The sequence below is a fragment of the Haliotis cracherodii genome, unplaced genomic scaffold (assembly GCF_022045235.1).
Source record: "Haliotis cracherodii isolate W230 unplaced genomic scaffold, xgHalCrac1.p SCAF_13, whole genome shotgun sequence".
NCBI classification, from domain to species: Eukaryota; Metazoa; Mollusca; class Gastropoda; order Lepetellida; family Haliotidae; genus Haliotis; species Haliotis cracherodii.
In genome coordinates this window covers 25,710,614-25,993,273 of record NW_027266268.1, presented here as the reverse complement: position 1 = coordinate 25,993,273, position 282,660 = coordinate 25,710,614, and the positions used below count along the sequence as shown (strand labels likewise).

The 282,660-nt window shown below is 40.7% G+C and overlaps 5 protein-coding genes across 10 annotated transcripts; 3 read left to right on the top strand and 2 right to left on the bottom strand.

Moving 5' to 3' along the window:
• The first annotated feature begins 29,250 nt into the window (after nt 1-29,250).
• LOC139458549 (cdc42-interacting protein 4 homolog) lies at nt 29,251-58,512 on the top strand. Its single transcript, XM_071239978.1, has 13 exons — nt 29,251-29,312; nt 32,569-32,619; nt 40,556-40,703; nt 41,370-41,432; nt 42,221-42,325; nt 42,545-42,673; nt 45,256-45,402; nt 45,928-46,143; nt 54,718-54,830; nt 55,983-56,115; nt 56,900-57,048; nt 57,766-57,851; nt 58,349-58,512. The coding sequence occupies exons 1-13, from the start codon at nt 29,251-29,253 to the stop codon at nt 58,510-58,512; spliced, it is 1,566 nt and encodes a 521-aa protein (XP_071096079.1).
• Nucleotides 58,513-90,924: 32,412 nt separating this feature from the next.
• LOC139458548 (cdc42-interacting protein 4 homolog) lies at nt 90,925-120,038 on the top strand. The gene is made up of 14 exons (XM_071239977.1): nt 90,925-90,986; nt 94,243-94,293; nt 102,230-102,377; nt 103,044-103,106; nt 103,895-103,999; nt 104,219-104,347; nt 105,090-105,126; nt 106,904-107,076; nt 107,604-107,819; nt 116,367-116,479; nt 117,431-117,563; nt 118,403-118,551; nt 119,292-119,377; nt 119,875-120,038. Exons 1-14 carry the CDS (start codon nt 90,925-90,927, stop codon nt 120,036-120,038), a joined length of 1,629 nt encoding a protein of 542 aa, XP_071096078.1.
• A 20,061-nt stretch (nt 120,039-140,099) lies between these two features.
• Nucleotides 140,100-169,865, bottom strand: LOC139459803 (rab9 effector protein with kelch motifs-like). Its single transcript, XM_071241483.1, has 3 exons — nt 168,963-169,865; nt 142,522-142,740; nt 140,100-140,453 (listed from the first exon to the last, which is right to left on the bottom strand). The coding sequence occupies exons 1-3, from the start codon at nt 169,777-169,779 to the stop codon at nt 140,239-140,241; spliced, it is 1,251 nt and encodes a 416-aa protein (XP_071097584.1). The 5' UTR covers nt 169,780-169,865; the 3' UTR covers nt 140,100-140,238.
• Nucleotides 169,866-169,867: 2 nt separating this feature from the next.
• On the bottom strand, nt 169,868-193,023 carry LOC139459804 (thioredoxin domain-containing protein 2-like). Of its 6 annotated transcripts, none has more exons than XM_071241485.1 (2): nt 192,868-193,023; nt 169,868-171,410 (listed from the first exon to the last, which is right to left on the bottom strand). In XM_071241485.1, exon 2 carries the CDS (start codon nt 171,361-171,363, stop codon nt 170,119-170,121), a length of 1,245 nt encoding a protein of 414 aa, XP_071097586.1. In that variant the 5' UTR covers nt 171,364-171,410; nt 192,868-193,023; the 3' UTR covers nt 169,868-170,118. The 6 variants fall into 6 exon arrangements, with proteins under 6 accessions (XP_071097586.1, XP_071097590.1, XP_071097585.1 ...); XM_071241489.1 differs by lacking the exon at nt 192,868-193,023 and adding an exon at nt 185,326-185,346; XM_071241484.1 differs by lacking the exon at nt 192,868-193,023 and adding an exon at nt 182,710-183,050.
• A 91-nt stretch (nt 193,024-193,114) lies between these two features.
• On the top strand, nt 193,115-259,519 carry LOC139459805 (proto-oncogene vav-like). The gene is made up of 33 exons (XM_071241491.1): nt 193,115-193,147; nt 193,262-193,492; nt 201,705-201,821; nt 204,093-204,148; nt 206,712-206,798; nt 208,984-209,098; nt 210,125-210,214; nt 210,370-210,438; nt 211,582-211,779; nt 213,836-213,931; nt 214,273-214,344; nt 215,671-215,744; nt 217,349-217,367; nt 220,043-220,078; nt 223,374-223,465; nt 228,003-228,020; nt 231,538-231,583; nt 234,403-234,423; nt 239,291-239,380; nt 239,791-239,900; nt 240,046-240,135; nt 241,697-241,728; nt 242,183-242,236; nt 242,670-242,705; nt 243,858-243,985; nt 244,720-244,782; nt 248,386-248,522; nt 250,826-250,948; nt 251,568-251,658; nt 251,947-252,046; nt 252,875-252,901; nt 255,327-255,484; nt 256,427-259,519. Exons 1-33 carry the CDS (start codon nt 193,142-193,144, stop codon nt 256,469-256,471), a joined length of 2,727 nt encoding a protein of 908 aa, XP_071097592.1. The 5' UTR covers nt 193,115-193,141; the 3' UTR covers nt 256,472-259,519.
• Nucleotides 259,520-282,660: the final 23,141 nt, after the last annotated feature.

Sequence of the window (282,660 nt, the reverse complement as noted above, 5' to 3'; positions counted from 1 at the left end):
TTAATACCAGTGTTACTGGATAGAGTTGAGAAGTTAGTAATGAACATTGTTCAGGATTATTACCTGTAGGCAACAATTGGGTACAAAATGTGAGATTTGTGATTGTGTGTTTCCTGGTTCTGAGGAAGATGGTTGTTAGCTTGGGGAAATGTGGGTGAGCTTCATGCTGATATACGCCTTGTGGTAAATAGGTCCTGTTTCACAAAACCATGTGTGCTGGAGTGGTGGGATAGCCTGGTGGCTGAGGCATTTGGTCTGATTAATATAGGAAACCCTTTCTTTACTTCCCCTGCCAACATATTGCTGGGACATGACTCAAGCCAACATGCTACCATACATGCTCACTCACTTGTTAGAATGTCCATTGGAGCTTCAGTACTGGAACCTAGCATGGAATGTTTGATAACTAACGCAAGTCCATGTTGAAGTTAAAGGGTAGACTTTACTGACAATTGCTTTGTGAGGCAAGGTGAAGGTCACGTGGAGGTCACGGAAAGAAGCCTTTTCATTACTTCTTTGGGTCTGATTTTTGTCTATTCAACACACAGGCGTTTGTCAAAGCAACATTGTCATCCTATTTTTGCCATGTTGCTATTATTTTTTTCAGGGAAAGAAGGTCTATGTAAATAGGGGCATTACTCTTTTCCTATGATACTGTACTCAAGGCTTGTTTTTTGCTGCATGTTTTTCCACTATGTGGTATTATCTGGATTAACGGGGTTTATCAGTACTTGTAAGTAGGCCACAGTCAGGATGCTCCTTTTGTCCACTGCAAAGGGTATCAATGTCAAGGTTAGGAGACATCAAGGTCAAGGTTAGGGGCATCAAGGTTAAGACAATAACTTTTTCAGTCTTTTAACACTTAATGGAAACAATAAGAAATTTATCTTAAATGCAGATCTTCATCGATCAAATTTCATCTTAATTATTCATCTATGCATTACAACAAGTTAGAAATGTCATTGTAATGCCAGTGTAGGCATTCACAGTATGATAGCGCCAGACACTGCAATATGTGTACATATCTGCCTGTTTTGGGTATGATGCTTTATTAGGCCGTGGATGCTGTAAGAATTGTATTGACTGTTACTGGTACACTTTACACTCACTGTAACACTTCTAGTCTTCAAACTTGTTTGTCAGTATTCCTTCAAGGGTTACTAATGCCACAAGATTGCTTTTCCACAAAAGATACCTACATTATTTCCTGTACATGTGTTTGTAATACATATTTTCTTCAAAATATTGTGCTGTGCAATGTTTTCTAAATCCTGAATGTTCTCAGATTTATTTCCGAGATAAATGTTTTCTGTAGAAGCTCCAGCTCCAGCTCCAGCTCCAGCTCCAGCTCGGACTCAAGCAGTCAGTGCTGCTTCATTCCCATACCTCAGTTCAACAGGGGTATGGTTGACATTGTAGCTTACCAACACACTAGTGTCTACCCTTTCACTTAAACATTATTTATTTGCTGGACCACCCTGAACAGATGGAGATTCTGTGGGTATTTACAGCATGTGTTCATCTGCTCTCTCTCCGAAGGCTGTATCATGACGATGTCCTGTGTGGGTACACATTGATGTCATGTATTCACACTAAGTGTCACGTGCTGCTGTTAGTGTTAAGCTTCCATCATCCAATTTGACCAGTGCCAAAGAAATTCCTCTGTGTTTATTGTTGTAGCACTACTAATGTTGTAGAGAACTCTTGATTCTACCTTGTAATTTACACCAGTTTATTTCGCTGAGATCGATTAAGATTTTTAAAGTAACCTACAGATTTCTGTAATATGTTTTCCTTGATTTCATGTCATAAGATACCACTATTGATCAGCCATTGTTAAAGATGGTGGTCAAGTTTGTCATTACAGGCTTGATAAAATCACATCCTTAGTTTAATTTCTGTCCACTGGTTCTAATTGAAAGTCTTTTTGATACAATTTGTAGAAAATGATTGAATCTATATACTAACTTTGACAGGTGGCAGTATTCAGTGTATAAGTGTGACAGAAACTTGTAATTTGTAAAGAATCCTTGCCCTTCAGTGTACAGGCTGTGCTGGATGGCTCTACTTGGCTTTGCATAATGCTGTTCTTGTTATACCGTGGTGATTCTATATAGACCTGATCAAAAGCTAGCACTAATGGAACCTTACTGTATAAAGGGTAAATAATTGTAACATTGTTTCTTAGACTTCTGTACATAATAAATACTGCCCAGCCTCATCATATTGCCCGTGTTGCTTGTTTCTTTGTTTCATTCTGGTCATCCTATGTTCCTTACTAACTGGAACCTAGTGGTAGTGTCCGATCAGAGAGCGGAAGGTTCGGGGTCCGATTCCCGGCCTTGTCATGCCAAATGACGTTAAAAGATGGTACTTGATGTTACCCTGTCTGGCGCTCTGCATTAAGGGGCGAAAACAAGGACTGATCTGCTCGGAGTGAGTATACTGTGTCTGAGTGGGGTATTCATGTTAAACTGAGGCTTGGTATCTCAGTGGGCTAGCACTATAAATCAGCATCAGTCTGGACTAGTACAAGCGCGCGCACAAACGCACGCCATTCACACACACACACACACACAGTGTGCATGCACGTTGCTATGTAAGTGCAATAATCTTGGACGCGATGTTAAACTCCATTTCACCTCACCTCACCTCACCTCACCTCACCTCACCTCACCTCACCTCACCTACGAACTGGAACATCAGGATCTGAGTCTCCAACCACTCTTACAAACACGGGGGCGGTCAGGTAGCCAAGTGGTTAAAGCGTTCGCTTATCACACCGAAGACCCGGGTTCGATTCCCAACATGGGTACACTGTGTGAAGCCCATTTCTGGTGTCAACAGAATCTCCACCCACTCCTACAAAAACAGGGGCTGTGACCTAGACTGACAACACAATCTCCACCCACTCCTACAAACATGGTGTGCTGGGACCTAGACTGACAACAGAATCTCCATCCACTCTTGCAAACATTGGGTTCTGAGAGCTAGAATGATGAAGAATCTCCACCCACTCTTACAAACGTTAGGTGCTGGGACATTGACTGACAATGGCACCTCTACCCACTCTTACAAACATGGGGTTCTGGAAGCTAGACTGATCCAGAATATCCACACGCTCTTGCAAACCGTTAGGTGATGGGACATTGACTGACAATGGCATCTCTACCCACTCTTGCAAATATGGAGTGGTTGGTTGGTTGTTTTACGCTGCATTCGGCAATATTCCAGCTATATGACGGCGGTTGGAGTGCTGGGACCTTGACTGACAACAGAATCTCCACCCGCTCTTGCAAAGTGTAACCGAGAATGCCCACTGGGGCGATTATAAAGCAGTCGAAGTGAAACAATCGTTTGACAATTCACATCTACAGTGAGTCGAAAGTCATAGCCCTGATAGAGTCAACAAGAAGTAAATTCCCTACAGATGGTACCTGCGATGCCACATAGAAACTTGGAACTGTTTTAAAGGGAGATGGCTGGCGCGTTGGACGCTTCTCGGAATTCAGCGTCTTCTAGAAAACTAACAAAGCAATAAGTGTTGGTTAAGTAATAGGTTTGAAGGTGCCCTAAAGTGTGCCACCGTGCTCTTCCGCTTGCCCAGGACCAGGGTGTTTGGACAGCCCATGTGATAATTTCAATGATGATAAACAAATTCCAGCGAAGGATTGAAAAGCACACGTATCGTTTCCAAGAAAACGGCTAAGATTGAAAGCTTGGGTTGTATGAGGATATATAAAACCAATATAGACTAGAGAAAGCCAGTCTGTCTTTGATTTCGGATATATACAAACCCATCCAAGATTGCTTAGAGAAGCAAGCGTTTGAAAGAATCCACATGGAGATTTGATGACTACAAAGTGTTTCAGTACGCCTGTACATTTGTTGAAGCATTGAAAATGGACCCTTTTTCAAAGATACCATGGGAAGCGTCTGACTTGGAAAATGACATTGCCGATTATGCGTGTGTTCGTGGTGCAGTCGGCAGCGCTGACAGTTTTTGAAAAGTGAGATTGTGAGTTGGAATCCTTGGTTGAAACAATATTTGTAATTATCTTTTAGAGATGTATACAAGCCTAGCTGAATGAATGTTTTAAGGGGCGTTAAAATTTTGAAAGACTCCATTAGAGCACGTGGAAAAGAGAAGCAATGTAAATTATTTGTTTGCTGTACCTCATACTTGGGATCAGGCTTGAAGCCCGAGTTTCAAGATGGCTACGGTGAACGGCTGTTTTGAAATATTCCTCTGCCGCTTCAGTCAGTTGTATCCTATTGAACGCCACATTCAGCCCCTCTCACCACAAGAACAGTCTACAGGGTACCGAAACGGCTATTTGTTTAGTTTGCCAGCCCCTTCAGTCAGTCAGTCCATGTTTGTTTGTTTCACGCCGCACTCAGCAATTACTACCAGCTATATGATGGCGGTCTGTAAATAATCCGTGATTTTTGATATCTTTAAATCCTACTTTGATATCATCAATTGAATATAAGATATCCGCCTTACGATCAGAAGTTAACTTAGTTGTGCTTTCTTCAGCCTGGAACATGCCTTTGCCTAGGTAAGTGAAATAATATCAGTGGGTGGAAAAGAGAACAATTCACTACTCCATCAGAATGTTTGTTTGCTTGATTGTTGTTTAACGCCGCACTCGGCAATATTGCAGCTGTGTGACGGCGATCTTTAAATAATCGTAGGAAGCCCTAAAGAACAATATTGCTGACTGGCTTGGCTAATTATTGCGTTAATTAGTGGACGCTTTACCACTGGCCCGAGAGCGCTATCACATGTAACGAGTGGTGGTTTAACAGGTGTTTGGCACCCCATTAACACACATGCGTAATTACGTGAATAATGAATTGCGGTCCGCACTCCCATTCATCTTTACTTGAAAGCACACCTGCCATTGTTTATGTCAACATGACCGACCAATAAGATTAAGCGGATTAACACTTGAAAAGGTAAGAATTTATGGCTAACCCTTGCCCTAAGCAAGCTAACCCTAAGGACCGAAAAGGGGTGTTGGAACGTAAAGACGTGTAAGTTTCCCTAAGGACCGAAAAGGGGTGTTGGATCGTGAAGACGTGTAAGTTTCCCTAAGACCGAAAAGGGGTGTTGGATCGTAAAGACGTGTAAGTTTCCCTAAGACCGAAAAGGGGTGTTGGATCGTGAAGACGTGTAAGTTTCCCTAAGACCCCATATTTTATTAAGGATTTTCACTATGAGCTGCAGGCAAAATGAGCTGTAGGCACAATGAGATGTAGGCAGTATGAGCTGCAGGCAGAATGACCTGTAGCCAGAATGAACCGTAGGCAGAATGAGCTGTAGGCAGGATGACTTATAGGCACAATGAGCTGTTGCCAGTATGAGCTGCAAGAAGAATGACCTGTAGACAGATTGGATGAAGACACAATAAGCTCAAGCCATAATGAGCTGCAGGCAGAATGACCTGTAGACACAATATATGTAGGCACAATGAGCTGTACTCAGAATGAGTGTAGACACAATGAGCTGTTCTCAGAATGAGAGTAGACACAATGAGCTGTACTCAGAAAGAGTGTAGACACAATGAGCTGCACTCAGAATGGGGGTAGACACAATGAGCTGTACTCAGAAAGAGCGTAGACACAATGAGCTGCACTCAGAATGGGTGTAGACACAATGAGCTCTATTCACAATGAGATGCAGGCAGAATGAGCTGTAGGCAGAATGGGTGTAAACACAATGAGCTGTATTTACAATGAGCTGTCGGCAGAATGGATGTAGACACAATGACCTGCAAGCAGAATGAGTGTATACACAATGAGCTGCAGGAAGAATGAGCGTAGACACAATAAGCTGTACTTAGAATGAGTGTAAACACAATGAGCTGCAGGCAGAATGAGCTGTAGACAGAATGGGCGAAGACACAATGAGCTGTAGTCAGAATGAGTGTAGACACAATGAGCTGAAGGCAGAATGAGCTGTAGGCAGAATGGGTGTAAACAATCAGCTCTATTCACAATGAGCTGCAAGCAGAATGGGTGTAGACACAATGAGCTGTACTCAGAATGAGGGTAGACACAATGAGCTGTACTCAGAATGAGCGCAGACAAAATGAGTTGTACTCAGAATGAGTGTAGACACAATGAGCTATACTCAGAATGAGGGTAGACACAATGAGCTGTACTCAGAATGGGGGATACACAATGACCTGTACTCAGTATGAGGGTAGACACAATGAGCTGTACTCAGAATGGGGGTAGCAACAATGAGCTGTACTGAGAATAGGGGTAGACACAATGAGCTGTACTCAGAATGGGGGTAGACACAATGAGCTGTACTCAGAATGGGGGAGACACAATGAGCTGTACTCAGAATGGGGGTAGACATAATGAGCTGTACTCAAATTGAGTGTAGACACAATGAGCTGTACTCACAATGAGGGTAGACACAATGAGCTGTACTCAGAATGAGGGTAGACACAATGAGCTGTACTCAGAATGAGAGTAGACACAATGAGCTGTACTCAGAATGAGAGTAGACACAATGAGCTGTACTCAGAATGAGGGTAGACACAAGGAGCTGTACTCAGAATGAGGGTAGACACAATGAGCTGTACTCAGAATGGGGGAGACACAATGAGCTGTACTCAGAATGGGGGTAGACATAATGAGCTGTACTCAAATTGAGTGTAGACACAATGAGCTGTACTCAGAATGAGGGTAGACACAAGGAGCTGTACAAAGGATGGGGGTAGCCACAATGAGCTGTACTCAGATTGAGTGTAGACACAATGAGCTGTACTCAGAATGATTGTAGACACAATGAGCTGTACTCAGAATGAGGGTAGACACAATGAGCTGTACTCAGAATGAGGGTAGACACAATGAGCTGTACTCAGAATGAGGGTAGACACAATCAGCTGTACTCAGTATGAGGGTAGACAAAATGAGTTTACTCAGAATGAGTGTAAACACAATGAGCTGTACTCAGAATGGGGTAGACACAATGAGATGTACTCAGAATGAGGGTAAACACAATGAGCTGTACTCAGAATGAGGATAGACACAATGAGCTGTTTTCAGAATGAGGGTAGACACAATGAGCTGTACTCAGAATGGGGGTAGACACAATGAGCTGTTCTCAGAATGGGGGAGACACAATGAGCTGTACTCAGAATGGGGGTAGACACAATGAGCTGTACTCAGAATGAGAGTAGACACAATGAGCTGTACTCATAATGAGGGTAGACACAATGAGCTGTACTCAGAATGAGGGTAGACACAATGAGCTGTACTCAGAATGAGGGTAGACACAATGAGCTGTACTCAGAATGGGGGAGACACAATGAGCTGTACTCAGAATGGGGGTAGACATAATGAGCTGTACTCAAATTGAGTGTAGACACAATGAGCTGTACTCAGAATGAGGGTAGACAAAAGGAGCTGTACAAAGGATGGGGGTAGCCACAATGAGCTGTACTCAGATTGAGTGTAGACACAATGAGCTGTACTCAGAATGATTGTAGACACAATGAGCTGTACTCAGAATGGGGGTAGACACAATGAGCTGTACTCAGAATGGGGGTAGACACAATGAGCTGTACTCAGAATGAGGGTAGACACAATGAGCTGTACTCAGAATGAGGGTAGACACAATCAGCTGTACTCAGTATGAGGGTAGACAAAATGAGTTTACTCAGAATGAGTGTAAACACAATGAGCTGTACTCAGAATGGGGTAGACACAATGAGATGTACTCAGAATGAGGGTAAACACAATGAGCTGTACTCAGAATGAGGATAGACACAATGAGCTGTTTTCAGAATGAGGGTAGACACAATGAGCTGTACTCAGAATGGGGGTAGACACAATGAGCTGTTCTCAGAATGGGGGAGACACAATGAGCTGTACTCAGAATGGGGGTAGACACTATGAGCTGTACTCAAATTGAGTGTAGACACAATGAGCTGTACTCAGAATGAGGGTAGACACAAGGAGCTGTACAAAGGATGGGGGTAGCCACAATGAGCTGTACTCAGATTGAGTGTAGACACAATGAGCTGTACTCAGAATGATTGTAGACACAATGAGCTGTACTCAGAATGAGGGTAGACACAATGAGCTGTACTCAGAATGAGGGTAGACACAATGAGCTGTACTCAGAATGAGGGTAGACACAATCAGCTGTACTCAGTATGAGGGTGGACAAAATGAGCTGTTTTCAGAATGAGGGTAGACACAATGAGCTGTACTCAGAATGGGGGTAGACACAATGAGCTGTACTCAGAATGGGGGTACACACTATGAGCTGTACTCAAATTGAGTGTAGACACAATGAGCTGTACTCAGAATGATTCTAGACACAATGAGCTGTACTCAGAATGGGGGTAGACACAATGAGCTGTACTCAGAATGGGGGTAGACACAATGAGCTGTACTCAGAATGGGGGTAGACACTATGAGCTGTACTCAAATTGAGTGTAGACACAATGAGCTGTACTCAGAATGAGGGTAGACACAAGGAGCTGTACAAAGGATGGGGGTAGCCACAATGAGCTGTACTCAGATTGAGTGTAGACACAATGAGCTGTACTCAGAATGATTGTAGACACAATGAGCTGTACTCAGAATGAGGGTAGACACAAGGAGCTGTACTCAGAATGAGGGTAGACACAATGAGCTGTACTCAGAATGGGGGAGACACAATGAGCTGTACTCAGAATGGGGGTAGACATAATGAGCTGTACTCAAATTGAGTGTAGACACAATGAGCTGTACTCAGAATGAGGGTAGACACAAGGAGCTGTACAAAGGATGGGGGTAGCCACAATGAGCTGTACTCAGATTGAGTGTAGACACAATGAGCTGTACTCAGAATGATTGTAGACACAATGAGCTGTACTCAGAATGAGGGTAGACACAATGAGCTGTACTCAGAATGAGGGTAGACACAATGAGCTGTACTCAGAATGAGGGTAGACACAATCAGCTGTACTCAGTATGAGGGTAGACAAAATGAGTTTACTCAGAATGAGTGTAAACACAATGAGCTGTACTCAGAATGGGGTAGACACAATGAGATGTACTCAGAATGAGGGTAAACACAATGAGCTGTACTCAGAATGAGGATAGACACAATGAGCTGTTTTCAGAATGAGGGTAGACACAATGAGCTGTACTCAGAATGGGGGTAGACACAATGAGCTGTTCTCAGAATGGGGGAGACACAATGAGCTGTACTCAGAATGGGGGTAGACACAATGAGCTGTACTCAGAATGAGAGTAGACACAATGAGCTGTACTCATAATGAGGGTAGACACAATGAGCTGTACTCAGAATGAGGGTAGACACAATGAGCTGTACTCAGAATGAGGGTAGACACAATGAGCTGTACTCAGAATGGGGGAGACACAATGAGCTGTACTCAGAATGGGGGTAGACATAATGAGCTGTACTCAAATTGAGTGTAGACACAATGAGCTGTACTCAGAATGAGGGTAGAGAAAAGGAGCTGTACAAAGGATGGGGGTAGCCACAATGAGCTGTACTCAGATTGAGTGTAGACACAATGAGCTGTACTCAGAATGATTGTAGACACAATGAGCTGTACTCAGAATGGGGGTAGACACAATGAGCTGTACTCAGAATGGGGGTAGACACAATGAGCTGTACTCAGAATGAGGGTAGACACAATGAGCTGTACTCAGAATGAGGGTAGACACAATCAGCTGTACTCAGTATGAGGGTAGACAAAATGAGTTTACTCAGAATGAGTGTAAACACAATGAGCTGTACTCAGAATGGGGTAGACACAATGAGATGTACTCAGAATGAGGGTAAACACAATGAGCTGTACTCAGAATGAGGATAGACACAATGAGCTGTTTTCAGAATGAGGGTAGACACAATGAGCTGTACTCAGAATGGGGGTAGACACAATGAGCTGTTCTCAGAATGGGGGAGACACAATGAGCTGTACTCAGAATGGGGGTAGACACTATGAGCTGTACTCAAATTGAGTGTAGACACAATGAGCTGTACTCAGAATGAGGGTAGACACAAGGAGCTGTACAAAGGATGGGGGTAGCCACAATGAGCTGTACTCAGATTGAGTGTAGACACAATGAGCTGTACTCAGAATGATTGTAGACACAATGAGCTGTACTCAGAATGAGGGTAGACACAATGAGCTGTACTCAGAATGAGGGTAGACACAATGAGCTGTACTCAGAATGAGGGTAGACACAATCAGCTGTACTCAGTATGAGGGTGGACAAAATGAGCTGTTTTCAGAATGAGGGTAGACACAATGAGCTGTACTCAGAATGGGGGTAGACACAATGAGCTGTACTCAGAATGGGGGTACACACTATGAGCTGTACTCAAATTGAGTGTAGACACAATGAGCTGTACTCAGAATGATTCTAGACACAATGAGCTGTACTCAGAATGGGGGTAGACACAATGAGTTGTACTCAGAATGGGGGTAGACACAATGAGCTGTACTCAAATTGAGTGTAGACACAATGAGCTGTACTCAGAATGATTGTAGACACAATGAGCTGTACTCAGAATGATTGTAGACACAATGAGCTGTACTCAGAATGATTGTAGACACAATGAGCTGTACTCAGAATGAGGGTAGACACAATGAGCTGTACTCAGAATGAGGGTAGACACAATGAGCTGTACTCAGAATGAGAGTAGACACAATGAGCTGTACTCAGAATGAGGGTAGACACAATGAGCTGTACTCAGAATGATTGTAGACACAATGAGCTGTACTCAGAATGATTGTAGACACAATGAGCTGTACTCAGAATGAGGGTAGACACAATGAGCTGTACTCATAATGAGGGTAGACACAATGAGCTGTACTCAGAATGAGGGTAAACACAATGAGCTGTACTCAGAATGAGAGTAGACACAATGAGCTGTACTCAGAATGAGGGTAGACACAATGAGCTGTACTCAGAATGAGTGTAGACACAATGAGCTGTACTAAGAATAAGGGTAGACACAATGAGCTGTACTCAGAATGGGGGAGACACAATGAGCTGTACTCAGAATGCGGGTACCCACTATGAGCTGTACTCAAATTGAGTGTAGACACAATGAGCTGTACTCAGAATAATTGTAGACACAAGAAGCTGTACTCAGAATGAGGATAGCAACAATGAGCTGTAGTCAGAATGAGTGTAGCCACAATGAGCTGTACTCAGAATGGGGGAGACACAATGAGCTGTACTCAGAATGGGGGTAGACACAATGAGCTGTACTCAGAATGAGGGTAGACACAATGAGCTGTACTCAGATTGAGTGTAGACACAATGATCTGTACTCAGAATGAGGGTACACACAATGAGCTGCAGGCAGAATGAGCTGTAGGCAGAATGGGTGAAGACACAATGAGCTGTAATCAGAATGTGTGTAGACACAATGTGCTGCACTCAGAATGTGTGTAGACACAATGAGCTGTAGGCAGAATGAGCTGTAGGCAGAATGGGTGTAGACACAATGAGCTGTATGCAGAATGGGTGTAGACACAATGAGCTGTATGCAGTATGGGTGTAGACAGAATGAGCTCTATTCACAATGAGCTGCAGGCAGAATAAGCTGCAGGCAGAATGAGCGTAGACACAATAAGCTGTACTTAGAATGACTGTAGACACAATGAGCTGCAGGCAGAATGAGCTGTAGGAAGAATGGGTGAGGACACAATGAGCTGTAATCAGAATGTGTGTAGACACAATGTGTTGCACTCAGAATGTGTGTAGACACAATGAGCTGTAGGCAGAATGAGCTGTAGGCAGAATGGGTGTAAACAATGAGCTCTATTCACAATGAGTTGCAGGCAGAATGGGTGTAGACACAATCAGCTTCAGGCAAAATGAGTGTAGACACAATGAGCTGTAATCAGAATGAGTGTAGACACAATGAGCTGCAGGCAGAATGAGTATAGACACAATGCGCTGTGGGCAGAATGAGCTGTAGGCAGAATGGGTGTAAACAAAATGAGCTCTAATCACATTGAGATGCAGGCAAAATGGATGTAGACACAATGATCTGCAGGCAGAATGAGTGTAGACACAATGAGCTGCAGGCAGAATGAGCTGTAGGCAGAATGAGTGAAGAAACAATGAGCTCTATTCACAATGAGCTGCAGGCAGAATGGGTGTAGACACAATCAGCTTCAGGCAAAATGAGTGTAGACACAATGAGCTGTAATCAGAATGTGTGTAGACACAATGTGCTGCACTCAGAATGTGTGTAGACACAATGAGCTGTAGGCAGAATGAGCTGCAGGCAGAATGGGTGTAAACAATGAGCTCTATTCACAATGAGCTGCAGGCAGAATGGGTTTAGACACAATGAGTTGTAGGCAGAATGGGTGTAGACAAAATGAGCTGTAGGTAGAATGGGTGAAGACACAATGAGCTGTAATCAGAATGTGTGTAGACACAATGAGGTGTAGGTAGAATGAGCTGTAGGCAGAATGAGTGTAAACAATGAGCTCTATTCACAATGAGCTGCAAGCAGAATGGGTGTAGACACAATGAGCTGTACTCAGAATGAGGGTAGACACAATGAGCTGTACTCAAAATGGGGGTAGACACAATGAGCTGTACTCAGAATGAGTGCAGACAAAATGAGCTGTACTCAGAATGAGTGTAGACACAATGAGCTGTACTCAGAATGAGGGTAAACACAATGAGTTGTACTCAGAATGCGGGGAGACACAATGAGCTGTACTCAGAATGAGGGTAGACACAATGAGCTGTACTCAGAATGGGGGTAGCAACAATGAGCTGTACTCAGAATGGGGGTAGACACAATGAGCTGTACTCAGAATGGGGGAGACACAATGAGCTGTACTCAGAATGAGTGTAGACGCAATGAGCTGTACTCAGAATGGGGGTAGACACACTGAGCTGTACTCAGATTGAGTGTAGACACACTGAACTGTACTCAGAATGAGTGTAGACACAATGAGCTAAACTCATTCTGCCTGCAGAAGGTGTCTACCTTCATTCTGACTGCAGCTTATTGTGTCTACACTCATTGTGAGTACAGCTCATTGTGTCTACACTCATTCTGCCTCCAGCTCATTGTGTCTACACTCATTCTGAGTACAGCTCATTGTGTCTACACTCATTCTGCCTCCAGCTCATTGTGTCTACACTCATTCTGAGTACAGCTCATTGTGTCTACACTCATTCTGAGTACAGCTCCTTGTGTCTACACTCATTCTGAGTACAGCTCATTGTGTCTACACTCATTCTGAGTACAGCTCATTGTGTCTACACTCATTCTGAGTACAGCTCCTTGTGTCTACACCCATTCTGAGTACAGCTCATTGTTGCTACCCTCATTCTGAGTACAGCTCATTGTGTCTACCCCTATTCTCAGTACAGTTCATTGTGTGTCCCCATTCTGAGTACAGCTCATTGTGTCTATCCTCATTCTGAGGACAGCTCATTGTGTCTACCCTCATTCTGAGTACAGCTCATTGTGTCTCCACTCATTCTGAGTACAGCTCATTGTGTCTACCTTCATTCTGAGTACAGTTCATTGTGTCTATCGAAATTCTGAGAACAGCTCATTGTGTCTACCCTCATTCTCAGAACAGCTCATTTTGTCTGCACTCATTCTGAGTACAGCTCATTGTGTCTACCCCCATTCTCAGAACAGCTCATTTTGTCTGCACTCATTCTGAGTACAGCTCATTATGTCTACCCTCATTCTGAGTACAGCTCATTCTGTTTACACTCATTCTGAGTACAGCTCATTGTGTCTACACTCAATCTGAGTACAGCTCATTGTGGCTACCCCCATCCTTAGTACAGCTCCTTGTGTCTACAATTATTCTGAGTACAGCTCATTGTGTCTACACTCATTCTGAGTACAACTCATTGTGTCTACCCCCATTCTGAGTACAGCTCCTTGTGTCTACCCCTATTCTGAGTACAGCTCATTGTGTCTACCCTCATTCTGAGTACAGCTATTGTGTCTACCCCTATTCTGAGTACAGCTCATTGTGTCTCCCCTATTCTGAGTACAGCTCATTGTGTCTCTCCCATTCTGAGTACAGCTCAATTTGTCTGCACTCATTCTGAGTACAGCTCATTGTGTCTACCCTCATTCTGAGAACAGCTCATTTTATCTGCACTCATTCTGAGTACAGCTCATTGTGTCTACCCCCATTCTGAGTACAGCTGATTGTGTCTACCCTCATTCTGAGTACAGCTCATTGTGTCTCCACTCATTCTGAGTACAGCTCATTTTGTCTGCACACATTCTGAGTACAGCTCATTGTGTCTACCCTCATTCTGAGTACAGCTCATTGTGTCTACCCTCATTCTGAGTACAGCTCCTTGTGTATACAATTATTCTGAGTACAGCTCATTGTGTCTACACCCATTCTGAGTACAGCTCATTTTGTCTACCCCCATTCTGAGTACAGCTCATTGTTGCTGCCCCCTTTCTGAGTACAGCTCATTGTGTCTACCCCCATTCTGAGCACAGCTCATTGTGTCTATCATCATTCTGAGTACAGCTCATTGTGTCTACCCCTATTCTGAGTACAGCTCATTGTGTCTCCCCCATTCTAAGTACAGCTCATTGTGTCTACCCTTATTCTGAGTACAGCTCATTGTGTCTACCCCCATTCTTAGTACAGCTCCTTGTGTCTACTCCCATCCTTAGTACAGCTCATTGCGTCTACACTCATTCTGAGTACAGCTCAATGTGTCTACACTCATTCTGAGCACAGCTCATTGTGTCTACCCCCATTCTGAGTACAGCTCATTGTGTCTACCCAATTCTGAGTACAGCTCATTGTGTCTACCCCCATTTTGAGTACAGCTCATTGTGTCTACACTCATTCTGAGTACAGCTCATTGTGTCTACCCAATTCTGAGTACAGCTCATTGTGTCTACCCCCATTCTGAGTACAGCTCATTGTGTCTACACTCATTCTGAGTACAGCTCATTGTGTCTACCCCCATTCTGAGTACTGCTCATTGTGTCTGCCCTCATTCTGAGTACAGCTCATTGTGTCTACACTCATTCTGAGTACAGCTCATTTTGTCTGCACTCATTATGAGTACAGCTCATTGTGTCTATCCCCATTCTGAGTGCACCTTATTGTGCCTACAATCATACTGATTGCAGCTCATTATGTCTATCCTCATTCTGAGTACAGCTCATTGTGTCTACCCCCATTCTGAGTACAGCTCATTGTGTCTATCCCCATTCTCAGTACAGCCCATTCTGAGTACAACCATTCTGAGTACAGCTCATTGTGTCTACCCCCATTCTGAGTACAACTCATTGTATCTACCCCCATTCTGAGTACAGCTCATTGTGTCAATACCCATTCTTTCTACAGCTCATTGTGTCTACACCCTATCTGAGTACAGCTCATTGTATCTACCCCCATTCTGAGTACAGCTCATTGTGTCTACCCCCATTCTGAGTACAGCTCATTGTATCTACCCCCATTCTGAGTACAGCTCATTGTGTCAATACCCATTCTTTCTACAGCTCATTGTGTCTACACCCTTTCTGCTTGCGGCTTATTGTGTATACAATTGTGTATACATGTGATTCTGCCTACAGCTCATTCTGACTGCAGCTCATTTTGTCTACAGCTCAATGTGTCTACACCCGTTCTACCTATAGCTCATTGTGACTACAGGTCATTCTGCCTACAGCTCATTCTGACTGCAGCTCATTTTGTCTACAGCTCAATGTGTCTACACCCGTTCTACCTATAGCTCATTGTGACTACAGGTCATTCTGCATGCAGCTCATTCTGACTGCAGCTCATTTTGTCTACAGCTCAATGTGTCTACACCCGTTCTACCTATAGCTCATTGTGACTACAGGTCATTCTGCATGCAGCTCATTCTGCCTACAGCTCATTGTTCAGGTCAGGTCATTCTGTGCAGAGCTCCTTGTGTCTATATCCTTCTGCCTACAGTTCATTCTGTCTACAGCTCATTCTGTATACAGCTCATTGTGTCACCACCCATTCTGCCTGCAGCTCATTGTGCCTACAAGTAACTCTACATGCAGCTCCTGGTGTCTACAGCTCATTCTGCCTTCAGCTCATTCTACCTGCAGCTCATTGTGTCTATACCCAATCTTTCTACGGGTCATTCTGCCAGCAGCTCATTCTGTCAACAGCTCATTGTGCCTACATGTCATTCGCCTACATACCATTCTGCCTGCAGCTCACACAGCTCATTGTGCCACTTCAGGTGCGCCTGAAGTCCACTTCCGTTGTACCTGATATCCACCTCCGGTGTGTCTAGTGTACCTCATGTCCTGTTGCCTGTCTGGTAACTCCAAACCACACGACCTCACACGTCTATATGTAACACTAGATGACTGCAACAACAAAGTGTTTCAATGTTACATTCTCAGATCATCCGTCTTTAATCAGTAACACACTGTTTCGAAGTCATGAAAAGGCTTGCCATCGGTTGACAGCCGACAGACCATGGCTTCGCCACAGACACCTAAGCACATTAATTCATTTACATTCCACACGGGCTTTCATGGGCTTAGCGTAAATCGCAAACACAGCGTTTATCATGAACCCACTGCACTAATTCTTAATTCCTATTTCAAAAAGTGCGCTCCGTCTTTAATCAGTAACACACTGTTTCAACGTCATGAAAATCCTTGCTATCGGTTGTCACCTCAGCACATTACATCATTCACATTCCGCATGGGCATTCATGGGCTGAGCGTAATGTGCATACACAGCGTGTGTCAGGACATACGTGCCCTAATTATTAATTCCTATTTCAAAAAGTGCGCTGCGATATGGTAAGATCAATATAAATATATCATATAACATTCCAGAAATATTATTCATATCCAACAAATAGTTTGGTTCTTTCTGCTTTCAAATTAATCAATAGCACATGTCTTTGTGGTTTAGACATCTCTTGCCTGTTTACAAAACTTGAAATTTCATGCAACGTGCAACGTACGTATGGTACGTTCAATGCAGGCGCCAGGAAGAAAACCTGCACTGGGGGCGGGTAACGGGGGATGTTGCGAGCTCGTAACCTGCAAATAAATTACCCCATGGCCGGACAAACGATCCAGTACACACACAAGCTAGAATGTGGCCACCAGTAATCTTATGGTAATCTCGCGGTATATCCGAACACTTATTAATAGAAAGGGTGTTTTCCAGACAATTCACCCCCGTCCGTAAATCCACTTTGGGCTACTTTGGGCTCATTTGGAAAAGTGCTCATGCCTCCAGCTTCGGTCTGCAGTGGCTCGGCACCGCTCACTTTGGCCCAGGCACGCCTTGAGTCGGGGCAAACCCCCATTCTAGTAAGAACTCTGTTTTGAAGGAACTTCTTACCTATTGCATGAACCCCCATCTCAACTCTCACCCCTCAACCCTCGCCAATCCAAATGCTCCCTTTTCCCCGGCCGACTGATCGCTTTGCTCCCTTTCTCTTCTTCGGCCTCCATTACCCGGGCCTCGCTTTCGCCCCCGCTTCCGCCCCGTTTTAACGCGCTTCTTTCCCCGCTTTCCACTACAATTTTTAAACCAGATTAACTCGTCTTGTGTCTTTTCTTCCATCTTTTCTTTCATTTCGTTACCTTTTGGGCCAAAAAAATATCACTACAACCACTTTTTCATTTTTCTTTAGTCTGCTTCGTGTCATTTCACTTCTTGCACGTGCGTGGCGTGTTTGTTTCTTGCTTTCCATTTCTCACCATGTATTTTACACACAGTCTTCAGGTTTAATACATCTCCTAAAATTAATGCATTATTCTACTTTATTTTTCAAATAAACATCGTACATGTATAGTAGTTCCATTTTTTCGACTTCTTTCCACTTTTCACACAAATCAACCAAATGACCCAACCGACTGCACCGGCTACACCCGGAGCATCTTGGCATTGCACCGACCGCCAAAAAACGCAGTTTAGACAGCCGGCACCAAGCCGCACGGAAGTAAGCGGCTGAGCTAAGAGAGCATCTGGGCTTTGCACCGACCGCCAAAAAACGCAGTTTAGACAGCCGGCACCAAGCCACCCGGAAGGAAGCGGCAAAGCACCAATCACAAGCGACAACACGTCATTTCCTCCATCGGCAAGCTCGCCATGGCGGACCACGTTTCCTTGTATTCTGGATGGCTGGCATCACCCCGCCCGACCTCGCGAGCTCGCGAGCTCGGTCTTGTCGCGTCTGCATCGGTGGAGGGGACGATCTGAAGGTAAGTTCATTCATATATTTCACTCCACGTCTCTTTCGTTCCCAAACAGATCGGCAATTCCAAATGTTCCAAACCCTGTCCACCCTTGGCCATTTCATTTCAACGTCTTCTTTCATCACACCAAATGTCACCTGTTTTGGCCGCTCTCTGCTGCACGTTGCAAGTGTTGTCGTGGCCAAGGAGCAGGCAGCGTGCTTCCTGTATTCTTGTACGTGTGATAAATTGCCTACCTTCAAAACCGACAAAAGAACGGCACTTTAGTCACTGAATTTTTTCTCTTTATTCCATTGCTCCTGTACAGGCCTGCCGAACCGAACCGATGTCACACGACCCCGGCCCTCTCCCCCCGGCTCTCCCTCCCAATCCTGTCATGCTGCATAAAATGCAAAGGAAAAAGTTAATTGTATCATCCATTATTCTTGCTCCTTAAACACATGCTATTTTTTTCGTCTAAAAACCTAACCAAAAAGTCAATAACATTCTTCACATTAGTCTCTTTTTGTTACCACTTCATCGTAACCATGGTAACAGTTCTGTAATTATTCCAGTACCGGAAAAGTCACATTTGTTGAAACCTTAATCACTTGTGTTCATTGTGTTGGGCATTGTTGCAGATCATCACCAACATGGCTCGGTGGCTGCCGACACAGTCTCCTGATACAACTTACCACAGCCCCTGACAGTTTCATCTTTATTGAACATTGTGAAAGGTGGGTCATTTTATTCCTTGGTCTCATTGTTCTCAACAATATTTGTCATGTGCTGTACCGTATTTAAGGTCATTTGGGTTGGGTACCCCTTTCCGATCAAGCGACCCTTTACGATCATTAGGGTTGGGTACCCCTTTCCGATCAACCGCCCCTTTACGATCATTTGGGTTGGGTACCCCTTTCCGATCAAACACCCCTTTGCGATCCTTAGGGTTGGGTACCCCTCTCCGATCAAGCACCCCTTTACGATCATTAGGGTTGGGTACCCCTTTCCGATCAACCGCCCCTTTACGATCCTTTGGGTTGGGTGCCCCTTTCCGATCAAGCACCCCTTTACGATCATTAGGGTTAGTTATGTGGAAGGGCATGGGTTAGCTATCTCTTGTACTTGATCCAAAGTAATTTAGGGAAAATCTGTACCATTTTTATCAAGGGTTGGTACCTCTTTCCGATCAAGCACTCCTTTCCGATCATTAGGGTTGGGTACCCCTTTCCGATCAACCACCCCTTTACCATCATTAGGGTTGGATACCCCTTTCTGATCGAGCACCCCTTAAACATCATTAGGGTTGGGTGCCCCTTTCCGATCAAGCACCCCTTTACCATCATTAGGGTTGGGTGCCCCTTTCCGATCAAACTCCCCTTTACGATCATTAGGGTTGGGTACCCCTCTCCGATCAAGCACCCCCTTTACGATCCTTAGGGTTAGTTATGTGGAAGGGCATGGGTTAGCTATCTCTTGTACTTGATCCAAAGTAATTTTTGGAAAATCTATACCATATTTATCAAGGGTTGGGTACCCCTTTCCGATCAAGCACCCGTTTACCATCATTAGGGTTGGGTACCCCTTTCCGATCAAACACCCCTCTACCATCATTTGGGTTAGGTACCCCTTTCCGATCAAACACCCCTTTACCATCATTAGGGTTGGGTACCCCTTTCCGATCAAACACACCTTTACCATCATTAGGGTTGGGTACCCCTTTCCGATCAAACACCCCTTTACGATCCTTAGGGTTGGGTACCCCTCTCCGATCAAGCACCCCTTTACGATCCTTAGGGTTAGTTATGTTGAAGGGCATGGGTTAGCTATCTCTTGTACTTGATCCAAAGTAATTTAGGGAAAATTCGTACCATTTTTATCAAGGGTTGGTACCCCTTTCTGATCAAGCAGCCCTTTACGATCATAAGGGTTGGGTATCCCTTTCCGATCAAGCAGCCCCTTTACGATCATTAGGGTTGGGTACCCCTTTCCGATCAAACACCCCTTTACGATCATTAGGGTTGGGTACCCCTTTCCGATCAAACACCCCTTTACGATCATTAGGGTTGGGTACCCCTTTCTGATCAAACTCCCCTTTACGATCATTAGGGTTGGGTACCCCTCTCCGATCAAGCACCCCTTTACGATCCTTAGGGTTAGTTATGTGGAAGGGCATGGGTTAGCTATCTCTTGTACTTCATTCAAAGTAATTTATGGAAAATCCATACCATTTCTATCAATGGTTGGGTACCCCTTTCCGATCAAGCACCCCTTTAGCATCATTATGGTTGGATACCCCTTTCTGATCGAGCACCCCTTTAACATCATTAGGGTTGGGTGCCCCTTTCCGATCAAGCACCCCTTTACCATCATTAGGGTTAGGTGCCCCTTTCCGATCAAACACCCCTTTACGATCATTAGGGTTAGGTACCCCTCTCCGATCAAGCACCCCTTTACGATCATTAGGGTTAGTTATGTTGAAGGGCATGGGTTAGCTATCTCTAGTACTTGATCCAAAGTAATTTAGGGAAAATCTATACCATTTGTATCAAGGGTTGGGTACCCCTTTCTGATCAACGGCCCCTTTACGATCATTAGGGTTGGGTACCCCTTTCCGATCAAACACCCCTTTACGATCATTAGGGTTGGGTACCCCTCTCCGATCAAGCACCCCCTTTACGATCATTAGGGTTGGGTACCCCTTTAGGATCAAACACCCCTTTACGATCCTTAGGGTTAGTTATGTGGAAGGGCATGGGTTAGCTATCTCTTGTACTTGATCCAAAGTAATTTAGGGAAAATCTATACCATATTTATCAAGGGTTGGGTACCCCTTTCCAATCAAGCACCCCTTTACCATCATTAGGGTTGGGTGCCCCTTTCTGATAGAGCACCCCTTTAACATCATTAGGGTTGGGTGCCCCTTTCCGATCAAGCACCCCTTTACCATCATTAGGGTTGGGTGCCCCTTTCCGATCAAACTCCCCTTTACGATCATTAGGGTTGGGTACCCCTCTCCGATCAAGCACCCCCTTTACGATCCTTAGGGTTAGTTATGTGGAAGGGCATGGGTTAGCTATCTCTTGTACTTGATCCAAAGTAATTTAGGGAAAATCTATACAATATTTATCAAGGGTTGGGTACCCCTTTCCAATCAAGCACCCCTTTACCATCATTAGGGTTGGGTGCCCCTTTCTGATAGAGCACCCCTTTAACATCATTAGGGTTGGGTGCCCCTTTCCGATCAAGCACCCCTTTACCATCATTAGGGTTGGGTGCCCCTTTCCGATCAAACTCCCCTTTACGATCATTAGGGTTGGGTACCCCTCTCCGATCAAGCACCCCTTTACGATCCTTAGGGTTAGTTATGTGGAAGAGCATGGGTTAGCTATCTCTTGTACTTGATCCAAAGTAATTTAGGGAAAATCTATACCATTTTTATCAAGGGTTGGGTACCCCTTTCCAGTCAAGCACCCCTTTACCATCATTAGGGTTGGGTACCCCTTTCTGATCAAGCATCCCTTTACGATCCTTAGGGTTGGGTACCCCTTTCCGATCAAACACCCCTTTACCATCATTAGGGTTGGGTACCCCTTTCCGATCAAACACACCTTTACCATCATTAGGGTTGGGTACCCCTTTCCGATCAAACACCCCTTTACGATCATTAGGGTTAGTTATGTGGAAGGGCATGGGTTAGCTATCTCTTGTACTTGATTCAAAGTAATTTAGGGAAAATCTATACCATTTTTATCAAGTTTCAAGCACCGCTTGATCTCTGACAACATGTGTAACTTGTGGATGGTTTCAATAAGCACCCCACTTTGTCAATTCGCCAAGCACCCAGGGTGCTTACTACGGCTTCATTTTCAAGAGAAATCTACATTTGCCATGGTTTTGTAGACTTGCTTGGGAGCTTTCCGATATTTCTTCTTCAGTGTCTGTATGAGAGACGATTGCTGTTGTTCCTCACACAGTATAACACCATCATCCTAAGTGTTTCAGCACTACATGTCCATATACCATATACCATGTCCATATACCATGTCCATATACCATGTCCCAGACTTGATTATTTACTGCTGTGGTGATGCTGGAATATTGCTGCAACTTTCATTCACTCACACACATGCTTATAAGACTGGGAGAGTAGAAGGTCCAGGGTTCAATCCCCTGGTGGCCGTGTCATTCCAAAAGATTGTCAAGGATGGTACTTGTTGTTAGGGTGAGGGTTGAGCGACATTTTAAAGTTTAAGCCACATTTACATCCTTGTTTGATTAAATTATCTTCTGAAAACATTTGAACAGGAACAAAAAAATAATGGGATTTTTACAAGAGAGGTGCATAATTTCAGAAACAGGAAACTTGAATTGTGTTTTGAAATAGTGGAGGACCGGCTGTTGTGGCAGTTGGGCTGTGTTAGTGTGGCATTTACTCTGAAGACCAGTCAGCCCAGGATCTTTTGTTTTAGAATTATTGAATATACCGTAGTACACTTTCTTAACATTCCAATCAGATTGTTATCTTTGACACTGTTCAAAACGGGGTTCTGGGGTCCAAAAGGGATGATCCTATGTTATTTGATTCAAAGGGCCAGCAGATTTTATTATTTTGACAATTGGGTTTTAATGAGGGCCCTTCCTCTTTAAGGCTTAATTTCAAACACCGTTCAATCTTCTGGTTTCTTTTGTATATTTTGTTTCGATTCATTTATTAATCATTTACATCAGATTTAAAAAAAAAAAAAATGTTTGTTTTTTTACAAAACACAGTTGAAGTGTTCTGTTTGCTTGTTTGGTAGTAAGTAATTAGAGCTGTCTGTGTCCTTGAAAGACTATAGCTGTGAGATAAAGGACTATAGCTGTGAGATTATGCAGACCATGGAGTGAACCCACATTCACTCAACCATGCATTCAGATACTGCTTTATTGAACAGGCGATACAATCACACATGTTGACAAACCATTGAAAAAGTTAAGGTCATATCAATATTAACTATCATTGTAAATCAACAGGCTGCATTCAACTGCCAAGTGCTATTTAGCTGTACTGTGTGTCCCACAATTGGTTTCTATACCCCTTACTTCCTGGTTCGCCATGCTGACAGGTAGCCAGGTGCACACATAGATTACTTATGTTGGTATCAGGGGGGTGTTGTAGGACATGGATAGGGCACATTTTATGGTGCACTTTAGAGTCTTGACAAGTGTTGGGAGCTCTGGAAAGTAGCTGTGCTCAATGTTGAGCTTCATAATACTTATGGGCCAATTTGTTGTTAGATTTTGTTTAATGCTCCACTCATCAATATTCCAGCTATATGATGGAAGTCTGTAAATAATTGAGTCCCATGATTGACATCATGAGCATTGATCCATGTAATTGGGATGCGATGACATGCATTCAACAAAGTCCAGCTGATCCATTTAGTTACCTTTTAGGACAAGCATAAGTGGCTGGTGACCTATATTCTTACCTGGAATCCCTGTAACCCTTTACCTGTGAAAAAGAAGGATATGTTTTGGGAGAACAGTGACCATCCACTTCTGAACAGCATGGGTCCAAGGTGTATTGTTTTCACAGATATTTGTGATTCAGGTTCATTGACCTCGGAATCAATACCGTTTTTGTCTATTTTTGAAAAGTATGTAACACTTGTGTTGGAGAGTGTGGATACTAGGTCCATGTATTCACAGGTCAGTTGACCACTGGTTATTCAAATCAAACTGCAGCACTGAGGGACCAATATTTCTCAGAAATTGAATCATTTGGGTTTTTTCATGGGTTGTTGGAAAATATATTACTAATAAAATCTTAGAACACACTTCATTGTGATACCATGAACATAGTGACAAATTTAGCTTCTTAATTCGTTGTTGAGTGCTGAGCATGAATAATTGATTTCTCAAGTCAGTGACATGAATATTTGACACTCTGTAGCAGTTGCACTCTGGCTGCTGGAAAGGGTTGTGAGTGAGAGGCCTATTACTAGTATTAGTGAGCATCAATCATTGATGTTCTTGCTGGAGTCTGACAGATGGCCGTGTACTATTTCCTTCATTAAAGAGAGTCCGTCCAGACTGGCAGAGGTCTTGCTACATGTGTTGTTTATTATCAACATGGTGTATGCTGACAGTCAATAAACTCATTCGGCTACACTGAAGTTGAAAAGGATGTAGATGGAGAAAATATTTGATGTAAATTCACTTTGGTATCTTTGACTAAAAAGGATATAAGGTACTGTTTTTTCAAAGTCTAAAGAAAAAAGATTTGAAAGAGAAAGATTGTTTTGTGTTCCACTCCCAGCACAAGACTTCTCATGACACTGTTCGAAATAGGCGACCCTTCCCAGACTGATAAAACCAACCTCCTAAAACAATTTGTGAACCCTCCAAAAGAATGCATGAATGGTCAAGTCTTGTTGCCAGGACTGTATTTCACTTGTTTAAGCTGAGACCCCCATGAGGCCCAAATTTGATAAGACAAGACCCATGAAGATCTTCAGCAACCAATACTTGCTGTAAAAGGCAACTATGCTTGTCGTAAGAGGCAACTAACAGGATCGGGTGGTCAGGCTTGCTGACTTGGTTGATGCATGTCATCGATCCCAATTGCGTGAATCGATGCTCATGATGTCAATCACTGGATAGTCTGGTCCAGACTCAATTATTTACAGACCGCCATCATATAGCTGGAATATTGCTGAGTGATAAGATAAATTCATGCATCTATGGTGTGTGTATATATATACCATGTTCTCATCTCTGTACCATACAAATGCACTATTTTGGTACCAGGTCCCAAGTGGGTGTTTTTCTACAAAGAATTCTATTCTATGATCAATACAGTATCAACACTTAGTATACGCTGCCATGATATACTGTAATGATAATGTACATTATGTATATCTACCTCTCATGTTGATAGTTATATTTATGTCCATATGTAGATAGTTAGTACCCTGCCCTACGAGGGTGTTCTGTACGATAAACATTCTTGATTCTTCTTCTTGATATATACAAGCTTGCTTAGTATTAGTTGGTTCAGTTGCTCTGTAAGTCGCCATGTAACATGTTTAATGCCTGTGATTAGAGACTTGGAATGAGTTGTATCTGGCTTTTCAAAGAAAGTAATGTTGTTCCTTGTGGAAGAGAGAATGGAGGTTGGTGCTTCGATCGCTGGCCATGTCATACCAAACGATGTTATAAATGGTACTTGTGCCTAGCTCTCGGCATTGAATGGGATAAAACAAAGATTACTGTGTCTGAATGCGGTATCTCAGTGGGCTAGCGCTGTAAAACTGGCATAAGTCTGAACTAGTACAAGGAGACACGCATGCATGCACAAACACACTGGCGCGCACGCACGCACACACACACTGACAAACACACACACACACACACACACACACACACACACACACACACACACAATATGTTGCATAAGTGCAATAATCTTTTGTGTGAAATTAAACATCATTTCACCTCACCTCACCTCACCTCACCTCACCTCACCTCAACCTTATGAAAGGTGAGATGGCTCACTTGCAGCAACAGATGGGGTGGAGATGATTGCCGTTAGGAACGATGTTGTGAAACACAAGCTGTGTTTGCTTCCCCATGTGGGGGGATAAAGGAGGTACCTCTACACAGCTAAATGCATGTAGGGGAGGGGTGTGTGTACACAGGCTGTCTGGCGCAGTCTGGGATATGGATTAGCACTACTGCCTGACGAGCCCAAATGCTGATTAGTAGGTTTGACTTTCCATTGAATCAGTGTAATGCTCTTGTGGCGTGCTTGACAAAAAGTGTTAAGATTACCTTGATGGTGTGTGGACTGAAGGTCAGGGAAACAGTGAAGGTTGCTGCTTGGGTCATGATCATTTTTTAATCTGATGACTTCTAAATCTTTTGTTTTTGAATTATGACAAGGCCTAGTCTGTCTGACAGTCCGGAACCATTGTATTGTCCCTTCCACTCAGTCCTTCTGTGATGTTATACCCTAAATGAAGCAAGTCTAGATTTTCCACAGGTTCAAGAACTACTGTGGGTTTCCTTTTCAATTTAAATGTAGTTTCTATCAAACTGATATATTTTCACAGGGTTAAAAATTGGCACTAGTCCTGTAGTTCTTGCCAAACTGCCAAATAGTTAAGGTATCATAAGGACTAGTAGAAATATGCCATTTTTATGTGTTTTGCTATTTGTTATCATTATAAGGACTAGTGGACTAAAAATGTTAGTGTCTACCACTGTTTTCAGAGACTAAGCTTTAGTCTAACAAGGACCTCGAAGACCTCACAAACTGTTGTGAGAGGCACTTACGATAGATTATCATCAGTATTCTAAAAGTCAGGGTGCCCTTTTCCATGTTGTCAAAACCCAAATGTTCAAGATTCCTGAATAAGGGATCCCCAGATAAATGCACTATAACAGAAACCTTCAAGCACCCCAGAGACCACCTTAATTTTCTGTCGTAAAAACATCTGAGCATCTAGATCAGGTGTAACATTTGATTTCAGAAGGATTATTAGGGACAGTGTGGCAGTTCATTGTGATTATAACATTGATAATTTATATCACAACAGACAGAGTAACATCTTCCTTGTATTGCAGGGTTAGACCTTATGACAAATTGTAAGGACTAGCAGCTATGCCCCCAAAACTAATTACATTAAACTAAGGACGTTGGATTTTTACCCAAGCATTAGGTGGCTTTTTCTTACAAAGATGTGTTAAGTATATACGATTCTGCATGCGTCTCAATCAAGCTACTCTGGAATTATTTTTCCTAAAGCAAGTCCAGTTGTAATTCAGTTCATGTAAGTTTGGCACCAGCTTTGAACGTGGTTTATCTGGATGCCTGCCATTGTCACGAAAAAAACAACAACAGTTAATTCAATCAGGAATTTGTAATCAAAGCAGCAAAGACATCTTTGTTGTTATTGCTTGAGAATATTCCAAATCTTGCACAGCTAGGTATGAAAAATTGATCTCTTATTAAATGTGACTGTTTTAATGTTCAGATTTATTTGAACATTCCAAGTTTTGTAAAGCCAGGTATGAAAAAGTTATCTCTTATTAATGCGACTGTTTTAATGTTCAGGTTTATATTGTCTATTTCTGTTTTGGGTAATCCATTGTGAAATGTGGATTATTTTTATCAGTTCCTAATCTTCACACAGAATAAATGATGATGCTCCAGCTTCTATCCAGACAGATGTGTGCAGCTCAAATGAAAGAATTGACACAGTCCAAGCATCCATCTTCAAATAGCCAAAGACGTACTGTCTGTAGCACCAAGACATAAAGACACATATCCCTTGTCCATTAGTTGCATCTCTTAACACATGCTAAAATGAAGCCCTCCTGTCGAAAATGACAGATCATCAGTTTACAAATATACAAATTAAACACGAAAGGAGATTTGCAAATGTGAGCGAAGACGAATACAAGCTACGGTAATCTTGCTACAGAGGAAGGGAATCCTTTAAGCTTGAAGTCCCTGAAGAAGAGCCCTCTTATCAACACACGTCTCTGCAGAAAGCCTGGTGCGCACAGGTGTTTTTGTTAGGACGCCATGAACTCTCTCATCCAAACAATACTAGTCTGTTGTCACTGGCTTGCTGGTCTGCCAGTAGACTTAACTTTTCCTCAGATCTTTTCTTGAAATTGTGTGTGAAAATGCTTCATATCATACAGACATGTCACAAATATCAGATTTTTTTGCTGAACTGACAATTTTGGAAAGAGAGTTTACATTCATTATCATGGCTATTTAGTCTAATATATTTGTGTTTTTAGAATAATTTCCCCGAATATAAAACCTCTATTACATCATCGCCATAAGTGCTCTTATTGAAGTTTTTCAACAGAAGCCCTCATCATTGTTAACTATCCATAAATTGTTGTGCAATTAATAGTATCTTGCTGCCCATGACTCCTGTGCAACCATCTGCTGACTAGATGCAGATAATTAAGTAGTTTTTTAAAATTAAAAGACATAATAATGTGTTTATGTTGATAGGTCACACTTTTAGAGTAACATTTGATTGGCGGGGTGCAGGTTTTACTGAGCTGATAAGGAATAATCATGCCCTTTAGTACTGCATGGATAAGTGCATGGGAAAAGACATGGAAGCAATCTGTGCAATAACTTTTGAGCTAGTGGCCCGAACTAGCATAAAGCACCATATTCAGATTTAGTGTTACTTTATGAACTATTACTAGTTGAGCTTACTAGACCTAATAGGTTAATGTCGCACATTGTCGATCATATTTCTCGTTGTGACCGCCTCCATTGTCTAGTGGTATTAAGGGGATAAAACAAGGTGCTGGTTGTAAGCTATTGCTCCCTTGGGGATTCCGGGTTAGAATAGAACCTGTGCTGGCTGAAAGCTATTACCCCCTTGGGGATTCTGGGTTGGAATAGAACCTGTGCTGGTTGTAAGCTGTTGCTCCCTTGGGGATTCCGGGTTAGAATAGAACCTGTGCTGGCTGAAAGCTATTACCCCCTTGGGGATTCCGGGTTAGACTAGGATCTGTTCTAGTCGTATTTGGTAATTATTTACAGGCCACCATCAAATAGCTGGTATATTTCCGGGTGGGCATTCAACACAGAAACATGATCATGGTGGCATATGAATACACATTGTCAAAGTATACTTGTTCCCCACTGATGAAGTGTAGTTGTGTTTAAATAAATACACACTGTCATAGTCAGAGTCCCACTGCTATGGCATTGCCGTAGAAAATAAATACAATTGCTTTTTTATAAACAGACGAACAGCATCTCTTCATCCTCCCAATCGCAGTGTGCTGACGATGGACCACTTCTACACATTGGTCCAATATTTGAACAGCGGTTGGCCATCATGAGGTTTACCTTTCCCCACTCTGGTGCCATATGTCAACTTTTCCATTTGACATAACTTTGAAAAAGCCATTGCCGCCCTTCCTGTCGTACTTTTCTAATTTTTATTCTAAACAAGACTGAGATTTGAGTGAAAATGTTGTGTGTGTGTAATCTTGGACCGATGTCGGCTCAACCCAGCTTTGGGGGACCGGAGCAGCTGGTTTGGATGTACATCGCTGCAGGGTAGCCGAGCTTCTAAACCCGCTCAAGAACCATCTACCATATGCAAGATTTGTAATTAAAATCAGTTGTGTATCTTTGCTGTTTGGACCCACCCAATACAGCCAAAACACCTTTGTTCAACATGGAGAATGTGTCCTGGAGTTACGATGTTTTACACAACAAACATGACTGTCCTTGGACAAAGATATTTGGGTTGAAGCATCAAGTGTGACCACAGGCTCCTTGCATGACTGACCTGGTGATGGGTTGGTTAGCTTGTGCCTGGGGTCATAAGTCATGATTCACATCATTGCCTAGCCTTGCTCCATGGCTGTGCTGAATGACAAGTCCATGGGTGTATAGTTATTATATCCTTATAGGCAAGTCTTGATGAGCGGATAGTACATCAATGAGCAAGTCTCTTCTAGGGACAACTTGTTCTTATTATTTATATAATCTAGAAATTATGATTTCTGAAAGTTATTTCCTCCAAGACTTGCGCAAGTCTAATTACTGCTGTCACGGCACAAATATAGCCTTCTCATCAACTCTGGGCATATTTTCTCAAGTTGTTTTCATGCTTATTATTCACACATTTTGTCTGAAGAGTTCTGGCTGAAAATATGTTTGATAGATAGAAGAAGAAGAAAGAAGAACATTTTCTGAACTAAGTGCCCACTCAGAACAATGCAAACATTACAGTAATAATTTGGCACATATAATAACATGATATACAATTTGAAACAGGTTTAAACTCACCTCACCTCACCTCACCCTATGTTCAATACATGGTAACTTCAGGTCTTTCTCCCAGAATTACCAACCCACCATGGTAGGCTGACATATTGTCAAGTGAGATCGGACAACACACTGTCCGTTATTGTATGACTCTATTGTAATACTTGACCAATACTTCACAGCCTTGTGAATCAACACTACCTGATGGACAGATCAGAAGCATGTTAGCACTGTGGATTATTTTTATATTCCCAGAGGGATACAGCTTTTGTTTTAGCATAATCAACATTGTTAAAGGAGGCCAAGACAAATATGGGTGACCAAGTCAAACACCTTGCCATACATCTAGTATGGCCACTGGGGGTCCGAGTGAAAGTGGTCGTAATGGCGGAGCATCCTGACTATGTGTGGCCTTCAGCCAATACAATATGGCTGGTTGCACCATGCTGAAGCCGATGGGCTCTGGAAATTTGGTACACCTCGCAGGAACACACTCCATTGTCTGGCCACTATTGGAATGTAGTCCACACCTGCAATTGTATTCAGCCAGATGATATTCATTCTCTGTTGTCCTTGCTTCTTAGCCAGGCATCTCCAGAATGGAGTGGAAGTATTTGGTGGCCATTGGCTGAACAATCGAAAAGGAAAAGAAATTGTAGATTAATAGAATTAATTTGTAATTTTGTACCGATTTAGAAATGCCTGAGGAGTTTGCATGTTCAGAAGAGGGGAATTTGAGAGTAACTTGATGCCATCATATTGATTTTGTTGCAAAGTCATTCTTTGAAATAATTAATTGAAAATTTTGGTCCTTGTACCTTATTTCTGAAGGCTATTTCATATTGATGCATTTCGATAGTCGTCTGATTTGTGTGATTCCAACAGTCATCAATGCTGTTGGAGCCAGAAGAAATACAATTAGAATGTTCCAGAGGTACATATTTTTTGTTGATAAGAATACAGAGTTACCCCGGATTACAATGGGTTTCATTGGATTACCTCAGGAAAGATTCGCTACAAGAGGTGGGATAGCCAACCCTAACTCACAACTAACCCTAATGGTCATCAATGGTATTAACCAGAACACGATAAAGGGGTTAGCTAGCATCGTGGTTTCAGTGAAACCCTTGAAGATCCGGGGTAGAACAGATCTTCAGCAACCAATGCTTGTCGTAAAAGGTGACTATGCTTGTCATAAGAGGTGACTAACAGGATTGGGTGGTCAGGCTTGCTGACTTTGTTGATGCATGTCATGGATCCCAATTGCGGGAAGCAATGCTCACTCACTCACTCCAGCTTGTTAAAATACAGGCCATTTATTGATAAGGGCAGTCTTTTGATTTTGGAAACCCTTCCGATGCAGGTGACAATTACTACACTCTGTGATCTCTGTGTGGACTGACACAGTACTCAATCAGGTACTACTCCTGGGTATTTGATAGGCTGTGGGAGAGCCCTGCAGGGGTAGGTGTGTTTGATGTAGGTGCAAGCCGTCATGGCGAGGTGACAGCATGTACTCCCACTGATTGATTAATGGTGTCCTCGTCACTGCACACCATCTTGAAGCCTGGTCAATTCAACTATTAGCTGACCAACTCACTCATTTTCCGATCTCATTCTTGAACAATAATGACTTTGTATAGCCATTTATAGCACTAATCATTGTTTAAGTATATTTTTACTATTGAACCATGCCATTTCAGGAGTGGCCAAGTGCATATTCCTTTCTGACTACTGGACTAGATTCATAGTGAAATTTTATTTTGTAATTGATATAATTTGTAACTTGTGAGCCCTGGGTTACAATGGGTCACGTTGAAGGCGATAACGTCATCGGGTGGTCAAGCTGGAATATAGCTGGAATATTGATGAGTACGTTGTTAACAACACTTCACTTTGTGAAAGGGAGCCCTGCTTTTGTTCAATGTTTAACCGAGTTGAGCACTGTCTCATCCTGTGTGTCTGACTCCTAGTTAAGCACACATCACATATTGACTCATTTCAGAAATTACACTCATTATTCCTTGTACATACCCTTATGATGCTTTCACAACTAATTCAACAACAAATGTATTCAAAATCAGATTGGAACAAACAATTATCGATCTCTATAGTCTAAGACTGAGCACACAATTTCACTATCCCCCAAAATATTCATGATCCCCCAACTTTTTTGGTTCAGTATATATACATGTATCCTGTATTGAGGCATGAGTGAGTGAGTTTGATTTTACGCAGCTTTTAGCAATATTCCAGCAATATCACAGCGGGGGACACAAGAAATGAGCTTCACACATTGTACCCATGTCGGGAATCGAACCCGGGTCTTTGGCATGACGAGCAGACACTTTAACCACTAGGCTCCCCGACCACCCCTTATTGAAGCATGACATAATCATACTTGAATATAGTCGCAAACTGACGTAGTGAAACCCAAATGTCTGCAGCCTTGATGTTCCTCATTATTGCTGTGAGTGTTATGACTTCAACTGAGACCACATTGATATAATCATGTAATTGTTGTCATTGTTTGTTTCAGAAAACTAGTGAAGAGTTATCAACCACGGAAGAAAGAAGAAGATGATTATGTGTAAGTATGACACGTGTGGAATTGTACTTTGTTCATGCCAGGAGCCATGCTCTGATGGTGGGCTCACATACAATCATTGTACCCCTGTGTGACATGTATTACCTATCATAATCTGTGTAACAATCATCGTCTGTCAACTGTCCGTTTTCCATTTCCAGAGCAGAACTCTTAAACTGTTGAATATTTCTCCGTTTCAATGGTGCCCTGAATGTGGATCTGACTAATTGTTTTTTTAATTATTTTTTTGAATTACTATTTTTTTATGACAAGTTAGACTTATACTGAACACGAGGGTAATAGTTTGTCATGAAGAAAGATTTTTCAGTTGTTTGAAATTATTTTAAAACCCAACCAGGACAGTCAGGCAGGTGACCCGTCAGTGTTTCCTGCCCATCTTCAAAGTTACCTGCCCACACTCAGACATAATAAATAATGAAAAATCACCCCAAGCAAAATTAGAGACAAATAGCATCTCGATTCAGTTGAAATAATGCAACCAATTACTTGAGAATCTACAAGGAGTCATAATAAAACTGAATACGAAAGTAGTCATATATTTATGTGCCAGAAAGTCAGGTAGGTGGAGGAAAATTTCATGCAGCTCAGCAAAAAGGTTACCAGCCACGTGCAGGCAGTTATTTCGGACACTGGTTGTTAGGAAAATAGAGTGGAAAACTCAGCTGCCATGTCAAGACGACCATGAAGAGTAAATACTACACTGAAACATACAATGAAACTCGTTGTCATATCTAAAGGTTTCTGTCACCTTTATTCCTTTGAAGAATTCATTATGACTTTCGAGTTGAATGTCAATTCACAAGGGACAAAATCTAATGAAATCAGTATATGTCTTTTAGAGGTCTGGTGGGATGAAGTAAAGCCAATATTCTTGGAAGATTTATGGCCTAAAAGACTGCAGTTTTATCGATGGTTCCGTCTGTTCCAGTGTATTGATCGCAAGTTCAACAATTAGCCGAGTCATTCTCATGGCAGGAACAACACGATTTTAGACCTGATTGGGTTGCTTTATTAAAGAGTGGACATTTTATAGATGGTGCCAATAACCTGACAGATTTGAATATTCGTGCAGAAAAGTGTTGGTTTGTGGTTTGAGATATGGCTCTTGCATATGAGCGTTTCATATCGATAGAATGTAATCGTGACATGATACCCAATCGTATCAACACTATTTTCTGCTAGATATTGACACAATAATACTTTACGATCTGTTACCTTGACTTTATGTGAAAACCATGTTAGATCACGTCATAGAGATGGGGAAGAGAGAGACCACTTGAGATGCCAGGCGATGTTGCATCTTCTGCCTGAAGCTGACACATTGGGATATAAGTGAAATGCTTTTTTAAGGGGGTGGCAAGCTGTTCAAACTTCGTTGAAACTAAACCTTTTGGATAATAGTTACTAACCAATTATATACCCCTTATAAGCTTAAAAAAAAAAAATGTAATATAGACAGTAAAATGTGGACTTCAATGTAAATTTTCGTTCTTAGTAGGGTTGTGGTTCGAGCAGGATGCATGATATGCCGACTTTGGTATGCTTTTGAAGTTTAAATAGACAATCAAAAGCTATGGCATATTGATAGAGCATCAGTCTGGAAAGTGAAAGGTCAGTGCTTCGATTCCCAGGCCATGTCATAACAAAAGACATTAGAAGCGGGTACTTTGTTATCAAGCCTGACACTTGGCTTTTCACTGCACCTTTTTGAAACTAACACGTTTCTTTAAGGCATATTCATTAGACTTGCCAGTTCAGCTGCCTGACTTGAGTTTATCTGAATTTATACACTGATCCCACACTACACAACTCACCATGGCATAATCACACCTCACTCTACACAACCCCAATACAGACCCCCCCACACTTGGGGATAGACAGGACCTCTTGTCGGTGGTCAGGTGATCAGGTCAGGTGGTCAGCCTTGCTGACTTGATTGATGCATGTCATTGATCCCAATTGCATGGATCGATGCTCATGATATCAATCACTGGATTGTCTGGTCCAGACTCGATTATTTACAGACCGCTGTCATATACAGACTGTTGTCATACAACATTCCATGTCGGACCTACCTAACTCAACTCTGTTACCCCACATCACACCATCACACCACCACACCACCACACAACCACACCATCACACCACCACACCACCACACCATCACACCACCACATCACCACAACACCACAACACCACACCATCACACCACCACACCACCACACCATCACACCACCACACAACCACACCATCACACCACCACACCATCACACCACCACACCATCACACCACCACACCACCACCGCACCACACCACCACCACCACATCACCACAACACCACACCACCACACCACCACATCACCACACCATCACACCATCACACCACCACACCATCACACCATCACACCACCACACCACCACACCATCACACCACACCACCACCGCACCACACCACCACCACCACATCACCACAACACCACACCACCACACCACCACATCACCACACCATCACACCATCACACCACCACACCATCACACCATCACACCACCACACCATCACACCATCACACCACCACACCATCACACCATCACACCACCACAACACCACACCATCACACCACCACATCACCACAACACCACACCATCACACCACCACCACACCACCACCACCATCACACCACCACACCATCACACCATCACACCACCACACCACCACACCATCACACCACACCACCACCGCACCACACCACCACCACATCACCGTCACCATGCTGTACGTGACAACCGACAGTGGCACCACTGAATCAGTATTTGTTATACTTGATGATAACACTGCTGACAACAATTTGCCAGCAGATGGGTTGCCACTTAGTCAGTATTGATGTTTACTTTATGGATTATTCAAATGCATTAATCAACTTTAACATTGGCCATTAACACCTGGTGTTGATATGGAAGTCTTGTTGACTGATGCAGATACAGGAATTGTTCTGATGTACTGCTCGGTGTATTGGGTACAGCGGGTGTCAGATGTATGGCAGTATGTGAGTCCGGTAATACTTAAACAGTCAGAATACTATTATGTAAAAAAATGTGAATCTGCTATGACCATATCGATAAATTTTACAACTTCTGGTCAACATGTCATATGCTTTTCATGTAATTGTTGGAATGACCTACATCCAATAAAAATGTAAAGGGAAAAAAAAAAGGATAGAAAGAGGCCTGTCCCCAAGGTCACATGGTCATCTAGCCCATGTTAAAAGTACAATAAAATAAAGAAAGGGGCGTGTCATCTAGCCCATCTAGCCCAGTTGTCTAAGGCGCTGCAATTCGTTGCACGGAGTTGCATCCCTTGGGCATGCCAGAAAGCTATGATTGTGGGTTCGAATTCTGGTTTGCCCCAGTTATGTTTCTTGGTTTGTCAGCACCGAAGTGGTAAATGTCTAAGACCTGCATCACTTCGAGCTTTCCTCCCACATTAAGCTGACATGCTGTGATAAAACTGGAATGCTGTTAAAAGCGGTGTTACGCCCAATTCACTCACTCACTCGCTCACTCAAAGTACAATGATCTCTAGAAAGGAGCGTGTCCCCAAGATCACATGGTTATGTGGCTGAGAATTTGACCTCATGGAGTGACCACAATTGGCTTACCTGTTACAATGTTGGTGTGTACTTTAAAAGTTGAAGATGGAAGAAAATAAGAAACAGTACTTGGTCATGAACATTCTTATCAAGTAACCCCTGTCGACCTACTTGTCTATCGGTCCCTAGCAACATGCAGTCAACAGTCATAAGGCCATTTCACTTTATTTTCTTGTTCACTGAACTGTTGTGATATACATCCTGGTGTGTTAGCAGCACTAGGTGTCAGATGTCAGTATTGCATGGCCCACTGCTGATCTCTGTAGGATAACCACAATCTCTCCATCACACAGGTGATCACAGAGCAAGCTTATTCTGTTCATTACCATATAGAATGCAGTCACAGGAATGGCAGCTCAGATAAGGAGGCACCCATGCAAAAGTCATGTAAAGGGGTCGTGGCACTTAGATGACCAGTGGTCAGCTGTAATTGTGACCATAATGGTGAGAAGGGGGTGTGGCACTTGGATCACCAGTGGTCAGCTGTAATTGTGACCATAATGGTGAAAAGGGGGTGTGGCACTTGGATCACCAGTGGTCTCTTGTAATTGTGACCGTAATGGTGAGAAGGGGGCGTGGCACTTAAATCACCAGTGGTCAGGTGTAATTGTGACCATAATGGTGAAAAGGGGGTGTGGCACTTGGATCCCCAGTGGTCAGCTGTAATTGTGACCATAATAGTGAAAAGGGGGCGTGGCACACGACAAGCAAGTGGTCAGCTGTAATTGTGACCATAATGGTGAAAAGGGGGCGTGGCACACGACAAGCAAGTGGTCAGCCAAGAAAGGTGGTTGTGTTAGTGGTATGTGAAGGTTATAAATCAAATATGATTCATAATCTGTGTCATGTTAAAAACAGATAGATATCTATCCACAGTATTGTTGACATTGTAGTCACAATTGTGTTTGAAAATAAACATCATGGGTTGTAGTGAAAATGCAGCTAATATACAGAATAACCGTATTTATTGTACAATTGCTGAGGTAGATTTCCAAACAGATAAGGTATGCAGGTAAACTGCATCCTGCTGGTAATCAGAATAAACATTTTACACCTATTGTATAGTTCGGCTTTCCCATGTGAGTACAATGGTATAAAAAAGGGGGCGTTTCCCCGAGGTCACATGGTCATCTGGCCCATGTAAAGTACAATGATATAAAGAAAGAGGCGACTCCCTGAGGTCCTGATTATCTGGCTGAGAATTTGACCTCATGGAGTGACCACAATCAGCTTACCTGTGACAGCCATGTGTGCTGCGGATTAGCACGTACCTTGCCTCATTATGTTACAATGTTGGTGTGTACTTTAAAAGTTGAAAATGGAGGACAATAAGAACAGTTGATGATGAATATTCTTATTAACCCCTGTTGACCTACTTATCTATTGGTCCCTTTCAACATGCAGTCAACATAAGGCCACACCACTGTATTTCCTTGTTTACAGACAAGCCTTCCCACAGTTTGTATCCTGCCTCTTACCATACTAGGGGTGGTGAGGGAGCCTAGTGGTTAGAGTGTTCATTTGTCATCCTGAAAGGTGGGGTGAAATGGGGTTTAACATCGAGTCCAAGATGATTGCACTTATATCGCTGTGTGCGAGCGTGCACTCACACTTGTACTAGTCAGGACTAATGCAGATTTTATAGTGCTAGCCCACTGAGATACCATGCTGTAGTTTTAACATGAATACTCCACTCAGACGCAGTATACTGACTCCAAGCCAACTAGTCCTTGTTTTAGCCCCTTAATACCAAGCACCAGGCAGGGTAACAACAAGTACCATCTTTTAACTTCTTTTGGTATGACGCGGCTGGGATTGAACCCCAGTCTTGCTGCTCTCCGGGCGTAGTTTCTACCACAAGACCTCAGAGGTGGTCCATCTTGAAAGGCCAAGGCTGGGTTCCCCACATGCATGTACAGTATGTGAAGCCTATTGTTGGTGTACCCTACTGTGATATGGCTGGAATATTGCTAAAAGTAGTGTAGAACCCACCTCACTCATTCTCACCAAGAAGCTCTGAAAAGCCTTCAACTGGCCTGATATGCTTAAACAACCTGGAAGACAAGCCACGTAACACCCATATCATGTCTAGCTGCAGTCAACCAGAAACTGCTGACACAGGTTTTTGTGTTGAAGATACCTCCTCCTCCTCCTTGCCAGGGCAGATAGTCACCCGAAGCTCTGTGCCTTCTACATTATTACCAACTCCAGGCTATGATAAGAAACAGCTGGTGAACCTGGCCTGGCATCCAGTACAGTCTCCACACCGGCGTAATCATAAAAAGCAATTTAATCCTGTTTATCTTGTGTAGTAGGCTGGTGATTAGGCAATGCTGGCTTCTTTCGTCCTCTTTGTTGATTGTTTTCATATGAAATAAAACACACGGGCTTTAGGTTTTGGTTTTGATAGATTGTGATGGTGTAATCAGACTAAGTGTGTGCGACACAAAGAAAATACATGATTGACAGAACATTACCATGATTACAGGAACATGCAATGCTTTGTAACAGTGGTGCAGTGGAGGTTTGAGCTTTGGCCTTCAGTACCCTGTGTTGTATGAACTGACTAATTTGGCATGCTTGCCATAAAAGGCGACTATGCTTGTCGTAAGAGGTGACTAACGGTATCAGACTCACTGACTTGGTTCATGCATGTCATCGTATTCCAATGGCTTGGATTTATGCTGATGATGTCAATCACTGGATTGTCTGGTCCAGACTCTTATTTACAGACCGCCGTCATGTAGCTGGAATATTGCTGAGTGAGGTGTTAAACAACAAACAAAAAGGACTATTTTGGAGATTGGGTGATCACAATGGCTGCTACATATGAATATGGGCTGGAGACTTCACTGGGCTGAAGAGGTGTAATCCAGTAAAACATACATTGTGAGTGATCTCAGAGAAACAGGTTTAAGAACTAATTCCATGCCCTCCTTGTCATGAGAGCTGACCTGGCTGAGTGTCAGTATGCCCAGTGGCATGGATTGGTGCTCATGCTATCAACCTCTGGTTTGTCTAACCTTCAGTTTATTACAGACTGGTAGAGGTGTAGTATTGCTATCTGTACCATGCAATAACTTTCACTTACTGACTCAGTCACTGCTCCTGCTTAGCAATAAATGTGTTAAGTATGTGAGGACAATTAAACACTGGCTGATTGTTCATACCAAAGTTTGTAATAATACAGACATGGTCAAGCACTTGTCTATTACCCTATGACTTGACCCTATGCAGCGGTAGAAACTAACAGTTTTCGTCCACTAGTCCTAATAATGATTACATCTAGCAAAACCCTTAAAAAGGGCAAGTTTGTACTAGTCCTTATGATACCTTAACTATTGGGCAGTTAGTCAAGGCCAATTTCTCACACTGCTATGACAGTGACTAAGTAACATTCCATCTTGCATCTAATCATCAATAGGATCTTTATTCTTCCTGGAATGGCTTTGACCCAAAGGAATGACACAGACAGTCCTTCTATACTGACATCTCACCTGTGAAGGTGTAACCAGTATCTATAGCTGCCCCAGTGTGTTTATCTCGTTCCTAGCTGGCTTCATCTATGGCAACTCTGCATGATCCTACCCACCTACCTGTGTAAAGTTGTGTTTCCTGGCAACTGTCCGGAGGTGTGGGTGGGGCTGTGTATTACCCCCTCCCTCCCTCCCTCCCTCCCAGGTGGATGACATCCCCTCTATATACCTGACAGTCAGGTAGGGACTCCAGCTCTTTCTATCCTGTAGTCTTTTATCTCAACAGCTCTTGTCGGGTCTGAAGAAAATCCGTTTAGCCATGTGATGCTGGTTTGGGGAAAACAGGTCTTATTTTACGTGGAAGGAATACTTCAGCCATGGCATGCTGGTTTTGGGGAAAACAGGTCTTATTTTACATGGAAGGAATACTCCAGCCATGGCATGCTGGTTTTGGGGAAAACAGGTCTTATTTTTCATGGAAGGAAGACTTCAGCAAAGGCATGCTGGTTTTGGGGAAAACAGGTCTTATTTTACATGGAAGGAAGACTTCAGCAAAGGCATGCTGGTTTGGGGGAAAACAGGTCTTACTTTACAGGAAGGGAATACTCCAGCCATGTGATGCTGGTTTGGGGGAAAACAGGTCTTATTTTACATGGAAGGAATACTGCAGCCATGTGATGCTGGTTTCGGGGAAAACTTTACAGTGAAGACCAAAATGGTCCTACTTTAACAACAAACATTACATAAGTAAACAGCTGGTGGCTATTGTAACTAATCCGTGGGTTTGTGTTTCAGGTTTACGTGGTCGCGGGCGTTTGTGGACATGGTGAAGGAGCTGCATGACATCGCGGGCCAGCATGAGATGGTGGCTGAGAACCTGCAGGGCACCGTCTTTAAAGACCTGCAGGCTCTCATCGGGGAGCTCAGACAGGAGAGGAAAAGGGTGATTGCTTGTTTCAGACTCAGTTTTAGTAGGGGCATGGGGTAGCCAAGTGGTTAGCATTGGCTCGTCATGTCGCAAGCACAGGTTTGATTCCCTAGATGGGTGTGATGTGGGTTTCTGGTTACCACCACCATGATATCGCTGGAATATTGCTAAGTGTGGCGTAAAACCAGTCTTAATCATAACACAGTCTTAATCATAACACACCAAATTTTGTATTTTAAAATGAAGCTGGATGCAATGCAAATTAAGAACACTTAGAATGTCTGGTTGATCATTGGTTAATTTACCCCCCAAATCCTTTTTAAGTTGTTTTATTGACAGATGCACACATTAAAAGATGTTTAAAAATGGACTATTGTTTTCATGCTTTTACAAAACTCATAGAAACCCTATTGTTTATAATTGATACATATAAAGAGGTGTCATATAGACATTAGTTATAGATTTCCAAATGGTGGAGAAATCCATCCCTTACAGGCCTACTTCCCAACCTACAGGGATCAACCAAACTATAGGATATGTACACACTTAATATAGAAATGGCCACACATTTACGAACAGGACACAATCCCCATAAAGCGTGTGTGATAATGATTAAAATCTGCCACATTTTCATGTCTTAGCTCCTGTGGGGTGTTGATGGATGTGTGTTTATCATTTCAGCATTTACATGAAGGAACAAGGATTCAAGATTCACTTAAACAGTCATACCAACAGTTAGATAAGGTGAGATGCATGGCCGTGACTTCTCTGTGGGGAGTTACCAACAGGTTGGGACACCTGAGCAAGGGGAGACAATTGGGAGTACTGTTAGATACCAACTTGTAGAATAAGTACAAGGCTATGCAAGCTCTATTTTCTTAGGTGTTTGTCTCAATTACATATGCCATGTGGTTGCCTGCTTCCGTGTTCTTGAACAAAGAGAGGTAACTCTCAAAACTGTGTGTCAGCTATCACAGTTCAGCGGTAGACACTACACTACTTGAAGTGATGTTTGTGCAGAGGTGACCCGTGAAGATCCGGGGTAGAATAGGTCTTCAGCAACCCATGCATGCCGTAAGAGGCGACTATGATTATCGGAAGGGGCGACGTAAGGGATCGGGTGGTCAAGCTCTCTGACTTGGTTGATGCATGTCATTGTATCCCAATTGCATGGATCGATATTCATGATTTCAATCACTGGATTGTCTGGTCATTTAGCTGGAATATTGCTGTGTGTGGCGTTAAACAACAAACAAACAAACAAAAATTGTGCAGAGGAATTTGTTTTAAACAACTGATCAGAGTCATTACATTGCGTGCAAATATGACATCCGGCATTTCTTGAAAGTAATTAATGCTTTCAAATTGTAGTAAAAATAAATATGACATGGTCATTTTTGTATTGATTGTATATTCTCAAGTGAAGAAATGTAGATTGATGCAATATCTCTGAGTTAAAGGTATGTTGTGTACTGTTTCTGAGGTATAAGAATAACTTTACATGGTGTTGACATTATGTTTACACCTTTCAGTCAAAACGACAGTACGAAAGGGCTTTCAAAGACAGTGAAAAGGCTCTAGACAATTACAGGAAGGCTGATGCAGACATCAATCTGTCCCGAGCTGAAGTGGAAAAGGTAATTATCACACTGTGTGTCAGTCTTGTGTGAGAAGAGCTGGAGCTAGTGTAGTGGGGGAACCATTTTCCTGTCACAGGGAGGCTCCAGGTTTGTTCCTCAAGTGATACAATGAGTAAAGCACTTTTAGTCCTGGAACGTAGGTAAAAGTGTTATGTTTATACTGTTATCAGCTGAAAGTTGTGAAAATTTCCCATGTTTTATTTCTTAACTTTGCAGCATCGAATTGTGATGAATACGAAGGCTTCTCAATGTGAGGATTGCAAAAACGAGTACGCTGCCCAGCTCCAGCAGACCAATGCTCATCAGAGAGAGTATTATTCCACCGGCATGCCACAAGTATTTCAGGTAGTACATCCGGCTTCATCATTCACAACATACCGTGAACTACAGTCATAACCAACTCAAAGGGACCACTTATTTAAGATTGTTATAACCGTAGTTCGTTATAAGCATATATGCAGCATACACAGCTTATGGACAGGACAAAAAAACTAACTGTTCGTTATATCCGTCAGTTGGTTATAAACGTCTTGGTTATAAATGTAGTTTACTGTATGCAATTTGTTTGAGCAAGGACCTTTTGTAGCTCACCTGGCAGCCTGTTCACAGTCCTGTTACTAAGATTGTCATAAATGTCTCATAGTGAAAAAGATCTTATCTAAGCCCATTCTTGAAGCTGTCTTAGTGCTACGTTTCTTGAAGCTGTCTTAGTGCTACGTTTCTTGAAGCTGTCTTAGTGCTACGTTTCTTGAAGCTGTCTTAGTGCTACGTTTCTTGAAGCTGTCTTAGTGCTAAGTTTCTTGAAGCTGTCTTAGTGCTAAGTTTTTTTAAGCTGTCTTAGTGCTATGTTTCTTGAAGCTGTCTTAGTGCTACGTTTCTTGAATCTGTCTTAGTGCTAAGTTATCTTAAGTTTATTACCAAAATTATAACAGTCATGCGCAATTAAGTAAACAATGACTTGCGCATGCGTGTGATGTCCCATTAATCTTTTCTTGAAACTACACCCGCTATTGTTTATGTCAACACGACCGACCAATCAGATTAACTCTTGAAAAGGTAAGAATTTATGGCCTACCCTTGCCCAAAGCAAGCTAACCCTAAGGACCGAAAAGATATGTTGGATCGTAAAAATGTGTTAGTTTCCCTAAAACCGAAAAGGGGTGTTGGATCGTAAAGATGTGTAAGTTTCCCTAAGACCGAAAAGGGGTGTTGAAGGATCGTGAAGCGAGAGTCACTGGAGTAGTATTGCGAGACAGCGGTCACACTATAGCGCAGTAATTGAGCGAGATGGTAGAGATCAGCCTGCACCCGGTAAACTACATCGTCCCTTTGACCATGAGTACAGCGTATGAAATATAGTGAATTGAGTGATCTCCTTATCAACTATGTACAGCTGGATGACTCTCTGTTTGAAAAGTCTATGAAAGAATATTCCTTTACGAATGATGTTGAAAATGTTTAAGGGCCAGCACATTTAAAAATGGTAACTCGGGTACCCGGGTCGTGGGGGTAACGAGTAGGACCCGGGTACCCACAGGACAACCCAGACTTGTGGTTAGTCACGTGATGTATTGTTTAAAGACAAAAATTATCTAAAACTCTATGGTTACGCTACAAGTCACTAATGTTCGCATTTCTTTCTGACTATGCACCCATTCTTTCGGACTATTGTTGAATAAAGATATAACTTAAGTCAACTTTATTGTATACATGACCAGATTGTTTGATACCTGTATCTAAATACGTTTTGCCAATTGGACATTTTGTACCTGTCTCTTGAGATCCACAGTGGGTACCCGTGTAGTAGAGGGGTGGGTACCCGGGTAGTAGAGGGGTGGGTACCCGGGAAATGGAGGGGTGGGTACCCGGGTAATAGAGGGGTGGGTACCCGGGTAATAGAGGGGTGGGTACTTTGTAGTAGAGGGGTGGGTACCCGGGTAGTAGAGGGGTGGGTACCCGGGTAATAGAGGGGTGGGTACCCGGGTAGTAAATTTGGACTTGTTCCAGTCCTATTCGACCCAAACATTTTTGATGAAGCAGGGAGACATACACTTGCAATATCAATTACAAAACACAACCAGTCCAACAGAAGCTTTTACTGCTATCACACCGAGTTCCCAGAGATTAAGTAGTGATAGATGAAGCCTTCATTTATCAAGGGAGGGCACTTGTGGCCCACTCGTCTCAGGCACCGCAATTCACTGTGCAGAGTTGCGTCCCTTGGGCTAGCCAGAAACCTATGATTGTGGGTTCGAATCCCGGTTCGCCCCGATTATGTTTCTAGGTTTGGCAGCACCATACCCATGCTTGTGGGTTTCACCAAAGTGGTAGACGCCTGATACCTGCATCACTTCGGGCTTTCCTCCCACATTAAGCTGACACGCCATGATATAACTGGAATACTGTTAAAAGCGGTGTTAACCCAACTCACTCACTCACTCATTTATCAAGGAAAGTATCAGCTTGTAAAACATGTTTGCGACTATATGTCATACACCATTTGAAAGGTCTAATCCTACTGTTTATGAATATGAAAGTTATGTCATGTTTATCACATTACTTTAAAAATACTTAATTAATAATTACTTATATAAACTATCAGCCCAAGAACAAATCTGTCGGACGTCAGCAACCCATGCTTGCCGTAAAAGGCGACTATGCTTGTCGTAAGAGGCGACTAACAGAATCGGGTGGTCAGGCTCACTGCATGTCATGATATCTCAATTGCGGGGATCGATGCTCATGATATCAATCACTGGATTGTCTGGTCCAGACTTGATTATTTACAGACCGCCGTCATATAGCTGGAATATTGCTGAGTGCGGCGTTAAACAACAAACAGATCAAATAAAAAATCTTAATCAACTTTTATGTCATATTACCCTTTCATCTTTTTACAAGTACAAGCTTATTTGTGTGTGTTTCAGGGTTTACAAGATATGGACGAGAAGCGAATCAACCGCCTCCAGTCAGCTATAGGTCAGAGTGCAGAGGCTGACAGGAATGTCATCCCCATCATCAACACCTGCATCGACGGCATGCAGAAGGCTGCAGCAGCCATAAATGCAAAAGAAGTGAGACTTCAATACAACCATGCACAATTGTTTAATGTCTGAATGTAGTGTTGAATATTGCTAGTAGAGAAGAATACATTTATGCTTACCAGGAAGTAGATGACAGAGTTAGAGTCTTTGTTCGTTTGTTTCTTTGTTTGTTGTTTAACCCCACACTCAGCAATACTCCAGCTGTATGGCGGCGGTCTGTAAATAATTGAGTCCAGACCAGACAATCCAGTGATTGATGTCATGAGCATCGATCTACACAATTCATCAAGCAAGTCAGCGAGACTGACCACCTGATCCCATTAGTTGCCTCTTACGACAAGCATAGTCGCCTATTCTGGCAGGCATGTGTTCCTGGAGACCTATTCTGTCCAAGCTCTTCATGGGTACAGACTGCTCTTCTCCCCCCCCCCCCCCCACACACACACACACACACACACATACACACTCACACACACTTGTACGTCGCTATTTAAGTGCTATACTTTTGGACGTGGCGTTTACTCCATTTCATCGGACCTCATCTTATGTTTTCAGGATTCAAAGATGGTTATCGAGAGGCACAAGTCAGGGTTTCAGGTCCCCAGTGACATTCCATTCGAAGATCTGAGCAACATGCAGGCCACCGAAAACTCGAACCACTCCACACCCAAATCAGCGCCTTCAGACATGAAAAATACCTATAAGACATCCACTGTTTCTGGCAAGAGTCGGAAACGAGGGGGAATATTTGGTTTATTTCAGTCATCAAAGGTAGGTCATGTTCAGATTGTTGGTCTCTCTACTAACATATTGGTCATTTTGAATTAGCATATTAACAGGAGTGTGCACTGTTCTTTTAGGAAGCACATGTACTACCAACCGAACATAAGGGAACGATGCACTTTGCTTTGTCTGTCATACAGACCTGAAAACAAATTGATCCCATACAGCCCATGCTGGTCTGTAATATTTGGCAAGTCTAGATTACTGCAGTTTCTCAAAATGAAGTCCCTGGGCTCCTTTTTGTTGTATTTTATTAAGATGATAATTTATCTGTAAAATATTTTCATTTCAGAGACTAGATGTTAGTCCACATTTTGTTGTAATCCTTTAGGTAAACTAGACTCAGAGATTCTTTTAAATGTAATGACTGTGACATCTCATCTCACACATCCACTGATTTTGCTGGTGTTTTCCAAGCTTTATTTCATGTTGGCTCATCTAGACTTAAAGAAACTTTTGAAGTGAATAGGGCATCCTACATATCTGTTTCAAATCCTGTGTTTGAACCTTTGACCAAAAGACCCACATAATACAATATCCTACCGTTGCCAGCCCCCTTTTATTTCACAGATGTAATTGATCAGTAAGTATTCAGTCTCAAGCTGTGTGTGTGAACTCACAAAATGTTAGCAGGTGGTACACTATGAGGAACGCCAAAATATTTCGCCCACTTTATTGTTCCCTTACTCTGTGTTGGTAGTACTGCTAGATTGTAAGATGTGTTTTTGACTATTGTAGGGCGAGGTGTTATTGTCAGTAGATGTGATTTACAGGGAGGGAATTCGTTCTGTTTACAATGAATCAACGTTTGTCTTACTTTAAAAAAAAGACAAGATGTTTATCCATACTATAGCAAATCTTCTTTATTCCTAATATTCTTAACTATGTGTAGGCAGCCATATGCCACTAACCCAAGCTAGAGTGTTTGTTGCATTGGCAGATAGGCTAGATTATAATACAGCTTTCACTGTAGAGACTGTGTGGTATGCACTCGGATGTATTTCACAACCTCTTGCATATGGTCATCTGACCTACTGTATCATGTGTAAAGTGAATATTTATCATGCACTTCATTGTACGGTCTACTCTAGGTGTTACTTTTGCAGATTCTTTTTTTAATTTTTTTAAAAGGTTTTTATTTAAAAATTTGGGGCGTAATGGAGTCATTCCTACAGATATGTTGTGCTCAGTTGTTTTTACCATTATTCCCAATTTGTAATTATAAATATGTGGAATTTCCAAGTTTGTTTTCTAAAGATGATTTGTCTTCTTAAACATTGACTGAACATTTTTATTAACTGTTGCTGCAGAAATCTCAGGTCTGTTTGATGGCAGTTAGACTAGATGTTGGATGTTAGTGAAGCTCCTGTGTTAGATCAGTTGTCAGACATGTTTCATCTTGCCTCATCGTCGGCTTCATCCTTCAAGGGCACATAACGTTCATCACATCAATTCACATGTATTCACATGTATTCTCATGTCTCACGTAGCAGACCTTTCACCGTAGTTCATTTTCATGAATTGCATACATCTTTCCTGACAACTGATTTAACTCAAGAGACGTATTAATGTTATGACGCTTCCAATTTTTCGTCAGGATATATTCTTTTCGATTTGAGTGCTTGGTGTCTGACTGTTGACTCAATTTGTTTGTAGGTTTCTCTTCAGTGTATTTGTGTGAGTGTTAACAACCAACAGAATTTCTCGGGAGAATTTTGTACCAAAGTTTTATTTTCTAGCCAGCCGTTATTATTTGTTTTTCCTCATGTTAAAGATCATTGGATTATTGGTATGTAAAGAATGCAGTCCTGTTTTCCATCCTGCATTATAGTTTCCCCTGAGTTTCCTGTCTAGTACCCAGTCCTATGTTTTCAGCATGGCATGAGTAGGTGTGTGAGTAGTTGTGCTGCAAGCAGTTTGACAGCGTCGGCCAGATGGGGAGGACACCTTGTGTTCCATGTAGTTTTGTAGCATCCGAATAATGTCACATTACTTTAATTTTATGAATGCGTTTTTAAAAGCTATATGGAAAGATAGCTGAGGTAAGTGTATCTCTGTGCTGCCTTGATATTGACATGTCGCCATGCACAGCTACGGGCTGTCCTATCGTGTTTACCTAATAGATTCCCGATTTGGAACATCGGCACTAACAACCCTGCCGTATGTACATGAATCATAACCCCATGAAGACCACAAGACAATTTGCTTCCTAATAGATTTGCCTTCAAATATGTGTACATCTATTTTCCATCATGCAGCTTTCCATGTACTTACCGGGTATGGATCCTCGAGAAGGTACAGATTTATGGCTGTCATCGTTGAGAGCTATTGCAGATAAAAAATCTTTACCAGTCCGATTTCCAACTCCATAAGTAAATATATTGTTGCTCCATCTACAATATAAGTACTTGTATGTGAAGACGAGTGTCTCATGAAGTAAATCATGTTGCCTTTGTCGTTAGATCATGACGCTGGCACTTTGCTGAAGCCTATAAAGTACGATGCACATTTGGATCGGGAATCTATTAGGAAAACACTGGCACAGTCAGCAGCTCCGTGTAGCAACAAGTCCAAATCTAAATTGTTTTAAGGGGGCAGCACTGAGATAGGGTTACTACAGCGATATGGTAAACCACAATAATAAGTCAACAATTAAAGTTCTGAAATGGAGCCCTTTTATGAAGTCAATAAGTCCATGGAACACTAGAGGTAGCTGCTGATCATGGCATAATGCTGGGTATCTTTGTCAAGGTGCATGGTCAGATTGCTTCCAGGTATTGTTTTGTTAATTTTGTTCTTTTGTGCGTCACTGTTTACATTGCTTTTTTCCAGGACAAAGATTTATTACAATAGAATTTTACATTTCTCATTTGTTTGGAAGTATGACGAACTGAGGTGATGGTTGGCACAGTTTTATTAGAAACCTCACCTTCTTCAGCACGTTTTCCAGGCCTACTTGGAATCAAGTTGGATGATTTCATCAACACCCAGAAAGTATCTTGATGCGTTAATTATTATTTGACTTGGTGAAAAAATTCAAAATTAATCCATCTTCTTTAACGATAATGTATCCCAACTTGGTACAATGTGCTTACATGTTTCTATGAATTGCAACTTCGGTCTGATATGAAGATATTGGTTGGTTTTAGTTTGGGTAGCTTCATACAGAGAGAGTTGAATCCATATAAGCATAGAGCGCTAGAGATGCTCATCCAAGCTAGATACTTTGGAACTGAAGGCTATGTGTGTATTTATTTTGTTTCTAGCTGTTATCGCAGTTACCCACAATCTCTACCACGGTAAATATGTCGCCCACCTCGTATGTCTGTGTCACTGTCCGTCGTCCGTCAGTCTCTCTCACTGGATCTACTGCACTATGTCATAGACAGACCATGCATTACAGCCACAGACAATCACTCTACACAGTACTCCTATGTTTGCTCTCAGAAACTAGGTGTTCCTATGTTGGAATGCAGGAAATATGTTCCCTTTAAATTCTGAATTTCTTGTCTTTAAAAAGTTATAATTTAGATTTCAAGTTGAAAAATAGCTATCCAAAGTTTCATAAGTATCATCCAAATTCACAAAAACATCACTTCTGGTAAACTTAAGATGTCACCATGACAACCTGTCATGTTTAAGTGTGATAACTGTTCGTTCTGATAGGACAGTGTCCACTTTCTTAGCAACCCACATCTTTTTTTAAACCAATTTCTAAAACGTAATCCCTGTGCCCTGTAACAAACAACTTTTACACCATTTCGAAATTATTATTTTTTTATATCCCAGTAACATTTTGCATATATTTAATACTAACATAGCTTAAAGTATGGAATATATTGCAATCACATCACAGATGTATGCAACTTGTCACAGATGTATGCAATGTGTCACATATGTATGCTATGTGTCACACATGTACCCAGTGTATATGAAGGTTAGATCCAGGTATGCCGTGTCTATGATATCTTGTAGCATCCAGACCCAGGTGTCAGAACAGGCTGAGTAGATGATCATATCAGAACATGGCATTTCAGAAAACATCCCCTCCTCCCCTGAATCCCAAATCCCCTCTCATTTTTCAGTCGGTCTCATTTGTTCACCCCTGAATCCGAAAGACTACTTAACACAATTCTTAATATTCACTCTACGAAGGCAGAATCCAGATCGCAGACGAAAAACTTTCAAACTCATTCCTAGCTCATGAAAGGGTATGATTTGAAATTGAATGACTGAGAAAAATATTTTAAAAATAGAATACATACCGGTAAAGGGAATTATTATGTACGTTATATTTTGTTAAATGTTGAATATACGTACCAAATAGATTTTATTTGCGTCCCAAATTCCCTTTAAATAGACCCTTGACTCCCATGTACAAAAGGACGTCTCTTTCTTGACTCCATTATATTGCTACCATTATAGGTATTCATTATGGAGCTGTCAATCCTGGCCTGGGCAGATATGGTTTGATATGATGATCTACTGAGCCTGCATCTTACTCAGTTCCTAGAGTTAGCAGATGCAACACACTGTGACAGTTGATTTGGTCATGTCTAGGATTAGTGTAGTCAGTTGTATACACAGTGTTAAACTAGTTAATGAAATGTCATAACTACAGCCTGTTAGTTGTCACTGTGTGGCAAATCTGCTCCACAATGTTTTCTGTTGCCTGTTTTACAAAGCAAATGTAGGAAATTGCACAATGGGCTTTTTCCTGTTTAACGATCACAAGAATTCATTTTTTTTGAGAGCTCTGTGAAGTAAGAATTGTGTTTGCATCCTTTTACTCAGGAAGGAACAAATTGTATTTCCTCTGAATGTGTATAGCATGATGACATTTGCTTTGAAAAATGGCAGCAGAATGACAAGTAATATGATTCCAACTGGGTTAGCCATAGACTTCTGGATCTGTGGTATATACTGTGAATCTACCACCCTGTCTGGTGTATATATACAAGGGGAAATAATTCATCACACTCTGGCTTCTGAGCAAACAGTCAAGACTGTTGAATCTGTCATCCAGAAATATTTGAAACATGTTCTCAAACAGAAGATTGCACCTCCAACAAATTTCTTTTATCAGTGAAGATAGATGACAGTTTCTTTTCACATAGTTGTCAAGATCCGATGTTTATCAAACATGTAGTGCTATCAAATACGCAAACAACAATGTTTGGCATGGGGCATCTTTGCAGAAGAGTCCCAAGGAAATACATTTATGTTGCAACTGTTTAAAGTGCATGGAATACAATCAAAATTAATCCGGACAGGTGAGTTATGTAGACTTGTGATGCTGTATCTTGTTTGAAAACAGGATTTTCAGAGAGGAACAAATCTTATATAGGTTGAAAAAACAGCTTCAGCATCTGATTTTCACTTGTGGGCTATTGTTTAAGAACATATTTCTCCCTTGTACAACACCAGATGGGGATATAAAACGTGGGATGGTCTGGGAAATTTTCTTAATCATTGTCAAAGAGCACTTTAACAAACAGCACAGCATAATGATTGGGAAAGTTTCACAGAGGGCATGCCCAGGTTACAAGTTTACAACTTGTAGTCCTAGATGTACTTCCTTCAGTATGTAACCATGGTAACTGTCTTAGAGAACATGTAGCGACTCTGTGATGTCATCAAGAAAGATGCATGTCTATCTATTGTATATAACAGGAAATTGTTCCATCAAAGCAGTGTTGGTACAGAAATATGGATATCTATCTATGGAGAGAAATATTCGAGAAAGTTAACTCAAATTTGCTACATAGTGTGACCGTGTCTAAATCTTCATCTCTTTAGATGATACGTCCATTGTCACAAGCAACCAGCCTGAGCACCATGTTTTATATAATTATCTCCCCTAACTTTTGAAAAAGATAGATGCAACTATACTTTTTTTAGAAACAAGGAAGAAAAGCAAACAAACCGTCCCATTTAGTTCCATCTCCAACACTGTTTTGTGAGTTATTAACCAAATGATTTCTGTTGTACTTAACTACCATGATGACCTTGACCTTTGGATGTTGGTGGCCGGGAACTCTAATTACCATCAGTGTTGTTCTAACATGACACTGTTACTAATACAACATGGCTGTGCCCTGGAGGTGCCCAAATGTACGACACCATGTAAAGTTATTTCTTGTGGCTGCGATTTGATTCAGAATTCAAACCTGTCAAGATCCGGGTTAAAATTGGTCTTCAGCAACCCATGCTCACCTCAAGAGGCCACTATCAGGTTCAGATGGTCAGGCTTGTTGACTTGGTTGATGTATCCCATTTGTGTAGATGGATGCTCATGATGTCATCACTGGATTTTCTGGTCCAGACTCTATGAGGTGGAATATTGCTGAGTGTGGGGTTTGACAGCAAGCAAACAAATGACATGTCCACGGAGTGATGTTGAAGTGGATCTCCATTGATACCCATTGATACCGTCTGACATGTCGGTGGGGATTCCAAGTATCTGATGTTTGTCTTAAGCACTTCTAAACCTGGGATCTTTCTGATACTATGGCTCTAGCTGGCGTGGATATTTGCTCATACTGTCAACCACTGGTTTTCCTGTGTGAAATTCAGTTACTGGATGTTGCCATATAGCTGAAATACTTCAGCAAAAAACAACATTCACTCTCTCACTCACTCTGAAATGTGCAAATGCTTCATTAAACTCTAAAGTTTGATGTGAGGTGAAATGGGGTTTAGCGTCGTGTTCAAGATTGTTTTACTTATATCAACGTACATGCATGAGTGTGTATGGCTGCTTGTACTACTAGTCCAGATTAAAACTGGTTTTATAGTGCCCGCCCACTGAGATACCATGCCACAGTATAACATGGATACTCCACTCAGACACAGTGTACAGACTGAGCTGACTAGTCCTTGTTTTATCCCCTTGATGCAGATAACCAGGCAAGGCAACAACAAGTACCATTTTTGGTATGACATGGCCAAGGACGCAACCATTGACTTTCCATTCTCCAGGCGGACGCTCTGTCCACTAGGCCACGGGGCAGTCATAAAGTCAGAATACAAACCACAGTTGACAAATATTCTTGTGTAAATGTTAATTTGACTTAACATGCAACTATACATTAATGTCAACTGTCCACGAGGATGGATTAATGTCTTGATAACATGGTGCTCTGTAATATGGAAGACTACAGTTTACTTGACAAATAACGAAATCAATTTGTATTACATGAAGTTCAGGCTATGAATTCTAAGCGAGAACAGTATGTGACAACTATTTGGTACGACTTTGTTTACAAGGTGCAATTAGAGTTAGTGAGTATTGTTATTGTGCCAGAAGCTGTAAATCAAGCCATGTGGTCATCGGAGTGTTGCTGCACAATATCAACACTTGACTTCACAAGTAGGCGGGTCAGGTTGACTTCCTCAACCCCGTCCTCACACTGGTGTAAGAGGCTACTTAACATTCCCTGCGTTCTCACCAGTGTTTTCTGCATGTTGTCCATAACAGAACATTACATTGTCCTTAGGCTCGCAGTGGGTTTTTTTTGCCTGGAATTATTTTTTGTTGATTTAATGTGTTACATTTGCAGGATATGCTTTACTTTTCCTAAGCAAGTGTCCAGGTTTGATATTTGATGGACTGAGGCACCATTCAATCAATGCCTGGGATATTTATTTACATTTTTGCTGTGCTCAGTAAATGCTCTTTACGATCTACTGATTAATTTAACTGACCGGTGGAGATCCGGGGTAGAATAGGTCTTCAGCAACCCATTCTTGCCCTAAACGGCAACTATGCTTGTCATAAGAGGTGACTAACGGGATCGGGTGGTCAGTCTCACTGACTTGGTTGATGGATGTCATCGTATCCCAACTGCATGGATTGATGCTTGTGATGTCAATCACTGGATTGTCTGGTCCAGACTTGATTATTTACAGATCGCCGTCATATAGCTGGAATATTGCTGAGTGCGGTCTTAAACAACAAACAGAACAAAAAGATTAATTTAAGTATTTCATCTGATAACATTTTGTAATGAAACAGTAGACAGCTTAATCGCTGTCTCGTGCTTACAAATGAGTAAGTGGAATACCAAAACGGTTTTAGGTGGTTATAAACAGCAGTGGTAGAAATTGCATGCTGTGGTATGCTTTGGTATTGCATGCGTGCATGTTGAGGGTTATCAGTGGTAGATGCTAGTATGAGGTCCCTTGACCTCGTTGTGGCATTGTCATTAATACAGTTGTCCTTTAGGAATGATGATGGTGATGATGATGTGCGGTCATTTCAGTGACATACAGCCATATCATTGTATATGAATTGTGACCTGCCATGAAATTAACATTGAGTAATTTTGTGTAACATGGCATGATCCCACAGATAAAGAACGCAAATTTAGCAGCTTATTTCGCTTTGCTTAATGATCATGTAGAGTATTGTTATGTGAATGACATGCTTTGTGGTAAATACAAAATGTTTTGTTAGAAACGATTTGTTAAAGATACTTGTGACATATCTGCTTGATGGTGGGCGTTTACATGGATATTGACCAGTTTAGAGTGAGATATGACTGGTTTGATTGTCTTCAGGTGGATGACCCAAAGGAAGACTTTAGTGACCTGCCTCCCAATCAGCGTCGGAAGAAGCTGCAGCAGAAGATTGATGCAATCAAGAAGGAAATGGCCAAAGAACAGGCAGAGAGGTACTCAAGGGTTGTGGGAGGGTGATAGTCCTTGGGGGTAGGACAGGCAGAGAGGAACTGTAGAGTTATGGGAGGGTGGTAGTCCTTGGGGGTAAGACAGGCAGAGAGGTAATGTAGGGTTGAGGGAGGGTGGTAGTCCTTGGGGGTAAGACAGGCAGAGAGGAAATGTGGGGTTGTGGGAGGGTGGTAGTCCTTGGGGGTAAGACAGGCAGAGAGGAACTGTAGGGCTGTGGGAGGGTGGTAGTCCTTGGGGGTAGGACAGGCAGAGAGGTAATGTAGGGTTGAGGGAGGGTGGTAGTCCTTGGGGGTAGGACAGGCAGAGAGGAAATGTGGGGTTGTGGGAGGGTGGTAGTCCTTGGGGGTAAGACAGGCAGAGAGGTAATGTAGGGTTGTGGGAGGGTGGTAGTCCTTGGGGGTAGGACAGGCAGAGAGGTAATGTAGGGTTGAGGGAGGGTGGTAGTCCTTGGGGGTAAGACAGGCAGAGAGGAAATGTGGGGTTGTGGGAGGGTGGTAGTCCTTGGGGGTAAGACAGGCAGAGAGGAACTGTAGGGCTGTGGGAGGGTGGTAGTCCTTGGGGGTAGGACAGGCAGAGAGGTAATGTAGGGTTGAGGGAGGGTGGTAGTCCTTGGGGGTAGGACAGGCAGAGAGGAAATGTGGGGTTGTGGGAGGGTGGTAGTCCTTGGGGGTAAGACAGGCAGAGAGGTAATGTAGGGTTGTGGGAGGGTGGTAGTCCTTGGGGGTAGGACAGGCAGAGGTAATGTAGAGTTAAACTGTTACACGGATAGCTTTGTTTCAACTTGAGATTATATAGGACTTGCTGTTACAGGGATAGCTTTGTTTCAACTTGAGATTATATAGGACTTGCTGTTACAGTGATAGCTCTAATTCAGCTTGAGATTATGTGGGACTTGCCTTTACAGGGATAGCTATAGTTCAACTTGAGATTACATAGGGCTTGCCTTTACAGGGATACCTTGAGATTACAGTGAAACACTGTTGTGTCAAACTTACTGTTGTCTCGAAGTAAAAGCATTGCCCCTGCATGTTCCTTCTTTATTTATCATTTTCGGTTGTGTGGAACCTCAGTATTGACATAGGTCTCTCAACTCCAACACAGCGGTGTTTGACTGTATACATGGCTTGCTGTTACAGGGAAGGCATGTTGAAGATGAAAGATGTTTATGCAAACAACCCGGCTCTAGGAGATCCAAGTACCTTAGATAAGAAAATAGAAGAAAATGCTCAAAAGATAGATGATCTACGGCAAGATCTGCAAAAGTTTGAGGTGAGTGAAAACACGTTGATGCCATTTAAACAATATGATTCCAAGTACAGACACAGGGGGCAGGTGGACACACAGACACGTCAGTTAGATCACTCTCGTCAATCAGTAGGTCCTGAAACATATAACATTATACTGGAGAGTTCTTAAGGATTGTCGTATGAATACTTCCGACAATATGTTTGGAAAATACTGGTGTATATTGGGTTTTTCAAAATCATGCATATTTCATCTTGTTGGCAAAATGTACATCAGTGACAACTTCAGTTGAAATTATGAAATTAGCATCTGATTCCTGTGATCGAAGAAGCCCAATTATTCACGACCAGCCTCCTGTATAGGATCTGTCTATTACGTTTGTGTTGTGGCCAGAGTAACATCCAACAAAATGGTGGACTACTACAAAGTTGTCAAAAAACTGCAGGGGAAGTGAGATGTATGTGACCTTTTTTATTATTTTGTTACAAATTACAAATGAAAGAAGGCATGCAATATATTGTGGTATGTATCGCAATACATGAATCATTATTGCAATTTATGGCTATAGAAAAGGCCAATATCCATCACTACTGACTACGTAAATCTACCTACTGTGTTCGTAGAGATGAATTGCTTGCTGAAATTAGTTGTTTGGATAAACAAGTGTCCGGCAATAATGAGTTTCATGTTCAACATTGTCCCTGAATTATTTCCAGGCTATCGAGGTTCCACGAAAGTCAGCATTCAACTTACTAGGTAGTGTGGACATACTGAGTGATGAAAAGAGTGTTTGTGTTATGTGTTCCAGAATTATCTAGGTGAGGCAGATGGTAAACATCGGCGCCACAGTACGTCTAACGAGTCGCTGTCCCCAAGTGTGTCAGATGGCAGTACCCCAGCCAGTCAACAGCAGGTCTCCGAGCCAGGAACACCAAACCTGCAGCATAATGTGTATGCGTAAGTATATGCTGTCAGTGTCTGTCACGTCATGGTGCTGTTGGGGCATGGGATGCCCAGTCGTCTAAGGTGCCGCAGTTTGCCGTGGGTTTGAATCCTGGTTCGCCCTGGTAATGTTTCTAGATTTGTAAGCAGCACACCCGAGCTTGAGGGTTTCACCAAAGTGGTAACTTCTGAGACCTGAATCACTTCGGGCTTTCCTCCTGACTTGAAGTGACATCACAAGTGGAATAAGTGACGTCACGACCGGAACCAATACCGGAAGTGACGTCATAGATGACACCTTTATGACCTTTGAGAGACCGGAAATGACATCTAGAAAGGAAATGAAGTCATTTAGACATGGAAGAGGTCGTCCAGAGTGCTATTAGGGATACGACTAATGATGTATAGTTGACAGTGAGGAGGACTTCTGATGAAAATGTGATTTTTTAGTTTTAGTGTGGTCGCAGCCTGAATACAATATTATGGCAGTGATGTAATAGAGGTAGTATTCCAAGAATTATTAACGATAACAATTGTTTTGATGTTGATACAAATGTTACTCTGAATATTTGCAATGTTCATTTCACATCCATAGAAAACAAACATCTAGCTGAACCTTACATATGATATGTACCTCTGATATTTATGTTTCTGTGTGGAAACTTCACTGTATCGTAATATGAAACTGCCTCCCTCTCACTGCTAACGTCTCATACTGACCTTCTGTTTCAGGCCTATTGATGGAGATGAGGAGGGGGAGGATGAGTTTGAAACGTTTCCTATCATCGGAACCTGTCGGGCATTATATCCTTTTGATGGTGAGTTCTACAACTGTAGAAAAGCCCATGCCAACTTTCATCACAACATCCGTACCAAAGTAGCTTGATGCTGATTTATCTTTATGTACACGTGTTGACCATCTGTCATTAGACAGCAGAAAACACAGTCCTCCTAAATAAGACCGCCTCCATGGTCTTGTTGAAACAGCATCTGCCCAGAGACGTCATACCAATAGACGTTAAAAGAAGGTAGTTGTTTTTATCCTGCCTGACACTCAGTAGTTTGGGGACAAGACAAGGACTGGTCGGCTCGGAGTCAGTATACTGTGTCTGGGTGGAGTGTCCATGTTGAACTGCGGCATGGTTTCTCAGTGGGCTAGCACTATAAGACCGGCAATAGTTCGGACTAATACAGGAAGACACGCACACGCATGCACGTCGCTATATAAGTGCAATAGTCTTTAACATGACATTAACCCCATTTCACTTTACATTACCTCTCCCAAATAAACTCACCCTGTTGCTGTGGTTTTCAGGAAGCAGCGAAGGGTCGATCTCCATGCTGGAGAATGAAGAGTTCAACATCATAGAGGCTGACCAGGGCGACGGGTGGACGCGGGTCAAGCGGGACGATACCTCCGAGGGCTTCGTGCCGACATCCTACATAGAGGTCCACCTGTACGATCAGGATCAAGTCTAGCACACCATATAGCATTACTCTAGTTCACAGACCTGAAAGATGTCACTGTCGGTTGTTAAAACGAGATCTCCAGGATGCAAGCTGCTGATTGAGTGTCGTGTTTCATAACCAGGAGAACATTGAGGTGTCTGGAGCGGGCAAATCCCACTAGTGTTTGGAACAGACCGTCTCCATAGTTCCTTCATCAAGCCATGCTAGAAAATGCACCGTCCTGTTTTAACAGACTGAGAGCCGACTTGGAATGTGTGAAAGTACTATCATCAGGTGACAAGGTAACCTGGGTCATCTTTCAGGTGGTCAGTCCACAGCTCCATGCTTGCAATCAGTCAGATGCCTGCGCAGGCCCATCAGGTGATGGAGAAGCCCTAGCTTGCGTTGTCATCGGTTACACAGCTACGTAACATTCACCTTGTGATTGCATCAATTATCAAGCTACATAGATGCATCTTATGACCTTGTACGGGACAGGGTTGCATCAGTTCGTAAGCTAGTAGGATTCACCTTGTGACCTTGTGGGTACAGGAGATGACTGATGATACCTTCCACTGGGCAGTATCTGCCTGAAGCAGCTTCAGCCTCTCCCACTATAGTCCACGGTCCATGATGGTGTGTCACGCCATTGCTGTCCAGTGTCCATCTGCTTCATCTAGTAACTAGGTCAGTCAGATCTATGTAGGGTAGGGTTGATGGTGTCATTCCTTCACGCGGTGAGATTACCCATCGGAGTCCAACACTGCATTGAGTTAACCCTGCAACACATCGTCCACCCAGCTTCATCAACATCATGTATAACACCTGCTTCAAATGCTGACCGCAACATCATGGACCCTGAGCAAGACCGAAGAAGGATGCGATTTGATATAAATGTGTTCTGTAGTTTTCTAGAAAGAATGTACGTATACAAGAGTCACACAGTTGTCGAGGAAACGTATTGATAATGGACAAAAGAGGATTGAATGAAGACAGTTGCCTCTTGATGTAGATTTGAATGATGGAGTAAGGTTTAATCTTGCTGATGTTTGAAAGGCAGCTCTTTGGTAACAGATATTAGAAGACTGCTGACAATGCATTTACATTGTGTGCTCTTTACCATGTGTTGGTGGTCAGATTGGATATTAATGCTGCAACATCAAAGGGCTGTCTTTCGGCTTCATCTCCGACTGTAGTTTGGGGAGAGGTTCATGTTACGCTGATGATTAAATCGTGCAATCAAATTCTCTGGCTGGAGATAAACAGATCAACTTTTTTAAACGATCAAGGTACACTTTATACCTTTTTAATCTGTTTGATATATGTAGTCATTCATGTTGTATATATTTGATACTAATGTACTTATGCTGGCTTGCTGTACGCTGTTGTTGTTGCTGCTGCTGCCTGCACAGATGATCAGCATTCAGTCGGGATACAGCAAAGGGCACCTGTTGACTGCTGGAGAAGCCTGTGAAAGTAGGGGAAGTAACTCTATAGTAGTGATGCTCTTCCAATGAAGGCCGAGAAATTTGATAGAATTATGCACTCAAATTTGAAAAAAGGAAAGCACCTCTGTAACGATGAATTGAATTGAGCACGTGCTTTTATGTAGCTGGATGATTAATATGTTGAATTCTTGTCATGTTGTGAAATTCTTCAAAACATCATTTTCACAACATCATATTGTTTTAGTATCTACACAACTTGATTAAGAAAAAAGGCCTTTATTGTGTTGACTGAAGTCAACAGTCTTGATAGACATTTGTCTAATGTAGGAATATATATGGACAGCATACACACTACAGGAATATCCCCTACTGAGGAATGTCCACGTTGGTATCCCGACAACATAGACTTGCTTTTAGCCCTTTGTCCTTCCCTTGTGATCTTGTTTTAGCTCTGTGTCATGTACAGCATGCACATAACTTCTTAGTTGACGAGGATGCAGTTGTGTATAATATCATGCTGTAATTTGTGATGCTATATTATTTAAATCATTACTGTTTGTGCTTGTTAATGATTCCTCCCCGGCAGTGCAGGCATCTGGTAACATACAGCTTTTGTGGTTAGCCCAGTAGCAACAATGTCTTGTGTTGGTGACATTGGGTGGTTTGGTAGGGTAGCCTCATGGTTCATGCACTTGCTCCTTCACCTAGACGGTCCAGGTTTGACTCCCTGCTGGATTCAGCCTTGGCCTGTCCTGGTGTACTGGTAAGGTAGCCTAATGGTTCATGCACTTGCTCCTTCACCTAGAAAGTCCAGGTTTGACTCCCTGTTGGATTGCCTTTGGTGTTTCTTTTGACATCCATCTGACACTTTGGACCCACTTTTAAGTGTAGTCTAAGTCAGAGTTTCAGTGTGGGTTGGAATAGCAGATCCACTAACATCATGATCCTTGGTTTGTCCAGCAAGTACTGAATGTATGCAACTTGACCATAACCAAACCAAACTCCTTTCTTTCATCACTATGTTGGTGCACCTTATTGACACTTGCTCCTGTCATACTTTCATTGTTTGCTTGAGGGCTTGTTCTGAACGACAACAGACAGTGTCTGGGCTTTGTTTTTATGTGTTTGTAAACTTATCAGAACCTGAAAGGATTTTGGAATTAGATTTCGAGAAAGTGAATTCATTTTGTACATGAAAATCATAATCACTCTCACTGTCAATAAAATTGACTTGACAGCCATCTGTGACATATCATCATTTAAAACATCAGCATGTTTTTAGCTGCTATGACAGAGCAGATGTGTTCAATAGTGTGTGTTGCGATGACAAGCCCAGGACATTATCTACCATGTGGCTGGAATGTTGAAGTAAAATACACTAGCATCCAAACACCCACCTACTCCTACTCCCAAACCCCCATCAATCTCTCCCTCTCATCCACACCCTACCACCGACCCACCCACACATATTCCACCCATCCACCGAGTACCACCCTCCCGCCAAGTTGGATGTAACTCAGTGTCAGTCTCACAATATTGCCACCCACCCATTAACTCAATCTTCCAGACATCCACACACCCTCACTCACTAGACAAGTTTTGTTTCTGTTTAATGCCTCACTCAACAGTATTCCAGCTATATGACGACGGTCCGTAAATAATGGAGACTGGACCAGAAAATCCAGTGATTGATGTCATGAGCATCGATCTACGCAACTGGTATACGATAACATGCATCAACCAGGTCAGCGAGCCAGACCACCCGATCCCGTTTGTCGGCTCTTACGACAAGCAGCAAGCATGGGTTGCTGAAGACCTATTCTAACCCGGATCTTCATGGGCATCCATGCTGAAGACCCTGTTCAATTGCCCGTATGGGTAAAATGTGTGAAGCCCATTTTGGTGCCCCCTACTGTCATGTGGCTAGAATAATAAGTTAAACCCTTCTCACTCACTCACTCACTACCTATCTTACCCACTCACAGATACTCATAAACCCACCCACCCACCGACACTGACACTCTAACACTCACCCACATGGAGTAGTTGGGCCACTGCTTGACTGACTGATAATATATCACAAAGCGTATTGTAAAGTTGCCTGCACTAGAGTTGCGGACTGAAGACTCCCTGCCTGTTACTCTCTGCAGAAGCTGTTATCACTGTATATTATTTGTTTATACGGGGAGAAAGATTCCTACATTGTTACGTCGATATAACCTAGATCAATATCGTCCTTCCTGATTGTATACAAAGCATGAGGTCAGTGACCTCACTCTGACATTTCCCTTTCCTTCCTGCAAATACTTGCTTGTCCATCAGTGTGGCTTTTACCTGTGCTATGCAACAATATGGGTTCGCAAAATGCATGATTTCTGTGAATGAGGCATCGTAATTAAGCCTTACCCTTAATTAGCTAATGAGGAAGAAGAAACGAGTTGTTTTTTATTCTTGGGTACTTATCATGTACAAAACACTCCTGCTTTTCGTCAAAGATGAAAATTGTGGTCTAAGTTTACTCACTTCAACAATATCTAGGTCACCTGCACTAAATTGTAAGTTATCTACACTAATATGTAGAATACCTGAACTAATGTAGGTCATCTGCGCTAAATTGTAAGTTAAATCCTAGAGAACGAAATGTTCTTATTTTTATTGCTAATGTTTACAACTTGTTTTACTTGATCACGTTGTGCAATTGTCTAACATTTGCAAAAAGCAGATGTCAAGAAGCTGAACTCCTGAACAGATCTATATACCCGAGCCGTTCCTCTCAGCAGTGTGTATATAGTCGTTTGCTAGAGCTTTCTGCTGTTTGTTTGAAATCGTCAGTAGGGTCTTTCTACTGCATTGATCTGTGATGAAGGTGCAACATTTGTATGTGTAATGATAATTATTGTATACTTTGTTTATTCCGTCTCAACCCATTTGGGCCCCTTCAACAAAGGGGGAACGGTGGGGTAGCCTTGTGGTTAAACAGGGGTGAGAATCGTCCGCGGATCCGCAAATTTCCACAAGTCTTAGTGACAACAAATTTCTTAAAATCTGATGGCTTTCCCTCATAAACTCCCACAAATTATGGACCATGCTCCTTTGCAAAGAAGTTTCAGCTGGAAACGAAAATATCCGTTCTCATCCCTGGTTAAAGCATTTGCTGCTCACGCCAAAGACCCAGGTTCGATGGGTACAGTGTGTGAAGCCCATTTCTGGTGTCCCCCGCCATGATGTTGCTGGAATAGTCCTACAGGCGGTGCAATACCATACTCGCTCACTCCACAAAGTGATCAACGCACTCTAACTACCATTATCATGCCTCTGTTAGAGATGCAGCATGGTTGCTGGTAGGGCTCTTTGTCCACTGTCAGTCATTGTGTATCTTTGTCCCCTTATGATGTCACTGTCTGAGAGCAATTCATTTCCAACAAGTGTATCAGCTCATCTCCATTTCAGGACATTGCTGATAGTTCTGGGTTTTTTCACCAACCTATTACTTATGAGACTGTGACCCTTTACTTTAATGAGACCTCTCTGATTATACTTGAGGGCAACTGCTCAATCTGTTATCTATTAGATCAGTGTCTTCAATTGTAACCTTAACCTTAGTAATAATATTTAATAATAATTTTGAAAATATATGTCTGTAAGAGTTCTGCGTGGTAAAAATAGACATTGTGCTGAGTCATCACTTAATGGAATGAGTTCTAGTGTGATTTCTAGCCCATTGCCTGGACTTCTGAGTCTAATGGAGAGAAACAGTTGTATACGGCCATGATTAATCTGTAAATCGGGATCTTTGATTGGATAGTGTTTCTTTCTCCATGCTGTGGGGCTACACTGTTCAGGCCACACCAATTTTGTTTTACAATTGCTCCTTCCCCAAAAATTTAAAATATGAAACAAATTGATTGTTTTTGTTGTTTTCACTTCTCTGTCAGTGTGTCAAGGGTGTGCATCTGAGGTGGACAACCTTTTTTATGTCACAGTCTGCTTCAAATTGTGACTGTCGACCACTACATTTCACAACACTGTAATATCACAACACTCAGTCACAGTGAATGTTGAAAACAACGGTAAAGTCGACAACCCCTGTGAAAGTCAACAATCGTGTTGAATGTCGTTCAAGGTGAATGTTGACGACCACAGTGAATGTTGACAACAACGGTAAAAGTCGACAACCCCTGTGAAAGTCAACAGTCGTGTTGAATGTTGTTCAAGGTGAATGTTGACGGCCACAGTGAATGTCAACCACCTCTGTATGGGCCCAATGGGAAGCAGGTTAAGGTACACTCAACTTATATCAACTTTTATCTTTCAATCAGCCTGTTTTGCAGATCTCATACTTAGATAATGTGTTCCTTATGATTGTGAATAGTCTCCGGATCTGTCTGACCTCCCTGTCTCCCCACAGTCTCTCTTATAGTGATATTCCAGTTGTTGTTTTTTAAGCATTTCTCTCATGACATTGACATTCTCGCCTCCTTGTGACCTGGGATAAAACTATTTACAGAATTGACTGGCATTGAATTATGTGTATTCAAAGTAGTGAAATTGCTCATATAGAATTAATACCAGTGTTACTGGATAGAGTTGAGAAGTTAGTAATGAACATTGTTCAGGATTATTACCTGTAGGCAACAATTGGGTACAAAATGTGAGATTTGTGATTGTGTGTTTCCTGGTTCTGAGGAAGATGGTTGTTAGCTTGGGGAAATGTGGGTGAGCTTCATGCTGATATACGCCTTGTGGTAAATAGGTCCTGTTTCACAAAACCATGTGTGCTGGAGTGGTGGGATAGCCTGGTGGCTGAGGCATTTGGTCTGATTAATATAGGAAACCCTTTCTTTACTTCCCCTGCCAACATATTGCTGGGACATGACTCAAGCCAACATGCTACCATACATGCTCACTCACTTGTTAGAATGTCCATTGGAGCTTCAGTACTGGAACCTAGCATGGAATGTTTGATAACTAACGCAAGTCCATGTTGAAGTTAAAGGGTAGACTTTACTGACAATTGCTTTGTGAGGCAAGGTGAAGGTCACGTGGAGGTCACGGAAAGAAGCCTTTTCATTACTTCTTTGGGTCTGATTTTTGTCTATTCAACACACAGGCGTTTGTCAAAGCAACATTGTCATCCTATTTTTGCCATGTTGCTATTATTTTTTTCAGGGAAAGAAGGTCTATGTAAATAGGGGCATTACTCTTTTCCTATGATACTGTACTCAAGGCTTGTTTTTTGCTGCATGTTTTTCCACTATGTGGTATTATCTGGATTAACGGGGTTTATCAGTACTTGTAAGTAGGCCACAGTCAGGATGCTCCTTTTGTCCACTGCAAAGGGTATCAATGTCAAGGTTAGGAGACATCAAGGTCAAGGTTAGGGGCATCAAGGTTAAGACAATAACTTTTTCAGTCTTTTAACACTTAATGGAAACAATAAGAAATTTATCTTAAATGCAGATCTTCATCGATCAAATTTCATCTTAATTATTCATCTATGCATTACAACAAGTTAGAAATGTCATTGTAATGCCAGTGTAGGCATTCACAGTATGATAGCGCCAGACACTGCAATATGTGTACATATCTGCCTGTTTTGGGTATGATGCTTTATTAGGCCGTGGATGCTGTAAGAATTGTATTGACTGTTACTGGTACACTTTACACTCACTGTAACACTTCTAGTCTTCAAACTTGTTTGTCAGTATTCCTTCAAGGGTTACTAATGCCACAAGATTGCTTTTCCACAAAAGATACCTACATTATTTCCTGTACATGTGTTTGTAATACATATTTTCTTCAAAATATTGTGCTGTGCAATGTTTTCTAAATCCTGAATGTTCTCAGATTTATTTCCGAGATGAATGTTTTCTGTAGAAGCTCCAGCTCCAGCTCCAGCTCCAGCTCCAGCTCGGACTCAAGCAGTCAGTGCTGCTTCATTCCCATACCTCAGTTCAACAGGGGTATGGTTGACATTGTAGCTTACCAACACACTAGTGTCTACCCTTTCACTTAAACATTATTTATTTGCTGGACCACCCTGAACAGATGGAGATTCTGTGGGTATTTACAGCATGTGTTCATCTGCTCTCTCTCCGAAGGCTGTATCATGACGATGTCCTGTGTGGGTACACATTGATGTCATGTATTCACACTAAGTGTCACGTGCTGCTGTTAGTGTTAAGCTTCCATCATCCAATTTGACCAGTGCCAAAGAAATTCCTCTGTGTTTATTGTTGTAGCACTACTAATGTTGTAGAGAACTCTTGATTCTACCTTGTAATTTACACCAGTTTATTTCGCTGAGATCGATTAAGATTTTTAAAGTAACCTACAGATTTCTGTAATATGTTTTCCTTGATTTCATGTCATAAGATACCACTATTGATCAGCCATTGTTAAAGATGGTGGTCAAGTTTGTCATTACAGGCTTGATAAAATCACATCCTTAGTTTAATTTCTGTCCACTGGTTCTAATTGAAAGTCTTTTTGATACAATTTGTAGAAAATGATTGAATCTATATACTAACTTTGACAGGTGGCAGTATTCAGTGTATAAGTGTGACAGAAACTTGTAATTTGTAAAGAATCCTTGCCCTTCAGTGTACAGGCTGTGCTGGATGGCTCTACTTGGCTTTGCATAATGCTGTTCTTGTTATACCGTGGTGATTCTATATAGACCTGATCAAAAGCTAGCACTAATGGAACCTTACTGTATAAAGGGTAAATAATTGTAACATTGTTTCTTAGACTTCTGTACATAATAAATACTGCCCAGCCTCATCATATTGCCCGTGTTGCTTGTTTCTTTGTTTCATTCTGGTCATCCTATGTTCCTTACTAACTGGAACCTAGTGGTAGTGTCCGATCAGAGAGCGGAAGGTTCGGGGTCCGATTCCCGGCCTTGTCATGCCAAATGACGTTAAAAGATGGTACTTGATGTTACCCTGTCTGGCGCTCTGCATTAAGGGGCGAAAACAAGGACTGATCTGCTCGGAGTGAGTATACTGTGTCTGAGTGGGGTATTCATGTTAAACTGAGGCTTGGTATCTCAGTGGGCTAGCACTATAAATCAGCATCAGTCTGGACTAGTACAAGCGCGCGCACAAACGCACGCCATTCACACACACACACACACACAGTGTGCATGCACGTTGCTATGTAAGTGCAATAATCTTGGACGCGATGTTAAACTCCATTTCACCTCACCTCACCTCACCTCACCTCACCTCACCTCACCTCACCTCACCTCACCTACGAACTGGAACATCAGGATCTGAGTCTCCAACCACTCTTACAAACACGGGGGCGGTCAGGTAGCCAAGTGGTTAAAGCGTTCGCTTATCACACCGAAGACCCGGGTTCGATTCCCAACATGGGTACACTGTGTGAAGCCCATTTCTGGTGTCAACAGAATCTCCACCCACTCCTACAAAAACAGGGGCTGTGACCTAGACTGACAACACAATCTCCACCCACTCCTACAAACATGGTGTGCTGGGACCTAGACTGACAACAGAATCTCCATCCACTCTTGCAAACATTGGGTTCTGAGAGCTAGAATGATGAAGAATCTCCACCCACTCTTACAAACGTTAGGTGCTGGGACATTGACTGACAATGGCACCTCTACCCACTCTTACAAACATGGGGTTCTGGAAGCTAGACTGATCCAGAATATCCACACGCTCTTGCAAACCGTTAGGTGATGGGACATTGACTGACAATGGCATCTCTACCCACTCTTGCAAATATGGAGTGGTTGGTTGGTTGTTTTACGCTGCATTCGGCAATATTCCAGCTATATGACGGCGGTTGGAGTGCTGGGACCTTGACTGACAACAGAATCTCCACCCGCTCTTGCAAAGTGTAACCGAGAATGCCCACTGGGGCGATTATAAAGCAGTCGAAGTGAAACAATCGTTTGACAATTCACATCTACAGTGAGTCGAAAGTCATAGCCCTGATAGAGTCAACAAGAAGTAAATTCCCTACAGATGGTACCTGCGATGCCACATAGAAACTTGGAACTGTTTTAAAGGGAGATGGCTGGCGCGTTGGACGCTTCTCGGAATTCAGCGTCTTCTAGAAAACTAACAAAGCAATAAGTGTTGGTTAAGTAATAGGTTTGAAGGTGCCCTAAAGTGTGCCACCGTGCTCTTCCGCTTGCCCAGGACCAGGGTGTTTGGACAGCCCATGTGATAATTTCAATGATGATAAACAAATTCCAGCGAAGGATTGAAAAGCACACGTATCGTTTCCAAGAAAACGGCTAAGATTGAAAGCTTGGGTTGTATGAGGATATATAAAACCAATATAGACTAGAGAAAGCCAGTCTGTCTTTGATTTCGGATATATACAAACCCATCCAAGATTGCTTAGAGAAGCAAGCGTTTGAAAGAATCCACATGGAGATTTGATGACTACAAAGTGTTTCAGTACGCCTGTACATTTGTTGAAGCATTGAAAATGGACCCTTTTTCAAAGATACCATGGGAAGCGTCTGACTTGGAAAATGACATTGCCGATTATGCGTGTGTTCGTGGTGCAGTCGGCAGCGCTGACAGTTTTTGAAAAGTGAGATTGTGAGTTGGAATCCTTGGTTGAAACAATATTTGTAATTATCTTTTAGAGATGTATACAAGCCTAGCTGAATGAATGTTTTAAGGGGCGTTAAAATTTTGAAAGACTCCATTAGAGCACGTGGAAAAGAGAAGCAATGTAAATTATTTGTTTGCTGTACCTCATACTTGGGATCAGGCTTGAAGCCCGAGTTTCAAGATGGCTACGGTGAACGGCTGTTTTGAAATATTCCTCTGCCGCTTCAGTCAGTTGTATCCTATTGAACGCCACATTCAGCCCCTCTCACCACAAGAACAGTCTACAGGGTACCGAAACGGCTATTTGTTTAGTTTGCCAGCCCCTTCAGTCAGTCAGTCCATGTTTGTTTGTTTCACGCCGCACTCAGCAATTACTACCAGCTATATGATGGCGGTCTGTAAATAATCCGTGATTTTTGATATCTTTAAATCCTACTTTGATATCATCAATTGAATATAAGATATCCGCCTTACGATCAGAAGTTAACTTAGTTGTGCTTTCTTCAGCCTGGAACATGCCTTTGCCTAGGTAAGTGAAATAATATCAGTGGGTGGAAAAGAGAACAATTCACTACTCCATCAGAATGTTTGTTTGCTTGATTGTTGTTTAACGCCGCACTCGGCAATATTGCAGCTGTGTGACGGCGATCTTTAAATAATCGTAGGAAGCCCTAAAGAACAATATTGCTGACTGGCTTGGCTAATTATTGCGTTAATTAGTGGACGCTTTACCACTGGCCCGAGAGCGCTATCACATGTAACGAGTGGTGGTTTAACAGGTGTTTGGCACCCCATTAACACACATGCGTAATTACGTGAATAATGAATTGCGGTCCGCACTCCCATTCATCTTTACTTGAAAGCACACCTGCCATTGTTTATGTCAACATGACCGACCAATAAGATTAAGCGGATTAACACTTGAAAAGGTAAGAATTTATGGCTAACCCTTGCCCTAAGCAAGCTAACCCTAAGGACCGAAAAGGGGTGTTGGAACGTAAAGACGTGTAAGTTTCCCTAAGGACCGAAAAGGGGTGTTGGATCGTGAAGACGTGTAAGTTTCCCTAAGACCGAAAAGGGGTGTTGGATCGTAAAGACGTGTAAGTTTCCCTAAGACCGAAAAGGGGTGTTGGATCGTGAAGACGTGTAAGTTTCCCTAAGACCCCATATTTTATTAAGGATTTTCACTATGAGCTGCAGGCAAAATGAGCTGTAGGCACAATGAGATGTAGGCAGTATGAGCTGCAGGCAGAATGACCTGTAGCCAGAATGAACCGTAGGCAGAATGAGCTGTAGGCAGGATGACTTATAGGCACAATGAGCTGTTGCCAGTATGAGCTGCAAGAAGAATGACCTGTAGACAGATTGGATGAAGACACAATAAGCTCAAGCCATAATGAGCTGCAGGCAGAATGACCTGTAGACACAATATATGTAGGCACAATGAGCTGTACTCAGAATGAGTGTAGACACAATGAGCTGTTCTCAGAATGAGAGTAGACACAATGAGCTGTACTCAGAAAGAGTGTAGACACAATGAGCTGCACTCAGAATGGGGGTAGACACAATGAGCTGTACTCAGAAAGAGCGTAGACACAATGAGCTGCACTCAGAATGGGTGTAGACACAATGAGCTCTATTCACAATGAGATGCAGGCAGAATGAGCTGTAGGCAGAATGGGTGTAAACACAATGAGCTGTATTTACAATGAGCTGTCGGCAGAATGGATGTAGACACAATGACCTGCAAGCAGAATGAGTGTATACACAATGAGCTGCAGGAAGAATGAGCGTAGACACAATAAGCTGTACTTAGAATGAGTGTAAACACAATGAGCTGCAGGCAGAATGAGCTGTAGACAGAATGGGCGAAGACACAATGAGCTGTAGTCAGAATGAGTGTAGACACAATGAGCTGAAGGCAGAATGAGCTGTAGGCAGAATGGGTGTAAACAATCAGCTCTATTCACAATGAGCTGCAAGCAGAATGGGTGTAGACACAATGAGCTGTACTCAGAATGAGGGTAGACACAATGAGCTGTACTCAGAATGAGCGCAGACAAAATGAGTTGTACTCAGAATGAGTGTAGACACAATGAGCTATACTCAGAATGAGGGTAGACACAATGAGCTGTACTCAGAATGGGGGATACACAATGACCTGTACTCAGTATGAGGGTAGACACAATGAGCTGTACTCAGAATGGGGGTAGCAACAATGAGCTGTACTGAGAATAGGGGTAGACACAATGAGCTGTACTCAGAATGGGGGTAGACACAATGAGCTGTACTCAGAATGGGGGAGACACAATGAGCTGTACTCAGAATGGGGGTAGACATAATGAGCTGTACTCAAATTGAGTGTAGACACAATGAGCTGTACTCACAATGAGGGTAGACACAATGAGCTGTACTCAGAATGAGGGTAGACACAATGAGCTGTACTCAGAATGAGAGTAGACACAATGAGCTGTACTCAGAATGAGAGTAGACACAATGAGCTGTACTCAGAATGAGGGTAGACACAAGGAGCTGTACTCAGAATGAGGGTAGACACAATGAGCTGTACTCAGAATGGGGGAGACACAATGAGCTGTACTCAGAATGGGGGTAGACATAATGAGCTGTACTCAAATTGAGTGTAGACACAATGAGCTGTACTCAGAATGAGGGTAGACACAAGGAGCTGTACAAAGGATGGGGGTAGCCACAATGAGCTGTACTCAGATTGAGTGTAGACACAATGAGCTGTACTCAGAATGATTGTAGACACAATGAGCTGTACTCAGAATGGGGGTAGACACAATGAGCTGTACTCAGAATGGGGGTAGACACAATGAGCTGTACTCAGAATGAGGGTAGACACAATGAGCTGTACTCAGAATGAGGGTAGACACAATCAGCTGTACTCAGTATGAGGGTAGACAAAATGAGTTTACTCAGAATGAGTGTAAACACAATGAGCTGTACTCAGAATGGGGTAGACACAATGAGATGTACTCAGAATGAGGGTAAACACAATGAGCTGTACTCAGAATGAGGATAGACACAATGAGCTGTTTTCAGAATGAGGGTAGACACAATGAGCTGTACTCAGAATGGGGGTAGACACAATGAGCTGTTCTCAGAATGGGGGAGACACAATGAGCTGTACTCAGAATGGGGGTAGACACTATGAGCTGTACTCAAATTGAGTGTAGACACAATGAGCTGTACTCAGAATGAGGGTAGACACAAGGAGCTGTACAAAGGATGGGGGTAGCCACAATGAGCTGTACTCAGATTGAGTGTAGACACAATGAGCTGTACTCAGAATGATTGTAGACACAATGAGCTGTACTCAGAATGAGGGTAGACACAATGAGCTGTACTCAGAATGAGGGTAGACACAATGAGCTGTACTCAGAATGAGGGTAGACACAATCAGCTGTACTCAGTATGAGGGTGGACAAAATGAGCTGTTTTCAGAATGAGGGTAGACACAATGAGCTGTACTCAGAATGGGGGTAGACACAATGAGCTGTACTCAGAATGGGGGTACACACTATGAGCTGTACTCAAATTGAGTGTAGACACAATGAGCTGTACTCAGAATGATTCTAGACACAATGAGCTGTACTCAGAATGGGGGTAGACACAATGAGTTGTACTCAGAATGGGGGTAGACACAATGAGCTGTACTCAAATTGAGTGTAGACACAATGAGCTGTACTCAGAATGATTGTAGACACAATGAGCTGTACTCAGAATGATTGTAGACACAATGAGCTGTACTCAGAATGATTGTAGACACAATGAGCTGTACTCAGAATGAGGGTAGACACAATGAGCTGTACTCAGAATGAGGGTAGACACAATGAGCTGTACTCAGAATGAGAGTAGACACAATGAGCTGTACTCAGAATGAGGGTAGACACAATGAGCTGTACTCAGAATGATTGTAGACACAATGAGCTGTACTCAGAATGATTGTAGACACAATGAGCTGTACTCAGAATGAGGGTAGACACAATGAGCTGTACTCATAATGAGGGTAGACACAATGAGCTGTACTCAGAATGAGGGTAAACACAATGAGCTGTACTCAGAATGAGAGTAGACACAATGAGCTGTACTCAGAATGAGGGTAGACACAATGAGCTGTACTCAGAATGAGTGTAGACACAATGAGCTGTACTAAGAATAAGGGTAGACACAATGAGCTGTACTCAGAATGGGGGAGACACAATGAGCTGTACTCAGAATGCGGGTACCCACTATGAGCTGTACTCAAATTGAGTGTAGACACAATGAGCTGTACTCAGAATAATTGTAGACACAAGAAGCTGTACTCAGAATGAGGATAGCAACAATGAGCTGTAGTCAGAATGAGTGTAGCCACAATGAGCTGTACTCAGAATGGGGGAGACACAATGAGCTGTACTCAGAATGGGGGTAGACACAATGAGCTGTACTCAGAATGAGGGTAGACACAATGAGCTGTACTCAGATTGAGTGTAGACACAATGATCTGTACTCAGAATGAGGGTACACACAATGAGCTGCAGGCAGAATGAGCTGTAGGCAGAATGGGTGAAGACACAATGAGCTGTAATCAGAATGTGTGTAGACACAATGTGCTGCACTCAGAATGTGTGTAGACACAATGAGCTGTAGGCAGAATGAGCTGTAGGCAGAATGGGTGTAGACACAATGAGCTGTATGCAGAATGGGTGTAGACACAATGAGCTGTATGCAGTATGGGTGTAGACAGAATGAGCTCTATTCACAATGAGCTGCAGGCAGAATAAGCTGCAGGCAGAATGAGCGTAGACACAATAAGCTGTACTTAGAATGACTGTAGACACAATGAGCTGCAGGCAGAATGAGCTGTAGGAAGAATGGGTGAGGACACAATGAGCTGTAATCAGAATGTGTGTAGACACAATGTGTTGCACTCAGAATGTGTGTAGACACAATGAGCTGTAGGCAGAATGAGCTGTAGGCAGAATGGGTGTAAACAATGAGCTCTATTCACAATGAGTTGCAGGCAGAATGGGTGTAGACACAATCAGCTTCAGGCAAAATGAGTGTAGACACAATGAGCTGTAATCAGAATGAGTGTAGACACAATGAGCTGCAGGCAGAATGAGTATAGACACAATGCGCTGTGGGCAGAATGAGCTGTAGGCAGAATGGGTGTAAACAAAATGAGCTCTAATCACATTGAGATGCAGGCAAAATGGATGTAGACACAATGATCTGCAGGCAGAATGAGTGTAGACACAATGAGCTGCAGGCAGAATGAGCTGTAGGCAGAATGAGTGAAGAAACAATGAGCTCTATTCACAATGAGCTGCAGGCAGAATGGGTGTAGACACAATCAGCTTCAGGCAAAATGAGTGTAGACACAATGAGCTGTAATCAGAATGTGTGTAGACACAATGTGCTGCACTCAGAATGTGTGTAGACACAATGAGCTGTAGGCAGAATGAGCTGCAGGCAGAATGGGTGTAAACAATGAGCTCTATTCACAATGAGCTGCAGGCAGAATGGGTTTAGACACAATGAGTTGTAGGCAGAATGGGTGTAGACAAAATGAGCTGTAGGTAGAATGGGTGAAGACACAATGAGCTGTAATCAGAATGTGTGTAGACACAATGTGGTGTAGGTAGAATGAGCTGTAGGCAGAATGAGTGTAAACAATGAGCTCTATTCACAATGAGCTGCAAGCAGAATGGGTGTAGACACAATGAGCTGTACTCAGAATGAGGGTAGACACAATGAGCTGTACTCTAAATGGGGGTAGACACAATGAGCTGTACTCAGAATGAGTGCAGACAAAATGAGCTGTACTCAGAATGAGTGTAGACACAATGAGCTGTACTCAGAATGAGGGTAAACACAATGAGTTGTACTCAGAATGCGGGGAGACACAATGAGCTGTACTCAGAATGAGGGTAGACACAATGAGCTGTACTCAGAATGGGGGTAGCAACAATGAGCTGTACTCAGAATGGGGGTAGACACAATGAGCTGTACTCAGAATGGGGGAGACACAATGAGCTGTACTCAGAATGAGTGTAGACGCAATGAGCTGTACTCAGAATGGGGGTAGACACACTGAGCTGTACTCAGATTGAGTGTAGACACACTGAACTGTACTCAGAATGAGTGTAGACACAATGAGCTAAACTCATTCTGCCTGCAGAAGGTGTCTACCTTCATTCTGACTGCAGCTTATTGTGTCTACACTCATTGTGAGTACAGCTCATTGTGTCTACACTCATTCTGCCTCCAGCTCATTGTGTCTACACTCATTCTGAGTACAGCTCATTGTGTCTACACTCATTCTGCCTCCAGCTCATTGTGTCTACACTCATTCTGAGTACAGCTCATTGTGTCTACACTCATTCTGAGTACAGCTCCTTGTGTCTACACTCATTCTGAGTACAGCTCATTGTGTCTACACTCATTCTGAGTACAGCTCATTGTGTCTACACTCATTCTGAGTACAGCTCCTTGTGTCTACACCCATTCTGAGTACAGCTCATTGTTGCTACCCTCATTCTGAGTACAGCTCATTGTGTCTACCCCTATTCTCAGTACAGTTCATTGTGTGTCCCCATTCTGAGTACAGCTCATTGTGTCTATCCTCATTCTGAGGACAGCTCATTGTGTCTACCCTCATTCTGAGTACAGCTCATTGTGTCTCCACTCATTCTGAGTACAGCTCATTGTGTCTACCTTCATTCTGAGTACAGTTCATTGTGTCTATCGAAATTCTGAGAACAGCTCATTGTGTCTACCCTCATTCTCAGAACAGCTCATTTTGTCTGCACTCATTCTGAGTACAGCTCATTGTGTCTACCCCCATTCTCAGAACAGCTCATTTTGTCTGCACTCATTCTGAGTACAGCTCATTATGTCTACCCTCATTCTGAGTACAGCTCATTCTGTTTACACTCATTCTGAGTACAGCTCATTGTGTCTACACTCAATCTGAGTACAGCTCATTGTGGCTACCCCCATCCTTAGTACAGCTCCTTGTGTCTACAATTATTCTGAGTACAGCTCATTGTGTCTACACTCATTCTGAGTACAACTCATTGTGTCTACCCCCATTCTGAGTACAGCTCCTTGTGTCTACCCCTATTCTGAGTACAGCTCATTGTGTCTACCCTCATTCTGAGTACAGCTATTGTGTCTACCCCTATTCTGAGTACAGCTCATTGTGTCTCCCCTATTCTGAGTACAGCTCATTGTGTCTCTCCCATTCTGAGTACAGCTCAATTTGTCTGCACTCATTCTGAGTACAGCTCATTGTGTCTACCCTCATTCTGAGAACAGCTCATTTTATCTGCACTCATTCTGAGTACAGCTCATTGTGTCTACCCCCATTCTGAGTACAGCTGATTGTGTCTACCCTCATTCTGAGTACAGCTCATTGTGTCTCCACTCATTCTGAGTACAGCTCATTTTGTCTGCACACATTCTGAGTACAGCTCATTGTGTCTACCCTCATTCTGAGTACAGCTCATTGTGTCTACCCTCATTCTGAGTACAGCTCCTTGTGTATACAATTATTCTGAGTACAGCTCATTGTGTCTACACCCATTCTGAGTACAGCTCATTTTGTCTACCCCCATTCTGAGTACAGCTCATTGTTGCTGCCCCCTTTCTGAGTACAGCTCATTGTGTCTACCCCCATTCTGAGCACAGCTCATTGTGTCTATCATCATTCTGAGTACAGCTCATTGTGTCTACCCCTATTCTGAGTACAGCTCATTGTGTCTCCCCCATTCTAAGTACAGCTCATTGTGTCTACCCTTATTCTGAGTACAGCTCATTGTGTCTACCCCCATTCTTAGTACAGCTCCTTGTGTCTACTCCCATCCTTAGTACAGCTCATTGCGTCTACACTCATTCTGAGTACAGCTCAATGTGTCTACACTCATTCTGAGCACAGCTCATTGTGTCTACCCCCATTCTGAGTACAGCTCATTGTGTCTACCCAATTCTGAGTACAGCTCATTGTGTCTACCCCCATTTTGAGTACAGCTCATTGTGTCTACACTCATTCTGAGTACAGCTCATTGTGTCTACCCAATTCTGAGTACAGCTCATTGTGTCTACCCCCATTCTGAGTACAGCTCATTGTGTCTACACTCATTCTGAGTACAGCTCATTGTGTCTACCCCCATTCTGAGTACTGCTCATTGTGTCTGCCCTCATTCTGAGTACAGCTCATTGTGTCTACACTCATTCTGAGTACAGCTCATTTTGTCTGCACTCATTATGAGTACAGCTCATTGTGTCTATCCCCATTCTGAGTGCACCTTATTGTGCCTACAATCATACTGATTGCAGCTCATTATGTCTATCCTCATTCTGAGTACAGCTCATTGTGTCTACCCCCATTCTGAGTACAGCTCATTGTGTCTATCCCCATTCTCAGTACAGCCCATTCTGAGTACAACCATTCTGAGTACAGCTCATTGTGTCTACCCCCATTCTGAGTACAACTCATTGTATCTACCCCCATTCTGAGTACAGCTCATTGTGTCAATACCCATTCTTTCTACAGCTCATTGTGTCTACACCCTATCTGAGTACAGCTCATTGTATCTACCCCCATTCTGAGTACAGCTCATTGTGTCTACCCCCATTCTGAGTACAGCTCATTGTATCTACCCCCATTCTGAGTACAGCTCATTGTGTCAATACCCATTCTTTCTACAGCTCATTGTGTCTACACCCTTTCTGCTTGCGGCTTATTGTGTATACAATTGTGTATACATGTGATTCTGCCTACAGCTCATTCTGACTGCAGCTCATTTTGTCTACAGCTCAATGTGTCTACACCCGTTCTACCTATAGCTCATTGTGACTACAGGTCATTCTGCCTACAGCTCATTCTGACTGCAGCTCATTTTGTCTACAGCTCAATGTGTCTACACCCGTTCTACCTATAGCTCATTGTGACTACAGGTCATTCTGCATGCAGCTCATTCTGACTGCAGCTCATTTTGTCTACAGCTCAATGTGTCTACACCCGTTCTACCTATAGCTCATTGTGACTACAGGTCATTCTGCATGCAGCTCATTCTGCCTACAGCTCATTGTTCAGGTCAGGTCATTCTGTGCAGAGCTCCTTGTGTCTATATCCTTCTGCCTACAGTTCATTCTGTCTACAGCTCATTCTGTATACAGCTCATTGTGTCACCACCCATTCTGCCTGCAGCTCATTGTGCCTACAAGTAACTCTACATGCAGCTCCTGGTGTCTACAGCTCATTCTGCCTTCAGCTCATTCTACCTGCAGCTCATTGTGTCTATACCCAATCTTTCTACGGGTCATTCTGCCAGCAGCTCATTCTGTCAACAGCTCATTGTGCCTACATGTCATTCGCCTACATACCATTCTGCCTGCAGCTCACACAGCTCATTGTGCCACTTCAGGTGCGCCTGAAGTCCACTTCCGTTGTACCTGATATCCACCTCCGGTGTGTCTAGTGTACCTCATGTCCTGTTGCCTGTCTGGTAACTCCAAACCACACGACCTCACACGTCTATATGTAACACTAGATGACTGCAACAACAAAGTGTTTCAATGTTACATTCTCAGATCATCCGTCTTTAATCAGTAACACACTGTTTCGAAGTCATGAAAAGGCTTGCCATCGGTTGACAGCCGACAGACCATGGCTTCGCCACAGACACCTAAGCACATTAATTCATTTACATTCCACACGGGCTTTCATGGGCTTAGCGTAAATCGCAAACACAGCGTTTATCATGAACCCACTGCACTAATTCTTAATTCCTATTTCAAAAAGTGCGCTCCGTCTTTAATCAGTAACACACTGTTTCAACGTCATGAAAATCCTTGCTATCGGTTGTCACCTCAGCACATTACATCATTCACATTCCGCATGGGCATTCATGGGCTGAGCGTAATGTGCATACACAGCGTGTGTCAGGACATACGTGCCCTAATTATTAATTCCTATTTCAAAAAGTGCGCTGCGATATGGTAAGATCAATATAAATATATCATATAACATTCCAGAAATATTATTCATATCCAACAAATAGTTTGGTTCTTTCTGCTTTCAAATTAATCAATAGCACATGTCTTTGTGGTTTAGACATCTCTTGCCTGTTTACAAAACTTGAAATTTCATGCAACGTGCAACGTACGTATGGTACGTTCAATGCAGGCGCCAGGAAGAAAACCTGCACTGGGGGCGGGTAACGGGGGATGTTGCGAGCTCGTAACCTGCAAATAAATTACCCCATGGCCGGACAAACGATCCAGTACACACACAAGCTAGAATGTGGCCACCAGTAATCTTATGGTAATCTCGCGGTATATCCGAACACTTATTAATAGAAAGGGTGTTTTCCAGACAATTCACCCCCGTCCGTAAATCCACTTTGGGCTACTTTGGGCTCATTTGGAAAAGTGCTCATGCCTCCAGCTTCGGTCTGCAGTGGCTCGGCACCGCTCACTTTGGCCCAGGCACGCCTTGAGTCGGGGCAAACCCCCATTCTAGTAAGAACTCTGTTTTGAAGGAACTTCTTACCTATTGCATGAACCCCCATCTCAACTCTCACCCCTCAACCCTCGCCAATCCAAATGCTCCCTTTTCCCCGGCCGACTGATCGCTTTGCTCCCTTTCTCTTCTTCGGCCTCCATTACCCGGGCCTCGCTTTCGCCCCCGCTTCCGCCCCGTTTTAACGCGCTTCTTTCCCCGCTTTCCACTACAATTTTTAAACCAGATTAACTCGTCTTGTGTCTTTTCTTCCATCTTTTCTTTCATTTCGTTACCTTTTGGGCCAAAAAAATATCACTACAACCACTTTTTCATTTTTCTTTAGTCTGCTTCGTGTCATTTCACTTCTTGCACGTGCGTGGCGTGTTTGTTTCTTGCTTTCCATTTCTCACCATGTATTTTACACACAGTCTTCAGGTTTAATACATCTCCTAAAATTAATGCATTATTCTACTTTATTTTTCAAATAAACATCGTACATGTATAGTAGTTCCATTTTTTCGACTTCTTTCCACTTTTCACACAAATCAACCAAATGACCCAACCGACTGCACCGGCTACACCCGGAGCATCTTGGCATTGCACCGACCGCCAAAAAACGCAGTTTAGACAGCCGGCACCAAGCCGCACGGAAGTAAGCGGCTGAGCTAAGAGAGCATCTGGGCTTTGCACCGACCGCCAAAAAACGCAGTTTAGACAGCCGGCACCAAGCCACCCGGAAGGAAGCGGCAAAGCACCAATCACAAGCGACAACACGTCATTTCCTCCATCGGCAAGCTCGCCATGGCGGACCACGTTTCCTTGTATTCTGGATGGCTGGCATCACCCCGCCCGACCTCGCGAGCTCGCGAGCTCGGTCTTGTCGCGTCTGCATCGGTGGAGGGGACGATCTGAAGGTAAGTTCATTCATATATTTCACTCCACGTCTCTTTCGTTCCCAAACAGATCGGCAATTCCAAATGTTCCAAACCCTGTCCACCCTTGGCCATTTCATTTCAACGTCTTCTTTCATCACACCAAATGTCACCTGTTTTGGCCGCTCTCTGCTGCACGTTGCAAGTGTTGTCGTGGCCAAGGAGCAGGCAGCGTGCTTCCTGTATTCTTGTACGTGTGATAAATTGCCTACCTTCAAAACCGACAAAAGAACGGCACTTTAGTCACTGAATTTTTTCTCTTTATTCCATTGCTCCTGTACAGGCCTGCCGAACCGAACCGATGTCACACGACCCCGGCCCTCTCCCCCCGGCTCTCCCTCCCAATCCTGTCATGCTGCATAAAATGCAAAGGAAAAAGTTAATTGTATCATCCATTATTCTTGCTCCTTAAACACATGCTATTTTTTTCGTCTAAAAACCTAACCAAAAAGTCAATAACATTCTTCACATTAGTCTCTTTTTGTTACCACTTCATCGTAACCATGGTAACAGTTCTGTAATTATTCCAGTACCGGAAAAGTCACATTTGTTGAAACCTTAATCACTTGTGTTCATTGTGTTGGGCATTGTTGCAGATCATCACCAACATGGCTCGGTGGCTGCCGACACAGTCTCCTGATACAACTTACCACAGCCCCTGACAGTTTCATCTTTATTGAACATTGTGAAAGGTGGGTCATTTTATTCCTTGGTCTCATTGTTCTCAACAATATTTGTCATGTGCTGTACCGTATTTAAGGTCATTTGGGTTGGGTACCCCTTTCCGATCAAGCGACCCTTTACGATCATTAGGGTTGGGTACCCCTTTCCGATCAACCGCCCCTTTACGATCATTTGGGTTGGGTACCCCTTTCCGATCAAACACCCCTTTGCGATCCTTAGGGTTGGGTACCCCTCTCCGATCAAGCACCCCTTTACGATCATTAGGGTTGGGTACCCCTTTCCGATCAACCGCCCCTTTACGATCCTTTGGGTTGGGTGCCCCTTTCCGATCAAGCACCCCTTTACGATCATTAGGGTTAGTTATGTGGAAGGGCATGGGTTAGCTATCTCTTGTACTTGATCCAAAGTAATTTAGGGAAAATCTGTACCATTTTTATCAAGGGTTGGTACCTCTTTCCGATCAAGCACTCCTTTCCGATCATTAGGGTTGGGTACCCCTTTCCGATCAACCACCCCTTTACCATCATTAGGGTTGGATACCCCTTTCTGATCGAGCACCCCTTAAACATCATTAGGGTTGGGTGCCCCTTTCCGATCAAGCACCCCTTTACCATCATTAGGGTTGGGTGCCCCTTTCCGATCAAACTCCCCTTTACGATCATTAGGGTTGGGTACCCCTCTCCGATCAAGCACCCCCTTTACGATCCTTAGGGTTAGTTATGTGGAAGGGCATGGGTTAGCTATCTCTTGTACTTGATCCAAAGTAATTTTTGGAAAATCTATACCATATTTATCAAGGGTTGGGTACCCCTTTCCGATCAAGCACCCGTTTACCATCATTAGGGTTGGGTACCCCTTTCCGATCAAACACCCCTCTACCATCATTTGGGTTAGGTACCCCTTTCCGATCAAACACCCCTTTACCATCATTAGGGTTGGGTACCCCTTTCCGATCAAACACACCTTTACCATCATTAGGGTTGGGTACCCCTTTCCGATCAAACACCCCTTTACGATCCTTAGGGTTGGGTACCCCTCTCCGATCAAGCACCCCTTTACGATCCTTAGGGTTAGTTATGTTGAAGGGCATGGGTTAGCTATCTCTTGTACTTGATCCAAAGTAATTTAGGGAAAATTCGTACCATTTTTATCAAGGGTTGGTACCCCTTTCTGATCAAGCAGCCCTTTACGATCATAAGGGTTGGGTATCCCTTTCCGATCAAGCAGCCCCTTTACGATCATTAGGGTTGGGTACCCCTTTCCGATCAAACACCCCTTTACGATCATTAGGGTTGGGTACCCCTTTCCGATCAAACACCCCTTTACGATCATTAGGGTTGGGTACCCCTTTCTGATCAAACTCCCCTTTACGATCATTAGGGTTGGGTACCCCTCTCCGATCAAGCACCCCTTTACGATCCTTAGGGTTAGTTATGTGGAAGGGCATGGGTTAGCTATCTCTTGTACTTCATTCAAAGTAATTTATGGAAAATCCATACCATTTCTATCAATGGTTGGGTACCCCTTTCCGATCAAGCACCCCTTTAGCATCATTATGGTTGGATACCCCTTTCTGATCGAGCACCCCTTTAACATCATTAGGGTTGGGTGCCCCTTTCCGATCAAGCACCCCTTTACCATCATTAGGGTTAGGTGCCCCTTTCCGATCAAACACCCCTTTACGATCATTAGGGTTAGGTACCCCTCTCCGATCAAGCACCCCTTTACGATCATTAGGGTTAGTTATGTTGAAGGGCATGGGTTAGCTATCTCTAGTACTTGATCCAAAGTAATTTAGGGAAAATCTATACCATTTGTATCAAGGGTTGGGTACCCCTTTCTGATCAACGGCCCCTTTACGATCATTAGGGTTGGGTACCCCTTTCCGATCAAACACCCCTTTACGATCATTAGGGTTGGGTACCCCTCTCCGATCAAGCACCCCCTTTACGATCATTAGGGTTGGGTACCCCTTTAGGATCAAACACCCCTTTACGATCCTTAGGGTTAGTTATGTGGAAGGGCATGGGTTAGCTATCTCTTGTACTTGATCCAAAGTAATTTAGGGAAAATCTATACCATATTTATCAAGGGTTGGGTACCCCTTTCCAATCAAGCACCCCTTTACCATCATTAGGGTTGGGTGCCCCTTTCCGATCAAGCACCCCTTTACCATCATTAGGGTTGGGTGCCCCTTTCCGATCAAACTCCCCTTTACGATCATTAGGGTTGGGTACCCCTCTCCGATCAAGCACCCCCTTTACGATCCTTAGGGTTAGTTATGTGGAAGGGCATGGGTTAGCTATCTCTTGTACTTGATCCAAAGTAATTTAGGGAAAATCTATACAATATTTATCAAGGGTTGGGTACCCCTTTCCAATCAAGCACCCCTTTACCATCATTAGGGTTGGGTGCCCCTTTCTGATAGAGCACCCCTTTAACATCATTAGGGTTGGGTGCCCCTTTCCGATCAAGCACCCCTTTACCATCATTAGGGTTGGGTGCCCCTTTCCGATCAAACTCCCCTTTACGATCATTAGGGTTGGGTACCCCTCTCCGATCAAGCACCCCTTTACGATCCTTAGGGTTAGTTATGTGGAAGAGCATGGGTTAGCTATCTCTTGTACTTGATCCAAAGTAATTTAGGGAAAATCTATACCATTTTTATCAAGGGTTGGGTACCCCTTTCCAGTCAAGCACCCCTTTACCATCATTAGGGTTGGGTACCCCTTTCTGATCAAGCATCCCTTTACGATCCTTAGGGTTGGGTACCCCTTTCCGATCAAACACCCCTTTACCATCATTAGGGTTGGGTACCCCTTTCCGATCAAACACACCTTTACCATCATTAGGGTTGGGTACCCCTTTCCGATCAAACACCCCTTTACGATCATTAGGGTTAGTTATGTGGAAGGGCATGGGTTAGCTATCTCTTGTACTTGATTCAAAGTAATTTAGGGAAAATCTATACCATTTTTATCAAGTTTCAAGCACCGCTTGATCTCTGACAACATGTGTAACTTGTGGATGGTTTCAATAAGCACCCCACTTTGTCAATTCGCCAAGCACCCAGGGTGCTTACTACGGCTTCATTTTCAAGAGAAATCTACATTTGCCATGGTTTTGTAGACTTGCTTGGGAGCTTTCCGATATTTCTTCTTCAGTGTCTGTATGAGAGACGATTGCTGTTGTTCCTCACACAGTATAACACCATCATCCTAAGTGTTTCAGCACTACATGTCCATATACCATATACCATGTCCATATACCATGTCCATATACCATGTCCCAGACTTGATTATTTACTGCTGTGGTGATGCTGGAATATTGCTGCAACTTTCATTCACTCACACACATGCTTATAAGACTGGGAGAGTAGAAGGTCCAGGGTTCAATCCCCTGGTGGCCGTGTCATTCCAAAAGATTGTCAAGGATGGTACTTGTTGTTAGGGTGAGGGTTGAGCGACATTTTAAAGTTTAAGCCACATTTACATCCTTGTTTGATTAAATTATCTTCTGAAAACATTTGAACAGGAACAAAAAAATAATGGGATTTTTACAAGAGAGGTGCATAATTTCAGAAACAGGAAACTTGAATTGTGTTTTGAAATAGTGGAGGACCGGCTGTTGTGGCAGTTGGGCTGTGTTAGTGTGGCATTTACTCTGAAGACCAGTCAGCCCAGGATCTTTTGTTTTAGAATTATTGAATATACCGTAGTACACTTTCTTAACATTCCAATCAGATTGTTATCTTTGACACTGTTCAAAACGGGGTTCTGGGGTCCAAAAGGGATGATCCTATGTTATTTGATTCAAAGGGCCAGCAGATTTTATTATTTTGACAATTGGGTTTTAATGAGGGCCCTTCCTCTTTAAGGCTTAATTTCAAACACCGTTCAATCTTCTGGTTTCTTTTGTATATTTTGTTTCGATTCATTTATTAATCATTTACATCAGATTTAAAAAAAAAAAAAATGTTTGTTTTTTTACAAAACACAGTTGAAGTGTTCTGTTTGCTTGTTTGGTAGTAAGTAATTAGAGCTGTCTGTGTCCTTGAAAGACTATAGCTGTGAGATAAAGGACTATAGCTGTGAGATTATGCAGACCATGGAGTGAACCCACATTCACTCAACCATGCATTCAGATACTGCTTTATTGAACAGGCGATACAATCACACATGTTGACAAACCATTGAAAAAGTTAAGGTCATATCAATATTAACTATCATTGTAAATCAACAGGCTGCATTCAACTGCCAAGTGCTATTTAGCTGTACTGTGTGTCCCACAATTGGTTTCTATACCCCTTACTTCCTGGTTCGCCATGCTGACAGGTAGCCAGGTGCACACATAGATTACTTATGTTGGTATCAGGGGGGTGTTGTAGGACATGGATAGGGCACATTTTATGGTGCACTTTAGAGTCTTGACAAGTGTTGGGAGCTCTGGAAAGTAGCTGTGCTCAATGTTGAGCTTCATAATACTTATGGGCCAATTTGTTGTTAGATTTTGTTTAATGCTCCACTCATCAATATTCCAGCTATATGATGGAAGTCTGTAAATAATTGAGTCCCATGATTGACATCATGAGCATTGATCCATGTAATTGGGATGCGATGACATGCATTCAACAAAGTCCAGCTGATCCATTTAGTTACCTTTTAGGACAAGCATAAGTGGCTGGTGACCTATATTCTTACCTGGAATCCCTGTAACCCTTTACCTGTGAAAAAGAAGGATATGTTTTGGGAGAACAGTGACCATCCACTTCTGAACAGCATGGGTCCAAGGTGTATTGTTTTCACAGATATTTGTGATTCAGGTTCATTGACCTCGGAATCAATACCGTTTTTGTCTATTTTTGAAAAGTATGTAACACTTGTGTTGGAGAGTGTGGATACTAGGTCCATGTATTCACAGGTCAGTTGACCACTGGTTATTCAAATCAAACTGCAGCACTGAGGGACCAATATTTCTCAGAAATTGAATCATTTGGGTTTTTTCATGGGTTGTTGGAAAATATATTACTAATAAAATCTTAGAACACACTTCATTGTGATACCATGAACATAGTGACAAATTTAGCTTCTTAATTCGTTGTTGAGTGCTGAGCATGAATAATTGATTTCTCAAGTCAGTGACATGAATATTTGACACTCTGTAGCAGTTGCACTCTGGCTGCTGGAAAGGGTTGTGAGTGAGAGGCCTATTACTAGTATTAGTGAGCATCAATCATTGATGTTCTTGCTGGAGTCTGACAGATGGCCGTGTACTATTTCCTTCATTAAAGAGAGTCCGTCCAGACTGGCAGAGGTCTTGCTACATGTGTTGTTTATTATCAACATGGTGTATGCTGACAGTCAATAAACTCATTCGGCTACACTGAAGTTGAAAAGGATGTAGATGGAGAAAATATTTGATGTAAATTCACTTTGGTATCTTTGACTAAAAAGGATATAAGGTACTGTTTTTTCAAAGTCTAAAGAAAAAAGATTTGAAAGAGAAAGATTGTTTTGTGTTCCACTCCCAGCACAAGACTTCTCATGACACTGTTCGAAATAGGCGACCCTTCCCAGACTGATAAAACCAACCTCCTAAAACAATTTGTGAACCCTCCAAAAGAATGCATGAATGGTCAAGTCTTGTTGCCAGGACTGTATTTCACTTGTTTAAGCTGAGACCCCCATGAGGCCCAAATTTGATAAGACAAGACCCATGAAGATCTTCAGCAACCAATACTTGCTGTAAAAGGCAACTATGCTTGTCGTAAGAGGCAACTAACAGGATCGGGTGGTCAGGCTTGCTGACTTGGTTGATGCATGTCATCGATCCCAATTGCGTGAATCGATGCTCATGATGTCAATCACTGGATAGTCTGGTCCAGACTCAATTATTTACAGACCGCCATCATATAGCTGGAATATTGCTGAGTGATAAGATAAATTCATGCATCTATGGTGTGTGTATATATATACCATGTTCTCATCTCTGTACCATACAAATGCACTATTTTGGTACCAGGTCCCAAGTGGGTGTTTTTCTACAAAGAATTCTATTCTATGATCAATACAGTATCAACACTTAGTATACGCTGCCATGATATACTGTAATGATAATGTACATTATGTATATCTACCTCTCATGTTGATAGTTATATTTATGTCCATATGTAGATAGTTAGTACCCTGCCCTACGAGGGTGTTCTGTACGATAAACATTCTTGATTCTTCTTCTTGATATATACAAGCTTGCTTAGTATTAGTTGGTTCAGTTGCTCTGTAAGTCGCCATGTAACATGTTTAATGCCTGTGATTAGAGACTTGGAATGAGTTGTATCTGGCTTTTCAAAGAAAGTAATGTTGTTCCTTGTGGAAGAGAGAATGGAGGTTGGTGCTTCGATCGCTGGCCATGTCATACCAAACGATGTTATAAATGGTACTTGTGCCTAGCTCTCGGCATTGAATGGGATAAAACAAAGATTACTGTGTCTGAATGCGGTATCTCAGTGGGCTAGCGCTGTAAAACTGGCATAAGTCTGAACTAGTACAAGGAGACACGCATGCATGCACAAACACACTGGCGCGCACGCACGCACACACACACTGACAAACACACACACACACACACACACACACACACACACACACACACACACAATATGTTGCATAAGTGCAATAATCTTTTGTGTGAAATTAAACATCATTTCACCTCACCTCACCTCACCTCACCTCACCTCACCTCAACCTTATGAAAGGTGAGATGGCTCACTTGCAGCAACAGATGGGGTGGAGATGATTGCCGTTAGGAACGATGTTGTGAAACACAAGCTGTGTTTGCTTCCCCATGTGGGGGGATAAAGGAGGTACCTCTACACAGCTAAATGCATGTAGGGGAGGGGTGTGTGTACACAGGCTGTCTGGCGCAGTCTGGGATATGGATTAGCACTACTGCCTGACGAGCCCAAATGCTGATTAGTAGGTTTGACTTTCCATTGAATCAGTGTAATGCTCTTGTGGCGTGCTTGACAAAAAGTGTTAAGATTACCTTGATGGTGTGTGGACTGAAGGTCAGGGAAACAGTGAAGGTTGCTGCTTGGGTCATGATCATTTTTTAATCTGATGACTTCTAAATCTTTTGTTTTTGAATTATGACAAGGCCTAGTCTGTCTGACAGTCCGGAACCATTGTATTGTCCCTTCCACTCAGTCCTTCTGTGATGTTATACCCTAAATGAAGCAAGTCTAGATTTTCCACAGGTTCAAGAACTACTGTGGGTTTCCTTTTCAATTTAAATGTAGTTTCTATCAAACTGATATATTTTCACAGGGTTAAAAATTGGCACTAGTCCTGTAGTTCTTGCCAAACTGCCAAATAGTTAAGGTATCATAAGGACTAGTAGAAATATGCCATTTTTATGTGTTTTGCTATTTGTTATCATTATAAGGACTAGTGGACTAAAAATGTTAGTGTCTACCACTGTTTTCAGAGACTAAGCTTTAGTCTAACAAGGACCTCGAAGACCTCACAAACTGTTGTGAGAGGCACTTACGATAGATTATCATCAGTATTCTAAAAGTCAGGGTGCCCTTTTCCATGTTGTCAAAACCCAAATGTTCAAGATTCCTGAATAAGGGATCCCCAGATAAATGCACTATAACAGAAACCTTCAAGCACCCCAGAGACCACCTTAATTTTCTGTCGTAAAAACATCTGAGCATCTAGATCAGGTGTAACATTTGATTTCAGAAGGATTATTAGGGACAGTGTGGCAGTTCATTGTGATTATAACATTGATAATTTATATCACAACAGACAGAGTAACATCTTCCTTGTATTGCAGGGTTAGACCTTATGACAAATTGTAAGGACTAGCAGCTATGCCCCCAAAACTAATTACATTAAACTAAGGACGTTGGATTTTTACCCAAGCATTAGGTGGCTTTTTCTTACAAAGATGTGTTAAGTATATACGATTCTGCATGCGTCTCAATCAAGCTACTCTGGAATTATTTTTCCTAAAGCAAGTCCAGTTGTAATTCAGTTCATGTAAGTTTGGCACCAGCTTTGAACGTGGTTTATCTGGATGCCTGCCATTGTCACGAAAAAAACAACAACAGTTAATTCAATCAGGAATTTGTAATCAAAGCAGCAAAGACATCTTTGTTGTTATTGCTTGAGAATATTCCAAATCTTGCACAGCTAGGTATGAAAAATTGATCTCTTATTAAATGTGACTGTTTTAATGTTCAGATTTATTTGAACATTCCAAGTTTTGTAAAGCCAGGTATGAAAAAGTTATCTCTTATTAATGCGACTGTTTTAATGTTCAGGTTTATATTGTCTATTTCTGTTTTGGGTAATCCATTGTGAAATGTGGATTATTTTTATCAGTTCCTAATCTTCACACAGAATAAATGATGATGCTCCAGCTTCTATCCAGACAGATGTGTGCAGCTCAAATGAAAGAATTGACACAGTCCAAGCATCCATCTTCAAATAGCCAAAGACGTACTGTCTGTAGCACCAAGACATAAAGACACATATCCCTTGTCCATTAGTTGCATCTCTTAACACATGCTAAAATGAAGCCCTCCTGTCGAAAATGACAGATCATCAGTTTACAAATATACAAATTAAACACGAAAGGAGATTTGCAAATGTGAGCGAAGACGAATACAAGCTACGGTAATCTTGCTACAGAGGAAGGGAATCCTTTAAGCTTGAAGTCCCTGAAGAAGAGCCCTCTTATCAACACACGTCTCTGCAGAAAGCCTGGTGCGCACAGGTGTTTTTGTTAGGACGCCATGAACTCTCTCATCCAAACAATACTAGTCTGTTGTCACTGGCTTGCTGGTCTGCCAGTAGACTTAACTTTTCCTCAGATCTTTTCTTGAAATTGTGTGTGAAAATGCTTCATATCATACAGACATGTCACAAATATCAGATTTTTTTGCTGAACTGACAATTTTGGAAAGAGAGTTTACATTCATTATCATGGCTATTTAGTCTAATATATTTGTGTTTTTAGAATAATTTCCCCGAATATAAAACCTCTATTACATCATCGCCATAAGTGCTCTTATTGAAGTTTTTCAACAGAAGCCCTCATCATTGTTAACTATCCATAAATTGTTGTGCAATTAATAGTATCTTGCTGCCCATGACTCCTGTGCAACCATCTGCTGACTAGATGCAGATAATTAAGTAGTTTTTTAAAATTAAAAGACATAATAATGTGTTTATGTTGATAGGTCACACTTTTAGAGTAACATTTGATTGGCGGGGTGCAGGTTTTACTGAGCTGATAAGGAATAATCATGCCCTTTAGTACTGCATGGATAAGTGCATGGGAAAAGACATGGAAGCAATCTGTGCAATAACTTTTGAGCTAGTGGCCCGAACTAGCATAAAGCACCATATTCAGATTTAGTGTTACTTTATGAACTATTACTAGTTGAGCTTACTAGACCTAATAGGTTAATGTCGCACATTGTCGATCATATTTCTCGTTGTGACCGCCTCCATTGTCTAGTGGTATTAAGGGGATAAAACAAGGTGCTGGTTGTAAGCTATTGCTCCCTTGGGGATTCCGGGTTAGAATAGAACCTGTGCTGGCTGAAAGCTATTACCCCCTTGGGGATTCCGGGTTGGAATAGAACCTGTGCTGGTTGTAAGCTGTTGCTCCCTTGGGGATTCCGGGTTAGAATAGAACCTGTGCTGGCTGAAAGCTATTACCCCCTTGGGGATTCCGGGTTAGACTAGGATCTGTTCTAGTCGTATTTGGTAATTATTTACAGGCCACCATCAAATAGCTGGTATATTTCCGGGTGGGCATTCAACACAGAAACATGATCATGGTGGCATATGAATACACATTGTCAAAGTATACTTGTTCCCCACTGATGAAGTGTAGTTGTGTTTAAATAAATACACACTGTCATAGTCAGAGTCCCACTGCTATGGCATTGCCGTAGAAAATAAATACAATTGCTTTTTTATAAACAGACGAACAGCATCTCTTCATCCTCCCAATCGCAGTGTGCTGACGATGGACCACTTCTACACATTGGTCCAATATTTGAACAGCGGTTGGCCATCATGAGGTTTACCTTTCCCCACTCTGGTGCCATATGTCAACTTTTCCATTTGACATAACTTTGAAAAAGCCATTGCCGCCCTTCCTGTCGTACTTTTCTAATTTTTATTCTAAACAAGACTGAGATTTGAGTGAAAATGTTGTGTGTGTGTAATCTTGGACCGATGTCGGCTCAACCCAGCTTTGGGGGACCGGAGCAGCTGGTTTGGATGTACATCGCTGCAGGGTAGCCGAGCTTCTAAACCCGCTCAAGAACCATCTACCATATGCAAGATTTGTAATTAAAATCAGTTGTGTATCTTTGCTGTTTGGACCCACCCAATACAGCCAAAACACCTTTGTTCAACATGGAGAATGTGTCCTGGAGTTACGATGTTTTACACAACAAACATGACTGTCCTTGGACAAAGATATTTGGGTTGAAGCATCAAGTGTGACCACAGGCTCCTTGCATGACTGACCTGGTGATGGGTTGGTTAGCTTGTGCCTGGGGTCATAAGTCATGATTCACATCATTGCCTAGCCTTGCTCCATGGCTGTGCTGAATGACAAGTCCATGGGTGTATAGTTATTATATCCTTATAGGCAAGTCTTGATGAGCGGATAGTACATCAATGAGCAAGTCTCTTCTAGGGACAACTTGTTCTTATTATTTATATAATCTAGAAATTATGATTTCTGAAAGTTATTTCCTCCAAGACTTGCGCAAGTCTAATTACTGCTGTCACGGCACAAATATAGCCTTCTCATCAACTCTGGGCATATTTTCTCAAGTTGTTTTCATGCTTATTATTCACACATTTTGTCTGAAGAGTTCTGGCTGAAAATATGTTTGATAGATAGAAGAAGAAGAAAGAAGAACATTTTCTGAACTAAGTGCCCACTCAGAACAATGCAAACATTACAGTAATAATTTGGCACATATAATAACATGATATACAATTTGAAACAGGTTTAAACTCACCTCACCTCACCTCACCCTATGTTCAATACATGGTAACTTCAGGTCTTTCTCCCAGAATTACCAACCCACCATGGTAGGCTGACATATTGTCAAGTGAGATCGGACAACACACTGTCCGTTATTGTATGACTCTATTGTAATACTTGACCAATACTTCACAGCCTTGTGAATCAACACTACCTGATGGACAGATCAGAAGCATGTTAGCACTGTGGATTATTTTTATATTCCCAGAGGGATACAGCTTTTGTTTTAGCATAATCAACATTGTTAAAGGAGGCCAAGACAAATATGGGTGACCAAGTCAAACACCTTGCCATACATCTAGTATGGCCACTGGGGGTCCGAGTGAAAGTGGTCGTAATGGCGGAGCATCCTGACTATGTGTGGCCTTCAGCCAATACAATATGGCTGGTTGCACCATGCTGAAGCCGATGGGCTCTGGAAATTTGGTACACCTCGCAGGAACACACTCCATTGTCTGGCCACTATTGGAATGTAGTCCACACCTGCAATTGTATTCAGCCAGATGATATTCATTCTCTGTTGTCCTTGCTTCTTAGCCAGGCATCTCCAGAATGGAGTGGAAGTATTTGGTGGCCATTGGCTGAACAATCGAAAAGGAAAAGAAATTGTAGATTAATAGAATTAATTTGTAATTTTGTACCGATTTAGAAATGCCTGAGGAGTTTGCATGTTCAGAAGAGGGGAATTTGAGAGTAACTTGATGCCATCATATTGATTTTGTTGCAAAGTCATTCTTTGAAATAATTAATTGAAAATTTTGGTCCTTGTACCTTATTTCTGAAGGCTATTTCATATTGATGCATTTCGATAGTCGTCTGATTTGTGTGATTCCAACAGTCATCAATGCTGTTGGAGCCAGAAGAAATACAATTAGAATGTTCCAGAGGTACATATTTTTTGTTGATAAGAATACAGAGTTACCCCGGATTACAATGGGTTTCATTGGATTACCTCAGGAAAGATTCGCTACAAGAGGTGGGATAGCCAACCCTAACTCACAACTAACCCTAATGGTCATCAATGGTATTAACCAGAACACGATAAAGGGGTTAGCTAGCATCGTGGTTTCAGTGAAACCCTTGAAGATCCGGGGTAGAACAGATCTTCAGCAACCAATGCTTGTCGTAAAAGGTGACTATGCTTGTCATAAGAGGTGACTAACAGGATTGGGTGGTCAGGCTTGCTGACTTTGTTGATGCATGTCATGGATCCCAATTGCGGGAAGCAATGCTCACTCACTCACTCCAGCTTGTTAAAATACAGGCCATTTATTGATAAGGGCAGTCTTTTGATTTTGGAAACCCTTCCGATGCAGGTGACAATTACTACACTCTGTGATCTCTGTGTGGACTGACACAGTACTCAATCAGGTACTACTCCTGGGTATTTGATAGGCTGTGGGAGAGCCCTGCAGGGGTAGGTGTGTTTGATGTAGGTGCAAGCCGTCATGGCGAGGTGACAGCATGTACTCCCACTGATTGATTAATGGTGTCCTCGTCACTGCACACCATCTTGAAGCCTGGTCAATTCAACTATTAGCTGACCAACTCACTCATTTTCCGATCTCATTCTTGAACAATAATGACTTTGTATAGCCATTTATAGCACTAATCATTGTTTAAGTATATTTTTACTATTGAACCATGCCATTTCAGGAGTGGCCAAGTGCATATTCCTTTCTGACTACTGGACTAGATTCATAGTGAAATTTTATTTTGTAATTGATATAATTTGTAACTTGTGAGCCCTGGGTTACAATGGGTCACGTTGAAGGCGATAACGTCATCGGGTGGTCAAGCTGGAATATAGCTGGAATATTGATGAGTACGTTGTTAACAACACTTCACTTTGTGAAAGGGAGCCCTGCTTTTGTTCAATGTTTAACCGAGTTGAGCACTGTCTCATCCTGTGTGTCTGACTCCTAGTTAAGCACACATCACATATTGACTCATTTCAGAAATTACACTCATTATTCCTTGTACATACCCTTATGATGCTTTCACAACTAATTCAACAACAAATGTATTCAAAATCAGATTGGAACAAACAATTATCGATCTCTATAGTCTAAGACTGAGCACACAATTTCACTATCCCCCAAAATATTCATGATCCCCCAACTTTTTTGGTTCAGTATATATACATGTATCCTGTATTGAGGCATGAGTGAGTGAGTTTGATTTTACGCAGCTTTTAGCAATATTCCAGCAATATCACAGCGGGGGACACAAGAAATGAGCTTCACACATTGTACCCATGTCGGGAATCGAACCCGGGTCTTTGGCATGACGAGCAGACACTTTAACCACTAGGCTCCCCGACCACCCCTTATTGAAGCATGACATAATCATACTTGAATATAGTCGCAAACTGACGTAGTGAAACCCAAATGTCTGCAGCCTTGATGTTCCTCATTATTGCTGTGAGTGTTATGACTTCAACTGAGACCACATTGATATAATCATGTAATTGTTGTCATTGTTTGTTTCAGAAAACTAGTGAAGAGTTATCAACCACGGAAGAAAGAAGAAGATGATTATGTGTAAGTATGACACGTGTGGAATTGTACTTTGTTCATGCCAGGAGCCATGCTCTGATGGTGGGCTCACATACAATCATTGTACCCCTGTGTGACATGTATTACCTATCATAATCTGTGTAACAATCATCGTCTGTCAACTGTCCGTTTTCCATTTCCAGAGCAGAACTCTTAAACTGTTGAATATTTCTCCGTTTCAATGGTGCCCTGAATGTGGATCTGACTAATTGTTTTTTTAATTATTTTTTTGAATTACTATTTTTTTATGACAAGTTAGACTTATACTGAACACGAGGGTAATAGTTTGTCATGAAGAAAGATTTTTCAGTTGTTTGAAATTATTTTAAAACCCAACCAGGACAGTCAGGCAGGTGACCCGTCAGTGTTTCCTGCCCATCTTCAAAGTTACCTGCCCACACTCAGACATAATAAATAATGAAAAATCACCCCAAGCAAAATTAGAGACAAATAGCATCTCGATTCAGTTGAAATAATGCAACCAATTACTTGAGAATCTACAAGGAGTCATAATAAAACTGAATACGAAAGTAGTCATATATTTATGTGCCAGAAAGTCAGGTAGGTGGAGGAAAATTTCATGCAGCTCAGCAAAAAGGTTACCAGCCACGTGCAGGCAGTTATTTCGGACACTGGTTGTTAGGAAAATAGAGTGGAAAACTCAGCTGCCATGTCAAGACGACCATGAAGAGTAAATACTACACTGAAACATACAATGAAACTCGTTGTCATATCTAAAGGTTTCTGTCACCTTTATTCCTTTGAAGAATTCATTATGACTTTCGAGTTGAATGTCAATTCACAAGGGACAAAATCTAATGAAATCAGTATATGTCTTTTAGAGGTCTGGTGGGATGAAGTAAAGCCAATATTCTTGGAAGATTTATGGCCTAAAAGACTGCAGTTTTATCGATGGTTCCGTCTGTTCCAGTGTATTGATCGCAAGTTCAACAATTAGCCGAGTCATTCTCATGGCAGGAACAACACGATTTTAGACCTGATTGGGTTGCTTTATTAAAGAGTGGACATTTTATAGATGGTGCCAATAACCTGACAGATTTGAATATTCGTGCAGAAAAGTGTTGGTTTGTGGTTTGAGATATGGCTCTTGCATATGAGCGTTTCATATCGATAGAATGTAATCGTGACATGATACCCAATCGTATCAACACTATTTTCTGCTAGATATTGACACAATAATACTTTACGATCTGTTACCTTGACTTTATGTGAAAACCATGTTAGATCACGTCATAGAGATGGGGAAGAGAGAGACCACTTGAGATGCCAGGCGATGTTGCATCTTCTGCCTGAAGCTGACACATTGGGATATAAGTGAAATGCTTTTTTAAGGGGGTGGCAAGCTGTTCAAACTTCGTTGAAACTAAACCTTTTGGATAATAGTTACTAACCAATTATATACCCCTTATAAGCTTAAAAAAAAAAAATGTAATATAGACAGTAAAATGTGGACTTCAATGTAAATTTTCGTTCTTAGTAGGGTTGTGGTTCGAGCAGGATGCATGATATGCCGACTTTGGTATGCTTTTGAAGTTTAAATAGACAATCAAAAGCTATGGCATATTGATAGAGCATCAGTCTGGAAAGTGAAAGGTCAGTGCTTCGATTCCCAGGCCATGTCATAACAAAAGACATTAGAAGCGGGTACTTTGTTATCAAGCCTGACACTTGGCTTTTCACTGCACCTTTTTGAAACTAACACGTTTCTTTAAGGCATATTCATTAGACTTGCCAGTTCAGCTGCCTGACTTGAGTTTATCTGAATTTATACACTGATCCCACACTACACAACTCACCATGGCATAATCACACCTCACTCTACACAACCCCAATACAGACCCCCCCACACTTGGGGATAGACAGGACCTCTTGTCGGTGGTCAGGTGATCAGGTCAGGTGGTCAGCCTTGCTGACTTGATGGATGCATGTCATTGATCCCAATTGCATGGATCGATGCTCATGATATCAATCACTGGATTGTCTGGTCCAGACTCGATTATTTACAGACCGCTGTCATATACAGACTGTTGTCATACAACATTCCATGTCGGACCTACCTAACTCAACTCTGTTACCCCACATCACACCATCACACCACCACACCACCACACAACCACACCATCACACCACCACACCACCACACCATCACACCACCACATCACCACAACACCACAACACCACACCATCACACCACCACACCACCACACCATCACACCACCACACAACCACACCATCACACCACCACACCATCACACCACCACACCATCACACCACCACACCACCACCGCACCACACCACCACCACCACATCACCACAACACCACACCACCACACCACCACATCACCACACCATCACACCATCACACCACCACACCATCACACCATCACACCACCACACCACCACACCATCACACCACACCACCACCGCACCACACCACCACCACCACATCACCACAACACCACACCACCACACCACCACATCACCACACCATCACACCATCACACCACCACACCATCACACCATCACACCACCACACCATCACACCATCACACCACCACACCATCACACCATCACACCACCACAACACCACACCATCACACCACCACATCACCACAACACCACACCATCACACCACCACCACACCACCACCACCATCACACCACCACACCATCACACCATCACACCACCACACCACCACACCATCACACCACACCACCACCGCACCACACCACCACCACATCACCGTCACCATGCTGTACGTGACAACCGACAGTGGCACCACTGAATCAGTATTTGTTATACTTGATGATAACACTGCTGACAACAATTTGCCAGCAGATGGGTTGCCACTTAGTCAGTATTGATGTTTACTTTATGGATTATTCAAATGCATTAATCAACTTTAACATTGGCCATTAACACCTGGTGTTGATATGGAAGTCTTGTTGACTGATGCAGATACAGGAATTGTTCTGATGTACTGCTCGGTGTATTGGGTACAGCGGGTGTCAGATGTATGGCAGTATGTGAGTCCGGTAATACTTAAACAGTCAGAATACTATTATGTAAAAAAATGTGAATCTGCTATGACCATATCGATAAATTTTACAACTTCTGGTCAACATGTCATATGCTTTTCATGTAATTGTTGGAATGACCTACATCCAATAAAAATGTAAAGGGAAAAAAAAAAGGATAGAAAGAGGCCTGTCCCCAAGGTCACATGGTCATCTAGCCCATGTTAAAAGTACAATAAAATAAAGAAAGGGGCGTGTCATCTAGCCCATCTAGCCCAGTTGTCTAAGGCGCTGCAATTCGTTGCACGGAGTTGCATCCCTTGGGCATGCCAGAAAGCTATGATTGTGGGTTCGAATTCTGGTTTGCCCCAGTTATGTTTCTTGGTTTGTCAGCACCGAAGTGGTAAATGTCTAAGACCTGCATCACTTCGAGCTTTCCTCCCACATTAAGCTGACATGCTGTGATAAAACTGGAATGCTGTTAAAAGCGGTGTTACGCCCAATTCACTCACTCACTCGCTCACTCAAAGTACAATGATCTCTAGAAAGGAGCGTGTCCCCAAGATCACATGGTTATGTGGCTGAGAATTTGACCTCATGGAGTGACCACAATTGGCTTACCTGTTACAATGTTGGTGTGTACTTTAAAAGTTGAAGATGGAAGAAAATAAGAAACAGTACTTGGTCATGAACATTCTTATCAAGTAACCCCTGTCGACCTACTTGTCTATCGGTCCCTAGCAACATGCAGTCAACAGTCATAAGGCCATTTCACTTTATTTTCTTGTTCACTGAACTGTTGTGATATACATCCTGGTGTGTTAGCAGCACTAGGTGTCAGATGTCAGTATTGCATGTCCCACTGCTGATCTCTGTAGGATAACCACAATCTCTCCATCACACAGGTGATCACAGAGCAAGCTTATTCTGTTCATTACCATATAGAATGCAGTCACAGGAATGGCAGCTCAGATAAGGAGGCACCCATGCAAAAGTCATGTAAAGGGGTCGTGGCACTTAGATGACCAGTGGTCAGCTGTAATTGTGACCATAATGGTGAGAAGGGGGTGTGGCACTTGGATCACCAGTGGTCAGCTGTAATTGTGACCATAATGGTGAAAAGGGGGTGTGGCACTTGGATCACCAGTGGTCTCTTGTAATTGTGACCGTAATGGTGAGAAGGGGGCGTGGCACTTAAATCACCAGTGGTCAGGTGTAATTGTGACCATAATGGTGAAAAGGGGGTGTGGCACTTGGATCCCCAGTGGTCAGCTGTAATTGTGACCATAATAGTGAAAAGGGGGCGTGGCACACGACAAGCAAGTGGTCAGCTGTAATTGTGACCATAATGGTGAAAAGGGGGCGTGGCACACGACAAGCAAGTGGTCAGCCAAGAAAGGTGGTTGTGTTAGTGGTATGTGAAGGTTATAAATCAAATATGATTCATAATCTGTGTCATGTTAAAAACAGATAGATATCTATCCACAGTATTGTTGACATTGTAGTCACAATTGTGTTTGAAAATAAACATCATGGGTTGTAGTGAAAATGCAGCTAATATACAGAATAACCGTATTTATTGTACAATTGCTGAGGTAGATTTCCAAACAGATAAGGTATGCAGGTAAACTGCATCCTGCTGGTAATCAGAATAAACATTTTACACCTATTGTATAGTTCGGCTTTCCCATGTGAGTACAATGGTATAAAAAAGGGGGCGTTTCCCCGAGGTCACATGGTCATCTGGCCCATGTAAAGTACAATGATATAAAGAAAGAGGCGACTCCCTGAGGTCCTGATTATCTGGCTGAGAATTTGACCTCATGGAGTGACCACAATCAGCTTACCTGTGACAGCCATGTGTGCTGCGGATTAGCACGTACCTTGCCTCATTATGTTACAATGTTGGTGTGTACTTTAAAAGTTGAAAATGGAGGACAATAAGAACAGTTGATGATGAATATTCTTATTAACCCCTGTTGACCTACTTATCTATTGGTCCCTTTCAACATGCAGTCAACATAAGGCCACACCACTGTATTTCCTTGTTTACAGACAAGCCTTCCCACAGTTTGTATCCTGCCTCTTACCATACTAGGGGTGGTGAGGGAGCCTAGTGGTTAGAGTGTTCATTTGTCATCCTGAAAGGTGGGGTGAAATGGGGTTTAACATCGAGTCCAAGATGATTGCACTTATATCGCTGTGTGCGAGCGTGCACTCACACTTGTACTAGTCAGGACTAATGCAGATTTTATAGTGCTAGCCCACTGAGATACCATGCTGTAGTTTTAACATGAATACTCCACTCAGACGCAGTATACTGACTCCAAGCCAACTAGTCCTTGTTTTAGCCCCTTAATACCAAGCACCAGGCAGGGTAACAACAAGTACCATCTTTTAACTTCTTTTGGTATGACGCGGCTGGGATTGAACCCCAGTCTTGCTGCTCTCCGGGCGTAGTTTCTACCACAAGACCTCAGAGGTGGTCCATCTTGAAAGGCCAAGGCTGGGTTCCCCACATGCATGTACAGTATGTGAAGCCTATTGTTGGTGTACCCTACTGTGATATGGCTGGAATATTGCTAAAAGTAGTGTAGAACCCACCTCACTCATTCTCACCAAGAAGCTCTGAAAAGCCTTCAACTGGCCTGATATGCTTAAACAACCTGGAAGACAAGCCACGTAACACCCATATCATGTCTAGCTGCAGTCAACCAGAAACTGCTGACACAGGTTTTTGTGTTGAAGATACCTCCTCCTCCTCCTTGCCAGGGCAGATAGTCACCCGAAGCTCTGTGCCTTCTACATTATTACCAACTCCAGGCTATGATAAGAAACAGCTGGTGAACCTGGCCTGGCATCCAGTACAGTCTCCACACCGGCGTAATCATAAAAAGCAATTTAATCCTGTTTATCTTGTGTAGTAGGCTGGTGATTAGGCAATGCTGGCTTCTTTCGTCCTCTTTGTTGATTGTTTTCATATGAAATAAAACACACGGGCTTTAGGTTTTGGTTTTGATAGATTGTGATGGTGTAATCAGACTAAGTGTGTGCGACACAAAGAAAATACATGATTGACAGAACATTACCATGATTACAGGAACATGCAATGCTTTGTAACAGTGGTGCAGTGGAGGTTTGAGCTTTGGCCTTCAGTACCCTGTGTTGTATGAACTGACTAATTTGGCATGCTTGCCATAAAAGGCGACTATGCTTGTCGTAAGAGGTGACTAACGGTATCAGACTCACTGACTTGGTTCATGCATGTCATCGTATTCCAATGGCTTGGATTTATGCTGATGATGTCAATCACTGGATTGTCTGGTCCAGACTCTTATTTACAGACCGCCGTCATGTAGCTGGAATATTGCTGAGTGAGGTGTTAAACAACAAACAAAAAGGACTATTTTGGAGATTGGGTGATCACAATGGCTGCTACATATGAATATGGGCTGGAGACTTCACTGGGCTGAAGAGGTGTAATCCAGTAAAACATACATTGTGAGTGATCTCAGAGAAACAGGTTTAAGAACTAATTCCATGCCCTCCTTGTCATGAGAGCTGACCTGGCTGAGTGTCAGTATGCCCAGTGGCATGGATTGGTGCTCATGCTATCAACCTCTGGTTTGTCTAACCTTCAGTTTATTACAGACTGGTAGAGGTGTAGTATTGCTATCTGTACCATGCAATAACTTTCACTTACTGACTCAGTCACTGCTCCTGCTTAGCAATAAATGTGTTAAGTATGTGAGGACAATTAAACACTGGCTGATTGTTCATACCAAAGTTTGTAATAATACAGACATGGTCAAGCACTTGTCTATTACCCTATGACTTGACCCTATGCAGCGGTAGAAACTAACAGTTTTCGTCCACTAGTCCTAATAATGATTACATCTAGCAAAACCCTTAAAAAGGGCAAGTTTGTACTAGTCCTTATGATACCTTAACTATTGGGCAGTTAGTCAAGGCCAATTTCTCACACTGCTATGACAGTGACTAAGTAACATTCCATCTTGCATCTAATCATCAATAGGATCTTTATTCTTCCTGGAATGGCTTTGACCCAAAGGAATGACACAGACAGTCCTTCTATACTGACATCTCACCTGTGAAGGTGTAACCAGTATCTATAGCTGCCCCAGTGTGTTTATCTCGTTCCTAGCTGGCTTCATCTATGGCAACTCTGCATGATCCTACCCACCTACCTGTGTAAAGTTGTGTTTCCTGGCAACTGTCCGGAGGTGTGGGTGGGGCTGTGTATTACCCCCTCCCTCCCTCCCTCCCTCCCAGGTGGATGACATCCCCTCTATATACCTGACAGTCAGGTAGGGACTCCAGCTCTTTCTATCCTGTAGTCTTTTATCTCAACAGCTCTTGTCGGGTCTGAAGAAAATCCGTTTAGCCATGTGATGCTGGTTTGGGGAAAACAGGTCTTATTTTACGTGGAAGGAATACTTCAGCCATGGCATGCTGGTTTTGGGGAAAACAGGTCTTATTTTACATGGAAGGAATACTCCAGCCATGGCATGCTGGTTTTGGGGAAAACAGGTCTTATTTTTCATGGAAGGAAGACTTCAGCAAAGGCATGCTGGTTTTGGGGAAAACAGGTCTTATTTTACATGGAAGGAAGACTTCAGCAAAGGCATGCTGGTTTGGGGGAAAACAGGTCTTACTTTACAGGAAGGGAATACTCCAGCCATGTGATGCTGGTTTGGGGGAAAACAGGTCTTATTTTACATGGAAGGAATACTGCAGCCATGTGATGCTGGTTTCGGGGAAAACTTTACAGTGAAGACCAAAATGGTCCTACTTTAACAACAAACATTACATAAGTAAACAGCTGGTGGCTATTGTAACTAATCCGTGGGTTTGTGTTTCAGGTTTACGTGGTCGCGGGCGTTTGTGGACATGGTGAAGGAGCTGCATGACATCGCGGGCCAGCATGAGATGGTGGCTGAGAACCTGCAGGGCACCGTCTTTAAAGACCTGCAGGCTCTCATCGGGGAGCTCAGACAGGAGAGGAAAAGGGTGATTGCTTGTTTCAGACTCAGTTTTAGTAGGGGCATGGGGTAGCCAAGTGGTTAGCATTGGCTCGTCATGTCGCAAGCACAGGTTTGATTCCCTAGATGGGTGTGATGTGGGTTTCTGGTTACCACCACCATGATATCGCTGGAATATTGCTAAGTGTGGCGTAAAACCAGTCTTAATCATAACACAGTCTTAATCATAACACACCAAATTTTGTATTTTAAAATGAAGCTGGATGCAATGCAAATTAAGAACACTTAGAATGTTTGGTTGATCATTGGTTAATTTACCCCCCAAATCCTTTTTAAGTTGTTTTATTGACAGATGCACACATTAAAAGATGTTTAAAAATGGACTATTGTTTTCATGCTTTTACAAAACTCATAGAAACCCTATTGTTTATAATTGATACATATAAAGAGGTGTCATATAGACATTAGTTATAGATTTCCAAATGGTGGAGAAATCCATCCCTTACAGGCCTACTTCCCAACCTACAGGGATCAACCAAACTATAGGATATGTACACACTTAATATAGAAATGGCCACACATTTACGAACAGGACACAATCCCCATAAAGCGTGTGTGATAATGATTAAAATCTGCCACATTTTCATGTCTTAGCTCCTGTGGGGTGTTGATGGATGTGTGTTTATCATTTCAGCATTTACATGAAGGAACAAGGATTCAAGATTCACTTAAACAGTCATACCAACAGTTAGATAAGGTGAGATGCATGGCCGTGACTTCTCTGTGGGGAGTTACCAACAGGTTGGGACACCTGAGCAAGGGGAGACAATTGGGAGTACTGTTAGATACCAACTTGTAGAATAAGTACAAGGCTATGCAAGCTCTATTTTCTTAGGTGTTTGTCTCAATTACATATGCCATGTGGTTGCCTGCTTCCGTGTTCTTGAACAAAGAGAGGTAACTCTCAAAACTGTGTGTCAGCTATCACAGTTCAGCGGTAGACACTACACTACTTGAAGTGATGTTTGTGCAGAGGTGACCCGTGAAGATCCGGGGTAGAATAGGTCTTCAGCAACCCATGCATGCCGTAAGAGGCGACTATGATTATCGGAAGGGGCGACGTAAGGGATCGGGTGGTCAAGCTCTCTGACTTGGTTGATGCATGTCATTGTATCCCAATTGCATGGATCGATATTCATGATTTCAATCACTGGATTGTCTGGTCATTTAGCTGGAATATTGCTGTGTGTGGCGTTAAACAACAAACAAACAAACAAAAATTGTGCAGAGGAATTTGTTTTAAACAACTGATCAGAGTCATTACATTGCGTGCAAATATGACATCCGGCATTTCTTGAAAGTAATTAATGCTTTCAAATTGTAGTAAAAATAAATATGACATGGTCATTTTTGTATTGATTGTATATTCTCAAGTGAAGAAATGTAGATTGATGCAATATCTCTGAGTTAAAGGTATGTTGTGTACTGTTTCTGAGGTATAAGAATAACTTTACATGGTGTTGACATTATGTTTACACCTTTCAGTCAAAACGACAGTACGAAAGGGCTTTCAAAGACAGTGAAAAGGCTCTAGACAATTACAGGAAGGCTGATGCAGACATCAATCTGTCCCGAGCTGAAGTGGAAAAGGTAATTATCACACTGTGTGTCAGTCTTGTGTGAGAAGAGCTGGAGCTAGTGTAGTGGGGGAACCATTTTCCTGTCACAGGGAGGCTCCAGGTTTGTTCCTCAAGTGATACAATGAGTAAAGCACTTTTAGTCCTGGAACGTAGGTAAAAGTGTTATGTTTATACTGTTATCAGCTGAAAGTTGTGAAAATTTCCCATGTTTTATTTCTTAACTTTGCAGCATCGAATTGTGATGAATACGAAGGCTTCTCAATGTGAGGATTGCAAAAACGAGTACGCTGCCCAGCTCCAGCAGACCAATGCTCATCAGAGAGAGTATTATTCCACCGGCATGCCACAAGTATTTCAGGTAGTACATCCGGCTTCATCATTCACAACATACCGTGAACTACAGTCATAACCAACTCAAAGGGACCACTTATTTAAGATTGTTATAACCGTAGTTCGTTATAAGCATATATGCAGCATACACAGCTTATGGACAGGACAAAAAAACTAACTGTTCGTTATATCCGTCAGTTGGTTATAAACGTCTTGGTTATAAATGTAGTTTACTGTATGCAATTTGTTTGAGCAAGGACCTTTTGTAGCTCACCTGGCAGCCTGTTCACAGTCCTGTTACTAAGATTGTCATAAATGTCTCATAGTGAAAAAGATCTTATCTAAGCCCATTCTTGAAGCTGTCTTAGTGCTACGTTTCTTGAAGCTGTCTTAGTGCTACGTTTCTTGAAGCTGTCTTAGTGCTACGTTTCTTGAAGCTGTCTTAGTGCTACGTTTCTTGAAGCTGTCTTAGTGCTAAGTTTCTTGAAGCTGTCTTAGTGCTAAGTTTTTTTAAGCTGTCTTAGTGCTATGTTTCTTGAAGCTGTCTTAGTGCTACGTTTCTTGAATCTGTCTTAGTGCTAAGTTATCTTAAGTTTATTACCAAAATTATAACAGTCATGCGCAATTAAGTAAACAATGACTTGCGCATGCGTGTGATGTCCCATTAATCTTTTCTTGAAACTACACCCGCTATTGTTTATGTCAACACGACCGACCAATCAGATTAACTCTTGAAAAGGTAAGAATTTATGGCCTACCCTTGCCCAAAGCAAGCTAACCCTAAGGACCGAAAAGATATGTTGGATCGTAAAAATGTGTTAGTTTCCCTAAAACCGAAAAGGGGTGTTGGATCGTAAAGATGTGTAAGTTTCCCTAAGACCGAAAAGGGGTGTTGAAGGATCGTGAAGCGAGAGTCACTGGAGTAGTATTGCGAGACAGCGGTCACACTATAGCGCAGTAATTGAGCGAGATGGTAGAGATCAGCCTGCACCCGGTAAACTACATCGTCCCTTTGACCATGAGTACAGCGTATGAAATATAGTGAATTGAGTGATCTCCTTATCAACTATGTACAGCTGGATGACTCTCTGTTTGAAAAGTCTATGAAAGAATATTCCTTTACGAATGATGTTGAAAATGTTTAAGGGCCAGCACATTTAAAAATGGTAACTCGGGTACCCGGGTCGTGGGGGTAACGAGTAGGACCCGGGTACCCACAGGACAACCCAGACTTGTGGTTAGTCACGTGATGTATTGTTTAAAGACAAAAATTATCTAAAACTCTATGGTTACGCTACAAGTCACTAATGTTCGCATTTCTTTCTGACTATGCACCCATTCTTTCGGACTATTGTTGAATAAAGATATAACTTAAGTCAACTTTATTGTATACATGACCAGATTGTTTGATACCTGTATCTAAATACGTTTTGCCAATTGGACATTTTGTACCTGTCTCTTGAGATCCACAGTGGGTACCCGTGTAGTAGAGGGGTGGGTACCCGGGTAGTAGAGGGGTGGGTACCCGGGAAATGGAGGGGTGGGTACCCGGGTAATAGAGGGGTGGGTACCCGGGTAATAGAGGGGTGGGTACTTTGTAGTAGAGGGGTGGGTACCCGGGTAGTAGAGGGGTGGGTACCCGGGTAATAGAGGGGTGGGTACCCGGGTAGTAAATTTGGACTTGTTCCAGTCCTATTCGACCCAAACATTTTTGATGAAGCAGGGAGACATACACTTGCAATATCAATTACAAAACACAACCAGTCCAACAGAAGCTTTTACTGCTATCACACCGAGTTCCCAGAGATTAAGTAGTGATAGATGAAGCCTTCATTTATCAAGGGAGGGCACTTGTGGCCCACTCGTCTCAGGCACCGCAATTCACTGTGCAGAGTTGCGTCCCTTGGGCTAGCCAGAAACCTATGATTGTGGGTTCGAATCCCGGTTCGCCCCGATTATGTTTCTAGGTTTGGCAGCACCATACCCATGCTTGTGGGTTTCACCAAAGTGGTAGACGCCTGATACCTGCATCACTTCGGGCTTTCCTCCCACATTAAGCTGACACGCCATGATATAACTGGAATACTGTTAAAAGCGGTGTTAACCCAACTCACTCACTCACTCATTTATCAAGGAAAGTATCAGCTTGTAAAACATGTTTGCGACTATATGTCATACACCATTTGAAAGGTCTAATCCTACTGTTTATGAATATGAAAGTTATGTCATGTTTATCACATTACTTTAAAAATACTTAATTAATAATTACTTATATAAACTATCAGCCCAAGAACAAATCTGTCGGACGTCAGCAACCCATGCTTGCCGTAAAAGGCGACTATGCTTGTCGTAAGAGGCGACTAACAGAATCGGGTGGTCAGGCTCACTGCATGTCATGATATCTCAATTGCGGGGATCGATGCTCATGATATCAATCACTGGATTGTCTGGTCCAGACTTGATTATTTACAGACCGCCGTCATATAGCTGGAATATTGCTGAGTGCGGCGTTAAACAACAAACAGATCAAATAAAAAATCTTAATCAACTTTTATGTCATATTACCCTTTCATCTTTTTACAAGTACAAGCTTATTTGTGTGTGTTTCAGGGTTTACAAGATATGGACGAGAAGCGAATCAACCGCCTCCAGTCAGCTATAGGTCAGAGTGCAGAGGCTGACAGGAATGTCATCCCCATCATCAACACCTGCATCGACGGCATGCAGAAGGCTGCAGCAGCCATAAATGCAAAAGAAGTGAGACTTCAATACAACCATGCACAATTGTTTAATGTCTGAATGTAGTGTTGAATATTGCTAGTAGAGAAGAATACATTTATGCTTACCAGGAAGTAGATGACAGAGTTAGAGTCTTTGTTCGTTTGTTTCTTTGTTTGTTGTTTAACCCCACACTCAGCAATACTCCAGCTGTATGGCGGCGGTCTGTAAATAATTGAGTCCAGACCAGACAATCCAGTGATTGATGTCATGAGCATCGATCTACACAATTCATCAAGCAAGTCAGCGAGACTGACCACCTGATCCCATTAGTTGCCTCTTACGACAAGCATAGTCGCCTATTCTGGCAGGCATGTGTTCCTGGAGACCTATTCTGTCCAAGCTCTTCATGGGTACAGACTGCTCTTCTCCCCCCCCCCCCCCCCCCCCCACACACACACACACACACATACACACTCACACACACTTGTACGTCGCTATTTAAGTGCTATACTTTTGGACGTGGCGTTTACTCCATTTCATCGGACCTCATCTTATGTTTTCAGGATTCAAAGATGGTTATCGAGAGGCACAAGTCAGGGTTTCAGGTCCCCAGTGACATTCCATTCGAAGATCTGAGCAACATGCAGGCCACCGAAAACTCGAACCACTCCACACCCAAATCAGCGCCTTCAGACATGAAAAATACCTATAAGACATCCACTGTTTCTGGCAAGAGTCGGAAACGAGGGGGAATATTTGGTTTATTTCAGTCATCAAAGGTAGGTCATGTTCAGATTGTTGGTCTCTCTACTAACATATTGGTCATTTTGAATTAGCATATTAACAGGAGTGTGCACTGTTCTTTTAGGAAGCACATGTACTACCAACCGAACATAAGGGAACGATGCACTTTGCTTTGTCTGTCATACAGACCTGAAAACAAATTGATCCCATACAGCCCATGCTGGTCTGTAATATTTGGCAAGTCTAGATTACTGCAGTTTCTCAAAATGAAGTCCCTGGGCTCCTTTTTGTTGTATTTTATTAAGATGATAATTTATCTGTAAAATATTTTCATTTCAGAGACTAGATGTTAGTCCACATTTTGTTGTAATCCTTTAGGTAAACTAGACTCAGAGATTCTTTTAAATGTAATGACTGTGACATCTCATCTCACACATCCACTGATTTTGCTGGTGTTTTCCAAGCTTTATTTCATGTTGGCTCATCTAGACTTAAAGAAACTTTTGAAGTGAATAGGGCATCCTACATATCTGTTTCAAATCCTGTGTTTGAACCTTTGACCAAAAGACCCACATAATACAATATCCTACCGTTGCCAGCCCCCTTTTATTTCACAGATGTAATTGATCAGTAAGTATTCAGTCTCAAGCTGTGTGTGTGAACTCACAAAATGTTAGCAGGTGGTACACTATGAGGAACGCCAAAATATTTCGCCCACTTTATTGTTCCCTTACTCTGTGTTGGTAGTACTGCTAGATTGTAAGATGTGTTTTTGACTATTGTAGGGCGAGGTGTTATTGTCAGTAGATGTGATTTACAGGGAGGGAATTCGTTCTGTTTACAATGAATCAACGTTTGTCTTACTTTAAAAAAAAGACAAGATGTTTATCCATACTATAGCAAATCTTCTTTATTCCTAATATTCTTAACTATGTGTAGGCAGCCATATGCCACTAACCCAAGCTAGAGTGTTTGTTGCATTGGCAGATAGGCTAGATTATAATACAGCTTTCACTGTAGAGACTGTGTGGTATGCACTCGGATGTATTTCACAACCTCTTGCATATGGTCATCTGACCTACTGTATCATGTGTAAAGTGAATATTTATCATGCACTTCATTGTACGGTCTACTCTAGGTGTTACTTTTGCAGATTCTTTTTTTAATTTTTTTAAAAGGTTTTTATTTAAAAATTTGGGGCGTAATGGAGTCATTCCTACAGATATGTTGTGCTCAGTTGTTTTTACCATTATTCCCAATTTGTAATTATAAATATGTGGAATTTCCAAGTTTGTTTTCTAAAGATGATTTGTCTTCTTAAACATTGACTGAACATTTTTATTAACTGTTGCTGCAGAAATCTCAGGTCTGTTTGATGGCAGTTAGACTAGATGTTGGATGTTAGTGAAGCTCCTGTGTTAGATCAGTTGTCAGACATGTTTCATCTTGCCTCATCGTCGGCTTCATCCTTCAAGGGCACATAACGTTCATCACATCAATTCACATGTATTCACATGTATTCTCATGTCTCACGTAGCAGACCTTTCACCGTAGTTCATTTTCATGAATTGCATACATCTTTCCTGACAACTGATTTAACTCAAGAGACGTATTAATGTTATGACGCTTCCAATTTTTCGTCAGGATATATTCTTTTCGATTTGAGTGCTTGGTGTCTGACTGTTGACTCAATTTGTTTGTAGGTTTCTCTTCAGTGTATTTGTGTGAGTGTTAACAACCAACAGAATTTCTCGGGAGAATTTTGTACCAAAGTTTTATTTTCTAGCCAGCCGTTATTATTTGTTTTTCCTCATGTTAAAGATCATTGGATTATTGGTATGTAAAGAATGCAGTCCTGTTTTCCATCCTGCATTATAGTTTCCCCTGAGTTTCCTGTCTAGTACCCAGTCCTATGTTTTCAGCATGGCATGAGTAGGTGTGTGAGTAGTTGTGCTGCAAGCAGTTTGACAGCGTCGGCCAGATGGGGAGGACACCTTGTGTTCCATGTAGTTTTGTAGCATCCGAATAATGTCACATTACTTTAATTTTATGAATGTGTTTTTAAAAGCTATATGGAAAGATAGCTGAGGTAAGTGTATCTCTGTGCTGCCTTGATATTGACATGTCGCTATGCACAGCTACGGGCTGTCCCATCATGTTTACCTAATAGATTCCCGATTTGGAACATCGGCACTAACAACCCTGCCGTATGTACATGAATCATAACCCCATGAAGACCACAAGACAATTTGCTTCCTAATAGATTTGCCTTCAAATATGTGTACATCTATTTTCCATCATGCAGCTTTCTATGTACTTACCGGGTATGGATCCTCGAGAAGGTACAGATTTATGGCTGTCATCGTTGAGAGCTATTGCAGATAAAAAATCTTTACCAGTCCGATTTCCAACTCGATAAGTAAATATATTGTTGCTCCATCTACAATATCAGTACTTGTATGTGAAGACGAGTGTCTCATGAAGTAAATCATGTTGCCTTTGTCGTTAGATCATGACGCTGGCACTTTGCTGAAGCCTATAAAGTACGATGCACATTTGGATCTGGAATCTATTAGGAAAACACTGGCACAGTCAGCAGCTCCGTGTAGCAACAAGTCCAAATCTAAATTGTTTTAAGGGGGCAGCACTGAGATAGGGTTACTACAGCGATATGGTAAACCACAGGTAATAAGTCAACAATTAAACTTCTGAAATGGAGCCCTTTTATGAAGTCAATAAGTCCATGGAACACTAGAGGTAGCTGCTGATCATGGCATAATGCTGGGTATCTTTGTCAAGGTGCATGGTCAGATTGCTTCCAGGTATTGTTTTGTTAATTTTGTTCTTTTGTGCGTCACTGTTTACATTGCTTTTTTCCAGGACAAAGATTTATTACAATAGAATTTTACATTTCTCATTTGTTTGGAAGTATGACGAACTGAGGTGATGGTTGGCACAGTTTTATTAGAAACCTCACCTTCTTCAGCACGTTTTCCAGGCCTACTTGGAATCAAGTTGGATGATTTCATCAACACCCAGAAAGTATCTCGATGCGTTAATTATTATTTGACTTGGTGAAAAAATTCAAAATTAATCCATCTTCTTTAACGATAATGTATCCCAACTTGGTACAATGTGCGTACATGTTTCTATGAATTGCAACTTCGGTCTGATATGGAGAGTGGTTGGTTTTAGTTTGGGTAGCTTCATACAGAGAGAGTTGAATCCATATAAGCATAGAGCGCTAGAGATGCTCATCCAAGCTAGATACTTTGGAACTGAAGGCTATGTGTGTATTTATTTTGTTTCTAGCTGTTATCGCAGTTACCCACAATCTCTACCACGGTAAATATGTCGCCCACCTCGTATGTCTGTGTCACTGTCCGTCGTCCGTCAGTCTCTCTCACTGGATCTACTGCACTATGTCATAGACAGACCATGCATTACAGCCACAGACCATCACTCTACACAGTACTCCTATGTTTGCTCTCAGAAACTAGGTGTTCCTATGTTGGAATGCAGGAAATATGTTCCCTTTAAATTCTGAATTTCTTGTCTTTAAAAAGTTATAATTTAGATTTCAAGTTGAAAAATAGCTATCCAAAGTTTCATAAGTATCATCCAAATTCACAAAAACATCACTTCTGGTAAACTTAAGATGTCACCATGACAACCTGTCATGTTTAAGTGTGATAACTGTTCGTTCTGATAGGACAGTGTCCACTTTCTTAGCAACCCACATCTTTTTTTAAACCAATTTCTAAAACGTAATCCCTGTGCGCTGTAACAAACAGCTTTTACACCATTTCGAAATTATTATTTTTTATATCCCAGTAATATTTTGCATATATTTAATACTAACATAGCTTAAAGTATGGAATATATTGCAATCACATCACAGATGTATGCAACTTGTCACAGATGTATGCAATGTGTCAAATATGTATGCTATGTGTCACACATGTACCCAGTGTATATGAAGGTTAGATCCAGGTATGCCGTGTCTATGATATCTTGTAGCATCCAGACCCAGGTGTCAGAACAGGCTGAGTAGATGATCATATCAGAATATGGCATTTCAGAAAACATCCCCTGCTCCCCTGAATCCCAAATCCCCTCTAATTTTTTTCACTCGGTCTCATTTGTTCACCCCTGAATCCCAAAGACTACTTAACACAATTCTTAATATTCACTCTACGAAGGCAGAATCCAGATCGCAGACGAAAAACTTTCAAACTCATTCCTAGCTCATGAAAGGGTATGATTTGAAATTGAATGACTGAGAAAAATATTTTAAAATATAATACATACAGGTAAAGGGAATTATTATGTACCTTATATTTTGTTAAATGTTGAATATACGTACCAAATAGATTTTATTTGCGTCCCAAATTCCCTTTAAATAGACCCTTGAATCCCATGTACAAAAGGACGTCTCTTTCTTGACCCGATTATATTGCTACAATAGGTATTCATTATGGAGCTGTCAATCCTGGCCTGGGCAGATATGGTTTGATATGATGATCTACTGAGCCTGCATCTTACTCAGTTCCTAGAGTTAGCAGATGCAACACACTGTGACAGTTGATTTGGTCATATCTAGGATTAGTGTAGTCAGTTGTATACACAGTGTTAAACTAGTTAATGAAATGTCATAACTACAGCCTGTTAGTTGTCACTGTGTGGCAAATCTGCTCCACAATGTTTTCTGTTGCCTGTTTTACAAAGCAAATGTCGGAAATTGCACAATGGGCTTTTTCCTGTTTAACGATCACAAGAATTCATTTTTTTGAGAGCTCTGTGAAGTAAGAATTGTGTTTGCATCCTTTTACTCAGGAAGGAACAAATTGTATTTCCTCTGAATGTGTATAGCATGATGACATTTGCTTTGAAAAATGGCAGCAGAATGACAAGTAATATGATTCCAACTGGGTTAGCCATAGACTTCTGGATCTGTGGTATATACTGTGAATCTACCACCCTGTCTGGTGTATATATACAAGGGGAAATAATTCATCACACTCTGGCTTCTGAGCAAACAGTCAAGACTGTTGAATCTGTCATCCAGAAATATTTGAAACATGTTCTCAAACAGAAGATTGCACCTCCAACAAATTTCTTTTATCAGTGAAGATAGATGACAGTTTCTTTTCACATAGTTGTCAAGATCCGATGTTTATCAAACATGTAGTGCTATCAAATACGCAAACAACAATGTTTGGCATGGGGCATCTTTGCAGAAGAGTCCCAAGGAAATACATTTATGTTGCAACTGTTTAAAGTGCATGGAATACAATCAAAATTAATCCGGACAGGTGAGTTATGTAGACTTGTGATGCTGTATCTTGTTTGAAAACAGGATTTTCAGAGAGGAACAAATCTTATATAGGTTGAAAAAACAGCTTCAGCATCTGATTTTCACTTGTGGGCTATTGTTTAAGAACATATTTCTCCCTTGTACAACACCAGATGGGGATATAAAACGTGGGATGGTCTGGGAAATTTTCTTAATCATTGTCAAAGAGCACTTTAACAAACAGCACAGCATAATGATTGGGAAAGTTTCACAGAGGGCATCCCCAGGTTACAAATTGACAACTTGTAGTCCTAGATGTACTTCCTTCAGTATGTAACCATGGTAACTGTCTTAGAGAACATGTAGCGACTCTGTGATGTCATCAAGAAAGATGCATGTCTATCTATTGTATATAACAGGAAATTGTTTCATCAAAGCAGTGTTGGTACAGAAATATGGACATCTATCTATGGAGAGAAATATTCGAGAAAGTTAACTCAAATTTGCTACGTAGTGTGACCGTGTGTAAATCTTCATCTCTTTAGATGATACGTCCATTGTCACAAGCAACCAGCCTGAGCACCATGTTTTATATAATTATCTCCCCTAACTTTTGAAAAAGATAGATGCAACTATACTTTTTTTAGAAACAAGGAAGAAAAGCAAACAAACCTTCCCATTTAGTTCCATCTCCAGCACTGTTTTGTGAGTTATTAACCAAATGATTTCTGTTGTACTTAACTACCATGATGACCTTGACCTTTGGATGTTGGTGGCCGGGAACTCTAATTACCATCAGTGTTGTTCTAACATGACACTGTTACTAATACAACATGGCTGTGCCCTGGAGGGGCCCAAATGTACGACACCATGTAAAGTTATTTCTTGTGGCTGCGATTTGATTCAGAATTCAACCCTGTCAAGATCCGGGTTAAAATTGGTCTTCAGCAACCCATGCTCGCCGCAAGAGGCCACTATCAGGTTCAGATGGTCAGGCTTGTTGACTTGGTTGATGTATCCCATTTGTGTAGATGGATGCTCATGATGTCATCACTGGATTTTCTGGTCCAGACTCTATGAGGTGGAATATTGCTGAGTGTGGGGTTTGACAGCAAGCAAACAAATGACATGTCCACGGAGTGATGTTGAAGTGGATCTCCATTGATACCCATTGATACCCTCTGACATGTCGGTGGGGATTCCAAGTATCTGATGTTTGTCTTAAGCACTTCTAAACCTGGGATCTTTCTGATACTGTGGCTCTAGCTGGCGTGGATATTTGCTCATACTGTCAACCACTGGTTTTCCTGTGTGAAATTCAGTTACTGGATGTTGCCATATAGCTGAAATACTTCAGCGAAAAACAACATTCACTCTCTCACTCACTCTGAAATGTGCAAATGCTTCATTAAACTCTAAAGTTTGATGTGAGGTGAAATGGGGTTTAGCGTCTTGTTCAAGATTGTTTTACTTATATCAACGTACATGCATGAGTGTGTATGGCTGCTTGTACTACTAGTCCAGATTAAAACTGGTTTTATAGTGCCCGCCCACTGAGATACCATGCCACAGTATAACATGGATACTCCACTCAGACACAGTGTACAGACTGAGCTGACTAGTCCTTGTTTTATTCCCTTGATGCAGAGAACCAGGCAAGGCAACAACAAGTACCATATGACATGGCCAAGGACTTTCCATTCTCCAGGCAGACGCTCTGTCCACTAGGCCACAGGGCAGTCATAAAGTCAGAATACAAACCACAGTTGACAAATATGCTTGTGTAAATGTTAATTTGACTTAACATGCAACTGTACATTAATGTCAACTGTCCACGAGGATGGATTAATGTCTTGATAACATGGTGCTCTGTAATATGGAAGACTACAGTTTACTTGACAAATAACGAAATCAATTTCTATTACATGAAGTTCAGGCTATGAATTCTAAGCGAGAACAGTATGTGACAACTATTTGGTACGACTTTGTTTACAAGGTGCAATTAGAGAGTGAGTATTGTTATTGTGCCAGAAGCTGTAAATCAAGCCATGGGGTCATCGGAGTGTTGCTGCACAATATCAACACTTGACTTCACAAGTAGGCGGGTCAGGTTGACTTCCTCAACCCTGTCCTCACACTGGTGTAAGAGGCTACTTAACATTCCCTGCGTTCTCACCAGTGTTTTCTGCATGTTGTCCATAACAGAACATTACATTGTCCTTAGGCTCGCAGTGGGTTTTTTTTGCCTGGAATTATTTTTTGTTGATTTAATGTGTTACATTTGCAGGATATGCTTTACTTTTCCTAAGCAAGTGTCCAGGTTTGATATTTGATGGACTGAGGCACCATTCACTGGACATTTAATCAATGCCTGGGATATTTATTTACATTTTTGCTGTGCTCAGTAAATGCTCTTTATGATCTACTGATTAATTTAACTGACCGGTGGAGATCCGGGGTAGAATAGGTCTTCAGCAACCCATTCTTGCCCTAAACGGCAACTATGCTTGTCATAAGAGGTGACTAACGGGATCGGGTGGTCAGGCTCGCTGACTTGGTTGATTGATGTCATCGTATCCAAATTGCATGGATTGATGCTTGTGATGTCAATCACTGGATTGTCTGGTCCAGACTTGATTATTTACAGATCGCCGTCATATAGCTGGAATATTGCTGAGTGCGGTCTTAAACAACAAACAGAACAAAAAGATTAATTTAAGTATTTCATCTGATAACATTTTGTAATGAAACAGTATAGACAGCTTAATAGCTGTCTCGTGCTTACAAATGAGTGAGTGGAATACCAAAACGGTTTTAGGTGGTTATAAACAGCAGTGGTAGAAATTGCATGCTGTGGTATGCTTTGGTATTGCATGCGTGCATGTTGAGGGTTATCAGTGGTAGATGCTAGTATGAGGTCCCTTGACCTCGTTGTGACAGTTGTCCTTTAGGAATGATGATGGTGATGATGATGTGCGGTCATTTCAGTGACATACAGCCATATCATTGTATATGAATTGTGACCTGCCATGAAATTAACATTGAGTAATTTTGTGTAACATGGCATGATCCCACAGATAAAGAACGCAAATTTAGCAGCTTATTTCGCTTTGCTTAATGATCATGTAGAGTATTGTTATGTGAATGACATGCTTTGTGGTAAATACGAAATGTTTTGTTAGAAACAATTTGTTAAAGATACTTGTGACATATCTGCTTGATGGTGGGCGTTTACATGGATATTGACCAGTTTAGAGTGAGATATGACTGGTTTGATTGTCTTCAGGTGGATGACCCAAAGGAAGACTTCAGTGACCTGCCTCCCAATCAGCGTCGGAAGAAGCTGCAGCAGAAGATTGATGCAATCAAGAAGGAAATGGCCAAAGAACAGGCAGAAAGGTACTCTAGGGTTGTGGGCGGGTGGTATTCCTTGGGGGTAGCACAGACAGAGAGGTACTGTAGGTTTGTGGGAGGGTGGTAGTCCTTGGGGGTAAGACAGGCAGAGAGGAACTGTAGGGTTGTGGGAGGGTGGTAGTCCTTGGGGGTAGGACAGGCAGAGAGGAACTGTAGGGTTGTGGGAGGGTGGTATTCCTTGGAGGTAAGACAGGCAGAGAGGTAATGTAGGGTTGTGGGAGGGTGGTAGTCTAGTCCTTGGGGGTAGGACAGACAGAGGTAATGTAGGGTTGTGGGAGGGTGGTAGTCTAGTCCTTGGGGGTAGGACAGACAGAGGTAATGTAGAGTTGTGGGAGGGTTGTAGTCCTTGGGGGTAAGACAGGCAGAGAGGAACTGTAGGGTTGTGGGAGGGTGGTAGTCCTTGGGGGTAGGACAGGCAGAGAGGAAATGTAGGGTTGTGGGAGGGTGGTAGTCCTTGGGGGTAGGACAGGCAGAGAGGTAATGTAGGGTTGTGGGAGGGTGGTAGTCCTTGGGGGTAGGACAGGCAGAGAGGAACTGTAGGGCTGTGGGAGGGTGGTAGTCCTTGGGGGTAGGACAGGCAGAGAGGAACTGTAGGTCTGTGGGAGGGTGGTAGTCCTTGGGGGTAGGACAGACAGAGGTAATGTAGAGTTAAACTGTTACAGGGATAGCTTTGTTTCAACTTGAGATTATATAGGACTTGCTGTTACAGGGATAGCTTTGTTTCAACTTGAGATTATATAGGACTTGCTGTTACAGTGATAGCTCTAATTCAGCTTGAGATTATGTGGGACTTACTGTTGTCTCGAAGTAAAAGCATTGCCCCTGCATGTTCCTTCTTTATTTATCATTTTCGGTTGTGTGGAACCTCAGTATTGACATAGGTCTCTCAACTCCAACACAACGGTGTTTGACTGTATACATGGCTTGCTGTTACAGGGAAGGCATGTTGAAGATGAAAGATGTTTATGCAAACAACCCGGCTCTAGGAGATCCAAGTACCTTAGATAAGAAAATAGAAGAAAATGCTCAAAAGATAGATGATCTACGGCAAGATCTGCAAAAGTTTGAGGTGAGTGAAAACACGTTGATGCCATTTAAACAATATGATTCCAAGTACAGACACAGGGGGCAGGTGGACACACAGACACGTCAGTTAGATCACTCTCGTCAATCAGTAGGTCCTGAAACATATAACATTATACTGGAGAGTTCTTAAGGATTGTCCCAACACCTTACTTGCTGTGTCTGACTGCTATAGGTATACCATGATTTGAATTACGTATTTATACTTCCGACAATATGTTTGGAAAATACTGGTGTATATTGGGTTTTCAAAATCATGCATATTTTCATCTTGTTGGCAAAATGTACATCAGTGACAACTCCAGTTGAAATTATGAAATTAGCATCTGATTCCTGTGATCGAAGAAGCAAAATTATTCACCACCAGCCTCCTGTATAGGATCTGTCTATTACGTTTGTGTTGTGGTCAGAGTAACATCCAACAAAATGGTGGACTACTACAAAGTTGTCAAAAAACTGCAGGGGAAGTGTGATGTATGTGACCTTTTTTAGTATTTTGTTACAAATTACAAGTGAAAGAAGGCATGCAATAAATTGTGGTATGTATCGCAATACATGAATCATTACTGCAATTTATGGCTATAGAAAAGGCCAATACCCATCACTACTGACTACGTAAATCTACCTACTGTGTTCGTAGAGATGAATTGCTTGCTGAAATTAGTTGTTTGGATAAACAAGTGTCCGTCAATAATGAGTTTCATGTTCAACATTGTCCCTGAATTATTTTCAGGCTATCGAGGTTCCACGAAAGTCAGCATTCAACTTACTAGGTAGTGTGGACATATTGAGTGATGAAATGAGTGTTTGTGTTATGTGTTCCAGAATTATCTAGGTGAGGCTGATGGTAAACATCGGCGCCACAGTACGTCTAACGAGTCGCTGTCCCCAAGTGTGTCAGATGGCAGTACCCCAGCCAGTCAACAGCAGGTCTCCGAGCCAGGAACACCAAACCTGCAGCATAATGTGTATGCGTAAGTATATGCTGTCAGTGTCTGTCACATCATGGTTGTTGTGGGGGCACAGGGTGCCCAGTCGTCTAAGGTGCCGCAGTTTGCCGTGGGTTTGAATCCTGGTTCGCCCTGGTAATGTTTCTAGATTTGTGAGCAGCACACCCGAGCTTGTGGGTTTCACCAAAGTGGTAACTTCTGAGACCTGAATCACTTCGGGCTTTCCTCCTGACTTGAAGTGACATCACAAGTGGAATAAGTGACGTCACGACCGGAACCAATACCGGAAGTGACGTCATAGATGACACCTTTATGACCTTTGAGAGACCGGAAATGACATCTAGAAAGGAAATGAAGTCATTTAGACCCGAAATGACCTGCCTCTGCACATGGAAGAGGTCGTCCAGAGTGCTATTAGGGATACGACTAATGATGTATAGTTGACATTGAGGAGGACTTCTGATGAAAATCTGATTGTTTAGTTTTAGTGTGGTCGCAGCCTGAATACAATATTATGGCAGTGATGTAATAGAGGTAGTATTCCAAGAATTATCAACAATAACAATTGTTTTGATGTTGATGCAAATGTTACTCTGAATATTTGCAATGTTCATTTCACATCCATAGAAAACAAACATCTAGCTGAACCTTACATATGATATGTACCTCTGATATTTATGTTTCTTTGTGGAAACTTCACTGTATCGTAATATGAAACTGCCTCCCACTCACTGCTAACGTCTCATACTGACCTTCTGTTTCAGGCCTATTGATGGAGATGAGGAGGGGGAGGATGAGTTTGAAACGTTTCCTATCATCGGAACCTGTCGGGCATTATATCCTTTTGATGGTGAGTTCTACAACTGTAGCAAAGCCCATGCCAACTTTCATCACAACATCCGTTCCAAAGTAGCTTGATGCTGATTTATCTTTATGTACACGTGTTGACCATGTGTCATTAGACAGCAGAAAACACAGTCCTCCTAAATAAGACCGCCTCCATGGTCTTGTTGAAACAGCATCTGCCTGGAGACGTCATGCCAATAGACGTTAAAAGAAGGTAGTTGTTTTTATCCTGCCTGACACTCAGTAGTTTGGGGACAAGACAAGGACTGGTTGGCTCGGAGTCAGTATACTGTGTCTGAGTGGAGTGTCCATGTTGAACTGCAGCATGGTTTCTCAGTGGGCTAGCACTATAAGACCGGCAATAGTTCGGACTAATACAGGAAGACACGCACACGTATGCACGTCGCTATATAAGTGCAATAGTCTTTAACATGACATTACCCCCATTTCACTTTACATTACCTCTCCCAAATAAACTCACCCTGTTGCTGTGGTTTTCAGGAAGCAGCGAAGGGTCGATCTCCATGCTGGAGAATGAAGAGTTCAACATCATAGAGGCTGACCAGGGCGACGGGTGGACGCGGGTCAAGCGGGACGATACCTCCGAGGGCTTCGTGCCAACATCCTACATAGAGGTCCACCTGTACGATCAGGATCAAGTCTAGCACACCATATAGCATTACTCTAGTTCACAGACCTGAAAGATGTCACTGTCGGTTGTTAAAACGAGATCTCCAGGATGCAAGCTGCTGATTGAGTGTCGTGTTTCATAACCAGGAGAACATTGAGGTGTCTGCAGCGGGCAAATCCCACTAGTGTTTGGAACAGACCGTCTCCATAGTTCCTTCATCAAGCCATGCTAGAAAATGCACCGTCCTGTTTTAACAGACTGAGAGCCGACTTGGAATGTGTGAAAGTACTATCATCAGGTGACAAGGTAACCTAGGTCATCTTTCAGGTGGTCAGTCCACAGCTCCATGCTTGCAATCAGTCAGATGCCTGCGCAGGCCCATCAGGTGATGGAGAAGCCCTAGCTTGCGTTGTCATCGGTTACACAGCTACGTAACATTCACCTTGTGATTGCATCAATTATCAAGCTACATAGATGCATCTTATGACCTTGTACGGGACAGGGTTGCATCAGTTCGTAAGCTAGTAGGATTCACCTTGTGACCTTGTGGGTACCGGAGATGACTGATGATACCTTCCACTGGGCAGTATCTGCCTGAAGCAGCTTCAGCCTCTCCCACTACAGTCCACGGTCCATGATGCTGTGTCACGCCATTGCTGTCCAGTGTCCATCTGCTTCATCTAGTAACTAGGTCAGTCAGATCTATGTAGGGTAGGGTTGATGGTGTCATTACTTCACGCGGTGAGATTACCCATCGGAGTCCAACACTGCATTGAGTTAACCCTGCAACACATCACCCACCCAGCTTCATCAACATCATGTATAACACCTGCTTCAAATGCTGACCGCAACATCATGGACCCTGAGCAAGACCGAAGAAGGATGCGATTTGATATAAATGTGTTCTGTAGTTTTCTAGAAAGAATGTACGTATACAAGAGTCACACAGTTGTCGAGGAAACGTATTGATAATGGACAAAAGAGGATTGAATGAAGACAGTTGCCTCTTGATGTAGATTTGAATGATGGAGTAAGGTTTAATCTTGCTGATGTTTGAAAGGCAGCTCTTTGGTAACAGATATTAGAAGACTGCTGACAATGCATTTACATTGTGTGCTGTTTACCATGTGTTGGTGGTCAGATTGGATATTAATGCTGCAACATCAAAGGGCTGTCTTTCGGCTTCATCTCCGACTGTAGTTTGGGGAGAGGTTCATGTTACGCTGATGATTAAATCGTGCAATCAAATTCTCTGGCTGGAGATAAACAGATCAACTTTTTTAAACGATCAAGGTACACTTTATACCTTTTTAATCTGTTTGATATATGTAGTCATTCATGTTGTATATATTTGATACTAATGTACTTATGCTGGCTTGCTGTACGCTGTTGTTGTTGCTGCTGCTGCCTGCACAGATGATCAGCATTCAGTCGGGATACAGCAAAGGGCACCTGTTGACTGCTGGAGAAGCCTGTGAAAGTAGGGGAAGTAACTCTATAGTAGTGATGCTCTTCCAATGAAGGCCGAGAAATTTGATAGAATTATGCACTCGAATTTGAAAAAAGGGAAGCACCTCTGTAACGATGAATTGAATTGAGCACGTGCTTTTATGTAGCTGGATGATTAATATGTTGAATTCTTGTCATGTTGTGAAATTCTTCAAAACATCATTTTCACAACATCATATTGTTTTAGTATCTACACAACTTGATTAAGAAAAAAGGCCTTTATTGTGTTGACTGAAGTCAACAGTCTTGATAGACATTTGTCTAATGTAGAAATATATATGGACAGCATACACACTACAGGAATATCCCCTACTGAGGAATGTCCACGTTGGTATCCCGACAACATAGACTTGCTTTTAGCCCTTTGTCCTTCCCTTGTGATCTTGTTTTAGCTCTGTGTCATGTACAGCATGCACATAACTTCTTAGTTGACGAGGATGCAGTTGTGTATAATATCATGCTGTAATTTGTGATGCTATATTATTTAAATCATTACTGTTTGTGCTTGTTAATGATTCCTCCCCGGCAGTGCAGGCATCTGGTAACATACAGCTTTTGTGGTTAGCCCAGTAGCAACAATGTCTTGTGTTGGTGACATTGGGTGGTTTGGTAGGGTAGCCTCATGGTTCATGCACTTGCTCCTTCACCTAGACGGTCCAGGTTTGACTCCCTGCTGGATTCAGCCTTGGCCTGTCCTGGTGTACTGGTAAGGTAGCCTCATGGTTCATGCACTTGCTCCTTCACCTAGACAGTCCAGGTTTGACTCCCTGCTGGATTCAGCCTTGGCCTGTCCCGGTGTACTGGTAAGGTAGCCTAATGGTTCATGCACTTGCTCCTTCACCTAGAAAGTCCAGGTTTGACTCCCTGTTGGATTGCCTTTGGTGTTTCTTTTGACATCCATCTGACACTTTGGACCCACTTTTAAGTGTAGTCTAAGTCAGAGTTTCAGTGTGGGTTGGAATAGCAGATCCACTAACATCATGATCCTTGGTTCAGCAAGTACTGAATGTATGCAACTTGACCATAACCAAACCAAACTCCTTTCTTTCATCACTATGTTGGTGCACCTTATTGACACTTGCTCCTGTCATACTTTCATTGTTTGCTTGAGGGCTTGTTCTGAACGACAACAGACAGTGTCTGGGCTTTGTTTTTATGTGTTTGTAAACTTATCAGAACCTGAAAGGATTTTGGAATTAGATTTCGAGAAAGTGAATTCATTTTGTACATGAAAATCATAATCACTCTCACTGTCGATAAAATTGACTTGACAGCCATCTGTGACATATCATCATTTTAAACATCAGCATGTTTTTAGCTGCTGTGACAGAGCAGATGTGTTCAATAGTGTGTGTTGCGATGACAAGCCCAGGACAGTATCTCCCATGTGGCTGGAATGTTGAAGTAAAATACACTAGCATCCAAACACCCACCTACTCCTACTCCCAAACCCCCATCAATCTCTCCCTATCATCCACACCCTACCACCGACCCACCCACACATATTCCACCCATCCACTGAGTACCACCCTCCCACCAAGTTGGATGTAACTCAGTGTCAGTCTCACAATATTGCCACCCACCCATTAACTCAATCTTCCAGACATCCACACACCCTCACTCACTAGACAAGTTTTGTTTCTGTTTAACGCTGCACTCAGCAATATTCCAGTTATATGACGACGGTCCGTAAATAATGGAGACTGGACCAGACAATCCAGTGATTGATGTCATGAGAATTGATCTACACAATTGGGATACAATGATATGCATCAACCAGGTCAGCAAGCCAGACCACCCGATCCTGTAAGTCGGCTCTTACGACATGGGTTGATGAAGACCTATTCTAACCCAGATCTTCATGGGCATCCATGCTGAAGACCCTGTTCAATTGCCCGTATGGGTAAAGTGTGTGAAGCCCATTTTGGTGCCCCCTGCTGTCATGTGGCTAGAATAATAAGTTAAACCCTTCTCACTCACTCATTCACTCCCTGTCTTACCCACTCACAGATACTCATAAACCCACCCACCCACCGACACTGACACTCTAACACTCACCCACATGGGGTAGTTGGGCCACTGCTTGGCTGACTGATAATATATCACAAAGCGTATTGTAAAGTTGCCTGCACTAGAGTTGCGGACTGAAGACTCCCTGCCTGTTACTCTCTGCAGAAGCTGTTATCACTGTATATTATTTGTTTATACGGGGAGAAAGATTCCTACATTGTTACGTCGATATAACCTAGATCAATATCGTCCTTCCTGATTGTATACAAAGCATGAGGTCAGTGACCTCACTCTGACATTTCCCTTTCCTTCCTGCAAATACTTGCTTGTCCATCAGTGTGGCTTTTACCTGTGCTATGCAACAATATGGGTTCGCAAAATGCATGATTTCTGTGAATGAGGCATCGTAATTAAGCCTTACCCTTAATTAGCTAATGAGGAAGAAGAAACGAGTTGTTTTTTATTCTTGGGTACTTATCATGTACAAAACACTCCTGCTTTTCGTCAAAGATGAAAATTGTGGTCTAAGTTTACTCACTTCAACAATATCTAGGTCACCTGCACTAAATTGTAAGTTATCTACACTAATATGTAGAATACCTGAACTAATGTAGGTCATCTGCGCTAAATTGTAAGTTAAATCCTAGAGAACGAAATGTTCTTATTTTTATTGCTAATGTTTACAACTTGTTTTACTTGATCACGTTGTGCAATTGTCTACCATTTGCAAAAAGCAGATGTCAAGAAGCTGAACTCCTGAACAGATCTATATACCCGAGCCGTTCCTCTCAGCAGTGTGTATATAGTCGTTTGCTAGAGCTTTCTGCTGTTTGTTTGAAATCGTCAGTAGGGTCTTTCTACTGCATTGATCTGTGATGAAGGTGCAACATTTGTATGTGTAATGATAATTATTGTATACTTTGTTTATTCCGTCTCAACCCATTTGGGCCCCTTCAACAAAGGGGGAACGGTGGGGTAGCCTTGTGGTTAAACAGGGGTGAGAATCGTCCGCGGATCCGCAAATTTCCACAAGTCTTAGTGACAACAAATTTCTTAAAATCTGATGGCTTTCCCTCATAAACTCCCACAAATTATGGACCATGCTCCTTTGCAAAGAAGTTTCAGCTGGAAACGAAAATATCCGTTCTCATCCCTGGTTAAAGCATTTGCTGCTCACGCCAAAGACCCAGGTTCGATGGGTACAGTGTGTGAAGCCCATTTCTGGTGTCCCCCCGCCATGATGTTGCTGGAATAGTCCTACAGGCGGTGTAATACCATACTCGCTCACTCCACAAAGTGATCAACGCACTCTAACTACCATTATCATAAGCCTCTGTTAGAGATGCAGCATGGTTGCTGGTAGGGTTCTTTGTCCACTGTCAGTCATTGTGTATCTTTGTCCCCTTCTGATGTCACTGTCTGAGAGCAATTCATTTCCAACAAGTGTATCAGCTCATCTCCATTTCAGGACATTGCTGATAGTTCTGGGTTTTTTCACCAACCTATTACTTATGAGACTGTGACCCTTTACTTTAATGAGACCTCTCTGATTATACTTGAGGGCAACTGCTCAATCTGTTATCTATTAGATCAGTGTTTCCAATTGTAACCTTAACCTTAGTAATAATAATATCTGTCTGTAAGAGTTCTGCGTGGTAAACAGACATTGTGCTGAGTCGTCACTTAATGGAATGAGTTCTAGTGTGATTTCTAGCCCATTGCCTGGACTTCTGAGTCTAATGGAGAGAAACAGTTGTATACGGCCATGATTAATCTGTAAATCGGGATCTTTGATTGGATAGTGTTTCTTTCTCCATGCTGTGGGGCTACACTGTTCAGGCCACACCAATTTTGTTTTACAATTGCTCCTTCCCCAAAATTTAAAATGTGAAACAAATTGATTGTTTTTGTTGTTTTCACTTCTCTGTCAGTGTGTCAAGGGTGTGCATCTGAGGTGGACAACCTTTTTTATGTCACAGTCTGCTTCAAATTGTGACTGTCGACCACTACATTTCACAACACTGTAATATCACAACACTCAGTCACAGTGAATGTTGACAACAACGGTAAAGTCGACAACCCCTGTGAAAGTCAACAATCGTGTTGAATGTCGTTCAAGGTGAATGTTGATGACCACAGTGAATGTTGACAACAACGGTAAAAGTCGACAACCCCTGTGAAAGTCAACAGTCGTGTTGAATGTTGTTCAAGGTGAATGTTGACGGCCACAGTGAATGTCAACCACCTCTGTATGGACCCAATGGGAAGCAGGTTAAGGTACACTCAACTTATATCAACTTTTATCTTTCAATCAGCCTGTTTTGCAGATCTCATACTTAGATAATGTGTTCCTTATGATTGTGAATAGTCTCCGGATCTGTCTGACCTCCCTGTCTCCCCACAGTCTCTCTTATAGTGATAATCCAGTTGTTGATTTTTTAAGCATTTCTCTCATGACATTGACATTCTCGCCTCCTTGTGACCTGGGATAAAACTATTTACAGAATTGACTGGTATTGAATTATGCGTATTCAAAGTAGTGAAATTGTTCATATAGAATTAATACCAGTGTTACTGGATAGAGTTGAGAAGTTAGTAATGAACATTGTTCAGGATTATTACCTGTAGGCAACAATTGGGTACAAAATGTGAGATTTGTGATTGTGTGTTTCCTGGTTCTGAGGAAGATGGTTGTTAGCTTGGGGAAATGTGGGTGAGCTTCATGCTGATATACGCCTTGTGGTAAATAGGTCCTGTTTCACAAAACCATGTGTGCTGGAGTGGTGGGACAGCCTGGTGGCTGAGGCGTTTGGTCTGATTAATATAGGAAACCCATTCTTTACTTCCCCTGCCAACATATTGCTGGGACATGACTCAAGCCAACATGCTACCATACATGCTCACTCACTTGTTAGAATGTCCATTGGAGCTTCAGTACTGGAACCTAGCATGGAATGTTTGATTACTAACGCAAGTCCATGTTGAAGTTAAAGGGTAGACTTTACTGACAATTGCTTTGTGAGGCAAGGTGAAGGTCACGTGGAGGTCACGGAAAGAAACCTTTTCATTACTTCTTTGGGTCTGATTTTTGTCTATTCAACACACAGGCGTTTGTCTAAGCAACATTGTCATCCTATTTTTGCCATTTTGCTAGTATTATTTTTTTCAGGGAAAGAAGGTCTATGTAAATAGGGGCATTACTCTTTTCCTATGATACTGTACTCAAGGCTTGTTTTTTGCTGCATGTTTTTCCACTATGTGGTATTATCTGGATTAACGGGGTTTATCAGTACTTGTAAGTAGGCCACAGTCAAGATGCTCCTTTTGTCCACTGCAAAGGGTATCAATGTCAAGGTTAGGAGACATCAAGGTCAAGGTTAGGGGCATCAAGGTTAAGACAATAACTTTTTCAGTCTTTTAACACTTAATGGAAACAATAAGAAATTTATCTTAAATGCAGATCTTCATCGATCAAATTTCATCTTAATTATTCATCTATGCATTACAACAAGTTAGAAATGTCATTGTAATGCCAGTGTAGGCATTCACAGTATGATAGCGCCAGACACTGCAATATGTGTACATATCTGCCTGTATTGGGTATGATGCTTTATTAGGCCGTGGATGCTGTAAGAATTGTATTGACTGTTACTGGTACACTTTACACTCACTGTAACACTTCTAGTCTTCAAACTTGTTTGTCAGTATTCCTTCAAGTGTTACTAATGCCACAAGATTGCTTTTCCACAAAAGATACCTACATTATTTCCTGTACATGTGTTTGTAATACATATTTTCTTCAAAATATTGTGCTGTGCAATGTTTTCTTAATCCTGAATGTTCTCAGATTTATTTCCGAGATGAATGTTTTCTGTAGAAGCTCCAGCTCCAGCTCCAGCTCCAGCTCCAGCTCCAGCTCGGACTCAAGCAGTCAGTGCTGATTCATTCCCATACCTCAGTTCAACAGGGGTATGGTTGACATTGTAGCTTACCAACACACTAGTGTCTACCCTTTCACTTAAACATTATTTATTTGCTGGACCACCCTGAACAGATGGAGATTCTGTGGGTATTTACAGCATGTGTTCATCTGCTCTCTCTCCGAAGGCTGTATCATGACGATGTCCTGTGTGGGTACACATTGATGTCATGTATTCACACTAAGTGTCATGTGCTGCTGTTAGTGTTAAGCTTCCATCATCCAATTTGACCAGTGCCAAAGAAATTCCTCTTTGTTTATTGTTGTAGCACTACTAATGTTGTAGAGAACTCTTGATTCTACCTTGTAATTTACACCAGTTTATTTCGCTGAGATGGATTAAGATTTTTAAAGTAACATACAGATTTCTGTAATATGTTTTCCTTGATTTCATGTCATAAGATACCACTATTGATCAGCCATTGTTAAAGATGGTGGTCAAGTTTGTCATTACAGGCTTGATAAAATCACATCCTTAGTTTAATTTCTGTAAAGTGGTTCTAATTGAAAGTCTTTTTGATACAATTTCTAAAAAATGATTGAATCTATATACTAACTTTGACAGTTGGCAGTATTCAGTATATAAGTGTGACAGATACTTGTAATTTGTAAAGAATCCTTGCCCTTCAGTGTACAGGCTGTGCTGGATGGCTCTACTTGGCTTTGCATAATGCTGTTCTTGTTATACCGTGGTGATTCTATATAGACCTGATCAAAAGCTAGCACTAATCGGAACCTTACTGTATAAAGGGTAAATAATTGTAACATTGTTTCTTAGACTTCTGTACATAATAAATACTGCCCAGCCTCATCATATTGCCCGTGTTGCTTGTCTCTTTGTTTCATTCTGGTCATCCTGTGTTCATTACTAACTGGAACATCAGGATCTGAGTCTCCAGCCACTCCTACAAACACAGGGGCAGTCGGGTAGCCAAGTGGTTAAAGCATTCACTCGTCACGAGGAAGACCCACTCTTACAAACATGGGGTTCTGGGAACTAGACTGATCCAGAATCTCCACACACTGATACGAACATGGCGTTCTGGGAGCTAGACTGATCCAGAATCTCCACACACTCTTACAAACATGGGGTTCTGGGAGCTAGACTGATCCAGAATCGGCACACACTCTTACAAACATGGGGCTCTGGGAACTAGACTGATCCAGAATCTCCACACACTCTTAGGAACATGTGATTCTGGAAGCTAGACTAATCCAGAATCTCCACACACTCTTACAAATGTTAGGTGCTGGGACATTGACTGACAATGGCATCTCGACCCACTCTTACAAACATGGGGTTCTGGAAGCTAGACTGATCCAGAATCTCCACCCACTCTTACGAACATGGGGTTCTGGGAACTAGACTGATCCAGAATCTCCACCCACTCTTACAAACATGGGGTTCTGGGAGCTAGACTGATCCAGAATCGGCATACACTCTTACAAACATGGGGCTCTGGGAGCTAGACTGATCCAGAATCTCCACACACTCTTACGAACATGTGATTCTGGAAGCTAGACTGATCCAGAATCTCCACACACTCTTACAAACGTTAGGTGCTGGGACATTGACTGACAATGGCATCTCGACCCACTCTTACAGACATGGGGTTCTGGAAGCTAGACTGATCCAGAATCTCCACCCACTCTTACGAACATGGGGTTCTGGGAGCTAGACTGATCCAGAATCTCCACCCACTCTTACGAACATGGGGTTCTGGGAGCTAGACTGATCCAGAATCTCCACATACTCTTACAAACATAGGGTTCTGGAAGCTAGACTGATCCAGAATCTCCACCCACTCTTACAAACATGGGGCTCTGGGAGCTAGACTGATCCAGAATCTCTACCCACTCTTACGAACATGGGGTTCTGAGAGCTAGACTGATCCAGAATCTCCACACACTCTTACAAACATAGGGTTCTTGGAGCTAGACTGATCCAGAATCTCCACACACTCTTACAAACATGTAATTCTGGGAGCTAGACTGATCCAGAATCTCCACACACTCTTACGAACATGTGATTCTGGAAGCTAGACTGGTCCAAATTTTTCTACACACACTCTTACAAAGGTTAGGTAATGGGACATTGACTGACAATGGCATCTCTACCCACTCTTACAAACATGGGGTTCTGGGAGCTAGACTGATCCAGAATCTACCCACTCTTACGAACATGTGATTCTGGGAGCTAGACTGATCCAGAATCTCTACCCGCTCTTACGAACATGTGATTCTGGAAGCTAGACTGATCCAGAATCTCCACTCACTCTTACAAACGTTAGGTCTGGGACATTGACTGACAACAGAATCTCCACCAACTCTTCCAAACACGGGGTGCTGGGAGCTAGACTGATCCAGAATCTCTACCCACTCTTACGAACATTTGATTCTGGAAGCTAGACTGATCCAGAATCTCTACCCACTCTTACAAACATGGGGTTCTGGAAGCTAGACTGATCCAGAATCTCTACCCACTCTTACGAACATGGGGTTCTGGAAGCTAGACTGATCCAGAATCTCTACCCACTCTTACAAACATGGGGCTCTGGGAGCTAGACTGATCCAGAGTCTCTACCCACTCTTACGAACATTTGATTCTGGGAGCTAGACTGATCCAGAATCTCTACCCACTCTTACGAACATGTGATTCTTGAAGCTAGACTGATCCAGAATCTCCACACACTCTTACAAACATGTGATTCTGGGAGCTAGACTGATCCAGAATCTCCACACACTCTTACAAACGTTAGGTGCTGGGACATTGACTGACAACAGAATCTCCACCAACTCTTCCAAACACGGGGTGCTGGGAGCTAGACTGATCCAGAATCTCTACCCACTCTTACAAACGTGGTGTAACCGAGAATCCCCACCGGGGTGATTATAAAGCAGTCGAAGTGAAACAATCAGTTACATTTCACATCTGCAGTGAGTTGGAAGTCATAGCCCTGATACTGTCAACAACAAGTAAATTCCCTACAGATCATACATGCGATGCCACACGCCAGAATCGCGTCTATAGCTCAGACAATTATGTATCACCTAGCTATTAGTTATGCAGCACAATCCTCGTGCAGCTCGAGACAGGAATCGCAGCAGAAAAATAACCATACACCACGTGATGCCGTATCACCCCAGTGGCAAGAGCCCGGGGGGTACGGCCGAGAGGATTTTACGGGCGCCTCTCAAGATTTATGTGCGCTTCTCATGAGGATGCTAATAGTACACTAACGTTTAAACCAAACGACTACTCATTTAAAGATATTATCTATGAAATTCATCAATTGATCCCATCTGTAAAGCCTCCAAGCAATGAGACAGAGGATCCAGTGCTTATTGAAAGAGCTTGGTATGAAAATCCTGTAGAAAAGAAGGAAGGTTTTCTTACATTTCCATGTCCACCATTCACTGAAAATGTGGTCACAAAAATGAAAGCGGATTTAAATGCCTCTCAATCTCATTAAAATCAGACCTTAGTTCTCGCTACCGCTTTGTTTAGCGGTAGCGAGAACTAAGGTCTGATTTTAATGAGATTGAATGCCTCTACCAGTAGAGCTTTTAGCATTCCTTATCCTCACAAAGGGAGATAATGTTATAAAACTCACAATTGTCCATTCCCCACATCTCCTACCATTGATGATGAATATTTTGATCTAGTCAGACACCCAAATACCAAGATGAATGTTGAGATAAACAAATTCAAAGAATTTGACAGTGTTAACAAACAGATGATAAATATTAGCACGTATATGAACTGGTTTGCAGCAGGCATCAGACATGTACAGCCCCCTGTTAACTGAGGAATTTATTGGCCAACCTTGTGACGCAAAAGTTGAGATGAATTTGGAACAAGATGGTTTCATTCATAGTGCGCTGGATAACATACTGAAGATGCATGAATATCTGCAAACTGCACAGGTATTGATGTCAACAGTTCCTTCTTACTCAACGAAATCATCTTATTCAACAGGTTAGACACAATATCTCAGATCCACTAAGACTTTGATGTCTCAGTCGATATTGGCGGCCCAGTTCTTCAACGGCAGACTAACATCTGTGATTGATGAGATTTCTCGCACCACTAATCAGAGATTCCAAAACTTCTCTATCTCATTGGCATCTAAGCTTAATGAAAAGCGGTCGGCCGACACCCAGAGTCACACAGATCCGCCTAAACGCAGACGTGTTATGTCAGGACGTGAGTCTTTTCGTGCCTCCACTTTGAAAAGCTCATCCCGTTCCAGACCAAGCCGAGGGTGACATGAGTCCCAAAGAAGCAGAGGTCGTGGTCAATCCCATACCAGAGGAAGTGGTAACCGCCGTTCGTGACTCTCTACACCCACAAATCTCTCAGCCAAACCCTGTCGACCTTGCTATGTTAATGGACCAATTACCGGTTACCCAAGTTCATCTTAACGCCTACCGCGGGACCAGTCGGCGGTCGTCTGTCACTATACGCCGAAAATTGGAAGTCAATTACGGACGACCCTTGGCTGATCGAAGTGGTAAAAAGAGGGTACTAACTCCATTTCCAACAGCGTCCGGAGCTTGTAGTCCACCTCAAAGGACGGCGTTTTCATCTAGTAGGGCCAAGTTAGCGGCTGCAACTTTGTCTATGCGAGAACTACTAGACAAAGGGGCCATCAGCCTCTTACAAAAGTCAGGCACTACAAAGGGGATTTTCTCTCCAGTTTTTCTGGTCCCCAAAAAGAACTCTACAAAGATGCGCATGATAATAGACCTAAAGGTACTTAACAGAGACTACCTAGTACGTCCACCAAAGTTGCAAATGGAATCAGTAAAAAAGTAACGCAATTCCCTCAAACTAGGAGATTGGCTAGTCAGTCTGGACCTACAGGATGCCTACCTGCATGTGACTATTCACCCGAGTTGTCGACCCTACCTACGCTTTGCAGTAAACGGTCTAAGGTTCGAATTCAACGTGCTTCCATTTGGAATATCAATAGCGCCATGGCTTTTTAAACGGATTATCACCCCCATCATCGGCTTTGCTCATCTAAATCTTGTAAGACTCCACGGCTATATAGACGATTTCCTCTTAGCCGATCAAGAATTATTGCAGATAAAGCAGAACACTAAAAGGTGTGAACTTGTAAACCTTTTAATAAGTAGAAACAGTGATATCTGTTACAGGTTGACATGGGGCCTCCATTCAATAAGCATTCAAGGTGAGACCTGCATCACTTCCGGCTTTCCTCCCTAAGGGGCGGTCGGATAGCCTAGTGGTTAAAGGGGCACTGATCTAAAGCAATTTCCCGGGACTGGTTGTTGCCTTTGTTATTGTTACTGACAATATAACTGGAATACTGTTCAAAGTGGTGTTAAACTCAACTCACTCAGACATTATGAACAATACATCACATTTTGAACAATAGATCACATTTCGAATAATCACTTGATTGAGGGACGCCAGGTCTGTGTTGGTGTCATGCCACCACAGTTAGGATACTTTCAAGATAAACTCTCATAGATCCAGAGAAATCTGTACATGGAATTCTCAGTCGTCAAGCTTGGCAAACATAGTCACATATTCCCCCATTGTTTAGTTCACATGGGTGCATGGGTAGCCCAGTCATCTATAGACGCTGTGCAGTTTCGTCTGTTGGGTACACCAGAAACCTATGGTCTTAGGGACAAATTAAGTTTGTTTGGATGTATGTTTCTGGGTTTGTAACCACCGAATCCATGGTCCTGGTTTTCAAGTGTAATAAAAGTCTTAAGACTTGCAACACTTCAGGCTCTCCTCCCACATCAAGCTGACACACTGTGTTTCAACTGCGGCAGTTGGAAATATTGATGTATGTGCATGAAAAGTATTACATACTGAGTTGATGATTGGTGTTTTTAGCTGAACTCATTGAACATCCTCGATATTCGGGCAGTCGGGTAGCCTAGTGGTTAAAGTGTTCGCTCATCACGCCAAAGACCCGGGTTCAAGTCCCCATGTATATGTGTGAAGCCCATTTCTGGTGTCCCCCGCTTTGATATTGCTGGAATATTGCTAAAAGCGGCGTAAAACCATATTCACTCACTCCTCCATATTCATCAGATTTGGCTTTGTCACATTTCCACCTCTTCCCAAACACGAATAAAGAACTGTCTGACAAGCATTATACAAATGATGATGTCATTTCCTCTGTGGAGGGGTTTTCACGCCCAGAAGGAAGTCTTCTTCACCAGTGGGATCCAGTCAGCATCAGCATCGTTGGCAGAAATAGAGACACCTCAGAGGGGATTCGTTGAAATATACTTTGCAACCAACACAAAGCAGTCCATCCTATAGGATCGGAACACTTGAGCAATAGCTAAGCATCACCCACTTTGGGGGAAATGGCTGGTGTGATTCATTGTTGGACAAAAGAGTAGAAAACTGAACACCTGGCAAACGAATAATGAAGCTGACAGGAGCAATCGGTATCATTTAAAAACATTCATTTCCACAATGCTGGACAGTATGAGCACACAGACCACACCACGATTTGGACTCACATTATGCAGTCAAAACCAATTATTGTCAACCCAGGAATCAGCACTGACTGCAATCTGTTTCTGGAGTATCTATCCCTCTCATAATTGACATTTGCAAGGCGGGGGCACGGTTGGCCCTGTCGTATGAGGTGCTGTGATTCGCTGTGCAGAGTTGCGTCCCTTGGGCTAGCCAGAAACCTATGATTGTGGGTTCGAATCCTGGTTTGCCCTGATTATGTTTCTAGGTTTGTCAGCACCATACCTGTGCTCGTGGGTTTCCCCGAAGTGGTAAACGTCTGAGACCTGCATCACTTCAGGCTTTCCTCCCACATTAAGCTGACACGCCGTGATATAACTGGAATACTGTTAAAAGCGGTGTCAAACCCAACTCACTCACTCACTCTCACATTTGCAAGGCGCTTCCTCATGCTGCTGACCAGATGTCTGATTTTCAACATTGGGATCGTCTGCCATTCCTGCTGCAGTGCCTGGGTCAGCTCATTCCGGTTTTATACATGGAGGACCAAGATGTTCAGTTGGGGTCAGGTCAGGGTTTGTCATTATTTTTCAGAATTAGTGCCCAATTAGAATGATCCAGTGTGGCCCAAACATATGGTTCACTAATGGTGATGCTTTTTCTCCCACTTAGCCCACAAGGTTGCATGAGTCAGTGATGCACACAGTTGATCTCACGATTTATTTTTTTTTTACACTTTTAATATAAGGCCACACATATTTTTTACGTACTTTACCGATCCGCCAACTGCAGATTTTGTTGAAAGGGAAAAAAACTAACACACCTATTCCACATTTTTTTAGCCCGCTAAATAATTTATTTTTCCTGAAATTGATACGATGCATATCAAGATACACAACAGTCTCTGCTTGATTTGTCAGGTTTGCATGGCTTAAATCAACAGCTGTGTTGCAGGCCATTCTCCCACATTCAACCTTTTATATATTTATTATACCAGCCAACCTGTACTGAAGCAGAAAACCATAAAAAATTTAATTTGCTAACACCACCCCCCCCCCCCCACCCCCCCCAACCAACGGGTATTTTGTGGGTATTTCCTGTAAAGAAATCTGTAAAGCCACAATTTTAACTTTATTGGTTGGTTGGTTTGTTGTTTAAAGCCGCACTCAGAATTATTTCAGCTATATGACGGCGGTCTGTAGTCCGGACCCGACAATCCAGTGATTGACATTTTGAGCATCAATCCATGCAATTGGGATACAAAGACATGCATCAAACAAGTCAGCGAGCCTTACCACCCGATCCTGTTAGTTGCCTCTTACGACAAGCTGTTACGGCAAGCATGGGTTTCTGAAGACCTATTCTAACACAGATCTTCACGGGTAAAAAAAGTGTGGTCTAAAAAGTGTTACATTCACGCAATAAACTCACTATGTCACTTGATTGTTTGAACACAAATAACACAAAAAGGTGTGAACTTGTAAACCTTTTTAATAAGTAGAAACAGTGATATCTGTGACAGGTTGACATGGAGCCTCCGATCACTAAGCATTCAAGGTGGATATTGTCCTACAACCATCCTCCCCAATGTAGGGGGCAGAGACAGGAGTGAAGTCATCACAACTCACACATGCTAACAGTAACTCTCATGCCTTGATGTTCCAGAACTGAATGATATGTAACATCTTCCAGACAATGAAGGCATGCACAAGCAATATTCCTGGGTCTTTTGAAATGAAAGTTCTTTAACAGAATGCCAAAACTGTTTTGTCACATTTTAAACAATCTTAGAAATTCAACAGAAACTTATATAGTATGTTTGACAGGCATTACTTAGATGTTGACGGATGACGAAGTAGAGACAATATATGGCTAACAACTTCTTTATTTACTGTAAAGGCAACATTTTGGTATAGATCCTTTTCCGTTGTCAAGCAATAATGAATAACAATGGTATAACATTATTCAGCCTTGCTTGACAACGGTTTAAGGATCTGTACCAAAACTTCACCTTTAATGAAAGAAGTTGTTATCCATAAGTTGTCTCTACTTTGTAATATGGTATGGCAAATCACACTGTATACTACATGTATTCAACTTTTGATAGGGATAAATATTATTCCATAGTACACCACAATGATTACCCTAAAATGTGTTATGTAAGGCTAAAATAAATAATAGTCTTGGTTCTTAGGCACCCCCCGCATCATCATAAAGTCAGCCTATGTTTCGTTTTTATGTCCATTTAAAAAAAAAAAATCCTAATAATTAAAAACAATCCAATCCAATCCAATATTGCATGCAGTTACTTCCCTTTACATGCACACTGCTTTACTGCACATCTCGTGTTGTCATGGCAACAATAGGAGTTTGTATGCTTGTTTGTGTAGGGAGGATCTTTCCCAGGTTGATGGTGCACGACTATTTGGTTACATACTAGTTTGAGCAAGCAAACAAACAAATAAAAACACCGCCTGTCTGCACTATATTTTCAAAAGTCATTGCTTGAGAACCAATTCTTTTATTTTTTTAAGCTCATATAGCAAAAACAATCTGAATATATGTCTAACCATTTGAGTAGTATATTTGTATGTTGTTAAGTGTAATTGAAAATGTTTAGTCCCCAGACAAATTGATGTGATGACGTCCTAGGCCTTAAATCCCGGTTACTTGAGGCTGCTCAAAGTGTAGTATACAGACACGATATAATACATGCAAACATGAGATCACAAGGCAACAACAATGCATCTTTATATCATTCCTCACCAGTCATGAGACAAATATTTTAATTCTGTGACTACAAATAGTTATGAAATATATGTTGGCTTAATTCAAGATGCTTTCCTTCCATTCCAACCATGAGACAAGCTTGGACGTAATATTAGTTTGTACATATATAGATATTTGTTTTACAAGTCAGTTTTAGACTAACATCTAGTCTCTGAAATGAACATATTGTACAGAAAAGAAAATTAGTTGTTAAATTATCTTAATAAAAATTTAATAAAAAGGAGCCCAGAGACTCTCTTCATTTTCTGATACAGCAGAAATCTAGACTTTCTAGACTAAACATTATAGACTTGCATGGGCTGTATTTGATATATTTGTATCAGGGTCTGTAAGTCAGACTAAGTCAGTTTGTATGATGTTTGTTTAACAAGATGTTATGTTAAGTACTGTATCCATGGGAGATTGTGATGAGTATGTTGATAACAAGTTCTTCATTATCCACACATTTCAGAGCTACTTCTTGTTGTCCATAATACTCCTTGCCAAGATAACTTCTAAACGCCCATATAAGGTTAAAAAATAATAGTCTAGGTTCCCAGACTCCACCCGGATCATCATAAAGTTTGCCGCACATTTCATTTTTATTTCCATTTTTTTTTTAAACAAAAAAAATCCTTAAGTCAGTAGTCAAATAATTAATTCCAGTATTTGACTTATCAAGGAATACATTTATGTTGGCAGGTGCTTTCCCTGCTTAATTGTACACAACTGTTTATTTGGTTACACATCTGTTTATTTGGTTACATACTAGTTTGAGCAACAAAAAAACAAACAACAATGCCTGCTCTCACTATATTTTCAAACACCATTGCCTGAGAACCAATTCTTTAAGCCTAAGATAGCTATGCCATAAACCTCAAAGAACAAGCAGTGTTTTATTGTACAATATACAACTCCCACTCGTTGTTTCTTTCTTACATAAAGACTGTCATACTGTCATAGTAGGTTTATTTTACTAATAGGAGTATGGAGGATAAATATGGTTTCTCCCTCACCTGCCTACCATCATATGTATTTCATAAACCTAAAGGACCCGTGAAGATTCCGGGGTAGAATAGGTCTTCAGCAACCCATGCTTGCTGTAAAAGGTGACTATGCTTGTCGTAAAAGGCGACTAATGGGATTGGGTGGTCAGGCTCGCTGACTTGGTTGATGCATGTCATCATATCCCAATTGCGTGGATCGATGCTCATGAGATCAATCACTGGATTGTCTGGTCCAGACTCGATTATTTTACAGACCGCCGTCATATAGCTGGAATATTGCTGAGTGCGGCGTTAAACAACAAACCAACCAACCAACCATAAACCTAAAGTGTATGTTAATTAGGGGTGTGATGATTGATGGATCTATCCACAGTTGACATTCGATGTCACCCTTCACTATCAACAGTATCAATAGAGACATTCATGATGTACAGATGATCATTTTGTTCACAACTCATTCTTACCCCCAGATACTTTGTATGAAGAGACATGTTTGTAGCCACATACATGTTGATAGTTCAATATCCAACAATTATCAGAGTTATCTCCCTTGGCTTTCTGATAACTCTCCCAGCATGCATCAGAACCAGGTAAACGTGCCAAGCAAGATAAAGGTACTATCATATGTACATTGAAAGAATACAGAAGTCAAAATTAATGTCATTCCTGTATTCATATAATTCTGAATGGCTTGAATTAAAATTTTGATATGTAAGATTTGTTTGAGATCAAGCAATGATATGAAATTGATATGGCAGTCCCTCTGATAATCTGACCATTTCACACAATGTACAGACGAACCTCGTTTATTGTTACCTTGAATATCTATAATCCTATATCTATTCAACTGTTAAATAACAGACGGTTCATCTCAAATTTGAAACAAAAACATGGATCTCGATGAACCAGTGTGTGTACTACTGACGTATTTTAACAGCAATTAACCCGGCATTTTAAACTACACCCTGTATCCCTAATACCCACAACATATATACATATACACACATCAGCTGATAATTTGCCAGAAGTGTATGAACGACACAATTTGACGTTCATACGTTTTTCACGAGACTGTGTTCTTGAAATGACGTAAACCCGTCGCAAGCTCCGAAGTTCATACAGTTTGGCCCTCACTCTATGAAGGTTCATACTCCAATGAACTCACACAAAGTGAAGGTCAATTCTTAAATGATGGCTTCCTTTCAAGTAACAATACACCCAGATAATTACATGAAGGGACTGTCAGTTTACGGCCACAATAAAATAATTATTTGATTTTCAACCATATTTTGTACAAAAATGAAGGCAAGAGGTATCTTGCATATTCATATTATATTTTAATTGTCTTACTAAACAAACTCATCAGGTATGTGTGGGATGTGATTCACATAAAACAAATATTTAGGACTATGTATACCGTGTGTTTCATCAATTCAAGGTTTAAGGTTACACGCATAGCGATTTCTTCATCGGTAGGTACTTTGGTACAAACATGTACTTGAGGCAGGGTGTCTGGGAGTGAGACAGGCAATTATGAAAATCAAGTAATTAACTTATAAAGCCTTATAAAGAAGTTGTAATCCTAAGTAACGTATTCGACCCAATAAGCGCCCTCTGTTTATTTTAGATATTTGTGACTTAAGGCTTACTGATGAATTTACGCCAATTTGACTCTGAATTGGTCCCAATAAGTGCCCACCCCTTCTGTCTTTATTTTAAGCGCCCTGGGAGCTTTACTGGTCGAATACGGTACATGATCAGTGGAGGAAACGCATTCTAATGTATACACCATAGCCACCATCCTTTTGGACATTCGCAACTGCTTGTCTCAAACAAGGGCAGATCCAGCATTCTGTAAAGGAGGGGTCCCAAAAATATCAAAATACTCTCTCCCTCTGAGGGTTATTGTTGTCAACAACATACTACATTTGGTTTTCAAAAGGGGGGGTCCTCCTCTGGATTTCCCCTATGTTTCACAATTATAAGGCTAAAAAAGACATAAGTCTTGGTTCTCAGGCACTGCCCACATCATCATAAAGTTCGTTGCAGTTTCGTGTTTGTTTCCATTTTTCCATTTGTTTTGTGCATTGTGTTTAAGTATAAGGATTTTCAAATTTTTTTTAAAATGGATATAAAAACAAAACATACGGTAGACTTTATGAAGACGCGTGTGGTGCCTGAGAACCAAGACTATTATTTTTTTTAGCCGAAGCTGTCTGGGAGCTATCAGCAATGTGTGATCTAACACACAGGTCTTGCTTTTCGGATGAAACATAACATGGGTTCCCAGGCAGAATACATTTGTCTTTCTGTGTCTTTCCTTGGTATAAACATGAGCTAGCTACCCTTGTGTCACAAGTGGGCCATGTCTTGATGCAGACATGAAATGCTGTCATATGGGCTTGCTGCAATCAGTGCATGACAGCCAGGGTCTTATAGCCTCATGCACAGAGTACCACACTGTTACAGTGAATCTAGTCAAGCACTACGACCCCTGTAGCAGAATGACAAGAGTGTCGTCAAATATCTCTCCTTCAGTGTCCATCCCACCATTCACCAGACACAGGGTGAGTTTCTTCTTGTCAGCTGCAGGTGCTTGCTGTTCTGGGTCTTCAGAGTTATCTCCCTTAGACTTCGCTCCCAGTGCGTCTAGACTCTCTGCTCCAGCTAATTCAAGGTCGGCTCCAATGCTGGCTAGGTCTGAGAAGAACAGAAATAATAGTCATTATCATAAACCTAACATGGCATCTTACTAATAATTCATTATGCTTAAACAAACATAGATTTGTAAGAATCCATGAAATATTGTATATTTTGAGGAAATTAATTGTTTGAACATGCTTATCTAGGTCATTTAAGCTTCCATACTGCTGCTCCTAAAAGTGCATGAACGTGAGCTCACTGACTGACCCAGAGTTACAGCTCACTGACACAGTTACAGCTCATTGAGTCACCCAGACAGTTACAGCTCACTGACACACACAGTTACAGCTCATTGAGTCACTCAGACAGTTACAGCTCACTGACACAGACAGTTACGGCTCACTGACTCACCCTGACAGTTACAGCTCACTGACAGAGACAGTTACAGCTCATTCAGTCACCCAGACAGTTACAGCTCACTGACACAGACAGTTACAGCTCACTGACACAGACAGTTACAGCTCACTGACACAGACAGTTACAGCTCATTGAGTCACCCAGACAGTTACAGCTAACTGACAGACAGTTACAGCTCATTGAGTCACCCAGACATTTACAGCTCATTGAGTCACCCAAAAAGTTACAGCTCACTAACACAGTTACAGCTCATTGAGTCACCCAGACAGTTACCGCTCACTGACACAGACAGTTACAGCTCATTGAGTCACTCAGACAGTTACAGCTCACTGACAGACAGTTACAGCTCACTGACACAGACAGTTACAGCTCACTGACACAGACAGTTACAGCTCACTGACACAGACAGTTACAGCTCATTGAGTCACCCAGACAGTTACAGCTAACTGACAGACAGTTACAGCTCATTGAGTCACCCAGACATTTACAGCTCATTGAGTCACCCAAACAGTTACAGCTCACTGACACAGTTACAGCTCATTGAGTCACCCAGACAGTTACCGCTCACTGACACAGACAGTTACAGCTCATTGAGTCACTCAGACAGTTACAGCTCACTGACAGACAGTTACGGCTCACTGACTCACCCAGACAGTTACAGCTCACTGACACAGACAGTTACAGCTCACTGAGTCACCCAGACAGTAACAGCTCATTGAGTCACCCAGACAGTTACAGCTCACTGACTCACCCTGACAGTTACAGCTCACTGACTCACCCAGACACTTACAGCTCACTGACACAGACAGTTACAGCTCATTGAGTCATCCAGACAGTTACAGCTCACTGACTCACCCTGACAGTTACAGCTCACTGACTCACCCAGACAGTTACAGCTCACTGACACAGACAGTTACAGCTCATTGAGTCATCCAGACAGTTACAGCTAACTGACACAGACAGTTACAGCTCACTGACTCACCCAGACAGTTACCGCTCACTGACACAGACAGTTACAGCTCATTGAGTCACCCAGACAGTTACAGCTCACTGACAGACAGTTACGGCTCACTGACTCACCCAGACAGTTACAGCTCACTGACACAGACAGTTACAGCTCACTGAGTCACCCAGACAGTTACAGCTCACTGACTCACCCTGACAGTTACAGCTCACTGACTCACCCAGACACTTACAGCTCACTGACACAAACAGTTACAGCTCATTGAGTCATCCAGACAGTTACAGCTCACTGACTCACCCTGACAGTTACAGCTCACTGACTCACCCAGACACTTACAGCTCACTGACACAGACAGTTACAGCTCATTGAGTCATCCAGACAGTTACAGCTCACTGACTCACCCAGACAGTTACAGCTCACTGACTCACCCAGACAGTTACAGCTCACTGACACAGACAGTTACAGCTCACTGCCTCACCCAGACACTTACAGCTCATTGACTCACCCAGACAGTTACAGTTCACTGACTCACCCAGACAGTCACAGCTCACTGACTCACCCAGACAGTTACAGCTCACTGACACAGACAGTTACAGCTCACTGACTCACCCAGACAGTTACAGCTCATTGAGTCACCCAGACAGTTACAGCTCACTGACTCACCCAGACAGTTACAGCTCACTGACTCACCCAGACAGTTACATCTCACTGACTCACCTGGATAGTCACAGCTCACTGACTCACCTGGAGCATTGTCTTGCCTGGAGTCCCGGGAGCTGGCACTTCCTGGTTTCAGTTCGGTGTCTAGAACATCCTGGGCCTGTCTAGACGTTGCTGCGATGTCGGTGCTCAGCTGTTGGTTGGGGTTTTGTGATCGGAAGAGGTTGATGACACACATGCCGAAGTCCAGACGACTTGGCGGCGGAGGGCCCTGAAGCTCCACTTTTGTCCACGTCATTGACACTGTCACAGTAAAACGAGAGCTGATCAATATTCATATACCACCGTATTCCACGTAATAAGCTCCCCACTCTAATAAGTGCCCATGGCGTTATTTGCTAATATAAAGGCGAGTGAACAATCCCAATCAGCTCCCCTTCCGATAAATCAATGTACAAAAGACTTATTTATTTGTGTATAATACGCACTCATGTGTTATATGCACCGTTTATTATGGGCAATTAAATTCTGGAAAAATATATCTGTCATATATAAACATTTCAGGCTGTCAGCATAAACCACGAAATTGATATTTCAACTCTGTTTTATTCACCAAAAAAATATTCTAATAAGAGCCCCCTATGTCTAATTTATTACGTTGAATATGGTATTCTGACACAACCAAAATCACAAAAGATGTGTTTGATGCTCAAGTTCATTCGAAACACATCGAATGAGACTTGAACCTGTACAATGACAATGTTGTGTTTGATGATATTATGCCTAAATACCATGAACAAGTTAATTTTATCATTGTGTCCATTTTGCCAAATACAGTCAAGTCCCGTTAATCCGACATTGTTGGTTGCATATGATTATGTCGGATTAACGAGTATGTCGGATAAACGAAATTAGGTATTATCAACGTTCGTGATCGACCTAAAAGGTCAGGGGTATAAAAAACAGAAACATTTTCTGCAAATGTGGGGATTCACACATCTGTTATCACTGCAATTGAACTTGTTTAACTGGCAATACATATCCCTAAATACAGGGGTGTTCATTAAAGATTTGCCCTAAACCACTTAGGGTTATCATATTTGGTTGAAATTTCACATGTGTAATGATACATGTATCTATGGGTTATGTCTGAATTTGCAGCACCGAACTATTAATCTTACCACTTTTACAGGTGTTATGATCGAGTAGGGTGTGACAGTGGAGCCAGTAGAATACCGAGCAGTGATTAGGTTTTTATATTTGAAAGGTCGCACAACAAAAGAAACTTTCGATGAAATGAAAGCAACTTATGGGGAAGATGCCCCATCATATGACGTTGTTAGACACTAGCATCGCCAGTTCAAGTGTGGTCGGACATCTGTGGAAACAGCTGCCATTCCTGGTCGCCCCAATTCAGCCATTGATGAGGACACTATCCATCAAGTGGAGACCGCCATTTTGGCAGACCGACCTTTAACTGTTCGCCAGTTAGCACAAGATGTCAAGATCAGTGTAGGGTCTGTGGAAAAAATCATCCATGACAATTTGAACATGCATAAAGTGTCTGCACAATGGATTCCCAGGTTGCTCACACCTTTCCAAAAGCAGGAATGAGTCAATTACTCAAAGGATCTTTTGGACATGTGCCAAAAAAAACAGGCAAACTTTTTTGACAGACTTATCACACAGGATGAAACATGGGTCCATCACTATGATCCTGAGACTAAAGTTCAGTCAATGCAATGGAAGCATGTGGAGTCACCACCCCCAAAGAAGGCACGTGTCCAACCCTCTGCAGGCAAGGTCATGCTCACGGTGTTTTGGGACCAGCACAGAGTAGTGATGATGGATTTCTTGGCAAAGGGTACCACAATTACAGGAGCTTATTATGCTTCACTGCTGCGGAAATTGCGGGACGCTATCAAGCTTAAGAGGCATGGCATGCTGACCAAGGGTGTCCGTCTCCTGCAAGACAATGCTCCAGTACACAACTCTCATGTTGCCCAGACAGAAGCGCGGTCCTGTGGCTTTTTCCAACCATGAAGTCATTTTTGAAGGGAAAACGTTTCACAGATGATGAAACACTGATTTCTGAAGTCAAGTCCTGGTTTGAGACGCAAAATGAGGGCTTTTACAAGCGAGGTCTCCATAGTTGCATAAAACGATGGGAGAAGTGTGTAACTCTTGGTGGTTCCTATGTGGAGAAAGACTAATACCTATGCCAAGTTTCATTCCACTAGGTCCATCGGAAGTGGGTCAGGGGAAATCTTTAATGAACACCCCTCGTAATAATAACATAACATACTTCATTAGCAAGTAGTGTTTTAGACAACTTGCAAACCAAAAGTACAGGCCATACCAGACTAACATCTAGTCTCTGAAATTAACATATTTTACAGAAGAAAAAAAAGTTGTTGAATTATAGTTATAGAATATAATAAAAAGGAGCCCAGACAACGTTCTTCAATTTCAAACTGCAGTAATCAAATACTTGCATGGGCTGTAGTGGATATATTTGTTCCAGAGTCTTTATGACAGACTAATGCTATCACAATGTTGTGAAGAAGATCTAAGTAATCAAAGCCACATTATCTGGACCAGGAAGAAGATGCAGCCAATCAGATACTGATGTGTCATATTTCATTCCCAGGCCAAGCAGGAAGTGCTAACAGACATAGTAACACAATCATGGAATACCATTAGTCCAGTAGTCTACAGTACTGGAGACCAATCATCAAGCAAGAAATGATAACAGATATAGCAACACCACAGTGGAATACCATTAGTCCAACTGTCTACAGTACTGGAGACCAAACATCAAGCAGGAAGTGATAACAGATATAGTAACACCATCGTGGAACACCATTAGTCCAACTGTCTACAGTACTGGAGACCAAACATCAAGCAGGAAGTGATAACAGATATAGTAACACCATCGTGGAATACCATTAGTCCAACAGTCTACTGGAGACCAAACATCAAGCAGGAAGTGATAACAGATATAGTAACACCATCGTGGAATACCATTAGTCCAGCGGTCTACAGTACTGGAGACCAAACATCAAGCAGAAAGTGATAACAGATATCGTAACACCACAGTGGAATACCATTAGTCCAACTGTCTACAGTACTGGAGACCAAACATCAAGCAGGAAGTGATAACAGATATAGTAACACCACAGTGGAATACCATTAGTCCAACTGTCTACAGTACTGGAGACCAAACATCAAGCAGGAAGTGATAACAGATATAGTAACACCATCGTGGAACACCATTAGTCCAACAGTCTACTGGAGACCAAACATCAAGCAGGAAGTGATAACAGATATAGTAACACCATCGTGGAACACCATTAGTCCAACTGTCTACAGTACTGGAGACCAAACACCAAGCAGGAAGTGATAACAGATATAGTAACACCATCGTGGAATACCATTAGTCCAACAGTCTACTGGAGACCAAACATCAAGCAGGAAGTGATAACAGATATAGTTACACCACAGTGGAATACCATTAGTCCAACAGTCTACAGTACTGGAGACCAAACATCAAGCAGGAAGTGATAACAGATATAGTAACACCACAGTGGAATACCATTAGTCCAACAGTCTACAGTACTGAAGACCAAACATCAAGCAGAAAGTGATAACAGATATAGCAACACCACAGTGGAACACCATTAGTCCAGCGGTCTACAGTACTGGAGACCAAACATCAAGCAGGAAGTGATAACAGATATAGTAACACCATCATGGAACACCATTAGTCCAACAGTCTACTGGAGACCAAACATCAAGCAGGAAGCGCTAACAGATATAGTAACACCATCATGGAACACCATTAGTCCAGCGATCTACAGTACTGGAGACCAAACATCAAGCAAGAAGTGAAAACAGATATAGTAACACCACAGTGGAATACCATTAGTCCAACAGTCTACTGGAGACCAAACATCAAGCAGGAAGTGATAACAGATATAGTAACACCACAGTGGAATACCATTAGTCCAACAGTCTACAGTACTGTAGACCAAACATCAACCAAGAAGTGAAAACAGATATAGTAACACCATCGTGGAACACCATTAGTCCAGCGGTCTACAGTACTGGAGACCAATCATCAAGCAAGAAGTGATAACAGATATAGCAACACCACAGTGGAATACCATTAGTCCAACAGTCTACAGTACTGGAGACCAAACATCATGCAGGAAGTGATAACAGATATAGCAACACCACAGTGGAATACCATTAGTCCAACAGTCTACTGGAGACCAAACATCAAGCAGGAAGTGATAACAGATATAGTAACACCACAGTGGAATACCATTAGTCCAACAGTCTACAGTACTGTAGACCAAACATCAACCAAGAAGTGAAAACAGATATAGTAACACCATCGTGGAACACCATTAGTCCAGCGGTCTACAGTACTGGAGACCAATCATCAAGCAAGAAGTGATAACAGATATAGCAACACCACAGTGGAATACCATTAGTCCAACAGTCTACAGTACTGGAGACCAAACATCATGCAGGAAGTGATAACAGATATAGCAACACCACAGTGGAATACCATTAGTCCAACAGTCTACTGGAGACCAAACATCAAGCAGGAAGTGATAACAGATATAGTAACACCATCGTGGAACACCATTAGTCCAACAGTCTACAGTACTGGAGACCAATCATCAAGCAAGAAGTGATAACAGATATAGCAACACCACAGTGGAACACCATTAGTCCAACAGTCTACTGGAGACCAAACATCAAGCAAGAAGTGATAACAGATATAGTAACACCATCGTGGAACACCATTAGTCCAACAGTCTACAGTACTGGAGATCAATCATCAAGCAAGAAGTGATAACAGATATAGTAACACCATCGTGGAATACCATTAGTCCAACAGTCTACTGGAGACCAAACATCAAGCAAGAAGTGATAACAGATATAGTAACACCATCGTGGAACACCATTAGTCCAACAGTCTACAGTACTGGAGACCAAACATCAAGCAGGAAGTGATAACAGATATAGTAACACCATCGTGGAATACCATTAGTCCAACAGTCTACTGGAGACCAAACATCAAGCAGGAAGTGATAACAGATATAGCAACACCACAGTGGAATACCATTAGTCCAACAGTCTACTGGAGACCAAACATCAAGCAGAAAGTGATAACAGATATAGTAACACCATCGTGGAACACCATTAGTCCAGCGGTCTACAGTACTGGAGACTAAACATCAAGCAAGAAGTGATAACAGATATAGCAACACCACAGTGGAATACCATTAGTCCAACTGTCTACAGTACTGGAGACCAATCATCAAGCAGGAAATGATAACAGATATAGCAACACCACAGTGGAACACCATTAGTCCAACTGTCTACAGTACTGGAGACCAAACATCAAGCAGGAAGTGATAACAGATATAGTAACACCACAGTGGAATACCATTAGTCCAACAGTCTACTGGAGACCAAACATCAAGCAAGAAGTGATAACAGATATAGCAACACCACCATGGAATACCATTAGTCCAACAGTCTACTGGAGACCAAACATCAAGCAGGAAGTGATAACAGATATAGTTACACCATCATGGAACACAATTAGTCCAGCGGTCTACAGTACTGGAGACCAAACATCAAGCAGGAAGTGATAACAGATATAGTAACACCACAGTGGAATACCATTAGTCCAACAGTCTACTGGAGACCAAACATCAAGCAGGAAGTGATAACAGATATAGTAACACCATCGTGGAACACCATTAGTCCAGCGGTCTACAGTACTGGAGACCAAACATCAAGCAGGAAGTGATAACAGATATAGTAACACCATCGTGGAATACCATTAGTCCAACAGTCTACTGGAGGCCAAACATCAAGCAGGAAGTGATAACAGATATAGTAACACCACAGTGGAACACCATTAGTCCAACAGTCTACTGGAGACCAAACATCAAGCAGGAAGTGATAACAGATATAGTAACACCATCGTGGAACACCATTAGTCCAACAGTCTACTGGAGACCAAACATCAAGCAGGAAGTGATAACAGATATAGTAACACCACAGTCGAATACCATTAGTCCAGCGGTCTACAGTACTGTAGACCAAACATCAAGCAGAAAGTGATAACAGATATAGTAACACCACAGTGGAATACCATTAGTCCAACTGTCTACAGTACTGGAGACCAAACATCAAGCAGGAAGTGATAACAGATATAGTAACACCACAGTGGAATACCATTAGTCCAACAGTCTACTGGAGACCAAACATCAAGCAAGAAGTGATAACAGATATAGCAACACCACCATGGAATACCATTAGTCCAACAGTCTACTGGAGACCAAACATCAAGCAGGAAGTGATAACAGATATAGTTACACCATCATGGAACACAATTAGTCCAGCGGTCTACAGTACTGGAGACCAAACATCAAGCAGGAAGTGATAACAGATATAGTAACACCACAGTGGAATACCATTAGTCCAACAGTCTACTGGAGACCAAACATCAAGCAGGAAGTGATAACAGATATAGTAACACCATCGTGGAACACCATTAGTCCAGCGGTCTACAGTACTGGAGACCAAACATCAAGCAGGAAGTGATAACAGATATAGTAACACCATCGTGGAATACCATTAGTCCAACAGTCTACTGGAGGCCAAACATCAAGCAGGAAGTGATAACAGATATAGTAACACCACAGTGGAACACCATTAGTCCAACAGTCTACTGGAGACCAAACATCAAGCAGGAAGTGATAACAGATATAGTAACACCATCGTGGAACACCATTAGTCCAACAGTCTACTGGAGACCAAACATCAAGCAGGAAGTGATAACAGATATAGTAACACCACAGTCGAATACCATTAGTCCAGCGGTCTACAGTACTGTAGACCAAACATCAAGCAGGAAGTGATAACAGATATAGTAACACCATCGTGGAATACCATTAGTCCAGCGGTCTACAGTACTGGAGACCAAACATCAAGCAGAAAGTGATAACAGATATAGTAACACCACAGTGGAATACCATTAGTCCAACTGTCTACAGTACTGGAGACCAAACATCAAGCAGGAAGTGATAACAGATATAGTAACACCATCGTGGAATACCATTAGTCCAACAGTCTACTGGAGACCAAACATCAAGCAGGAAGTGATAACAGATATAGTAACACCATCGTGGAACACCATTAGTCCAACAGTCTACTGGAGACCAAACATCAAGCAGGAAGTGATAACAGATATAGTAACACCATCGTGGAATACCATTAGTCCAGCGGTCTACAGTACTGGAGACCAATCATCAAGCAAGAAGTGATAACAGATATAGCAACACCACAGTGGAATACCATTAGTCCAACAGTCTACTGGAGACCAAACATCAAGCAGGAAGTGATAACAGATATAGTAACACCATCGTGGAACACCATTAGTCCAGCGGTCTACAGTAGTGGAGACCAAATATGAAAACACACACCATGCATCCAAGGGAGTCACACATAGGACTGATCATATCACTTGACCTTGTTTTTAAACTGCACAAAAGGATGAAGATTATGTTCCAGTACATTGATTGAAGTAGTTCCTGGTTCTCATGAACCAGTTAGCTCTGGGGTGAGGCTTGTAGCCTTCAGCATGTCTGGGGCTGAGGGTGCTGGTGGAGGTGGGGGTGCTGGTAGGGGTGGGGGTGGGTGTGGGGGTGCTGTTGGGGTGGGTGAGGGTGTGGTGGGGGAGGGGTTGCTGGTAGGGGTGGGGGGCAAGGTAAGTTAAAGTCACTACAGTGAGGTAGGTTTAACAGGTTTAACAGGTTTAACTGTTCTAACACAATTTCAGCCATTTTGCCTTCTGCCTTTTGACATATTGACCTAGAAAATGTGTAGATTAAGATATAAACTGATCAGGTCTCATGAAGAAATAGTTGAAAGGTCATGTAAAATACACTTAGATAACAGTTTATGATGATCATGTTTGTTTGCTTGTTAGTTGTTTAACGACACACTCAGCAATATCCCAGCTATATGAATGTGGTCTTTAAATAATCTAATCTGGACCAGACAATCCAGTGATTGACATCATATGCATCGATCCATGCAGTTGGAATACAATGACATGCATCAACCAGGTCAGCGAGCCTGACCACCCAATCCCGTTAGTTGCCTCTTACAAGCATAGTCGCCTTTTACGACAAGCATGGGTTGCTGAAGAATGATTCTAACGTCACTCACCATTCACTTACTCACCATTGACAACTCACGTTCTCTTACCATACTCTCATTCACCCTTACAATACTTTTTGTAAAGGCTGACAAGTGATTGAGAATCTTGGAATAGAGAAAACTTAACAGTAATTAAAATTTTACATATAAACTGATTTGAACATACAATGGCTCAATCTGGTCTATGAAAATATAAAATTCTGCCAGAAACAGACAACCACCTTTACATTGAAAAGAGCCCCAGTGAGATGGTGCATTCTGAACCCTTAGAAAATCTAGACTTGCTTTATTTAGAGCTATAGCATTACTGTAAGGGCTGGGCGGAAGGGAAAATAGCATGGTTCAGGGATTGTGAGGCACACTGTGGCAAATCTAGACTTGCTTCATTTAGGGCTATAGCATTACAGTAAGGGCTGGGCGGAAGGGAAAATAACATGGTTCAGGGACTGAGAGACAGACTAAGCTCCCTGTTAAACTGTCTGAATTCTCCGAGAATAGGGAGTGGTTGGAAGAGCTGGGTCATGACAACATGTGTCCTGCGGTATGCAGGCACAACAGCAGCATGTATGCGGAGACAAAAGGTTGGTTGGTTTGTTGTTTAACGCCGCACTCAGCAATATTCCAGCTATATTACGGCGGCCTGTAAATAATTGAGTCTGGACCAGACAATCCAGTGACTGACATCATGAGCATCGATCCACGCAATTGGGATCGATGACATGCATCAACCAAGTCAGAGAGCCTGACCACCCGATTCTGTTTGTCGCCTTTTACGACAAGCATAGTCGCCTTTTACGGCTAGCATGGGTTGCTGAAGACCTATTCTACCCCGGAATCTTCACGGGTCAGGAGACAAAAGGACTGGCGTCACCACAGTACCCCTGTTGAGAATCTAACCCACATGGTGCATGTGAAAGACATCAGCTCTTGATCACTGGACTACTGCATCGCTGAAGCAAATCTTAATTAATGACTCATTTTCAAAAGTGTTTATTTTATTATTAACCCTGTTTCAACAAATCACTAACCATCATATATAATAAGAGTGAGTGAGTGAGTTGGGTTTAACGCCGCTTTTAACTTTATTCCAGTTATATCACAGCGTGTCAGTTTAATATGGGAGGAAAGCCCGAAGTGATACAGGTCTCAGATGTTTACCACTTTGGTGAAACCCCCGAGCACAGGTATGGTGCTGACAATCCTTGAAACATAATTGGGGTGAACCGGGATTCGAACCCACAGGTTTCTGGCATGCCCAAGGGATGCAACTCTGCACAGCAAATTGTTGTGCCTTAGACGACTGGGCCACCTGTGCTCCCTCTATACACTTGCTCAACAACAAGTCAAAGGCAAATCCAGATCGCTTTGTTTTTGTTTTGCAGTCAATGTCTCAATATACAATGAAGAGCAAAAGAAAACAGTGACAGAAATGTTGATAGGGTAAAGAATGAGGTTAATTTAGGGTTCTGGCACATCCTTAAGTCAAGAAAATATGTTGGTCAACCTAAAAATAACAAAAGATTTTAAAATGTTACCATGGTTACCCCTGGTTTCAGAAAATGTTCTAATGATTCAGCATTACTGCGGCATTACAAGGCAGCTGGTGTATAGCTGAATTGGAATAAGACGAACTGGTGGCTGATGGCATGAGTAACAATCACTTGCATATTGCACCATCACCAAGGCAACAATTGTAACCACCTCGTGGGGATTCCGGGTTAGAATTGGTCCCCGGCAATCTAAGCTTGTCGTAAGAGGCTACAAAATGGATCAGGTGGTCAGGCTCAGAGACTTGGTTGACTGCATGTCATCTTATCCCAATTGTTTGGATCAATGCTGATGATGTCAATCACAGGATTGTCTGGTTCAGACTCTATTATTTACAGACTGCCGTTGTATAGCTGAATGTGTGGCTTTAAACAACAACACACATATTGTAACCAGTATATCCCCCAAAATATACATGTCGCGAACGTGGTGTCTCCTTAGGCAAGTCACTTTGTTTAAAATGAGACTGTTCACCCAGCAGTGAATGGGTACCCGGTAGGATTATATGGTAATGGCTGGTACCCTAATGCCTCACAGGCAGCTTAGGTTGTAAACACCACAGGGAGTTGAGGTAGGTTCAGTCAAACTGCCAGGTGGACCCCTACAGACTATTTATTCTTTTTAGTTGGTTTATGAATTCACACTGGAAGGGAAAAATAAAATAAAATAAAAAATTCTGACAAGACAAGGCAAGGTAATATGCCTCTGTTCCTCCAGCACTAAATGGGTATCTGGTAGGTTGAGATAATAATGGCTGTTACCCTTCTAACGTTACAGGGGCAGCTTGGGTTGTATACTCCACAGGGAGCTGAGAATGAAAACCGAGTGCACACTGATACATTGACCGAGGTAATAATAAATGCTCTACTCATGCTTTAGCATCTGGATTTGCACTTTATAAATATGCACATTATTACTACAAAACCATCAAACACCCGAATATTTCATAAGGACTAAAGTTCATCTGTCATGTCATGACAACTTGTATGACAGTTACCATAGTAATCCCTTATAAACTATAGTGAGTGAGTGAAGAAGTTTTACCCCGCTTTTAGCAATAATCCAGCAAAATCATGGCGGGGGACACCAGATATGGGCTTTACACATTGTACCCATGTCGGGAATCAAACCCGGGTCTTCAGCGTGATGAGCAAACGCTTTAACCATTAGGCTACCCGACCGCCCCTAATAAACTATAGCAAAATATAAGAAGTTGTCATGACATGGCAGATTAACTATAGTTATATGAAACACACAGGTTCCTTGACTTCTTTTGAGCAGTATAAATATATAACAACAACTTTCAATTGCCTTTAACACAACAATAGAAAGTCCATCAGCAGTATACGAGACAGAAATAGATTAAACACTAATAAAATAGATACGGAACTCACATCGATCGGTCATGGGTTACAGAAGAAATTTACTATAAATAATATTCCTATCTCATATTCATCTGTTTTAAATCAACTTAAATTGTGAAACTATCTTGAACAGCCCACTTAACTGAGGGTTCTGATGGGGTATACTGTGAAAAGTAAAAGTAAACTTATATGTCATGTTTATTATCTACAAGGATTAGGTAAACTGTCCATAAAATTTTAAATACTAACTTTACTACTGTTTAGCATAATTGTGCTAAAATCTTGTATACATCTAGATATGACAGGACAAAACCAAACAGTGTTCGGTAACACAAATGGCAGCAATGAGATGACAGCAGAACCATTTGTCGCCTTGTTTCCCTAATGACAGACTGACGATATGCATTTGCACAGAGATGATTTTGCAGTTTAGATGAAACCTGATGGCTTGTCTGTACGGCTAGGACGAGTCCAAATTTACAACCTTGGTACCTACCCCACTATTACCTGACCCTACCCTGGTACCTACCCCACTATTACCTGACCCTACCCGGGTACCCACCCCACTATTACCTGACCCTACCCTGGTACCTGCCCCACTATTACCTGACCCTACCCTGGTACCTACCCTACTATAACCTGACCCTACCCTGGTACCCACCCCACTATTACCTGACCCTACCCTGGTACCTACCCCACTATTACCTGACCCTACCCTGGTACCCACCCCACTATTACCTGACCCTACCCTGGTACCTACCCCACTATTACCCACCCCACTATTACCTGACTCTACCCAAGTACCAGTGTAGGTCTCAGAGATAGGTACAAAATGTCCAATTGGGAATAGTTTGACCGTAGCCCTGGCAAAATGAAACGATCTGGGCTTGTTTACTGAAGTTTTATCTTTATTCAAACATATAAAAGTCAGAATGAATGTGTGCATAGTCAGAAAGAAATGCAAACATTTGTGACTTATAGTGTGACATGGAGCTCTAGATAAGTTTTGTCATTAAACAATACATCACCTGACTAACCATGGGTCCGGGTAGTCCTGTGGCTACCTGTTTCCTCCTCAGGACCCACCCGACCCGAGTACCCGGGTAACCTGTCCTAGCCCTACTTGTCTGCTATATGTGTGTTTGTTATAATCCAAAAACACTGCCTACTGACTAAATGCCCCACACTTTACTGCCTACTGACTAAAGGCCCCACACTTTACTGCCTACTGACTAAAGGCCCCACACTTTACTGCCTACTAACTAAAGGCCACACACTTTACTGCCTACTGACAAAAGGCCCCACACTTTACTGCCTACTGACTAAAGGCCCCACACTTTACTGCCTACTGACTAAAGGCCCCACACTGTACTGCCTACTGACTAAAGGCCCCACACTTTACTGCCTACTGACTAAAGGCCCCACACTTTACTGCCTACTGACTAAAGGCCCCACACTGTACTGCCTACTGACAAAAGGCCCCACACTTTACTGCCTACTGACTAAAGGCCACACACTTTACTGCCTACTGACAAAAGGCCCCACACTTTACTGCCTACTGACTAAAGGCCCCACACTTTACTGCCTACTGACAAAAGGCCCCACACTTTACTGCCTACTGACTAAAGGCCCCACACTTTACTGCCTACTGACTAAAGGCCCCACACTGTACTGCCTACTGACTAAAGGCCCCACACTTTACTGCCTACTGACTAAAGGCCCCACACTTTACTGCCTACTGAAGAAGACCCCACACTGTACTGCCTAGTAACTAAAGGCCCCACACTGTACTGCCTACTGACTAAAGGCCCCACACTGTACTGCCTACTTACTAAAGGCCCCAAACTGTACTGCCTACCAACTAAAGGCCCCACACTGTACTGCCTACTGACTAAAGGCCCAACACTACAGACTTGTGACACACCCCCTCATCTGGACCCTCATCTCTGGAGTTGTGTGGAATATGATTTGCAGTCATTATTGCCGACTATACAGGGCACTAGCATATCACTCATCACAGGAAGTGGCTGCACTCTCAATATCAAGATTTGGGCCACAGCCTGAAGGATCTTGTGAAACTTAATTACTGCTAAGTCTTAAATACAGATTGCGTAAACCTTTCCTAGCCAAGATCCCTGATAATGCCTCAGTCACATATCCACCGATACCGGGAAAGATTAGTTTACGATGCCCGAAAAGGCTGAAAATCGGCAAAATTGAGAGATACCCGACGGGGCGCTGGACGATCATCTGTGAGCGTTGGCCATGTTTTTGACATCGGGGAGACCCCGGTGGACACATAGAAAGAAATCAACTTGGAGTTATTTTTTTGCGGCGACCAGTGGTCCACATGAGTTTCAGACTCCACAAATTTACAAAATCAACTGAAATGTAATACAGCACTTGCAGCAATTTTGACGGCGAACATGAACTATGATAGGCCAGGCATCGCACGATTTGGTTTACATCGGATCCGTGTATCAGGAGATTACCGGCCAATTCCTGCCAGATGACCGGTCAGTTACTGGACGGTATACGCCGACCATTTTTTCAAAAATTCTTCGGACACCCTCCAGCCACCGGCCTACTGATCATCCTAAGTTTCATGACTTCTGACCGATGTGTCACAGATGTAGGCAAAAATCTGTGGCATGCTGGGCATCGTCGAAACCCACCGATGCCCCCACATCGGCCGGCGACAGTTGTATGTGTGACTGAGGCATAATGTAACAAGATTCAGGCAAATCAGATTTGCAGTACCTTATGTTGCATTGTCTGATGGCTTTCATGACATGTAGTCTAGACTATCAGGCCATGATGACTGAGATTGTTGCTCATGCTATCAAGCAATAGGTTGACCTAGATTTAATCATCTACAGGCCTTTGTGGTGTATCGGGAATAGTGCTAGTCTGTCATACAGACCCTGAAACAAACATATCCAAAATAGCCCATGCAAGTCTATAATAGTGGGCAAGTCTAGATTACTCTGAAAATCTACAGGCCTTTGTGGTGTATCTTGAATAGTGCAAGTCTGCCATACAGACCCTGAAACAAACATATCGAAAATAGCCCATGCAAGTCTATGATAGTGGGCAAGTCTAGATTACTCTGAAAAGGAAGAGAGTCGCTGGGCTCCTTTTATCATATTTCATTAAGATAATTTTACGACTGTTTTTCTTTTTTTTCTTCTGAAAGATATGTTCATTTCAAAGACTAGATGTTAGTCTAGAATATTGCTAACTGTTGTCTCAAACTTGCCTAGTTCACTCTCGACTACGATCACTGAACCACTGATCTGATGCTTTCCGGCGGTCTGTAAAAGATCAAGTCTGGACCAGACAATCCAGTGATTGACATGATAAGCATCAATCCACGCAATTGGGATACGACGACATGCATCAACCACCCGACCCCATTAGTCGCCTCTTACGGCAAGCATGGATTGCTGAAGACCTATTCCACCCTGGATCTTAGCAGTTTTTTTTGTTTCTGACACAAATATTAAGTTTGGTTCAAACAAAAAACAATGAAATACAAAACATGTAAAAGAAGACAACTTGTCTGTTTCTTACATGAACTAAACCCTATATATGAGAACTCTTTACATTTGAAATGTCTCCATCACATAAATTCAACGTTATAACTGTTTTCATTCAATTAATTTAAGCACCGTATTCATTGACAACAAGTGAGTGGTGTGTAATCAGTTCCGAACCAGCAGTGTCCTGCGATCAGTGTGAAGAACACCTAAACTAGTACTCCCTCCCTTCAGTACCATGTACTAAACAGTCTGCTACGAAAATACTCGTCTATATTAGTGCTGCAGCTGTTGGACATGCCTTGCCCATTCACTTCCTGTTGATGGGTCTCAGTCTCAACAAGCCTGGGTTACATTAATGGCCACATTCCACAAAGCCATCTCAGCACAACCAAAGTACTTGCAGTGTTTGAAATTAAGAGGAAAATAAATGGGTCCTCGTCATGACCATATAACAAAAAAAATAAAAAAATTTAAGAAATATGTTTCAAATACCATTGCAGGAATATTCAAGGATGCCCAGTAAGGTGGGTAGGTTCAGTCAAATTGCCAGGTGGATGCAAGTCGTTCAAGCACCACTCCAGCCTATTTATTCTTTTTAGTTGGTTTATGAATTCTTAATAATTCAGTTTGGTTGGAAAAATGAAATAAAATAAAAAATTCTGACATGACAAGGCAAGGTAATATGCCTCTGTTCACCCAGCACTAAATGGGTACCCAGTAGGATGAAATGGTAAAGTGACTGTTAACCTTCAAGCACCTCACAGGCAGCTTGGGTTGTATACTCCACAGGGAGCTGAGAATGAAAATCGAGTGCACACTGATCCAATTTGACCAGGGTAATAATAAAACAGGAATGCGTTGAACATGCATCTGTGTCATGTTGAAATCAAACGCAATATGAATGGCCTTGAAATTATTATTATTATTATTATTATTATTATTATTATTATTATTATCATCATTATAAGCATGAAGTTTGGGGAAACTTCCCGGCAACACCACAGGCATATAATCGGTTCGAACCAGGATTCGAACCCACAATCATAGGTTTCTGGCATGCCCAAGGGACGCAACCCTGCACAGCAAATCGCTGCACCTTAGACAACTGGGCCACCTGTGCCCCCTATGTAGATAGGGACAGGCAGTGAGTGGGTGTGAGGCTGTTAGAACAATATTTAGGTTATATCTTGGTGAGTCAGCTAATGTTTGGGGAATGCTTAAATTAGTGAAACCCTCATCTATGGTGAAGTGAGACCACGGTTCCGAATCAGGTGAATCACAGAGAACAGAAGTACTAGACATGATAGGGAACATGCTGGGTAGATCGCAACATACAGAGGGGGCGCTGTCACTATCTCCGTATTATATATGCCGAGTTAGCATCAGTGACAAGCTGCTGTGATATCAGTACCAACTGTCTGCACCAATACTCACAAATATAGGAGTCAGATAGTACTGATGTTACTTCTTGTTACCCTGCAAGATGCTTGGCAGTAAGGGCATTAAAACAAGGACTGGCTTTTCTTATTTTATTCCACAGTCGTTAAAATTTAGTTTGGCAGATCTGTAACTGGTATCGTAAGAGGCGACTAACTGGATCGGGTGGTCAGGTTCGCTGACTTGGTTGATGCATGTCATCGATCCCAACTGCGTGGATCGATGTTCATGATATTAATCACTGGATTGTCTGGTCCAGACTCGATTATTTACAGACCGCTGTCATATATTTTTCATTTTTTATGCATATACAGTAAACTATGTTTATAACGAACATGCTTATAACGAACTGACGGATATAACAAAGTGCTTTTTGGTCCTGTGCATTTGTTGTATATATGCTGTATATATGCTTATAACGAACTACAGTTATAACAAACTAAAATTAGAGGTACCTTTGAGGTCATAATAACTGTGGTTTACTGTATATATCTAAAAGAAAAAGGATACAATTATTTTGATTAAAAAGACAACCACACCTTCAGTGAGCCTCTCTACAAAAGCACCAGACTCCTATCGACTCATGTTACAAAGTTCTTTGTATAAGTCTCTCTAGACTTTCACAAGTCTGTATGGTAATAATTAGTAGTTTATATCATAATTTCTAGATTACATAAATAATAAAAACAAGTTGTCCCTATAAAAGACTATAAAAGTCCTTAGACTGTCCGCTTATCTAAACGTGCCTATTATAAGGATAGAATTACTATAAATCCAAGTCTGAGTTCAAAGTTCACAAAATATCATGAAACTTTTGATGCATGGGACAAGCAAATAATGATTACAATACAGATGATGTACGAAGGAGGAGAGATGCCTCAGAGCTTGTGGGATGAGAGGATGCTTGACACAGTTCAAACACAATACCAGGGTTGTAAGTGCTGGCCCAAGGACTGAGGATCACATGACCTGCTGGGTATCACATGACCGGGCGCCCTCAAGTCAGGTCGCTCTGACCTGGTGAGGTGAATACAGTCATGGCAAGCTTGGACCTTTACACTTTGTAGTAGGGTAGGGCTTCAAGGGTTTTGTGAAAAGTGGAATACGTTAATCATAAAATACAACCAGTCTTAACACAATATTTATTTCCTTATGTCAAGTGGCAAAGAGCTGTGGGTTGTAGGTTTATTGATTAAACAGCAGAGCAATAAACTTGTGAAAGTAGCTGAGATTTATTATTTCATTTATGCCTGATATTTTCAAAACATGCATGAGCAATTCTGTCCATTGATTCTCTGTTCAGGGGTCAAGTTAACTACTGGTTCATTGGCTGGGGGCCAGCTGAAGAATCAGAATGACTGCTGTTATCTGATTTCATTGGCATGGTGAGCCCCTCGATATTCTATACGGGTATACTTGTACATACTTGTATAAAAGTGTGAGGTTTCTTCGGACCAGTTCCTTTCAAAACAAGCATGTTGGTTTTTTCTTTCTAAAATCATTCTGTCAGTTTAATTACAGTGAAATGATGAAACAATCAATCGATTTATTATTTGATTAATAGATGGGTGTGGGGTGTTGTTTTGTTGGGGGATTTGTGGGGAAGGGGTGTATTGGGGTGTGTGGGTGTTGTGTTGGGATGTGGGATGGTGGTGTGTTTGGGTGTGTGGGGAGCGGTGGGAGTAGGGGGCATGAGTGAGATGGTGTGTGTGGGGGGTGGGGTGTGGGTGTGGGGGGTGGGGTGTGGGGTGTGTAGGGTGGTGGTGAGGGGTTGTTACACAAACAACATCACAATCAGAGGGGTTGTTACAAAAATAGGATCATAATCATACGAAGTTCTTCATAGAACAAATAACAACCAAAGGTGTATTCATTTAACATAGTCTGCAGATATTAATAGACCTCATATTTCTCAAACAAGACTTACAAAAACAAATATATTCATGGATATAACTGCAAATCTTTATAAAGTGCAGTTGCATCTTTATAAAGTACTACTCCCCGTAGCATGTATATAAAGTACTACTCCCTGTAGCATGTATATAAAGTACTACTCCCTGTAGCATGTATATAAAGTACTACTCCCTGTAGCATGTATATAAAAGACTACTCCCTGTAGCATGTATATAAAGTACTACTCCCTGTAGCATGTATATAAAGTACTACTCCCTGTAGCATGTATATAAAGTAGTACTCCCTGCAGCATGTATATAACGTACTACTCCCTGTAGCATGTATATAAAGTACTACTCCCTGTAGCATGTATATAACGTACTACTCCCTGTAGCATGTATATAAAGTACTACTCCCCGTAGCATGTATATAACGTACTACTCCCTTCAGCATGTATATCTAAATATGACAATGTTTACATTCAAGTCGATGCTGTCATGTTAGAAGTGCCCTATCATAACATTCCCTTGGACACACAAAAGGAAGTGCAGCTGTCCTTCAAAAGGGAACTTGATAAGAACCTGACATATATGTGTGTGCACAACAGCCTGACACAGCCAGTCCCTGCTGCAGGTAAGACATACACACTGCACACTACATTCTGACAGCCCGAGAACACTAGGATCAACCCGCCTGTACAGTGCTGTGATCCTACATACCGGACTGTACGTATTCCTGTACATCTGTACTGACTGGGAGTACTGGTACATATCTCCTTCTATGTGATAAGAACGATATACCACAGGAAGCTTTCTCAGTGTATCAAGTCTACAGGAATACAGATCACTGCATTAGGCCTCAAGGAAGCAAGTTGTGCTTGTGGCTTTTGTAGAAATAGGAGAGATTTAGTGGGAAGTTTATTCAGAATTACCATACGGGAGATAAGATGCATTAAAACACCCATTACGAACAAATAGTGATAAGAAATAAGTTATAACATTGAACCTAGAGAAGAATGTGTACAGACATTAAAGCAGCCAGTTTAAATAGGTGGAGCTAGCTCCAGTTAGGTCACGTAGGTAGGTAACATTTCCCATTCAACTGGCTTCAACACAATGAACAAAAAAATTGAGCAATTTTAACCACGTTTACATAACATGAAGCTCTAAGTCTGTCAGTAACACTCATATATATGGTTTTGTATCTTCTCACACAAAAACATAAAATAAAGTTGCATAATTTACGAAACAAAAGGGGCAATAGCTTGCCTGTAATTGTTTCATAAGTCACAACTGTTCTTATTTGGAAGTCTAATCTGGGAACGATTAGATGACAAATATTAATTTACAAAATGTGCATATTAATAACCATCGTTCGGCTGTGCATCAATTAAGCATTATTTCTACTTCAGCTGTCTCATATAACAAGAGCCGAATCTCTATCAAGCTCCAATGCTTAGGTGATAAAACGGTTGTAAACGACAGGCTAATAGCTCTATGATAAAGCGGAACCACATTCCTGAGTGATAAACAGAGACTTCATCTTAAAGACTGAGGACGACCCCATCTACAGACAATACCAGGGCTACAGTTACATCTATCTCCGACAACCCACAGGCAGCCGTGATGGCACACGCTACACGGGGATCAGCGCACATGCATCTTGTGATGAGGAAGTAGTTGACAATGATGCCGCCGTCACCTTCAAGGTATCTGAATCAAGCTGGTCTGTTCTGACTCATTCTCCACAAGAAAGATAATGGCTCCTTGTTAGTGCATTCAATATTGTCTGTAAACCGGCCTATTGATTTAAGAGTCTGTTTTGGACTCTCTGGAGCGTATTATTTGCTGATGTGACGAGTGCAGGAAATCTTACTACGGCAGTTGATTACAAAAGTTGTCATAAAGCTACATCGTGGGACGAGGATTCTGACTTCTAAAGAATTGGTAAGTTTGGCTGCATGTGGGTCTCTCTCATCATTGTGATTGCCTCAGATTGGGAACAAATGGATTATATTTTGATGCCATAATTTGAGTAAAATATCAAAATTTGAAATCAGAAAATTAAAAGAAACAATCTAGATTTTAAAACACTGATTTCAAATTTGATATTTTACTCATAATTGATATGTTAGCAATGAAGAGGATGTCTGTTGAAAATGTACAGATTTTATAGCATGATTGACAGCCAAAACAGGAATTTATGGCTATGGTGTCATAGAGATAGGGCATTCGAAGGAATATATTGGTATAACAGAAACAAGAGGACACCAGATGTACTGAATTAGTTATAACTCTTGATGTCAGATGTATCAACAGTCTGAAACATTTGCAAAACTGGACATGTCTGACCAAAAGAGGAGTTCTGGTACTGTGATCAACTTGTGTTGACATTTTTTTTTTTATTCCCCCCCCCCCCCCCCCCAAAGGGGCCACTTTATTAATCATCAAATAAATAAATTGCATGCGCTTCAGTGGCATTTGATTTGCTAAACAAGCAATATTTTTTGCATTTATGTTCAAAACAAAAGAAAAATGGCCACACCCACTTAGAAACTACTATTTCCTGATTGGCTGATACTAGAATGGGAGGGGCTTCTGTTGCAGTATTGTGTTGAAAGATGTCACTGATTTCGTTCTGTTGTCTACAGTTTTGTGTGTGTTAATGATGAAATAAGAAGTCTGTGAAGTATTATTGAGAGAATTATTTTATATTTTATTTATTTATAAGAGTTTATGGAGATATCAATGAAAAAATGTGAGGTGAGGAGAGGAGAGGGGAGGCGATGTGAGTTAGTGTGTTTCATTAGTTTATTCTCAACTTACTGGGTATAGACTGCCATAAACGAGCCTAGTATTCCTAATGACATTGATTAGTCTCAGGCTTCAGGCCGGTGACAGGTATTTCAAACTGACAGTGACTTGGCTGCACTTTTGTTGTAAATAAATTGCAAATGATTCTATGGCATTTGACTGGCTAATCAAGAATATTTCTTAAGCCACACCCACTAATGGACTACTGTCTTCTACTAAACGTAAAAACTGATGTGCAGACATTGTGTAAATAAACACAACAAATACTGAGGTAGAAAATCCACCACAAATCAGACCAGACATCCATGTTACCTGCATCTTGGTCTATTGATCAAGAAATTACAGGAAGCAGCTTAAAATTACAAAAGACTTCATTTTTATACAACTATGAACTGTTCTGACGTCCACCGGACTACTCACTTAGGTTAATATCAGGTGTTTTAGGCATGTGGGGAAAGTCCTAACATGGTGAAAGATGGTCACACCCATGTCTTCCCTACACACACATCGGCAGGACCCGGGTACCCACAGGACCACCTGACATGTTTAGTCACATGACATATTTTACCAATAACAATAAACCTTTAAGTTACACTATAAGCCAATATTGTTGTATTTCTTTCTGGCGATGCACCATGCATTCCTTCCAACTGTTACACGCTTGAGAAAAGATAAACCTGCTGCAAACCTGCCATGATTGTGCATGATTTGTTCACAGACTAGGGGGAATTCATATGTGTAATAAGTAAGTTTTAACAAAACATGCATCTCAACTTTTTGAGTAAGCTCCTACTAGCTCCTAACTCATTTATTTCCTGAGAATATTCAAACAGAATTACTGGCCTACTCTTATTAATTACTCCGCTAATCATGGGCTGTGACCATTGTTAAGTGGGTAGACTGGCTGTGTTTGTTTAATTAATCCCACCTACTCCACTGTCTTACAATGGGTGTCTCACTAATGGGATGTCTTACTAATGGGATGTAACCCTTCAGTCAACTTCAGTGTATGCATGATCAGAGTGTTTTAGGCATGTATCTAAATAGCTTTTGCCTGGACTCCAGTAAAACAAATTCCAATCAGACATTTTGTACCCAACTTCACACCTACAGCGGGTACCAGAGTAGGGTCAGGTCGTACAAATATACAAACCTATATTAAAAAAACAAAGAACAATCAATTATCTTTCTGTATATTGCCATGTTAAAAATTGTTTGTTATTTAATCATTAAAAACGTGAGAAGCAGTAAAAATCTGAAAATTGAATAATCATTTTTTTAATTTTTTACCACCTATATTGATTTTTTGGCCAAATACTTTGTAAACCAAAAGACAAAAATAGGCCTTATTGTAAAAAATTAAACCTGGCTACCAAAATACCAGCAGCAGCTGAGTGTAACACTTACTGGTGAGGTGAGGTGAAATCGGGTTTAACATCGCGTCCAAGATTATTGCACTTATATAGCGACGTGCATGCACGTGTGTGTGTGTGTGGCTGCTTGTACTGGTCCGGACTGAATGTTAGCCCACTGAGATACCATGCTGCAGTTTAACATGAATACCCCACTCAGACACAGTATACTGACTCCGAGCCGACCAGTCCTTGTTTTAGCCCCTTGATGCCGAGCACCGGACAGGGTAACAACAAGTACCATCTCTTAACGTCTTTTGGTATGACGCAGCCGGGGATCGAACCCCGGACCTTTCACTCTTCGGGCGGACGCTCTACCACTGGACCACGGAGGCGGTCGTAACACTTACTGAGATCCTGTACATATCACAACTATGCTTGGTAGTGGGGCCTGTTGTGGCTGCTGGGAGGGGGAGGGGGAGGGAGTGAGGGGAAGTCAGGGGCACCTGTTGGCAAGGTGGCAGGGTACACAGATGATTCGGGAAGCATGTTTATATGTCACTTCCTGTCTCTGGTTCTGCTCTACTGCAGTGTTTCCCTGGGGTAATCACTACCATTGGTTTTCTCAGCTTAATTAGGATGCACTTTCCCATTCCTCCGCTTCTGGAAGAGCCAAAACCACCTCTCCATGATTGCTGTAGATACAGTATTAAAGCACTCCCTACAGTGGGACATTTTCAAATCCTTCAGCACTATACCCGTGCTCACATGTTTCACTAAAGTATGCCTACGACTTGCATCACTTGGGCTTTCCTTCAAAAGATGTTTAAAGATGGTACTTGTTGTTACCCTGCCCGGCGCTCAGTATTAAGGAAAAAAACAGACTGGTATTGATTGTAAACCCCATTTCATGAAATCCTCACCTTCCAAATGAAGCTGACATCCCATGAAATACCTCAAATAATGTCTAAAGCAGGCTTAAAATCAAACTCACTCGCTCAACACTCATAATGTCAAGGATCTACTTAGTTTGATCCTGTGGGGGCCTGGACCGACTGTGTCCCCAGCTCCCTATTGCTAGTGGTAACTGCAGGGTTAGAAACTAACAGTTTTTGTCCACTAGTCCTTATATTATAGTTATAATGATAACATATAGCAAAACCCTTAAAATGGGCCAAATTTCTACTAGTCCTTAGGATACCTTTACTATTGGGCAGTTTGGTAAGGACTACAGAACTAGTGCCAATTTCTAACGCTGGGTAAGAGGCGGCAAATTGTGAACTCGTGGGGATTCTGGTTGGAATTGGTCCCTAGCAACTGATGCTGGTTGTAAGAGGTGACTTTGAGTGAGTGAGTGAGTTGTGTTTAACGCCGCTTTTAACAGTATTCCAGTTACATCACGGCGTGTCAGCTTAATGTGGGAGGAAAGCTAAGACGTTTACCACTTCGGTGAAACCCACGAGCACGGGTATGGTGCTGACAAACCTAGAAACATAATTGGGGCGAACCGGGATTCGAACCCACAATCATAGGTTTCTGGCGTGCCCAAGGGACGCAACTCTGTACAGCGAATTGCGGCGCCTTAGACGACTGGGCCACCCGCGCCCCCAGGTGACTTTGATGGAGAAAGTGGTCAGACTGGGTGACTTGGCATGAATAATAGCTCTGGACTGTCTGGTCCAGACTCGATTATTTACAGGCCACCGTCATTGAGCTGGGATATTGCTGAGTGTGGCGTCAAACAACACATACACTTTAAGTTCACTTTAGCAGATGTTTTACTATCAGACATCATATTGGGAGGTGACTATCGTGTCAGACCTTGAAATATATGTTTGAAAAATAAATCTCCTTGAAGAGGTTTCTGTCTTTCCAGTCTAGTTCCCCGAGAACCTTCCCTCATGTTTGGATACTCAGAGAAAGGCATCTTGCCAAATGACTTGAGAAGTCGTAACGAACATATCATTCCCCACTTACACGAAATAATTTCCTTGCTTAATGCTTGGGAACCCTGTGTTCTGTGTTTAACAAGGGATGTCCAAATTAGTGAAAACGATGATCAGAAACAGGTACTCTCTCCAAAGTATCGACAAAATGCTATTAAATATTTAAACTCTCATTCAGAGTTACTGTTATAAGTGTATTAGCTAGACAAACATGAATGCCTCTCTTGTGGAGATCAGCGAGTATGGTAAGCGTAATTAGTTTGTAGATTGCTTTCACGACCCTTGAACCCTTTCATGTTTCATGTTTCCTTGGAAGACTGAAGAACAAATAGGAATCCTAGCACTAGATAGATGAAGGCAACATGGACAGACAGAGGCATATAGACAGAGGCACTATAGCCTGGTAGAGGTACTATAGACAGACAGACGTACTGTAGATAGGCAGAGGCACTCTGGACAGACAGAGGCATATAGACAGAGGCACTATAGCCTGGTAGAGGTACTATAGACAGGCAGACGCACTGTAGATAGGCAGAGGCACTCTGGACAGACAGAGGCATATAGACAGAGGCACTATAGCCTGGTAGAGGTACTATAGACAGACAGACGTACTGTAGATAGGCAGAGGCACTCTGGACAGACAGAGGCGCTATAGACAGACAGAGGCGCTATAAAGCAGACACACTGTAGATAGGCAGAGGCACTATATACAGACATAGGCACTCTAGATAGACAGAGGCGCTATAGATAGACAGAGGCATTATAGACAGGCACAATAGACAGACAGAGGCAATATAGACAGACATAGGCACTATATACAGACATAGGCACTCCAGACAGACAGAGGCGCTATAGATAGACAGAGGCATTATAGACAGGCACAATAGACAAACATCGGCACAATAGACAGACATAGGCACAAGACAGACAGAGGCACAATAGACGGACATAGGCACAATAGATAGACAGGCACTATAGAACACAGAGGCACTATAGACAGACAGAGGCTCAATAGACAGATAGAGGCACAATAGACAGACAGATGCACTATAGACAGACATAGGCACTATATACAGACATAGGCACTCCAGACAGACAGAGGCGCTATAGATAGACAGAGGCATTATAGACAGGCACAATAGACAAACATCGGCACAATAGACAGACATAGGCACAAGACAGACAGAGGCACAATAGACGGACATAGGCACAATAGATAGACAGGCACTATAGAACACAGAGGCACTATAGACAGACAGAGGCTCAATAGACAGATAGAGGCACAATAGACAGACAGATGCACTATAGACAGACAGAGACACTATAGACAGACAGAGGCACAATAGATAGACAGGCACTATAGAACACAGAGGCACTATAGACAGACAGAGGTGCTATAGACAGACATAGGCACTATAGACAGACACAGGCACTATAGACAGACACAGGCATTATAGACAGACACAGGCACAAAAGATAGACAGGCACTATAGACAGACAGGCGCTATAGACAGACATAGGCACTATAGACAGACAGAGGCACAATAGATAGACAGAGGCACTATAGACAGGCAGAGGCACAATAGACAGACAGAGGCACAATAGACAGACAGAGGCACTATAGACAGACAGAGTATTATAGACAGAGAGAGGCACAATAGACAGACAGAGGCACTATAGACAGACAGAGGCACAATAGACAAACAGAGGCACTATAGACAGACAGAGGTATTATAGACAGACAGAGGCACTATAGAACACAGAGGCATGTGGATGTTGACAGGAGGACACACAGGAAAGATGTGAAGGCTTCCTGGCCTCACATGCACACAGATTTGTGTTATGGATATTTGATAGTAAAGAGGTTTTCTGTTGAAAATCTAAAGATTTTATAGTGTGATCACAGTCAATATACAGGATTGCTGGCAATGAAGGAATAGATGTTTTTTTATCTGTAAGGTATTATCAAACAATAATTATCATTGTTAATAATTCTAATTATCGTACCTCCATGTCAGAATGATTGGTTCACGTGATCTTGAAAAAAATATGATGCATCTTGCCTTGAGGGAAGCAAATTTCTCAACCGGAGAATAAATGCCTTATACCTCGCCACAAACAAGACAGACCGCACACAGATTTCTGAGACGGAGAATAAATCCCTTATACCCACTTTGAAGCAAAAAGCCACATTCTTTTTCCAAGTCAATAAAAGTCAAGTGACACAGCTCAATCGAACAGCTGTTTTCTATCAATTTTGAATTTATTTTAATTCTTATACAATGTCATATTAAAACATGTCGGTAAGAATTGTAGAATACTTCCTCTATTATATAATAGAGGTTTCCTATTCCTAAAAATCACATAATTCACTGACCTGTATCAAGCTTGTATGTATCATCGAGAGCACCGTCCCTGTTCATCCCTCCAAAGATGTAGAGATCGGTGCCGTCAGCCACACCTCCGTGACCTGCTCTAGCAGAAGGACACATCTTCTTACGTTTCACATTACTCCAGGCATTCTTGTCAAGGTCAAGGACATGAAGGTCATCATGAAAAGATGACCCAGCCATGCCACCATGCACAAAAACTCTGTTGCCAATAGCAACCATGACATGTCCATGACGAGGTTTTGGTGAATCACCACGTAGGCTCAGTACAGACCATGTGGAAGTTGCAACATCGAAGCTGTGGACTTGTCGATCTCCGACTGGATCCGCCCCACTATGGCCGCCACTATACACAATAAGCTTGTCCTTGACAACAGCCGTTGTGTGAAAGGTTCGGGGTGCAGGTGCCGTCCCGGACACTGCCACGGTGCTCCACGTGTTGTCGGCTGTATCCAGGCACTGGACCTCGTTCATATTCCCACTCTGATCCGCACCCCCGAAAATAAAGATTTTTCCAGGTTGACTATCTGCACAGAACGCTACATGTTCATACCTGGCTCGGAGCCCCGTGGAGTCGATGGTATCCCACTGCAACGTATTGAGATCCAGAACGTAGGTGTCCCCGAACATCCCGCTCGGGTTCGCACCACCGATGACATACACCTTCCCAGCATCCTCCTTCCCTTTAACGTATGTACATGTGTGTCCTACCCTCATGGTGGGACTCTCGCCCGACGTCGCCAGCACATACCACAAGCCGGGGTTGGCACCTGTCTCAGTGTCTAACATAGGATGAAGCTCCATATTGGACTGAGAACACAGAATCACAAACACAAATTCCAAGACTTATTAATTCTGTTGAAGCCAGTATGTAACACTAAAAATGCAGGCTGATTACTTATTTTTGAACCAATAAACTGACTGTTGCAAGACAAAGTTCGTTGATTCGATTTGGTATGAATGTGAAACAGAAACCTATTTAATCCGAGTGTGAAATCACCTTCACTGGAAGCACTCCTAAAATCTCCAAAATTATCACCAGCATCTACACTATTCACAAGCTATGATTCCACAACCAGGTACAAATCCTTCATAGACTTCTACTACGAGGTTGGCACAAATGGCATTACTATCGGACTGATGTTACATAATCCTACAGACTTTACTCTGTACAGCTTTCTCTTCTATCCTCCTGATCGATGTTACTCTGGAAGCCGCCTGTTTCGTGGCTACCACTCCTGTGTTACCATAGTGACCAAAGTCAACAACACTGTCACTATCGTCCAGGACCTGCAATTTCTCCTCTTCCGAACTTAGATCCCTCCCATTAGGACTCAGGGGTACAAATTCTTGTTCCGAGTTGAAGCTGACTTCCTTGGGGCTATATGGTAGAGATTCCTCCTCTATGCCAATGCTGTTCTCCTGAGTTTCCACAGAACTGAAGCTACTCAAAACATCTCTTGGACTATGTAAGGGCTCTTTAGGACTATTCAGTGAACCTCTAGGACTATTCAGTGAATCATTTGGGCTATTCAATGATTCATTAGGACTATTCGATGATTCATTAGGACTTTTCAATGATTCATTAGGGCTATTCAGTGAAGCTTTAGGCTTATTTAAGGTCACTCTAGTACTATTCAGTGTTTCTACTGGATGATTTGGTGTTTCTCTAGGCGTGCTTTGCGCTTCCTTAGGGTTATTCACAGGCTCCTTGGGACTATTCACTGCCTCTTTAGGACTTTTAAATGTCTCCCCAGAACTATTCAATGAATCTTTAGGGCTACTCAAAGTCCTTCTAGGACTGTTCAGAGTCTCCCTAGTACTCTTCAAAGTTACCACTGGACTGTTTGGCGTTTCCTTAGGACTTTTTAGCCTGTCTTTAGGACTCAGTGGAACCTCTTTAAATTCAAGTTCAGTTCTAAAAGACAGCTGTGCACTTTGAGGACTCTGAAATGGTGTACTATTGTTGGATCTGAGGCTGGCCTCTCTGCGACTGTACGGAGAGTGATCACTATGCAAATCTCGAGGTGTCTGCCCGGGACTCGATAACGGAGTGTACTTTTCAGTCACCGCTGGTCCTTTCGAGCCTTTAGCACCTTTCTTTGGGGTGGAGTCTTTGTTCTTTGACCTCTTCTCTGCTTTCTTCTCCTCTTTCTCAGCCTGCCTGTATGCAGCGAATCGTTCAGCGGCTTCCTTGCGTGCTATCACGCCCACGTTACCATAGTGAGACACTTCAACTCCAGCGCTGGCATCGTCAGGATGTGTCTGTTTCCCTCGTTCCAAGTCCTTCTTCTTCTTCTGAAGCTGCTGGAAGACAACGTGGGCAGTGTCCTCGTAGCGCTGGTGCACAAAGTAGGCTGATTCTTGGAATGGTGGCGACTTGTTCATTGAGCACAGAAATCATGTGGCTACCAATAGCCATCTAGCGGAAAATACTGGAACGAAACAGAAAACATAGGTCAGTATGGGTGATCTCCCTTTGCATATTTGTACTTTACTAAGAATAAGAATCTTGAGTCCATAGAATTATATTAGCAAGAATATAACAATTAGGGCAGTTATTATTAAGATGATCTGTACATCATCTGATAAGTGGATTTTGGCAAAGGAATTAGGATTTGTATCAATGATACTTGGGAGAGAGAGGGGAAAGATGTGAGGTGAGGTGAAATTGGGTTTAACGTCGCGTCCAAGATTATTGCACTTATATAGTGACGTGCATGCACGTGTGTGTATGTGGCTGCTTGTACTAGTCCGGACTGATGCCGATTTATAGTGCTAGCCCACTGAGATACCATGCCGCAGTTTAACATGAATACCCCACTCAGACACAGTATACTGACTCTGAGCCGACCAGTCCTTGTTTTAGCCTCTTAATGCCAAGCGCCAGACAGGGTAACAACAAGTACCATCTTTTAATGTCTTTTGGTATGATGCGGCCGGGGATTGAACCCCAGACCTTTCGCTCTCCGGGCAGACGCTCTACCACTGGACCACGGAGGCGGTCCGAGGGGAAAGAGGAGAGGGGAGAAGGGGGAGTGCAGCTACCTGGCACAGTGACTGCAGCGAAAACAAGTAACTTCCCACATACAATATCCTTGTTACAACAATACAGGATACAAATTATGTTTTATGAACAAGTCTATTCAAGTCCGCCTCCCTGGTCTGGTGGATAGAGTGTCTACCCCACGAGTGGAGGGTTGGGGGTTTAATCCCCTATCGTGTCACACCAAAAGACGTTAACTTGTTCTTACCCTGCCTCGTGCATTAAGGGGCTAAAAAAAAGGACTGTTCAGCTCAGAGTTAGCGAGTCTGAGTGGGGTATCATTGTTAACCTTGGGCTTGGTATCTCAGTGGGCTAGCACCATTAAACCAACATAAGTCTGGACTAGAACAAGCAGACACACATACAGACACACGCACAGACACACATACAGACACACATGCACACACGCAGTCACACACACAGTCACACACATGTATGTACTATTTAAGTGTAATAATCTCTAACACGACTTTAAACCCAATTTCTCCTCACTACCTACCTACCTACTAAACCTACCTGCCTAATTAAAAAATGGAAAGCATGCTGTCTGATTAAGATATGTAAATCTTTATATATTTGTTATAGTTTCAAATTCATGAGTTCTTTTCAGAAAGTTAACATCAAAGTCATATTTTGCTTTCTGCCTTTTGACATATTGAACTAGAAAATGTGTAAATCAAAATATAAACTGATAAGATCTCATGAAGAAATGGTTGACAGGTCATGTAAAATACAGTTTATGATGATCACGTTTGTTTGTTTGTTGTTTACTGCCGCACTCAGCAATATTCCAGCTATATAACAGAGGTCTGTAAATAATCCAGTCTGGACCACACAATCCAATGATTGACATCATGAGCATCGATCCAATTTTTTACAATTACCATATTTGCTGTAATAAGCCCCCTGGGTGCTCAGAAATGTTTTCAAGGTGGGCAGTTATTAAAAAATACATTAGTTAAATTTCTTGTCAATGATTGCTCAGTTCAAATAAACATAGTTGAAATGTCCATGAAATTAAACTTTTTTTGATACTAGGAAATTATATTGATCAAATAGTTATAGCAAGTTCAATCATCTGAATGAGGAAACAGTCTACCTAACATGTTGATATTTAATTTATACATAAAACCCCAAATATATGTCCAGTAGGTTACAAGAACTGTGATCACCTCTATCATCAGTTGAAAACAAAGGGATAATAAATCTATAATTTAAATCAAATAGCTACAACCAGGGATCCGGAAATCAGTCTGTGTGCCAGACTTGTCTGATTGTGACGGCAAAATGTGCGATTTGAAAAAGTGCAAACCGGACATTTTAATATTTGGTCAACATCAATCACCACAGGCACACTGATCTACATTGCGATAGGTTGAAATTGTATATATTAGATCAATGTATTTATCAAGTATTGTAGGCTATGAAATACATCGTAGATCTATCCCTTCAGCAAATTCAGGTGAACGAAAAGGTATAACAAACTTGGTCGATTAAAATATGAAATTTGATATAAAACTTTGCTAGACATGATGATTTACAAATTAAATTGTATTTCCTACTCTCCAAAGCATTGGTTTATATACAGCGGTTAAGGATACTGTGTGTATTTTCTCGTAAACGAAGACGGAAATAGCAATCAGCTGTGCTCGCAACAATCTACCTGTGATTCAGTTAAAAAGTATCCAATGATACACCATCAAAGAATTTTGATGCAATGGTCAGAACAAACTGTATCTGAAATTATTATTTTATCAGGAAGAATATGTTCCAAAATTGTGCTACTTTAGTTGCGGCTTTTACTACCCTGGGTATATACATTCATAATTATAAGAACCACATAAGCATAACACTTTGGTACAGTCGACTGCAATTGCAGGATATTTTTACGAAAGGACCAATTTGACCAATCACCGTAGACACTTCCCACGCTACATGTATTTTGATTGCGAAAACATAATGTTGACATATAACAGTTACATTGCCACAAATATGACTTTTAAAAAGTCAAAGTATCGCATTTATGATATATGTATCCATTCTCTGGCAACTAAAGGTTCGTTTCAAGGCGTCAAAAGTGGTAATCTGATCGTGGTTGCTGTCAGTACTGGTGAGTTGTGCGATCTACCGATCGTTTCACACACCATTCCGCCTAAATTAATGTAAACAATATGAAATGAAATTTTGAACAAAATTTATAAAATATATTACAAACGTAAATCCAGATATACAATGGACACGATTTGATAACCGGACTGCATAATAATCGGATTGCATATTTTAATTCGGATTTGTTGACTGGTATTTCCATTGCTTCGTGCTCGCAGTGATCAGCTGATAATGTTTTTTGATATGGGGAAAAACATTGTGTCAGTGTAAAACTTGAGTTTATTGGAAGTAATTTTTTGGAGCCAATTGTTACTGCACGCTACAGCCGAGGTATTGAAGGGGGAATTAGTGAGGGAACACTATATATGTTATGAAAGCGACACTTGAGTTTATTCTTTTTGTTCCTACATCCAGCACCTCAGATATGACGTGGGCGTGACCAAAATGCAAATGTCCGATTGGCAATGGTCTCTGGCAATAATTAATTTAAACAAGTTATCTCTAAATTAATTTAAATTAAATTATAACTTCAGTCATCTAATAAACAATGATAAAGGCTAAATATCTTATATTGAGCAACTAATAAAGTGATGTAGTCATCTGTCTGGGTAAATAGTTCATAAAACATGTGAGTGAGTGAGTGAGTGAGTGAGTGAGTGAGTGAGTGAGTGATAGGTTTAAAGCTGCTTTTAGCAACATTCCAGCAATATCACAGCGGGGAACACCAGAAATGGACTTCAGACACTGTGGGGAATCGAACCTGGGTCTTCGGCGTGACGAGCGAATGCTTTAATCAATAGACTACCCCGTTGATAATGAAGTACAACAACACATCAGTAACTTCTATGAAAGAACAACATCAGTTGTCTGTGTGAATGAACCTTTGATAAAAGTACCATTAAAATATACTTTTGAAACAAATCCCTCATTTCAATCAAAATCTACAAAAACTATGTAAACAGCTTATTAACCATGATTCCTACAACAGATCTAATTCAATCTCAAACTTCCAACAACTGAAGCCAGTTTGAGGAAAGCAAGGTGCGCCTACCTCCAGAAACCATCGACTGTCAACATCCACTATGACCTCAACACGTACACACCTGCAGTCTTACAACCAATATCGGTATTAGCTTCATTACATTGCCAATAATGAGTCCAGCTGTGTTTTAGACAGGGAAATGAACTTACTTGGATGAGACGAGATCCACTGTCCACACGACAGATATTCAATCACACTAAATATCTCACAAGGAAATGCCTCCCACTACCTCGCTATAACAACGTAGCTGGGCCACATGGTATAAATAGCTATAGGCCAGTCGTAAGGTAGACTGATGAGAGATGTTGATATAGACTGCTGATAGGGTATATGAAGCATATACACCATAACTTCCAGTATGATAGCATACTATTATCATTAACAAATCTCATAATGTCAGTTCAGTGAAATAACAATGAGTTCATGTTTGTTCTTAGTTTTGAAGCTCACAAAGTTTAAAATTTGATAACAATGACAAGAGATAATGATTGCAATGATAACTTCTGGCTTAAGTGCTTATCATCAAACTTATCGAAGTATTCATATGATTACACTGCTATACAACGTATACAAATAAAAAAACTTCCACATTTGACCTCTGTAACAATTGTTCATGAGATTAAGGTCGAGATATACTACTCAAAAGAAGTTGAGGACCACCCGATTCTTTCACATTACCATAGTTAATCCATCATGCCATGACAGATTAACTATAATAATATTAAAGAATCGGGTTCTCCTAACTTCTTTCGGCATATGACAGATTAACTGCAGTAATATGAAAAAATCGGGTGGTCCTTAACATGTTAAGTTCTTTTGAGTAGTAAATATAACATCACATGAAATTAAAATGATAATATTTGAACATATAATAAGCAAATAATATGACAAAGTCGCATATTCCATGAAACAAAATCATAACAAAAAAGCAATGTTCATTGTTTGGAATCATGAAGTATGAAAAATACTATCTCATAAACAATAAATAAAAGATTATAAGGATACCAAATGTTGAAAAACTTTCATCTCCAAAAAGTCCAACCAAGTGACCTGTCTAGACACAACTGTGTTATAACGAGCCTTTACACAGGTGTATTGCACAGGTAAACAGTTTCCAGGGAGAAGGTCAGATACCTGAGTCCCTCCCCATCTCTGTAATTAGCTGTCTCCAGTGGACAGACAGAGAGCAACTGACCTGACTTGGTGGCCAGGCGATGTTCCTTCACAGTCAGATGTATGCACAACAAATCGTGGCCAATTTGAGAGCCTAAGACGCTAAGCTGTTCCTCTATTGTTAAGGCTTCATATTCCTCCTGTATGGTCATAGATGCTTCCCTGAATAATCCTGCCGTGACTGTCACATCGCTGACAAATGAGACGAGGTAAACCGAAGTCTAATTTTACATTTCTCGCACCAGGCCTAAGGCGCAAAATTCATATTAACAAGTTATGCTCCTTGGCCCTTCTGGAACTGCTGATGGTGGCTTGGAATCTCATATCTGCCCTGGTTAAGATCTTGGGTTTGTTGACGTACCATACCAGTGTTCATGGATTCCAACAAAGTGCTAACCTTTACAGTCTGAGTTATCTTCCTTCCAAATTCCACCTCTCTCCCTCATTCAATCATTTGTTTGTTCATACGTCTGTCCATCCTCCCGACTCACTCACTGACTCACTTACTCACTAACCCACTCACTAACTCACTAACCCACCCATCCACTCAATCTCACACACACGCACACACACACACACGCACACGCACACACACACACCAACCAACCAACCAACCAGCCAACCAACCAACCACTAAACCCAAAACCTACCCACCCACCCACCCCACCTCAAACAGTCATATGTCAATCCATTCCCCTCACCTAACAGTGTCGGAACAAACTATTTTGTAAATAAACAGAAATGCTCAAAAGAAAATAACACAGTTTGAAAACAATGTTCACATGTGGAGCCATCCACGATGAAAGGAATGAAAACTCCAGGCCACAATAGCAGTTTACACAAGAATCAGGAAGTAGATGAAAAGAAGTAAGGTCAAGGTCAAGTAGCTGTGGGTGAACTTACTGTACTATTGTGACAACATCTGATGTTTCAATATCATAGGCCAACGCAAATCACATTGTTTACATTTGTTTGGGACCATTTCTGTCTTGACATGTCAAGGATATGATGTGGGTGATATAAAGATCATATTTCATTGACAGAGACGTTGATCTCTCGGACACTGTAGTGAGTGAGTTAATATTTTACGTCACATCAGCAATCTGTGTAAAGACATGCATTGGCACTTTGTATCTTCCAGGACTAGCAGCTGTTACTATGTTACTATGTGTTACTGTTACTATACTCTTCAGCCCTGAATAAGTGTTTGATACTGACATGCACTGTGTATCTTCCAGGACTAGCAGCTGTTACTATGTTACTATGTTACTGTTACTATACTCTTAAGCCCTGAATTAGTGTTTGATACCGACATGCACTGTGTATCTTCCAGGACTAGCAGCTGTTACTATGTTACTATGTGTTACTGTTACTATACTCTTCAGCCCTGAATTAGTGTTTGATACCAACATGCACTGTGTATCTTCCAGGACTAGCAGCTGTTACTATGTTACTATGTGTTACTGTTACTATACTCTTCAGCCCTGAATTAGTGTTTGATACTGACATGCACAGTGTATCTTCCAGGACTAGCAGCTGTTACTATGCTACTATGTGTTACTGTTACTATACTCTTCAGCCCTGAATTAGTGTTTGATACCGACATGCACTGTGTATCTTCCAGGACTAGCAGCTGTTACTATGTTACTATGTGTTACTGTTACTATACTCTTCAGCCCTGAATTAGTGTTTGATACCAACATGCACTGTGTATCTTCCAGGACTAGCAGCTGTTACTATGTTACTATGTGTTACTGTTACTATACTCTTCAGCCCTGAATTAGTGTTTGATACCGACATGCACAGTGTATCTTCCAGGACTAGCAGCTGTTACTATGTTACTATGTGTTACTGTTACTATACTCTTCAGCCCTGAATTAGTGTTGGATACCGACATGCACAGTGTATCTTCCAGGACTAGCAGCTGTTACTATGTTACTATGTGTTACTGTTACTATACTCTTCAGCCCTGAATAAGTGTTGGATACCGAATGCACAGTGTATCTTCCTGGACTAGCAGCTGTTACTATGTTACTATGTGTTACTGTTACTATACTCTTCAGCCCTGAATTAGTGTTTGATACCAACATGCACAGTGTATCTTCCTGGACTAGCAGCTGTTACTATGTTACTATGTTACTATGTGTTACTGTTACTATACTCTTCAGCCCTGAATAAGTGTTGGATACCAACATGCACAGTGTATCTTCCAGGACTAGCAGCTGTTACTATGTTACTATGTGTTACTGTTACTATACTCTTCAGCCCTGAATAAGTGTTGCATACCGACATGCACAGTGTATCTTCCTGGACTAGCAGCTGTTACTATGTTACTATGTGTTACTGTTACTATACTCTTCAGCCCTGAATTAGTGTTGGATACCAACATGCACTGTGTATCTTCCTGGACTAGCAGCTGTTACTATGTTACTATGTTACTATGTGTTACTGTTACTATACTCTTCAGCCCTGAATAAGTGTTGGATACCGACATGCACTGTGTATCTTCCTGGACTAGCAGCTGTTACTATGTTACTATGTGTTACTGTTACTATACTCTTCAGCCCTGAATTAGTGTTTGATACCGACATGCACGGTGTATCTTCCAGGACTAGCAGCTGTTACTATGTTACTATGTGTTACTGTTACTATACTCTTCAGCCCTGAATAAGTGTTGGATACCGACATGCACTGTGTATCTTCCAGGACTAGCAGCTGTTACTATGTTACTATGTGTTACTGTTACTATACTCTTCAGCCCTGAATTAGTGTTGGATACCGACATGCACGGTGTATCTTCCTGGACTAGCAGCTGTTACTATGTTACTATGTGTTACTGTTACTATACTCTTCAGCCCTGAATTAGTGTTGGATACCGACATGCACTGTGTATCTTCCAGGACTAGCAGCTGTTACTATGTTACTATGTGTTACTGTTACTATACTCTTCAGCCCTGAATAGGTGTTGGATACCAACATGCACTGCGTTTCTTCCAGGACTAGCAGCTGTTACTATGTTACTATGTGTTACTGTTACTATACTCTTCAGCCCTGAATTAGTGTTGGATACCAACATGCACAGTGTATCTTCCAGGACTAGCAGCTGTTACTATGTTACTATGTTACTATGTGTTACTATTACTATACTCTTCAGCCCTGAATTAGTGTTTGATACTGACATGCACTGTGTATCTTCCAGGACTAGCAGCTGTTACTATGTTACTATGTGTTACTGTTACTATACTCTTCAGCCCTGAATTAGTGTTGGATACCAACATGCACAGTGTATCTTCCAGGACTAGCAGCTGTTACTATGTTACTATGTTACTATGTGTTACTATTACTATACTCTTCAGCCCTGAATTAGTGTTTGATACTGACATGCACTGTGTATCTTCCAGGACTAGCAGCTGTTACTATGTTACTATGTGTTACTGTTACTATACTCTTCAGCCCTGAATTAGTGTTTGACACCAACATGCACTGTGTATCTTCCTGGACTAGCAGCTGAAACTATGTTACCAGGTTACTATGTGTTACTGTTACTATACTCTTCAGCCCTGAATTAGTGTTTAATTCGACATGCATTAATATCTACACACCAGGAAGTTTATAAACACATTATCAGTTAGTTCTGTAAAGTTCCGGCACAGTGATAATTTAGTATAACACCACTGCAACAAGTTAATTTGCATACCTTGTGACTGGACCATTTGTCTTGATTGTAAACAAACACGTTAATTCTGAAATCTGAGCAGTTCGGCCGAGGGGAAGCCTTTCAGTATGATTTACATATTGTTTTGAACCAGATATACTCTACAACTACAACAGTGAGGAGTATGACAATATATCTATACACATCAAGATAACCATATTGCTAGCTACCTGCAGAGCTTTGACGTCTGCTTATGGAGCATGACAATTGACAACCATTGTAAAGAAAGGATGATACTCAAATGGAAATAGTTTTTCATGTTTTATAACATGTTCTCAATGAAAGCTAGGAATTTCATGACGCATTTTTATCAAAATGACTTTTTTCAAGCGAAATGAACGATTAACAAATATACTTTGTATAATGGACTGAGTGAAAGTGAGTGAGTATAGTTTTACATGGGTACAATCAGAGTCCATATAATCTATTATATGGTCTCTGGTACAATGTATGAAGTCCATTTCTGTTGTCCCCTGCTATGACATTGCTGGAATATTGCTAAAAGCGGCGTAATGCCATACTCACTCACTCACATGGCAATTTCTTAAGTGATTGCATGTTTTTATTTCCTTCTCTGAATAGTCTACAAGAGGTAGTTTTCCAAACAAATTATACATACCTCCCTACTCAACATATTCTTTAAACACAGGGCTGCTTCAGTGGTCTAGTATATAAAGAGTGTGTAATTCCAAAAGACGCTAAAAGATTTTTAATTATTATTTTATTTCTTTTTGGATGCTAAAAGATGGTACTTGTTGTTAGGTCTAAGTTATTCTTAGCGATATGACAGCTATATTATGATGGGGAGTGAGTGAGTATGGTTTTACACCATTTTTAGCAATATTCCAGCAATATCATGGCGAGGGAAACCAAAAATGGGCTTCACACATTGTACCCATGTCGGGAATCAAACCCGGATCTTCAGCATGACGAGCCAACGCTTTAACCACTTGGCTACCCGACCGCCCCATATTATGATGGAAGACTCCAGTGGTGAATAACCCATTTGAGATAACTGGTATCAAACACGTGTGAAGTTGATTTCCAGGCCCATGATTGGCTACTCCATGATGACCCAAGGTCAGATTATGAAGGACTACTTTCCCGATTGTAATTCCTTTAAACGTTTCTAATACTTCTGTCAACTTCACCTACGTTTGTTCCAAAATGTTATCTTTTTAGAGTGTTTAGTAATGTTCTTTATATTATCTAGCATGTATTATCAGCATCGCCTTGATAATCCACAGAAAGGGTCACATTATGTTTGAGTAGCAGTAAAACAAATCGATTTGATGATAAACGCAGGTCTAAGGTGTTCAAGAAACAGATCACTGTACTCCTGCATGTCATATACATCTTAATTGCTTATGAGATACAATTTGAAACAACTCTTTGCAATTGGTGAGTGAGTGAGTGAGTGAGTGAGTGAGTGAGTGAGAGTGAGTGAGTGAGTGAGTGAGTGAGTGAGTGAGTGAGTGAGTGAGTGAGTGAGTGAGTGAGTGAGTGAGTATGGTTTTACGCCGCTTTTAGCAATATTCCAGCAATATCATGGCCTGGGACACCAGAAATGGGCTTCACACATTGTACCCATGTTGGGAATCAAACCCGTGTCTTCGGCGTGACGAGCGAACATTTTAACCACCAGGCTACTCGACCGCCCCCTTTGTAATGGTATCTGACAGAGACTCTTTTTGTAATCTCCATTTCTCATATTGTTCACATGTTTACTTTGTTTGTTTGTTGTTTAATACTGCACTCAGCAATATTCCATCTATATAATGACGGCGGTCTGTAATAATTGAGTCTGGACCAGAAAAACCAGTGATTGACATCATGAACATCAATCCACACAATTGGGACACGATGATATGCATCAACCATGTCAGTGAGACTGACTACCCGATCCCATAAGTCGCCCCTTACGCCAAGCATAGTCGCCTTTTACGGCAAGAGTGGGTTGCTGAAGACCTGTATCTATGGCCAATGCATGCTTTTACAACTAGGCTACATCACCTTAACATGGATCAGTAGAGAATATCATAATATCATTAACATTTGACAAAGATAATATCAAAGTCCTCAAGTCTATAAAGACAATGATCACTAATTAGATTTATAAAAAATTGTCAAAAAGTCAGAAGAACAAATAATCCACTTGCTGTGGCCTGGCTTAATGTTAGTTGCAAATATAAAGGGTTGTGCCTACACCCGTTGTCACTTACAGAAAATCTGACATAAAGGCTGTCTACACCACTATGTACATGAATACAAGATGCACCCATCCAACCTACTTCCTACAGCGCACGCGATCCAGCCGTCACAATAAAAACATATTCAAAGTTTCAAATGTAACTTGACCTTCCTGTTTAACTATTGTACAGATGGCATGATCCGCGGAGCACACACAGACACTACTCTTCAGAGATCTCATATCAAGCTAGGTAACACCAGACCATGACATCTGAAAGTGAAAGGTTGCGAGTTTATGACAACGTATCACCAGTATATTTATAAACAATGTAAACACACAATCCTACCCTACCGTCCCAGGTCACGAATACCATGACCAAGGGGACTCGACGTACGAGCTAATCCACTCTTGACTTTGAGCACAATCCTCGGTTAGAACCATTGAACCGTGATATATACCTTTGGAGATGGATTTGTCGATCGGTATGGCTTCCCTCCAAGCCTCAACAGAGAACTCAATCAGCTTCAGAGCTTTCCAAACAACATGTCTGGAGCATGTGCCATTTTCTTCAACAGCGTTTTTCTCGGAGATGAACAACGAGTGACAGCGGTGAGAGCTGTCCCGAAAAGCTTCATCACTGGAGTGTAACAGAGGGAAGCATAGATGCAGAACTTGAATAGCAAATCTAGGTGTCTATTCCCTGTCGCTGACCCCAGTAACAACCTGTTTTATCCAGATAATATGCATGTCAAGCAAGCAGCGAGACACATCCAGTGTTTCTACCGGCTGAAAACCATGTACTGACACAATGCCCACCATTGAGCTATATTGACAAACAACCATCCCATCAAACATGACACACCTCACCAAGAGCCGTGTTATGAAGAGGGACTACATGAACAGACCCTTGTTAAAATGAAGTATTGGGCAGGTGTGACAAACCTGTTATAGCATGACCATGATTAATGAGGTATAATACTAAACATTATTCATGAAGTTCTTTCAGCAAAAATGTCTTCCTGATTTACTGCATTTACAAAATTAGTTCCTGTTCAGAAAAAAACATTTAATTTTGAGAAGGTTTTGCATTTCTTCCAACATATATTTATACCTTGATCATCTATATCAATAAGACAAGGTTTGAGTGGCTATAGCATTCCTCAAACAACCAATCTGGTTACACAGGTATCAATATGGATCATTAACTAACATGTTCCTTGAATCAAATAAGCATCAAAACAAACTGACAAATAAATAACCCAATTAACAAATGATTGAATGAATAAAAAAATAAATAACGACAAGTGATGGAATTAATCAATGGGTGAATGACTGCACGTATAAGTAATGGCAGCTAAATAAATAATTGGTTTCTGAATAAGTGATGGGGGCTATTAAATAATTGGTTTCAGCAATAAACAACCAAGTGGAATGAAGGAACAACTGAAAAAACAAACGGATGAATGAACTAATGAGGGCAAGCTGCCCCCACCCCCCTGGCCACCATTACATGCCAGCAGTTACAAGCTATGACAGGTAACGTGCCTTCAGCAGGGATCATCTCTGTGTGTGTGCCTGACAACTGTCGAAGTCAGCTGCTCATAGGCAGGGCAATATTGGACCATGTGAGAAGCTCTCATTATTTGCTGTACAAACATCAACAAACCTTGCTGAGCTTTAGGAAAGGATCACTTGGCCACAGAATCATGTTTATTTTAATAACAGAAATCATAAAACACAATCTGGAGAATCCAACGAAATTTTGTAAATTGTTGAATAAAACAAAAGCACTTTCAAAAATAAAATGAAATAAAATATTAACAAACAAAAATATATAAAAATAAAATAAATAAATAAATTATTTTTAAAATATTTTAAAAATATTTTAAAAATATTTTTAAAATAAAATAAAATAAAATAAAATAAAATAAAATAAAATAAAATAAAATAAAATAAAATAAAATAAAATAAAATAAAATAAAATAAAATAAAATAAAATAAGGCTATTTGTATAGTGCAAAATTCCACATTACCAAGGGACATGCTCAATGCAAAAGGCAATAACTTTTGAAGAAGAGTAATGAAATCTGAAAACGTCTTTTCATATCTTCCCCCACTGTCCAAACCCCAACAAGACTTAGAGCAGAGACCAGGATAATCAATAGACATTTCCAAAATTCTTTGGTAATAAACTCAGATCTCAAGTTGAACCAATTTGTCATTTTTCAGTTTATTTTGGATTAATGTTTTGGGAAATCTGTAGATAACATAACATGTGTTATGTCTGAAAATATTCTGGACCAGTCAAACTAGCGTGAGACAATGTTAGCTACAATGACATGTTGTTGCTGTTGGTGTTGGTGTTGTTGTTGGTTTGTTGTTTAACACCACACTCAGTAATATTCCAGCTATATGACAGCGGTCTGTAAATAATCGAGTCTGGACCAGACAATCCAGCGATTGACATCATGAGCATTGATCCACATAATTGGGATGACATGCATCAACTAGTCACCTCTTACGTCAAGCATAGGCATCTTTTACGGTAAGCATGGGTTGCTGAAGACCTCTTGTAACTCAGATCTTCACGGGTCTACAATGCCACGTAACAAAGTCACCAAGCTGGACCACCTCATTCAATGCCTCCTATGACAAGCAGTTGAGAGGAGCTGTCTCACTAGGTTAGGAGTATTTAACAGATAATCATATATATTGCAGGAATTGTCTAAACCTGTCCAGTGGCCAATTTTCAGCCCAAAGCCTACTACAAATGCCCCTAAAAATGCCAAAGTTGGAATTAAAAAGTTCCCAATTCATGTTAATAATGTTAATATAGTTATATCGAATGTGTCAACTAGTATTTCACACATATCAGAACTAATAAAAGGACGAGGTTTTAACATTTAGTTTAACATTATTGGATGTAATGTTCATATACAAATTCACCGTTAAAACCTCTGAATTTAAGAACATAGAAATATAAAAATATTTTGAACAAAATAACAATCCCCCCACCATTTTTGCTTACTAAGATAAATCATCGTGAATGGGAATGGAATGTGGCGTGCACCTACCAGTACAGCAGGGAGTGTTACTGACCATATATTCCACAATGTGTTCTCTTTCCTGCACTAGTCACACACACTCTGACTCACAATTATAAACTAACTGTCAAAGTTACAACATCAAATGCACATGATAAGGCTGGGAACAAAAATACTTGTTTCTCGGGGAATTAATTTTTTTTTAATTGAAAGAGGACAGAGTAAGATTTTCTTTTATTGAAATTCGATTATATATATATTTGTTGGATCACGGATCCGCTGACCCTATTTACATTACAATTGGTAAAAAAATAATAATCCAAATAAACAATTACATTTTTTTTCGGCTGACACGTCTCACACCCCAAATTACTTTCAGATTACTTAGTTTAAAAAAAATAAATACAGTCAAGTCCCCTTAATCCGACATCGGTGGTTGGATATGATTATGTCGGATTAACGAGTATGTTTGATAAACGAAATTAAGTAGTATCAACGTTCGTGATCGAAAATCGGACAACTACACAATAGATAACGATTCAAACACGTAATAAAAAGACATAAATAAATATTCATATTATGTTACATTTTTGGCGGAATATGTTTTCTAATCATGCAACCTCTAAAGTTTAACACAAAACAACTGTTACGGACTGCATGACTTTTTCAAAATACTTTAAAAGGCATAGTCCGCAAAGCTTAAGAAAGCTGCTTTCTACTTGGCTAACATTGACTTCCTGTTACAAATTTATTGGTAGGTTATAGTTCGCGAAAGGTATGGTATGTCGCCAATAGCGAGAACTTCTATCTGATTTTAATGAGATTGAGGTAATCTAAGCATGTGATTAATCCTGTTTTCTTTATTTAAAGCATTAATTGTTTATTGTTAAGCAAGTTTATCTCTGCAGCTGTTGTAGTATGCAGCTACCAGCTGGTTCGTCTCACATCAAAACACGGGCTGTGTACTCGCGGGCACTCAGGCAGATGACCACGGAGTACACTGATCACTGTGTCGGATTAACAAGACTGATTAATGAGTGATTTCGGTAATTCATTGCAAATTAGGTGTTGGAGTGGGAGTGCGAGACTGTCGGATTAACGGGTCTAAATAGCACTGATTTAATCGGTTCCAATCGTAGTGTTGGATAAAGCCGATTGTTGGATTAATGAGTGTCGGATTAACGAGTGTCGGATTAACGAGACCTGATTGTATCTATAAAAATTAAGATGCTGAAGTTGAACTCAATATTTCAGCAAATTGTTCAGTCAATGTCAGCTTCTTTTTCAAATTTTGTATTCCCTCCTCCCACTTCTGTCTTTGAAAACGAAATCCATGATCCGAGATATGGCCCGAGTACAAAAATGACATTAAACACTACTCTTTTATCAATATTCCACGAATATCCCAGTGGGGAAACAGAGCACCAGGAAAGCCTCGTGTTTGCGTAACTACAACTAAATCACCATAATACAAATAAGTTGGAGTAGCTTGCATACAAAACATGAAGAAATTAATTAAGCTATGAGTATAACAACACTGTGTGAAATTTTGCCTCACACAAACATATGCTAATTAGAAGTTAAGTGAAACGGTGTGGCAGTAGAATTAGGTTTATTAAAGTTTACTCATCGGTGTACAAACCCAGCTGACTGGACCCAACAGTGCAAGAATATATTATTGAATACTGTAAATCGTGAAATTAATACGTCTCCCAAAGAATGCGATCACTGGACCCTAACCAAAAATGCGACTCAATATGAATGCGACACTCCCTCCTCTAAAGCATCAGTGCATTTCTATCTAAAGAAAATGTCCTCAGTCAGGTTTAGAATCCTCACCTTAATCCAACCTTACATTAATCCACACACCAAATAGCACCGCTTATTACCGCTGAGTAAAGTACTTCGCAAAAACAATACATGCTAGCTGATGCAATCGCAAAGAACGAAGGGTGGCGTCTGTCTGGACTTGCAGGTGTGATCAGTGATGACATAAGTGAGTAGAACTCTTGTCTTGACCCCAGCAGTGACAATTCACAGGATGTAATTAGTGTTTGAATGACATTGTTTATATACTTTATATACAAGTGCTGCTCAATAAACAGTGGTGTGGAATACATCAGCGTATGTCTAAGTTGGTATTTTTGCTATCCAAAATGTCTTATTGTTGAAACAAATGGGATGTTTAAAAATACGAGCAAAGACCACTCCCATTTTTCGCATTTAATTCACGCTCACGTTAATTTCAAGATTTACAGTAACCAAAGAAAACCATCAATGCCCAATTTGAATGATAACATACACAACGTCCCCGAACGTTTACAAGGGCCTTGGGGAACATCAAACATGTGGTTTACACACTGTAGCTATGTCGGAAATCTAATCCAAGTCTTTGGGACTACTAGCGGACTCTTTAACCACTAGGCTAACCAACTGTCCACTGTGAAAAGCCATCAAAACATATGGAATAGCATAGTACACACCTCAGGGAGAATGAACATTGTTTGCATACTGATCCAGTGACTGGGGTAATAATAGTGGATGAGTGAGTTGAGTTTAACACCGCTTTTAACAGTATTCCAGTTATATCACGGCGTGTCAGCTTAATGTGGGAGGAAAGCCCGAAGTGATGCAGGTCTCAGATGTTTACCACTTCGGTGAAACCCATGAGCAAGGTTATGGTACTGATACTAGAAACACAAGTGGGCAAACCAGGATTCAAACCCACAATCATATGTTTCTGGTGTGCCTAAGGGACGCAACTCCGCACAGCCTTAGACGACTGGGCCACCCATGCCCCTGGGATAATAATAGATCTATCATGGTGTAATTGCATTTAAGCAGTTATAAATTGAAAAGTGAGCGATATTAATTCAGAATATAGTTATAATCAGTTAAACTGCAGAAGACTGATAAAACTCAACAAATTCCTGGCTCATGGTTGAATGAGCAGCTGTGACGGACAGGTCAAAATGACTTAATTAATTTTCAACCAAGTTCTGGAATGGCTTCTCGCTGAAGTTCATAATGCTATGTTTATCAGCCACATCACAAATGAAAGATGTCGCAAGAATTCTTCTGTATCGATATTTGAGTTCTGATTGGCTGATACCATGCAGCAAGGCTTCATGAACCTTCATGTTCCCCTCGGTCGAACATAAACTAACATCTACCCACGTCCCCCTTGAGACCGTTCCATAACTCATAAACTCACAACAAAGGATAGCAAAAAGCATAGGACAGGGTTGAATATACTTGAAAGTAATATGTAGCAAAGTAATGCTGGAATGAGGGTTTGGGAGAAGAGAGCAGGGGTTAAAAATTCTTTTAGCTGCTCTGGTCCCCGGAGTGAGTGAGTGAGTGAGTAAGGTTTTACGCCGCTTTTAGCAATATTCCAGCAATATCACGGCGGGGGACACCTGAAATGGGCTTCACACATTGTACCCATGTTGGAAATCGAACCCGGGTCTTCGGCGTGGCGAGCGAACGCTTTAACCACTAGGCTACCCGACCGCCCCCCTGGTCCCCGGAAATCTTACCAAAAATATGTACATGTCTGAAATGTAATTTGTCTGGTCCCATCCATTTCATTCCTGTCATAATTTTGTTAAAATATTATATTTACTGGGACCTAGCAAGACATCAGCTTATTCTTTATGCAAATAATAACTTTTCATTCAGACTCTTTCTCGGTGGGTGTCGGTAGGTCCTTGAATTTTTCACACATTATATTGATCTGTGGAGCACCCTAAAATTTAAATTATAAAATGACCGATCTTAATTTTGAAAACCACAAATCCTAAACCTATTCTGAACTCAAGGTCATATGTCTAACAAAAACTGGTGATGTCATACTTTTGCTTTAACATGTTCAAGTATTGGTAATATCCTTCAATATATTACCTCCATGAAATGATTGGTTCTCCTGTTCTTGATAAAATTCTTTGTGTCCCGCCTGTAAGGAAAATCAATTTCAAAGCGGGAGAAAAATCCTTTATACCCCACTATGAAGAAAACAGGCTGCACGTGGATTTCTGAGTGTGAGAATAAAGCTCCTATACCCAGCTTCAATAAAGCTGCAGGTCTCTCTTACAAGTCAATGAAATTCACATGACACAGCAAAAGTTAACCTCAGCTCAATCAAACAGCTGTTTTCTATCAATTTTCAATTTGTTTTAATTATTTTACATTAGCAGATTGAAACATGTTGGCATGATAAATTTGTTGTAGCAGTATCATGGTTTCTATGTGGTTTCTAAACTTTTGTATTTTGACCCCCAGGATCATGGTATAAACCTAATACAGGACACATAAAACCTTGTGATATTATAGCAAGTGGGAAATAGAACACAGGCCTTTGATGTGACGACAAGAGAACACTTTGCCCACTTGGCTAGTCCACAGCCTTCAACCACAGATCAACCAAAGACAAGCTAGTATAATGTGTAAAGTACACAACAACAAATATAACCAGATATTTGATATAGCAAAAATCATCTAAGACTATGATTAGGTATTGCATGACGGACTGACGCTGGATTAATATCAGAGATGTCAAGTAAGAGCAATTGATTGATGGAGACAGTATCACATATTTACCTAATGTATATCATCAAAAGGTCAGCAACATGCCATACATCATTCTAATATAACACTGGTCACACTTTCAACACAACAGTGAGGATAATACTGACAACAACATCTCCACTATGCCAAGGAAGAGCACTTATAGATTCCGAACACTCTCCAGGAAGGTAGGTGACATGCCATATATCTCCCGGCCAGACGTGCTGGGTAACACAGGGCATCAACTGTCATACACAACAAGGAAGAAGGTGGGGTTTGCACAACACATTCACAAAATGTCTACAACTTCTGGAGTCTGATATATTCTTATATTTTAGAATCATCATTAATCCCCCCAGGGGTATCAAATCTACAATTGATTTTGTTGATGATTGTATCACTTTGAATTTTTAAAAAAAAAAGAAGAAGTATATTTTCTTATTTTAGTAAGGCAATCAACCAACCATGTTTCAAAATAAAGATTTGAAAACCGTACATTTTTCAACCTCGAAACATCATGCTGTGTTTGGCTTTGGATTAAATTTACAGGTATTAAATCCATGTTTGAAACCTCTATATGTCACAGTTAATTATCCCCTAATTGAGGGTACATGCAATTTGTTTCACATAATACTTATGTATATTTCACTGGAGTGAGTGAGTGAGTGATTAGGAAATAAGGATACATGTTTTCATAATAGAGCTAGGTTGCCCATAGATTAAACCATGCTAAATTGAATTTGAAACTGAACAACACTCTACTATGTTTATCTCAATTCTAACAGATCGAGTGAAGCAACATCGGTTGAGATCAGAGCTATGAGTGTTTTTTTTATCTGAATTAAAGTTCAAGTACCAGGAAAAATATTATTGCGATTTTGTTGCAAACATAATTTTCCAAGAAACATTATGTCAATTCCTAAGAATAATATATCATGACATTCGTAAAAAGTATTTAAATGTTCAAGTGAAAGTGCTGAAATCCCACCCTCTTTCACAGACTAAATGAAATTGTTTAAAAGTGAAAGTCACTTGTTAGTCAAAATTGAAATAATTTACGAATTAATTTTGTGTCCGGTTTCCTGTACTACAAATGTACATTTCATAAGGCCTTTTCTTGCACAAAACCGTATCAAATATTTACGTCATCTAAATTTGTCTAAACTGACAAGTTAAAATGAAGAGGCCAAAATAACTCTAACTTCTTCCATGTCAAATGGAAAAGATCAAAACAAGGTTGGACAAGGTATCAACAAGGACAAGAATCCATAAATCTATCATTTGACAAGACCAAACAGAACTGTTTTAAAAAGGGTGGATAGGATCAATATATTTCAGTTGTTAGGATAATACATTATGAGGTAGGTCTTATAGATCATGTTCATCTTGACTTGGGGGCATGTTTGGCCCAGTCATCTCAGGAGCCGCAATTCGCTGTGCAGAGTTGCATCCCTTGGGCATGCAAGAAACCAATGATCGTGGGTTCGAATCACTATTCGAAAAATAAATTAGCTTCTGTCCTGCTATTGCAGATTAATATATGTTTTCATGCTCATAATATGCAATAATTGTATATAATTTTGGGATTGTCCTTTAGACTCTGGCTTCTATTCGCCTGTCTGACACAAACAATGTATATGTCATAGTTCAACTTGTTAAATAAAAACATCTAAAACACAACCTCAATAGCAAAACCCACCAGTCCAGCACTTGCAAGACACAATCAAATGAAAAACATTTTATGAGCTATGCTCTTGAAATGATCCACACCCTTGTTTCCAACTTGTTGACATGGAAATGAAAAAAAAAAACATAATAAAAAACTGCCTGGTGTGCATACGAAGGTGCATGGAAAAATACTGAAAGGTTTATGAGTTATGTCCCGAAAACAAAACATGACAAACCACATTTCCCCCTGCAAAACTTCATTTGGGCGGGGCATAGTAAAAACAAACCATCAAAGCAAATGTGTATGTACAATTATGTACTTTAGTATACAGCAAATATGTGTACATATTATTTTTACAACAATGAAGTTCAGTTCATACACTTAAAACAGCAACTATCCTTATTTTTCAGATAACATAATTGCAAATAACACAACAATTACGCCTCCTTTGTCATCCATGTTTCATCCATGTTTCAGGTATAACCCTACACCTGTGTATTTGTCGTCATTCACTTGTTCACTTAATGCTCAGTTAATGAATTTATTACTCAGATTACCTGACAAAGGTTCCCATGTGGCATTTATATTCCTGGGGTGTTTTAAATGAGATCTTTTACACCGATATAATACCTCTCTGTATTGAGATCTGAGGACATCTTCATCATGTCCATAGAAGGTTGTGTGATGGAATATCGATATTTGTGCACGCGCAGAACTGCAACAATCAGCACTTCCACTAGGAGAAAATCTGTCACATGAGAAAATTGTAAGTGCTTGCATGGCCCACACTGACCAATAAACAAAAAGGGGCAGGTCAGGTAAGTTTGAAGAGCAGTCTCCCTTTGATCCTTGACATCTTAGGTTGTAAGTGTTAAGTTTGAAGTTTTGACATCAAATAGTGCAAACTTTTCAGCATAATAAATCATATACCGAGAAAATCAGCTTAAGCCCCTCCCAATGTTGTACTCCTAAGTGGTTAAAGCCTTCGCTCGTCAAGCCGAAGACCCTGGTTCAATTTCTGACACGGGTACAATGTATAAAGCCCATTTCTTGTGTCCCCCGCCGTGATTTTGCTGGAATATTGCTAAAGGCGGTGTAAAACAATACTAACTCACTCAATAACCCCAAAAATATATATAATTTAAAAAAAAAAAAAAAAGCATTTACTTCAGACAACCCCCAAATGTTTACAACGCGTCTACATCGTTATCATTTATATCAAAGTCTTATCACTATAACAATTATAGTGTTCCCATAAGTACATAGCGAATCATTTTTGCAAAACAATCTTATCTGCAAGCACGCGCGATTTGTTGACATTGACAACTCTCATTTACCTTTCCTGTCATTCGTGGGTAGAAAAACATTGTTTAGGATGATGGCTATTTCTTTCCACTGACGTCTGGCGATTTCTTGATTCACTTAAGACAGACTGACTTGTTGACACGTGAGTGCAGTCACTTGTAACAGTACAAATGTAGACCTCGCACCTGGTAACCATTAACGGAAGTAGTTTTATTGGCAGAATGGACATCCGGTTCTCCGGGCTAAATTTAGTCACTCTTCAGACCGCGATGACCGGAAGATTATGAAAAATATCTTTCCCATCTAATGTTGGTAAGTAACATGTAGCGGACCAATTATCTGTCTACAAGACTTTATCTGTGACATACATATTTTTCATTCATAAATAATTATATTCCATCGTTCTTTATTTCTCTTTAATTTCAGGCAGGAAGAGGAAGGAGACGCAAGATGGCGGACGATTGGAGACTGTGCGTTGAGTGGCTCGTCAGGTGCCAGATTTTACCAGAAGACCACAAAGCCACACGATCTGATGCAATTGCCTTTGATTTAGCACAAGCTCTCCGAGACGGATCTCTAATTTGCCATTTGCTAAATCAACTATGTCCTTCAAGCGTCGATCTGAAAGAATTCAGCCCGCGTCCTCAAATGTCGCAGGTTTGTTTGTGTTATGGGTCTACCTAATTTATATCCTGGTTGTTACTGTTTTTTTGCCAGGTGACTTTCGACTGCTAAATTTGATACGTTAGTGTCTCATACTGTCTTCGGGTTCAAACATATCAAATGGTACATTCGAGCTACTTTTATAAGCAGTCCATAAACTATATGCACTCCTGTCAGTTGTAACATCCCCTCTTCCTTCTTTCCCGTGGTTCGTGTGGAGAGCAACTGACAGGCCTCCCTCCCATCTCTTGGATACCAGTGTTGTCCTCATCATGTGCAATTAACAGTTACGACATTTGTATCATATATTCTTTAAGGTTATGACCATTATCATATTTATGCTTCTTTTGAGGTGTCAAGTTTCAGTTTTAAGTGTCTTTTACTGCATGTAGAAAGTATGTATTTTGTAATATTTTTTCTCATCCAACAGTCAAATCTTTTTGTGTGTGCATGTATTGTATGAAAAAGTTAGAGTTCCTTGCAAATACATGTAGAATGAGGTCAATGATATCATACTTTCATCTTCTTATGATGTCCTTACCAATACCAATTCATTAACTTTGTCTAATGTTGCAAATCTGTTGAGAGTCAAGTTCAGCAGCGTTGGAATTTGGCACTACTCCTATAGTCTTTGCCAAACTGCCCAATAGTTAAAGGGGCACTGATCTAACGCAATTCCCCGGGACTGGTTGTTGCCTTTGTTATTGTTTTTTCCCCAATGAGTACCCGGATGTATAGCAGAAATCTAGACTAGTTCGCGACCTCTGCTGCGCAATTCGTAAGCGCATCAGTCACTTTTATGGGTAGTAATAAGGGCGTATGGTTACATTGATCAACAAAATGAAATACAGTTTTCGAGATAATAAGGAAATGTAGGTATATTTGTGGGTAGCATCGGTAATGGTGACGAAGTTTTGATAAGTCACTTGCTTTGTAATTTTGAGATTTTCATTTACACTATTTTGACTTGCAACACAAAGTAAATATTTCACCTGAGCATTGCTTTTTTATAGTGTGTATATTTTTTTACTGTCAAAATGTGTCACATTTTCAAATTTATTAAAAGTGACTAAAAAACATTTCCATTTGTATATTATGTTAACGAATTCCAAACATTTTGATGTTTAATGTCGCCACCAAGAGACTGAAAATGTTACGTTGAAAAGTACATTTCTATGTTGTTTGGCTTCTAATCCTACATAATATCTGTTGTGATGTTTGTAGGCCCTTTTGATCATCTTAATCAATCTGGACAGATTTTTTAGTCAAAATGACTGAAATATTTACACATTTTATAAATTGCCTGAGGGAATCACATTTTACAAATTGACGGTAATATATACACGCTTACAAAGGAAAAGACCTGTGAAAACAACGTCTATCGTGCATTGAAGAATTTCCCAACCAAGACGTTGAGAAACAAGAACTAATCGGTTCAAATGAAGGAAAACAAAATGCAAATACCATAATTGCAACCTACCAAATTTATGTGTATAAATTTTAGGAGCTTCCTTGTTCGAGGAATGTATCCGTGAATATCCACACCAAGGAACAATATCCCACTCTTCTGCAGCCGTACAAAGAAACTTATTCGATGTCACATGTCTCTGTAACAATCAAATATTTTAAAAGATATATATCGTTTCGGGATATTATAACCCGTGTTCGTTTCTCAACTGATCATTTGGATTGTGTCAGGCGTTCACATAGGTGTCAAGTCTCAAGGGTCGGCTGAGAAAGCCCACGTGACAACTATTTTCATAATGTCCACGGTTCCTAAAAAATCCATTGAGTGATAGATAACAATGATCAATCAATCAACGTATTATCAGTTAACCCTTTGAACAAAGTATGTTGTTTTTACATCGGCACTTCACGCCATGATATGAGTGTATTCTCTTTGTTTTAGTAAACCTAGACATGTAAACACTCACTTTTGACATATCCACTGTGCAAGATAACAGTAATTAATCAATCAACATATTTTCTGTTAATCCTTTGATGACTTGGAACGATCCGTTGATTTACAAAAAAAAGTAAATCAATCATTCACCTCTTTCTGGTCTGCCACGTGCATATTACATAACACACATTTCACCTCACTTCAAACCTGGATTTAGATTGAATAATTACCCCAGACACAATAAATGCCAAATGGGAACCTTTGTCAGGTAATCTAAGTGATGCTACCACTAATTGTACCTGTAATAAATTCATTAACTGAGCATCAAGTGAATGACGACAAATACACAAGTGTAGGGTTATACCAGAAAATGTGGATGACAACAAGGGAGTAGTAGTCGTATTATCGACGCAATCCGAAAATGCTTTCACTGTATAGATACTTTTTTTTAGTATTAAACTATAACCATCTGGGGTATTTCCAAATCCGATGAGCTCCGCCTTTCTTTTTGTCTGTTTGTTTAGGCTGAAGAAATTAATTTACATGCGCCCTTTGTCGAAATTTTTATAGATCACAGTTAACCAATCAGTGTTTATGCAAAAATTCGTAAAACAAATATTGCATCCGGCCTCCAAGTTTATTTAGCTGTCCTTGCAGACGGTAGCCCAGTCTCTGGTCACGCTCAGTAGCATTGCGTATCATCCGGCTACTCATGGGGGAAAAAACAATAACAAAGGCAACAACCAGTCCGGGGAATTGCGTTAGATCAGTGCCCCTTTAAGGTATCATAAGGACTAATACAAATTTGCCCGTTTTAAGGTTTTGCTATACGTTATCGTTATAAGGACTAGTGGACTAAAACTGTTAGTTTCTAACACTGTTCAGCATATGATCATTGATACTGATTATATTCAGTTAGTTTCAAATGATCAATTTGATGTTGGTTTTGACTATTGCTGTGATGATTTTCCAGAAATTTCAGGCTTTTGCATTTTTTGTGTTAATTCTCAAATTAAATCTATGGATTGTTGCATATTATCAATATAGTGTATTTACATGTGATTATGTATTGATTTAAAGAATTGGGAGTATTGCACTTTACCAGGTATGCGTCTTCAATTAGAACTGCACAATAAAAGAAACACACACATTAACCTAGTCTTATGGCAGTAAAAGGAATCTATGGACTTAAGATAGTAAAGAAATGAGTTAAAAAATGAATGTACAGGATATTCATGGTTAATGCCATATTGGTAATCCATATATAAATGTGAATTTTATTTGATAGGTTCTTAGTTTAGCATAAGCATGATAAGCATAATAAGTCTATTATAAATAACCATATCAAATTCAAATATTTCATAGTATGCCATTAGCCAGGGACTTATAAAGAACGTGTTAGAGGAAACACTAAATATCTGTAAAGGTTTCCAAAATGGTATCAACAATTTCCCCATTGATGCAGGTTATTATCATTCATGATTTTGGTGTTTCAGATGTAACCTGTATTTATCTGATAACTGGATTTCATACCTACAATGCACTTACCTGTAGCCTTAAGCCATTGCATTATATGGAATGCAAGAATACATCAGAATTTGAGAAAACAATATTAATAAATGATTTCAATTTGTGGAGAAAATCCAATTTGTCTACCAATCCTAGAAAATCTCTGACAGGTATATCTTCAGTTTTGCATTGTATATCTATAATTCATGATCAAAATTAACTGAGTGTCAAACGTTTTGGATTCTACGTCCCTAAGCGTTACAAACTTGAAATTTTAGTGTCAACCTGTTGACTATTTTAAGCTAACTTATAGGACTGAAATTGAAATATGTTTAGCTTCACCCATGCTTGGTACTAATGGCTAAGCTACTGTGTTTGTGATTAATCTCACCCCTATGGGGATTTCGGATTAGAATTAGTCCTCATCAACCTATGCTGGTCATAAGAGTTGACTTAATGGATCGAGTAGTTGGGCTTGGTGACTTGGTTGATGTGTGTCCTTCAGTGTAGATCATTGCTCATGATATCAGTCACTGGATTGTGTGGCCCAGACATGATAATTTACAGGCAACCACGATCACTATAACTGGAATTTTGTTGAGTGTGATGTAAAGAAAACAACCAATAATGTGAATAATGTCAATTGCCAGTGTTTCAGATCAAGTGTAAAGTGTAAGTGGAATTAACTTTCTAAGGTCCAATGTTTATGACTCAGCTGATCATGGGGACAGTTATGTGATTGCCAGGAAGTAAGGTTGAACAAGTGCCAGTGTGGCTGTTGTTACAATTGTTACAAGTTAACATGGAGATTGAAATGGGAATCCAGTAGCCAATAACCTCTGAATAATTACATTGGGAAAAACAGAGTGAAACTTTAATGTGAAGGAAAACTCAACACAGTGGCATTGTACCATGTGTTGTACTGAGAAAAAAGCATCAATATCATCATATCCAGGTTACTGCATACAAACAATTCTCTAGTTGACTAGAACAAAAAATGAAACCATGCAAATGGGATATTTTGGTTATAATGAATTACTGACTAGTTGACAAAAGTCTTGCTGTTATCGGGTATTATCCACGCACACATGTTGGTATAACTCAGACAGACATAGTTATGTACACACCCATTATCAATCATCTACAATAACCTTTATGAGAATATTTACCCAGACATAAGTTTCATTGGTCAACTGTCACTGGATGAGAGGATGAGCTCTTTAGAACTTTTTAAAAAAAACCAGAAACTGTTATGCTGCATGTCCAAATTGTGGTTGTAAAAAATTATTTTCATTGCACAAGCACTTTCCAACAACGTGTAGAATCTGTCATATTGGTGGCATTGTCACATAAGCAGAGCATAAAGAAATCACACAAGACCTAGGTACTCATGATAATATACATGATACATGAAGAACGTTTCATAGATGCTTATTACCACAGATATTTAGTACAAGTGTAGCGGCCATAAAATTTCCGAGTCCCGTGATGGGATTCGAACCACGGACCTTCTGATCAGAGGTCGGACGCCTTGTCCACATGACCAAAGAGGTTAACCCCGTAAGCAAGCTGACAAGGTAAGGATGTCATCTGTAGGATGACTCCACGCCCTGCTACATACTCCCCCGTCAACAGAAGGCACGTCCCGGGCCGCAAAGTAGGGTACTGAGGCTTATTTTGCTCAAATTTAATATGAACGTGCTCAGCCCCACGTTGGGCGCCAATGTAGCGGCCATAAAATTTCCGAGTCCCGTGATGGGATTCGAACCACGGACCTTCTGATCAGAGGTCGGACGCCTTGTCCACATGACCAAAGAGGTTAACCCCGTCAGCAAGCTGACAAGGTAAGGATGTCATCTGTAGGATGACTCCACGCCCTGCTACACAAGTACATCATGTACATGTATATAGATCCTCACACTGCAGGGCACTGTGGATGTAGTACATTGTTAAACATGTATATCCTTGCATTATCAGTTTCCATGGTATTAAGAGATATGTTGCTGAAACTAATCACTATTCAGAACTGTTTCTGAATTGTCATCTCTTTTCACATGCATATTGTTCTTACATTTAGAGAGGGATCCTTGAGGTTTCTCCCGATAGTATTTGAAGAGCCTATTGAGGACAGACAAAAAGTATTGCCTTTAATTGAGTATGAGGGTTATGACATGATACCATTGATTCTCATGTTTATTTACAAACACTGCCTGTATGTATTTTTTTACTAATTTATAACAACCAGAAAAGGGAACTTCTAAAGTACTCATGGAAATGGAAAAAAACTTTTGCTGGATTTAATAATCAACACGAAGCATTACCTGATTACATAGATGTAAATACTAAATAACAAAACAACTGGAAAAGTACTAGTCTGGATTTGCTAGTTTTATCTTAGTGCTCAATATAAAATGTACTTTACAATAGGTAATTTGTAGGCACTTTCAACATTCAAAAATAAAAAGTCCAAATTGACATGGCAGAAACAGACTATAGGCATTATGCAAATTAGCCTGGAAAAAAGTTATCAAAACAGCAATAAAAATAACAGCTATGTTTATGTACATAATAATAATGACATGTAAGTTGTTGTTTGAGATGGGAATTTGTTACTTTTACGTTCTGATATTTTGACGATGATTCACTATCCCACAATGCTACTCACAAATCACTAACTACTGACAAATCACATGCATGTGGGTTTCAAGGACCTGTTTTCACCTGTCGTCAAGGTGTCATAGGTCATGGACATTCACCTTGATCCACTAACACCTGGTTATGCTCAGTTTCACAATAGTCTGTTTTGTTCATATTTTTACACACTTTTACATGTACAAAGACATAAAAACCTTTGATACGCTGTATTTGTGCCAAGGCCCAATTAGTACTAATTGAGTTGTTTGAATATTTATATATTTTGTATATTGACTGCATTTATCATGTTTATTGAAAATCTGAGATCGAAAAAACAGTTTTTTTTCATTTCCGTGAGTACTTTAGTTGAAAATTACTGCTGCCTGTGAGAACATTTCCCTTGTACAGATGTAGGTTACATCAAATCATTTGCCAAGTAGCATCTAAGCACATCATTTCCTTATAATGATGACCCAACACTAAACCATTTTCGTTTTCTTTCAAATTTGGTATTAATTTCCACATCAGAAATCAATTCATCATGTTCATGTATATCTAGGTAAATTGTCTTTGATTCCAGACCCATTTTTTTCATAAATAGTTTTTATTTATTATTGATTTAGCATATGTTTTGGTGGTTGTCGCTGTTGTGCATCTTTAGATGTATCAGTTGATCATTTTAGAAAGTGTAGAATTCTTTGAGACACTAGTCTTTCTCTTCTTTCGTGATATGAACTTGTTTCTTTTCATTGTAATTAGCCCTCTGGGCATGTAAGAAAATGACAAAGGGGAGCGATTATAAAACCATACACAAGTAAAATTTGTTGTCAGAGATATCTGTCATGGTGGGGAACAAATTTAGTTCAAACATCGATGAAACTAAAACCTTTTTTATGATAGATACAAGGACATTATCTACACCATGTTCATGTTCTACACTGCTGTGTACACAAGAAAATGGGACTATCAGTAAATGTTGGCGCTTAGTACAGGTTTCAAAATACCAGATAATATTGTGGAATCTCCTTCCACTGTGATGTGATCTCTGCTGGCAGTATTACTGTATGGAGACCCTCCCAGTTCGTGTTTCACAGTTTGACATTGCTTTCCATCAGCATGATCAGTGAAGTCAAGATTCACCGAAGTTTCCACACATATGTATGCCTACTAATATATGGCTACCGATGTATGCCTACCCATGTATCCATTGTTTCTGTTTCAATTTTCAAATAGTAATATTTACCAAGTTTTGTTATTATTCCTATAACAAAACTTGTTAAATATTACTATTTGAAAATTGAAACAGAAACATTTACCAAGTTTTGTTCCGAGGTAGAATAGGTCTTCAGCAACCCATGCTTGCCATAAAAGGCGACTATGCTTGTCGTAAAAGGCGACTGATGGGATCGGGTGGTCAGGCTCGCTGACTTGGTTGATGCAGGTCATTGATCCCAATTGCGTGGATCGATGCTCATGATATCAATCACTGGATTGTCTGGTCCAGACTCGATTATTTTACAAACCGCTGTCATATAGCTGGAATATTGCTGAGTGGGGCCTAAAACAACAACCCAAACCAAACCAAAAACCAAGTTTTGTAATGTCTCTAACATGTGCAACGAGCAACTTTGGCGAACATCACCTTACTGACGATCAAAACCAAAATGCTAGATCTGATAGAATGAGCCTGAAGTAAACAGTTTCAGAGGTCAAATACCAACGGGTTGATAGGTACAACGTCTTGTCAGCCAGGCCACAAGGAACATAGAGATTTTGATACAAAACGGTGCAGATTTAGCATCACTCTACTTATGACAGTGTAACTGAAGTGATATAAGTGCATTATAGTCCATCAACATTTAGCCAACATGGGGAATTCCCTTTTGCTGCTGTACGAACACAGTGAAACAGTGTACGTGGTATATGCAGTGTTATCTGCACACATCCTTTTCTTGTCAGGTTGGAACAAATTCCTGATTTATCTGAAGTGTCTGTATTTCACTTCCTGTTCCTAAACATCCAATGAGTGTAAGGCAATATACACATTGTTTACAAGTCCATGTCATTGTCTTTCCATATAAAAAATATTGTGCATATTTAAAGATAGTTAACATGTTAAACAAGTAAATGCTGAAAAGTCGTTTTCTTCTTTTTTTTCAGTTTTTGTGCATGAAGAATATTCGCACATTTCTGCAGACATGCAAAAAATCTTTTGGATTACATGATATGCAGCTGTTCCAGCCGCAGGACCTGTTTGATGTGAAGGACTTCCGAAAGGTAAAACTCTATAGTAGGATTATGTGCTTTCCATTGTCAAAACATATTGAAACATGATGGTTTTATTGATTTCAAAATACAGGCAGGTTTTTTCGAGAGAACAACCAATCTGGGGTTAAACGTAATAAAACATTAGCTATCAAAACGCCGGACCCTTTTCCTCCTTCTAATAGTGATGGTCATTTTGTTGTAAATTTGTCCCACCCTGTGGATATTCTGGTTAAGAATTGGTCGCAAGCAACTTGTGCTGCTCGTAAGGGTGACCAGATGGATCGGGTGGTCAGACTCGGGGACTTGGTTGATAGTGTTATTGTACCCTGACGACATGAATCATTACTTACATTATCAATCACTGCATTGTCTGACTCGATTATTTGCAGTCAGTGCAGCATTGAACAACAAACAAAAAAGACAAAAACTTAATCCTTTCACATGTTTGTTTGTTTGTTGTTTAACGCTGCACTCAGCAATATTCAAGCTATATTACGGCGGCCTGTAAATAATTGAGTCTGGACCAGACAGTCCAGTGATTGACATCATGAGCATCGATTCACACAATTGGGATACAATGACATGCATCAACGAAATCAGCGAGCCTGACCACCTGATCCTGTTAGTCGCCTCTTATGACAAGCATAGTCATCTTTTATGGCAAGCATGGGTTGCTGAAGACCTATTCTACCCCAGATCTTCACAGGTCCCTTTCCAATCAGCCAATCAGGACCACATGTTGAATCCATCCAAATGCTCCAAAGGAGCCTGAATGGAAAAAAAACACTTGTTTGCCATGTTGGACAAATCAGGTATTCGGAATCACAATGACTGCTTCTAATACTACATGTCAAAGTGAAATCAATTCAATATTTCTCACTGTATTGTACATGTCCTATTCGCAACAAATAACATAGAGCCATATCCCAGATAATTACGATTTCACTTTGACATATATGTGTTATCATGTTGATAGACATGACCATGACGACAGGGAAACTTTTTCAAGATATGAGGAAGCTATCCTCGGACATGTCAACAGATCAAAAAAACTTTTCCTGGAAGAGGTTTGTTGGCACGTGTGATCCAGTTGTCTACCATACAGAATAATGTCACAATTGTGTCCTGATTTGCTGGTTCAAATCCCTTGGTCATGTTGGTCTGTCAGCACCTTGTATTTAGAAGCTGCATCAATTTGGGCTTTTCTCTCACATTTAGCTGTGATTACTGAAAAATACTTATTCATGGTTAAGCCTTACTCACTCAAAACATTATTATTGTTCCTGACATTTGTCATGAAATCCTCAAATAGGGACACAAAAATCATACATATATCAGAATATGTAGTGAATATATTGAAAATTCTGCTTAACAATTCTTAAAGCAGGATATGTTTTGACTTTTATCCTAATATGATACAAGTAATGCATTACATTATAATGATGGGGGGGCGCTAGGGTGGCCCAGTCGTCTAAGCCACCGCGATTCGCTGTCCAGAGTTGCGTCCCTTGGGCAAGCCAGAAACCTATGATTGTGGGTTCGAATCCCGGTTCCCTTGATCATGTTTCTAGGTTTGTGCCCGTGCTCGTGGGTTTCACTGAAGTGGTAAACATCTGAGACCTGCATCACTTCGGGCTTTCCTCCCACATTAAGCTGGCACGCCGTGATATAACTGGAATACTGTTGAAAGCGGTGTTAAACCCAACTCACTCACTCATAATCATGAAAATATGACCAAATAGCTTGGATATTGACTTAGTACACATCTGTTAATTGTTTTTGTTGATACTAAAGTGTTTGGTCATATGATCTGCCAACAGACTGTTATGTACTGTAATCATGGTGATGTAAATGTATTGTCACACAGCGTGTAAAGTTTTTATTTCGGGGATTATCTAGACCTGCTCAGAGGCCGATATTCAGTGCCAGATCTGCAGCAAAAGTGAAAATGTCTCACTTCCTGTTAATATGTTCCTAACCAATGTTATGGCTTTGTAGTGGTGACTTCTACTTCACTTGTTACAGGACCAATATAGAGGCACCATGCTTGGGTTTATGTAGTGAATTCCATGCAATGTTAAAAATAACTCTGAACTTAAGAAAATAAATTCCGATTTTGAACAAGATAATGATTTTCTCCCGAGTTTGTGTGCCAAGGCCACTGACTTTGGATACCTAGATAATTTCCTGAGCGAAACACACAGATAGTTCTAATTATACTTTAACTGATGCATTGGATGTATACAATGAAGTGTCTGATATGTGTCATTTCTATTTTAGGTTCTGGAGACAATGTCAGTATTGTCCAAAACTGACCTCGCACGACGAAAAACAAGGTAACATGTAATGTTTTGTTCATACAATGCATAATGGATTGAGATACCTGCAACATTAACATGATAGATTGCAATTGCTTTAAGCAGCTCGGGATTGACTTTGTAGGCAAAGTTATCTCCCTTGGCAAACACGGCAGATTGTCACATCAAGCCTTTTTGTTGATCATATACTTCGCAACAATCTTTTTACATGCATTGACTTGTTATGTTTACAAAGTTTTCAGTGAAATGTCTTCTTTTTCATAAAGGTATATGTATGGGATTTAAATTAGGTTGTTAAATTTAAATTAATTCCAATTATTGTTGCCATGGTTATTGCCAACAGGAATTAATTGGTGTCCTGCCAAGGTCTGTGAAGTTTGAATAGACAATTTATTATTGTTCTACTGGTAATGATAACTGATATAATCCTCCTTCTGTTTGATGATAGAATTCTACATTTGATGTCCAGAATTTATCTGAAGTGGCCTTGTGGCTTCATTATATCAGGCCTTTTTCATTACTGCAGTTGTTTAGTAGCATTGGGTTGTTGCTACAGTTTGGGATTAAATAGCATGAATAATGGTTAAGCAGGAAATATCGTTACTTCATTTGGAGAATCTGGAATCTCTTTTATTCATATTGTATGTGTTTGACACATTCAAGGGTGATGAGAGTGTATTAGAAGATTTAATTTATGTGACAGTGGTACAAGCTCTTGAAGGTAGTTTATTAACAAATAATAACATCTTTTAAACAGAATATATGAACAGAAAGATATTTTGATGAGGCCTGATCAGTTTGATTTCTTGTTTGACAGATTGTTTAGGTCAGTATGCCAAGAAGAAACATATTGGTATATTTCTTTGTTTTGTTACGGTTGACATGGTTGATTTGATTTTCAATGTGAGAAGCCTATTTCTCGTGTCCCCTGCCATGATATTGCTGGAATATTGCTAAAAGTGGCATCAAATCATATTCACTCACTTACTGTGGCTAAACAGTGTTCACTCTGGTATGAATTATCAAGTCACAATTCTTTTGATTTCCCAAATGGGTGGGTGAACTGTGAAGTATATGTTCCTGTGCAAGCCAATACTACATGTACCATATAAGGATAGTTAATCATGGAGTGTATAAGGAGTACAAGGGTATGACAGTGATAATGTTTTGTTTGTAGAAGTTTTCCTTCTGTATCTCAACATCAGCTCCATGAGCACCCTTACTACAACCAGATGGCGCTGCTAGCCACGTAAGTCAGTCACATGACTGGAACAAGCCTTCTCTGCTTGATCAATGCCTGGTTTGTACAGCAGGCATGCTATACACATATAGCCTGCAGTTTGGACCGAACGTTCTAATTCGGACATATTGTCTGTAGAAAGCATAGCTAGAATTTATTTTGTGTGTAACAGAGTTAGTTGACCATGCTGAAAGTGATACTAACAAGTATTACTAGTCCCACTGTGATAGGGGTGTATGAGTGTATCATGGCACTGTCGGTTGAGTTGCTTCACGTCACTTGTTCAGTGACACACACACATGTAGGTATTTGTCTTTTAACACTGTATAATCGCTATGATTACTTGTATTATGCATTATTTTTTAAAGATAATTTCATGTACATCTGCATGACCTTTGGATGTGACTGATCGCAGTATGGAACTGTACTGTGTCAGATCAAAGAAAAGATAATGCATAATAATGAGATTGTATTTGTCAGTGCATTTATCATGTATATCATATGGGTGGATATGACTTTGTTTCAGTTCCTGACTTTACACAATCCTGGTAACCATTTAATAATAAAAACCATACACCTTTGTGGATGACAACTTCTGGTGTATTGTATGTAGCGAAGTTTAGATGTAGATTCTTACACCGTTATCAATGGAGTACCAATATCCAACCCCTCCAGCTTGATAACGGTGTATCCCCCGCCGTGATATTGCTGGAATATTGCTAAAAGCAGCGTTAAACCATACTCACATGAGAAAATCTCCACAACAATTGGAGGAGCAGGTAAGAAAGGGGACAGTCCCAAGAACAAATAAATAACGTGAAGTGATCAGATTAATGGTGAGCTGATAATGATAACACTGTAAACTTGTCATATTCACCTGTGTGATAACTAGGGATGGGTATTGGAGGTTTAAAGTGTATCACAATTTTGTGATGCACAAGGCCATATTGCGATATGTATCATGATATATTCTAAATTTTGAATTCAAAAGCAATCTGATTTATTAACATGATTAAGGTGTGAACTGAAGTTCAGAAATGGAACAAAAGAAGATGCTGGGACAACATAATGTTTACTCAGTCAATAAATACACAGCCATCTTGGATGCATAATCTGGGGCATCAAGTCTAAACATAAAATACATGATAAAATCACTTTTAGAAATTGCCGGATATAATGAGCATGAAAAAATGATATTGTGATACATATCGTGGCAAGAATGAACCTCAATATACCGATATACCGGCAATACCACGCACCCTTCGTGATAACTGTATGTCCATGTGATAACTAACCAGTCTCGTGGAGATGTCTGAAACTCTTGGCTCCTATTGGTTGTAGCGGATTCCCCCCAGATAGTCAGGCCCAGTCCAATCATTACACTGATGATCCTGACAACATCTATGGAGAGCTACCTGACATGGCAGTGTAAGTAAAGATGGCTGCTAGACCACAGAGTTGGCATTTGTTGGATGGGGATAGGTCTCTGTGTTAACATCAGTTTACATGTTCTGTCAGTGTAATTCAGTTTTAGTGGGATAGTCGAGTGGTTAAAATAGAGCGTTTGCTCACTTCCCACATAACACTGACATGACAACTGAATACTCGTGTAACATTAAAACCATGTCACTCATGTGAAACTAGTTTGTTGCACATATATTCTGTTTGCATGTTTAATGAATAGGCTAGCAGGCATGGATATTCGTGGGTTGTTGTAAAGCATCTAAAGGATTTAACCACAGTTGGGAACATATATATTTTAGCTGAAATAATTTTAAACGAATGATTAAAATGGAAGTTAAGTATAATATTTGCTTTGTATGATGAGTTTGCTGCAGTCAGCATTGTAAGTAGAAGTGGTGGATAGACCAGTACAATCATGACACTGTATTACTTACCACTGATGTATGTTTGTGTCAGTGCTATCAGTGTTAGAGCATGATTAGGAGGTAGATAAATGTCTGAATGATGTTACTGACTAACTGTTTCTAAAAAGATAGTGTAATAAGAGAATAAAATATTCATTTTTACTTCACCTGACTGAAACATCAATGACCACATATCAGATCTTGATTACTGAATTATCATGGAAAGACTGTAACATTGTATAGTGCAGGGAAAGGATATATGCAATGTCAGCTGATTATTATCGTATTGACATTTTAGCTGTTTTAGATGTTATAGAGGAAATATAATATAATATGTGAGACCGGGGTAGAATAGGTCTTCAGCAACCCATGCTTGTCCTAACAGGCGACTAACAGGATTGGGTGGTCAGGCTTGGTTGATGCATGTCATCGTATCCCAATTGTGTGAATCAATGCTCATTATGTCAATCACTGGATTGTCTGGTCCAGACTCAATTGTTTACAGACAGGCTGCCATATAGCTGGAAGTGTGGTGTTTAACCAACAAACAAAAATAGGATGTACCAATCATCACTAAGTCACTTAACATGCTTAATGAGATGTGATGTGATAATACTGATATGTACCAATCATCACTAAGTCAGTGTACGATGATGTGATAATACTGATATGTACCAATCATCACTAAGTCAGTGTACGATGATATGATAATACTGATGTGTACCAATCACCACTAAGTCAGTGTACGGTGATGTGATAATACTAATATGTACCAATCATCACTAAGTCAGTGTACGCTGATGTGATAATACTGATATGTACCAATCACCACTAAGTCAGTGTACGGTGATGTGATAATACTGATATGTACCAATCATCACTAAGTCAGTGTACGATGATGTGATAATACTGATGTGTACCAATCATCACTAAGTCAGTGTACGGTGATGTGATAATACTGATGTGTACCAATCATCACTAAGTCAGTGTACGGTGATGTGATAATACTGATATGTACCAATCACCACTAAGTCAGTGTACGATGATGTGATAATAGTGATATGTGCCAATCATCACTATGTCAGTGTACGGTGATGTGATAATACTAATATGTACCAATCACCACTAAGTCAGTGTACGATGATATGATAATACTGATATGTACCAATCATCACTAAGTCAGTGTACGGTGATGTGATAATACTGATATGTACCAATCATCACTATGTCAGTGTACGGTGATGTGATAATACTAATATGTACCAATCACCACTAAGTCAGTGTACGATGATATGATAATACTGATGTGTACCAATCATCACTAAGTCAGTGTACGATGATGTGAAAATACTGATATGTACCAATCACCACTAAGTCAGTGTATGGTGATGTGATAATCATGATAATACTGATATGTACCAATCATCACTAAGTCAGTGTATGGTGATGTGATAATCATGATAATACTGATATGTACCAATCATCACTAAGTCAGTGTATGGTGATGTGATAATACTGATGTGTACCAATCATCACTAAGTCAGTGTACGGTGATGTGATAATACTGATATGTACCAATCACCACTAAGTCAGTGTATGGTGATGTGATAATCATGATAATACTGATATGTACCAATCATCACTAAGTCAGTGTATGGTGATGTGATAATACTGATATGTACCAATCACCACTAAGTCAGTGTATGGTGATGTGATAATACTGATGTGTACTGGTGTGTGTGCAGTGAGAACGACCTCGAGGACACAGAAGAGCTGTATGACTGTGTGTACCAGGACGAGGAGGACAAGATCTATGATGACCTGTGTGGACTGCAAAGGGAGGAGCAACGGAAATCACAAGTAGGGGCCGCCACTCTAACTGTCACCATGGTCACTACTTACATCATGTCAGCCTGAAAACATACTTGTTTCTGATTATGAGACCAACCCTACTCTCTGATTCTTGGTCATATTGGTATACCAATCTTTTCATGACTCTCCTAGAATACAGGTTCTCTTGTTACATGTGTAATACCCTTACTTTCATGTGAGTTATATGAATAATAACATCTGGACCCAAAGGTTGTCTTAGAGTCCAGTAACGTGAAGATGGGTAACAATGTGTGACCTGGCTGTCATAGAAAATGTCTTCAGCAAAACATGCTTGCTGTAAAAGGCGACTATGCTTGTCGTGAGGGGCAACTATCGGGATCGGCTGATCAGGCTTTTGACATGGTTGATGCATGTAATCGTATCCCATTTGTATAGATCGTTGCTCGTGATGTCAATCCCTGGATTGTCTGGTCCCAGACTCGAGTATTTACACACTGCCGTCATATACCGGTAGCTGGAATATTGCCGAGTGTGGCATTAAACGACAAACAAACAAAACAAACACATGATGAATGTTGCATTACACATGCACCGCCATAGCCATGGTACCACTTGTACAGGACATGGAGTCTGTAGTAGGAAATGCATACAAGTTCTTTACATGTGATAGAGGGAAACCTTTTATTAGTTTTGATAGGGTGTATTACCAAACTGCTCAAACTCTGGGGCTTTCATACCAACAAATCTACAGTATGATAAAAATAACAAAGAAGGTAGACTGAAGCCATGGTAACATCAGGTAAAGGTAATCAGGTCATTATTTTGCGCGCTGGATCCTGTGATCTGAGGTTTATTGATGGATGTGAGCTCGAGGCGAAAAACATTTTTCTAGCATTTCTGACAGTACTGTAGTTACAATAATGCTGTCATGACGTATTTCAGTCATTTAGATTGTGAAATGAGGTGTATCAAATTATTGTATTGTATTTAACGTATTGCTGTAGCTGAGTATTGAGGTTGCTCTCCATGTTGACTGTCCACGTATTATTTCAGCCTGTGCCAATGACCAAGCGTGACCACTGTATTAAGGAGATGCTGGACACGGAGAAGAACTATGTGGATGCCCTGACAATGGTCAATCAGGTATGTCATGCACCAGGCTACAGTCTCGGGAGGTATACTGATATTGACTAAAGTCGGAGGTGATAGTGAGTTTAGACTGCAGCCAGTAATGCTGTGACATCTTACATGTATATGTCCCATGTATGTGGTAACTGATTCTTATGACTTGATTGCAGCATTTCATCAAGCCCCTACATGCCTTTATTGCCACACAAGACAGAGAAGTGGTCTTTGCCCACATAGAGGTAAGTGGTGTTGTAATGAAAGTATAGAAATGTTGGATCAATTGGAAAAGAAAACATTTCACATGTTTGCCATCATGTCTTGAATTTTTAAAATAAATTGATACATACTACTCAAAAGAAGTTAAAGCACACTCAATTTTTTCATATGACTATAGTTAGTCTGTCATGTCATGAAAGATTAACAATAGTCATAAAAAAAATTGTGTGTTCTTCCCCTGAGTATTATATTTCCCATGCAGAGGTACAATGTGTGAAGCCTGTTACTGGTGTTCACTGCAGAAGTGCAAACACAGCAAATATGTTTATATATTATCTTACAACTAGGGACCTTTGAAGATCCAGGGTAGAATAGGTCTTCAGCACCCCATGCTTGCTGTAAAAGGCGACTATGCTTGTCGTAAGAGGCGGCTAACGGGATCGGGTGGTCAGGCTCGCTGACTTGGTTGATGCATGTCATCCATCCCAATTGCTGGGATCAATGCTCATGATGTCAGCCACTGGATTGTCTTGTCCAGATTCGATTATTTACAGACCGCCGTCATATAGCTGTAATATTGCTGAACAAACAAAGAGTGAGTGAGTGAGTATGGTTTAAGCCTCTTTTAGCAATATCCCGGCAATATCATGGCAGGGGACACCAGAAATGGGCTTCACACATTGTACCCATGTTGGGAATTGAACTCAGGTCTTCAGCGTGATGAGTGAACGTTTTAAACACTTAGGAGAACAACATTCGGAGAGGCTTAAGCCGATTTTCTCGGCATATGATTTATTATGCTGAAAAGTTTACTCTATTTGATATCTTTGTCGCAAATGTCATGTCCAAACTTAAAACTCAAAACTCATTTTAACTTTCTATAATCTTTATTAAAGTCATGAATGTGATCCAGAAAAACATCAACGTCCTTGCACATCAAAATTAATGATATTAAAAGACAAAACGGTGTCAAATAATGAATTTCTGTACCAGAATTTTCATGTGAAATATGTGAGGTGGATGTTGGAAAATCCAAAATGGCTGTTACTGACGGTATACGGTCTCATATTAGGTCAGTAACAACCATCTTGGATTTTTACTGACTGTATACGGGCTCGTGTGGGGTTAAGATAAAAATAAAACATGTAGCATTGCTTCGGTTACAGGAGCTCCTGATTGTCCACCGATCATTCTCCGCCGATCTGCTACGTGCTGTCGAGACAGGCAACCCCACCATCAGCAGCGTCTTCGTCAACTACAAGAAGAAGCTGCTTATCTATGGAGATTTCTGTTCCAACCTCCCAGCAGCTCAAGAGATGATTGACAAAGTCTGTGAGAATGATGTCATCCGAAATAAAATAATGGTGAGTAGTGATTGTGGGTATGATTCGATCAATCATGTGTCTGATCCACATGCAAGATTGCAGCATATTCTTTACTGTGTACATATGTGTTATATCGGTATGGAAATATGCCCAGTGAAGATCCCGGTTGGGATTTGTGTTCAGCAACCCATGCTTGTCACAGTGGCGCTTTTGGCTTGAAAGGGATTAGTGTTGTTGGTGCGAGTATTACATCGGTGGAATGCCCTGTTCACAGTGGTGTCGGTGGGGAACTGTCACTGTCACTCCCTGGATCTGCTAATGCTTACCCTGCAGAGGCTACTTTGCCCATGCTTACCCTGCAGATGCTACTCTGCGCATGCTTACCCTGCAGAGGCTGCTCTGCTCATGCTTACCCTGCAGAGGCCAATCTGCTCATGCTTACCCTGCAGAGGCCGCTCTGCTCATGCTTACCCTGCAGAGGTTACTTTGCCCATGCTTACCCTGCAGATGCTACTCTGCCCATGCTTACCCTGCAGAGGCTGCTCTGCTCATGCTTACCCTGCAGAGGCTGCTCTACTCATGCTTACCCTGCAGAGGCTACTTTGCCCATGCTTATCCTGCAGAGGCTGCTCTGCCCATGCTTACCCTGCAGAGGCTACTTTGCCCATGCTTACCCTGCAGAGACTGCTCTGCCCATGCTTACCCTGCAGAGGCTGCTCTGCTCATGCTTAACCTGCAGAGGTTGCTCTGCTTATGCTTACCCTGCAGAGGCTGCTCTGCCCATACTTAACCTGCAGAGGCTGCTCTGCCCATGCTTACCCTGCAGAAGCTGCTCTGCTCATGCTTACCCTGCAGAATCTGCTCTGCCCATGCTTACCTTGCAGAGGCTGCTCTGCCCATGCTTAACCTGCAGAGGGTGCTGTGCCCATGCTTACCCTGCAGAGGCTGCTTTGCCCAGCTCTGCCCATACTTACCCTACAGAAGCTGCTCTGTCCATGCTTACCCTGCAGAGGCTGCTCTGCCCATGCTTACCCTGCAGCGGCTGCTGTGCCCATGCTTACCCTGCAGAGGCATCTTTGCCCAGCTCTGCCCATACTTACCCTGCAGAGGCTGCTCTGCCCATACTTAACCTGCAGAGGCTGCTCTGCCCATGTTTACCCTGCAGAAGCTGCTCTGCTCATGCTTACCCTGCAGAATCTGCTCTGCCCATGCTTACCTTGCAGAGGCTGCTCTGCCCATGCTTACCCTGCAGCGGCTGCTGTGCCCATGCTTACCCTGCAGAGGCAGCTTTGCCCAGCTCTGCCCATACTTACCCTGCAGTGGCTGCTCTGCCCATGCTTAACCTGCAGAGGGTGCTGTGCCCATGCTTACCCTGCAGAGGCTGCTTTGCCCAGCTCTGCCCATACTTACCCTACAGAAGCTGCTCTGTCCATGCTTACCCTGCAGAGGCTGCTCTGTCTATGCTTACCCTGCAGAGGCTGCTCTACCCATGCTTAACCTGCAGAGGGTGCTGTGCCCATGCTTACCCTGCAGAGGCTGCTTTGCCCAGCTCTGCCCATACTTACCCTACAGAAGCTGCTCTGTCCATGCTTACCCTGCAGAGGCTGCTCTGTCCATGCTTACCCTGCAGAGGCTGCTGTGCCCATGCTTATCCTGCAGAGGCTGTTGTGCCCATGTGCAACTAATGGAATAGGGTGGTTGGTTGATGCATGTTATCACATGCCGTTGTGTTGGTCGATGCTAATGCTGTCGGTCACTGGATTGTCTGGTCAAAACTCAATTATTTACAGACTGCCATCATATAACTGGAATATTGCTGAGTGTGGTGTTAGATAACAAATATGTATGGAAAGAGCTGACTAATGAGGATTGGGTGGTTATGAGCTGTTACCTGGTTGTTTGTGTGTCTATGTACCTTGAATATTTCGGGAGTTGCTTGTACTATCAACCACTGGTTTGTCAGGTCCAGATGATACTAGGTGGCCATGATGCACAGGGAATATCGCGAACACATGTTTTGGAATGTTCACTGACGTGTAGGCACTGGAAGGTTCTGTGTCCATCAGGTTTTATCTCTAATTGTGATCTGTTTCAGGAATGTGAACGGAAAGCCAATGAGGGCAAGTTTAGGTTGCGGGACTTGCTCCATGTGCCAATGCAGAGAGTGCTCAAGTACCACTTGCTGTTGAGGGTGAGGCACAGATTAGTGGTACAATGTTTGTAGTGCTGGAATCAAGTCAGACCATTCTCTAAAACTACTTGATACCTGTTACTGTCCTTGTTTACTTCTGCAAGGACAGGGTTTTATCTAGGATTCTAATCCTGCCCTGGCAGACAAACTGGAAAAAACTCAAATAAGAATGTATTTTAACATCTCGGTGCAATAGTGTAAAACTTGGGACTTCGCTTGCATTGCATTGTCAAAGAAAACGATTAGTGGTTCAGAGTTCTACATTCAGATCCTCTATAAAATCTTTTGTTTGGCTTTCTGTTACCATGGTAACATTGTAATCAAATCTCCTTATATTTCAGGAACTCATAAAGAACACAGACAAGTCAAACCCTGAGAGAATAGACCTAGAAAAAGGCTTGGAAGCCATGCAGGTGGGTGTAACTCATGAAGATTTATTCAGCTCACCAGGGGAGATTCGGAATATCTCTCTTGTATCCCATTCTTCATTGTATCATGGCTGGATAGGTGCTTACTCCATCAACTCACTCCATAAGTCATGCTAGTGTTGTGGCAGCTGACTCTCAGTGTGCATTTTAACACTGAGTACATCTTCCCGAGGCAAGGGAGTTAACAGACTTTAAAAGTCCAGTTTCTACCCTTGCCGAACCAGGTTCGACATAGCGCCACCAGTGGCTTTTATGGGTTATGTCCCTTTTATGTCCCTTCTATTGGCCAATCAGATTCCACCTATCATATCACCTCCATTTGCTTCAAACAAAATGGCGGCACACAGTCAAGACGAAATGATCGATGATCAAGCTCTATATTGTAATAGAACAGGTCTTACCTCACGAGGTGCATCAAATCATGTGAGTACCTTGATTAAAAAAGATTTGGAGAATATCTGTTGGTATCTGTCATCCTTTGGAATTTTTTCAGTCAACTGAAATCTCCACGTTGAAATCCTTATTGTTTGCAAACCTGATGTTGATTTTGTAATGCACAGACTTGTTAGTTCAGCCAAACTTAAGTGGGAACTGGACTTTTATAGTCAATTTACTCCCTTGCCCCGGGAAGATGCACTGAGTAAAACTGATGCAACTATAAGTCATTATTTAAAATCGAGAAAATATATATCAACCATAACATGGTTAAAATAGAGAAAGCAGTTGAATCTGTTGATTCCAAAAGTAGTCAACGAGACGTGAAAGTCACACACCCCAAAAGGGCAAGTTGATTCTACTCCTGGAATGCACCGATTTGAGTGATTTCTCCCCCACATTATTTACATATCCTGTAGTGGTGGGACGATACACCAATGCATCGATGGATCACAATTGTTTACTTCTTGAAGCGAGTATCGATCACAGTCGTACACTAAGTAAAAAAATTCAATTCTGATCTTAAATGTTTACATTGATAACTGTTCCACTAAACACTAATCATAGTGCAAATTAATGGTGAAAGTATAAATATTTTTAACCATTGCACCATACTTGCCACGGCCAACTGTAAATCATCAGTGTTCCAGGTTTATTTAGCCATGTCTATGAAAAAGATGGCTTATGCACCACAGATAAGAGCACATGCAAGGATCGTGATAGATATGGAATCGTGAGTAAGGTATCGTGATACGTATTGGATCACACAGTTGGTGTATCGTCCCAGCCCTAATATCCTGTCTTACTGAAGGAAGTAGTCTGGTTATTTTCTGCTAAGAGGTGAAGGCTGTTGAGTGATGTTTGGCTCTGTTTCAGGATCTCTCCCTATATGTGAATGAAGTGAAGAGAGACCACGAAGCTCTACAGCTCATCGATGAGATACAGAATAGGTAGATGCAATTATGTTACTATTGCTCAGTTTACTTCTGGGCTTAAAAAAAATATCATCACTGCTGAGTGTATTGTTCTCTAAATATGTGAAGTACATCGGAGAAGAATGTCATGTTTCTATATTATCTTCATCAAAATAGCAGTTGCATTGCCTTGTGGTTAAACTATTAATTGCCGTGCCCAGGGTCATTTCCCATGCAGAGGTACAATGTGTGAAGCCTGTTACTGGTGTTCACTGCAGAAGTGCAAACACAGCAAATATGTTTATATATCATGTATATTATCTTACAACTAGGGACCTGTGAAGATTCCGGGGTAGAATAGGTCTTCAGCAACCCATGCTTGCCGTAAAAGGCGACTATGCTTGTCATAAAAGGCGACTAACGGGATCGGGTGCTCAGACTCGCTGACTTTGTTGATGCATGTCATCCATCCCAATGCTGGGATTGATGCTCATGATATTAATCACTGGATTGTCTGGTCCAGACTCGATTATTTACAGACTGCCGTCATATAGCTGGAATATTGCTGAGTGCGGAGTTAAACAGTGGGATGGCCTAGGCCCTGGTTCATTTCCCATGCAGAGGTACAATGTGTGAAGCCTGTTACTGCCTTGATACAACTGGAATATTGCTAAAGGTGGTGTAAAACTACCCGGAACAACAACTGCCTATTGATCTATCCCTTCTTGCATAATCAGAACATGATGGGGTAGAAAAAACCTTAGCTGAAATTTCACCACTCCCATAGTAAGAAGTAGTGTGGGCAGGCAAATTAGGGGGAACAAATTTGGGATTTTTAAAAAGTTCTTAATTCTTCAATTCAGATGTATTTTAACATGGCATTTTATGCAGTAATGTAAAACTAAGCATAAAAACCTCTTCGTCTTTTTAGTCCTGAATGATAAGTCACCTCTACAGAGCCTTTAATATTAGTTATGGCTATGTTAACATAAATTTGGACATTGTTATTCCAATTTGGGAATTTTTACTGACATTTCTTGAAGACTGAGGGTTGAATTTCGGCCTGAGAGTAGGTTAAGACAAGTCCCTGCACCATGAAGGATTTCCTCTCCTAGGATTCACAGTGCAATGTATTTCTGTATTTCAGTTAGATCTATAGTAAGTTTGGCAGTCGGAACAAATCTCGCCAACCGATCCCGTTACCACGGTTACATCAGAAACAAATTCATAAGTGTTTTAATGGTGGCCATGGGTAATCACTAGTCCTTCACTGAATATCAATGGAAGACTGCTCCATTCTGCATGAGGAGTGGTCTCAGTTTTGCTTATCTGGTATGATTGACTTTAGCAATGTGATTGTGTTGTCCTCTATTCCAGAGCTGGACGTGATGGTACGTAGCACCCAGGGGTGTTGTTGATTGGAAATTTTAGTGTTGATGTTTACTCAAAAATATTATGATATATTGATATATTGATTTATGATGACATTAATTATTCTGTATCTGTATAGATAAAAATTACCCATGTAGGTCTGCAGTAAATCACTTTATTGCAAAGTAGAAACTAGGCTCATCCATTTAAAATGAAATAGAACTATGAGATTTTTCCATATTGTCAAACCTTTACTGTTTGTTTTTCAGCATTGTTGATCTGCGTATGGTAAGTAGTCACTTTCCTATCATGCATCAGTGTGAGGGTTGATATGGACAATACTTCCCTCTTGGATTATATATTCAATATATCAACCCCGTTTGCCGGACCTAGCATGGGCTTAAATTGGAAAAAAAAAAAGTAATATATTTTTGATATTTTCATATGGTTTCGATGGTTTCATAGTAGTACATGTGATACAACTGTATTCAAGGGTTGTGTTGTGTCAACGTTTGATTCCAGTGCGTGACATGGTTTTAATGGGAAGACAAATTAAGAGAATTGTGATCAAGAGTGTAGTTTATCTGTGTTGTAAGCTTCGCATTTCTGAATCTATGTTGCAGCTCATTATGGTTAGATCTTAATTTGGTTCACATCTCACGTCTCTTCTGATTGGCCTAATTTAGAGTATGCACAGCCGTCATTCAACCTCATCATCATCGCTTCCATCATCCTCATCATGTATCAAGTTGCTCATGTGGAGTAAGACTGATTCAGCTGTGCATACTCCGAGTCAGGGACCTCCTTCACTAATCCACCGTCATTGTTGTAGTCCTATAAGTTGATCATCTGGCCATCCACCCATCAGCTTTCCTGTTTCTCTACATCACGGTTATCACTGACTCCATCTTCAGTTACTGTTAGTGGCTTGCATGATACTCCAATGTATAACAGTCTGGATGTCGGATAGACCTTTCTACACTCTTTTTCTCCCATCATGCCACTGACCCTCCTTTACAACTTCATGACCTTGACCTTCCATTATGATCTCATGACTTTGACGTAGAAATATTTGTTTTGTTTAAGCAGACCGTGACATTAACCTTCATTGTTTAGTGACCTTTTTAACCACATCACAAACCAGTAAACTGGACTAAACCTTTATATATATGAGAAGTTTTGTAGTATTCAGATTTGAAAAAAAAAATATATTCTTCGTAGGGATGTCACGATTCACCAATACATTGATGCATCAATATCCACAGATGATATGATGCGTGACACACACATTCCTGTATCGATTCATATTTTATTCCTGTAACGATGCTTATTTTAATCCTGTTTGATTTCACACATGGACTGATTCATTTATCTTTCATATATTCAGGCACACATCTAAGGTAGTTTGGGAACAGGGAGTTTACTATATATACTTTACCACATCAGCGATAATTGTATCGTGACATCCCAAATTTTTAGTATTAGAGAATCTATTAGAAACTAAGCTAGTCTGATACAGGTTACATGTACATACTTACGTACAACTTTATGTCATTAATAACAATTAAGACATTACCATTGTATCTTCACACAAACCACCATATAGCCATGGCTCACTTATTTCCACACTCCCAAAACATCTCTGCCCCATCCCTCCACTGTCTCCAACCCCCTCTCTACAACAACTCCAACCCCATGTAACAAACATCTCAAACCCCCTTCACACATTTCAACCCCAATCTACCCACAACTACAGCCAGAATACACTCACAGCCCCAATCCAACCACAACTACAGCCAGAACCCACTCACAACCCCAGTCTACCCACAACTACAGCCAGAATACACTCACAGCCCCAATCCAACCACAACTACAGCCAGAACCCACTCACAACCCCAATCCACCCACAACTACGGCCAGAACCCACTCACAACCCCAATCCACCCATAACTACAGCCAGAACCCACCCACAACCCCAATCCACCCACATGTCAAACCACAGTCCACAAACTAACAATCCACATCTATAGACCCATCCAACCACATCTACAGACCCACCCACACCACATCTATAACCCCACCCACACCGCATCTACAGCTCCACCCACCTACATCTAAGATCCCACCCAGACCATAACTACAGCCCCATCCACACTACATCTATAGTTCCTCCTACACCACATCTACAGCCCCATCCACCCATCCATATCTATGAATCCACCCACTCACCCACCCACACCACATCTACAGCCCCACTTACACCACATCTACAGCCCCATCCACACCACATCTACAGCCCCACCAACACCACATCTACAGACCCACCCACCCACCCACCCACATCTACAATCCCAGCCAACCCACATCTATAATCCCAGAAACACCACAACTAGAGCCCCATCCACACCACATCTGTAGTTCCTCCTACACCACATCTACAGCCCCCTCCACCCGTCCACATCTACAGACCCACCCACCCACATCTAAAATCCCACCGACACCACATCTACAGCCCCATCCACACCACATCTACAGACCCACCCATCCACACCTACAACCCCACCAACACCACATCTACAGACCCATCCACACCACATCTATAGACCCACCCACCCACATCTACAACCCCACCGACACCACATCTACAGACCCATCCACACCACATCTACAACCCCACCCAAACCACATCTACAACCCCACCCACACCGCATCTACAACCCCAGCCACCACATCTACAGACCCACCCACACCACATCTACAGACCCACCCACACCACACCTAGGGCCCCACCCACCCACCCACATCTACAACCCCACCCACCCACATCTACAACCCCACCCCACCCACATCTACAACCCCACCTAACCCACATCTACAACCCAACCCACACCACAGCTCCAGCCCAAGTTCTTTGCTCAAGCCCCACCTCTGACGGCTTTGAATATTTTATCTTTCTTTCATAGCATTTGGCGAAGCTAGCAGGACAAAGGCCCACGGAGGTTTGTCGGTCACCCACCCAACTGCCTGTCTGCCTGCAGAATCTGCTGAATGAACTCACACTAAACATGTCTCTCTTGTCTTGAAGTCGTACATGCCGCCACCTTCTGCATTGCTAAATTAGGACAAAGACACCTTCAAAATGGAGAAATCAGTATCAAGCCAAACTGAAAACTTCCTTAGATTAACATTTCCATATTTTAGGTAAACAGTTTATGGACCCTTCATGGTTTTATCTTGGGTAAAGTATTTGTTTATTTGTAGGAGACACTTTTGGAACTGAAAACATTTTAACCAATTGTTCAGGCATCATTATACTTGTACAATGCATATGACAAAATTATCATGAAAATTTTTAAGCTACAGAATTTGAGGAAAGTCATTTGTAAGGTGAAATAGAAATTTTCATGGCTTGTCAAATATATTGTAACTATCATCATGAAAATAATATATAGTCACCAAAGAAATTTGTTTGAGATCTCTGAATTTCTTAGCAATGCAAAAGAAATATATACTTATTCTCCTTTGACCTGTGAAATCTATCTTTAACGAGTCTTAAAGGACCATGCTCGTCTGTCGCTTGGAATGACAGTTACCTCCCTTACTGACCGTGTAGTTATCTCCCTTGTTACTGCAACCCATGGTTTGTTCTGTAGATTGTTGACTGTGTAGTTAGACTTTTGTTATCATACTAGTTGTTCAGTTTCTTGTTCCTCCATATTATTATTGCATTGATTAGTACAGGGTCCAGACGATGCACAAATGTGCGTCCAATATGCACAAAACTATAGAATGGATGGAAATAAATATTGCATCCAGAGGTACACACGTAACATTCAAAGTACCAAACTTGTCACACGAAATATACCGGTCCTGTTATTTAAGTAATTATCAAATCTACAGTACAGTACGCTACACCATTTCATTACTTTACAGGACCCTCATATTGACCGATGAATTTAAGAAACGGGGGCCCCCTGGACCCCTAGTTTTTTTTAAAGTAAAGGTAAAACCCTGGATGAGAATATATTTGTATGCTTTCTTATGTTCCTGTTTAAGCTCATCAGGCAAACAAAGCCATGGAGAGTTGATGTTGTTATTTGTCTGTTGTCCACAACTTTATACATTTTCAAACTTTTCCAAGCATTCTCTAACACACAGGATTGATGGAACTGAATCTTTTTCAAAATGCATGAGAATTTGTTGATTTGTTAATTTTAAAAATTGTCTTTCAAATATGGATTTTGGTATTTGTTTTGGATTATTCACATTAGGTGGCCTGCTTAAATGTACAATTTTAAGAAAACAAAATTGAAATTATTCTGTTCAAACCAGCTACATTATATACTCTCAAGAGGAAACGATATGATTTTCAAATATCAGAGAGTAGACAAAATAGAAATAGTACCTGTCAATTGTCACAATGGTGTCAGTCTGACAAGTTAGTATTAATAATTATATTATTCTGGTACACAAAACGGTCAAAGCCCAAACCAATTTATAATGCTTGCATTAAAGATTTTCTTGGTCAAAAAGCCAAGCCCCCCTGGGGATTACGAGTTTGCATTGGATGCTGTTGTACAAAGTGATCTTAGCGCTAAGGTGATCCCATACCTTAACATAGACTTATGGCAGTCGTAGTGCTAAGGTTGTTATGTACAACGACACCTTGGTCCATATCAACCTATGCTGGTCATGAGAGGCGACCAAATGGATCAGATGGTCATGCTGGATAACTTGGTTGATAGCTTGTCCTTGTGCACGATGGCGTGGATTGTTACTCACATTATCGATCATAAGATTGTCCCGTCTCGATCTTTTTACGGGCCACCATCATATAGCTGGAATATTGCAGAGTGCGGTGTTAAACAACTAAAAAACAAATGTTGACCTGAGATGTTTGTTAATCCGAGGAAACAGCTCTGTTTAAAATGGTTTCGTTACTCACCTACCGTGCACGTCAATACAATTAGGTTTTCACTTCTGCTATGTAATAAGGGGCGGTCGGGTAGACTAGTGGTTAAAGCGTTCGCTTGTCACGCTGAAGATCCAGGTTCAATTCCTGACATGGATACAATGTGTGAAGCTTTTTCCTGTGCAGATTCCAGATTCAAGAGATTCCAGTGATTTCTCCGACTTGAACCATGTTATGGTTCATATATAATTTCTCTATCATTTTGCATAATGACCTATAGCTCCCTATGCACAAAATCCACGTTCAGAATGACCAGTGAATTCCTAGCTCAAAATTAACGGCGACAAAATTAATGTAAGGTAATCCTAATGGTTTAAGGATATAGAAGAGAGGTCATCATAACGTTTAAGGCTGGAGATGAGAGGTCAAGATTTGCATATTGCTTCCTGTTTCCTGAAATTTGATAAACCAAAGGATTCTTCTCGTCATTGGACTGCTCAGATCATTTACTGAACATGCTGAACGATTTTGTGGGTAATGTGGTATCCACAAACTTGATTGTTTATCAGTATACCAGACCTGTTTACTTTGTCCTGTTTATGCACCATTTTATTCATGACACGTAGCCTAGATGCTTCCTCGCTCTGGGCACTTTTCATGATCATGATAGGCGCGGACTTGAAATGGTCACCTCTTGTTAATGCTTTGGTGTAGAAAGGTATGCGGTATATTCATTTAAAAAATATAATATCCAATCTTTTTATCTTCATAATATTTTGAGCAAATGGTATTCAAGTGCCATTTTATATTTAATTCGGTTTTTTTTTCCTTGAGTTGAAATAGATTCTTAAGGTTAAGTTTTTACGATTATTTGTGTGTCTTGTTCTCATTGATTAACCTTGTAGATGGTAATTTAGTGCATAGAGGCGGAGAGCATTCTAGTCTGACATTTGTAATCCTCATCCTGGCATAAACAAGCATGTTGTAGACTAGCAACTGTTGGCTTGACTTGATGTAGCATTCTTGAATATGTAGTGTATTTTTTGGCCGTAAGATTGATTCACACACCATATTACTTTGAACATTTATTTTCAGAGGTACAAATATCAAATGACAATTTTACCAAATTTTATCAGAATTTGCACTTTGAACCAGAGAAGAGAAATGTTTTATGTGGATTTAATGTAAATTCCTTGTTTATTTATTTATTTATGTAGATTTGCTTTGGGTGTTTATGTAACAATAATTGGACAGATATTCTTCAATTTTCAGAAGGGATAAAAAAGGATGTTTATGTTTCACCAAGTAAAGGTATTTTTCTCCTTTATTCGTCTCTAATGGAAATAGGTTTATTTCATTTACTGAATTTTTTGTTTTTTCAGCCTGCAAATACATCACTGAAGGACTATGGTCGCTTCCAGAAAGACGGGGAGTTGAAAGTGTTGTCCCATATGGACAGTCGAGTCCGGAACAGGTTGGTGTGGAAGACCCATGATGTGCTCCCTATTGACTGACCCTCCCTGTAAACTAACGGGGGGTTGTCCACACTCTTACTGGCCATCCCACAGACAATTGCAAACACCCCCAAGTATTTCATGTTTTGAGGAATTGATGAACTTTATCAGTTTAGAACTACCTCTTAAAAGTGTCCTATATAAGAAATATTTCCTTAGTCAAAACAATGTTACTGACTGCAGTCATATATGCAAAATATGTCACCACAAAAGTAAAAAAATGTTTCTAAATGAAATTTGTACAATAAACTGATTTTGTTAATAGAAAATTGACTATGGTCATGTTGCATGGCCATAGAGTTGGGAATTTTGCATTTGCTTTTGAGAAGTGTCCAGTAGTGTTGACTGATCCTACAACACTAACATCCAACTGATGCAGTAGTGAATCCATAGCTAGACTAATGGCCAAACATAAAGCAGGCCGACACACCATTTTATTTTCAAAGTCTGATATAGATGCATCTGTCCTGCATACAGAATATTAGATTTCTACATGAAACGAGTCCAGTTAGTGAAGTTCTGAGGATCATAAGAAAGATTGTTAAAAAGGAAGGTGTATTTTGTTTTGATTTCTGTAGTTTTTCTACTGATTCTCAAGACTGTGGCTTCTTCCCCCCTCGGTTTCCCTGATGTAACTGATATTGCTGTCACGCTAGGATCTGTAGCAATATTGCTTTACTAACATCGTTATGGCCTCCCTCCCATTATAAGTAAAACTGGTTTTTGATCGGTATATAACATTTCGTTGTAACAATGCTGCTTTCTGTAGCGTGGTATCGAGTTATCCTGCCAGCTTCCTGCTGCTCAACTTCATGATATACATGCTACAAACAGTAGAACACTTGACTTATTAATTTGATTATAGTTTCTGTCATGGCATGACAGGTTAGCTATAGTCGGATGTACTTTTACTTCTTTTAAGTAGTATTCATGATATATGTAGTTATATACAGAATATATACAATTATGATCTGCATGACATATACAATTATATCTCGTTTCATTTGTCCTGTTACTTCTTTTAAGTAGTATTCATGATATATGTAGTTATATACAGAATATATACAATTATGATCTGCATGACATATACAATTATAACTCGTTTCATTTGTCTGTACTAGTGCCCTGTGCACATGGACTTTTTAATTTGACTATAGTTCCTGTCATGGCATGAAGGATTAGCTATAGTCATATGACTAAATCGGGTGTACTTTTACTTCTTTTAAGTAGTATTCATGATATATGTAGTTATATACAGAATATATACAATTATGATCTGCATGACATATACAATTATAACTCGTTTCATTTGTCTGTACTAGTGCCCTGTGCACATGGACTTTTTAATTTGACTATAGTTTCTGTCACGGCATGAAGGATTAGCTATAGTCATATGACTAAATCGGGTGTACTTTTACTTCTTTTAAGTAGTATTCATGATATATGTAGTTATTTACTAATAGTATATACAATTATGATCTGCATGACATATACAATGATAACTCGTTTCATTTGTAAGAACTAGTGCCCTGTGCACATGGAGTGATATTTCAGATTATCAGAGTTTTGTTGCCATGATTACTTCTGTCATGTTAATTGACTGTAACCATGGTAATGGAATTCCAGATTTTCCCTGATCGTGATCCTTGGAGCTTTCTCCCACACTAACATGACACATAATATAACTGAGATACTGTTCAAAGAGGAGCGAGTCCAGCTCACTCACAACGATTTTCCTATATAATCATGAAGGTCATGTAGTCATGTAGACAGCATCAAGTAAGCCAGCTTTAGACAGTTGTGATAGAATGTTAGGGAGGGCCACTTTGTCAAGTTGCATGTAACTAGAATACTGTCCATTTGTGTTAGATAACGCCTTACTGATAGTAGCCACAAGTAGTCATGATGCACGAGTGTTGGACTAAAACCAAAGCTTGAGTTACCTCAATCAGTGCCAATAACTTTGGAGTCTACGACCCCAGACTTGGCTCTTAGCATCATTTTTGGTACATTTTGTGTTGTAATATGGACTATTTTAAGCTAAGGTTACAAGACCGAACAGAATTTACTAGATTTCGGCTTCAGACTAGTGGCTAAAGTATTACCTCAATAGAGGCACAAGACTCAAACCAAAACGTAAGTTGAAGTTTGATTAAAATTTAAAGTCCTTAGCCCATGTTGTTTATGAGCCAACTTTAAATGTATGATGCAAATCAATCATTTGAAGACGACCTTAATCGAATTACACAGAGACAATGCCTCAATTTCTCATATGGCACTGATCATTTGCTGATCTTGCCCCATGTCGGGCATCAAAGTCTCCCTTTAAAACAAGCATGGGTCCTGTTTGTGTTGTGAAATGACACGTCTATACCAGCACTGTAGTTAGAGAGGGAAGCACCACACTAGAGTAGGCACCACAGCTCCATCTGAATGTTAGATCCCATGTATCATCATAACCCTAGCTTAGTCACGTTCACATCAGGAAACTGTATTGTGTATGCATTGTATTTGTGTTTTATTTAGTTGTCAACATTCACATCAAGTTTCCTATCATGCACTGAGTATGCATGACAAAACCTGTTTGTGATTTTTTTTAAAGGACTTGAGGATGGCTAGGTCAAATGTGTAGTGGTCTTGTGATTAATACATTAAATAATGTACTTACCGTGTCTGTGAGCGAGATATTCCGATGATCAGTGTTTGACAAATATGCTGGTCCATGCGTAAATGACAGTAAGATCATATAAGAAGAGTTGTTTCGTAATGGAGGTAGCCAGACTGGCTATTTGAAAATATGAAATGCCAGTATGCTTTAATATACTTTTATGGAAGCCCTACTTTTACAGAATGAGTTGGCAGAAGTTGCTGGACTATTGGCAATATTACAGGGATTTATTTTGGATTTTACACTAAATGCCCCTGGCAAGCAGCTTTGAAAAAAGTCTTTATTTTGTTCAAAATTGAATTTTTGAAAGTTCTTATTTTATTAATTCAGAGGTATTTTTTATATTTTATGTTGAGATTGCTTTCATTGCAATGATATAAAACCAGGTATTAAGACCTCTTCCTGTGTATTGTCCCTGTTATCAGTGAAATACAGGTTACCTCTACATAGTCATAACATCAGATATTCGTTATTTCATGAATTGGGAATTTATGATTCCAATTTGGGAAGTTTTACTGACATTTGCTGCAGACTTGGGGCACAATATGTGCCTTTGATTGGGTCTGATAAATTCCTGTGTAAAGATCAGAGAATAGGCAATGCTTTTTAAAACTGAGGATTTTTAGTTGTCCTGCGTATGTTTTGTGGGCTTTCAGAAGGAATTATGTTTGTCAAACACTGGTCATCAAAACTACAGGTATTATCACACTGATCAATAACAGCCTTGAAACATTGGAGGATACAGTGTCAATTCTAGAATACATGATGCTAAACATAATATGGTATTTGACAAAGAGGAGAAAATACTGATATGAATCTTTGAGATCAGCTGTCAGCTTTAGTATCATTAGAAATAGGAAAAAGTAGGAACAATCGGCATTTGAAAGTAGCAGATGTTGTTGAGTTATATCTTGGCCTATCATTACAAAAAGAATATTTCTAATATTGTCTGTAGAAAAAACCTCTTACAATGGGATAATGAATTTCTTGTACAGGGGATATCAACGGTATTATCAGATTCCAGTTGCATCACAACCCATTGAGAGTTATCTCCACTTGATTTTAAAATATTCCATATATGGAATCAATTATAATATCGTCAGTATTTTGCAACCAAATTGTCCTATGATGAGAAAATCATAACTAAGAAATATTTAAAAATAAATATTTAAAAACACTAAATTTTGCCTCACAATATTTTGGTAATCATGCTAAATCGTACATGATGTTTTCAGTTTATTGCTTAATTAAGATCTTAAAGTAATGGAACATTATTGTTTAGAGCATCTTTGCAAATAAAAATGATTTTAGAACCATATATTATCAGTAGCTATAAATGTTAACGCCATTGGATGTGTTCACCAAACACAGTAACTGTACATATTATAGTCCCCTATGCCTGTTCTCATACATGTCTCAGCAGAGCAGTCAGGATTACCAGTAGTCCTTTTCTATGAGTTAATTCAACTAAAAAATGGAGTCCAACCGCTTATACATAACATCCGAAAATAATAAAAATTATTCAGTTCTATCACAAAGAAATGTAATATTAGTAGTAACTTTTGTGTGAACGTATTTTTCCAGTTCTTAGATTCTTATTTGTTAGATTAATAAAAATGCAAAATAAAATAGGATTGTTTTTATGTGTATTTGCTCTTTGAGAAATGTTGTTAACATTTCCGATTTCTATATGATGATATCTGTTAAAATATGAGAACCTTTAATCTTTATAAGTTTTGTGTGAACTTGACTTGTGACAAAATGTAAGCAGTGACTAAATATGTATATGTTAAGAACTGATAAAAAATGAGAAAGTTTCACTTTAACAGGGGGGCTGCAGAGAAAAGGTAAGCCATAATACACATGCTGAATAACACCTCTATAGACTCAATCCTGGCATCGCTAATGCATCAATAGAAACACTCATTGACTACATAGTACTTACCTCTAGAGTTTCCTTGAATATCAGAAATATGCTGAAAGTGAAAATTATTTAAGGCTATTTTCAGGAGTTTGCATGTTGCTTGTTTTTGCATGTAATCCCCTTTCCTGAATTGTTTTCATTTATTTGTTTGTTCATGTTTTTATGTATTTGTTTGTTTATGTATTTATCCACATAATTCTAGCATTTGAATTTCTGCTTGTCAACAGAGAATGTTTTCAGTTTTGACGCTTGCAATATCTAATATCACTTTATCCATTATTAAGGGGTATTTATATGTTTGCTTAGAACCCTGGTTAATAAATCAAGATTGATTTTCGTGGATCGATGCTCATGATATCAGTCACTGGATTGTCTGGTTCAGACTCGATTATTTACAGACCACCGTCATATAGCTGGAATATTGCTGAGTGTGGCGTAAAACAACAAACCAACCAACCAACCATGAAAAGACCTTGATTGTTTTCTGATTAAATCCCATCTCAGGTTACCTGGTAAATTACCTAAATTATATATGTCTTTTCAAGTAAAACATGTTAAAGGAAACAATTTGTATACAAACAAGTTATAGTCAGTAAACATAGGATTATTTCCCATGTGACATCAATGGTCATCTGTTTCCGATAAGGCTCCTGATATTCTTTGTGCCTTGTGTAATCATTCACATTGGGTACTCGATAGTTCCTTTTGGGCATTCTATAGTTTTACTTCCTTGGGCCCAGTCAATTGGGTATTGTTATCCAGATGAGTAGACATCCTACAAATATTTCTGCTGTACACAAACAACCCACTATATTAGAGTTATGAAGAATAACTTGAATATTTTACACAAATATGCAGCTTGTTTCAACTCTTAGAATTGAATATTTCAACAACAAAAATGTGCATGGCCTTGAATGTTTGTGCGGGGCCTTAAAATGTGTAAAAAGTCCATGAATTTGTAACTGAAATTCTGTTAAGCCCTGTTCTAAGAGCTAAGACATCTCCATGACAGGCATTAAGTATTCTGTCAAAGAAACAACATTCTACAGTTGGAGGAACCCCTATGGGAGTATAGACCCCAGTATATGTTTGTTGTAAGAACTGACTGACATGGCTCCAGGCTGATTGCCGTCATATCACCCTAAAGTGTGGATTGTTGATCATGCGCTTTACCACTTGTTTGCCTGGCCCAGACACAATCAGTTTTCATTTACCATCAAATATTTTATCTCTCACACAGTCTGTTTATTAAATTTAAGTTTATAAAATATTTCCTTTGTCTTCATATTTGAATAATTGTTTACTTTTCTTGCCTATTGCATGGTGTAAATTCGGTAAAATTCGCCATCACAAGTTCTTACGTTTAATATATGTACAGATATTTCAAGCTCAGATTTTATCTAAATTTCAACAACAGTGGGGATGTGTTTCACATCCTGCAATAATTCAGCACTGGACATGGGTTCAGATGTGAGGTCACAGGGTCAGACCCTGAATACCAGCTCATTATCCTCCCTGTTAACTGTTGGATTGTCAGCTCAATACTTGATCATGATTAATATGCATCTTTTTAAACTAAATTTGAAGGTCTTTCTTAAGGACAAGTCAAGATTGATCAGTCAATACTTAAACTAACATTTATTGGATAATAACGAATATTGATGGTGTAACCAACCTTGTTGACAAGTCGTATGCAAACACAAGCAACAAATTCTGTCAGTATTAAGCTGTTCAGGGCTCATGTAATAATGGTTCCAACACATTCAACCAGTTGAGCACACATCTGTAAGGATGGTTGATGTTAAACCAAGTTTGCTGTTGAACACCTCTGTGCACTTGCCTCATAGTCATATTGCTGTATATCGCCTCCCTAACTATCAGCTTCACTTCCTGTGGCCTTCACCTTCTCTGTCGCAATCTCAATATCCATGACTAATATTTGAGTGTGTTGCCACATTGCAATGACAAGAGAATGTCCTATAAAGTCAGACTAGGAGATTAGGACTTGCCTACTGACAGCTTCAGATTAATGTGAAAATGACCTATGAAAACAATGAGCCAGCTTAAAGACCATGTTGAACATGGTCCCAAATTTGGGATCATTTGGGATCATTTGGTTCTCCAGCGGACAATGATATGGGCCTCATTCCAAGAGTTTTAAGATTGTTTGGGTGTGATGTCATATGTTAGCTCTATTGCTTTCCTGCAACCTTGGAGTGGGGGTGGAGTTTTTAAAATGTGTGACCACCATCACTGTTCACGCCATCAACCACCGGTCTGTTCATCCCAGACTCCATTATTTACACGCCACCATCATGTAGCTGTGATATTGCTGACTGGCATGGAAAGCAAGATTCAGTGACGTCTTGTGATGATGTCTCCCCTACAAGTTAGTCCAGCAGCACCGTGCCTGTCATGCCTGTAGATACAACCTTCTCTGCTTCTTCTTGTTCGTGGGATGGGATAAGCATGAGAAAACAGTCCCGCATGGGATGGGATAAAACACAAGGTGTGATAAGAGCACTCTTAAATTACTGGAATTTCCAAATTCATTAATGAAATGAAAAGTATAGGGGGGGGGGGGGATTACGTGAATCGTAACTTCTAGCATTTTGCTTTTCAACACTTGTCAGTTTTTTATTAAGATCAAGAAAAGACATTTGACTAAAATATGCCAAATGAACCAACTGAAAAAAAAATTGTGGCTTATATTTCTATTTTCACACGAGCATAACTATTACCCAAGGTGTTAAATTATGAAGATGTAGCATTTAGGGAAAACACATTATTTCATAATTTCATGCTTTAATATAGCATTGATAAAAATATGAGATATTAATTTGAAGAAAACATCACAATGTTGGTCTTAATATCTTGGACAAAATTATTAAGGCCGACATAATCATATTAGTATGAGGTCATAATCATATCAGTATGACGTTAAATGTGTTATGACACCCTACAGCACTATACCATGAACAATATACCACCTGTTATAACAATCCAAGTTGGGAATAAATGTAGCAAAATAATCATATTATTATCAACAATTGATGCAAAATAGTTTCTCTATTGTCACCATGTTTTTAATGTTATTTTTCCACACAGATTCTGTTGTTTGTGGTTAAATCCTTTTGGTGAATTAGTAGGACACACATATTTTCTATTCTGTTTGATCTCTTTCATTTCTCAGTATTTGAATGACATTTATAATCCTGAGGATGTCATGTATTAAACATAGCAGTACCTGTCTAGATAACATTGGCCTCTGCCAGTAGTTTCTGCAGTATAAAAGCCAGCAAATTTTGCTGTAAAGTAAACATTATTATTTCTCAATCTTGCACTTCGTTCTATTTCTGATTCACTTGGTTTCACCCAAATTCTGGATATATGTTTGAAATGGCAACATTTTGAATGACCTTTTTTCTTTTTCTTTTCAGGCACATTTTCCTCTTTGACAAGGTGATGCTTATGTGCAAGGCTCGGGTAAGTTGGTAGGCGAGTGACCACCCATGTCAGCAGATAGAGAGGAAACACATTATGCTTTATGGCTTTGGGTATAGGTACTTCCTTTACAATAATGGCGTTATTTATGACCTTTCCACTTATGGCAAGAGGTGTACGCTTTCTCTGATATCATTCTAATCTATGACCATTGCTACAAGATATGTTTACTTGTCAACACAACCCAAGTCATGTGTATATTTGTGTAAGGACAAAAGCTGTGTGTGTTGAATATATGTGCTTATAGGGTATCTATCAAAATGATTTTTTTCCTCCTTTGTGTATGATACAAACAGTTTGGAGGGTTTGATCGTACGTCTGTGAGGTTCTATTCCCTTTGAACTACTGTTCTAACAATTTTTTTATATAGCGAGAAAGTAAGACTTTCAGATCAATCTGTATATGTACTCCCCAATCTATTTGGATGACTTGTAGCATTGTCAATGGGTGGATAATCTGTGTAGTTTTGAGTAATTCTGTTGACTATAGGCGAGGTATGGTCTAATGAAGTGTTACCTCAATGATTTTTTACCACAAAAGTAGAAATCCCATCCTCCATGAAGATGAGAGTTATCTCCCTTTAAGTTATCATATGTCGTAAGAAATAGCAATTTTGAATTCCTTTAAGCATTGTTTACAATTAATGTCAAATAAGCATTCATGTCTGCAGGATGCCTTTTATTTGATAACTTTGCAAGCAAATTAAAAGATTTTTGTATATATTATATGTTTAAGGCAAATAATTTTTGTATGATCAGCATTGTGGCTATAATTTCAATTAGCATGGTGAATGTTTTATTGTCCAAAACGGTGTATGACAATTACGAATAGCTGACAGTAAGTTAGAAATGGTCTTGACTGTTACGCTGTGATGCACCGAGGTGTCGCTTTAAGGTTCGCAGAGAAATATCATTGAAACTGAGAAACAATACACCTTTAGTCCTTTCTGGATATTTCAGTATCTGCTCTTGGTGAATTTTTGGCTTCAGGTTTTCTTTATATGAAATGGAGGACATAGTCTATGCTCTCTAAATCTTATCCATAAAAACTTCTAGATGTTATAGCAATGTTGTTAAAACATTGAAAGAATTTTTGAATTTCTTTACTGTAAGCTTGTAACTAAATGAATCCAAGAAGGTGGGATTAATTATCAAACTTGTCAGTTGTCAGTTGTCAGTGGCACAATTGTCCGAATATGTACAAAATGAGTCAGACCCATGAAGATCCGGGGTAGAATAGGTCTTCAGCACCCCATGCTTGCTGTGAAAGGCGACTATGCTTGTCGTAAGAGGCGACTAATGGGATCGGGTGGTCAGGCTCGCTGACTTGGTTGATGCATGTCATTGTATCCCAATTGCGTGGATCTATGCTCATGATGTCAATCACTTGAGTCTGGCCCAGACTCGATTATTTACAGACTGCTGTCATATAGCTGCAATATTGCTGAGTGCAGTGTTAAACAAACAAACAAACAAAAATGTGAAGCCCCTTCTTGGTGTCCCGTGACTCTGTATGGCTGAAGAACACTAAAATGGCTGAAATCCTCATTGAAATCATCGGTGGGAAATGATGGAAGCTCACTTATCTCTAAGTTATGCTAGACTCACCTCTGTGCATCACAGTCCAAGTACCTAGGGCACAAAGTCAGTATGACGTGGCGTTTCCTAGATTAATCCTTTGGCTGCAGAAGAGTTTATAATGAAATCAGCGAATCATTCCAATTCTGTAAGATCGGCACATAAGTAGACCTATTTAAAGATGATTATACTTTGTCTTCAATGAGCTTTGCTGCTTTTCTGCTGTTTAGACACATACAATAGAATACAATGCAATAGAAGGCACTGCACCAGAGGATTCATAGTGTGTTGTATCAAGCATTAAGAACTTAACACTTGTAGACTTTATACGACCTGGCAAATATTGTCATGCATTAGTATAAAGTGTTAATATTCATTATTTTGCTAGAATAAAGTAAATATTTTCTTTTTGCATTGCATCTATTTATTGTCTGTATATTTTTACCAAAGTTTATTTGGTTCACTTTGTCACAGTTGACATGATCATCTCATTGCAATCGAATCATGCACAAATACCCCGACACGTTTTTCACACATTTATAGCCAAACCTTCTGTCAGATTCATCACTTTGTCCAATTTGTTGTTTTGGAAAGAATGATTTTTTTGTCTTGGGCACATTTATCACTAAAGAAATGTATTTTAAGCTCAGCTTTGTATTCTCTGTCTTAACTTTACAAAATGCTTGGACATCACAGAAGTTATGATTAGATTAGTATTGGTTTGTTGTTTAACACCACACTCAGCAATAATCCAGCTATATGACGGTGGAGATTAGTATTATGAAAAATGCCACAATCTGGCATGGTAATTAAGCTAAGATTTTTGTGTTTTTGTTTGGTTGGCTGGGATTGTTTTTGGGGAGGGAGTGTTAAAGATTTACAATAAACATTAGCACATACTGACCAAAAGTATCAATGCAATGTTCAATGCTTTCAAGGGAATTATTTGGGTTTTGGGGAAAGGGTGTAAAAAATACACAGTAAATTCTTTAAGCTGCCCAGAAGCAATAATTCTAATATTCAATGCATTTTATGTTTCTTTTCATGTAAGCACACCCTGTTTCTCTATGTTCAGCCTTCTCTGATACCCGTGTCTTAAGCTGGCTGTTAGACTTGAGTCACTGGTAGCCTTTAGTCACATGTTAGCTGACACCACATTAGATATCACCTGTGTTTTGTTGAATGGATCACATTGTCACCCTTGTATCTTTGTGCCTCTACTAGATGGTGGAGAAATTCCTTTGGGTAAGCTCTTGTCACTTTTGTCCTACATGGTGTCCAAACTCTCCCAGATATACAGCCACCAGGGGTCTCTGCTGTCCCAGCCTCACTCTCATGTTTACAGCCTCTTTCCCATATATGTAGCCTCTTTTTGACTAGAGCTTGGTATTGAAGAAGCTCTTTACACTGGAACACAAAAAGTTATCAGTTTGAGTTAAAAATTTGAAAATGAATTTGAAAAAAGGAAATATGTTTCCACGAATAAAACCTGTTTAGGATACATAAATATATTCTGTAATGTGTCTTCATCTTTAAGGGTATATCTATAGATCACTTACCTGTTGATGATATATCCGGTAGTGGTCGTTTTCCTTTTGTAAAGGATCAACCTGAGAGTCTGGCTGGCTGGACAGTCGGTCGTTGCCTGTTTCATGACCTCCTGTCTGACCCCCTGTCTGGCTTCCATGTCATCCATACACACTATCATCTTAAGTTTCTCAATGGCATGCCCATTCAAACATATATTGTGAAATGTTGTCAGTCTCGAATTTTCAATCTTGCATGTGAAACACATGAGCATGTTGTATTGCCATTGATGTTATGTTGTAACCATGACAACTGTGAACTACCCACATGTATGGCATGGTGCAGATATCATCTTAAAACCTGCATGTTTGGTTCTTCCTGGTATATGCAGGAAAAGGAATCAACATTATATGATATGTGTCTGCTGTTGCATATTACATCAACTAAGACTCAATACTGGTTATATTATTGATATATTTGATACATACTCAAACACTGACAACGCAGCTGTGCAAAGTTATCTGATTTATGTTGTCATAACATTTTCAACATTTCGATATAAGTCTGTATATTGTCACACTGTAGCTTACAGCTTCCTTTTGTTTTATTCAACATTTTGAAATTTTGAAATCTGTGTAATCATGGTGATGTGTTTTAAAATAAATGGCGATTTATCACTGATTCCAAACTGCTTGTCCTTAGCTGACTCAATTTCTGAGGTATTTATCTGTAATTTAACTTTGTTTTCGATAATGTAATACTTAGCATTAAAGTATCTACCTTTTGTTGGTCCTAACCTCGACCAAGTCATCACACTATTCATAAGTATGTCAATATTAATGGCAAACTGTTCATTCCCATGTGTAAATTGTTTCTGACGTTTCTGACATTTGAATCAGACTTTGCCAAATTTCATCCCCTGAGGAGGTCAAGATAAATCAATACATGTACTAAAATAGGCCAAAATTGAGTATGTTCTATCAGTCCTTTAATCACTTAATCACTTAATCAGTTTCAGTATCCAAGATCTTAGTCTTGAAGAGATGAATAAAAAACAATTTTTCGTCCTTAGGCCTGCTGTGGCTCGAGTCTCAGACACATGTTCAGTCAGATATGAAATTGCAGAATATTGCTAAGTACTTCGATATTTCTGCAAATGTGACATTGTTCCCAAAGTACATCTAGGAGAGTTTGACCCTTAACCTTTGTCACGGCACTGCGTCTCGACACTGCACATGCTTTTGGCTCTGCTCTCAAACCTAGGCAATATGGATGGAGATAGTGGAGGAATTTAACATGTGTAGTTTTGCCCTATTGCTTATAGTTTTGTCTTTTTAAATAGGAAGAGAAACACATGGAAAATATACAATTAATTTACACATGAAATTCATGTTTATAATTGTTGTTGTTTTTCTAACGAGTCAGGAATCTGAAACAAATAATATAAGAAAGCAACCCTTTCAAAGTGATATTGGCTGCTGTTAAAATAACTTACCAGTATTGCATGAAAATGATGTGAATGCATTTGTGCTCTCATCCATCTTTGTGGTGGAATGTCCCTGCATATTTGAAGTGGTGTTTTAGCCGACCATTGTTTTTATTTCGCAAGTGCATACTTTAGCCATTTTTGTTGATTCTATGCTTACATTAGCTACTGCTTATAGTGATATTTCAGGAGGTTACAATTTCTAATACAAACATTATTTTGGAGAGTGATGGCTGTGTTATTATTTGAAATGGAGGATGGGTGAGAATTAGTCACACTCAGTTACAGCAAGATGTCCGGTTTATAAATCTTGCCACTTGTGTTGCATGTGTTCTGTACATATTCTTTCGGGAGGGCAATAACAGACGGACAGACAGTCAGACAGACATCTGTACCAACAAGACAGATCAGTGGAATTTCTTGTCTTGCAGACTTTTTTGTCCACTATATATGAATGGGCTGGTGGCAAAATGAAAAAAGACCAGAATTCAATTTCAACATCACTGATTAGAAAAAATAGCATGCCTAAGAAAATGAATTATTTCTGACTACAGGACATGTTGCTAAGTACATGTATTGAACTGCAGAAACTATTTATAGTTGTTCATGTACTGATCAAAAGAAATCTGCAGAATTGGGCATGCAGAAAATGACACAAATACTCACAAGACAATATTTACAGTTTGAATACACTTTTCTTGTTCATTCTGGTACAAAAATGAAATAATGACAATTATTAATGATGCCTGCAATTAAAGTAGGAAGATGTCATTTTCATAGCCAGGTGACAATTTCTTAACGCAAAGTTGTTTGTATCTACTTGCTGGGCTGGCTATGTCTGTGCAAGACATGCAACACAAGTGTTTTGTGACATAAATCATGGCATTTTGCTCCATTATAAAAGATGACAGTCCTCACCAACTGTTTGACCAGCCAGCCTGCAGACCCTAACCTATGTATTTAGACTAACGCGCACGTGTAGAGTTGTCTTACCTAACCACTTCTCCTATGGAATGACCAAAGATTGCTGACGCCCTTAATGAAGCATCAACTGATTCGTATTATAAAATAGTTTTAGGAATATGTACTTGATACAAATGTGTATACCTTTAATCTTGTGTAATAATTACTGATATTTTAAAACTTCAGTGGGATCTGTGTAAGCCAGGCTTATTTTCAACCAAATTTTACTCGTGTTCAGACCTCAGTCCAGATTAGACAGAAATCAAATTCTAGCAAGAATCACGTCTTAAGCAGAATCAAGATCAACTACATTTGTACAACTGTTTATGTCATGGAATTTATTGGATTCTTAAAAATTGACAATCTATACTTCTGAAATATAAATAAGCTCTTTCCCTCTCATAACGTGAATGAAAAGGGTTTGAATTATCAGAAGCAGTCAATAGGCCTACCTATAGATTATTTTGTAACCCTGAAGTTATTATTATTCTTTTTCTTCTTCTTTATTTGTTGAGAGCCCTGAGTCTCTAGTCATGCTAAAACAGACTAGAATGTGGACTGGAAGATTATATTTTTAAGGAATATTTTTCATGGTTTGTTTGAGACCATCCTTTAATATGAGAAAAGATATTGAGGATTATTTTTAGAAGATTAATTTATTCATGAACTTATGTGTTATTGTTTTTTTTTATGCCAAAGACCCGATGATTGTTATGTGAAATAAGACCAAGTATGTTGGAGAAAGCATGTCCTATGGTGTACATGGCTGACATCATGGACAGATCCTCAGATGGGCAAGGTACCCCTGGCCGTGTATCTCTCAAGAAACAAATTTGTCCATACTATTTTCAGTGTTCGAAATGCCATTTTGTGTCAAACAACCCACTGATAATAATTCCTGAAAACCCAAGTTGAATTTCAGTTGCAATTTTATGCAAAAGTATCAATGTTACAATAATCAATTATCTAAGTGGAATCTCCAATTGAAAAATGGAGCTGGAATTGTGATTACCATTTGAGAAGGTTCAATATATTATCATGTCCCTGTGGTGGTCCAAAGAAAGAATAGGTCTTGAGTACCTGGTGTTGGTGTCACCATACCATAGGGATTCCGGGGAAGAATGGCTGCTCAGTACCTTCTGCTGGTATCAGTATCCCAATGCAGACTCCAGGGAAGAAAAACTCCTCAGTACCTTGTTCTGGTATCAGAATCCCCATGGGGATTCAGGGAAGAAAAGCTCCACAGTATCCAATGCTGATATAGGCAACCCTGTGAGGATTTCTGGGAAGAAAAGGTCCTTGGTACCTTTTGCTGGCATCAGCAACCCCCATGGAGATTCCAGCGAAAAAAAGGCTCCTCATTATCCGCATGGGAATGTCAGGGAAGAAAAGATCCTTGGTACCTTATTGTATAAGCGATACTGAAGAGAATTGCTCAATGTGTAGGATGCTCCCATGGATTGGGAGGCAGAGAAAGGACTATGAAAGTTTTGTGATATATTACATCTCTCTATTGTCTCGTGGGTATAATTGCCATAGAGGGAGAACTCTTCCAAGGGTGCCTTGTTCCTTGCAGTAGAGGGTTGGGTAAGGGGGGATCAACCAGCCCTAGTACTTTTGATATGTAGACACTGAGAAATTGATGCGCTCTGATTAAGTAACCCTGTTCACTGAATATGCTTTTTGATGTTGTGATAACAAAGGTACAATACTGAAATTAAACACAAAATTTGACTAAATTTGTCACTGTAATTTTGTTTCAAAATTACAATTATTTTTGGTCAAAGCAAATAACCTTAAATTGAATGCTAACTTAATATTCTGCTTATAATTTAGAACAAGACTACCTATTCATGCGTATTAATATGTTGTTGGAATAACCAGCTTGTAGTAACTGAGAATGATTCTTTTATCAATGCAATGATCTTATCGTGATTGTAATTTGTGTGTAATTTGAATCATCTATGCATACTGGTACCCACTGGTCTTACATAGTGGGCATGTTAGCATCTCATGATTGGCCAGAAGACAATGTTGTAGGATGATTCTTGGTGGCCAAGACGGCCAAGATCCAAGCCAAGACAGAGGATGTGTTGTCTGGGCTACGTGGTGACCATATCGATGTTGATGTTGCAGGGCGAGACCTACAGCTTCAAGGATGCCATCGTGTTGGGCGAGTACAAAGTAGACGACAGCAGTGTGCCAAATGACAAGAGAACTGACAAGGTATGGGACTGGTAATTTGTATGTTCTGGAAATACTGATAAATATGACTTTGCTCACTTTGGGATTAAATGGATTGACATGTTCACAAAGATAGCAATGTCTGATGGATCTGTGGTACTGATTTCTTGTTCTGTAGAACCTTCTAATTGATTGATATGCTGTTGAACATTGTTCTGCATCTGGACTGGCATAATTTTGAACATTGTTCTGCAGACTAATTACCCCATTGTTGAACATTGTTGTATCTGTTCTGGAGACTGATTACCACATTGATGAACATTGTTGTATCTGTTCTGCAGACTGATTGCCATTTTGTTGAACATTGTTGCATCTGTTCTGCAGACTGATTACAGTATTGTTGTATCTGTTCTGGAGACAGATTACCGTATTGTTGAACATTTCTTCTGCAGTGGAACTGCCCCTTCATCATGGTGCAGAAGAGTCAGAAGATGGCCTTCACTTTCTTCGCTAAGACAGAAGATGCACGGCAGAAATGGATTGAGGCTATACAGATGGCACTGTGAGTGATCAATTCAAAAACTCTCAAGTTATTAGCAAACAGTTACCATTGATTACTGATAGAAACTAGGCTTTGATATAGGCTAGTGGACACACTTGCCTCGGGAAGATGGACGAGGTCATGCAGTTTATGTATATTGTTTCAGAGAGAACACTCAGCCATCAGCGGGCCCCAACTATGTGATGCAGACGTTTGAGAAACCCCGTGAATGTGATGTGTGTGGCAAGCTCCTCAGGTATGTTGACAGCAGAATTTGGCTTCTTTGTGTGTCAGGTACAGTGTCATTGATTTAAATGTTTAATATTGATATATATTGACTCAAAAGTATCACTATACATCTATCTATCAATTAATAATAAAATTAGTTATTATGTATGTCTCTTGATAAAGAAATTCCTATGTAGATCTGCAATTTATCAACAGAGTTGATATCTGTTTAAAACTCTAAAGACTTGCCGAGGAGTTTGAAACTTTTATCAACGAGTGTTGATGTATTTGATATCAAAAGACACAAGGGTGAGATTCTATTTATCATTCTTACAAATGTTTGTGTTTGTAGACACTAATAAGCAGTGTCTTCAGTGTAAAAAGTATTGCGAGAGCAGCCTCAGTATCAGAGCCATTAGTGATGTCATGTGATTGTGACATCATGGTAACTAATGACATCACAATGGTCTGCAAAGCATGGTGATGCAATATCTTTGGGTGCCAGCTTTGGATGATAAATAGAGGTTATCACGCGAGTGTGTTTGGGGATGGTAAATATCCTGCATTAGGAATAAACATTGTATTTAACGAGCCTTGGCGAGCTAAATACATAGTGTTTATTCCGAATGCAGGATATTTACCATCCCCAAACACACAAGCGTGATAACCTCTTTATCATATAATGTCATTCTTTAATTCTGTGTTTCAAAATCGCTTTCCCTCTCTCACAAACATTACCGAAACATTGCGAGTTTTCCTGGAATGCGCGCATTAATATTTATTATGTCACAGGGTAAGTGATGTGTCAGTCGGATAGTGACAGTAGCCAGTATAGTTCCAACTAAAATCTGTTTCTTATACAGTGGCGAAGCAACATATACGCAAAACAACAGTTGTTTTAAATTACCTTTCGCGGCAATCCATCGGTCTATTCGCTAGAGTAACTGCCCTTTGTCAAAGGGAAACTACTCTAAACCTAGTCTATGAGACGTGACGGCCACAGTCAGATGTTGTTGACAGTCGCTCTGTTCTGTCATAACGTTAAGAAGTGTAGTCAGATGTACACACGGCTACAAAACGAAACAAGGTAACAATTCAAACATATTTCGGCCAAATACAACTATTTTAATTTGGGGAGAAGGTTTCAAGCCGCAGAGGTCTACAAGCACAGATATGGCTACTGATCCCGCTTGGCTCGGCCTCGTGCCCTCGCAAAATTGTTTCGAAATTTATATCTCCAAAGTTGCCAAAACTTATAAAATGCCTTAGCTACGTCACAGTTAGACACTGATTTTCAGTATGTTAGACTGTTTTTTTGATAATGATAGCAATTATCCCTGTAGTTTATCCAGATTCCCGATCGCCGAATGACGAGGGCGATGCCATGTTTGTTTATAAACAGTGAAAGTAGTCCTACTTCACCTTTGATATTTGCATCTCTATCCGCATATGACCCCAACGGATATCGTTTTTATCCGTTGGCTTTATCCTGTTGAGAAACCTACCCATTATATGATAAAACAGGAATATCGCTGATTGAAGCATTAAAAATAATTCACTCAATCATGCATTTCTCTTTTTATTCACAGGGGAGTCTTCTTCCAAGGCTATATTTGTCAAGGTGAGATTATAAGTCAAACATTTACCATTTAAAACATAACAGAAAGGGTTTATCAAAATGCAAGTTTTGAAAATATAGCACAGAAAGACAATGTTTAATCATCTAAATACATGAGCTCATTCAGACTATAACCTGGCTGAATGTGTACCCTGATTTTTAGCCTGGACCATTCTTTATTATGTACAAGGTGGATGGGTTGCTAGTGTTAAAGCGTTCACTCGTCACGCTGAAGGCCCAGGTTCAATTCCCCACCCAGGTACAGTGTGGGAAGCCATTTTTTGGTGCTCTGACGTGTTATTGCTGGAATATTGCTGAAAACACAACAAAATACATACCACTTGCTGCTGTGTATAATATCTGCAATAAGTGAGACGTAAAACAACATCCCCTCACTCATATTTTGCCAAGCTACTTCCATGGAGTTGTACAGTTACCCATGCTTCTTGTATTCCAGACACAAAGAAAGCTGTGCATAAAGAATGCATAGGCAAGAAACCTGATATTAAACGTAAGTCTTATTCTCATTTGACAATATCTATAGTTCAATATTTCACATGATAATTTTCACATATTTCAAGGGTGGGGCCTTGTGCTTTTAGCTCCTAAATTTGAAAAAAAAAGACCCACATTGTCAAATACAACGGGGCTTTTTAACATTGTGCTGTATAGGCATACCTCTGGAATATTTTAATATTTCACATAAAAGGCCCATGTCCGAAAATTCCTAGGGTGATCCCTGCTAGTGCAAACCTTTGCATCATTTCCAGTAGATTGACGTGTTTCTATATGAACTACTGTTAGCCTTTTTCCTGAACCAAAAGAATTTTGGCTCACCTCAGGCTTTGGAATAATGGTGTAAGTTGAAGACTGAATTAGTGTAATAACAGTATTACTAATAGAAAATATAAGCAAAAATAGTGTTTATTGTGTCCGTGTTTCAGCTTTGTCACCGAGACCGCCCAGACCATCACCGCAAGGTAATCCATGATCATTTGCTCTCTGTGGATTATGGTAGTGTTGGATATGGAGGCATGAGTGGGAGAAAGGGATTACATCCTTGCTGTGTGCTAAATACAGCCTGTTCACTCATTCTCCAGCATTCAAAATTCCTTGTAGTAGAGTGCTGATGACACAGTAATAATCATGAAAACACTGTTAACTTGAGTTCTTGTGGTCGGAAGTGCAAATTTAGAAATCATTGCTTTTTCTATAAATGTACCTTGTGATGATGTATATTATAGGATGTCAGTGTTAAATGTTCTCTGGTCAGAGTAAACTGTTTTAATAAATATTAATAATGAATATACAAACATGCTTAATACACAGTATGGTGTATAAAATAAACCTAGAGAACATGAACTGGATGTTATCAATCTCAATAAGTAGGAAGGAAGCAGACTATTCGGTTACAACTGCTTGCTGCTATTGTCTGCCTTTATGTTGATAGACATTCCCTGGGGATGACGATGAATCAAAAGAATTCTTGTTGCTACACTCTAAAAATGTATGGGGCGGTCGGGTAGCCTAGTGGTTAAAGCATTCGCTCGTCACGCCGAAGACCCAGGTTCGAATCTCGACATGGGTACAATGTGTGAAGCCCATTTCTGGTGTACCCCGCCGTGATATTGCAGGAATATTGCTAAAAGCGGCGCAAAACCAAACTCACTCACTCACTGACTAAACAGCTTTGCGCGTGCCCTATGGCACACTTCAAAACAAGTACATCTCTGTTAGGGCTGGGACGGGTAACTCGGGTACTCGGGTCGGGTGGGTACTAAGTAGTCACGTGATTATATTGTTAAATGGCAACACTTATCTAGAACATTATGGTTACACTATAAGTGACAAATGTTCACATTTCTTTACAACTATGACCACATTCCTTCTTGACTTTATATGTTTGCATAAAGATAAAACTTCAGTCAACTTCAGTGTATGCATGACGAGATCATTTTATACCTGTATCAAAATAAATTTTGACAGGAGTACTGTCAAACTATTCCCACATGTTTTACCTATCTCTTGGGGCCTACAGCAGGTACCCGGGTAGGGTCGGTGATAGGGGGGTGGGTACCCGGGTAGTAAATTTGGACTTATCCCACCCCTAATTTCTGTCCCTATTCTCACAGGAGTCACCAAAGCTCGAACCAACACCGCCTACACGGGAACGCCGCCTCCTAATGGGCACCGACCACTCACCTTCAAGATGGGAGAGACAATCGATGTTGTCGACCAATCAGATAAAACATGGTGGAAGGTTCGTACTCACTTCTTTGAGATAGAAGACAATCTTATGATTACATTCTTTGAGAAATGGATACCATATAGATTATTTTTCACTCAATCTTATTCCGGAGATGGGTTGCTGTGCATCATAAGTCCTAAGTACCCCATGTATGTAAGAGCTGACATGTCAGGGATCAAATGTTAAGGGGTCACTGATTCTATTTCTGGAATCAACAGATTTGAGCGATTTCTCCAAGTTAAACCATGTTATAGTTTTATGTAATTTCTCTCTAATTACGCAAAAAGCATGTTCAGAATGGCCAGTGAATTCCTGGCATAATGGTTGGAGTATAGTGATGTCATCATAATGGTTTAAGTACAGTGATGTTATCATAATGGTTTAAGTACAGTGATATCATAATGGTTTAAGTACAGTGATGTTATCATAATGGTTTAAGTACAATGCTATTATCATAATGGTTTAAGTACAGTGTCATCTTAATGGTTTAAGTACAATGATGTCATCATAATGGTTTAAATACAGCGATGTTATAATGGTTTAAGTACAGTGATGTCATCTTAATGGTTTAAGTACAGTGATGTCATAATGGTTTAAATACAGGGATTTCATCATAATGGTTAAGGTATAGTTACAATGTGTAAACTTTCTGATAGTGTGAATGCGCTGAGTGTCTGTGATATAACTTCATTTTGGTGACGGAACTATGTAACAACATTCACTGACTCTCACACTTGTCCCTTCAGGGTCGTCATCAGGGTCAGGAGGGCTTCTTCCCTGCAAGCTATGTACAAGTATCTCGGATCGCAGTAAGTGGGCGCAGTGTCTGCACTTTCAACAAGAGGTCTGAAGCCCCTAATTATAGGGGACACTTGTTGTGGCTGGGACCTTGGGTGTTTTAAGGGGACAGTCATTGTGTCAGAGGGCACGGCTGGTATAACAAGGGTGCATTCATTGTGTTGGGGGGAGGGGGTTTGGGTGGTGAAAGGGGGACAGACTCTCCTTGTCGGCTGATCAGCAGGTTTGGGACTGGCTCCTCGATTCAGTCTTGCCCTTGTTCTATGAATGGGACTATGAATGGCATTTTTACTTGTGGTTGTAAACTGTCATGTTTTTCAGTGATCTTTCCTGATTAGCATTTTCATACATTCAGGTTTAATCTTTCAGAAAATTAGCAAGGAAGATCAGGTAATTCATGGTTATAATACACTGGGAAGTTGCATTACTATTCCTACACAGACTAATGACTTGGTTTTACGTGATCATTCTGACAATTGTTTCAGTTTGTAAACAATACTAACCACTCTCTTGAGTGTAAAATGTGGAGCTAAACAACTTCAGTGGCAGAGATATTAATGATGTCATTTGTTTGACGTCATGGTAACCGATGACGTCACAGGGGTCTGAAAAGCATTGTATTTCAATTTCAGTGTGGCAATATCTCCTGTGGAAGCAAGTTTGGGATGATAAACGTTCTTTACAGACTAAATCTCACTCTGTTTTGACTTTCCCTATTTTCAAATACAGATATTGTCCAGTATACTAATAACATGTATGAGACATATTACAGTGTATGAGTATCTCTAAACACTACTTATAAAGCAGCAAAATTGGCTTCCAAGGGAGATGTTGCTTGGGTGATATAATGCGATCCTTTAGGAGATATCGCTACAGTGGAATTGCAACACAGTGGTTTGCAGATCATTGTGACGTCACTGAATTTTATGTTTGGAATAGTTCTTTTGTACTACATCTATAAATAATTTGCTTAATTAATTGCATTTCTAGGATTCTTGTTGTGCCCTATCATTCCCAGTATGATCTTGAATTTGCTTTGTAAGATTTAAAGATATTTGTATGGAATGAAACCACATTTCCAATTCCTGCCATTTGACAATTTCACAATTTGAAGTATACAGTTTCTGGTCCTTTCCACGTTAAAGTGATATGTAAAGAACTATAAATCCCCCAAGATCAAGTAGCATGCAACCGAGAGCCCCAAAGTAGTTAAGTAGAATTGGGATGTATCAAATTGTGATTTGGTGTTGAGTAATCTTTATGTTGATATTTTGGCAAGCCATGTGAAACCTTGATAGCTGATATTTAATCTGCTTACCCATCTCAGCTTCTGTACAGACTAAACATTAGTAGAAAGTACTGGTATGGTAGAAAAAAGAAACTGCACACTATGCAATTATAGAATATGAAAAAACTTTGTGCCTTATTAATCAAGGTGGTATGATTGCTAGGTGTGGATACTTCAGTGGGGATATCAGTACTAGCAAATGATAAGCCAACTGTGGTTAAATGGAGTGTGGAAAATTATGTCTTTGTCAGGTTATAACACTAAGTATTTCTCTGGTGTTTGTTTGTCTTTCAGGCTAACTCCTATCTCTTGGTTACTACTGGGATAAATTGATATTCAATACATATATATAAAAAAACTAGTGTTCTGTGTGTTCAGTTAAAACTTGGTTTGGACAAGTTTGGTTGGGGTCATTTTTGTAATATGGGTAAATGTTGTTTTGATGAAGGTGATGGAAAGTACTCACATTTCTCAAGTGATTTCTAGTTTGCATTGGGTTAGGTAATAACTGAATTTTGTCACCTTGATATAGGCTATGATTGATTAAATCAGCAGAAAGGTGACAGATGCCTAACTCTGTTATCGTTAAATTATGGTTTTCAGCAACCTAGTCTTGCCGTAAGAAGCAACTAATGGGATCAGGTGCTCAAGCTCGCTAACTTGGTTGATAGTTGATCCCGTATATTGATGCTCATGATATCAATCACTGGATTGTCTGGTCCAGACTTAACTATTTACAGACCACAGTCATATAGCTGGAGTATGTAGAATGTTACCCAATGTCTTTGATTCTTGCATGCCAGACCTACATTTGTTCGAATACAAGGTGCCATAACATTCCTGAAAGCGATGAAAAGCAATACTTTATGGTAAAAAGTCCTTTTATTTACCCTTGGAATACAGTTTTGAGAATACTGAAAGTGGTTGTATCTTATGTCAATGGAACAGGTGAGCTACAGAGCCTTTTATTCAGTTGTGTCCCGGTACTGGGTGTTGTACTCTGTTGTAACATGCTGTCACCATGTAAACTCATAAGAAAGTGGAACTGAACTGCCCACAACTCCTGCAGTGATGTACAGTGTACCATAAAGTGATTTTACTCCATTGATGTTGAGATGTTGTTTCCCCGACAGCTACCTCAGTATGAGAACCCTGTCCCCAGAGTGGTCTCCCACCAGGCCAGGGTGGTGCGGGAATTCAGCAATGGTCCCCCACAGCGCCACTTCTTCGTGTGTCCGTGGTACGAAGGACTGGACTACCTCATTGTTGGCTCTGCTGTTGTCTAGTGAACAGTTAGCTTGGGTTTCAAACTGACACTGCCAGGCTGACAACACACCATTCACCATTCATTCAATAAATTAGCATTCAAAATCACCTTTTCCCTACTGACCAAATAATGTTAGGGATCATGACTATATTGGGGTTTATTTTTTTTAAATTGTATTCTCAGTCTTCCCTACTAATAAATATCCCCAAACATAACCATGATGCCTTATTCTCTCTCTCAGTAATTCACCCCAAAGTCACTGAAATGGCTCAGATTATGTTTGGACACCTGAACATATTTCTTTTGAAGAATAATCAGTGTGTGTTATTAAATGTCAGTTTGAAACTCTTGTGTGTTGGTGTGTAGCATTAACCACAACATTTTGTTTTTCTTCAGGATGAGAGTTTTAGTTTGTATGGCATGGATCGCCCCTTCTGTTCCTCCCAGAGATTGTGTTTCCTATGTTGGAATGCTAGAATGCTGTGAATAATAGTATCCTGGGTTCAGAAATATCGTCAGAGTCATTGATACTTGTTTCATCCAGTGAATGTTGTCTGTGTTCAGTTGACAGAAAGAATGCCATTCTTCTTTTGTAATTTATTTTCACTGAACATTGCTGAATAATACCTAGTGTGACGCTCCGCAAACAGGGAAACCCATTTGTCTGGAAACCCTGCCCTTGAGACAATCACTCTGTAACTTCTACTCATACCCAAATAAGTCCACGGCCTGAGTCTAGTAATATTCTGTTCGGTCACTTCCACTTAAAACTAACTTCTACTTAAAATGATGTTTGGGTCCATGTTTGGACGAGTAGACTCAAAAGTTTTTGGCACAGATGGCTGAAAATCACAAGGACATTGTAGCGTCTGGATTAAACAGGATTCAATGTAACAGCCTATTCATTCCGAGAGGCAGTCATGTACAATGATACTGTGAACATACTCAAGATGTCTGAAACTGCAAATGGATATTTCTGAACCGAGGATAAAAAACAGCTTACATTCAACTTCTAACATGTAAACTATTTTGTTTGTATTTTGATTGTGTGTATTTCAGCGGAAAGACTCGTACTTGGACGTGACGTTTCCCAATAGGTCCTCCAACCCACAGCTATCAGACACACCTTCCTCACCACCATCTGGCAACTCAACACATTCCTATGTTAATGTCACTGAACTCAAAGAAAAACCATGGTAGGTTGCACCTCCACCGGAACTAGCACATCGCACTTTAGTGTTGCAAGATGCCAAGCTGCTAAGACAATCCCAAACAATCAAAATACAATGCCTACAGTCCAGGAAATACAAATTTTCTATACGTCAGAGAAATACATTCTAATATTACAGTGCCTGAAACATCAGGGTAATTCTTTTAAAGATATACTACGAGAAACCTATGATTTTCGGTTCGAATCCTGGTTCGCCCAAATTATGTTTCTAGGTTTGTCAGCACCATACCCATGCTCAGCATCACTTCCGGCTTTCTTCCCACATTAAGCTGACACGCCGTGATATAACTGGAATACTGTTAAAAGCAGAGTCAAACTCAACTCACTCACTCACTCTTTTTTTACAATGCCTAAATTATGTCGGGGGCACACTTTCTGATATTGCAGCCTAAAATATGTGAGGGTAATATTTTCTAAAATATAAAACAAAAAATCTGAAACATAAGCTACAGCACGGACTACTTAAATGTGCACAAATATTCTGAAGGTTTCTTATGTATGATATGTATGATACAGAATGGTAATTAAAGTCACAATAAAATCAATGATAGGTTACATGAAAACTCAACAGTTGGTATGAAGTCACATTTCATCATCAGAAGGACCAACAAATTCAAACAAAACATAGTAAACTTTAGTCCAAGCAACTTACAATGGCCAGACCCCTTGTGTAAATAAAATCAGAATTTACATTTTACTGTTCACGTTCATATCAAAATATGGGGCGGTGACGTCACACTGAAGACCCAGGTTCGATTCCCCACTTGCGTACGTTGTGTGAAGCCGATTTGTGGTGTCCCCCGCCATGATGTTGCTTGAATATTGCGAAAAACAGTAATCACCCACTCACTCCCCATATCAAAATACACATCTTCCTTATATACATAGGTTTTTTTATTACAAAAAAACCCCAACTCAATCATAGGAGAAAGTATGACACTGCACAGGTATTTCAGGGAGTTAGTGCATCTCGACTCCCGTATGACGATACTGGTGTTTGTTGCTAAGTCACGCACCAGTCTCCGACCTATGTTGGCTCTGTGTCGGCAAACGTCTTTGGGGATCTGGACAAGACTGCATGTGTCATGACTCAAATTTCAAAAGGAAGCAAACTGGAGAAAACAGTTCTATTTTTGTGGACTTGTCTTGAGAGTGTTTTACTAACTGATAATAATCTCGGTGTTTTCTTCTGTTGGAATGATATTTTTTCCACACTGTTATCCCATAGTGAGTGTGTATATATACTTTTGGCATGCTTAATTGTTGATTATAACCACATCCTGCATGATGGAGTATAACAGAAATTACTTTAAGTCATGAACAATCATCTCATAAATGCCAAATGGTTTGTCTTTTATTAATCCATTATGTGTACCCCCTGTGAAGATCCAGGGTAGAATAGGTCTTCAGCAACCCATGCTTGTCGTAAGAGATGACCAAATGGAGAGAGTGGTCAGGCTCAGTGACTGATAGCATGTTATCATACCCCGATGGCGTGGTCCACATCACTGGATTGTCTGGTCCAAACTCCTTACCAGCCGCCGGAATATTGCTGAATGCAGCGTTAAACAACGCCACACACACAGCTGTTGGCTGACACTCAGTGTGTCATTATTCTGTGATGGCTTTGACCAATGCTCATTCCATCAAGCACTAGCTTACCTTCTCCACTGTCTCAGTCAGTGTTACAGGCTGAGATGGTGTCCAGTTCCCCATATTGTTTACAAAGGGTTTACTTGAGGATTAGACCGCCTCCGTGGTCTAGTGGTAGAGCATCATACCAAAAGACGTTAAAAGATGGTACTTGTTGTTACCCTGTCTGGTGCTCGGCATTAAGGGGCTAAAACAAGGACTGGTCGGCTCGGAGTCAGTATACTGTGTCCGAGTGGGGTATTTATGTTAAACTGCGGCATGGTATCTCAGTGGGCTAGCACAATAAATCGGCATCAGTCCGGACTAGTACAAGCAGCCACACACACACGTGCATGCACATCGCTATATAAGTGCAATAATCTTGGACGCGACGTTAAACCCAATTTCACCTCACCTCACCTCACTTGAGGATTATTATTTATCCCTAATAGCATTAAACAATGTTCATGCTTTCGACCTCCAGTGCAATCGGTCCAATCATTTATGAGTAACGTGATTTAAATGGAATATAGCTGACTGAGGCATAAAACAACATTCATTTACTCCTAAGTCACTAGTGTTTCTATGTCAAGGGGTCTATGTGCATGTGGACTGCATGTGAGTAATTGTGTGTAGGTACGTGGATGAGATGGACCGAGATGCAGCGCAGGCCATGCTTGACCAGTGTCCAGATGGAACCTTCCTCATCCGCAAGTCCATCAGCAGAATACGCTTGGGAGCGTACTCTCTCAGTATTAAGTAAGTGTCACCTAACTGTACTCCATTTGTTGGTAGTATGTTTAGAAGTATGTTGTATTATCAGATTATGAAGAATTGTTTAACATGTTAAATCTTCTATGTGCAAATCAGGTCGGAATAGATGTGATTGTAGCTAGAACTATCCACAGTAGGTTACAATGTGCAGTGTGCTAATTGTGTGTCATTGTACCCTGATGGTGTGGATTGTTGCTCATGCCATCAGCCACTGGTTTGCCTGGCCAAGACTTGAATAAGTTCAGGCTGCAGAGATATGTCTTTAATATTGCTAACTGTAATACATTTGACCAACCAGGACAAAAGGGACCTTATGGGTGCTAAGATACAATTGTGCTGTGCGATCATAAAGACGTTTGACGTCAACTTGTTTCAGTGAAGATGGATATGTGTGACGTCATGTGTCTGTGTAATAAATGTGAATTGTATTTTTATGTTCCGAAGATGCTGAAGTTTTGAGATATAATGAAAAGTCAAAATGTGATTTTTCAGTCACAAGGTGTCGTCTCATCCCTGTCATCTTGTGGGAGGTCACATCTATTGACCTTCACGTTATTCCCACAGTGTAGGGAGTATGGACACTAATACTTCTCTCCCCTGTCAGGTACGCCAATGCAGTGAGGCACATCAAGGTGAACCAGAATGCTGAATCCAAGTTCTTCTTGGCAGAGGGGCGCTACTTCGATTCTGTCCCGGTGAGTTCCTTTGTGTGCCACAAATATCGCATCCCTTTCTCTTCACTATTTAGCCGACAGTTCAGTGGTTAGTATGTTGTGGGTAACTCCGAAGAAGTCTGTCACTTTAGGCCACTTTTCTCTGGTCAAGTTCTAGTAAAATGTCTTTCCATCTAGTAAGCTAAGATTATGAGAGCCCATATGTACAGAGTAAACTCTACTGAAGTAAGGTGAGGTGAGTAGTTTTTCACATATTAGTGAGAACCACTTGAACAGTATGTTGATTCTGTCCATCTCTTGTGCCTCCAGAGACTCGTTGCACACTACCAACAGAATTCGTTGCGGGACAGCTTCCCCGATGTCAACACAACACTCAGAATACCCATCCGGAATGTCAACAGTGAAGGAGGTACGTCCATTTGGTAGTCTCTGGTCTGGACCTTGTAGATGGAGCCAGCACACTTGGTCACTTCATATAGCCTTCAGCTCATTCATTTGGTCCCCGTGAAGATAAGGGTTAAAACTGGTCTTCAGGAACCTATGCTTGTCAAAAGAGACGACTATGCATGTCAGATGCATGTCGTATCACAATTTCATAGATTGATGCTCATCATGTCAATCACTGGATTGTCTGGTCCAGACTTGGATTATTTACAGAATATAGCTGGAATATTGCTGATTGCAGCATTAAACAACAAACAAATAAATCATTCATTTGGATTGATGTTCACTAAACAGACAGACCATATTGCGTAGACATTAGTTAGGAAAGCACTCAAAACACAACCGTCAGACTTTCCCTACTTTGTGGCTGAAATATAGTTTCTTATAACTTTCAACTTATTCTGAATGCACTTTGTGTGATGCAGTGCATTTGGGCAAATCATTTTTTGGTTAAACACAGTGCAGTTGCTAGCCTCAGTTTTGAATAAACTATTGAGTATTTCCTTCTGCCTTGACTGGACCAGAGAGTCCCTGCAGAACTGTTAGTACTATAGCAGGTGATCCCAATGAAATGAAATTTACTGCCATAGAATTTTGAGGTTTAAATATATAAATCGTAACAAGTGCAGATTCATTTTATGGCTTTAGGAGCATATTTCTTCAATTTGGCTTGTTGCCTCCATATTAGATACACCAACAGGTATGGCTGACAGGTATCCAGTATACTGTATATATGTATATCATGTTGTGAGATATTGGGACATGCCTACTATACAAGGTATCTGTTGCTCAGGTGGGACTCCATACGCATGCCGTGTCTGTGAGTTGCTGATGGTTATCATCTTGTGGGAATCAGGGGAGGGGATTGGGTCCCCACTATCTTTGTACTAGAAACCAGGGGAGACAATGTGTAACCTGCCTTATAGTGTGCCATCGAAGCCTGATAACGTGGAGGGTTGCTCATGCTGGCAGCCTCAAGGTTGTCAGGCATCTAGTTGATATAGGCTGCCTGGACTTAGATGTGATACTGCTGACTGTGACTTTGAACAACACTTATGAGAACTAACTGTGCATATTAGTCTTAGAATTAGTCTTCAGCAACCCATGCTTGCTGTAAGAGGCAGCCAAAAGGATCAGGTGGTCAGGCTTAGATAGATGCTCATGATGTCAATCATTGGATTGACTGTTCCAGACCTTCATCATGTAGCTGGAATATTACTGAGTGCAGCATTAAATAACAAACTAACTATGGGGATCATATGGTTACCTGCCTGGTGTCATCATACCCCAAGCGTGTGGCTTATTACTTATACTTATATTATACTTAATCTATAAATTTGCTTGTCATGGATGGGACCTATGCTCCATGTGACACATGGGACCTATGCCCAATGTGACATGTGGGATCTATGCTCAAAGTGACACTTGGGAGCTATTCTCAAAGTAACATGTGAGATCTATGCTCAAAGTGACACGACGGGATCTGTGCTCAATGTGACACGTGGGATCTATGCTCAATATGACACGTGGGATCTATGCTCAAAGTGACACTTGGGAGCTATGCTCAAAGTAACGTGGGATCTATGCTCAAAGTGCCATGTGGGATCTATGCTCACTGTGACATGATGGGATCTATGCTCAATATGACACGTGGGATCTGTGCTCAAAGTGACACTTGGGAGCTATGCTCAAAGTAACGTGGGATCTATGCTCAAAGTGACATGTTGGATCTATGCTCAAAGTGACAAATGGGATCTATGCTCAAATGACACTTTGGAGCTATGCTCAAAGTAACATGTGAGATCTATGCTCAAAGTGACACATGGGATCTTTGCTCAATGTGACACGTGGGATCTATGCTCAATATGACACATGGGATCTATGCTCAAAGTGACACTTAGGAGCTATGCTCAAAGTAACGTGGGATCTATGCTCAAAGTGACACGTTGGATCTATGCTCAAAGTGACACATGGGATCTATGCTCAAATGACACTTTGGAGCTATGCTCAAAGTAACATGTGAGATCTATGCTCAAAGTGCCACATGGGATTTATGCTTAATGTGACACTTGGGATCTATGCTCAATATGACACGTGGGATCTATGCTTAATGTGACACGTAGGAACTAAGCTCAAAGTGACACATGGGATCTGTGCTCAAAGTGACACATGGGATCTGTGCTCAAAGTGACACATGGGATCTATGCTCAACGTGACAAAATGGGATCTATGCTCAATATGACACATGGGATCTATGCTCAAAGTGACACAAAGGGATCTGTGCTCAATGTGACACGTGGGATCTATGCTCAATATGACACATGGGATCTATGCTCAAAGTGACACAAAGGGATCTGTGCTCAATGTGACACGTGGGATCTATGCTCAAAATGACATGTGGGATCTATGCTCAAAGTGACACGTGGGATCTATGCTCAAAGTGACACATGGGATCTGTGCTCAAAGTGACACGTTGGATCTATGCTCAAAGTGACACATGGGATCTATGCTCAAAGTGACACAAGGGATCTATGCTCAATGTGACAAGTGGGATCTATAGTCACAGGGCCACGTTTGTTAAACTGGTTGACCTGGCTGATTGTCATTGAATACATCACAGTCTAGATTATTGCCCCTATAAACCATTGATCATCTGGCCCTGAACTGATTACTGCTGACTGCCATTATATAGTTGTAATATTGCTGACAGCTGCCTTGAACATATTCACTTGCTCGGTAATGCAACTACACAACCTACTGACACCAAGATCAAGTATTTGGTATCACCTTTCCTATACAAACCACCCTAACAAAAACCTAATACAAGTAATACCTTGCACCATGATAGATATCGTCTGAATCATAACTAAATGAGACGTTTGGCTGTTTTAGCAATAAAAAAGCAATCAGGAGTTTTCAGCCAGGGACATTTGAAAATGATCATAAAATATGTTCTTTATGTAAGAAAACATGTCAGAATTTAACAGTAAATTATATAATGATATCTAAACATACGAAGGGTGATTTATCGGAAGTACTAGTGTGTTGTTGTTTTGCTAACACATTCATGGTAATGTACAGTGCTGTGCAGTGAGAAGGGGCAGGTTATATTAATATTGCAAAGAATTGTTCTCATGAAAATTTAGATAAATGTCAGTTTTGTGATGTACTCAACAAGTATGACTTGAAACCCACCCACATCTAATTTATGAATTTAATAATACATTTGCAAATATGTCTTTCAGCAAATACCCGAATTCTAGGCTACGCTATTGCCGTGTACGACTATGCAGCTACATCGACCACACAAGTGAGCTTGAAGTCTAACGACCGGATTGCAGTCATCAGCAAGAACGGCAGTGACAAGGGGTGGTGGAAGGGGCAGAACTTACGGTCACTCAAGGTGAGGACAAGGCGCACATAATAATCTGCTGGCATCTAAGCCTACGATATGATACGGTTTACAGTCTACCACATCTATGTCTATTTAACATCCTAAACTGGGATGTGTTGCAAGCCAAGATTGGCTTAGAGTAAGCAATTTAATCGCTCACCACAGGACTGCAACAGCTCGATGTGCTTCCAAAATGGCCATGTTTTGATAGCAATTTTGGTTTGAGAACGAAGCAACCTCAGACAGGGATTGGTGCTATTGCAAGTGGCTGAAAATTAGCACTCCATTGTAAGGCAAATCGCTGTACATCGCTTGCAACCGATTGGCTGTTTGCAACACACCCCTGGCTACACGAGATAATGCTACAATGAGTTTACATCACAATGCTCTTCAGACCACTGTGATGTCATTGGCTACCATCATGTCACAATCAACTGACATCACTAGGCTCTCTCCAAATTTGTGATCCTTGCAAGTTAGATTCAAGTTGTTTAAACAGCATTACATGCGTCTGCTAAGTTAGTTTTTATGATGGTTGTCTTACAGTTAATAATAATAATATCTTTAGTGCATTATTCCATGCTCAAGGCTCACAAACACTATGAAAGAGTTAATCTTGAAAGGTGATCAGGAACAGAGGAGTTTTCAGGCGAGGCTTTAAGAGTGAAAAGCTTGGAGACTGTCTCAATTGTAGAGGGAGATTATTGCACTATTGGCCGCAATGAAAAGGAAGAACTGATGGCCAATGTCCACAAATTACCTCGAGACAATGCCTCAAATTCACACCTAGCTCTAATTACAATGTGAAGACGTGATTGCTATGCTCCAGTATACACTTTTCAAATGTCGTACAGCTATCTTTTTCTAATGCCAACCACCGCCTTCCATTGATGTAGCTGTTACTATTTTTGTGTTTTGATTCCTAATTATTATCTTTTGATTATTTTTCAGATTGGTTACTTCCCCTTGGCATATGTTGCAGACGACGACGAATAATCGTAACCATAGCAACAGATTTTAATGTTATTTCAAATATGTACAGCTTCATATGGTGCAAAGTTTCCCTAAAGGGGGAAAAGACTTATTTTTTGTGACAGACTGCACATTCATCGCTCATGTTTTGATCGGACTCAACAGACTTTCTGCTCTACTGAGACAAGTGTGATAATGGAGGAAGCAGTCACAGCTCTTACTTAAAACATACCTGTGTCCATTCAGCTTTGCTCAAGTTGTAGTTAAGTCCTATATGTTTATTCACACTTGTATATGGGATGTTTGATAAGTATGTATGTATGTTTTATCAATTGGTTTACAAAACATTTGGCCTGAAATTCAGTGTTGGTGGTCGAAAAAGAAACATACAATTTCAAGATTAGTACTGCTGTTAATGAATGTAAAACAAAGAAGTTTTGACATGGCAAGATACTAAAAGATAATTGATTGTTTTGGGTTTTTTATATACATTTTCATATGTATAAGTCACCATTTCTTATGAATTTTGGTGATAAGATCTTTGTTTCCATTTTACCTAACTGTGAAACAAGTAATTTTTCTTTTCTAAATTCAAGTGTGTGTTGTTCTTTTTTCGTTTGATCTCGTAAACCAAATATAAAAGCTATAAGGACTAAGCAACATCTGTTAAATAGAACATCACTCTATCAATTATTCAGATAAAAACAATATCTGTTTGCATTAAACACAATTAAGGCGACCTTGAGGTTTGCTCCTGTAGTGCTGGACCTAGGGAACCCCTCACTCTCAAATAGATACATTAGAGTTATGTCCCCTTGACTTTCAGTGGTTAATGTTTGTGGACAATGTGTATTGAAATATCCATGGTTAAATTGTATCCATTCTGTTAGTTTTACGAACAAACGATGGTGTGTCATGACTAAATGGCATCAGCATGTAGGCTATGTGTAGCGAGTCCACTCATCTCTACACCATACTTACAGTATTATGTAGCCTGCTTAGTTTGTCCTGGCAGAGATGAAGATGTACACAGTTCATGAGTCTGCTGTTTCATCCTGTAGATAGCTCCTTCTCCTCCGTTTTATATCATTGGTGTTGGTATGTGTAACACTTTGTTTTACACTGAGAAGCATGTATGCACAGCCTTGAATACTGTAATGAACAAGTCCTCATCCTGGTGGTCATTATGAGTTATACGTGTATATATCCATGTCAGCTTCAGAGTGTGTGCTTAACTTCAGCCTTTAAGCAATGTGATAAAACAGATCTGTCCCTGGCTAGGGGATTTGTGTTGATAACACCCGGCTCCATCATGTATCATAGATTGGGTGGAGTATTTCACCATGTTTGAACACTTATTATAGTCATAGATGCCTATTTTGCTATGAAATTATTTTACAGCAGTACTAGTGGTTCTGCTAAACTGCTCATGTCCAACATCTATTTACTTAGGGGTGGTTCCTGGGTGTTCTTAGCACTGTGGCTCTAAGAACTTCTTGGTAATGATTTGATTCAGAGCTGGGATGACTTCATGGATGTGAGGCCCTTGGTATTTCAGTCAGCAGTTATTGTGGTAGTCGTTCTGGGATTCGTTGCTTTCTCAGCAGTTATTGTGGCTGGAGATCTGTACTTGGATTCCTGGGCAATACAGGGCCATAGTTGCCACATGCATCAGGACAGGTCAATTGGGGATTGCGTGGTCACAATGGTTCCGGAGTAGGAGTACATTTTAAATGTGTGATCCAGAAAGATCAACTTTCAGTCACAACCTGGCTGTAGGTGACCACTGTTGACCATTTGTTTATCTGGTCCAGACTTGATATGTCTGCTAACTATGGAGACTTTTTTTCCCTCACTCACACAGTAACAGCACAAACTGACAAGGATGCCATAACATGGATATAACACAGACCAGTGACTGCAGTGTACCCCTACTGGTCAGACTTAGTTAGGTGGCTTACAATAAGCCTGTGTGCTGGCCTGGACTCTGCTTCTCAAAGACAGTTTTAGCTCCTCAATGAATAATTAGTTCAAGGTATTTCTCAAGCCATTTTGAGGACAGTAACAGGGCTCTGCAAACAAACAGCCAAGGGAGATTTTTTTCATGGGGAGTAGTCCCTTGTATGGGACCCAGTGTTGCAGATTAATTCAATGACTGCTTTAGCGATCATTCCTGTTCCTACAATAATCGTCAGAGCTCTGATCACTTGGTTAAAGGTTCACATGACATAAACAGTGCTAAGATCACTCTGAGCACTTTACTGAGGAAATATACAGTTAATTTATGTTGCATGTTAAATGTTGATGGGGTTTAATATTTTTATCAACCATCAGTTATTCAATGCAAATTCGTGTACAGATATTCTTGAACTGAGGTTTATATGAAGTTGTATATAGTTGTGTAAGATTAATCATAATATGTTGTAATAACTAACCATTAGGACCACCACCAGAGGGCCAACGTTGTCACGTTTATCCAACATGTAGAATATTGTTTGTTTCAACATCTTATTCCCATAAAATAGCTGGTCATTTATCATAGGGGTAGCATGGTCGGAGTGAATCGTGAAGGGCCGTAACAAAGTACATATTTGGAGCTAGACATTATCAGAAATATAGAAAAAACGCTTGCTGTTATGTGATTGGTAATGTTTGTTTAATGTTCATCATTTTTTATGTCATCTTGGAAAGGGTCATAAAAAATGGACAAACAAAAAATAACATTTACATCTTTGTTTTCTTGACAATCATGAATGAATCGATCGCTTCGCAAGCCCCTATCATTAATGATCAGTCTGAGAGCAATACAATGTTTCTGACTTGTGTTTCTAATCAGCATGAGGTGAATGATTTAGCTGCTTCTGTCTTATTGTTTCCCAACAGATCTTCGATGGCAGTCTTAGGAAGGTCGAGTAGAAGTCTGCGATGGTATCAGTAGATGTAGAAGTTATTTCTTTTGCAGTGATGCGATAATACAGGGGGCTAGATTCTCTTAACTGTTGTGATAAAACTAAGGTATGATTTCTGTAAGAGAAATAGTATTTTATAGGTATTCAGATTTTAAAATAAATTATATACCGGTACTTTACAAAATGATTTATGTATATAAAAGTGTAAATATGAAACAAAATTTCATCTGGTGGTTCTGTTGTGCACTGAAAACAGTGACATTCAAGCAGAAGATTGAATCATGAATATCAACTTCACAACCTCACTGAAATCAGATCTTAGCGCTCAATGCCACTACACCGAGCGAGCACTAAGATCTGATTTTAGTGAGATTGATTACTTAATAGATGTGAAAGAAATATTGGTTTACAGTCCTTTAAGACACATTTAGCTTATTTTCAGCTTGCGATGAATTAATGTTCATGATATTGTTTTTCATATCGCTGACATTATCTTGCTAACTCAATCTAATTACAATGTGAAACACTTATACTTATTTATGTTTTTATCATTCATATTTGGGTTTTTGCTTGAAAGTATTATAAACTTGGTTTGTGGTTAAGATAAAGGACCAAATATTAAACACGTCAATAACACTTTGTTATGCCAGGATCTGCTGATGATGGGTTTGAATCCCAGGTTGCTCTGAACGATCCTTGGTGTGCCAGTCACTTACCAGGGCCCTGTTCCACAATGCGTTCTTAGCGCTAAGATGACCGTAGCGCCCATGGTTGAACATAGACTTACGGTAGTCATAATGCTAAGATCGCTTTGTGGAATGGGCCCCTGTGCTGGAGGGTTTCAAGTTGGATGGCCTCAGTCCAACATTGCTTTGGGCTTTCTTCCTTATTAAGCTGAACTATTGTTCAAAGTGGTTTTAAGCCACTGATTCGCTGATGTCACACGAGATAGGATGTGAATGGTGTTGCTACTATGGTGTGAATGGTGAGATATTAGTGTACAGAGCTTTGTGAGCAGAGTTAAAATGTAAGAAATTTGTTTTATGATTTCAGTACAGAGTGTGGTAATGTTTGTACACCATGCTGTCGATGACGTGATTTGCTGAATGTGTACGTGGGATTTATCATGATATGCAACATTTTGCAGGGAGTTTTGTTTTAGCCATATTTGATAAGTCTCTTTCTGAAATGTTGAACATTGTTTTTATTCTATTAGGAGTAGTTTATTTCAGATGTTTCGGACGTGTTTCGCAGTCATTCATTTTTGGTCAATGTTTATCAGTATTATGTATATTTAGTTTCTGAGTATGTTTTTCTGAAAGAAAAGACTTTTGTAAATGTTTCAAAATTAGTTCCTGACATTTTTCAGTTTCTCCTAATGAGGATTGGATGGTTTTATTCTCCATCAAGATTAGTAGTGTCAGCATGGTCTTGAAGTGCCGGAGTCAATTAGTTCTTGTGATAGTTTCCTTAAAACTCATATCATTATGTTAGAATTTGTGAAAATCTTCACGACTTATTTTTTTAACCACACTTTCAGTTTCTTAAACTTTTGTTATATGGAGTCAATTCTTTAATTTCTATTTTTCAAATGCATGTGTATGTGAAACAGATGATATTAACCAATATTTTGATGTGCCAATTTTGTAGTTTTCTACGTTAAAGCTACTAGCTGTCAAGCTTGATGTACTCTTGCTGTGTGATTGTGTCAACTGAATTCAGATTCATGTTTTATCAAAGTTATTATTGTTATTATTTTGTATAGATCTACTTGGCCAGTGTGTTGTTGAACAAAAGTGTGGCAGACTTTCATTATGTTGGAGCTGTAGAGAAATCAGTCTTGCAAAGATTTACCCCTGAAGTCCCACGCAGGTCAAATGTCGTACTTAAGAGAGGAGCAGTGATGATTAACAAGGATGCAGCACGATACGACAATTGAATTCTGAGATTACATATCAGTACGAAATTATTCAATTTTAAAGAAGTGTTAGTAAAATGGCATAAACATGAACTTATGATACTACTTTCTGACATTACATGTAACAGTTCCGAAGCCAGTTTGATTAACCCAAATTAACAAATTTTATCTATTCATTATCTTTATGATCAGATACAGCTGTGTAACATGTCAACTGGTGAGATATTGTATACTGTATAGGTTCTTGTACTTCGACAGTACAGTGAGATATTTGTCGTATCTTAGGTAGTGTGCATCATTACTAGTGAGATATGTATCGTATCGCGACAAAGTGTGTCGTTACAGCCCTGTTAAAATGAGCCAATAGACTGAGGTTACCATGGTTACATCACTGTATTTAAATGTGAGGTAATATCAATGTACAGAATTTGCATAATCTCAGAACTATTTGTAAATATGAATCAGTATCAATAATAGTCCTAGATTTATATAAAAAACTCAAAAGTAGAGGATTTCACACTATCAGATGATTTCCCTCTCTGTACTTTGTGATAGTTGTACATTTGTATGTCCTTTAATTATGCAAGTAGAGTTTCAAACCGACCCACACTGTTATCACGTCTGTTGTATCAATTGTTTGGGTTGGTGTTCATCTAATTTCCTTCTTTGTCATATTCCTTTTTGTGTACCGAACAATAGATGTCAACTTTTGACAAACTTTTAATGGTATACATATTTTTTCAATAACATATTTTTGAATAATTATAACAATCTGTTAAAGTTGCGAGATCATAGCTGCATATGGAACGAGTTCTATCATTTTCTTTAACCTACTATTTTTTTGCTTGATCTGATCAAAAACCATCTCCTGCCCAGAGTTCTTGCGGTTTAACCTAGTACCTCTGCCACAGGCAAGCCAGATGTGATGATTTGTCACATCTTACACAGTCCATTCAATAATTTACATCAGTTTTGCATCCGATTTTAAAAGTACACATTTAGATAAACATATCTCATGAAATTGTTAGCTTTCTTTGAGAAAATATGACAAAATATGAAAAACTATTTCCATTTGCATATTAATTCTAGGTTAGGTTGTACAGTCCCACGTGCAGACATTGAAGCCCTACAGCTAGCTAGTAATACGGTCATTTTGATATTACAGACATACTCTCCCGCTCCTCACTGGCACAGTTGTAGTAGCATATCTTTATAATTGGGAAAAACATTCTGTCAGGTGGTTTGACAATCTGCATCGAGGCGAGGGTCATTTCAACTTTATTTGCAGAAATTATTAAACTTTATTCAAGGAAAAGAGATACAAATCATGTTTATGTATGGAAATAGTTATTGGAACAGTTATTTAGGACGAAATGCGAAGTTTTATTGTCAAATGCTGGGCTGGCTATCGGACGCCGGTTGACATCGCCAGTGGAAAAAAAATGTGTGATCTTCGACTCCGTGTATAAGACGACCCCCCTTCTTAGCCCCCTTTTTTAGGTACGAAAAACTCGCCTTATACACAGCGATATACGGTATACGCTCAGAATTTAGAATTAGGGCATTTGTTAACAAACAAGAGAAAAGCCTGGTCACGTGATACACGAATTAGCCTGTGACAGTAGTGCTAAACCATCACTTCACCCGAGTGTGGATACAAAATTCAATCCGATGTTTTTAAAACTGCATCCTAATCTCGTCTCGTACCAGGTATCAGCAGATAATCAGGAGTCTACCTGTCATGTGCACACCTGTTTTACTAAGCTCCTCACAGTGACACCATGTTATGCAGCATGTAAAGAGTTTGATTTGTCACCAGCTTGCACGGAGCTTGGTCTTTCTTACAGATGCTTCCTGGTTTATTTTGTTGTGAAATCTTTAGAGATTTTTGCAGCTTCTCTTCATTGAATTATGCTGACCTATTTTTAGGTAATATCTGTGCTGGGATTGCCCTTTTGTTAATTGCCTGATATCACAAAGTGTAAGATTGTAAATGTTATATAGGTATTTGTTTTTCAATATTCAAAAGAGCACGGGTAAAGAAAATCAAATTGCATCGCTGATCTTGCACCTTCACTTTTCACTGAAGGGAATTGGGGTAGCCAAGTGGTTGAAGCGTTCACTTATCATGCTGAAGACCCGGGTTCGATTCCCCACATGGGTACAATGTGTGAAACCCAATTCTGGTGTCTCCCCGCCGAGATATTGCTACAGGTGGCGTTAAATCCCACTCGCTCACTCACTACTTTTCATTCACATTCACCAGATATCAAACAAAGCAGGGCAGGTGCACGTTGAGTTGTTGGCTTCTTTGTAGATGTACCAGCAAGTGTGGTAGCCTTGTGGTTAAAGTGGCTGCTTGTCATGCTTAAGACAAGGGTTCAATTCCATTCCCCACATGGGTGCAATGTGTGAAGCCCATTGTTTGTGTGCTTGTCATGGTATTGCTGGAATATTGCTAAAAGCGGCATAAAACCATACTCTTTCATTTTCCTCTTGAAGGAACTGTTCACGCAAAGTAGGAAAGAGCACAGACACACATACACCACACACACATACACCACACACACCACACCACACCACACCACACTCACCACACCACAGAAGTAGGAGCTGGGGAGATGGTCCTTGACCCTATTCCCAGTCCACTTCTACTTTTGTTTGAAACAAGGAACATTATCACTGTCAGTCGAGGTAGGTATTTCTTCCCAGACTTGAAAAGAAAATGCTTTCAACCTGGGCACTGCCTTGAATAGAATACAGAAAATTTAACCCTCATTTGTGACGAAAGGTCTTCTACCTCACTCCAAAGTTTTGCAGATGTAATGTTTCCGATACCTGGTGGTGTGCAGACAGTGCCCCCTTGCAAGATTTCACTCACGTAAGTTGTGAATAAATATCTCCTCATTCCTGCTTTCTGTGAACAGTACTTTAGGAAGAACAACGTACATTTTGCATGAACCTTTATCTGTGGCACACTTTATCAACAAGTTTAGTATATTATCAGAGAGACACGGGTCCTAGGTTCTGTTTTATAGTTCGTGCTTGTTGCTCAGTGGCCATGCTCACATATTTCCATTATTCTCCAACTCTGAGAAAATAGGACTAAACATTGTCATCAGATTAAGTAACTTTTTCATAATTACTTCTCCTTTTTATTTCTGCATCTTTTTGGTATAGAAGAGCAATAACTTCTGAAGTCCCTATTTTCTCAGATTCACATTTTCCATACATTTTCAGGGATATCTGTGTCTACAATGTGTTATTTTGTTGTTAAGATCAGTTGTGTGAGTCTTTGCTTTTAAATTGTGTGAAATTGGCATGCAAGGAAGAAATTCTTAGTTTAAGAGAAAAAGATACCTTTGCAAATTTATTTATAACATCTTTTTATTTATGAAAAAGGTTTTGAACAAGTATTGTTGTTGTCAATGTGTATTTTGTTCTTTAAGATGCATGCCTTTTACATTGTTTCCTAGTTTGGTCATATCAGGCATTTAATGATAGCTTCGTCTTCATGGGTATTAATAGTGGTTATATTGGATCTTTGATACAGTCAACTCTTGAGTAGACCTTGCTTGGGGAAATAAGTAGATAATAACTGATGGGCTATGAGGAATTACGGATACTCCGATCCAAGTGAATGAATGGTGTTAATCCTCAGCCTTTGGCCAGACACTTTCAGCAATCATTCTCGAGGGACAGATAATCCGTAATTTCAAAATTTGAGTAGGCTCTGTATATTCCTCATTGACATTTTAAGTGAAAATGAAGAAAATACATAAAATGTCAAACCTACAGAAAGTTCACTGAAGACAGCCTATTGTTCAGATGACGCCATGTAAACAATTTGTGATGTCATGAACAATGGATGAACGATGAAGCAGAGTGATGTCATATCTTCAATTGACCAATCAGCACTGACAATCGCTAAAGAGCATGTACAAATATTGGAAAGTTATTTAACACAATCATTCTACCCTTCTGGGTAATATGAGGTAATTATGAACTTTCATAGTCCTGCTATGTTCATCGGTGACTGAACTGTCTAGATCTTGTCTGAATAATATGTATCAGTATGAGCAGTGGTAAAGTACCACTGGTAATTGATGTGGGAGGGAAGGGACTGGTCACCAGAAATAGTCACAGTTTGGGGGGGGGGGGGGGATGGGAGCCAAGAAAAGTATCTATTCACTGAAAAATACTCTGATAATATATATGCATTAGGCCATGGCTGTTTTTCATTACTTCAAAGTTATTTGAAGGCACATCTTGCCCTGTATCTTGGCAGATATATCAGAAATGTTGATTCTCAACTCGATCCAATCTGTTTTCTAATCTGATTCTTTAAAGTAAAATAGTTCTTTCATTTTGACATAGAAATGAATTCTTTTTCAGTTGATTTAACTTGTGTAATATATTTTATTTTATTTTCTGTTATGGATAAATGTTCAATGAATCTGTCTTTGCTTGAGATATTTTTGGTCAAAACCTGAAATAATCAAATCCTGATTCTATGTAAGGTGTCTGAGGGCAGTGTGACAAAACCAAAACAGCACTTCTTGCAACTATTGCAAGAGTTTCAAAATAAATTCATTTTTAAGTTCCCTGGTTAGTATATCTGCTCATTGGTTTAAGGGGTATTTTTATATTCCGAATAATTAACAATGGAAAGGATATATATCCCAATACAAGTCTTGTACAGCTATGAACTCCACTGTCAAGTTGGTATTTAAAGTTCTGTATTGCCACAGGCTGTAATTTTTTTTCAGCTGACTAACACCCATATACAGAGAGGAGGGTAAATGTATATATTGTACTTATTCAGACAAATCTAAGTTTCCTCACAATAAGTGTTTCCGTTTAATACCAAATATCACAGGAGGTTGGTGTGGTCTTGGTGTGGAATCTGTCCTGAAGAGAGTGTGGGCCGATGTTTCTGTAGGTGTTTCGCCTATTGTGTGCTGGCATCTGTGATTTCAGCCTGTAGCTTCTGCCTTTTGTACAGAGAAGAGAGACACGTACTCCATCATATAGAATATAAATACAAACACTTAATAAAACATGAAACAAATATGAGTTCTGTTATTGTTATGATGGCCTGGTGTTTTAGTTTTGGTGAGATGTTCTTTTGGTAGTGGTTACATGGATAGAGCATCTGCCAAGAGAGCAGAAGATTGGTGGTTCAATCCCCATCCGCGTCTCACCAAAAGATGTTTAAATATTGTACTTGTTGTTACCCTGCCTGACACTTGGCATTAGGGGTATAAAACATGGACTGATCAGCTTGAGTCAGTATATTGTGTTCAAGTGGTATTCAAGTTTTAAAAAAAAAGCGACTGTGCTTTTTGTAGGAGGTGGGTGGTCAGGCTCGCTGACATGGTTGATGCACGTCATCGATCCCAATTGCATTGATCGTTGCTCATGATGTTAATCACTGGATTGTCTGGTCCAAACTTGATTATTTACAGACCGCCGTCATATAGCTGAAGTATTGCTGAGTGCGACGTTAAACAACCAACCAATACAGTTAAAATTGTGGCATGCAGTGGCTAGCAGTTGGATGGCAAACATATTTGCAGATCCAGATATTTTGATAGAACAATCCCATCCCATGGATGATTCTATTCCTGAGAGATCTCATCGCAGAGCTCGTGTATAGGCCAGAGGTCAGTGGTGAGTCCCTGTGACTCCCTGTACAGTGTCACATTCCTTAGACTGTTAGGATCCTCAAGATACTCATTTGAATCCCCCAAAGTCGGATCCTTGGTATGTCTGCTCCATACTCTTGCTAATGGGCATTAACAAGACTGTAATCAGTGACCTGTATCACTTCCTCATACATTAAGCACTGTTTCTTTGTTGTTTAACTCCACACTTTGCACTGTTACAGTGATGTGATGGCAGTCTGTAAATAATGGAGTCGACCAGACAATGCCGTGATTGACATCACAAGCATCGATCTACGCATTTGAGATACGATTACATGCTTCAACCAAGTCCGACTGCCATTGGTGGCCGAAGAAGTCGTTTCTTTCTTATATGGGATATCAACGTTTTGTACAGACTTAAGGATGTAAATAAATTGTACAAGCTTTAAAAACATTCACCCGTATTTGAATAATGACTCCCCGAATACGATCCCGGCAATGTCCGACATCTCTTATTTTATGTACAGGGAGCACTGCCCAGCACTCACTCAATACCTCAGGTGGTATACTGTATATTGCGTTTGATATACTGTATACTGCATGTGATACTTATTTACTGACTTGTGACAACAAAATAACTATGACATAGTGTCCACAACAACAGATTTCACTGACATGCAATTTCCTCTATGTGAGGCTCCGAACTCATCAAGCAAGCAGATCACTTAACATTATGTGTGGTTGGTTGGTCTGTTGTTTAACGCCGCACTCAGCAATATTCCAGCTATATGAGGCGGTCTGTAAATAATAGAATCTGGACCAGACAATCCAGTGATTGATAACATGAGCATCAATCCACGCAATTAAGAAACGAGGACGTTTATCAACCAAGTCAGCGAGCCTGACCACCTGGTCCCATTAGTCCCCTCTTATGACAAGCATAGTCACCTCTTACGGCAAGCATGGTTTGCTGAAGACCTATTCTTCCTGGATCATCACGGGTACTAATTTATGTAAATCAGTGGTAGGGTATTGGCTATTTGACTTAATCGAACGGTTTAAGATCACATACATGAAGTTCAATTTAAGTTCTTGGCCGAACGCTAGTGTTTCAATTTTGCTAATTCGAGTAGAAATATTAAACGTCAACATCAGAGACTAACCAGTCTTGATGATCCGATGAAACAGATTCCGTTGAGCACAAAAGACAAAATAGCGGTGCAAACTAAATGAATGGATCACTGAAAATCAGTGATACACCAGGTGTTCGCGGAAAGAGTAGTAATGTCCTGCCCTACTGGGACTCCCTACTCCCGCCACTCACACAATTTGCATTAAAAAAATAAGGGTTTATTATAAGAAAAAATAGTTTTACGTAATAATTGTATGTTAAAATAATAAACAATGGGGAACACGTGGCAGTAGATGTTATGACCCCCAACCATGGACGATGTTTCAAAGTTGACGATTTTGGATCAGTAGTGCGTAATACCGCCACGATGTGTCAAACATTCTTTCACCTGACGACGCATACTTCGTATGAGTCTCCAAATTTCGATTTGAGGGAGTCCCACTCCTCGTGAAGCACCTGGCCAAGTTCAGCCAACGTGGTCGGCGGCCTATGACGTTGACACACGTCTCTCTATCATGTCCTGGACGTGTTCAGTTGGGGAAAGGTCTGGGGTCATTGTTGACCATGTTATTCTATGTATGTAGTGAGCATTGATGATTCGTGCACGAAAGGCAGGACTCATCTGAAAACATTACATGTGACCAGCGACGATTACCTGTTTCGACGTTGTGTACGCCATTGACGTCTGTTGGCACTAAATTTTCTATGTGCTGACATGTGAGCGATCCAGCTCTTAACAATTTGCCTAAAGCGATTGATGAGTCCGCAACAAATCCAACTTTATAAGTGAATATATATGTATTGTACCCAAAATAATTTAATCCTATATTTAACAAATAGATAATTTAGCATTTAAAATCAAGCTAAATTACTCAAAACGTTTTTTAATGAGAAATTCCTTAATAATAGTACGGTAACAGACATAAACGTTCTTGCATGGCATGTTTGTCGTCAACACACATCTTTGTTCTAATACTTGGTATTAACATTTATATTTCACGATCCCCCCAACATTTAAAAAAAAGTATAATTACCCATTTTAGAACATGCAACAGAGATGTGAAACAATAATTTCCTAATTATTCACATAATAACATAAACAAAATCATTAACAGGAAGAACGGTACATTATGGAGTCCATGTAAGCTATTCAAGGCTTCGCCACACAATCCTTGCTGGCAATGCATACATTTACCAATGTAGTAAAACTGTTTCAATTCCTTTATTTGACGATTTGCAGAGATTATTTCAGCATAGTTTCCTTATTGAAACGTGCTGATAGTCCTAAACACATTTGTGATATAGTCGGTATTATATTATCGATTATATTATATTGATTTTAACAGAGATTTCTTATGATAATGGAAATGTTTTGTCGCACTTATTGGAAAGGGGAGAGCGGAAGGTCCGGGGTTCGATCCCCGACCGCGTCATACCAAAAGACGTTAAAAGATGGTACTTGTTGTTACCCTGTCTGGCGATCGGCATTAAGGGGCTAAAACAAGGACTGGTCGTAGTCAGTATACTGTGTCTGAGTGGGGTATTCATGTTAAACTGGTATCTCAGTGAGCTAGCACTATAAATCGGCATCAGTCCGGACTAGTACAAGTAGCCACACAAACAAACACACACACGTACAGGCACGTCGCTATATAAGTGGAATAATCTTGGACGCGACGTTAAACCCCATTTCACCTTCACCTCACCTATTGGAAAGGAAAATTATGTCACTGACAGTTTCAGTGGAAACAAGTTCCAAATTTGTATAGAGAGATGGGTCCCGTGAAGATCCGGGGTAGAATAGGTCTTCAACAACCCATGCTTGCCCTAAGAGGTGACACTGCGTCGCGACTAACAGGATCGGGTGGTCTATGTTTTCCAACACCTAGTTGATACACCGTCCTCGGAGAACTTGTGTGACGAAACCTTTTGTTTTCCCGCCAATTGGCTGTAATTTCTGTTTGTGCCACTGTTGTGTTTTTGTTATGCTAGCATATGTTTTTCCTCTCATTTTCATTATGAAATGAATAGACTTATATACTTTATACGATAAAACAACTGAACAATAACCAGTTATAAGACAAGCACATTTGTAGACACATAAACTGCACGTGCTTCCCGCGCAAAGTGAGAGATGAGCCATGTGGCCACAGTACCACGGAGCTGTTGTTGTGCTGTTCTGTGGTATGCCGTTGTCTTGCGTTGTCTTTTCTGTGTAGCCCACTTTCTTTATGGATTCTCTGGACCTTTCTGGATTAATTACATGGACACAATGCAAATGTGTGAGTATGAAACAGTTACTAAATTTAAGCTGTCGACGTGAACTATGATAATTGCTATCATCCGCGGAGACTTGACTTATGAATACCCAACGCTCAGTTACCAATCATTTTTCATCTTTATCAACTTTTAGTTATACTTATCTTAGTTTTTCATGAGCTATAGATATAGTTGTATATATGCTTTTGGACAATGTTACACCCAACTCCAGCTCTCCTCATATCCATCCATGTTCCCTAACTATACTGTACCTACGGGATATTCTCATTCATTCATTGTGAGCACCTTGCTAGCATATCATCTTAACACATGACTAAGATAAAGATAACATCTCTAAATTGTAGAGGTTTGAATAATAGGAAAAAAGGAGGGAAATGTTTAGATTCTTGAAAAAGAAGCGCTCATCTATATACTGTCTACAAGATGTTCACTTTACTGAAGATATGGAACAGTTAGGAACGGAAGACTGGGGCTGTAAACACTGCTTCTACAGTTCCTATAGTAGTAATTCAAGAGGTGTTGCTATCCTATTTGCTAAAATATAGACTTTGCGCTTGATAATGTTGTAAAAGATAATGATGGTAATAGTTTAATCGTCGAAATCACAATCGATAAATACAAGTTAGCTGTCATCAACCTTTATGGTCCGAATGTTGACGACCCAAACTTTTACAACGATCTTGAAACAGCGATAAAATCACTAAATGGCGATCATATAGTTATCTGTGGAGATTGGAATGTAGTTCAAGATTATTACTTTGACACCTTCAATTATAAACACAATAATAATCCAAAGGCGAGAGATAGAATAATGAAATTAAAAGATGAAATGGACCTAATTGACCCTTGGCGAGAGAGATATCCGAATGAAAAAAGATACACCTAGCGCCAACCATCTCCATTGAAGCAAGCTAGACTTGATTACTTTCTTGTGTCGCATAATATGATCCCGTCTATTACAGCTACTCAGAGCCAAGCTTTATGTCGGACTACTCTCAAGTATCAATGTCATTTACTTTAACTGAAATAGAAGGGGGCAGGATTCTGGAAATTTAATAACTCGCTTCTCAGGGACAAAGACTATGTAGCTATTGTCCAAAAAACAATATCGGAAACAATTTTACAATACAAGAACTATCATCTATGACTACTGACAGTGACTTTACCATAGACGACCAGATGTTTTTCGAAATTCTTCTCTTGCAGATAAGGGCCGAGACTATTAAATATTCATCTTATAAAAAGCGCCAACGAGAAAGGGATGAAACTGAACTCATATCTAAGATTAATCAGTTAACCGAGGACATGGATGCGACTAACGACATTGAAGCCAAATCTAAGATACTAAAGGTAATTGATACGATAAATGAAAAATTAGAATATATTAATAACATCAAAACGCAAGGGCTTATGATAAGGGCAAAAGTAAACGCAGTCGAAAAGGGGGAAAACCAACCAAATATTTCTTATCGTTAGAGTCTAGAAATTTCCAAAATAAATCTTTCTCTTGTCTGCAAAACGAGTATGGAGATGTTTTAACAAATCAACAGGAAATTCAAGAAGAAATAAGAAAATTCTATTCCAAACTCTATCTTAAAATGATGTTAGTAATGTTGATCTTGAAAATTTATTGAAGGATTGTAATGTGCCTAAGCTGGATAAAAACTTATCATCATCACTAGAAGGCAAACTTGACTATGAAAAACTACTTGCAGCACTGAAGTGTTTTAAAAATTATAAAAGCCCCGGTTCCGATGGTTTTACTGCTGAATTTCTTAAATTATTTTGGTCCGATACCAACAAATGTTTAATCCGATCTATAAATCAATCATATGGTAAAGGTGAATTGTCCATAACTCTAAAAAGGGGACTTATTACTTGCATTCCAAAAGGTAACAAACCAGAAATGTTTTTGAAAAACTGGAGACCTATTTTTTTACAAAATAGCTTCCCTTGCTATCTCCAAAAGAATTAAAACTGTGCTCCATATATTAACTAGCGACGACCAAAAAGGCTTTATGTCTGGTAGGTACATCGACGAGATAACGAGATTAATTTATGACCTAATGGAATACACAGAATCACACCAAATTCCTGGACTACTTCTACTAATCGACTTTGAAAAGGCATTCGATACAGTTGACTGGTCCTTCATAGATAAGACACTAACTTTTTTAAATTTTAGACGATCAATACGTTCATGGTTCATGACATTATGTAATGGGATAGAATCCAGTGTACTTGTAAATGGTTATGGTTCGCCTGATGTTTGATATACAAAGGGGATGCCGTCAGGGTGATCCACTCTCTCCATACATATTTATTCTCTGTGCAGAGATTCTTGCCACAATGATAAAAAAAAATAAAAAAAATATCAAAGGGGTAACAATAGACAATGTAGAATTTCTAATCAATCAGTTTGCAGACGATACAACATGTATTTTAGACGGTTCCGAACAATGTCTCTTTCCTGTGTTTAATGTATTAAACGTCTTTGCCAGATTTTCAGGTCTAAAAGTTAACATTGAAAAAACGCGTCTCATATGGATTGGATAAAAAAAACGCTCAAAAATGAAATTATGCCCCCAACTTAATCTCAATTGGGACCAAAGTGACTTTGACCTTCTAGGAATTACATTTACCCAGCATCTTGATGATATGATAGTAACAAATTATACAGAAAAGATTAGAATGTGTGAACAGCTAATGTCTATTTGGTCAGCCCGCAACCTTACTCCCCTTGGCAGAAACACGATTTTAGAATCGTTAATTATTCCTAAGCTACATTACTTATTCAGTTCACTACCAAATCCAAACACTGATGTTGTTAATGCGTTTCAAAGAAATTGTTTTAAGTTTATTTGGAAGAATAAGCCTGAAAAAGTTAAGAGAAACCAAATCATTTGTGAAAAAAAGGATGGAGGGTTCAATGTCCCTAACATTAAAGCAACAATCCAGGCTAAAAAGAAAATCAATGATAAGACGCTTTCTTACTTCGAAATCCAAGTGTAGTTATCTATTTAATCTTAATCTTCCCAAGTTACCGGTAGGTGCAGGCAATATGTTAGAACATAACTGTAACTACTTAAGAAATAAACTACTACCACTTACCCCTAACAATTACTTCAAAGATATTTTGACTGCCTGGTGGGATTTAAACGCCCAACTGGAACATAACGCAAATCATTTACTGGCCGATAATATTTGGTTTAACAGTAATATATGTATTGGGCATAAGCCCGTCTTTTATAGCACTTGGAATCAAAAGGGGGTACGTTTCATAAATGACCTCCTTGACAAAGATGGAAAATTTCTGTCGTTTGACAACTTTTCAAAATCTTTCGAGATAAAAACGAACTTCTTACTATATAACGGCCTTATCGTGGCCATTAAACACTATTTCAAGGCAAGTAATGTTGAACTAGAAGAATTGAACAAGTTGCAAAATCCAATTATACCCCCAAGTATCGAAAATGTGCTTAAATTTACAAATGGATCGAAATGCTTCTACAACTTACTAATTTCAGATATCACTACAAAAAATGTACACTGTACGAAATAGGAAAAGAATATTCTAAAGGATGACTCAATTGATAACTGGTCCCAATACAATAGAATGCCTTTTCGATGAACGAGAGACACTAAACTGCAATGGCTCCAATACAAAATACTTCATCATATACTTCCGACTAATGTTCTCTTGTGTAAATTAGGTTATGTTGAAAGTCGAAATTGCAGTTTTTGTTCAGTTGATATCGAGACCCCAATCCATCTTTTCTGGTCCTGTAATATGGTCCAGCCCCCCAAAAAATTATTAAAAAAAAGAAAAAAGGATCGGGTGGTCAGGCTCGCTGACTTGGTTGATTCATGTCCTCGTTTCTTAATTGCGTGGATCGATGCTCATGATGTCAATCACTTGATTGTCTGGTCCAGACTCGATTATTTACAGACCGCCGTCATATAGTTGGAATATTGCTGAGTGCGGCATTAGAAACAAACAAACAAAAAAGAGGTGGTTAGTGCGTGATGTAAAATTCCGTTTCTTTCCGAATGACATGTCTTGTTATAGGTTGTGACTGCGTTACCTGACCTTGTGATATGTACCAAGCACAGTAAATGTGCGTTTGCCTCTGTTACAACATTAATGGGCCATATGACACCATGTTTGTTTGTTTTGTTTAACTGGGGGACAGATGAATGCTATTGTTTTTAATGATTATCATTGTGCACGGGCCAGGCAATAAATAAATGTTCTTGATAATCGTTGTGTATTGGCCAAGTAATAAATAGATGCTCTTGATAATCGTTGTATTTAGGTCAGGCAATAAATAAATATTCTTGCTTACCAGTCTGTCTGTCCGTCCGTAATCATATCCTTTTCCGGGGCAGAATTCGAAAACCATTCAGTGTATTTGATCGAAACTTGGCAAATCTATCAGGCGCATACTGAAGTGGTGCCTTTTGGTATTTTGGTATTTTTCTAATTTTTATTTTTTAAAATTTTTATGGAATGAAGTTGGACATTGACTCAATTTGGGATGGGGTTCGTTTCCGGGGCAGAATTCGAAAACCATTCAGTGTATTTGATCGAAACTTGTCAAAGCTATCAGGCACATACTGAAGTAGTGCCTTTAGATATATATTTTTTTTACGAATTTTTATTTTTTACAATTTTTATGGAAAGAAGTTGGACCTAGACTCCATTGGGGAACGGGTTCGTTTCCGGGACAGAATTCGAAAACCATTCAGTGGGTAAACAATGTATGCTTCTTAAAGAACATTCAACTGTTGACTCATTACATACAGAATTGCACATTTACTAGTGGTTACTTTACAGACAGCTGCCGGGGGGATATGTCATCTTTCTGATGACTCTTGTTGTATGGGCCAGGAAAGGAAAAAATGTCCTCGATTAACGCTGTGTACGGGCCAGGCAATGAATATTTGGTACTGATTATTGTTGTGTACGGGTTGGGAAAGAATAAATGTACTTGCTTATCGCTGTGTATGAGTGAGGTGGTGAGTAAATGTTCTTCCTTATCGTTTTGTTTGGGTCAGGCAATAGGTGAGGTGAGGTGAGGTGAAATGGGGTTTAACGTCACGTCCAAGATTATTGCACTTATATAGCGACGTGCATGTACGTGTGTGTGTGTTTGTGTGGCTGCTTGTACTGGTCCCGACTGATGCCGATTTATAGCGCTAGCTCACTGAGATACCATGCCGCAGTTTAACACAGTATACTGACTCCGAGCCGACCAGTCCTTGTTTTAGCCCCTAAATGCCGAGCGCCAGACAGGGTAACACCAAGTACCATCTCTTAACGTCTTTTGGTATGACGCGACCGGGGATCGAACCCCGGACCGTCCGCTTTCCGTGCGGACGCTCTACCACTAGACCACGGGTCAGGCAATAAACACTATCTAAATAACGTCTGTACGGGTCAGTCAATTAATGTACACTACACAAAGTTGGCTAAGGATCACCACTTTAAAAGGTAATATCTCAAATTGTGTGCATCTGTTAAATAGCCAGCTTAATATTGCGTGACATGTTATAGAACAAAAGTCTGTTGTTATATGCCACACAATGCTAACAAACAACCTGTGAACAATCAGTCAGACAGACCCCCTGTCAAAATGAGAGATCTGATCAAAACAGAAACGTAAAATAATCATGAAAAAAAATTAATTGCCCCCAAAACAACTCGCGTTTGTGATTCACGTGATGCGATCACAGCCTGGTACCATCGTCTCATCCTCCCAAGAGTGAGTGAGTGAGTTTGGTTTTATGCCGCTTTTAGTAATATTCCAGCAATATCACGGCGGGAGACACCAGAAATGGGCTTCACACATTGTACTCATGTCGGGAATCGAACCCGGGTCTTCGGCGTGAAGAGCGGAGCGAACGCTTTAACCACTGAGCTACCCGACCGCCCCATGGTCCCAAGAAATGTCTGGATGGTTACAAAGGGAAGATAGTTCTACTCTTCAGTAAGAACATTGCCGAGATCCTGTAGAGTTTCGGGAAGGACAGGGCGTCGTGAGGGTGATCTGCAGCTTGTGCCCCATGTGTTCGATAGGGTTGTGGTCTGGTGACCGGGCTGGCCACCCCATGCGGACAATGGTCTTCTATTTCAAATAGGTATCAACGACCCTGACATGATGAGGATAAAGCCAGGTCCGATTGCACCACCATACGCTCATGTACACATCCAGAATGTCATCCCTGCCGCGCACACACCTGTCATCGTGCCCGCTATAGGATATCGAGATCGGTTCTTCCAACTCAACTGATCCCACCCAAATCATGATTGAGCCCCCTCCATAGCGGTCATGTTCGGCTACGTTGGAATCACGAAATCCTTTTGTTCAGTACAACAACAAAAAAGTTCCTGTGACACTGAATATGATTTAATGCAAAGTTATGTTTTTTACCAAATCTAAACAATTTCGGTTTGCAACAGATAAAAGACTCCTGTAAGTGTTCAAATGATTTAATTTGCAATACTGACTTCAGAAAATGCGTGATTTCATAAAATAACTTGAACATGTCAAAATGTCAATTTACAAATCAATAGCGTGTGTGTCCACCTCTGGTTGCGATGCAAGCAACACATCTTCGTCTCATGGAATGGACCAGGGGTCGCACAAAGTCCAGTGGGATATCTGTCCATATCTGCTGGAGCATGTTTTGAAGTTCCTGGAGTGCCTGTGGAACACGTGGTTGACGTCGAAGGCGCCGATCCATCTCATCCCACATGTGCTCGATTGGTGAGAGATCAGGGGAGCGAGCCGGCCAGGGAATGACATTCACGTTGTTTTGTTGAAGAGAATTCTGAACAAGTCGAGTAATATGAGGCCGGGCGTTGTCATGTTGAAAGGCCTAAAATGCCTGGGCCATGACGACACGAAGACGGTAGAACAACAGGGCCGATGATCTCGTCGCGGTAGCGCTGTCAATTGAGATTTCCCTCTACCACTACCAAACGGGTCATCATCTGTCCTGCTGTAACGCTGCCGCCCCCGAACCGATCTTCTTCCATGACACAATGATTGACATAACGTTCACCTCGACGTCGGAACACTCGAGTCCGTCCATCGCTGTGGCTGAGGTGAAAACGAGACTCGTCAGTGAATAGAACTTGTCCCCACTGCATGGCCGTCCAGCGTGTAGACGCTGTCTTCACCACTCTAGATGTGCTTGACGGTGGTTTCGTGTCAAAATGGCACGTCTGGCGGGTCTTCTGGCGACAATCCCTGCACATCTGAGGCGACGACGTACGGTTTGTGAAGATATTCGTCGAAGGCAAGGGATGCTTCTTGCAGTCAATGTTGCTGGCTGGAATCGATTTCGTAGGTGTGTTGTTCGAATCCAGTTATCTTGTTGATTATTGGTTACACGTGGTCTGCCACTCCGAGGATGGTCTATGACTGCATTAGTCTGTTGCCAAATGGTGTTTCTGTGCACGTTAAATTGTCTTGCAACATCACGTTGACTCGATCTTGCTTCAAGCATACCAATGGCTCGCAAACGCTCATGTTAGGACAGGCATGGCATTTCGTAATGTTGAATAATAATTTTGTTGTTTTTCTGAGTGATTGTTGTCAGCACGATGCTACACGATGCTAAACAATGCATATGGAATCCTGTTAAGGCAAATGTTTTTTATACCCATTCTTGGGTAGTGAAATGCATAGGGCTTGCATAAAAGGCAACTTTTACATGGAATGCATGCTTTTTTGTAGCAGTTGCGTTTTTGTGACTTGATTCCATACATGTACTACAATATTGAAAAACTTTACTTGTTTGAAAAATACACTAAAATATTGGTGTCACAGGAACTTTTGTTGTTGAGCATATTTCTGCCAACGATGCTGATGCTGACTGGATCCCACTGGTGAAGAAGACTTCCTTCTGAGCGTGAAAACCCCTCCACAGAGGAAATGACACGATCATTTGTATAATGCTTGCCAGACAGTTCTTTATTCGTGTTTGGGAAGAGGTGGAAATGTGACAAAGCCAAATCTGATGAATATGGAGGAGTGAGTGAGTATGGTTTTATGCCGCGTTTAGCAATATTCCAGCAATATCAAAGCGGGGGACACCAGAAATGGGCTTCACACATTGTACCCATGTCAGGAATCAAACTGGGTCTTCGGTGACGAGCGAAAGCTTTAACCACTAGGCTACCCGACTGCCCGAATATGGATGATGTTCAATGAGTTCAGCTAAAAACACCAATCACCAACTCGGTCTGTAATACTTTTCATGCATATACATCAATATTTTCAACTGCCGCAACAGTATTTTAGTTGAAACACAGTGTGTCAGCTTGATGTGGGAGGAGAGCCTGAAGTGTTGCAAGTCTTAAGACTTTTATTACACTTGAAAACCAGGACCATGGATCCGGTGGTTACAAACCCAGAAACATAAATCCAAGCAAACTTAATTTGTCCCTAAGACCATAGGTTTCTGGTGTACCCAACAGACGAAACTGCACAGCGTCTATAGATGACTGGGCTACCCATGCACCCATGTGAAGTAGACAATGGGGGAATATGTGACTATGTTTGCCAAGCTTGACGACTGAGAATTCCATGTACAGATTTCTCTGGATCTATGAGAGTTTATCTTGAAAGTATCCTAACTGTGGTGGCATGACACCAACACAGACCTGGCGTCCCTCAATCAAGGGATTGTTCAAAATGTGATGTATTCATGAGAGAGTATGGTTTTACACTGCTTTCAGCAATATTCCAGCAATATCACGGTGGGGGACACCAGAAATGGGCTTCACACATTGTACCCATGTCGGGTATCGAACCCAGGTCTTTAACCACTAGGCTACCCGACCGCCCCGTATTGTTCATGATGTCTGAGTGAGTTGGGTTTAACACCACTTTATTCCAACAGTATTCCAGTATATGACAGCGTGTCAGTTTAATGTGGGAGGAAAGCCCGAAGTGATGCAGGTCTCATACGTTTAGCACTTTGGTGAAACCCACGAGCACGGGTATGGTGCGTACAAACCTAGAAACATAATCAGGGTGAACCGGGATTCGAACCCACAATCATAGGTTTCTGGCGTGCCCAAGGGACGCAACTCTGCACAGCGAATCGCGGCGCCTTAGGGGGACACGGGTGGCCTAGTTGTCTATGTCATAAGAACAGTAGGTTATCTTCAGTGAAGTATGTGTTTGAAACTTACAGATTCACTGCTGTTTGTGAACGAGCGAAAAGCCTTGGGGTTTCAGTGTTCCTTCATAAGGTGCAGGTTTTTTAGTAATTAATCATAGCTTGTTGGTCATACCATGGTCAGGGATCAGTGTTAATTCCAATCAAATATTGTTTTCTCAGTTCCCTGAAAAAGCTGCCTGTCTGTTATACTAAAATACTACCTGGAAGGTTTTCCGTTCTCATTATAATCTATGCAAATGGTTTCTCATTTGCTGCTGGGTATCCACAATGAACAATAGGTGAAATCGCTTCTAGCAATCAGCTTTGACAAACAACCAAACAGACTGTGATAATATCAGATTTTATTACCTGTTTGCCATGTTTCACAAAGATGTGATGACTATATACAGACTGCCCTTGAAACAATGTGATACATTGTGATACTGACACATATCAGATTAACATAACAACATGTCCAGCCTGCCTGGACTGCAGCACCATGGTGGATGAGGAACACAGCCTAGCAAGCCACAAGTGATCACGCCTCACAGGAAACAAGTACAACAACGGTCAACCTTTCACACAGTAAGTGGCACCTAGCTTCTCTGGGACCCTAGTTCTAGACTGGCACACTTGGGCGCCAACCCAGCCTCTAGACATCCGTCATACCACTCACATCAGTGTTTTTGTTTGTTTGTTGTTAAACGCCGCACTCAGCAATATTTCAGCTTTATGACAGCGGTCTGTAAATAAACGAGTCTGGACCAGACAATTTGGTGATTGACATCATGAGCATCAATCCACACAATTGGGACATAATTACATGCATCAACCAAGTCAACACTGACCACCTGATCCCATTAGTCGCCTTAGTACAAGCAAAGTTGCCTTTTATGGCAAGCATGGGTTGCTGAAGACCTATTCTACCCCTCATATCAGTGTATACAGCCGGTACAAGTAAATAAGACTGGGATTTTCACACAGAATGCTTGACTATTCGTGCTCATAAAGCTTAGGGCTAAATATTTTATTGATTTGTCACTAATTGCAAGAAGATTTTTTTTCTTCAAAATTGAAATACTGGCATACGCATACCAAATAAACATTTCATGGCATCAGGAGAACAACTCGGTATCTGGTGTACTGAGGAGGTTGGCACCATCACAATTGTTGATGATCACTCTCCACTGCAGCCTAGACAGGAACTAGATCTCCATGAAGCCACAGTATTCGGCAACTACAGCTAATGTTTATAATTCCCCACCTGCCCTATAATTACCCTAGCTGTTGGCATACTACTGGCCTCTACAACAGCTGACTATGTGTTAGTGTACTTAACTCAACACCACATACATGGGCAATATATCTAATATATCATGAGCTGTAGTCTGGTTAGATGTATGCATATTTTCTCAAAAGAACAGTCATCTTTAGAAGCTATCAGAAATATATTATGACTAATTCAGCTGTGATTAGATCACAGCCAGGTACTGGGATCCAGGGCCCCGTTCCACAAAGCAATCTTAGCGCTAAGGCAATCATAATTCCCTACTTTACATAGATTTACGGCAATTGTAGTGCTACGATTGCTGTACGGAACGGGACCCAGGAGAAGAGTGAATGCCTGCAATCATCACATATGGGTAACCTTCACTGAGAAAACAGATTCACATAAAAAACAAAATTATGAAGCAACAAATTGGTTTATCCCATATCCATGCCTTTGTTTGGGCTCGCGTGCACAAAGTTATCTCAGCCTAATGCACATCATGTTTCCACTGGTTAATCTACAGTTAGACACTACAAGAGTGAGTGAGTATATGGTTATACGACACATTTAGCAATATTCCAAAAATATCACGCAAGGGACACCAGAAATAGATTTTCTGTACCCATGAGGGGGGAATCGAACCCGATTCTTTGGCGTGAAGAGCTAACACTTTAAACCACTAGGCTACCCACCATCCCTGACACTGCAAGGACTACCCTGGGTAAGTGAAGGGGGTGGGAACTTTAACTGGTGTATACTACTCAGAAATAGTTAAGGATAAACAGTTTTCTTCATATCAACTATGTCAATATGAAAGACTGGTAATAGTAATATGAATGGGGTGATCCTTAACTTCTCTGAGTAGTATATGTCAGGTGTGACAGCTCAAATAAGAAGGAGAATAGGTTAAGGGAGACATTTATCACTTTGCTGAAATCAACCTTTTTTAAAGAAACTCCTAAGAAAATACTTCTGTGATCCTACACGTCTTCATAGTTTTGTTCCATTTCTTCACAGAATAACTTCGACCAAAACTTATTAATAAGACCTCCATTCATGAAATTTGCAATTTTGTCAGTGTTGGAGTTGAAATGAAGAGGAAATGCAATTCGCATGCCTTTAAGATTGACTCCATTGTAAAAGTGGGCCCTCCTACACAAGGTGATGCTTTCACTGGAATGGTACATAACTTTCAACATTATTAACTACTATATCATAAACAAACACATGCAATGATCTGCTAGTCTGTTACATTTCAAAGCTTTCAGTCATAGAAGTGTAAATGGCATTATCGTTTTGATTAGTCATGTCCCCTTTTAGAACACTGCAGAATCTAATCCAAGTATTCCTGAATTCAATTGTTATGGTTAATAGATCTGTTTAAAATGCGTAGCTGTTGAAATGATTCATTAAAGTGAAATCATAAATCTTCAATTTTGATATCGTCCAAAACAATTAAAAATTGTAAACAGATAAATACTTTTGCTTATTAGGATAGTTCAACAAATGTATAATCACATTCATCACTGATGATTGAATGTACAAGGAGAACTGTTGAGATATATTTCACTACAATAAAACCAAAGAACACCCAAATTTGGACAAATTCCTATCTTATGAAAATAATGTCCTAATTTTGACACTCCAATGACCAATAACTTTTTAAGTTCAATTAGAATGGGTATGGTCTTATAAATAAATTTGAGGTAAAAACCCCGTTGGTTTGAGATTTTCTTTGGTGGCTGTGTTAATGCTATATCTACAAAGCCGTACTAAACATTGTATGTATATCGTGTAGCAGCATGGATCTATTACATTTCACCATCAGACCATGTGGAGGTATTCAAGATATTTGATTATTATTATGTCATAATCATCA

Coding starts and splice junctions, on each gene's coding strand:
- LOC139458549 (XM_071239978.1), top strand. CDS start 29,251: ATGTCGGCTCAACCCAGCTTTGGGGGACCGGAGCAGCTGGTTTGGATG. Junction 42,674..45,255: donor GCATGCCACAAGTATTTCAG/GTAGTACATCCG, acceptor TGTGTGTTTCAG/GGTTTACAAGATATGGACGA. Junction 45,403..45,927: donor CAGCCATAAATGCAAAAGAA/GTGAGACTTCAA, acceptor TTATGTTTTCAG/GATTCAAAGATGGTTATCGA.
- LOC139458548 (XM_071239977.1), top strand. CDS start 90,925: ATGTCGGCTCAACCCAGCTTTGGGGGACCGGAGCAGCTGGTTTGGATG. Junction 103,107..103,894: donor CATACCAACAGTTAGATAAG/GTGAGATGCATG, acceptor TACACCTTTCAG/TCAAAACGACAGTACGAAAG. Junction 105,127..106,903: donor CCGAAAAGATATGTTGGATC/GTAAAAATGTGT, acceptor TCTTTTTACAAG/TACAAGCTTATTTGTGTGTG.
- LOC139459803 (XM_071241483.1), bottom strand. CDS start 169,779: ATGGAGCTTCATCCTATGTTAGACACTGAGACAGGTGCCAACCCCGGC. Junction 142,741..168,962: donor TACATACAAGCTTGATACAG/GTCAGTGAATTA, acceptor TTACTGTGACAG/TGTCAATGACGTGGACAAAA. Junction 140,454..142,521: donor CAGGCAAGACAATGCTCCAG/GTGAGTCAGTGA, acceptor TGTTCTTCTCAG/ACCTAGCCAGCATTGGAGCC.
- LOC139459804 (XM_071241485.1), bottom strand. CDS start 171,363: ATGAACAAGTCGCCACCATTCCAAGAATCAGCCTACTTTGTGCACCAG.
- LOC139459805 (XM_071241491.1), top strand. Junction 201,822..204,092: donor ATGTGAAGGACTTCCGAAAG/GTAAAACTCTAT, acceptor TTTCTATTTTAG/GTTCTGGAGACAATGTCAGT. Junction 211,780..213,835: donor TCATCCGAAATAAAATAATG/GTGAGTAGTGAT, acceptor GATCTGTTTCAG/GAATGTGAACGGAAAGCCAA.